The sequence below is a fragment of the Gambusia affinis genome, linkage group LG03 (genome assembly GCF_019740435.1).
Source record: "Gambusia affinis linkage group LG03, SWU_Gaff_1.0, whole genome shotgun sequence".
NCBI classification, from domain to species: Eukaryota; Metazoa; Chordata; class Actinopteri; order Cyprinodontiformes; family Poeciliidae; genus Gambusia; species Gambusia affinis.
Genome location: NC_057870.1, coordinates 20,851,649 through 21,140,006, shown reverse-complemented (window position 1 = coordinate 21,140,006; position 288,358 = coordinate 20,851,649). Strand labels below are relative to the sequence as shown.

Below are 288,358 nucleotides of genomic sequence, written 5' to 3'. Positions count from 1 at the left end.
TTAATAATGCTAGTATGCTGAGCTTGTACTCCTGCCAAGATAAAGAGAAAATCTGCAGGGTTTTCTGACTGAAAGGCATTATGACATTTCACACGTTTAGTGAACCACAGTGGCCTTTCAGGGAGGCGGGAGAAAGGTGAACCCTTTTGTCAAACACCTGTTTGAGTTCACAGAAGTTTTTTCAATCCCTGAGATTTTTGATGCTTGAATGAAAATGTTTCTAGGACAGTTATGATTATTTCAGTTTGATAAATGCCAGAAAAATCAGAGAGAGAGAGAGACGTTTATGTTAGTCAACCCCAGAACAACAGCAAAAGACCTTGTGGAGATGCCGGTTGAAACTGGTTGATAAGTAGTAAATATTCAGGACACATGTGTGAACTTCTCAATTTGAAGAAAGTGGAAACAATAAAAATGATTTTGCTAATCCTAACTGAACTAAACCTAATTTAATGTCAGAAAATAAGACAAACATGTTATATGTCTTTTTACAAGGTGTGTCTAAATATCTGGTTTCAAGTAAATAGGAAAATAACATGACTTACAGCTATAAAGCTGGCAAATCAAAGACCTGACAGGTTGGATAACTGCACAGAATCCCATAAGAGAAATATGCACATCAATTATTGTTTCATATGCTCATGTTAAAAGCCTTCACCTGTTGCTCTCCTGTGTATAAGATGATACGAAGCTCTATTTTATGTCTTGGAAGTACTCCAGAGCTGCTTTGAAGGGTTTTGCACATCTATGTTCACTTAATGATATTCCATATGATTTTACAGCAGCTACAAATGTTCAAAGTCTAAAGAAGATAGTCAAACTTTACACCAGCGGGGTGTTTTTCGATCAGTCTTTTTGATTCATGTGTTTTGATCTGTCTATTCTCTTTGAAGTCCTCTTCCTCAGTTTTTTTTTCCACTCTTCACTTTAACATGGATAAAACAGAGAGCAGGATTGTAGACTCTACAAAAACTCCTTTTATGTCGAGCACAGCAAGAGAGATAAAGACGATCTACTTCTGGAGTCTCTGACTTTGCAGACAATATCAGCAGTTTAAATGTATTCTCTTTGTTGCCGAGCGCCTGCACTGGCCTGTCCATGCACTTGTGCATTATGTTTTATTCATGACATCTGTGTCTGTTGCCCACAGAATTTGTTTATTTTGCTTGCCAGGCTTCACTTGAGGGTGTGTGTGTCAGGAAGGAGGTGACAGGAGAGCACTCATGGTCATAGCGTGTGTGTTTTATTTTATTGGAGAAGCGCTAACAGCCACTAATCGCTCTGTGTGAGCTTTTCTAGGACCTATTGTTTAAAAAACAAAATAAAGGGTAACAAAGATCCATGAACCAACACCCAGTTTGCTTAACAGCCATGCAAACAGGCTTGGGGAAAGCACCCACCACGAGTGATAATCAAAGGCTTGTTATGGTCATGAGAATGCAAATAGCTATCTGTGTATATGTGTACCACAGCGCCGAATGTGTGTGTAAACCAAGGTGTGTCGAGATGCATCTTTCTATGGAACAGTATGTCGTTAAAAATGTTCCTGTTTCAATAATTTGCACATTGTTTGTATGACAATAATCTCTCTGTGTGAATAAATGCAAATATGTGCGTTGTGTGTGTGCATGAGTGTGTGTGTGTGTGTGTGTCCGACCACCACATGCACGCTCTCCTTGACTGTTGAGCTAATCCAAGAGACGGGCTTAGACACCGAAACTCCTACGACCTTTTAAGCAAGTACTAATACTGTTAAACCACAACTGAGCTCCTACACACACCGAGAGAGGAGATAAGGATAGAAGACATGTTTGAGCTCTCTAACTCACACAAACAAACACACACCTATGTACAGCAAAAAAAAACCACACACCATTACTTGAGCTGCATATTTACTAAAACGTGCCACTCCAGTTTAGAAAAAGGGATGTCAAACATGTTTAGGTTGAAGATGTCTGCGTCAAAGTCAGGTTAAGTCGAGCACAAAATAAGGTTTTAGAGCTCATGACAGTGGGTCTGTTTATGTGTCCCTGAACAAAACAGGAAATCCCAGCAGGTTACATAAGAGCAGGCATAGGACAGTTGCTGATATTAATAGGCTGAGGTTTTAAAAAGTTAGTTTCAAAAATGCTACAATGTTTTGTTAGATCCTTCTTAAGCTCATTTTAATGAGAACCCACAGAAAGTTATTCAGGATTTCGTATGGAGCAGAGATTAGCTGCACACTGCCAGTCAGAAGAAAGAAAGCTCCTAGACGTCACCTTGGTCAGAAGAATGACTGTTTGGAAGCTTTTCCAGGCATGAAATACAAACTAATGATGTGGAAACTCAACAAGCACCACACTTCACTCTTGCTCATCTAGCATAATTTCAAGCCAGTAAGTCAGTGGTACCCAAGTCCAGTCCTGAAGAGTTGCTGTCCTGCAACTTTGGCTACTGTCACACAGGTGAATGCAACCCAAGCTCTATTAGAGGGTTAGGGTTATTGATTAAAGAAGTCTGTGCCGGTCTGACTTCATACTCAAACAGACATTTACAGAAATTTATGCCCCACAAAAGGCCATTGCTGTTAGTAGTGCTTTTTTTTTTTTTAGCTTCCTTCAACCTCTTATCATCTTGTGACCATACTGTAGGTTCTCTTTGCTGAATATCTTCAAATTGATCCATAGATGGCGGCGTCCATTATAATGTCTGTAAACAGCTGCTGTGTGACTTCTGTGCTTCTTCATGTGGTTCACTTTGGGGTTCATTCACAAAAAAATCTGATTGAGGTTGCATTTAATTAGTAGCATGAACAACAGCGACTGTGTTTAAATATAGCCAAAATAATTAAAAAAAACAAAGCATTTTCTAATTTATTTATTTTTATTTATTTATCTGTGTATATTTGTTTTGTTATTTTGGCTATATTCAACGTGTAACATTTGAGGAGTTTTGTGCTTATTTAATACAGTTTTAGTACTGTAAATCAATTACCTTTTTGATCAAAATTTTTCTAAATTTTAATAAGACTATGATGATGGTCCACGCGATCTTGATTTTTATTTGCTTGCAAATAAAATTCTAAATTTAGGTGCCACACATTACATGAACAAGAAAAAGTCTACCCAGAGAAAAAGCCAGAAAAAAACAAACTGTCCTCTTCTCTGCTAAAATGCCAATTTGAAGCAGCATGTCTTTCCTTTAATATCAGCTAATCCCCTTCAGTGGGCTCATGCTAAGTTAAAACCAGAATCCTCTCATCCAGAGCATAATCTGCGGCCAGTGAGATTCCGATAATTAAAACGAATCCCGTGATATTCCAGCATGTGCATTTTAATTTCGAGCTTGAAAAGAAAACGCACAATTGAAGAGTTGCAGAGTGATATGAGAAAAGCGTGGAAGACAATGATGAAAAGATGAAGTGGTAGAAATTGAGGGATGGTTTCTGTAGGCTAGAGTGATGGGAGACTAAGAAGATTTACTGTAACTGAGTTATGATGTTAAAGAGGCTTATGCTGCCTGTATTTTCGTCAGCTACACACACACACACCATTATAAAAACATAAGAAAAATTATCTGTTATAATCTGACTATACCCTTGTTTAGATTATCAAGCCTTTGTGTGTACGTGTGAGTTCCTCTCATTGCCCTAGACACACAAAATTAAGTCCAAGGCCAGTTTTGAGTTCAGTCTGATTCGCACTGATCCTATTAAGGCAAATCCAGGCGGTAACACACAAACACACACGCTTTTTGACTTAAACGTCTATGTTGTTCACATTTCTCCCAACCAAGCCAGGCCACTAAGCCAGAACGGTCCGTATAAGATGTTCACTGTAAAATAAGACTTGACAAAAAATGCTTCAGCTGAAACGATGTAGCATATTTTCAGAGTCATACGTTACATGACACTGAAAATGAATCAGTCATGTAACATATAGTCCACCATATTTTAAAACAAAATGTCACAGTCTGTTTTGCTATCTAGACTCTGACCCTATGCTTTTAATTCACATTCGTTTCTAGGTTAAGGTTTATTTGCATGCTTTAACCCTGCAGACCACTTTTTTTTTTTTACAATAACGTTAAAGATGTGGAAAAGTACATTATATAAGTACATGATCTAATTGCTTTAGTTTTAAACAGAAAAACAACACGTTATTGGTGCAAAACAATATAAAGTGTATAAAACGAGTCCTTTAATCTTGATCATTTTGTTTCATCTACAAATAGACTCTTCTCTTATTTCACCTCCAACTATCTGCAAGATTTGATCATGGAGGCAAAATGAACCTTTAATTTAGACGAATCCAGCATATTTATTAAACATTAGGTTGGATTTGTTTGAAAATCCAAAGTTCTGGATTATTCTTTTCATAGAAATAAACTGCAACTGTGTGAACTTGGTACACTGGACTCTAAGCAGAGAAAATATTAGCTCATTAGGATTAACTGTTGTATATACTTTTAAATAAAATAACCCACATTTAATGTTACTGTAATTTTTTGTGTTGAATGTTCTTTCCTGAATGTGAGGCAGATTTTATCCTGGAAAATAATTACTCATGTTAAAGTCACTACAGTGTGCAAACACTTAGCAGACAATTCTTAAGTTAAAAATTACTTTTTTTTCCCCTGATGTGGCATCTTTGAGATTATTCAATGTCAAAGTGGAGGAGCTCGGATACAGAGACTCTTCAGCTTATTGGACAGATAGCATGTAACCATGTTGACCAGAGCTCCACTCCTGATTGGCTGGCTCCCCACATAGATCCGTTTCACGTAGAAACGTTTCTCTTCGTTTTCAGTTTGAAACTTGAGAGCCAACACCTGGTCAGCCCATGGAGCTATGGCGATGTGAACTTTGGTATGTGAACTTCTCAATTGGAAATTCTAATAGTTTTTATAATATATTATAACATTTAAATTTGATATTTAAGCTTGCAGCAGGTTTTCATTAATGATGTGATGGTTAAAACAATATGATTGCTGTTAACGCCCAAAGATGTCTGAAATGAGTCAGTAAACAGTCTTAAAAGCTAACTCCTACTGACACAAAGTTGTTTTTTGAAAGATGTGCATCATTGGTGAATGTCATCCAAAGTGATTAATGTCAGAGGAAGTGTGGATGGAATTTTGTTTTCTGCATTTAATGTAAGTTCACATTTTTGAAATATAATTACCATGTTTTCAGAAAACGTGAAGCTATTTTGTGAGGATTAAACAATAGTGGGCTACCACAGTTGTTACAGCAGCACCAGCATTTTCTGTAAATAAGCACAACAAAATGACCGCATTTGAAGTAGCATTGCCTAAAAACAATACAGTATTTTAGAATTAGAACGCTGCGGCTTTGTTTTGAAGAGCAGAGGTGACACATAAACAGATGAGAACTGACTGAGCCTAACTATCATAAAAACTAACTTTAAAAAAAAAAGAAGAAAAACAGACAAAAAACATCACATCTAATAAGTGAAAATAAGAAAGAACAAAAAAATGTGTCTGGTAGATAAAAACTAACATTTTTACTGAAAACATGTTACCAGAAGCATCCTTCATTCCCTAATATGTGTTTGACCCTTTGTGAACCTCTCTCACCGCTTTACAGCTTCACAGATCAATGCTTAATCTATTAGAGGAGATTAGCATTACGGCAATTTGTAATGGCTATCCCTGTGTCAGCGGGGGATCCCAGGTGTAAATACAGGCTGCTGCTAATGCCAGTGTTGGTTATAGACCAAATACGACCAGAAATGAAAGCCGTCATTAAAACCAAAGTAGCTCTAAGGTCAAGTCTTGGAGTTCGTATTACAAAAGCAACGAGAGCAGATGTGAGACGACTGAAACCAACTGGACTGTAAAAATCACATGCAGGTTAGAGGTCAACTGCTTTTCCAATAAGTTTTTATGAAATATGTGTTGAAACTTTGTTTCAGGCTGATGACACTCACTCATCCAAACACACTCATGCGTTTTGGTTATCCCAGAACAGGATATTGAGATGTCGAGCTGTGGGACTTAAAAGCAGGAATCACATCTTTTTTGAATTAGCACTCTTTATTGTGGATGATTTGGAGATGGAAGGGGATGAGAAGAACCGAGGGGAATGCTAGGAAAGAAGAGGACACTTCAGCTGCTTCGTGGTTTTAAATGGAAAACAACAGGCTACATTTTTTTAACTAGCTAACTGACAGCACATTTATAGCTTGCAAATGTTTTGAGGGACAGAAATTGAATTTCTAAGTTTTCTAAGCCTGTTGTGAAGGTGTTGTTCTGAGCCTTATGCTTTTTTATTTTGCTGTCTTTGTCATACAAAGTTATTTAATCATTGACTTATGCTGCTTAGCATTATTCTCTGCTTTATGCAGTGCTAATGTCTTATCTGTAACAATACATATAATCGTAAAGAATATCCATAGTAATACTGAAACAGACAAAAGCTGACTATTAGGGAAAGCACTGTTAAACAGTTATTGATTAAAAATATAATTTCTTCATAATTTCTTTAACTCCCTCATTCAGATTACAGTTGTTAGATAATCAGGAGCTAAACCATGGAAGTGGCTTTGCTCCATCAAAGAGACAGGTGTGTGGGGCGTGCTGTGGTGGCGTAGGGGATAGTGCGACCCACACTTGGAGGCCTTGAGTCCTCAACGCGGCCGTCACGGGTTCGATTCCTGGACCTGGCGACATTTGCCGCATGTCTTCCCCCCCTTTCCTGTCAGCCTACTGTCATATAAGGGACACTAGAGCCCACAAAAAGAACCCCTGAAGGGGAAAAAAAATAAGATTTAAAGAGACGGGTGTTGGGAAGACAAAAGTCCTTTAATCCAGATATCTGAATTAGCAGTTTAGGGTGTGCTGTTTTACAACATTAAAGCACCATGACAGAAAAAAAAATGAATAAAAGTTGATAAATATTCAGCATATTTATCTGGTAGATTTGAAAATATTGGATACTTCTGACAATATTTTGTGTGACCATGGGGCTCAATCAAAATCCAAACAATAAAAACTCCAATATTTGAGAGACTCTATTGTAAATTTAAAGTGACAGTACTGTTACAATTATTATTTGCTCTGTAAATCTGCTGTAATTAGCAAATAACCAATACTCCTTCTGGCTAAGTGATATGGAGAAGTGTCCTATAGGAGGATTTTGGCTTCATGTGATGCTATGGGGCTTTCCCACCATAAACACGGTCCATTATATTAGCTTAATGGCTGTGACAGACAGCAATAACATTTGTGGCTTTCTCAGGATACAGTCTAACCTTTTCAGTTCCATCATCAGGTAAAAATGATGATTTGTTCAGCAGTAAATGAAATGCAAAACTAATGACATTCCCATCAGCTGGCAAATGTTAGCATTTTGTCACACTGATGACTGAGGGGAAAGATTAGGCTAAAGGTCATCTGCAACGTTCTAATAGAGCATTTTAACACCCTGAGATAGCTTCACATGTCTGCGCAAAAATATATATTCAAATTAGTTGGATTCCTTTAAAGTACATCAATTAATTTTTTTCTGTGTTTTTATTCATATTTGTGCTTCAAATTTTAATAGTTTGAACTGAAATTTTCAAAACCCCTGAACCGTATGCGGCAACACCAGCTACGTTTCAAAATATTCAAAACATTGAATCAGTGTGTGAAATGGAGCACTGTGATTTTTCAAAATTAACTGTGTATCCTGCCTGGCCCTGCAGAACTAAATTAATGTGCTACAACTACCAAGAATGGTCAATATTGACTGAGCATGGCCCAGTTGAAGCAGTTAGCCCCACCAAGCTTGCACATAAATATGATCTAAGCTGCAGTGAGTACAAAAGAATGGCTCTTTATACTGAATGCAGCCTGTCGGATGCAAAAGTCACAAATGAATTCCTCTACTTTCTATATCAACTTTATAGATTGCTTGATGTACAATATTTTTGGATTGATATGTTGCTTGTATCACTGCTGCTAATGCTAACAATAACAGAGCCAGTAAGAGAACACAGTATTTACAAGTAGTGAGCAAAGAAATTAATTAAAAGCAAAACCTCATAAATGGATTCATACTAGAAAAAAACTGGTTCAAATCAATTGAAAATTGTCTGTCGCTTGCATTTGAACCAGAGAGAATAAGTCGAACTTCAAGTTATGTCATGCATTGACGCATGTGTTGCTTCTAATGTGCCCCTGTTCTGTGCTCCTGGTACGTGGATGCTGGGTTAAAGTGTGTGGAAATCTGCATCAGGACATAGGACTATCTTATCACTATCTTGTAGTATTTGTTTGTTTTTTCATCTTAAAGGAACAACTTTAAGATGTTCCTGTTTTACTGTTACTGTCTGACAGTAAAATTGTAAGCCTTCGAGTGGTCAGATAATATTTGGTCTTAATCAGAAAGGTTACAGGAATCTGTCATGTCATGTTAAGTGAGGCGTCTGCAGAGTGTAACATGAGATTAAGCAATATTATTAAGTGATCACTGAGATATGAGTGATATATATATATATGGCATGTAAGAGGGAATCTTTTATATGTTCAAATAAACATTTTGAAGGATGGTGATCTGGTGATCAACTTGTGTAGGAGAGTCAAATGGTTTTGTTTTCCAATAACACAAAACAATTTGTTTATTGGCTTTGTTTTATTGGAAAACAAAGCCAATAATATAAAGATATGCAATAGTGAGACAGTGTTTGGAAACAATAATCATCTGTCACCGTTTGCTTTTGCTTCACTATTCATTCCACGGCGTCATGACTTGAGGATTGTCCAAAGCATATTATTTTTCAAATACAGAAATAATACGATGCTCCCTTCCAGCAGCAATTTCCCCTCGATCTGATCCTTCTGTCATATTCTTATCTATTTGAGTGGAATCAGCTAATGAATTCAACCCAAACTCTGAAACTATGAAACTGCTACAGGGTCCATGTTGGACACTGAGTCACTTGTTCAGCATTGTGTTTAGTAAAGCCAACAAGTCCACCCAAAACCTGCTTTTTTGTGTTTATTCTAATTGTTTATTGCTATTCTACTTGTGTTGTAAAACTGCTACAGGGTCCATGTTGGACAGACTCACTTGTTCAGCATTGTGTTTAGTAAAGCCAACAAGTCCACCCAAAACCTGCTTTTTTGTGTTTATTCTAATTGTTTACTGCTATTCTACTTGTGTTGTATTAGTATTTTTGAGTGCGTGACATTAAGCAACAAAGATGTTTTTTGTGTGCTAATATGCAATCAGATTGCAGCTTACCATCTGCATTGGATGCAGCATAAGGAGGGAGATTTAGACTTGCTGAAATTTGTACGTTCAGAAACTTAAACTGTTCTCTTAAATGCATTAAATTGAATTTTCATGTACTGAAAATGCATTTAACCTAATTTTTCAGGTACTGTAAAACTCCATGAAGCATGAGGTTACCAAGGCCAAATTTGTAAAACTGTCACACTGCATAGTGGCTGGTTGAAGCAGTCAGCTCGGGCTTACAATAACGTGAGTCATTGAGTGTGACCAAACTTTACTGGATACAGCAATTTGTCAGATTAGATGTGCTAAGGAGTCCAGGAATTCATCTCAAGACCAGAAAATTCAGGAGCTGTGCAAGTTCATATTTATCAAAAACAAACTCACAGCTAACATCAATAAAAACAGCATTTTTTTTTCATTAGTTTTCTAACATAAACCAGTGTTTATGATTTAGTTTCCATGGTCAAAGAAGAATAGAAATCATCCACTGCATTAGATAATAGCTTTTCAGTTACAATAAATGCAATCATTATTCTCCAAAGTTGGAGGCAAACAGCTGTTCAGTGTTATGTCAGAGCTCTCTGAGCTATCGTCCCTAGATTCAATTTACAACTTTGCTTGTTATCATATAGAGCAAAGAAAGTGAGACATGTATCAGAGGCCCATGTGGTTTCATTTTGCACGGGTGCTGTGTGTAACGCAGCTTTATGCAGAAACTGTAGTGACAAACAGCCCCAATGTCACCATTTCATGGTAACTAAAACAGCAGAAAAGAAGAAATAATGTGACTCGTATTATAAAGTTCCTCTCAAACTAACTTATTTACAGAGTGAATGAGTTACTGCAATGTTCAATGAAGTAATAATTTGAAGAATATCACTTAATGCAATTTGACATGCGATGATCCAAGTGGAGCAAACATAAAACAAGCATTTCTCATAAGGATGAGAAAGGGATTCAAGCAGTCTCAAATAAAACGGTAGATTGTTGCAACTTCTTTGTGTGATTGTAAATTTATGTGCGAAACAAAACGGATGAAAAAAATTGCTGATTTGGTTAGTTAAAAGCAGATTTTACATATTGGGAACAAAGAAGTGGCAGGGAGACTGGCATTAAAGTTTGCTAATGTATTAAAGAAACCAATAAAGTCCACAGGGGCTGCAGTCCAACGCTCTGGGCTAGTTTAACAATGTGCTAATGGCTCCTTGTCTTTTATTTTTTTCACACTTTCATGGACTCATATGAACAAAGCTCCTACACACACGATTGGAAAGAAAGCTTCAAGGCTTTTATTTTGAGTTAAATAATAAAATAAATAAATAAATGTTTAAAAAAAAATCAGACCTCTTTACCTTATGTGTTATTATGACCCTGCTGTGAGAAAGAAAATGACACATGGTTTTCTATTTGTTTCCAAGCTAAAATACAAACAAATAAAATCTGTTTCTAAACTGTCACTGCAATTAAAGCTGCCAATCTATCAGGGTATGTTTCTACTAGCTTTGGACAACTACAGGGCTTAGTAAAGCTTAGTAAGACTGGATGTTGACGTATAAGTTTCAAGTCTTGCCATTGGTTTTGACTCCCTGAAGCATTATGCTGCCCCCATCATATTTTACAGTGGAAATGATATGTTCAGACTGATATTCATTTTTAGTTCTTCGCCACACAACAATTTCCATTTTCATTTGATGGATTGAATGGTGCTTTAATTTCTCCAAGTCTTTATCCCCGACCTTTCTGCTGGGTTAATTGGTCTTTATGGTACCGGTACTCTTGGTTCACCAGTGTTTTCTAACAAACATATGGGAAAGAAACAGAATATCTGTAGTTGTAAAGGATTACAACCTGAATTAGGGATATCAGAGTAAATGGTGATGAATACAGTGCGATTCAGTGTGATTCCACACTATTCAGATTTCTCCTGGTTAAAACCACAGAACACTTTCCTTCCACTTCAGAGTTTGTGTTGGCTTTCCAACATAAAATCCTTATAAATACATTGAAGTTTGTGATTGTACTGCAACCAAACCTACAAAAGTTCAGGAAGCATATAAACTTTTTCAAGACACCATAAATGGGTGTTTTTTTTTGTTTGTTTTTTTTGGGGTAGTGCTAATAAAGATCAGTTTCATGTGGTGAAGGAGTCCATGTGTATCCTGTAAAGAATCTGCAAATAAAAAATGTTCAAACTCAGATCCAATCAGTGGTATAAATATAACAATATCTACTTTTGTAAGTATTTTCAGATGTGTGTGTTAATGTAGGTCTGTCGGCATGTGGGCGTGTGTAGGTGTGTGTGTGTGCGTGCGTGTGTAGCTGTGTGTGTGTGTGTGTTTGTTTCCTGATTGTGGGTGGGCGCATTAGCCTACAACCTTTCATAGCGTATGGGTCAGTGGTTTAGGAAAGAAAAAATGTTCCAAATCACATCCACACACTCACGCCGACCACAACACACACTACCACACAATCATAACAAACCACATACACAAAACACACACAAGAGGTAGAAAAACACATCATGAAAGTGTGACACACATCATAATAAACTTTTCTCCCATAAACCAAACACCTTAAGGAGGTGAGAGTCTGCGATCATGTGAATGTTTGTGTGCGTTGCACGAGTCTTTCCTTATTGAAGTTTTATGACGAAACATGAAGCCTGTACCTAATTCGGACCATATGACGACACCAACGTTTGATCTCCGTGAGCTCTCTGAGACTCAGACGGACTCATGGTGTGTGTGGTCACACATTCACTTCTCACATGTGATGGGTTAACGGTCACCCACGCACAGGAGGGGGCGGAAAACAAGAGGCCACTGCAAAGTGAAGACGCATGTTCAAGCAAAAGCCCTGCCAGTCTTAGAACAATCCGCCTGCTGCCTTGTTGATAAAATAAAAACGCAAATTGAGTCAAAGTAAAACTCTGTGACATATCCAAATGGCCAAGGTGTACTTCATCTCATCCATTTTGACTGACTGAGACAGAGAATCAACTGTCGAAAGGGGTTAAGTCAAAGAAAAGCAAAAACATGGCAACATGTATGTTCTATCACAAACAAAACAATAGTATTTTGTTAACATTTTATTTGACGAGTTGTGAATAAGACTGTCATGTCACCGTCATAAACATGACTAACACCTGTCAAGAACATGAGTAAGTCTTTATGAATATTTGACTTTTGTCATAAAGTGTCATTCGGTAAATCATGACACTTTTAATACAAAGTTGACATTATTCAAAATGTCTTTATTAACCAAGAAATCATGATGTGACATAAATTTGTTATAAAAGTATTACTGATTAATCTTTAAAAATTATGTAGCTTTATATTATTAAAGCTAAAATTTTAATTAGAGTTGTGTGATCTTACTTTGCGCCGAATATACCTTTTGGGAATTATTGATGGAAAATCCAACCTTGATTCAACAGACCATTACACATTTTTCTCAAATGCATTTAGGGAACTGGAAATGTGCTTTATTAACACAGCTGTGCTTTCATTTCTTCACAGTACCCCATAGTCTAGTCACAGTCAGCATTTGCCAGAAAATCTTGCAACTCCTCTACTATTGCTGTCCTAATGGCAGCATCCTTCTCCAGTTTTTTTTTTTTTTTGTCTTTTCAATGGTTTTGAAGGGACCATAACTTCCCCAATTGAGGAAGACTGTCTTTGCTGTGTTCCATGATGCATCCAATGCCTTGAGAGTTATTTTGCCCTCAAAAAAGGTATATGTTTGATACCTTCTGAATGCTCTCCATGAACCATAGCACTTTCTATGGCCCACACTATCTTCCAAAATCCCTGGAAACCTTGTTTTAGATACTCAAACACAGAACCTTTTCAAATAAAATCTAGTAGCAAACTTCTCCAGTGTCCCTAAAACCTTAATGCTGCAGTTATATATCGGTAGACATGAGTCATAACAATAAATCAGTTTGGGTTGTCAAATATTAATGGAGTTACCTATTTAAATTCTGTTTAAAATTTAACAATAGTTAAACTATGCTTTCAAAATTACTTGTTCAAAGTATAATAAAGAAGATGCAAAAGCATTTCTAGCTAAAAACTAAATTAGAGAAATGTTATTTTAATGAGTTGAACACAGATGCTTGATGCTAACAGTGCAGTCTGCCAACTTTCTCACAGAGCTGTCTGCACTTCAACTTTTTCTGTTCACTTATTCTTAGTTTATGCATTGTCTCTGTCTTTTTCTCTCTCTTATGAGCTTCTTGCCGTGCTCCTTGTTGCAGTCGTTCTTTTCCTTCCTGTCTGTCTCCTGAGACATTGCTCAGTCCCAGTCTCTCTTTCACCCCTGCTTGGTTCTCATGGTGCTTCTCTTGTGCTGATAGCCATTTCTCGAGGGAAATCTCCCACAGGAACAACACAAAGCTGCACACCTCCCATGTCTCTGTCTCCGTTTCCTATCACACGCATCCAGGATTTACTGTATGACGAAAGGACACACCAGAGTTGTGCAAACATGCAGTGGTGTTAATACGACACACACTTTAGTGTACATGTTTAATAGAGAAAAAAAAAAAGAACAGGCGTAGCTCTAAATTTGTATTTATTTGAAAGTGATTCTTTTCAGGGCTGTAATGATGCTGTCATGTCCCACCGGGACAAATAAGTGTACTCATATAGGCATACACTGAATTCAGGCGTATACAGACAAAACAATTTATGTACACAAACCTTTATGAATAGTTCTCACATGAGAGGTGTCTGTGGTGAGCCCTTACTTCCACATCCCACCCCACCAATAAGAGTGCAGGAAATTATCTGAGATTCTGGGCCAGGCTAAAATGGGGTTAAGGTCCACACAAAGCACATCTCCCCATTCCTAACAGAAGCACATGTGCTGCCAACCCCCCCACTGACAGCACATGTGTCATAGCATAGAATAGTCTTCAGGGAAGAACTGACAGATATAGTTTTGTCTGGTTCTTCTTCACCCCTCTTTCTATTACCACTCTGGACAATTGCCCTTACTTACATTGCCCTTACTTACATAGTCCTTACTTATATAGCCCTTTCCAAACTATATAGCCATTCAGGCTATATAAGTAAGTAGGTAAGACTTATGTAGCCTTACTTAGTAGGCAGCTAAGCTGTTGTGAGAGTGCTTCTGAAATAAAATAATGGTAAAGTAAGGTACGGTATGGTACGGTATAAAAAAGCTATCTAAATCAACATAGACCTATATGAAAAAGTAATTACCTCCTTGTTAAATCATGAAGAACATGCATTAATTTTAAAAGCCACTTTCAAGCCTAGTTACTGCCAGGCCATGAAATCATTTAAATGGTGTATGTTTTACAATACAAAAATGGATCTAAACGATTTCAAAAAGCAACTTGATGTTGCTGCCAAAAATACAGATACGTATTTTAAAGGTTTATTGGGCAATTTTCTTTAACTCAGTTGGTCTTTTCAATTGAAGAATCCAAACATTTTGGGAAAACTGTTTTTTTTATATATTTACTCTGGCTATCTTTGACTGATATTAAGGTCTGTTTAATGAACTGTTACATGCAAACGTGACATAAAAGGTATTTTTTCAGGAAATGGTACACCTGTCTTGGTACTTGACTCAAAATTTTTGCTAGGAAAATGATTAAAAACGATGGAGGATGGATGATGGTAATTTGCCTCACTCTTATTTCATGTCACTGAGCAGAACATTAAAAGTGGTAAATTTCTTTAAAAGTGAATCACTCTATTATTAATTTGTTTTATAAATTCCAGTTTGGAAAACTTTCCAAACTTACCAACTGAATGAAGTGTCCTAATTTTGTCACAGGACTCTGCATCTTAATTCAAGGTTATCATGCCATGGGAATCCTGTGCTGTTTTTATGTCGTATCCTACATGAAATCAAGCGACTCAAATCAATTTATTTATTAAGCACCACTTAATACAAGTGTCCAAAACTATTGTAAAGACATGTATCCACCATATTTTTCACCAGAGTTGTAAGTACTCCGGTGAACACAGTCAAAGTTTGAACGTGTGCAGTTTGTGTGTCTAGCCATGGGCTGATGAGGGGAGGCATGTGGTGGCCATTTAGAAGGATTAGAGCTGTCAGAGACATCAAGCGGGACTAATTATTCTGTTAGCACACGACACTGCAGGGATCCAAAGTGTGTGCGTCTGTGTTGTTGCGTTGGGCATTTGTGTGTGTTAGCATAAGAGAGGGCTTGCCGGGGAAAAGACTCATGGCGAATAAGGCTGGAAAAGAAAGATTTTAGAGGAATAGATGACAGATGGAAATGAACTGAGCCAGAAAGAGAGGGGAACTAAGAGCTGCTGTTTTCATCTGGGAAGAATATGCTCTCTTTATGAAAGATGGATTGAAAGGAATGGAGGTAAAGGGAGCTTTGGAGGTGTAGAGGCAAAAAGCCCTGCAGGCATAAAATAAAATAAGACAAATAAGAAGGGAGGAGGATGTACGGAAGAAAAGGTTGAGAAGAACATGAGGGATGAGAGAGACGGAGCGAAAAGAGGTGACCTACCTCATGCCTTCATGGATAACTGCATTTGTATCCCAACATCCCAACATGCACCGCTCTGCCACTCGGGGCGAAATTGGCCTGCAGCGCCCAATCAGCCGTGGCCTTTTACCACTTTGCCGTGGGGCAGAGTGTGTTCGAGTGAGTAAGTGTGCGTGTTTGTGTTTGCACTTGTGTGAGTTCAAGCGTGATCGCAAAACACACATCTGTTTGTATGTGCGTTCGTGGACATGTACCCCCCTCAGCGCGTTGCCTCCCTGATTTATCTCCAAACCGACAGCTCACTCATCTCCTCTCGCGCTCCGTCCTGTTTTCCATCTCTCCCCTTCTCTGTCTCACTCATGTTCACCAGCAATCCATCCATCTTCTAAACACCTCCCATCTCTCAGACCAACCTTCTCTGGCTCCCATTTTTATCTCTCCATTTACATCAATTCATCCCTCCATCTGCATCCACTTCCCGCGGGGAGGACAATTTCCTGAATACCAGCAGGGTGGAAAGATTTCAGATTTAATCCATCATCCATTTATGTGATGTGTTCTGGATTCAAAGGAAGGAGTGGGGAGTTTAAAGGTGGCGAGGGAACGAGGGGAAGCAGAAAGTGTGGGCACCATTTTAGGATGAATAGGTGGGCGGTTGGAAAACACAATCCAGCTGACAGAGGAGACCACCGCTGTTTTATATTTTTAGAAACCACACATTCATTTATTCCCAACATTTTTCATCAGACAGCAGAATTTAAAGTTGGTCCATAATCTGCAAGTGCATGCATCATGTTACAGTAAAGCAAGCAGCCTGCCTTAGAGGGGGGACATCTGGATGGTCAGTGAGCTGTCGTTTAAAAGAGTCCCACCACAAAACCATTGTCAACTCTCTGACCAGTTATATAGATTTTTAGCAATCAGTTACGAAGGTTTGGACATTCAGACATGAATTATGTTCAAAAATATGTACCTTTTACCTTGAATCTTTTCACTATTTAACAACTCTTTTTAATGGGAGTTTGTGTGTCAAAACAAACATGTGGAAGTAAAGCAAAGTAAATATGAAAAGTATGGCCAATATTTGTATTCAGTCCCACAGAGTCAATACTTTTACAGAATCACCTACCACTGGAAATACAGCTGCATGTCTACCAGCTTTGCACATCTACGGGCTTGTTTCTTTGTGACTGACAGTTTTTCTTTGCAAAATAGCTTTCAATATTTTTTTCAAGTCTTGCATAAACATCTCTGTTATGTTTAGACCACTCAAACAAATAAATGTAATCTACATTATTCCTTTGTAACACTGAATTACTTACCATATATGACTTTTTTTCCAATGATGTTGTTGGGGTGGCGTGCTGTGGTGGCGTAGGGGGTTAGCACGCCCCATGTTTGGAGCCACGTCCCCGCGACGTCCTCGACACGGACGTTGCGGGTTCAACTCCCGGTCCCGCCGACCTTTGCCACATGTCTTCCCCGTCTCCGCACCCGCTTTCCTGTTTGCCTACTGTTACAAAAATACGAGCCAATAGCACCGCAAAAACTCTTCGGAGAGAAAAAAATATATATAAATAATGTTGTTGGGGACACTTTGTGGGATGCTAACCTTTTGTTGTTGTTGTTTTTTTTGCTTTTGTTTCTCAAACTCAGATTAATGCAGCGACAAGTGACACCAAATCAAAACCCTGCAAGAACACCACAAACTGCATATGTTGACGTCAAATACATGGTGTTCCTCAACTGGATGAGTTGTAAACACTCTGTGGACAGTCACTCACAATTAGACCAAAGAAGCTGAAAAAGACATAGGAAACATGGGAAAATGTCTTGTTATAAGTGAAATAATCTGCCAACTTTTTCATCAATATTAAGGAATTATTGCTTTAAAACAAGCTTCTATATTTTCCTGAAAAGTTACTTATAGGTTAGTTTTGTTTGTTTTATTTCAAGTGTAGTAAGATATTTGCACTAGAAACCACACCAAAATTACTTGGGAAGATTTTGTGTTTTTGCAGTGTAGAAAAGAATAAACCAGATTAAAATCCATCCCTTTTTCATCCATTCATTCATCCATGCATCCACGTATGTCAGAGATAAATGTTGACAGAGCATATAGCAAAGCATCCAAGCACATTCTGCAAAAAAGGTTTTATAAATTAAATCCTTTTACTTTTTCTGGAGTTATATGGTTATTTTACTATCTTTAGGTAACTTCTTTCCTTCTTTTCTTTCTTTAAACAGAAACTACTCTGTTGATTTTTCTGCCAGATCCAGATATCTCTTTGTTTGTGTATCTTACACTGAAGTCAGCCAATACAAAACGAGCTCTCTAGTCCTAGTTCTTACTGCTCTCTGGTGGTCGGTATAGAAAATACTCCATTACTGTCCATTCAGTTCACGTTTCCATTTTATTACACCCAGTATTTTATTACCGTAGTTTCTAAATTTATACAATGTGACAAAATCAAATATTCTTCTTCCTTAAGATTTTAAGTTCAAGTTCTGCCTGCAGTTTTTGTCAACATCTGATGATTCAAAGCTAATCTGAAAAAAATAAATAAATATACATATATATATATACATGTATATATATAAGTACAGTATAGTTAATTAAGACAGAAGAAAGGTATGGAGCAATAAATTTGGGAATGCTAATTAGAAGTGAAGGACTTTGATATGCAAATGAAGGAGATGGCAAGTATTCTTTTTTTTGTCTTTTCTATCCCTCACATCATTGAAGGATATTTATGATGGAAGGATCTAAGAAAAGTGAGCTGAACGAGGGAGTGGTGGGAAATAGAAACAAAGAGAAAAATTATAGACAATTAAAGTCAAATTATGGGGGCACGGCATCGATATTAGCTGCTGAAGCTGATAATAAATCATCACTGTGCGCCTTGACAGTGGCTAATCGGCACATCTGTAATTGGTACAAATTGGTAATCAGTGGGGCATTTAAATTTCTATGTGTGTGCGTGAACGTGCTTAAAAAGCTTCTAGTGTTCTCATTAATGTGGAGAGGATAAAATAAAGGATAAACACATGCCTCCTTTTCTTCCAAAGCAAACATTGCAACATCTGATTTGAACTCTGTAATTAGTGCCTCATTATCCACAGAGGGGAAATAATCTGTGAAATTAGCATCTGTGGCAGAGCAGGTTTAATAAAACTGTCATGTTCCACGACATCGGATGTGCAAGACGAATTTAATATTCTCTTTCTACTATGTAATATTAGAATTTAAAGTTTACCTAAAAATTAAATCGATCTGCTTGTTTTGGTCAACCACATATGATTTTTACATATAGGTCACGCCAGGTTCACGTTGTGCATAAGTGCCCCCTTCACCCTGAAAGCCATAAACAAATTCCAGTTAACAGGGTGCCCTGCTAATTGATAAATAGAGTAACACAAGGGAGGGAGAGACAAAGAGAGGAAAGGAGAGGGGGAGATTATTTTATCTTTTTCATATATTTATATTTAAATATCTCTAATGAGAGCAAAGTCGGTGAACTGATATATATAGAACAAGTCAAATTTCCTTTTTCTGCACAAATTTTGGTAAGAAGTTGTCTTTTCTATTCATCACATATTAATAGGAGGCAGGGCCAGAATTTGGTTTTGGAGCCCTCTATTTATCCTAACAATGTGACCGGGTGAAATCAACATAGAATATTAGATCATTTGCACACCTGTTAGAAACTTATTGCATCGCTGATGGTGCTGTTTACATTATATATGAATAATATAGGATACATTTTTCGGCCAGTGGATTTCTGGGCACCGATTTCCTTATTTTTGGGGGATCAGTGATCAGTTTATACTTATATGTGAAGCCCATCTTATCCACTGATCTTATTTTTGTCAGCAAAGGTTTCAAAATCAGCCTCTGTCCTCTTCTGCTCTACAGTGAGAAGTTTAACTGACAGACTGGCCCACCAGGTCATATCTGAACGTTTACAGTTAACAATAATCACCCCACTGTTGTTGTTTCTTGCTATATAAGCGACATTTCAGACAAAAAGATTGATATCGGCCAAAATCAAAATCAACAGGTCAGGATTTTTAAAGATTGGTAAGTGGGGATTGGCCAGAAAACAGCAATCGGTGCAGCCCTACACACATATTCATGACATTCTATGATTCATTTCTCTTAAGCATAACTCACATGGTGTAAAAATTTAATTTACACCAGGTGAGTTTTTCTTCCCTGAGAATGAGGACTGGTACCGGTACCGGGTTGATTCTGACCATTCAAATGATTTTAGCAGAAGTTTCACATAACTTAGAAGTTGATGTAAAAACTAGAAAATTTCTGAAGAAATTTAAACGGGGCCTGCCAAAGCGCGCCCGTGGGTCTGGACCCGGCGGTCTGGACCCGGCGGTCTGGACCCGGCGGTCTGCTGAACTGCAGAGCGATCGACGGCATGAGGAGAATCACGAGAACGTCAACTGACACGGACTTGCACCATTCAGCGTGTTAAAATGAGCGTATGAGCTAAAAATAGCCAAAATGGTAATGTTAGCATGAATGCTGTCAGTAGCATGTGGGGCATGACTAGCATGTTGCCTGTACTTTACTTACTCCTTTTAGCATACTAAACATGGCTAATAAGTTAGAAATATGGCTAATAGCTTATTTAAGCTAACAGGCTAATGCTAGCGAACTGCCTAAGCTTCGCTAAATAGTAGTCAATAGTGCAGGGGTCACCAACACGGGGCCGCGGGCCCCCGGTCGCCCGAGGGGACCTTATCAGTGGCGGAGCAGGTTCTAAAAATAGCCATCGTCATTAGGGAGCACTGCCAAAGAAATTATTTAATTTCATCTTTTTACATTGAATTAATAACATTTGTTTATATTTAGAGTTTGAGAAAAGGAAATGATTAAGACGTTTAAAATAAATGGCTAAAACTCTTTTCTATGGTTAAAGTTCAGAACTACGCAGACGGCAGCAGGATTTTATCAGACGGCAGCAGCGCCTGAATGTACGGCTGCACAGACTCTGCCTACCTTAAGATTTTCCTTGAAGTAAAAAAAGAAAAGAAAACTTTCTGAAATTTTTATTATCAAACCCTCTTTATAATTAACAAAATTATGGAGAAAAAAAAAAGGTCTTATGTCTCAAAACATCTTGTAGTAGCACATGTCTGAGTCTGTGGGGGTGAGCAGCTGAAGCTTAAATGTTATTGGTCAGTTTGCTTTTGTTTATTTGCTGGCTTGGCGCTTTTTCTGTAAGCTAAAAATTAATGACAGGAGTTTGAACCTCCCGTAGTTCTAAGAGCAGTTTGGATCCTGGCGGAGCTTTTTACCCTGTGCGGTTCTGGCGGGTCGTCGGTTTAGGAGCTTCTTTGATGTTTCCTGAACTGGAGAGCTGATGGGTCACCTGTCGGCTGACATCTGCTGCTCTTCCTCTCACTAAGACTGTGGATTAAACAATTTAATCTAGTCGAAATGTTCCCCAATTAAGCAAACATTGTTGCTTCACCTCCTCCTTTGGACCTCTGACACCACCTGAACCTGGAATCTACATCCTCCTCTTTCCGTGGATCTACCGGGTCGGCTTCACTTCCATGTCTTTATTATTTAGCATCGTTTGTGTAAAAAAAAAAGAAAAAAAAAAAGTGTGCGCTGTTTTAATGGTTTAGGTTTGCTCACATGATGCGCGTTGGAGAGCTGGTTGTGCTCTTGCAGGTCAGGTGCAGTGATAGTTTTGTACCTTCCGATCTGTCGGACATTTTTTTCGACATCTGGTGGTGTCAGCCAACAGATGAACCGTCAGCGAAACCACAAAAAAATCTAATGAACCCCCAGAACCACGCACTGTAAAAAGCTCAGGTGGGATCTTAGAACTACAGGAGATTAAAACTTCACTCATCATTTTTAGCTCACAGAAAAAGCAAACTGACCAATAAGATTTAGGCTTTGGCTGCCATTTGACCCCCACAGACTCACAATGATGTGCTACATACAAGATGTTCTGGCACAAAAGAACTTTTTCATTTCTCCACAATTTTGTTGATAGTAAAGAGGGTTGGATGATAAAAAACACAATAACTAACTCTGTATGAAACCACCAGCCCTTCGTGTTGCTCTTGACCCGTGAAGTAGCTCCCAGTCTGAAAAAAGTTGGTGACCCCTGATCTAAAGTTTATACAATATTATCAAAATCAAAACAGAAGAATTTTTCTTCTGAGGGAGGGAGAAGCAGATGCGCCATGAACTGGATCAGGTTCACCTTTCATACGAGGAGCTTAAATGTAGATATGAAAGAGACATCATGGACATACAGCAGCAGCTTGAGACATACGCGCAGAAGATAAAGGAGGAGGAAACTGCTCATTCAAACAGAGAAAAGAAGGAGAAGATTATCCAAGAGAGAAAACATTCTGCACTGCAACAAGTTAAAAAACTTCAGCAGCAGATAAAGGAGGAAAGAAAAACTCAACCTGGAGAAAACAGAGGAGGACAATGTGATTCTGGATAAACTGAGAACTGAGAAGGAGGAGCTCCTCCAAAACATGTCAGGAGAAATAACAATCTGGCAAAAGAGAGAGAAGCAGCTGCTCCATGAACTGGATCAGGTTCACGTTTCACACCAAGAGCTAAAATGTAGGTTTGAAACAGACACCATAAATTTACAACAGGAGGTTGAAACCTACCAGCAGCAGTTAAAGGAGGAGAGAAAAGATCACCTGGAGAAAACAGAGGAGGACAAGATGCTTCTGGAGACCATGAGAGCAGAGAAGGAGGAGCTCCTCCAAAAAATGTCAGCAGATATCACAATTCGGCAAACGATGGAGAAGCAGATGGTCCATGAACTGGATCAGATTCACATTTTCTACCAGGAGCTAAAATGCAGATATAAAAGAGACCTTATGGATATACAGCAGGAGGCTGAAACGTACAAGCAGCAGATAGAGGAGGAGAGAAAAGCTCACCTGGATAAAACAGAGGAGGACAAGATGCTTCTGGACAACCTGAGAGCTGAATATGCCATCCTCCAGGAAAACACGACAACAGAGATCAAATTCCTGCAGGACAAGGAAAGGAGCGTCCAGGCTGAGCTGGAGGAGGTAAACGGTTTGTACCAGGAGGTGAACTGTCGGTACGAAACCGAAGTAACTGCAATAAAACAACAGGCAGAACAATACCAGGAGGAGATCAGATGTGTCCAAAATGATCTAGAAAGAGCAAGAGAAGATTTACTGCTGGTCGACACTCTGAGAGGTGAGGAAGACGATTTCCACCTGAAACACCTCACAGTTTCCAAAGAGATGGAGAAAGACTCTCAGAACCAAGAGGACCCGGTTAAAGTGTCAAGTCCAGAGGTTTCTTCAGAAGAGGAACTCTCAGGAGAACCTGTATCTGGTTGTTCCACCGATCCAGAAACCTCGGAAAAGACCAAGCTCTCTGGAGAAACCGTCCAGGAGGATTTGGACCATTAAATCCTCCTGGATTTGTTGGTCCAAATCCTGGAGGACCGTAAAAAGAAAAAGTCCAAAATTTCATTCTGGAAAAAAGTACAAAACACTCTGCGATGGAAGAACCCAAAAAAGAAACAAAACAGTGAAGAACATCAAGAACATGCCTAAAGTTCTGGATTGTGATTTTTAGAGGAGGAGAAAGACGTGCAGGAGTCGAACCGAGGACTGGAATCGAACGTGTGGAGGTTGTAGCCTCTGTGAACGGGGCCCCATGCCACGCTCCGTCAAGACCAAATTTAAAAAGTTTTTCCCCGTTGACAAACTAGAAAATAGATCCTTTCCCAACCCAATTGGAAAAAACGTGGGCAGCACGGTGGTGCAGCGGTTTGCGCTGCGTCTTCACAGAGACCATCTGTGTGGAGTTTGCATGTTCTCCCCGTGTTTGCGTGGGTTTTCTCCGGGTGCTCCGGTTTCCCCCCACATCTCCTAAAACATGTCGGTCAGGTCAGTTGGTCGCTGTAAATCGCCCCCAAAACACTTTCAGAAACTCCAAACAATAAAGTTCAGTTTTATCGTTGAACTGGTCAAATTAACTGAATTAGCCGAACGTTAGCCCTTTTCCCTTTACTGGTTTAGAGCCGCAACACTGGGCTCAATTTTTATAGCAACGTATTGATTTAACAGTTAAAATTTCTTCTTTTAATAGTAATGATTTCTGTTTATTTTCACTGTACTTGTGCTTTTAATGGTTTGACTTTAGTTGACCTTTTCTACACACTTTTCATATTAAATTACACTGAATTGTAGCTCATATAACAACAGGTTCCTGCCATTGCTTTGCATGGCAGGCCCCAATAATGCTTGTTTTAGCCACATAAATGATCAGCAGCAAACAATATATCACCAACTACAGCTTAGAGCAGCTCATTGTTACATTAATGCAGTTGCCATTTAGCCTGATGTAAAACATTTTTGCTAGACAACGTCAAACATTGAGAAGTTTTAATTATTGTTATCAAATGCCGTTTTGAAGCCAAAAAAAACCTCAGAAATATACAGCGCCAAGCAGGAGAATCAACTAATTTGAAGTTAAAACTTAGCTTCGCACAAAGACGCTAGCATAAATGTTTCACTGTTGAAGTGAACCGTTCAAAGTTGCTATCAAGCTAATTTTCATTAGCAGCTTCACAAATCTTTTTTATAGACATTACATTACGAAGACATATTAAAACATACCTTTATCTTGGCTTTTTTCTATTCTTCCTCTTTTCTTTCCTCCCTGAAGGATAAGTCCTTTTTGAGACATTGTTTTGCTAACTTATCTTTTATCGGAGCTTTGGACGTCTCGATGCCACGGCACCTCAAATTACTGCCGAAGCGTGCGGTAACTACCGTGGCCACCAAGGGATCCCAGGAGCTTTTTTTTTTTTTGTCCATAAATTATTTCTACACACATCATCAAATATTATGGTAAAAACTAATCACTTCACGATGAATTTTTTTGTTGTTGTTATTATAATGACATAGAAATCGTTACAAAAAATAAAAAATAAATAAATAAAATTTAAATCAGCTCCACTGAGGGTGCCCCTTGGTGGCCGGGGCCTTAAACGGCTGCTTAGTTTGCTATGCCTTGAGCCGGCCCTGATAAGAGGCACACGGCTTAAAAAGTACATCTGATATGGTTATTCTAAATGGGTATTCACTTACACAAAACGAAAGGTAAATGGCAAAAGCAGCATAAGTAAAAAAATTATTTGTGATCTGAAAGAACATCGGCTCTTATTTTGCAGAATAACCCAAAGATTCGGATCCCAGAATGGGCCCGTTCTCTCCCACCACTCTCATAAACTGCTTCTCAAACCTGTGGCTCGCTTGACGCATGCGCAACGCGCCATTGAAGGAAATGATACGAGAATTGAAGTGGGAGTTAACAAAAAAAATTCTGAGATTTTATCCTGCCTTTTCTTTGCTTCAAGGGATGTTGAGATAAAATTTCCTCCAAATGAAATTTCCCCTCCTGTTTTTGTAAGGTATTGGAGGAAGTTAGGGAGATAACCCAGAGTGTGCACAAGATTGGCGCAGTTTCACCGCTGGGAGGGCAACTTGGGACAGAGGCAGTTTTCACCTGCTAGCCACCGCTCCAGGAGATTCAGGTACTTTAATCAGTTTATTAGTTTTTATTAAATAAAATATTTTGCCTGGAATGTGCGCGATAGTTGCATTAGAGTAATTACCCACTGACTTTTATAACAAGTAGCTACGTTTTGAAGGTGGGCTTCGCGGAATTGAACTGATTTATAAAAAAACATGTCTTCTACGGCTTAGCTACTCTGCTACCAACATTCAGATGTGCTAGCTGATGTTTTCGTAGCAGGTAGTTGCGTTGTTAAGCTGGTAGTTTTAATGCGGGGCTACTTCCTATCGTACCTTTCAAAGTAAAATCATGTTGACGTGACCAACGTCAATCAGCCATACCTGAAATTATTGGAATATTTGCCTAAATTTACCATAGTAGTTACTATAATATTGTAATTAATTGTTATGTTTATTTTGTGTTGTGAGGAGTTTCTTATAAACAAAGAGAATTATATTTTGTATGTCATATTACACCTCTTTTAGAAATGCAGATAGCTTTTATAAAGTTTGCATACATCTACTTTGTGTTATGGGGGTATCACGTTTAAACAAGTTATTAAAAATTGTAAGTAAGGAGCTGCTTTAATAGTAAAAGCCTGGGAGATTGGAACCAAATACACTTCCCAGATAAAGCCCATTAGGCAAAAATACTTTTATTTAACTTAAAGAATTAAGTTAAATAAAAGTGCCATCATGCCATCTACCCAGGGTGCCATCATGTGGCACCCTGTGTAGAAAGTCATATCACTATTACAAAAACGCCACTTCAGTTTTTTTTTCTTTCAGAACAACCTTCAGTATACCTGTTCGTAGTGGTTCCTCTTTTATTTTGAAGGGAACATATTCCTACTTCCGCTACGGATCTGCTGTTTGCAGTAGCTTTGTCCTCCTCCCTCGAACAAACGCCAGCCAGACTGGCGCCGCTAGTAAGCAAATGAGCGAGATAGCCTAAACTTTTTGTTTACCGAAGGCATATTAGGTTTTTGAAACATCGCCCTTACCTGCAGATTTCCCCGTCGTCCTCATTTATTTGACGGTGAGCCCGTGTTATCCTAGTTTATCGTATAAATGAAAATGAAAGAGTTGCAGAAAAGCGCTCATGCCTTCTGCACGCCACTCAGACTTGACACAAATCCGTGATTTATTTGAGGAATCGCTGCTATATTTTTCTATGTTCTGTATGAGAGACTTGTGTGTCAATGTGATAACATTAGTGTTGAATCAAAATAGGACTTTTGATCCTAGTTAACCCGCTTTGTTGCTGAAATTACATTCTTTATATTGATATTTTTTTCTACAGAAGCATAGAAAGCATGGAATTTGCCACAAGTGTGGAAAAGCATTTGTGTTTTCAGACTTTGCGATGTGTTCAGTATTCCTAAAGATAAAAAAAAAAAAAAAAAAAAGGATTTCTAAATATAATTTTTCCTTTAAGAAATGAGTAGTTTAATTTAGACTGATTACATGAAAGAACTGGATGATGTAGTAAGAAATTCAGGGTTCCACAAGGAAAGAGATGATCAGATGGAACATATTAAACAAAATATAGCCTAAATATAAAATGAACAATTTATTCAATTTATTAAAAGATATATTTATGGAAAATATATCTTTTGTTGTACAAATTATTTACAATAATTTTTGCCTATTTAGTTTGAACTGTACTTTTACATTTGTGCAAACAAAACGATGTAAAAGACTATAGACGCATATGTTGAATGTAAATAATATAGCAACACAAAAACATGACTGTAAAAAAAGTTATGGTAGACTACAGCCTAATAACTGCTCTAAAATGACTGTAAATATATATATGTAGTTTCACATCGCCTCCTTATATATTCTGTCTCGTCTCTCCTTGGAGCATGAGAGATCTGAAGTCATGCTTTGGATTAATAACAAACTTTATTTAAAAAGGAAAGGCTTACTTCTCAAACATAAATGTCACCATCTCACGCTCTGCACCGGATTATAGCATAAGCTAATTTGCATCTACAGTCTCTCATTAATTGCATTATTTTTCTGCCCTGTCTGTGAAAAGTCCAGAAGACGATGTGAAGCTCTCGACGCGCGGCCCAGTTGTTTTTCTCAGGAAGTGCGGCAGAACCTCCAGCTAAGATGTCCCTCGCCAGCACACCCACCAGCAACGATGCGTGCCTGAGCATCGTGCACAGCCTGATGTGTCACCGGCAGGGCGGCGAGAGCGAGACGTTCGCCAAACGGGCCATCGAGAGCCTGGTGAAGAAGCTGAAGGAGAAGAAAGACGAGCTGGACTCCCTCATCACCGCCATCACTACAAACGGCGCCCACCCGAGCAAGTGTGTGACCATCCAGAGGACTCTGGATGGACGACTGCAGGTAGTAGACCCAAACTGACCTGAGTAATAGCTAGCGTACTCCAGTTGTGCTGCGCATTGGACATAGTTGGTTCCTACTTCAGTTTATTAAAACAAAACGAGGTTGTCGACTATTATCTAATTCCAAGCTTCTCTGACGGTCTCCAGGTTGCGGGGCGTAAAGGGTTCCCTCATGTAATCTACGCTCGGCTGTGGCGATGGCCGGACCTCCACAAGAACGAGTTGAAGCATGTGAAATACTGCCAGTTTGCCTTTGATCTGAAGTGTGACAGCGTGTGTGTCAATCCCTATCACTATGAACGAGTGGTGTCTCCTGGCATAGGTGAGCTTTTGGGTTTAGTTTAATTTAATTAAACAAAGCATCACTTAAAGTGGCCAAAATGCAGCTCCAGTCAGGTTTTCTTCGACTCATTCTGGTCATGAAGGTCAAATTAACGTTGAGTCTTCCCAGCAGAATTGGAAACTCGTTTAAACTGGTTGGTTTCCTGCAGCGGATCTGGCTTTTACAGTCAGAGCTGTGGAGCGTACAATCTTAAACAACAATATCTTCATTTGCCATCGTCTTAATAAATTTAGAATAATTATGTAGAAATAGAAGAAAATATGATAGGTTTATTAGAATGTTTTTTTACCATTTCCTCTACTGTTTGTTCCATGACAGCATCAATAAATATTAGTAAATATGAACCTATGAGTATGTGATGAAATGCAGTTACTGTGTGCATTTTAGTCACACTTTTTTTAGCAAGTGGCGTCTGGAAGAAGCCTGTTTCAAATGGTTTCAAAATCAGAATAATTGTGGCGCTGTGAATGCTGGGTTGGGGTTTTCCCAAAAAAGAAGTAATAAATACTTTTTTTTATCATAATTTTCATCATTATCAAAAAGTACCACAAAATATTGCAATGAAATTGTAGGTCCATATCCCCTACCTCTGACCTCAACCAAAACTTCATCTCTTTGTGGGTTAAATTTAAACTAGTGCACCTAGGTATTGTTTTTAAAAAACATTAAGCTTGTTTTCTGAGCCATCATTTCATCTCTCAACAAAAACAGTTCAAATAAATCAATAACATCCCAAAATTAACGACATTCATGCTAACAATGGGTAAACTTCAGAGGAGGTCTGTGTTTGGAGGCAGAAAGTCTTTTAAAAGCAGGAAACCCACTTTGTTGTGATCATTTCAACCCAGTTTGGCTTCCTGCCACTGGTCAATCCTTCAGATTAGTTTTTATTTCAGCACCTCATACTCTGTCCTGTCGCTCTGCAGACCTCTCAGGCCTCACGCTAACCAGCTCCGGACCCAGCTCCTCGCTGATCGTGAAAGACGAGTACGACTTTGATGGGCCTCCGACTCTCCCCGCGGTCGATGGCGGACACTCTCTCCAGACCATCCAGCACCCCCCGTCCGGCAGCCGCCCACCTCAGGCGGAGCCGTATCCGACCCCGGTCCTGCTTCCGCCCGCCGAGGCGTCCACGGCGGTCTCCGCGCAGGCCTTCCCTGTCATCCCTGCAGGATCAGGCAGTAAGGCGGCTGCAAACCATTCCCCTTGGTCTGCTTGGAAATGTAGATTTTTCTTACCTTTCCATTTGTATTCCCCCCCCCCAAGGTGCCAGCTCCAACTGGTCCAGGAACAGTGGCTTCCCCCCCAGCATACCTCACCACACCAACGGTCATCTGCAGCACCACCCTCCAATGCCACATCCAACACACTACTGTAACTTTAAGCTAAAGCTTTGCCTTCATCAGTCGACTTGTGTCATAATTTGCCTTTACTTTGTAAAACAGTGATGTGTTTTTCTGTTCAGGGCCAGTACACAATGAGCTCGCCTTTCAGCCGCCGATATCCAATCATCCAGGTATAAATAAATCCTGTCAGGTTCAGCATAAAAACATGTTTGTTTTTTTTGCTTTAGAGTGTGCTTTGATGAGCTGACCTCTCTGTCCTGCCCTTCAGCGCCTGACTACTGGTGCTCCATTGCTTACTTCGAGATGGACGTCCAGGTTGGAGAGACATTTAAGGTGCCGTCTTCTTGCCCCGTTGTGACAGTGGACGGCTACGTGGACCCTTCAGGAGGGGACCGGTTCTGTTTGGGCCAGCTCAGTAACGTCCATCGTACTGAGGCTATTGAGAGAGCAAGGTGAGACACTCGAGGTGATTTCAGAACTGTCCAGGTTTTTACTGCCACTAAAAAATAGTATTATGGCAAAAGTATTTATCCCATATTGTATTGTGTCAATGTCCTTTAATTCGAATCTTATTTCTCCTTTGTTTGCTTCCTTTGTCCTTCTGGTCTGTCTTGTGTCTCGTTTCCGTCCCTCGTTGTTCATTCTCTTCTTTCTTCTTTGTGTCATTCTTTCCGTCCTCGTATTTCCTTCGTCTGTCTATAATCCTCCCTTTTTTTAATTTCACATTCTCTCACCTTTCTTTGCAGCTTGCATATTTACATCCTGCACATGAACTTTACCATTGTAAATCGTTGAATTAACATCTAAAGGACGGATTTGGACGGTTTATTGAAAAAAATGTGGATTTTCTTTCTTTCATGGATGATGAGCAATGTGTAGGACTGAAACTATTAATCATATTAATCTGGATGAATCAATTATTGAAATAATTGTCAACAAATGTCGTGGATTTTTAGTTATTTGCTGAAAGAACAAAATCCAAAAATACACGTTTTGCTTTCAAATGTAGTTTTTTTACGTCTTTTAATGTATCTATAATGTCGTATAAAAATTACTTGGGTGGTTAAATGAAAAATGTGCAGAAAGTGCCAATTTGTTGTTTTGGGGTTTTTTTTACGATTAGTTATCAAAATAATCAATTACTAAAATAATCCATCCGCAGCCCTAGCAGGAAGCATCTTAAATTGTTTATTTTGTTTCTGTTACGCCTCATTTTTCCTCTCCTCCCCCCTCAGGCTTCACATCGGTAAAGGAGTCCAGCTGGAGTGTAAAGGAGAGGGAGACGTGTGGGTGCGATGCCTCAGTGACCACGCAGTATTTGTTCAGAGTTACTACCTGGACCGGGAGGCGGGCCGAGCCCCAGGAGACGCCGTCCACAAGATCTACCCCAGTGCGTACATCAAGGTGAGGTCCCCGGCTTTCCTCCGCCGCCGTGCTGCACGTTTTGAGTCTACGACACAAGGACTCAGAGCGCCACCCGTCCCTCCAGGTGTTCGACCTCCGTCAGTGCCACAGACAGATGCAGCAGCAGGCCGCCACGGCTCAGGCGGCGGCGGCTGCTCAAGCGGCTGCCGTGGCGGGGAACATACCCGGTCCTGGATCAGTCGGAGGAATCGCTCCAGCTATCAGTAAGAGACAGTAGCTGCACATTTAAGCTTTTCTACGACCCAATGTTTTACCGTGTGGGCCAAAACGGTCAAGTAGAAAGCAACCGAGAGCCGCAGAATTTAGATTTTTTCTTTGGTTTTTTTTATGAAAGTTAATTAAAAAAGTTTTTTTTAAAAAGTAAATGTTTGACTTTTACCAACATGATTGTAAACAACAGAGTATTTAATAAAACAAAGAAGTCTGATTTCTTTAGAAAAAGGAAAGAAACAGTGTAGATCTGAAACAAAACATCGTTAAAGTCCACGTTTTTTCTATTGGTCTGGTCTTCAGCGTTTTATTTTCAGCAACAAGAACAGGACTTGTGTCGCTCATAAACAGACAAGTTTACTAAATTGATGCAACAAAGTCTCCTCTGGAGTAAAAGTCACTGGATGTTTGTGGTTTTGTTCATCATGATACTGAAGGGATGAAAGAGGAGTACTTCTTATTGTACTGTCCATCGTTTGAAGACTTTTTTGTATCTTTTCTTAGATGTCAGGAAAAATCCCTAAGATTTCTTTAACTTCACCAGCCTCAAAGATCAAATTCAGAGTTTGAGAAATTGTAAATATAAGATAAGATGAGTATATATGGTTATTATACAGAAATTTGAGGTGAGTGAATGTTCAGGAAACCCAGGTTGTTTTAATGGACGCCTTCAGCTTTTCTCTCAACCTACTATAAACAATACTTCAAAGAAAATGATAATGTTTTTTATTTTTTATTTTTTTATTTTTTTTTGTTCTTAGGATTTTGCAGTATCTGTTCTTTGCTGTGCCGGTTTGTTGATATTGCAAAAAGCTGTGTGATTAGTGCTCCACTGAGTCTGGATTTAATCTGTCAGCAGTAGTTTCTTATTCTGACTCTGATGATGGTAAAAAAAAAAAAAAAGACCCTGAAGGTCACAGAGGTCGGAACGGAGAGGAAAACCTGTAGTGATCAGTGCTAAATTTACAAAGCCACTATCACAGTGTTTTCTAATATTTGACATCCGTGTTGCTAGTACTGAATTTCATTAGCTAGAACACATGACTATCAGAACAGAGATAAATATTTGTATCTAATGAAATTATACAGGACATGTTTTCTTTTCTGAGTTGAATTCCTGAAATGGATACCAGTTTTTGATGATATTGTGAATTACTGAGATGTTCCTGTGAATGGACTGAATATTCTTTCTTAGAGATTCTTCAAAAAGTGCAGCGCTCTCAAACTATTTTATGTTTTAACGATTGAACGTAACGAACGGCGCCCACAGTAGAACGCATCACCAGCTGTGGCTGTGATGCGTTCGGAACCGAGCCACCGCTCACCCCGCCCTCCTCTCCTTTCAGGTCTCTCTGCCGCCGCCGGCATCGGGGTCGATGACCTCCGACGGCTCTGCATTCTCAGGATGAGTTTTGTTAAAGGCTGGGGGCCCGACTACCCCCGGCAGAGCATCAAGGAGACCCCTTGCTGGATCGAAATCCACCTGCACCGGGCCCTGCAGCTCCTGGACGAGGTCCTTCACACCATGCCCATCGCTGACCCCCAGCCTCTGGACTGAGACCCTCCAGCAGGTCCTCACCTGAACACACACGGCCAGCGACTAGTCTTCCTCAGTGAACTCCAGACTGTAGAAAAACAAAAATAGATAAAAGTTTTCAGGTGTGTTCGAGGCGTCGCGTTGCACTAAGGCTCCAGCTGTTGCTCACGGCAACAGGAGCCAAAGCCATCTATTAAAACGATGTGCTCACGTTTAATGCATGGCTTTAACTGTAGGACTTTGTAGAAACTATACATCAACACGCACATAAAGGACACCAGCTACTGACGATCTCCGACCTCACTGAAGCGTCGAGGAGCTGCGTGGGTTTCACCGAGGACGGTTTCAGACCCGCAGCTGCAGACGCAAAGGTCACGGCGATCACTTCCTGGCAGCCAGAAGCGGCCGGGACAGGATGTGGGAGATCGGCACAACAATCAAAGACAGCCGCCGTTATCTGATGCATAGTTTCAGCCGCTAGAGCCGAGACGCGTCTGAACATGTCCAGGTCAGCTGTTGTCAAAGGTTTTTTGGTTTTTTTGAAGATAAACTTCGGCTCTGTGCTGGGAAGACAAGTCTCTGTTTCCATCGTTTCTGTTAAACAAGATAAGTGACAAAGAGCTGAACTCCTGCTGTGTGTGCGCAAAATCAGTAGCTTGCAAAAGTATTCACATTTTTATTTCGTCTGGGTATTTTGTGTCTTAGAGGAACGCAATGTTTCCCGCATTGTTTTTTTTTATTCACAGGAAAAGTTAAACATTCGTAATGCCTGCGTTTTATGACCCCAGATGAAATACTTTGACCAGGCCATTTTAAAACAGGAAAAACGCTTTGATTCCCTTCAGCTTTGCGGTCACTGCTAAAGATGAGCATTCCCACAGCATGATGATGCCACCGCCATGCCTCACAGTGGGGATGGAGGTTTTCCACCTCATGGCCTTTAGGCTGCTGACTCAGTTTGGTTTCAGTTTCATCTGAACAAACCAGCTTCTTTCACAAACTGGCCTGTTGCAAACTGTGTAAGGCCTTTTCTTAATAATGCCACTCTTCCTTGAAGACCAGATTTGTGAAGAGACAAATTACTTGTCTGAACTGTGGATCTCTGCAGATCATCCAAAGAGTTTCTCTGATTATTGCTCTCCTTGCAGGGTTTTTTTCCTCTTTAAGTCGTCTGCCTTGTCTGGGTTTCCAGGTGTCATCTTTCCATTTTTTAGAAAATGGATTGAGCTCAGTTGGATGGGAAATTCTTCGGTTGTTTTGTAACCTAATCCTGCTTACAGCTTCATCTCTGAGCTGTTTACTGTGTTGCTGGGTCGACTTCTGAATGGATTTTCTTAAAGCGCGTCGGTGTAAAAGGGGCTGAACACAAATCCTTTAAGTCTTCGGATTTTTGTTACTTATTTCCACAGTCATTATGCACTACATTACACGTGATCACAATTAATTTTCTTGAAGTTTGCGGCTGCAGCAGGAAAAAATGTGGTGTAAATACTTTTGCAAGGCTGCAATTTTCCAGCAGGCAGCCTGTGTCACTCCTGAGTCAAATTCCCTCAAAAGAACTCCTGACCGCATGTAAACCCAGTACTTCTCACCCTGCCCAACTCTTAGTCATGGATACTAATTTAAAAAAAAACAAACAAAAGCTTCTGTTTTATGCCACCGCAGAGAATGAGTTATTTACCTTCTCAACGGGAGAGAAACTCTTCTGTTCAATGTGGGAGGGATGCAATCAAGCAGAGAAGAGACTGATGTTGATCTCTCAGTACAAAGATTGAGGTTTATCTGTGTTTTTGGTGACCTGAAGTGACTATTTCTAAAGATAAAAAAAATAAAATAAAAAAAACAGTCATTTGTAAACATTAAACAGAGGAGAGTCCAGGAAGCCCTGATTCTAATCTGCTTCCTGTCATATCTGACAAAAGTGCGCTGCACTCCTCCTTCATTCTTTATCCAGGTTTACTGTGTGAAGTTTGACAGAAAAACAATAAGAGGATTTATAGCCTGTGCTCAGCCTGTGTTACATATTTAGTTGTTTTTAAAAATTTTTCCTGCTTTCTCTGATTTATTTGTTCTTTTGTAGCACTTTACCTTTGGAGCGAATAGATCAGTTCAGAGCAAGTTAAAGATTACAACCAGGACATTGGATTCAGATCGTACAATATCTAATACTAAGCCACCTTTTTTTTAACAAAAACCCTTCACCTTAAGAATTCATACTTTTTCATTTGTTTCTCTTGTCCTCATAAATCCATGTAAACATCTTTGGTTTTCAAATGAATTAAGTTATCGAAGTTATTAGAGCCTGCTGTAGCTCAGTGATGTTGCGCTCAGCAGGAGAGGCACATAAAGTCCCATCCAGACCATGTTTGGCTTCTCCGTACTTTAAATTAAACATTAAAGCAGACACACCTTTAATCTGTGCTGTTTAACATCCAAATGTTTTTTGGTCTAGTAGTTTAAAAGACCAGCAAGATGTTGCTTCTTTTCGAAGGAAGATACATTATTTAATTTAAACACCTTTTGGCTGATTTTAGACTTTTTTTGTCTTAAGTTAATTGTCAAAATATCAGTTTATTTTCATTTATCAAGGGCCAAAAGTGCTGCAATTCAATGCATCAGGTGTAATCATTTGATCATTTAGATCATGTTTAAAAATCTGCACAAAAATATTATTTAGTAAATGCATAATTAAATGTGGAAATAATTCATTTAAATATGCATTTATAGTCTCGCACAATATATAATTTAAGCATACAATAAATTAGTTTTAAATGATTCCCATAATTGATTACAATTTGCTCAAATTCAATATTTTATGTAAACGATCAGTGGCACTTTTGGTCCCGAGTGTTTTCCGGCGTTCTCCTGACCAGCAGCGTTTTGGTGGCAGCGATTTCAGTCGTGTTGTCCAGAAAGCCCGTCACTGTCCAGTCCTGAGTGTTTATCCGGTGGAACTGCAGGAAGCGGCGGCGTGTTTTCTGCTGAAAATTCCTGCTGAATCGAATCCAAAAGTGTGCTTTTAGAAAGTGGGAAATATATATATATATATATATATATTTTTTTTTTTACATGATTTGCAGTTACTGTAGCAGCCAAAAGACAGCTTGGGGGAAGTAAATGTTGACTACTATTTCAGATCTAATTGTACCTGTTTTTCTCATGCGAGAGATTAAATATGGACTGCTTTTCTCCATATGGTGTCCTGTTCGGTTTGTCACTGAGCCCAGTGCTCCAAAACTAATTCTTCATCAGAATGGGGATTTTATATTAAAGCTGAAGTGACACCCATTAAATTTAATGCATCCATCTGTATTTCATAACAGCCCACTGAGCGAACATTATGGTGTTTATGTTCCTTAGATAATTATATTAAAAAAAGGGGTTGTTTTGCTATGACAACCATGGGAGAGTGGGAGAAATGTCACTAAAAGCAGCCCGTCCAGACACACACTCATATGTGAGAAAGGTTGAACTGAAATCCCCCTGAATGTGTGTTCAGTCAGAAAGACCCTGTTATCACAATATTACTGCAGATTTACGAAAAAACATCCCATCATTCTTGATGTGCTCTTAACAGAATGACGTGACGTAGACGGATGTCGGCGAGTTGCAGAGCCAGAAACTTGTGTGAACCGACCAAATTACGACCTGCTTCAACAGAAACAAAACAGATGCTGCTGAATCTTATTGATTAAACTGGAGCCCAGAGAGAGAATAAAGTCTGGAAACAACTTTACGGACAATGCAGTTTCTTCATGGAGGTAGACCGCAAAGTCAAACCTCTGACTCTCAACATTTCTGCACTTCATGAAGGCGGTAATCTTCCGTTTAATCCTGGTTTAAACACAACGGAGCCTCCGCTGGGATTTCCAGTTACCCGGAGCCACAACATGACCATAAGAAGAAAAAAAAAAAATCCCTCCCAAAAAAAAAAAAAAAAAAGGACAACAGGAATCTGAAGTGGCTTAAAATGAAACCGTCTTTATTACGTAACTTTAATATCAGAAAAATAAAACTCTTAAAATTCTCTTTACAGCAAATATATAATATCAGTGCTTTGGCCGCAATAACTTAAAAGGCCATTATAAAATATAGTCTGCTTTAAACTCCTGACTTAATTTGAAGAATTTATATGCCTTAAGACTCCTCCTACACATATACATAACAAAAGTGTAGTAAAATTAGCAAATACTTTGAACCGTTGGTACAGCTTTGAACAATATGCATTAGAGATAGATAATCGAAGATACATCTTAATAGTATACCGTTCTTAATTTTGGTGGTGTACAGACATGACAGGCAGCTTGAATCCTTGGCCTTTATACAGTTGCAGTGAAGATCCACAATGGCGGTAAATGATGAAGACATGCTCGTGATGCACATTCCACTTTCAACTAGGTTTAACGGCAGCTATCAATACTATTAATCATCATCAATACTGTAAACTACTAACTAGACTACAAGCAGATAGCACTGAGACGCTCTCCTCTGCAACATCATCTGGATTTCCAGCTCTTCATTTGCTTAAAATCACTCAAAAAAAAAAAGAAGTAAAAATAGAAACAAATTTAAAATATTATTGTAAACATTTTGATATAGATATATTTATGTATATACGAAATGTAACAAAATAAAAATAAGTTCTGTATATTTCTCAGTCATTAACAGTAATTTTTTATATAATACACAAGAAGTAAAAAGAAAAAAGAAAAAAAAAACGTCAATAGGTTCATGTCGATAATCCGAGGGCCGGTCTTGTATTGCATTCCCTCAGGTGGAAAGAAAAATAATAATAATAATAAGATCAATCCTTTGAAGAGATGAGAGAATTAAAATAACTGGGACGGATAAAAGAGAAGACGTATGCAGGTGAGGTGGGATTTGTTTTCTTTCTTTTTTCTTTTTGCACTTTTGGATCTTGTTTGGTTCCGTTTCCTAACAGACGGTCACCCACCCCGCGAAGGAGAGGATACAGAGGAGTTTAGGTTGAAACGACGAGATGGGTCCGAAATACTGATCACAGCTGGAATGCTGGAGGGACTGCAGTCCAACGTCCACACAAACAAAAACCAAGCAACAGGGTTGACCTTATGTAGTGAAAATCGTTCCAGCTGCTCCTCCTCCCCGCCTTCGAAATGTCTGAACTGATCCAGTCCTACAGGAATCTATAGACACCGGCGCTTAAAGCTAATACTTGAGATGATTTCCACATGAATGTACCGTTCTGAGAAACAAGAAATAAACCCATGCATGGAAGAAGTGAGATGAGGTGTTTGTCCTAACTGCTCAATACTAGTGTGTCAAGTATGTGCTTTGTAGTGCACAAAATTGTAAGGGAAAAAAAAAAAAAAGCAACAACTAGAAAATCTTTATGTTCAGAGAGGTAAAAGAAGATTAGCCCCGACTGAAATCCAACAGAAAACACACTTTTGAGTGTTAGTAAGTCTTCAAAGCTTTCACATTTTGTCACATTAAACCCTGACTCATCTGGCAACTTCTCAGGAGAAAAGTTGCCAAAGTTGAACAGAACTGTAACGTGGGAGGAATTTGCATTCGGCCCCCTTCAGTCAGATACCCCTAAATGAAAACCCGTGTGATCAACAGTCACCAGAAGGCAATTAATCAGCAAATCAATTGCAATTAAATCTTAACCTAGCTGTTCTGTGAAGGCTCCAGATGTTTGCTGGAGACCAGGGAACACGGCAGACCGACTTTAAGAACAAGCTAAAAACCATAAAACAGAAGCTGAGTTGGAGACAGACCAGACAGGAAGCAGGTGGAACAAGGCGAGTCCGTCAAACAAGAGCAAGATTAAAGTTTTTGGCCCACGTACGACAACCATGAACCATGGTAATGGCAGCATCATGATGTGGTTATGCTTTTTCTTCGATGGGGACATAGAATTCGATCTGAAATACATGAAAAACAGGGGAAAAAAACCTGTTAGCAGCTGCTGAATATTGAAACTGCAGCACAGGTTCACCTTCCAGCAGGACAACAACATGAAACATCCACAATGGAATGGTTGGGATTAGATTATAAAATAGATCTTCATGTGTTAGAAAGGCACAGAATCCAACTGGGAATCTGGAATAATGGTATGATAATTGGACCGGCTTAATTTTTCAGCTTGCAAAATCGTCTAAGTGTTGACTCTAGAGGGCCGAATGCAAATACTGCGCTTTGTATAAACTATGATCTTCACAAGCGTATGCTGCTTCATGTTGGTCTTTCACAAATACAAAATTTCAGTGAACTAAATGGAAATTTGTGGATGTTACGTGACAAAATGTGAGAAGTTTCCACAGTTACGAACGCTTTTGTATGGCGACTGTATCTGAGCTCTGTGCTTACACTGTTTTTATAGAGTTGTGTCTGCCTGCTTCTTCTGGACTGGTTCAAATACTGAGGTGATTTTTTTGCATAGGCCGGGCAGATGAGGTGCAAAAAGAAAAAGCAGTGGATAGCCTTCATCTCCGTTTCACATCTCAGTGGAATAAAGCGGACAGGTGCGGGATGGAGCGGTCCAAGTAAAAAAAAAAATAACAAAATCAACATTCAAGTTAAAGAGAAGATTCTCGAGATGGCTTTAAAAAATGAGAAATAAAATCTTGTACAACACAAAAGCAGCCAGTTTGTACTTCACTGGGATTTGTTCAAGATTACAGCTGGAAACATCTGCCAGTTTTGATCCCAAGTGATACTTTTTAAGAATGACGAGCTGCATCTAAATAATAATTAAAAAAAATAAAATAACTAAACGACGATACCAGAGAAGAGGAATGTTACAAAAGACGTGCCTCGCCTTCTAGGTGAAAACCAGCGCATGGTTTCCCCATGTGAGGATGTAAACAAAAACTATGACAAGAGGAAAGAAAAAGTATAAAAACAATCAACTCTACCTTTGTTTCATCGAGATACTGCCGCCTGTCAGCTTGTGTTTTTTTTTTTTTTTTTTTTTGAGAAGGAGATTGGGATTTTATTTTGGAGATAGTGTTGTGGCGGTAATTATAGGCTTTCCAAATAAAAAAGGCCACAAGTTTGTTCGAAAACAAAGCAACACCGTGTCAGCTGAAACCACTCGTCTCCTGCCTTTACGCTTGGGAATTAGGCACGAGTTTACCAAAAACCGGTTGAAGTGTAACGGGAAAGCAAAGCCGTGACGCTGAAGAAGCACAACATCCTTGTGGTCTAAGGAACAAAAATATGATTGCTTATTGGAGTGTGAAAACTTTCCAGTTATAGGTTTAACCCACTTGGTTTTAAAAACCCTCCTTTGGAGCGTTTTCATACCTATGAAAAAAAACTGATTTACAACTTGGACGTAAACGGTACCCTTTAAAAGGAGCCAGAAACGTGAGAAACTTGCCCTGATGCCTCCCTTCCTGCTGCACTCACTAAGTAATTACGCCGCCAGCCGATATCAAGTCTCACTGTGAGTAAACACGCTTTTGCTTCTTTCAAAGTTTCGTCTGGGATAAAATGTCCGAAATGGCAAAAATAAAAAAATAAAGCGTTGGCCCTAAAGGCAAACATTTTTCTAATATACTTTGAAGTAAAAAAATAAAATAGGAAGAGAAACAAAAATTAGGATGAGAAAGAAAAAAAAAAAAAAGTTCCAACCCTCCCAATGCTACATAGAGGACTTCTAACCCTCCCGTTATTCAATCAAGAAGACTTCACAATAGCAGGCACAAGAACGGGCTCAGCACCCTAACCCATGCCCTAAACACACACCCTTCCTATCCCACTTCACCGACTCTCTGCACCTTTGTCAAATTAACACCAGCCTGGAGAAAGCTGGAGCGAGGAATTACCTAGACGCTGATTTGGGGTCTTGTTTTTAAAGTCCCACACGTTAAGCTATGAGCCAGAGGTGTCAGGGGGAGGCTGACCCCTGAATCAGCCATCAAGGGGAAAAAAAAAACAAACAAAAAAACAACATGGATTCAAACTGATCACATATTGCGCAGCTGAATGGCCTGCGTGGCCGGGGACAGGCACACAGGGCACACGGCCTCTGGGCCCTGGCAGATTTGTGTGGCACAATCGAGACAGAACAGGTTATGGCCGCAGGGAACCAAGGCAGCGATCACCTGGTTCTCCATGCACTGGATGCATATCTCCTGCACCCTCCCGGACGAGCCGAGCGCAGGCCTATAGGAGAAGGAGGAGTCGGGGGGCGAAGAGGAGGTGGTGCTTTCGCTGGAGGAGGAGAAGGCCGAGCTGTAGGAGGGGATCCTGTGGGCGTCGAGGGTCCCGGCCGACCCGAAAGGCCTTCGGTGAACACGCTGGGCCTGAGGGTGCTCCAAGGCCTCGGTCCCAGAAAAGGTTGGAGAGAGGCGTGGGGTGCCAGGTTGGCTGGTCTGCAGAGATCAACAGAAGCAGTTTGTAGACAACCACAGCTGTGAATCTAATAGAGCTGAAACGATTAATCTGATTAATCGATTACTGAAATAACCAACTAGGGGAGGTTGGATGAATGGAAAAAAAACGTTTCACTGTAAATATGGCTTGTAGTGTGTTTTGTTGCAACCCGAAGTGTGAAATAAACTTCAGTGGAGTTTGAAAACAAAATGTGTGTACAGGTTTATGTCTGGTTGAACGATGTGTGTGCCCAGTTGATTTTGTTTTTCCTTTTTTGGGGGGATTTTATTGTAATCCAGAGGGAGCCCAGAAATCTTTGGGGACCACTGGGTTAATGTAAAAGGTACATTAATCAAATGATGAAGCATACAACAAAGGGATGCCATGTTGTTGCATTTTTGACAGTAAAATGTTTATTTGGCTGTTTAAAAAAGGAACTGACTTATCTGTTTATTTGTATGTGTATGTGTGTTTCATGCATTTCTATAAATGTACACAAAAGGCTTACAGGATTAAATGAAAAGTCAGCAGAATGTGCCAAATTTTTTATCCAACTAATTGTCTGAATAATCAATAGAACAATTGATTAGAAAATTTATCGTTATTGGCAGCCCTAGAATCTAACTCTGGTTGTCTGCAGAATAATTTACCTGGGACTGCAGGGAATCGAAGGCCTGAAGTGACGGCTGGTCCACGAAGGGGCTCCAGATGTGCGGTGGTGCAGCGGACTGCGAGGTATGGGCAGTGGAAATGGTTAAGGGTTCGAACCCTGAGGAGGATCCTCCGCCTCCCAGACTGAAGAGCTCTTCAGACCCCACACTGAGAAGGCCGTCGCCAAACCAGAAACTTGTGCTGCTGCTGCTGCTTGTACTGTTGTTGTTGTTGTTGTTGTTGTTGTTGTTGGCGTTGGCATTGAAAGGGAAGGTTGGGCTGAAGTCGGCCATCCGGTTCCCGTTCCCGCCGCCGTAGAAAGAATCAGCCGAGCTGGAGCCGCTGCCCAGAGAGCTGGAGCTGTCGTTGCGGTAGGTGGAAGACATCCTGACGGTGCTGCTGATATTGCTATTGACCCGCTGAGAACCACTGATGCTGACCGGCAACAGGCTTCCACCGCTTGGCGACGTCGCGCCTGCGTGGAGCCACCCGGCCTCCCCGACATCGACGGGGTTCAGGGAGGTCTCGAAGCTGACGTCGGTCCCGTTGAATTGGAAATCGCTGTTATCCACGCCAGGAGCCTCAACGCCCCCGCAGCTGCCGGTGCGCAGGGCGATGTGCGCCTCGATTTCCTCCCTCGCCCGGTCAACGTTCTCTGGCATTCCCGTGACCTCAAACACCGGCTCTTTGTCCCGACTTGGAGTCACGATGTAGGTATGCGTCTGCTGCTGAATGCGCTTGATGGTCGCTCCTGGAGGACAGATTAAAATAAAAATGGATGGTATAAGTTTGACTCCATGAAGCCACCCCCAACTCAAAAGCACAAGGGAAAAACTCAACATTCTTAGTGTCTTTGGGGTTACAAATGTTTAATTTAGTTACTACCACCAGCTAGATCCGTTTCCAAGGCAGGGTGGACCGCAACCGTCACGGTTACACCAAGTTCTCACTCTACCACGTTACTGCAGGAAACGTTTTTTTCCAATTCATCATTTTGGTGAAGCTGTGCAGACTGTTCCCTGAGAAGACTCAAAAGGTGCAGTGGGTCGCTGTGGTCTCACACATACTTTGATTGTAAAGTGTGGCCATTTGAGCATCTGTTCCCTTTTCCTCATCTCAAACCAGTCTGCTTATTCCCCTCCAACACCACTGTGGAGGGGAATTAGCATTTTTCTAACAACTAGATTTTAATTTTAATGAGATTTTTCAAGCTGGAGGAAGAAAGTTTGGTTTATCCATTTGCTACTGAATGCAAATGTCTAAACCAAAATAAAGATTAATTAATTTTTTTTTATTTTTTAAGTAAACTTTATTTATGTTGCACTTTTTAACAGGTCAGAATCTACCAAGGGTGCTACAAAGATGTAAAAACACAGATGATACAACAAAAGAGATAAAACAAAATACATGTAGCATAGCAGAAAGTAAAACTAATTAAAAGCCAAAAGTGATTTTAAACTAAAAGAGGTAAAATTAATGTACCAAATAATTTTTTTAAATTACCGAAAGAACACAATCTGCCTAGAAGGACAAAAAGTGTAAAGCATTAATGATGTGCAGACGTCTGGATGAAAAACAGAGCTGTCATAAAATGCAGCTGGAGAAGCTGGGAAAACCACAAGCAAAGTGACACCAAAATTCTGCAAAAAGCTCTCTACATTCAGTAATTACTCTCCTTCAGATGGCAGTGATGATTATAACAACCCATGGCTTTAAAGAAGCCCAGCTGTGAAATAATTACAGCTTTTAACTGTAAGCTGCTCTGATGACTCACCTGGCTGAAGTGCAAAACACTAAAATCCAGTCTGAGGACAGAAGGCTCTTAAAAGGGCAACACTAAATAAAGGCAAATGAACAGATGTCTTGAAATGTAGCCAGAACACTTCCGTGTATTCCCCAAGTTAGAAAAAATAAGCAACTTTTGGACTTTTTACTGTTCTTATCTCGTATATTTAGTTTACTGAGAATAGTTTAAAGCAGTTTCCCAATCCTGGTCCTCAATGCAAACTACCCTGCATGTTTTATTTGTTTCTCTGCTTTAATACACCTGATTCAGCTGACTAAAGTTCATAAAACACCTGTTAATCTGCCATCAATTTAAATCAGCTGGGCTGAAGTAAGAAACACCTAGAACATGCAGGTCAGTGTGAATGAGAGGACCATGATTGGGAAACACTGGTTTATAGATTAATTTCAGAAATAAACTCAAGAGATCTGGAGGATAAGGATGTTCGGGTGAGTGAAAGACAACTGAAGAAATCAAAGAACTTCAAAGGCAGGATAGCTATGAGTTTGCGGGTCACTGAGTTTTCTAATACTTGGAAACTAGCTGCATAAACTGATTATCTCATGCTGTTCCCTAGCACACATAAACGAGTTACTTTCAGGAAGAAAGGGAAATGAGATAAGCTTTTATTTGAAAAAAAAAAAGTTTTTTCCAATACTCAAGCAAAAAAGTAGCAGAACAGATGCAGTTGGTTATACTTTGATTCTTTTTACAACATGATCTCAAGTAAATGGAGCACAGAAACATTCATGGAAGCAGCTCACCTTTGGGGCCCACAACCAGACCAACAACGCGATATGGAACGCGCACCTGATGGGGCACAAAAAAAAAAGAAAGAAAGAAAGAAAACACAGAAACATTACCACCTTTCTAATGTAACCAGCTTTTAAAACGACAGTGGAAGAGAACAACAGCATCAATAGGCGAATGCAAGCTGACCTGAATGGTTGTCTGCCCAGGTAGAGCAGGGGCCCCTAAGCCAGTCACAGCAGACAGAGGGCCTGTCTTGTTCCGGGAGGCTCGGATCAGGGAAAAGTGCTCGGCTGCAGACAGGATCTCTCTCTTAGCCATGGCTACATCTTCTTTGCGCCCTGTCACGACGAAGACGGGTTGCTCTCCCCTCACTGGCGTCTTTATGTAGGTGTTTGTTTTGGCTCGAAGTGCCTTGATCTTACAACCTGGAGGAACACCACAAGGACAAAAAAAAACTCCGATACAGCTTGTAAACTTATATTGATGTAAAGATCTACGAACATTTTTAGTCATACAATTCTTGCACGCTGTGGGGAGAATTTTTTCTATATCTTTTCCAGCTTAGACCTCTAGATTTTATATCAACCATCAAAACTAGCAGTGCTAGTCTCTGACATTTTCTTGTCAGCAAAACCAGTCAATGGTCACAAACAAACTGATGTCTGTTCATGTTTCTTATCTAAAAGACAAAAAAATTGAAATTTTGGCTTTAAAAGGGCTAAACAAGGAACTGAACATCTATACAGGGTGGGTTGTTATTGTGTCGGTTGTAAGGAAGGCAGGAAGGAAAAAAGGAAGGAAGGAAGAAAGAGAAGAAAAAAAGAGGGAAACAAAGAAAGCAAAATAGGAAAGAACCAAAAAGTTAGGAAACCATAAAGGAAAGGAGAGAAAGAAGGACAAAAGGAATGTAAAAAAAAGACATAATGAAGGAAAAAAACTTAGGACAAAAAAAGCGGAAGGGTGTGAGGAATAAGAAAAAACAGACAGGAAAGAAGTAAATAAAACAGGAATAAGGAAAGAACAAAGTTAGGAAATAAGAGACAATAGCATAAAAGAAATAAGGTCTCTTAATATAAACATTTTACGACCCTCTATTTTATTTTTTCATACTTGTTCAGACCTAGAGAACACTCAGATGAAATCCTCTACTTTTCCAGGCTGTATAAGAGTTTTAAGGCCAGAAGTACAAGGTTTCTGAATGGTAAATTTCCTCCGGCTGCTCTTTGTTTTAACGGTGTCCAGTCTCCTTTCCAGTCATTATTTCCCCATTCAAGTAGTTGGGCTTATGAATTAAATATTCCTTTTAGCAGTGGTTGAGAGTCCAACATTATTACCAGAGCCATTTCCTGTTGTTGTCAACACCAAGCACCCTCCCCCACCTGATCTAAAACACTACATAACACTCTGACGACCAGTTTAATCTATATGAAGATTATGTAAAGCCCTACATAGAGGAAAATGACATTTTTATATTAAACACATATCTTGGGTTACAATTGTGAGACGTAAAACCTCAATAACGAGCAAGGAGAATGCTAAATCTTCAACAGTTGATGTGGCACAGCAATGGTGACCAGCTCTGTTCTTTCTTTTCTGCTCCGAGACAAAGCGAAGCCGGGTAGAAGCACGACAATATTCGGCCGAGGATGTTCTTATAGTTCAAAAAGCCCACAAAAACATTCAGAATATTAAGTAACTCAAAAGAACTGAAGGTTGGACACAGTTGGTTTACGGAAGAAGTTGATATGTAAACTTTTTTAAAGGATGTTGGGTCAGGGTGGTGTTGACCCAGTTAGCAGTGGGAGCTAAGTTAGCTTGAGCTAACGCCAACCGGAGTAGCCAAACAACATTGAAGTCAGCGTGTGGTTTGGGGATTTCTCTTTGGCACTCGGTAAAAGGGTAATTCCAGCTAATTCAAGAAATCACCCTTTCCATATTAGCTCAAAGGTTAGAAATACTTAAATTCTGAAATGGATAACACACTCAACATATTTTATAGTAAAACATATGCAAATCCTTACATTTAGATGTCTTTGGTGTCTCTGACCATGACACAGGTCTAACTTTAAAACAGCATTTTATAGGATGGGTTTTTACCTAAAAGACTACAAACAAACAGCTTATGAATTTTAAGTTCCATTCTAAAAAAATATATTTAATGTTTTGGTGGTTTATTCTTTGCATGTCCCCGTCTTAAGACTTGAGAAAATGTTTCACGAGAAACAGGATTATGAGCTTCAAATTCTGCATATTTGAAGCTGCAACACGTTTCAATACAGCAGACCAAAAAGCTAAAATGTTGATTTGAGTTTTTTAAACTTCGTGGTTCCCAAATGGCAAATCCCGCGTAAAAATAAAATTAACTTTAGCTCAAGTTGGACTATTCTGCAGATTTCACAATTTGACCTAGAGGACCAACAATGATCTACCAGTCGTTAAGTGCAGTGAAATATTCCTTTATTTAATAAGAGTGTCGGCGGCTCCGAACCGGATGCTAACTTCAGAAATTGTTGTAGCTAAAGGTGCCGAACAATAAATCAGTTAACTTCTTTTAAAACTTTATATGTTTTATTTAAGGAAAATCCTTCTCTCACTCCCCCCGACAAAGTTTTGAAGAGATACCATAAGGAGTTTATTGTTGGCTCATAAACAAACCAATCGACGGGAAAACCCTTACCCTGCCTCCCCACAATCTCAGCGACATGCTCGGAGCTCGGCACAGCCACACATTCGGTCGTGTTGACGCTCTTTCTCCGGGTCAAAAGCGAATGCTCGGCCTCGAAGCCCGACTCCACGTACACACCGGGTGGGAGCATCACCATGCTGGCCGCCGAGGGTAGCGCGCTGCCGCCGCCAACGCCGCTATCATCCCGCTCGTCTCCGTTGTACAACAACACCGTCTCGACATGCGGCGGCTCCATCACGGTGCCGCTCTGCCCTGATGGGAGATGCTGATTACGGTGGGCCTTTGCTAGCAACGCGCCCGAAGAAGTGGCCGCTATCCCTTCGAGCTCTTCGTCCTCTGCCGTTTTATTCGCTTCATCCCCCGAGGGCGGCCGATGCAGCGGGAGAGGCTTCAAGTCAAGGACCGTACCGAGGATGCTGAAATGGGATACTGCAGGGAGTTGATGGTGAAAGGAAACACTCTCGTCTGGTTGTTCAGGAGCCTGGCTCTGGCTGCCGTGGTGCTCGTCGAGGCCCATACCGGCGAAAGCGTGCACGAGCGGTGGTGGGACCTCGGACTCTCCCTCATCGGCCTCCAACAAAGACGTGCTACTTGGCATCATGCAAAACCTACTTAATATTGCTGTTAAATTGAAGAGAATACAAGAAACGAGTGAAACCCGTTTTTGATCAATAAAAAAAATAATAATAAAATAAAAAAGCGACCAGCGCCTGTTAGTTGAAATGTGGGGGCTTTGTTTTGTCTTTTCAGTTCTCCATGCAGCCCTCCCTTCACTGTAATCTCGTACTAGATATCGCGAGACCTGGTTTTAGGGTCAACCTTGTCAATGCTGACGGCGAGACTAATTTAGTATGAATCATGCAGGGGTGTTGGGTTGTGAATAGGTTATATTATAGCATTATATCACTTTATAATTCATTTGTAGCTTACAACATTGCAATATATATTTAAGCCGTATTTATTGCACTACGACGTGTTAATCATTTTCTCTAAAATGCACCATTATTATTCTGTATTTAAATATCTGTTTTCACTTTTCTAATTAAATAATTTAAATACGGTTTTAAGCTGTCTTCAAACCTCAAGTACTTTCTCATATTTGTTTTATTCAACCTCAGTCTTCCACATCTTTGGTGGAAGACTGTTGACATATATTTTAATTGTGCACTCAAAAATCCAGCCTATCTCTTGTCTGAATTCAGTGACCCATGGGATGGGTTGATTAAAGAAAAACAAATGATATTAAATTTATTTTATTTTTTTAAATTGTCTAAAAGTGCATCAGATGCAAAAGGATGCTAACTTACTTTTGGTAACTATTATTTTTAGTTTTTAACATAAGTATGCACTAAAATGCCAGAAGGCAAAAAAAAAAAGCTACCTCAATAATTATTAGAGAGGTCAGAATACTTCAAGTTTTCTCTATTAGACGTCTAGGCTCCATAAAGGAGAAATACAAATGGTGGCAACTAGAACCAGATGGTTTACATTAGTTTTATTATAACGCAGGACAAACATTGATACAATCTGTAATTCATTAGAAAATAATGTTTTAATGATAAAAAACTACAAAAACAACAAATTTGCTTAAGGTTTTTTTTAGCTCTTCACAAAATTTGTTCCCGCATAACAGTGTTATTTTTGCTTATATTTTTGCTGTGTTCACTGATCATTAAACGTGTTCGTTTGTGCTGGAATCTGGAGGATTGAACGGAATAGAATTGAAAGATCCCTTTTTGTCCCACAGCGGGAAAATTCAGGTGTACCAGCAGCAAGTTAAAGGTATATAAATGAATCACAATTCAAACTAAGGTAAATCTAAAATCTGAACAATAAGAATAAGAGACTGTACAGTAAGAACACCATGCAAAAAATATATGTGGTCAACTTAGATATTTATTCATTCTCATGCTTTATTTAACAGATGTAAATGGTAAATAGTCGTCTTCTATTAGCATATCACTTAATTGTAGGAGCATAGTATTGAAACAAAACCGAAGCGAGCAAAAAAGCAAGATTACACTTAAATAAACAAACTCTACTGAGGTTTGTGTGTACACAAATAAATTTTAAGTTTTATGAGTATCTTAAAATAACTGAAACTTTAAAAAAAACAACTGAAGGAAATGGTGTAACAACTGTCAACTCATTAAGAGCCACGTTGGAATATGTTGAGAAAGAAGATGCGTGCCGCTCGGCTGTCGGAAGACGTGGCCCACGTGACATCAATGACGCGGCCCTTTTAACATTTTTGACCAATGAGAGCGACAGACAGGCGGGCGTTTTATCGATTACAGCCAATCTACTCTCACGTTTGTAATACGTCTTCGTAGCTTTAGTTACATCCGGGTGAAAACTTTAGGTGAGTCGGTAATTCAGACTGAGACCAAATACTGAATTAAAAACATGCCGTTATTAAGTTTGTCTTGACTTGTTATACATTTATATGTATAAAACTACGAGTTAGTCAACCATATATAGTCCGTAAAAATTTGAAGTTGCTTTGTGCTTCTAAATCACGTAGCTCAAAAAGGTGGCTAGTTAGCTTTAAGCTAAGCGGTTATCAACGCCCGGGTCTATTTTAATCACCGTTAAAGTCTTGTATCTCCCACCGTTTTTACAGGTTTCGACATTATGTTTATATGTGGTTGTTTCTTTGGTGTTTAGGTTATAGCTATTGGCTTTCGGTGTCCAGGATGTTCAGGTCGCTTCGGTTGTTGCTGCAGGTGCTATGGGCCCAGCTGCTCTGTGGATGGGTAATGGGCTCCGAGCTAACCTTCGAACTGCCTGACAACGCTAAACAGTGTTTCTACGAGGACATCATCACCGGCACCAAGTGCACGCTGGAGTTTCAGGTATTGATAATTATGATAGCGTTCATCATGTAGCGGCTTTGTAATTTATTGCACCTGTAAGGGTTTTATTAGCATCTAATAATAGTATTTAGTTGAATTGTTAACTAAATGCATAGAAAATTCCCATCACTGTGTGGTTTTGTTGTCTCTTCTAGGAGTAAAAGCACAACTAAACAGATGAGCTCTAAGCCTGTATGCTATACATGGGACGAAAACACATAGGTGGTGGTAGTATCAGCCCCTTTAATGGCTTTAACCATGAGGGCGATGAGTTTAAATACACAAAAGACATGACAAAGTATATAATTGATAAAGAATAAATGAAGTTGTTGGCAGCTACAACTAAGCCAATGTCCCCTTCCTGGAACTAAACTAAGCATGGTTAATTTGTTATTTTGCATTTTTACTTCATTGTAATGTGACAATGCACATTGATAAGCTTGGAAGCACCATATAAATGTGCTAAATCTTTTAAACGTAAAAAAAAGAAAACTATACCTACCAAGAAAAACAAATTTAAGAGTTGGCAAGAAAAAAATGAGACAAACTAATTCCAAAAATTTTAAGTAAATAATGAGATTAGAAATTTCTCAACTGGAAAAAGTAGTGTATCTCTCAGGGCTACTAGTGGAAAATTTTAAGAATCTTAGTGTGTGGCGTATCAGTGATGAGGAAGTGGGAGATGAATAGATTGGGGCCTAGTCTGCAGTAAGATGGCCAGTAGTTTGAGCTGTCATGTTTTTAAAAAAAAGAAGAAGAAGCAACAGCAGAGGTCTCAGTTCACAAGTTTGTCTGTTTAAACTCTCACCTATAGGCATGAGAAAAGAGCAAGAAAATCTTATTCCAGATTCAGACGATTGAAATTAACTTTCTTAGTAGGATTACTATGCCCTGGAGTTGGGCAGAGCTTAACTCCAGAAAATATTCTGAGACTTTTGTCTCAGAATAAGTTCAGAATTGGCATGCTCTGGATTGACAAAGTATTGCCTTTCAATGTTATGGATTATTCCTATTCTGTCATAGAATTGCTTTGGGGCTTGATGAAGTCAGTATATGATGTATCACTTGTGCTGAATATGTAAAAAACATTAAAGTTTCTATAAATCTGACAGATTTGTTTTGGACAGTCATTAGCGAGTCCTTGGTGTTAATCTATCAAACACAATACCTAATCAAATCACTATTCTGCACTAGGACGTTGTTTTTGTTTAAATAAAATAATTGTTGTTCTTCTCTTTGTTATCCCAGGTTGTAACTGGTGGTCACTATGATGTAGACTGCCGCTTAGAGGACCCAGACGGCACTACACTTTACAAGGAGATGAAAAAGCAATATGACAGTTTTACCTTTACAGCTGCCAAGAATGGCACGTTCAAGTTCTGCTTCAGCAACGAGTTCTCCACTTTCACGCACAAGACCGTTTACTTTGATTTCCAAGTGGGTGATGATCCTCCGCTCTTCCCCAATGAGAACAGAGTCACTGCTCTCACTCAGGTAAGTGTTAGGTTTGCTGATGTGTAGCACAGATTATAGCTATTTGGATAACACTTCAGTACATTGATAATTCAAAACCACCATGGTGACATTAAAGTTAGTCTGGTAGAAGCCTGTTTGGAAGAATAGACTGTTGTCATCACAAAAATGATGACAAGTCAGTGTTTTTTTTTTATTTTTATCCTTATTATATTTTTTATTTATTGTTTTAAATTTTTTGTGTGCTTAGCTTTTTCACTTTAGGCTTTTTATATCGTATTGATCACTCATGTTCAGCATTGTTTCAGCTGTGGCTGGTGTTAAAGTGTTTTAGAAATAAAGTTAATGATTATGATAGCTATATAACCACATAATACATTATTAAAATGAAATAAATATATTAAAGTAACTGCTGAGTTCTTCTTCAGCAGTGAACTTGAAAAACCTAAAAGAGGGAAGCAAAAATCTTGCGATCACCGTTCAGCCTCTTCACATTATTTGGGTTGGATTTCCTAAATTATTTGCGTCTGAATGTTCCTACAATGTGTTTTTGTTGTCAGAGGTGCAAACTATGAAAGCTATGCCAGAGTTTAAGAGTTTAAGTTCTTCCCTGTTTCATTTTCAGCTTATTTTGAATATTGAAAAACATTTCTAAACCTCCTAAATCAACTTGTCTCTAATCCTTCACTTGTACCAGATGGAATCAGCCTGCGTGTCTATCCATGAGGCACTGAAGTCTGTCATAGACTACCAGACGCACTTCCGCCTCCGAGAGGCCCAGGGGCGCAGTCGGGCGGAGGACCTGAACACCCGTGTTGCCTTCTGGTCTATCGGAGAGGCCATCATCCTGCTTGTGGTCAGCATCAGCCAGGTGGTCCTGCTTAGAAGCTTCTTCTCAGACAAGAAGACCACCATGACACGAGTTGGATCGTAACAGCGTTTGGGCTGCAGGACCTGGTTCATCACTTTTTGTTTATATCTGAGCAGGTGTGAATAGCATAGAGTTAGTAAGAACAGCAGTGCTGATGTGAAGGTTTGCTCATATCAAACATTCTGATATTTCCTTCTTGATTAGCACTGTGGTTCTTAAAAACTTTATGCAGATAACTCTTGTGGCAAAAATTGTGTTGAGAGGTTAAGTAATATGACAGGAGGGGCTAGATGATGTGGTTATTAAAAACAGGTCAAGCTGGCCTGTGGTTAAAACAGACCTTGAGTTGTTATGTTCTTGTTTTATTTGTGTTTTTGTAGTGTCCATCTTTTACCCTTCCCCATCTGCTGCATTTTTCAAAGTGCAGTTTGTAGAAAACAAAATGTACTCGATCTTCGGATTTTTGGATATTTCTCCAATCTTCATCTCTGGAATCACACTTGATGCAAAGGTGGCTCTCCACAAAGATTTTATTTTACCAAATAAATCTATTTGTTAATAAATAAATCTGTTTACTAATAGAATAAATATGTTCATTTATTCTAATAGGTTCTAATAGAATAAATAGGTTCATTTATTCTATTAGGTGAGCTAAAGAAAATTGTTCTGGTTATTGTCAGCTTTTCATTTTAAATTTGAAAGGATGATGCCAGAGAAAGACCATCATTCATACTAATTTAACACTCCTGCACAAAACTTTGGTTTGTACACTCATCACACTTAAGTAACCAAATACCTATGAAAGAATTAATTGGTAAAGCAGTTTAATTTCAATTAACTCCATGTTCTATCAGCTAATTAATGCCTTGATTTATCGCCAAAATTAAATTAAGGAGTTATACTGTTTTATTTGTGCGTTTTGTGTCTGAAGGTGGTGAAGCCAACAATTTTAACTCTACAAGCTTCTTCAAATTGTGTTTAGTGGTTTATGTAGTCCTGCCTTTTTCTGTTTTAAAGTGTAATGGCATATTTATCCTGTAGCCTTGTGTTCTTTTTAGTTTTATGCAACACTGTTATAAATTTGTTTAAAAAGTTTTTTTTTCTCAACAAAATACTTTCTTTATTATTGGGTTAAAGTTGTAATTGGAATCAATCTTGTGCTGGCTAATTGGATTGTTTACAAAATAAACAGTAAGCACCCATATTTCTAGTTTCATTCTGATTTTGACTCCAATTTAATCTGTTGCACTAGATTAAATTGGTTTGGTTTTCTGAGATTTATTTATTTTTTGTTTATTCACACACACCACTGAGACACAACCTTCCCATGGATTATCAATGGTTTGTTGCAGAGTCATAATAATATCAGATCAGTTGAAAAACCTTACTTTTATATTTTAATGGGTTTAAATTTATTGATAATTTACCGACCTGCTTTACCAGTGTTTTTTATTCTTTATATTTTCTATTTGTGTTAATTGAACAGATAATTTAAAAACACCTGAATGGTTTGCTAAAATATCTTAGATATGCAGTTGCGTTTTGGTTTTTGCATCTTTTCTAGTCACTTAGTTTTAAATACTGATGTGTGGTGGAATGTTGGTATTTCTCAAAACCTTATGCACTTGTAGTGACAGGTAACTATATCTGTGGTAATTTTTGGATGTTAAGTTACCGGGATGTTTGAATAAATTTCTGTTCAAAATTTCTGTTTATTTGATTTTTTTTTTTTCCTTTTTTTTTTAAACACTGTGAAGAAAGGCACATGAAATTTAGAGCCGTACTTGCTGGTAATCTTTCTTTCAACCTGTAGGGGGCGGTATTACCAAAGCTAATGGAAAAGTCGTCATATCCGATTAAACGTTATAACATTGCCCATTGTTTGGAAGACGGTAGAAAAAGCTGGAAACATTTATACTTTAAATTTAGACTACTTTACCCTCTCAGAAAAAAATAAATGATCAACTAAGGCAACAATTATGTTTAGTCATTACATCGGTTACAGACAAACTTGATAATTATGAAGAGGAAAGAAGGCAAATAGATTTTTATCTTTCTTTGTATGGTATTGCAAAGTATGGTATTCAACCTAACACATCCACCAGTTGTTGCAGTGACAACAGCAAATCACCTGACATATGTCTACTAATTTTACATATCTATACACTGACGTTTTTGCCGATCCTTCATCCTCAGACAGATGGGAAAGATTTCATCTGTAAAAATGAATTGTCAAGCCTTTTCACAAATTCTCTAAACTGGATGTTTAAGATCGTTGTCCAGTTGGAGGTAGAGCCTCCAAAACAGTACGAAGTTCTGTAGTCTTTACAACTTTTCTTCCATGTTTGCTTAATAGGCAGCTCAACATGTTTTCCTACCCAGAGCATGAGCCATGTCCCTACAGAACAACATGGTAATATTTGCATGTTTCATCATGGTGTGTTCAAGAAAATGTGCGATGTAGGTTTTCCATTTTACAATGTGTTTTGCATGTGGGCCTAAACTTTAGGCCCTAAAGTAAAATTTTGGTTTTACCTGTAATAATAAAAATTGCATAATTTTTCTTACACGACACAATTCTGCGTTTCTTTGTGTTGAACTGGAAAATCCGAGTATTGTAACATCACAAATTTGAACATTCAGTCAGCGTGAATACTTTTGCGAGACACTTGATAAATTTGATTTTCTTTTAATTTTGCGGGATAAATTGTTATTTGGATTCCGGATTTTTTAAACAATTTTGATCAGATTTTTTAGTAATGTGATTTTTCAATTTCAGCTGACAATCCACATATTTTTACTTCCTCCAAGCTCATGGGTTAGTAAGCCGGATATTTACCAAAGTTTGATCAGTACACTTTTAGTCTTTAGTCTTACTCAGTATTCTTCCCAACTTTAGTTTCCTACGATTGACTACGTAACAAGCTATCCAATCTGTGATTGGACAGTGGCCCGTCAGTCATTCCCCTTTAAGGAGAGAAAAGACTGCGTTGAGCTTGTGATTTGACAGAAACTGAGTCGTGATCGTCCGGTTTGCTCGTGGGCGGTTAGGCTCCCTAATTTACGTTTTACCTCCTTGGGAAATATTCCACCGAGTCAGTTCGCTGAGTGGTTTCACCGGAAGATTATAACCCCCCGTTTCTACGGGTCAGAATCAGTTTCCTTTTGATTTTTGATTTTTTTGACGCGTGTGAGAGGAAACACTCCGCTCTGACACTGGGGGATATCCCCAGCTCTTTCAGTCGTTTTCCAGGCTAGGCTAACAGCCGCAGCAGTAGCACGGGATTACGGGCGGGGGTGAATTTCTTCTCTTCGGCCCTAAGAAGGAGGATATAAAACCGTTAAATGCCGTGGAACAATGACGAGCGAAGGGAACAGAGCTGACGAAGGAGAGGAAGAGACACCAGCGGGAGAGAGTCGCTCAGACGAGCAGTAAAGAGGTGAAAAGTAGAGCAGTATTCGAGCTTCATCGATCAAGGAAGTTTATTAGCTAACTTGCTAGCTCGTCGTTAAATGTACCGCCTGATCATCAAGGGTCGTTTGAAACGACTCGGTTATTAATAGACGTAAAGTTTCACATAACCGACTGTACTGATGCCAAAGTTCTAAGGCTGATCTGTTAACAGCCTCGTACTTCTCTGGGCTCTTAATAACAAAAACGGAAGCTAACTAGCTTACCGTTAGCTTGAAATTGGAAGGTTGTAAACAAAGGGTTCCCAGCTTCAAGTGACCCTTGCCCCCTTTGTTTTACCGACATCCTTACCCTTTGACCCCAACCGTGAAGCTCGCCGTCAGACATGGATTTAAAGACGGCGGTGTATAACGCGGCCAGGGACGGGAAACTCCGTTTGCTTCAGAAACTGTTGGAGAACAAAGATGGACATGAAGTCACCAAGCTGATGGGCGAGAAGACGAACGGAGCCACCCCGTTGCTGATGGCTGCCCGGTACGGCCACCTGGACCTCGTGGAGTACCTGCTGGAATGCTGCTGCGCTCCGGTTGAGGTCGGGGGCTCGGTGAACTTTGATGGGGAGACGATAGAGGGGGCGCCCCCTCTCTGGGCTGCCTCTGCGGCGGGTCACCTGAAGGTGGTCCAGTCCCTGCTGGGGCACGGAGCTTCTGTCAACAGCACGACCCTCACCAACTCTACGCCCCTGAGGGCAGCCTGCTTTGACGGGCACCTGGACATCGTCAGATACCTAGTGGAGCACAAAGCTGACCTGGAGGTGGCCAACAGGCACGGACACACGTGTCTAATGATTTCCTGTTACAAGGGTCACAAAGAGATAGCGCAGTACCTGCTGGAGAAAGGTGCTGATGTCAACAGGAAAAGTGTAAAAGGTAAGTTCAAATGTACCCAGACTACACTGTCTCAGCCCAGTTAAGGGTTTAGGGAGGTATCATGGAATAAGCAGTTGACCAAAATCAACTAAAGGCTAATTAAATGTTAGTTATTTTTGCAGAAAAAAAGTCAACTACTAATAAAACCAGAAGAAGTAAACCTACATGGACAATCTACTGTCTGCAGCTGTTGTCTGCACACCAACATTATTTGATTTCTATCCAGAGCTGGTCTTTTCCCATCAGAATTTGACAAGTAAATTTTTTACTTTTCATACACTTATCACATTTTTAGCCTAACTACATGTACTGTCTGTCCCCAGCTAATGCAGACGTTGGAATCATGGGTAAAATCAGACAAAAATATCTTCATTTTCAGGAAGCCTAGCCAGTTGCATCCAGTCATTTACTTTGCGGTAATCCCTCTTCTTCCTCAGTAAGCAAGGGGTGACTGTAGGAAGGTCCAACTTCCTTTAAACATAAACTAGCCGCTAGCAGAATCAGGTCAGAATTATAATACTAATGTGCTCCATTGATTTGCTGCTTTGCAAACATCAGCCAATAGGGACTCATGGAGTATTGCTCCTAGAAACTTCAACTTCCCGGGCTTTATTTTGAATATTTTAGATGTGCTCTATGAAGACAAACAAAAAAACAATCTTCTAATGGATTTTTGGTGAATACTGAGCCGATCACTGTAGTCACCAAATTTCAAGTCTCTAAACCCATCAACCAACAGCATATATACACTTGAATGCACAGTTTTTGTGTTTTTTGACAATCTACATAATCATATCCCTTAATGGTTAAAGGGAGATTATCTTATAATTCCTTTTCTGCTGGACTCAAACTGTTGATTTCAATCAAAAAACCAGCAGCACATCTGTTCCCTTTGTGTTTGTGATATTGGAGGTCAGACCTCAGAGAAAACAAGATATCAGTATTGGCCACTAAAATTAGCCAGATCAGTGCATCAAAATGAACCAGAACCACCACACAGCTTCTAAAACAATGTCATGCGACACAAAAACGGAGATGCATTTGCATATTTCTGGCCTAAATGACTCAGCATACCAACACGAACTTCTGGTTTCACAATGGAAAGCTACGTCAGCTCTGTCTCTGTCTGGGTGTGTCTGAAGTATCAAACTTAGTTTGTTTTGTTTTTTTTTACTTAGAGTTCGAGAAACACTAAAAGATCACAGGTCATTTACTCATAGATCATGTCAACAGTATGTGATTACAAATGATAGTATGACTTGAACCTCAATCCTTTACTTGTAATGTAACATTACCCCCCCCCACTTGATGAATTTGTGTTTGATGTAATGTAAAGCACTTTGAAATGCCTTGCTGCTGAAATGTGTTATACAAATAAAATTTGATTTTGATTTGATATGGTGTGTGCACCAATAAACTGGTGCATGTGGTTCTGACATGGGAGCTGCATTCTCAAAATCTGTCTCCATCGTGTAATCATCATGTAAATCCTGCAGAACAGTGACAAACCTGCAAGCAGGCACATGTATTAGGTTGGCATATATTAGTTCCCACCTCCTACACATCATTGATTTAAAAAAAAAAAGAAAATTTCTCATACAGCTTACCTTCAGCTCGCCTGATTAAATTGCAGTGTATGGATGATGCAACATTAATTTCTGTTGTATACTCTGTATACTCCTTTACCAACACAGCTGTGATCATTGGTATTTTTTTCACCCATTACATTTATAATGACTGACGTCTTTCTGAAAAACAATGATTGGCTCAGTGCTAGTTAATGCAAGTAAGCTAGTAAAAAGTGGTTGAGTCATATGATAGAAATCACCTAATGATAAGCAAACCTCTAGTGTGCTGTCATCAAATCAGTGCTTTTTCCTCCTTTAGTTTCTCAATAACTTGTTAGTGTTGAGCATTAGCTTCTGCTTGAAAATATTCCATAGTCGGCCTTTCTTTTCGAAGTTCCTCTGAAATTCTGAGAGTTTCATATCTTCCCTATTTTTACTTTTTTAGATGCAGTGGAAAGTGTAGGAGCTGCATGATTAGGGCCAAATAAGGGAAAAAATATTACAGTATTCTTTATGCAATATCCTTAATACGTGAAGCATGTTAAAACACTTTCTGCAGTTCAAGTTATGAAACTCAGTCCCACCTGTTGAACATTTTAACCTCCTGTAGCTCGGTTGTATTAAACTGCTGTCAAAGGTTTTGTGAAAAGTTTGTTTTGATCCAGTGTGACCTTCCGTTGTAGTTTATCCATAAACCACGTAAATCAAACTTGTATGTTTTTGTTTGCTTGAAAATTCAATAATAGATGTAGAAAAAGATACAGGTGGCTCTTTAGTACATTTAAATTGTTGCCTCCTTTTTTTTAATGAAAGTAAAACATGTGCATCTGCTGCAGAAATTAGAGTGGGCTTAATTCTGGAAGGATTTATTTTTGATCTGGTTAAAAGCTTCCTCAAAGATCAGCTTTGCCTTGAAGACAGAGGTATTTTAGATGGCATCAGTGGAGCTAATCAAGGATTTTTATTTTGTTACAATTTAGAAACTATAAAGAGACATTCATGTGTTTTGTAGCACTCTCAAGAAGTAAAAGGAAAAATGTCTCTGTGACAGAGACTGTCTGGGGGGGAAAAAAGACCAAAAAAGATGAAATTGTGTGAACAGCTCTGGTCCATTCCTTTATGTTTATTTACCTTTTTTATGCTTGACTCTTTTGTAGGTCAGTGGGTTGGCAAACAACAACATGTTGCTCTGATAATGTTCAAGAAAAGTGGTCAGGCTAAAAATGTTCAAAAAATATTAAGATGTTTTGAAAACCAAAGTCTGTAAGTCTGCTGTTGTAGAAGTATTTACACCCCTGTGTCTTCTGTCTTTGCTTTTTGTTTTAATGATTTGTTTTTATACACATCAGGGTTTTATATGATTAAATGCAAACGCAAAATTGAAGAAGGGCCAAAAAAACCTCTCCTCTTCCTTCTGAGAAAAATAATCTCCCCAACATGATTCTTCCACAAATGTGTTCCTATATAGACGTGTTGTTTAGTTTTCCTCTTTGAGGCGATATACAATATTCGTTTAGCTTATTTATGGCATTTAGTCCAGATGGTTTCATCTGACCAGATGTATGTTTGCGGTCTCTCTCTCTCTCATTGCTTGTGGGGGAACTGCAAACGGGACATCCCAGTTATTTTCTTGCCAGTCCTCCATTAAGGCCTGATCTGTGGGGAACACAACCAGAGATTGTCCTGTCAGCCGCTGCTGTGGTTTTCTGCAGAGCAATCATGGATGTCTTGGTTGCTTCTCTAATTGATGGTCTCCTTTTTTAGCCCCTCACTTTGCCAAATTTGCAGTTGTACCATGTTCTTGTTTTGGGTACAGATTGAACGTCTTACAGACAACTCAAAGCTTGGGTTATAGTTTTTTCTTTTACCTAAACCTACTTAGAACATCTGCATAGCATTCTCTACTTTTGACCTTGTTCTTCATGATGCTGTGTGCTCACCAATGTTCTGTAATAAGCCAGTGAGGCCTTCAGAGACCAGCTGGATACATGAAGTCAGACACAGGTAGACTCTGTTTACTAAGTGGGTGACTTTTGAAAGTAGCAGTTTTGCTCTGGGTTTTATTAGACCTACCTCAATGCATCCAATCACAGTTGTCGTCAATATCTTTCTGTAGCATCGCAGTCAGAAGGCACAGCTTGGCTGCAATAGGTGACAGGATTTAACATTTTAGGTGTCATTTGTTGAAGATCTGCAAATCAAGCATTTAACCAGTTAAATGGAAACCAGCAACCAGTGGTGGGGACATTATGTAATGATAAAGTCATCGATTACAGTGTTGCAATGAAATATTTAGCTTGAATTGTGCAGCTCTAAATCTCATTTGGATGCATTAGTAAACTTTTTTTTAAATATATATATATATATATTTTCAGCTTATGTGTTTCATAACAACTTACATTTTTTTCTTGTGTATTATCACAATTTTCTGTCGGTGTGTCATAAAATCCAAAAGAAATGCATAGTTTTTGGTTGTTGCAAGACAAACTGAGAAAACATCCGAGACAAATACTTTTACACGCCACGGTACAAAGCAGCAGAGTCAAAATACAATTCACAGATCAAGTCAAAGTTTATTTATATAGCACATGTACAACAACCTCGGCTGAACAAAGTGCCTCACAATGATTATATAATCATAGGTAAATAAATCTTATAAATAGATAAATCAGAAAATAAGAAATAAAATTAAGTTGATAAATAATAAAATTGGCAGTAAAATACCCAGAAAATAATATGAATAAAAACTAAGGTGAGACGTACTTCATTTCTATGGCTGCAATTTTACAAAAGCTCAAATCTGTTCAGTACATATTTGAAATGTTTTTTCCTTTTGAGACTAAGGACATTTTTCAGCGTTATTGAAAAGATGTTTATTAATTGTGCCTGACATGAATTCCTAGTAGCCTGTAGTGATGCAACATCATTTTTATTGGTATTTTTTTTAATGTTCTGATTGGATATAAATAAGTCTCCAGCCTGACTTTAAGGCCTGCGTCGTCTCTGATCTCAGGTAACACGGCGCTGCATGACTGCGCGGAGTCCGGCAGCCTGGAGATCATGCGGATGTTGCTGCAGTACGGCGCAACCATGGAGCGGGACGGCTACGGCATGACTCCGCTCCTCTCTGCCAGCGTCACTGGCCACACCAACATCGTAGACTACCTGGCGACGCACCAGCAGGTCAGCCTTTTCCGCTGATAGCCGTGCGAGGCGTTTTGTCAGCGTGAGAGTTTGTGTTTTGAATCACTCACTGGAAAAGCCGCGTTGTTTCCTCCCGCAGACGAGTCACACGGAGCGGATTGAAGCCTTGGAGCTTTTGGGAGCAACGTTTGTCGACAAGAAGAGAGATCTGCTGGGAGCGTTAAAGTATTGGAAGAGAGCCATGGACCTGAGATACACAGACAGCAACATCGTCCACAAACCGGAACCCAAGCAGCTCATCATGGCTTACGACTATGCTAAAGAGGTGGGGATTATTTTTACTGTCTGTGATTGTCAGGTTTTAAAGAAGTGGAGGCTGAGTTAAAGATGCTGCTTAAAACTTATCTTTGATTAGGAATTGTTTCTCATTTCATTAAAAAAATAAATAAAAAAATCTTTGGTGCGTTCACCATGGTGATATTCCCAGATATATTCAAATGTTTGAAATCTTCCTTTCAGGTCACAAACGGGGAGGAGCTGGACGGGCTGATCTCCGACCCGGACGAGATGCGGATGCAGGCGCTGCTCATCCGGGAGAGAATCCTGGGCCCCCAGCATCCAGACACATCCTACTACATCCGTTACCGGGGCGCCGTCTACGCCGACTCGGGAAACTTTGAGCGCTGCATCAACCTGTGGAAGTACGCGCTGGAAATGCAGCAGAACAACCTGGACCCGCTGAGCCCCATGACGACCTCCAGCCTGCTGTCGTTCGCCGAACTCTTCTCCTTCATGCTGCAGGACAGGGCCAAGGGGCTCCTGGGGACATCCGTGTCCTTTGAGGACCTGATGGGAATCTTGACCAAGAGCGTGTTGGAGATAGAGCGAGCGGTCAAACAGATTGGGCCGATGCCGCCTGACCCCGCTCAGCTCAGCAAGGCCTTGTCGATTATCCTGCACCTCATTTGTCTCCTGGAGAAGGTGCCGTGTACCACAGAGCAGGACCATTTCAAGAAGGAAACCATCTATAGGTATGTGGCAGAATGAGAAAAATCATTTTGAAGTGATATTCTCTGACCTAATATTGTACAATGACTCATTTTTTGCTTATAAAGTGGGATCAGTGTAACTTTGTTCTCATCAAAGGTCTTTGAACTTTTCTGTCACTCACACCCCAAAAAACTATGATTCAGTCTCAAGATCCTGATTGCCTTCATAAGATTAATGACTCATGGTTGTTTGAGTGTTTTTGACTCAGCGCGTCAAAACTTTCACCCTCTTAGGTTCCTGAAGCTCCAGCCATGTGGGAAGAACGGCTTCACCCCTTTACACCTGGCAGTGGACCGCAACACCACCTGCGTGGGCCGCTACCCTGTGTGCAAGTTTCCCTCCCTGACGGTGGCGTCCATCCTCCTGGAGTGCGGGGCGGATGTCAACAGCCGGGACGAAGACGACAACAGGTCCGCTTTTTACGGAAAACACTTTGACCTAAACTGTTCCTCTGCTTTTGCAGGGTATTTTATAAAATAAATACCCTGCAAAAGTATTCACGCCTCTATAAGCACAGTATAAATGTATGTTACTGGAGCTTTACAGTATGTGACAGACCAATAGTAAGGACTGCACATTTGTGAACTGGATGGGAAATTTTTCCAAGCCTGAAAAACTTATCAGCTCAGCCTACTTCTATATTTCATCTCTCTAATTGTTTCAGGTTGTATTGAGAATAAATCATAATCTGCAAGAGGCCTAAGGGATCTTTGGGAGCCTCTGAAGTGGTCGAATCTGTTGGCAGCAGGTTTTGCTCTCCAACAATGTGATCTTCATATAAGAGTGGCCTGCAGAAGTCCTTTGTTGAAAGAAAGCAATAAAAAGTTCAGTTTCTTATTAGCCACACATTTAGAAATATGCAGAGGAAACTCTCCGAGTGGGGGAGTCCCCCTCTCGGCTCCTCCAGACTAGTGGCAACAGCAATTGGCATACACCTGGTGGAACTGAGAGTCTGCTGAGATCATCACAGGAAGTACTTCTCAGTCCAAAACTCCTCAGAATGTTGCTAAAGGCTTAATGGAGAAACATTGTGATGACGTGCTGAAGGCAGAGTGTCAGAAAGAGCCACAGGGCCGATTCAAGCCATTAAATTACAAAGTCAAGTCATGTTTGACATGTACAACATTTTTATAACTGACAGTAACATAGTAACTTAATTGTGCTGTAAATGACACCATGTGCCTGGAAAGTACATAATGACCCATATTTATGAGTCAGGCTGTTCGAGTCAAAGTCTGGAATGACTTTCTGAAGATTTATTTTGAGAACTGAAGTTCAGATTCTCTCCATCCAAACTGATTTGTATTGAGCTGTTTTGCAAATGGCAACAGGCAAAAACTTCAGTGTTCAGATTTACGAAGCTGGTCGAGAAATTCCAAAGCAGACTTGTATGGATTGGGAGATCACGCTGTTCACATTTTCTTTGTGAACAAAATGTTGTGAACCACATTCTTTCCCCGAGTTACTTCAGCTGTGCGCTTCTGTTCGTGGTCATCTTTCAAAATGCCTTGAAATTTGAGCTTTCCAGTGCAAATACTGTTGCAAGTTGCTTGTAGACTCTGTCAGGAATAAATCTGTGGCACAATCTAACAATCTTATTCATTTTTCCCGCAGCCCCCTCCACATAGCCGCATCCAACGGTCACCCCGACATCATGAACCTGCTGATTTCCTGCGGGAATCACTTCGACAGCACCAACGCCTTCCAGCAGACGGCCTGCGACCTCCTGGACGAGAAGGAGCTGGCCCGGAACGTCATCCAGCCCATCAACCACACCACGCTGCAGTGCCTCGCTGCCAGGGCCATCATCAAGCACAGCCTCCACTACCGGGGGAACATTCCCGAGAAGCTGGAAGCCTTCGTCTTGCTCCACAGATAATGATTGTACAGTAACGGGGTTGCTAGGGACTGAAAGCGCAGCGGGAGCTGACCGTACACGTCGAGGAGCTTTACACATGCTTAACCCACAGGGTATTTAAAAAAAAAAATACAAAGCAGACTGTTATCTGGGTTTGGTTTGCTAGAAGAAACTCACACTAAATACCCAACTTAACCAGGATGGACTGAATTCGCCGATAGAGCCGCAGCACTGACCGCCATCGGTCAGCGGGGATGTATTAGATTCACGGTGCAACATGGATTATAACCGGTGTTTTCTCCTAATGAACTGAACAGAGGGATTTACATATTTTTGCTTGAGGAATCTTTTTTTTTTTTTTTTCATATTCCACAATGCTATTTATTGAATGAAACTTGAGAGATTTTTCTCCATGCTGGCTCCCATCCAGTCTCAACATCACCTGCTTCTCTCCTCTCCAGTCTTCAGCCTGCTACCGCTGTTCTTATTTAGGTTTTTTTTTTTTGCTTTTCTCCTCACTGTTGCCAATTGACCCGGACTCTTCCTCAGCCATCATCATGTTTTTTTTGTTTTGTTTTTGTTCTCTTAACAACACGCAGAGGTTTTGCTCTTTTTCTTTTCTGCTGAGGGGAGTCGATTTTACAGTCATTTGTCTTTCCCACTTTGATGTGTAACAAAGCTTTACAAAAGGGGTCGGGGGGATGGAGTGTGTGAACACCATAAGTGCTTTATTTTTCCTATGCACAGGCTGGGCTGTTGGAAAGAGACTGTTGTATTTTGTGCCGGCACTTGTCTGTGCAATATCTCATGAGGTTGTTTTTTTTTTTTTTTCTTGTTGACTCCGTTGCTTCTTTTCGTAATCCGCCTTGTCGGGTGGAGGTGAAACCATAATGCTGACTCTGTGAGAAGAATGAACGATTTTTGAGCGACTGATATGCAGGTGTGTGTTTTCCATGAGTTATTTGTTGTATGCATAGTTTTTTTTGTTTTTTTTTCTCCCTTCGATGAGTTACACAAACTGAGACCAGGAGTTTAATGTAGTGGCGCTCATGAAGATTCCATATTGCACATGAAGGCCACTGAGAAACCGCAGAGGCCGAACTCTCCAGGGTGCCGGCTCGTACACAAAAGTGACCTCTCGATCGTTCGCGCGTGGCTGACCTTTAAACGGCACCGTTTATTTTAGTTTTGTAATTTTTATCCGACCCGATTGAGCAGCAGAGAAGTCCGGGTAGCTCGCTAACGTTTGCCTCGCTGTGCATGTGCATCCCGTCACTGCGGGAGACCTCCCATGACGACTCCCAGGACTGAAAAGCAAGGGAGAAAAGATGCCTCAATACACAGAATAGTAAAGCTTTGTGATCATCATGTTTGCACATTCAGCTTTAGATGTGTGGGTTGAGAGGAAGGAGGGAGGGGGAAAAAGGGCTTTTCATAATTTGTAGGATTTCATATTGCAGTTCCAAACCAGACAGAAAATGTGCTCGGGCACCCAGGGCAACTCGATTTGATCGGCACTTTACTACAGTGGAGATTAAGATTTGATATGGCATTAATCAAGTTCATATCTTAATTACCAGTTTGACAATAAAACCATGTTGCACTTGTCGTCTTGACCAAATCTCTTTCTTTCAAAGATTTTGCTGTTTGTGAGTTGTGCTGTTTTTCTGTTTTAAATATTTGTTGGCATTAACAGAACTAACCCAGCCATGTCACTTCACTGGGATTTAAAATGTTGTATATTCATAAAAAGCCTGGGCAGAACACAAACACACTTCCATTGGGAGTCTCTGGTTGGCTGCATATTTCTGCAGTTTTTGCTTAAAAATAACCCCCGTTAAGTTCTTTCTGAACAAAGACAATAAGTTTTCCCCCCAAAGGAACAATTTTAAACAATCTGTTCTTTTAAGCCAGAAAAGATATGATTTGCACAAAGCTTCATCTACTTTCTAAAAACAAGGAATCCCATAAAGACAGAAATGGAGAGCACACAAGGAGCCATCTGTAAATTGAAGTGTGTGCTTGTAATGTAAAATTAAGAAAATGAAGCGACCTTTCAGTACAGTAAAGTTCCCAGGTTGGTCTGGAACTTGTTTGATAAAACTTGTTTAATTTGAGATCAATATTAATTTTTTTCTACAGGATTACAGTATTAGATTTTATTGAATTGCCTTTAATAGTCAGATGATTCACAACGCAGCCTAGTCAATAAATTTGTCCTACAGCAGAACCGAGATTTATTTTTGTGGGTTTCATCTTACGGATGTCTCGCCGATTGGTCAACACTGATCCATGTAGCTTAAAATCAGGGAATTGCTGACCTGGTGATATGAATGCATCCACATTTATATACCAGAATTTTGTCATAACATCTTTTTTTTTTTTTTTTCCCCCACCAGGGGGTCTTTTTGTGGGCTCTAGTGTCCCTTATATGACAGTAGGCTGACAGGAAGGGGGGAAGACATGCGTCAGGTCCGGGAATCAAATCCGCGACAGCCGCGTCGAGGGTGTCATAACATCTTTAATAAATTACTTAAATTATGGGTTAGCAATGCTGAAAAAGCTGCAAAATTGTTCTAAAATGTTTCCAGAGATGCACTTTTTTTCTAAAGATAAATGTGACTCCACACATTCAGCTACAGTCTGTGAAAAACTTCTTCCTTCTGTTGACATTTTTTAAAAATATATAGCAGTTAGTTGAATTGCTACGCTAACAATAACTTGTCCTTGTTATGATGCTACTTTTTTGAGATTTCGATAATACTCCAGTTAACGGTGGACCAGGCAAAGGTTGCAAGAAAAGAATTTCTACTGCTTTATTAACTTTAAATTTCTTTTAAGCATTTTTAATGACCAGTTTCAGCTTTCCCCAACACTGACTCTACTACTGGTTTTCATTGATCAATTCTATTTGGACTCAATTTGGGACGTGCTTAGTTCCTTCTTATGGTTTTAAGTAAATTTAAAAATGAAATCTTAATCATAAATACACCCCAAAGCAATCTTTTCTAGCTTATTTGACTGTGATCCCTGAAACTGTTTTCATGCAATGTAGTGAAAATATACAAAATGATTTGCTGCCATCCAACAACTACATGAAACAGCTGAAAACCAATCCGGATAAACAATTTTCAGAGGCCTCCTTTGTGTCTGGCATTTGAAGCTCTGTCCTCCTGCTTCCTCCACACAGACAGCAGTGGCCGATGCCAGAATGTCACACCTATCCCGAGCGCTCAGAAATGACTCACTGCCAGGATCTCTAACAAAGCAGAGAGTGGGGATTTCTCAATGAGTCACATTCAATGTGGTTTAGCCGTGTCTACCAGTGTGTGTGCGCACAGCTGACTTCCAAGGCAGGACTAAGCCGGTTTGGGGAGATGTTTCAAACGCGGCTCATCTTTCCTTTTCTTTCATTTGGATTTCCACTCGTTTTGTCTCATTTTGAACGCAGATCATTTTGGTTGGCTTAAGGAAATCAGGCGGCTGGAGGAAGTGAGGTAAAAGGTGTAAGAAGTCTTGGCTGCGTTTTAAAGTCCATGTCATTTACTAGCACAGTTGCTCAGGGAAGTGTCGGTAAACTGTTTTATCACACGTCACGCCCTGCTTGACTTGCACAAGCATTACCCAGCAGGTCAACAACATATGATACAAAAGATCTTCCTATTATCTTTTGGAGCAGAGAGAGAAATCCTCCTGCTCTTCATCTTCTTCCTTCAGAAGCTGCACCTCCAGTTGAGTAAAAGCTGCAGCTGACCTACATCTCCCTTGGCAGGAATGTACCGTAAAGATCCCTCTTTGAAGGTAAATGTGAAGTATGCTGTGTGCATGTGGCTGTGTTGAACAAGTCGAGCCTTGTCGCAGCAACATGCAAGTGTACGTGCAGTCCTGCCCCACTTTCCATATACATGGAGATTTATAGCGGTGTCAGCACCGCGTCCCTCAAGATGGTGGCAAAACCGGAGGAGGGAACAGAGAGGGGGGCCTGCAGAGGAAGAGGGGAGTGCAGCTGAAATGAGCAAGACTGTGGACACATAAAAGCCAGATTTCCTTGAAAATCGCTTGTCAGCTCCGGCAGAGAGTGGGTGTAGTGAGTCACCGGGTTGCCCATGAAGTCCCAGGAATGGAGGAGCAGATGGGAAGCTTCCGTCCTGAAAAGGTGGTGAGGAGGTTACAGCGGAAAACACTGAGCCTATTCTTCTATGCGGGATGCGCAGTCAGTCAAGCTTGTTTTAAATTATATAATATTGCTATATAAGCTTAATCACTACCAGTCAAACATTCAAAGTGAGCGACATCTGCAATGACTTTAAGCATTTAATATTATGGAAAGAAAGCAAAACCAAAAGGACATCTATAGGAGAATTTAAAGTGGTTCTCAACACCTTAACTACATGAGTGAAATCCTGTCACTGACTAAATTTGATTCATTGTAAAATGAGTTATAGTAGAGAATTCATGTAATGCTGAAAGTAACCGAAGGAAAAGGATACCGGCCTTTTTAAAAACAAAAATCTCTATACAGTTGCATGCACACACATTCAGTCCATTTACTATCAAACTCCAAAACAGTTTAATAGTAAATCTAATCAGTGAGTAGATCCCTCCTTTGCTTACTTTAATCTTGATCTAAATTAACTGAATTTGCCAGAAAACATTAGTGAACAAACAGCACAGCAAAGAAATTATTCTGAAAAACAAGGAATATGTCAAACAGGTTATGTTGATTTTTAAAGCATAATTATGATAATAAAGCAATTTTCCAAGGTTTAAATGTCTGATAAAGCTGTGGTCAATCCATTATCAAATTGTTATGCTGCCAAGACACCAGAATCCACATAAACAGACAAACCGAACGAGGAAAACATTCCTTTTGGAAGCATTGCAATCCATAAACCTGGTATTTATGGAAAGGTAACATGAAGAAAGTAAGAAAAAACAGTCTTAGTTTGTCACAAGTATAAGAGAAGGGTCTCTGGTTAGATGTGATCCACACCAGTATCTTTGACCAACATGTGGCAGAAAACCCCCCCAAACATGGCCACCATATGATGAAACGTAGCTGTAACATCAGACTTTGGGACTGTTCTGGTCAAATGGGAAGATGGATGGAAGTAAACAGGGAACCGGGGAGAAAACCTGATAGAAGCTGCAGAAGAGTTAAAACTAAGGCACTGGTTCAGGAGCTCTGAAAATACAACCAGAGCTAAAATAACTGTCAGTGTGTTAAAATGGCCTAGTCAAAGCACAGTACTAAATCCAGTTCAGAATCTGTGGAAATACTTAAGTGATCACAGACACTCTCCATCCAATCTGGTTGAGCTGGAACTAGTTTTAGAAGAATGAGCAACAGGTTCTGTCTCTAGGTGACTACAACGTATCTAAGGAAACCCCAAAGGTCAGCAACTTAGATTGCTCCAAAATGGATTGTGGGATCTGAATGCAATTTTTTTTCTAATGTGAATTTAAAAATCAGGCATCTTTTTAATTTGTCTATCATCAATCAATCAATCAAATTTTATTTGTTATAGCACATTTCAGCAGCAAGGCGTTTCAAAGTGCTTTACATCTTATCAGACACAAAAACACAATGCAACATAGAATCAACAATCAAAACACATCAAGTCAGGTTCCGTCATTAAATTTGCAATCGATTACATTTCAAATACAACTCTAAACAGGTGGGTTTTTAGTTGAGATTTAAAGGAAGTCAGTGTTTCAGCTGTTTTACAGTTTTCTGGAAGTTTGTTCTCTACATAATTCTGCACCACACTGTTCTTGTGCATTACAAAAAAGCTAATTAAACTACATTCAGGTTTTGTGGCAGCTGAAAGGATTTTAATACATTTGTAAGGTATTCTCTGTTTTGGGATTCTTTTTATAAATAAACACTTTAATCTTGGGATCTGATGTTAAAAAAGATATTTTTTCATTTGTGACCAAAGAATTAAATGCAAAACATCTCAAGCAGTTCTTAGTATATGATCCATAGAGAAAGCTAAAGACACATTTTTAAAATTTGTTCATCCAGTTGTATAAAATGCTGCTATGTTGTTCATTCTATGTTGCATTGTGTTTTTTGTGTTTGATTTGATGTAAAGCACTTTGAAATACCTTGCTGCTGAAATGTGCTATACAAATAAAGTTTGATTGATTGATTGATGCCTTGCTATTAATTGATTCAGCAGTAAAAGCTAGAATTAGATCATTTCTAAGTGCTTGATTTTATTGAAATTAACCACAACATTTGAACGAGCGCAAACAACTGGTGCATCTCGTGTTGTCAAAACACAAAATAAGTATGTCAGGTCTGACTCTTACTCACTGTGTGAAAGACCTCGATTCACAGCTCCTTTTTAAGGCCTTTTGGCAGAACTATCAGCTCAGCCTACTTCTGTTCCCTCTATATTTAGGTCTGAGTAAAGCCCAGTTGGAAAGCTGTCCTACATAAGGCGTCTCTCTGTACCTGCAGGTGAACACGCCTCAGACACCAGACACACTTTTTGATTTCCCCGTGTCTCAGTCTGTCCTCACGTATCTCCCAGTCAGCTTCAGGCAGTCAGTGAGCCAGTTTACTGAACGGTAGAGGACCAAGGCAGCAGAGGCTACTCTGATTCGACTAAATCTATTATTATTTGACTGAACCTTTTCTCTTTTCTGCTGTTTTAACCTCGATTGTCGTGGATAAATTTATACCGCATGGCTTATCTAACGTCTTTGATTCCATGGCTAATATCCAGAGCTGGATCTTGCATGGATGGCAACATGGAGGATCCACTCCTTCTGTGTCCTAAATAGAAGTATGTGCTTAACTTCATGTTTTTTGGTTTTTGAAAAGAATATCATAACATTTTGACATTGAGCTTACGATACAACATCCAGACTGCAGAGGAACCAGAAATAGCTCTGTAATTAGACAACATTGTACCTTGGATCACTACTGGAATAAGCAGCTTACAGCAGACAGAAGGTACCATGAGCACAACAATAGGGAAGCCTGTTGGACTGAACATGCTGAAAAGGTTTAGGCACATAGCACACACACACACACACACACACACACACACGCACGCACACACACACACACATACCATTTAATGTTTCTATTGGTGGAGGGCTTTTGGATTTTCCTTGGCCATGGCGCCACGAGATATTAATCATACAAAAATGCATCTCTAAGAACATATGAATACATTGAAGAAACTTTTTTTTTTTTTTTTAGTTTGATGCGCTGAGCAAACAAAGCTTGTAGATTCACAACGTTATAATAATCAGTGTCAATAACTGAGATGCTGATGAGGGTCTTCAAGCTTTTGAAACAACATATTTGTGAAGTAGTGAGCAGCTTTGCTAACATTTGTCAGGTGATGAGGAAATACGCCATTTCTGCAAATTAAGACAACAAGAATTGTGTTTTTTGTTCAGTACTTTTTTGCAAAAGGTGCAAATACAACAAACAATGGAGGATGTTGAGAAGAGACATTTCATGGAGGTTGAATTGAAAAGTAATTTATTAGAATAAAAAAATGTAGTTTAGTATTAAAATAAATCTAAGAGAGCAAATTAGAAGAGTGGCATTAGAAACCACCATAAATGTAGCAGTAACTAAAAGGTAGAATAGTTGGACTGGGACTGTCAGTGGAAAAGCAAAGAAAAACCAAAAGTCTCTTTGCTCAGAAACTGTGAACCTGACTTCAGGTCATGTGGGTTTCATAAACCATTACGTCTCTTATTTGGGCAATATGTAAGAAGAATTATACAAAAGTATGAAAATCTCACAAAGCAATAACAAATCTCAGTTTTAGATTTTTATTTTTGAAATTGTCATTTCTTTCCTGCACATTTCTCTTACTTTCTATTTTATGTGAAAATCAACAAAAACATCAGGAGCTTTAGCATTTAGGACTTGTGAGTGCAACAAATCTTTCTCTCTTTTTTTTTGTGTGGACAGAGACTCAGTTGTTCTGCAGAAGTGTGATCAGCCCTTTCACACAGTCCTTTCTGTTCTTTAATAAACCAAACTGTCTCCAGCAAGAAAACTCTTCCCAGGACCTACATCTATTGGCATGTCTCAGTTTTATACTGCTCTAAAGTTACTTAAAGATTTTTACAATTAATGTAAAAAAAATGTTTTTAAATGAAAGTATGTAGGAGCCTTGTGTAACACAGTGTATATGCATATGAATATAGAGAAATATTCTGTTTTCTATGACTAAAATCAGGTCTTTTTATTTTTGTTGACTGTATAATGTTTATCTTTTGAGTGTAAAATGCTGTCAGTTCACTGGAATGCCAAAGAGTCTGACCAATACTCAAGGTTTAAAAACTGAAACCAGTCGGGGTGCTTCTCTGTTTGCATGCTTGTGTGTTCAAACATATTTTAGAGTCAGATCGGTTTGATAAGCCGCTGATCAGCCCGTCCCTCTCTGACTCTTTTAAACATTCGAGCTGGAAGGCAGCACGTCTATCATCTCCGTCCCTTTGACACAAAGTGCACAGATATGTCGTGATTGCTGCACTTTGCGTTCTTATTTTGCTTTGATGCTCTGACAACCTATCACTTTGGATTTGATAGCAAAACAAAAAAGGTGGTGACAGTGACAGTGGTCCAGAAAAAAAAAGGTCTCTGATTACATAAGATGCCCTGCAGCTAAAACAGAAAAACTGGGTATTAGCACAGGGATCACTGGTCTGAACCTGATACTGGTCTGCACTGGACACACTCATCTCCTCCTCGATCTGTCTATCTCTGTCTCACACACACACACACAAACAAGAACACAGATTGGAGCAGGAGCCTGTGCTAACTGTGTGTTTGTGGGACAGTAAAAGATTATCATGTGTGTGCGATGTGTGAGAGTGGTGTCTGCTCTCCCAGCACACTGGCAGCAGGACTTTCCACCTCCAGCCAGCTGTCAAAGCAACACTCATAAAAATAGAGGGAGAATTAGCTGCCATCGCAGTGACTGTAACAACAAATACACACAATCAGCACACACGGGAACAGCACATGCAATCATATCCTCTTTTGACAGAGGCTTCAGCAGCAGCTGGAGCTAATTGCTATGCAGCGATGAGTCTTCGAAGATATTATTATGCCCTTGAGGAATCATTTTCAGAAGTAACTGGCATGTAAACTGTAGCAGACAAACAAACTCACTCCATGTTGAAGTTTTGTCGGAAACCTTTTGCTCGCAGAGCAAAACGTAGATGGTAGGCTAACAGGGGAGAGTAATTGGTTCATATTAAAAACCACCACTTATATATGAATCCCTCCTGTTTATGCTCGGTGATGATTTGCTGGCTGAGTGAAATCGGCAAGAGAAGAACAAATGTGGGTGTTTACATATTTACAGTCACGAAAAACAGGAAAAGTCAAGGCGTGGTAACCAAAGGACCACACTTAATTTTTATTGAAAGAGTTCTTCTCTCTTTTTGTACTAGAACACAACTGCAGAGCAACACCATAAAATAAAACCACATATATTAAAGTTTTACATGAATATTATATGCATTTTGACAGAGATATGCACTACACTGCAGTTTCAACCAGATGGTGAAAATGTTTATCCCGACCACGTATATCACCATTTGATTAGTGAAATGGATCTAAATGCATTGAGGCAACAGGTGGTTGGCAGTCAGTGTTGGGTAATAAGTAAATATTTAATCAGCGAAAGTTCACACTTTCAAATGAAGGAAACAGAAAGCAAGAAAAATCTAAGAGGGAACAAGTGGTGAGGGTGAAGAAGGCAAAAGAGGAATCTAGTGGGTAAAGTTTATTTATAACCCACCTGTCACAGACTCAAAGTCATAAAACACTGTGGACACTGTGCATATCTGTAGGCACAACCTAATCAGACAACTTTATCATCATCAGCTCCCTGTACTTGCCTCCATGATGAATTTCCTTTTTTTTTTTTAAATCTAAATTCATTGAAAAAATTTTTCTGATTATTTAATTGAATTCAAATTTGGCTTTGTTATTCTATGACAATAAATGATAAATGATGAAAGAGTTTTTCAGATTGTTAAAATATATATCCTTTAAAATACACGCCTTTCTCATGACCACACTGAGGGCCACATAGGAACTTACTGCTTAAATTAGTAAGCAAACTATTCAAAGTGCTTAACTGTATTTTTCCCCCAGTTTTTTGAAACATACTTTTTCTCCATATGAGTTTTGGAGTTTTTTTGGGAGGCATAATAAAAACCTGGGAGCGCCAAAACAATTGGCAACAACAATAAATTCCTCCTCCTGTCCTCATTGGACACAGGAACTAGTTTTTTAAACACAAGCTGTCTTTTTTAGGAATTCCAATTATTTACATGATAAATATAAAATATTAACTAATTTTATTAACTTTTAATTGCATAACAACCGTTATTATCATCATTCTTATTTTTTTTTTTTATTGCACTGATGCACTTTAGATTTGGGTGGCGCACAACTTTGCACATTTGTTTTTTAACCCCATAGATCTCTATTGGCATATTTGCATAATTTCTTCACCGACTGAAAATCAATAGAGCATAAACATTTGAAGGGATTTCAATAAAAGTTACAGCAGTGTTAAAATTACTTTTGAATGGGAGTCAATGTCACCAAACAAATGCTGAAGAAACACTGATTCTTTAGTGGAGTTTAAAAGGCATTATGAAAAATCTGAAGAAGAAAAAAAAATCACTGGATACAACAATCCCCCTTAAAACACAATACAGGACAAACATTTATTTGATGTGCATGAATACAGCTAAAGTTATGCAAGAGTTAAATAAAAAACAAAAAGAAAAAATAAATATCTGCGGTTTAATGAAAAAATTATTTATTTCTGCATTTATTTTGGACAGGAAGGAAAAGAGAAACAAAAAATGGGGAAAACATCCAACAATAGTGAAGCCATTAATCACCAAATCCATCCAGACAAATGTACAGATTCTTCAAAAGCCAAAATGAATGCATTTAAGATAGAACACTTAGTAAACAAAAGAGCTGTGTGCTGCTTTGATTCTTTTCCCCAGGTGTTTACACAACCAGTCACACCTTGAGCCACGCATGTGACCAAAACTGCCGAATAGGTCGACGTGTTAGGAAGCGTTCTTCGAGTGACTCAAGTCACCCAAAGCGCTCACAGGATGGAGACGTGTTCAGTGACTCATCTGGCCTTACTGGGCCTTATTGGTTTGATCCTTCAACCAGCTCCACTTGAAGCTGGAATTGTTTCCAAAATGATCAGAGCTGGAGAAACTTTTCATCTGAGGAATAAAATATCTTCAAAATCCAAAAGGAAAAATTACAGTTTTCTCTTAGTTAAGCATTTAAGATGAGTGGAAAAAACTACACCAACAAACACTTGAACTGAGTCACACTTCTAACATGTCTGTTCAACACGCTTTGGTAATTATCACTCATCCAAACCACCTTAAACCCAATGCTTCACCTACTGAGCTCCTGGCACACATTTTCTAACTGCATAGTTAGCTAAAAGAAGACGATAATGAAATGCAAATGACATCAGGGCATAAATGGGCTGTTTGGTTCTCCCATTATTTGATCAAAAATAAAAGGAGCATATGCTTTTTGGTTATTTATGGGTTGGATAATAACTCAAAATCAGGACACGGCTCTTCAGAATTGTTTTTATTTCTCACAGTTTGAAAACATTGGCGTGGGAGTTTGGTTTGATCATCTTCTGTCTTTATCTTTTCTTTATCTCAAAACACTTAGTTCTATTCTCTTTCCAGTTGCATTACAGGCAATTGTTCCATTTTATTTTGAATCTATTCACTTTCATTCTTCAAGTGGAGCTTTGTATGGCAACAGTTCCTCTTTGATTGGCCTAAATGCTCGGCTATGCCCACATTTGTTGCCAAACCATCTGCCACAAAGCCGCGGTGACTCATCAGGGCAGCCTACGCTCCTTTTGAGGATCCATCATGTCCACAAGGTGCCTCCTGCTCTTTCTAATCACCACTTACTGCACCTTCCTCTGTGTTTCTGTGTGGCTGCGCTGTGAATCAATCACAGACCTGAGTATGTGGGCGCCGTGTGCTGCAGATAAAAGAGCTGCCATTATCACAACCTCAGCTGTGAATGCACAGGTTTTGCTGTTTGTTGTCTGTTCTTTTCTATTCTTGTAGGCACACACAATACTTGCATGTGTGAAAATGCACTGAGACACACACCCACACTCTCTCTCTGTCTTTCTCTCTCTCTCTGTGTCCTGCCACCTATCAGAAGTTGATAATTGACACAAAGAGTGACCACAGTGTTTGTTCTGGTGCAGGCAGGGACAGATCCAGTGTCCAGACAGTGAACTGGAAGCTCCTGCCTCCTGGAGTCACATGATCACATGTCGCACTGATACTGCTCTTCACCTCTACATCTGATGTCATATTATCACTTTGTCCTTATTGTCTCCTTTCTTTTCAACAATGCAGTGCAAGAGTCATGATTATACGTTGGTTTTGATGAATTTTTCTGTAGGTTTCAGTCACATCTTTTTCTTATTTTTAGTCCAGTTGTCAACAATTTTATTATTTTTTTTATCTGTAAAACATTCACTAAGATAAAAAAGTTGAATAGTTCTGAAAGCATCATATAAAATAAAATAGTAGTATCAAAAAGCATCCTGTGTCTCTCTGGTCCTGTGTCAGATCTTCATTAGATTCATTTTCCTTTATTCAAAGAAGTGACTTCCAGATATTTGATGTAGATACAATTTTAACCTTAACTTTTGACCATTCCCTGTTTTATGTGGTGTGTTGGAGAAGAATTAAGAGCTGCTGACCTTTTCCACGTTCTATCATCTCACGTCCACAAACATTGATGTGTTTCGTTGGGATTTTATGACGTGTCAGAATAAATAACTGTGTAAGGCAAAGAAAATGATAGCTAGGAAACCCCTGGACCATATTTGTTTTTGCACCACTTATGTCAGGACTTATCAAGTTAAGACTTGGACAGAAATATTCTAACATATGAATACGCTTTGATGTAAACCATTACTACACAATTTACAATATTAGCGATCCTACTGGGAGCAGAAAATTCAAAATTTACATGTTTTTTTGTTGTTATTTTACAGGAACCTCATATTAGCTCTATCCATCTTGAAGTGAACAGAGACTTGCTCCTCTCTCCCTGCCCCACAGCATGATGCTGCCACCGCCAAGTTTCACAGTGTTGATGGTGTGTTTGGAGCAACGCACTGTTCCCCAAAAAAGGTTACACCAAAGTCTGGAAGAGGAATTCAATCGATCTGATCTTGCAAAACGTGGATAGCATTCTGTTCACCTCTCACCAGCCCCACGGTGCTGACGTCAGAGTCTCTGCCTCACACTCTGCCTTTTGCCGTCTCAACCAGGGCGTGTCTGAGAAGTTATCTCCAAGCATTCATGGTAATTAAGCCTGGAAAATGAACTGAATTACACCTCTGACGTGCGCTGCTTCGCATGTGCAGCACGTTTCTTTGATCATGTCGGCTGTCCGCTGCTTCCTCAAATGGAAAATCTGGACGTTAAGGTGTGGCAAAGGGGAGGACAATAAGTTATCAAGATAACCTGTTAAAGTATCTGCTTTAAAAATTTACTCCGAGAACAGTTTGCACCAACAGTTTGACCTTTGAATGCCGTAATCAGACTAGTTCACTATGAATAAAAGTCTTTTTGAGTCCGTTAAATCTGTTTTTCATGTAGTATCTTATGGGGAAAAAAAGGATAAAGATCATAATCTTCATCTTTTTTGCAATTCATAAGCAATTCTTATGAATTGCTTTCTCCATAAGAAAGACCCTTGGTTTGACTTGATCCTCAGAAAGACCCCAGAGGGGAAGCAGCACCAGCAGCCTTGGACTTTAAAGCACCCAGACTGCTCATTAAATCCACACACACACACACGCACACGCCCATCCACACACACGTCCAGTGTGAGCCCTGAGTGGCATGTCTGCAACCAATTCCTCTAAGCTCAGCAGGTCATCTCTGTCAGTTTAACACTCGTCTCCTTTTCTGCCTGCGAAACACACTCAGAGGGAAACACCAACAGCAGCACAAGTTTAGCTGCTTTGTGAAACAGCCTCCAGGCTCTACATGAACCTTCATTCACTTTCCTCCAGTTCGAGCCTGATCAACTCGCAGGAAACCCAGAGACGAGAGGAGGGCAGGCCAGCTGCTGCTCATTGTTCAACAGCTGCTCAGAACATTTTGCTGAAATGTGATTGGCTATAAGAGCCAGTGAGGATGATGATGATCACATGGCGCTGCTTTGCTGTCTGAGTTTGTCCTGTCAGACTTGCGGCACACAGAGAAAGGCTGATAAATAAGCTTAAACAGAGAGTAAAAGACGAAGGAGCTGAAAATATGCAAGAGATTTTCCATTATTTGTGTCTGAAGAATAGTTTATCTGATCAAATAGTCGTTCACCTTTCAATGCAGGAGAATATGTGTTAATTATTGAGCTCAGAGGTGTCAGACGGGAGATTTTCTTACCTTCGGACGCAGACTGGCTGGCTTTCATCCCATGTTGCTACTCATTATCCTCAGCTCAGTTAACAAGTCCATCCAGCTCTAAAAGCAAAGAACCAACCCATTACAATGCAAAGGGTTGACTTTGTTTCTCTGCACCCTCTATCTGTGTGGGACAGTGGAGGCAGGATTACCGAGAACATGTTTGAAAAGGAAACTATCAGCATTTAGTCACCTCTTCAACTGCAGGTTTTGTAATAACTGCAAATGAAGGTGCTGCTAATCAGATTTACAAATAATCATTTTAGGTTTTCTGATGGTGAGGCTGACCCACTTATTTTCAATTTTATGTTTTGTTTTACAGCTGTGGGACACTGTCAAAGGAAAGACAAGAGAGTTTTTACTCGATGCAAAAAGTTAAGACATATTTTAGAGGACATTATTTAAAAAGACCAAATAATAACACTTTATACCATTGGCTCTGATGCTTTGCATTGTGCCTGGAGATATAAAACTCGGATTTAGCTGCTAACCCATGGACAAACATTCATTTAAGCTCTCTACACACTATTATCAAGCTAATCTGAATAAAACTTTAGAAAAGTTCAAATCTTCAGCCTGTGTGTATATATCTATAGCAATATTGAATAAATTAGAATACGTGTTCAGATGAGGTTTATTTATCAGATTAAGAGTACTACTTTACATTAAAGCTACATTCCTGTATTAAAAATGAACTAAAATAAAGCTTTTCAAACATTCATCTGTGTGTAAATGATTTATTTGTGTTTCACTTAGAGTTCCTGAAATAAATGGACTTCAACAATATTCAAGTCTGTTGGATGGGTTTGTATTTTGTCCTCATGCTAGTATAAAGTGCAGCGTATCAAATTTTATTGTGAGAGGATTTCTGTGCCCCTTGGCTCTAAATAAAGTAGCAAAACAAAAACAAAGTTTGCACATATTGCATGAGGGAAACACATTGCGTCATTCCCAGTGAGATAAGGACTCATGTCATCGTCTTTTCATGGGAATCTGTTTGGTTGTGAGCATAACTTGCAGTGACTGGTACAAACAGGGAAATGTTCAAGGTGAATCAGACGAGTAAACATCACATGGCAGCAAGTGTGATTCTGTTTTACTCCCCCTCTGCAGAGTGAAATTCAGGACCACTAATAGTGGGTTCTAGAAGTTCTTGGAAGTTAAAATTCATCCTCAAGATGGAAAAATCATCTAAAGTGTCTCCTGAAGTTGGAATTTTGAGTTGAAATTTAAATAAGTGAAATCCATTTATTTCAATGGAGTTAATGCTCTTATTAGGGAAGTTCATGCTAGGATTGATGTCATCTGACCATTTCAACATTTTCTTAAGTTGAGAATTGTTGTTTTCTTATGTATTTGACTACTAATAGAGAGGTTTATCCTTTTTGCTTCATGCAAGACTATTTTTAATGTGAATCTAGAAGCTCTACTGCACACAGCACGTCTGAAAGATTTCAAAGAAGAGGACTGACATTAACTATCCTTCTGTTAGTGAACTTGTGAGGGAAGAATATGCTTCTCTTTGACTGGGAGTTGGAGGGTGCATAGAAGGAAGGCTTGAAAGTAGCAGCAATGGAAAGAAAACATAGAACCCTCAGAACTCTTTCTGCCCTCAAAAATCTTGTCAAATTCATATTTTAGGCCAAATGATTTGGCCCAAATCATTGCAGCTCAGGATGATAAGATGTCTTGGTGTGAATAAGACCTAAAGTTGAATATGTTCTGACTGTCTCAAGCTTATAGTTCATAGCTCGGGGATAATTCCTTATGGCAGACAGAGTGTAATCAGTCCTCAGATACAGAAGTAGTAGATCCTGTCACTGCTGGAGTTTAAAAATTTCCAAGCTGCATGTTTTTCTACTCAATTTTGTCTGAAGAGAGAGAGGCGTAGGACATAGGTCATTACACTTTAAAAGTCAAATATAATTTGATCATGTATAACGCAACAGATCATGTTGTGTTATAGTACCATTTCTAATCATGACACTATAAGGTTTGAAATTTCGCAACCCTTTCAGGCGATGCTGACCTGGGGGGATCTGGCAATGTGGAAACGCATGGACACTGTGTGGTCATGGTGTTTAGTGAAACTTCGGAGGAAAGCATCAATGAAGTCAGAAGTCTTTCGACCAATCCACCAAAGAGTGATAAGTCGAATTTTAAGTCACGCAAATTTAGAACAGTCTAATATTTCATAAGGAAATAAATGCAATGATGTATCCTGTCTGCTCAGGTGTCTTGCCTGATCCCTGAAAGGGGAGCCAAACCTCGTGCTGGCAACCTCTACACCAGTCTAAACTGCTTTCCATGCCCCCCTTTCACATGTAAGTAAGTGATCGTACAAATCTCAGCTGTGACCGGGTCATGTACATCTGCAAAATGGGAAACTGGGTGTCATGCAGTGAAATTATGAGCAAAGACACTATTGAAACATTAATACGTCAGTCCATGAAATACCACGCTCCAATGAACTAAAAGCAGTTCTAACAGTTTTGCTCATATGTTCATGTCGCAGAGAGATTGAAGCTCGGCAGGAAAAGCAATTAACCTGATCACTTTCCCTGTTTTCCAAACCAAGCTTCTCAGTGTCCAAACCATTCAGTGATATGTGCACACACACGTCCTAAAATGCATGAGTCCCCACCGGCTAGCAGTCCCCATTAGTCTAGCATGCTCAACATGTTGCGCAGGATGCGGTCAGATCATGTTGCGCTATAATACCATATACCATTACAGCAGGTGTCACAGAGAGCTGTGTATGTGTGTTCATGCGTGTGGGCGTGTGTGTGTGTGGGTGTGTGTGTGCGTGTGTGTGTGTGCGTGTGCGTGCGTGTGCATGGCCTCGTTAACCTGTTAAGGAACCTTAGGACAAAATATTTGTTCTTAACCAGCTGACCCAGTCAATCTTCTGTGCTGAACTAAACTTTGCATGCTTGGGATTAAAGTAACTTGCTGGGTGGAAAGGCTCCAGATCACACGCTGTTTCTCCACAGTAATGATACACTTGAGTGGCTCAAATGTCTAATCAAATTATCACTTCATTGTTGATTAATCAACTTGTAGACACTTTTGCACTTTCTGATCTTTCAGAGCCTTATGTGTGCGTGCACTCTTGCTTTGATGCCTCGTCAAGACAGCTTTTAGGATTGTCACCAACGACTGAGGGACCAGCAGTTCCCAAAGGGACCAAAGGTCAGTTCTGATAAGGGAGAGCATCATATCTTGATGGGAAATTGGCTCAAGATAATGATCAAGCGTTAACTGGAAATGTTTTCAGAATTTGAAAACAGGAAATGAAAACTAATAAACACGTATCAAGGCATACTAGGTTATTATATTATAATTTTTTTTGGTGATATGGTATATAAAATTTATTTACAGAACATAAAAATATGCAAATGTTTTGTATAATATTATGAAAAGTCTTTTGAAAATTTTTTCACAATAGAGGTTTCTACTTTAATTCTGACGTCTATGCTACGTTATTCAACTTTAAAAGTAAGATGCCACAATAACAAGACAAACATTTTTTTAACATATTTTTATTCATTTTCCTGCATTTAATATTCTTAAATTTACACCTGCTTCCAGTTAGAGAACTTCAGTTGAAGCACTTATAGTGTTAGCATTATGATATGGAGTTACTTATTTTTTCAAGTTGGATGAAATCATAAACAGTTCTAAGTATCAGTCAGTTTTGACCCACATCCTTCAATATCTCTCTGTTAAGAGACAAAGAGGGATTTTGCCTGTCAAAATCACTTTGAGTGAAACCATCCGTCAAAAATAACAAAACAATGATTTCATGACTGGAAAAGTAAATCTTTTGAATAGTGTAGCCAGAGTCCCAAACTAAGGCTGACAGAAAAACTGTAGCATCACCTGAAGAGGACTAGACATAACTTCACAATCTGATAGACTGAAAGAGTTTACAAAGTAGAGCAGTCAAATATGGTCAACATTTAGCATCCTGACAGTTTTCAAGGTTCAACATTTGAACTTGGCTAAGTGCAACAGTTAGTATTCAGTTCAAGGATTATTAGTCAAGTGTGTGTGAGTTTTCACTCACTAAGTATGTTTGTCGGTGCAGTATGTCTACTTATTTGTAGATGTTAAACAAACATGTTGATGGAAATGACTCCCATTTAGGGATAGGATAGAAGCCGCTACAGATGAGGAGTTAGATATGTAAACACATCTGACTGCTGCTGGTTTTAGAGCATATAAACTCACATGCTTGCACACAAACATGGTGGCATAAATAACCATGTACCAGCTTCTGCTTCTGACATCCCTTCACGGAAAATCAACCTCTCAGTTTACAGGGATCGTGTCTCATAACATTTCCAACCAATCCATTAGCTGCTGAGAGGAGATCAAAGGTCACGTCTTCCATATAATCTCGCTTTTTTTCTTTCTTCGCATTTAGCTGCTGTCATCTTCCATTTCAGCCTTTACAGGGCATAGAGGTTGTTCTGGTTGTTGCATATGAGCAACGCTTCAAAACTGGAAAATTAGGTTTGAGACAAGCTGTGAGAAGAGTTTCTTTACTTTAACAGAAGGTTCAGGCACTGAAAGAAAGTCAAAAGTTGGAACTTGTTCAACTAAAAGTATTTCACTGATTGCTATAGAAACATCTTAATGCTAGGAGTAGAATGGAATAGAATAGAAACATCCTTTATTATCCCTTAGTATTAGGGATATTTTTGTTTTTGTGAGTGGATGTTTTTTCGTGATACGAAATGCTGCTTAATTTTTTTAAATTACAGACGCATGTTTAGGGTTGTACTCCTGCAGAAAGGTGAATTTCTACCCAAGTCCCAGATCTTTTGGTCCCATTAAATCTAACTAGCCTCTTTGTTCCCAGTTTCTGCTTTGTTCTGGTTACTCATCTATACAAGCCAGTTGTGTGGAGTGTACCACAGATTCTTCCACCAGAGGTGTTGACCTCTGCACCTCATCCAGTCTTAAAATGCCTGTCTTTGTCGCGCTCTTTGGGTATTTGTGTTTTGGTTCTCATTTGAGTTTGGTTAGGTCTTTTTAGATTTTCCTCTCTTTGTATTAGTTATTTTCTCTGTGGTTCTCTTGGGTGTATTTTTCTATGTTCATTATTCTGAACCTTTCCCTAATAAGTCTGCCTTCAGTTGTCTGCATAGATAAGATTCGTTGCATGGCACCTGAAGTATTTCATCATATTGCATCCAAGAAGAAATTTACAAATGCAATTATTATTATGTTATTATATTAAAAGTGCACATTGCGGAACTTCCGGTTATGGCGTCTGACTGAGCAGCTGCAGGGCTCTGAGCTCCGACCAATATACTCTACATTTAGATATCTAGACCACTGCTAATATATTTTTTGTTCGAGCAAACTCTCTGGGATTCAATTCAACCTGCCAAGATGCCGAGTAAACACAAATTAAAAACGAAAACTACCAGCAAAGAGGGATCCGAAGGCGAGGCTAGCAGCGAAGTGGAAACCGAGCACATGGAGGAAGCTAACGCTAGCTCCCAGACTTCTGAAGCTAACCTCCTGGAAGCAATTCAAGCCTTGAAAACTCACTTTACCACGCAACTACGGGAAATTATAACTTCGAATCAAGAAATTAAAGACACAATTGGAGTATTCCTCGAGAGGCTTACCTCTGCAGAATCCCGCATTAGCAACCTGGAGGACGGCGTCGCCTCGTTAACAGGCAAAGAAACATCCATACAAAAGAAAATCCAGGATCTCGCTTTGAAGGTGGACGAGCTTGAAAACAGAAGCCGGAGATCCAACCTGAGACTCGTGGGTTTACCCGAGAAGACAGAACAAGGGGACATCGCTGCTTTTCTGCAAACCTGGCTGATAGAGGTCCTGGGACAGGACGTGTTTCCATCCCCCCCCATTATCGAGCGGGCCCACAGGCTGCAGGGCCAGAGTGTTCCAGGCGGCCCGCCACGCGTGATCATCATGAAATTCTCAAACTATCAAGACAAGATGAGGGTGATGACTGCAGCCCGTCTGAAAGGAAAGGTGATGTACAACGGCCGCCATGTGATGTTCTTCCCTGACCTATCCGCGGATGTGGTGAAACAACGGAAACAATACGACCAGGTGAAACAACAACTCCGTAATCTGAATATAAACTTTGGGCTGATATTCCCAGCAAAGATGAGGATTTTTCACCGCGGTAATCGCTTCCTCTTCCACACGCCAACGGAGGTGGAGGAATTTATACAGAAAGCAAGACAACAAACTGACGGGTAACCACGCTTACACGATAGATGGCGTCAGCAAGGTTTAATAAGGATCAATATTTCATTTGATCGGTGATCCTGGACAATACACATTTCGACTAAGTCTCCCCCTCATAGCGGTGGGGAACAATTCTTGGATACTATGGTCGGGGTTCGCAGTTTAATGTTGTGGTGCGAGTTGTTTAGGCAGACGTTTTTTCTGCTCCTGTTTTTCTAGGATCAGTAGCATAGCCAAGTCACAGAATAGAGGGGAAAGGGAGAGGGAGATTCCCACTGGTGGGAAATCTCAGGAAAGTCTTTTGTGTTTATAAATGTTCAATGTTTTCAAGGTGCAATGTTCAACAGGTTGTAAAGTGCAAGTTCCTACAGTTGAGACAAAAAACAGAAAGAGATGATATATTGACATTAAACAAATGAGTACTGAGTCCGTTGTTGATGTGATCTCCTGGAATGTAAGAGGCCTTAGGAAATTGATCAAACTCAAAAAAGTAATGAATAGACTTAAACAATACCATCCAAAAGTGGTTTTTATCCAAGAAACACACTTGCTTACAAACGAAGTTGCACGACTAAGAAGAAGATGGCCTGGTCAAATATTTTCTAGCTCATTTTCTCCTCACTCTAGGGGCGTGGCAATTCTTATTCATAAATCTTTACCTGTTTGTATAAAAAAGACTATCATAGACCCTGCTGGGAGATTCATAATAATCCAAGCCTCACTGATGAACCAAAACTTGATTTTGGTTAACCTGTATGGTCCTAATATAGATGACCCTGATTTCTACAATAATTTGTTTCTCTCTATTACAGCTTTTCACGGTGATGTGATCTTTGGCGGTGATTTTAATTGTACTTTAGATCCGAATCTCGACCGATCATCAGGTTTAGATTTATCCCACCCTAAAAGTAGACGGGTTATTCAACATTTTATGTCTGAACTAAACTTAAGAGATATCTGGAGAGTACAGAATCCAAAAAAGAAAGAATTTTCTTGCCACTCAACCACCCATAATAGCTATAGCCGTATAGATTACTTCCTAATTTCAAACTCCTTGGTTACCAGAACCAAGAGTTGTGTCTACAAAAGCATATTGATCTCCGACCACTCACTATGCATGCTTAAATTTTCACCCATAACTGCGTTTAATCGTAATCCTATTTGGCGATTAAAACCCCACTGGTTGCAAATGCCCAAATTTCTGAAATTTATTGAGATAAATATTGATGATTACTTCAGCCTTAATAAATCTGAGACTACAGCATCTATTAGATGGGAAGCCTTTAAGGCTTTTATACGGGGTCAGATGATAAGCTACACAAAAAATAAAACTAACAAAACTGTCATGGAAATGCTAAAACTTGAAGAACAAATAAAAGAGACTGAGCTTGAGTTAAATCTAAAGGGCTCTAAAGAAAAGCAACAAGAACTGCTAATACTGAGAGCAAAATATGACAAACTATCCACTAACAAAGCTTCATCAGAGATATTCAGATTGAAACAATCCTACTATGATCAGGGAGAGAAGGCAGGAAAACTTCTAGCGTGGCGCATTAAGGCATTGCAGAATGAGAGGGCAATAAATGAAATTATATCTGAAAATGAAAATACTACTGATCCTCAAAAAATTAATGATCTCTTTAAAGATTATTACTCAAAATTATATACGTCTAAAGGGCACATACCACAAGCATCACTTGACTCCTTTCTTAATTCTGTAAACATCCCCACACTTAGTGAAACAGCTAAATCGGATCTGGATATGCCAATATCTATAGGTGAACTCTCAAATGCAATAGACAAACTAAAATCAGGAAAATCACCTGGTCCAGATGGGATTCCTTTGGACCTATATAAAATATTTAAAAACAAATTACTGCAACCCCTCTATAATATGCTGTTGGAAAGTTATACCATTAAAGAATTACCTCCTTCCCTACGTAATGCAATCATAACAGTCCTACCTAAACCGGGGAAATCTCCCACTAGATGCGAATCCTTCCGACCAATCTCACTTATAAATTCTGATGCCAAAATAATATCTAAAGTTCTAGCAATCAGGCTTGAGAAATTTTTACCATCCCTTTCTGACCCTGATCAGAACGGATTTATAAAAGGGCGGCAAGCGCATCACGGCATCCGTCGTGTGCTGAATATAATTCATGCTAAATATGAACACCCTGATACAGCTTTGCTTTCACTTGATGCAGAAAAAGCATTCGATAGAGTGGAACATAATTATCTCTACAAAGTTCTCTCTCAATTTGGTTTTGGTAGTTATTTCATAAACTGGATTAAAATACTTTATAATAAACCCTCTGCCTCAGTTATAACTAATAACATTGTATCTAAATCATTTAATCTCGGTAGAGGCACGCGTCAAGGTTGTCCCCTCTCGCCCCTCCTCTTTGTGCTGGGAATTGAGCCATTGGCTATTGCCATAAGGAATAATCAAAACATACATGGCATCCGGATAAAAAATATTGAATCTAAAATTGGATTATTTGCCGATGATATTATTTTAATGTTGTCCAATCTAAACTGCTCAATCCCCCAACTTCTCGAAACTATTAACGAGTTTAGTTATATTTCCGGTTATAAACTTAACGAATCTAAATCCGCCATCCTATTTTTAAAACAGGCTGAAAGAAATAATCCTCCAATTCATACAACATTTCAGGTGGCAAAAGAGAGCCTTACTTACTTAGGCATAAAGATTACTCCAAACATAGATGACCTGGTTCGGGCAAATTACACGCCGGTGGTTAATTCAATAATGGAATCGCTTGATAGATGGTCTACCTTGCCTATATCTATGATTGGCCGTATAAATATTCTCAAAATGAACGTTCTCCCTAAATTCTTATATCTTTTCCAGGCTATCCCCCTTAATCCTCCTGACGGTTTTTTTTACAAAATTCAAACAATCCTAAATAACTTCATTTGGAACAACAGACGAGCCCGATTACGGTTATCCTTACTATATCTTCCATATGACAGAGGAGGGCTAGGTGTGCCAAATTTTAAGTGGTATTATTGGGCTGCTCAGCTCTCTAGTGCTTCTTGCTGGTTTTCAGCAACTGATCTGTCGTGGGTAAAAATAGAAAATATAAATGCCACTCCTTTATCCCTAAATTCATATCTATACTCAAGGAAATGCAAAGAGTTATTAAAAAATACTTCCAACCCATTTGTTAAAAATACTATCCGAGTATGGTTTGATGTACATAAATTCAAAAATGAAATACCAACATTATCCCAATTCTCCCCGATCTGGGGCAATATGTCATTTGAACCAGGTAGGAAAGACATGGGCTTTAAAACATGGTTTGCTAAAGGTTTATGCAAAATCTCAGATTTATTTGATAATGGGATTATGATGAGGTTTGAAGATTTGAAACAAAAATTTGACATTCCAACTAAACATTTTTTTAAGTTTTTGCAAATCAGAAGTTTTGTCATGGGTACTCAAAAATCTCTAACATTGCCTACTCTTACTTCTATAGAAGAATTGGCAACAAATGACCATTTGAAGAAGGGCCTAATATCCCGCTTTTATAACATCATCAAAGACAGCTCCCAGACATCCTCAGAGCACAAACGACTGGCTTGGTGTGAAGACTTGAAATGTAACATATCAGTAGAAGAATGGCAGAGGGCCTGTCTGAAAGCACAGACACAATCTATTAATACTCAATTTAAATTAATCCAATACAAGTGGTTGATGAGAACATATGTTACTCCAATATTACTAAATAAATTTAATTCCAACATCCCGGATACATGTGCTAAATGTGGAGATAAAGGCAGTTTGATTCACTGCCTTTGGGAATGTCCTGAGATTCAGAAATTTTGGAAGGAGGTTTTGGATAAAATTTCACTTATCATTGGTATTGATCTCAATCTCTGTCCTAGGTTGTGTGTCTTAGGAATTTTTCCTGCTCAAACTCAAATAAGCAAGGTCGATCAAAAGTCCATAATTTATTGTTTGGTGCAGGCTAAATATAGTATAGCCAGGTCCTGGAAATCTGTAACCAGACCCCAGCTAAAAACTTGGATGTCTACATTATCAAGCTCTCTTGCCTTGGAGAAACTCACCTTTATGATTAAAGGTAAATACTATGTGTTCCAAAAGATATGGGAAAAGTTTTTGCTATTCTTGGAAAATGTAAATACTCATAATGAGGATTGACTGAATGTACTCTGGCTAATTCTGATTATGTTTATTATTCTTATAATGACTGTAAATCTGTTATCTTCATGTTAATTCCAAATGTATGAAACTTAAACACTGACGTCGGGATGCCTAGAACCAGGGAGGACGTTGCCTTCACCTCATTCCTAGCCTGTGGACTGTGATTAAATCTCTTGGACTAAGTCTCTACATACTCCCCTGAGATATCAATCTTAAAATATTTTGTCTCACTGTAATCAACTAATGCTGGTCACCTTGAATGTTTAAATTGTTAATGTGTTTTCTTTTCTTTTAGTTTTGTTAAGTGTTTTGTACACTTGTGAATTATTTGTCTGTATGTCTCTTTGAATTGTAAAAGACAATAAACAGATTTTGAAAAAAAAAAAAAAAAATGATAATAAAAAAAAGTGCACATTGCACAATCCCCTAAAATATGCTAAAACATACTGAAATGTGTAGCTTTAACATAATTGCAAAAGATTTAGGGATGTGAAGATTTTTGCACCGTTTGTATGTGACAAAAACCATGCAGCCACTTGTCCATTTTATGTCAAGTGTTAACTAAATAAAGTGACAGGTGAAATGTGAGGTTCTGTAATAGCTGGACATTTGCCACTGCACCAGAAGTCCAAAAATAACATTCCTGCCCAGGAGAAATAATTATATTTTCATTTACAGTTGCTTTATTACGTTGCCATTTTGGCGCACCTGCTCATCTGATTCGGATTCTCCCTACTTTGTTACCTCCGGTTTGCCTTGTTTGTTATAGTGACCAGCAGAAAGTCCATCAGATTGTGTCTTTCATCAAATTAAGCGAGTCTCTTGGAGGAGGATGAGATAGGAAATTGTAACACTCTTCATTAAAGAGAGCAGTTACTATTTATGTGACGATGACAACTCTGCCTCTGCACCCATGGGAGAGACCATCCCCAATATCTGCACTCAATAATGGATACAGGTTGCTATTTATACAGCAGTCCCTCCACACACTTCTATTTTCTCTCTCACTGTCACTTTGCCAGCTCTCATAATAATTATAGCTGTTGGCCATTATGAAAAAGCTGTTACAGAAAAAGTCAAGGACTCTGCAGAATGCATAAGCTGTTATTGAAGAGACTGAGGTGTGTAGGCGGTTCTAACCATGGAGCTGTGTCAAAATGCACTCTGAAGCTTCTGAGTTAGAGATAGAGAGTGATCATTTTTTTTCCAAAGAGAACCCAGTCAAACTGCAGGAAAAATGTTTGGTTACAGACAATAGAAACCCATTTTATTGAGCAAATCATTTGTTTCATTTGTTGATTTCAAGACTTCTTGGTTCAGTTCAGAGTGAGTGCGAGAAAAATCGAAATGATAAAACAGACCAATGCAAGACTAGGATTAAAATGTAACCATTGCTATTTTTAGAAGCATAGTTGGGCATAATTAAAAACTCACAAAGGTTTTCTGAATGCAGTGAATCTTATTCAATTTACAACAAATAAATCCACACTCTTACTAGCAGATCATGGTTTGCCCATTTTTTTCTTTCCATAAAAAATAACATTTACAGCAGAACCACAGCATGTTGGAGAGCTGATTTAAGCTTTCGATTAAACCACATAACCACCACAATTTGTCAGGTTGTTTGTCAAAAATATTTTTATGCAAGTCATTTTCACAAGGGAAAAAAATTCTAAAATTAGTTTTTTAGGTCAATAGAAAAATAATCAGTAGAATGGCGCTCTCTGGAAGCCTGTGTGTTATCAACGTATTTTGATTATGTTTATGTTTTTGAAACAATTTTAAAATCTGGTAATATAAAAGAAACAAAGAAAATATTGTTTAAAATGCTTCTGTAAAATGTACTAAGCATGCTGATTCTGGTGAGGAATAAATAAAGCCACTAAAATGTTTAGAATCACACACTTTCTGAGCATTTAAAAAAATGTTTACTCTGTTCATACTCCAGACATTTAGTTTATTGTGCCCTTGACTCTTGCAGTAAGATCCAAAGCGTCTAAGGGTCTCAAAATAGTTTAAAATCTGCCACTTCATTGTCTACAATTGGAGAAAATTCAAAGCAATGGTCAAAACACCCAGCTCTGGTCATCCAAATAGGTGCACCCTGAAAGTAAATAGTGAGATGCTAAAATAATTCTGCAAAAACCCTTAAAAATGACATCGTGGGGCCTGCAGGAGGCTTTTGCTGTAGTTAAAATGAAATGTCTGAAACATTGGAAAAAGACTACATAATCTCTCCATACAACTCTCACTAGGAAGACAGATTTGTCCTTAAGAAAAACATGTTCAAAGTGAAGTTTGTCAGAAACAACATGGACAAAAACAGGGACTTTTGAAATAATGTTTGTTATTTCAGATAGGTCTTAAACTGAATTATATGGACATCAAAGCAGAAGAGATGTTTGACATAAATCTACAGTAATGCAGCATTAAAGGGAAAGAACCTCATATCAACAAAAAGGTATAGAAGTGGAGGTGATGTTTTGGTGGAGTTTGGCTGCAGTAAGACTTGACCACTGCACACAATGAATCTTTCTGAGGAAAATGTGAGACCCATCTGTTAAAAAAATAAAGTTGAAGCAGAACTGGACCCTATAACTTGAACATACCAGTAAATCCACCAGAGAGTGGCTGAAAACTTTGAAATGAAGCTGGGTTGAGTCAAACCATAGTTCTTTATCATTCTGAGAACAGTGGGTTGACTTCATATGGAAGAAACGCCTAAAACATCACACAAATGAAAGTGAAGAGTGATTCTTGTGTCAACACTGTCGGCAATACAATGTTGACAATCTCTGTTACGTTCAAATATTCAGAGCAGGAGAATGATGTTGACGGCACACAGCGTCCTCTGCTGGTTAAAACTGGAAACAACAGGAGTGCGCTACCTTTTCAATAAAGTTTGCTTTGTTTACTTTCTCAATCAAACATGGCCGCCTTAGCAACCGCTGTATTGGATGATGAACTGTTCACGGTACATTTTAACGAGCTACATTTCTTATTTTCTTTAAAACACAGACACTGTTGCTTTGTAGACATTGACATATTAACTAAACTGTCAGTGAGTGCTAACGTAAGGAAATATATGAATATCCCGATAGATACTGTAGTTTGTGAAAAATGCATTTGTAGCTGTTCTCCATTATTTAAGTTAAGTATTTTAGGCAAACTGCATGACGTTTAGGATAGTAAAATTTATTACGTTCACTGTAACACTCGTACGCTCATTTGTTTGTGTTATTTTAAAATGGATTTAGTTTGAGGAACAGTCTTGTGTCCCCCATACCACTTCGTCTTCCACGGTAAGAAAGCAGAAAAGGTTGAACAGAGAGGAAGCCGGTCGCTTTCTGCGGGAGGCAGAGAAGAACAGGAGGCTGTGAGTGAAATTTGCTTTAACATTTGTAGTACAATGAAGGATAAATCAAATCACATAAAGCTTAACAGATATATAAAAGAACCACTCGAAAACTGTTTATTTCATCCACCCAAAACTATTTAGTTAAATATTTTCTATATCAATTATACTGACTTAACTAGACTCAATATTTGATGGATTAATACATATGACTTCAGCTAGATCCATAATCTAGACTGCTGTCTGTAATTTGGGAGCCTGTGTTCTTAAAGGGACATATATTCATACCCTGTGATTTAGAAACACATTTAACAAGAAGTTGAAACAAGAAAAATATCCCTGCCCTATAAATGTAACCACTGACTTTAAAATCAGTTATTTGCCTTTTGCCTGGCAGGATTGAAAAATTGGAGAAAGAGAGAGCCCTGACTGTTCTGTCCAGAAAGAATCCCTGGACAGATGTCATTGACGAACTTGAAGGATATGAAAAAATACTACAGAAAGAAAGGTCTTCTCAAAGTAAGTAATTTATAGCTGATTTTCTTTTTTGACATTAGGCATCTGTTTCACACGAGGATGTGCAGTCAATGTGAAAAAGAATGGATTGCTCCTGTAAAGAAATAGATTTAACACTTCAGGAAATAATACAAAATTATATGTGTAATGATGAATGTGTGCTCATGATTAGAAATGCTTCTAATTCAAGCAGCACTAACAGAAGATGACTGCTTTCTAAACAAACTTGAACCTTCAATCCTTCTTTTATGAGCTTTTATTGATTCACTCTCTTCAAATCTAACCATAACATTAGTTTTAGCCAAGTTGTTTCAGTCAAGCTTTAACCATTGGTCAAATATTGCCTGAAATTTTCTCATTTTTTTCTAACACAAACCTTATTGACAATTGCAGAAATTCAAAGTCTTTAATTTTTTAAATCACATCGTATGTCATTTTGTGTTGAAGGTTTAAAATCCATACTGTATTATTATGTGTGCAACGGGTTTGAAGTAGATTGGTAAAACCATTCATCAGTAATAGTTCTGAAACTGAAGCTCCAATTTGTGTGGACCATCAATTTAAATGTTGATGTTCGTAAAGTATCTTCAATGTGGCTGAAACTTGCAGAAACCCGGTAAAGAAACCAGACTGTTTCAATATGTTGTTGTACAGTTTTAACTGAAATATAATATTATGGCTTTTCTTCAGAGATGATCCTCCAGAAGCAGCTAGTGAAGATCAATAATGGTGTGAAGAAATTTCAGAAACACCTAACTGATGTTAAGCCGTCTCCTGAATGTAAGACTTCTGTTTCTTGATGTTAAAGAACCTGCAACTCGCTTGTTGTTGTCCATTACCTAGAAAAACTTATAGACATGAATTTTTTGTTATTATTAATATCAATATTTGAGCTACTTTCCGAGTTTATATGTGTAATAACATTACAAGTTAAATAATTGAACCTCAGAATAAAATACACAGTGTCAGTGATGTGAAAATTAGAGTCTTTGGGACAATTTATTGTTGATATTGTTTCTGCAATTTTCTTTGTATTTCCAGTGATTGAAAGACTTAAGGAAATAATGTTAGATGTGGAAGTGTCGATAAATGCTCTAAAGGAGGATCAGTGTTTACGGTAAAAAGATTTGCTAAACATTCATCTTCACATCACTTTAGCCTGGAAAATGGGGAAAAAAGGACATATTACCTTTTATGATTGATGTTATGTAACTGCATCCTTTACAATCTTTGGTAATTTAGTATGAAAGCCACAACATTCACTCGGTATACACATACAAAAAGTGTGCATCTTATGAGAAACAGGTTTAAGTGCATCAAAGAATGTTGGGAAGTAGAAAAAATGGAAATAAAAAAGAAAGCATAATTTATAGACTAAGATTATCTGTAGTGAAATGAAATTATTATAAGGAATCAAACCTTATGTTTCTTACTTTCGCTCAGCTTTGAGGAATATTCAAAGGAGGAGCTGACGTGCAAGCAGGAAGTTGTTGCTTATGAGAGGAAGTTTGAAAACTGGAGTCTTCTTGTCAAGTCAAACCCTAAATTACCTGCAGCTTCTACTCTGAAGGTTTTCAATTTACACCATTATGTTTCTTCTTTGTGGTTTGACACTCACATAAATAAGGAAAAGGGATGACAGGCTATTTTTTTTCTTCTGTTTTCTTTAAGGCCAACCCCTTCAACAAAGATCTCCCTGCCGAGGTCAAAGCTTTGGAGGATTTCCTGCAGAAGACTGGAGGGTCTAATGGAGGCTGGGACCAATTTGATCACCAAGCGTTCTTAAGAGTAAGGAATACAAAGTTGTGTTGTTAATTACTTATTTATTATTTTTGGCAATTTTAGTGGAGCAGCTTTATTGTTCTAACAATGACAGGTCTGGATGAAGCACGGTGGGCGGTCGACATACAGGAAAGAGGCCAAACTCTGCCTGCCGAGCAAAACACAGGAGGAGATCCAGCAACATGAGGACTGGCATCAGGAGCTGCTTTACCTGCAGGACAAAAAGAGAGAGGTGGAGAAATGTGGCAAAGCATGATCTTAGAGTTTAGAGGAAGTAGAAGCAGAAAAAAAAAAAAAAATCCTGTTTATCTTCCAGGTCTCCCATGCACAATGCCTTGCAAAAGATGGAACCCTTTCACTATTTATTTTTTTTTTTACACAAATGAAAACTTGAAGAATGTTGAATGTTTTTATCTTCAGCCCCCCTGAGCTGTTTGCTGTGTTCCTCGGGTTCATAAGGTTGAAATGCGTGCAGGTGAACCATGTCTGCTCATTTGGTGACTTGTGAATGCAGTTGTTTGCACGGGATTTTATTTAGGGGCTTCGCAGTGAAAGAAGCTTAATACACAAATGTACACCACACCTTTCAAAGTTTTATTTCAGAAAAAAAATAAAAAATCAAGTCATGTATGCTCCTCCATGCATGTCACAGTTAAGCACTACACAGCTAGTGTAGTGCTTCTTTTTTTCAGGGCTTGGTACGTATCATGCGTGAATCTTTGCATTACATGTATTTTGTCCAGTTTTAACCGTTTTCTTCCCATCCCATGCAGGCTATTCAACGCTGGAAAGCCAGTAAAGATAAAGAACGTCAGACGAGGATCCAAACTCAAGAGGAAATGGAGGAGGCACAAAGCAAAGGGAGGAAAGTCAAGAACTTGGCTGAGCAACAGCAGTGAGTATCAACAGCTGAATAAATTCAGATCAGAAACTTTTCAAATTTGCCTCACACAAGCTGAGTTAAGTCATTTATGTTTCAGGACTGAGGAAGAGAGAATGGAGGTGGCACGGCGCCTGGAGGAATGGAAGAAAAAGAAAAAACGAAAAGAGGAAGAAGTAGGAGAACAGAAACTGGCTGAGGAGATTAACAGGAGAAAACAAGAAAAGGTGCTTTGCATGTTTTCACTATAGAATTTTTTTTTCTAACTATAGCACTGCTTTTCATAATTAAAATCACATAATGACTTTACTGTGGCCCTCAGCAGATGCCTATTTTTAACAAAATGTTCTCTGTTGATCAGGAGGAGCGCCGTCGCCAGCTGGAATTAAAGATGGTCCTTGAGGAGCATCTGCGATTGAAGCGTGAGAAAGAGGAGGAGCAGGAGAAGAGAAAAAGAGAGCAGGAACAGAGGGAATGGGAGGAGAAGCGAAGAGAGGCAACAAAAGTCATCAAAAGCTTCAGTGAAAGGGTACCAAGTTCTAAAGTCTTAGAAATACATGAAAACAAAAGATAAGGTGTAAGTTTGTACTCTCTATTCAAATTCAGAGTTTCTCATTAAATTACTTGTAATAAAAAGTGTTCAGACAATAAACAGCAGGTTCCTTTGAGCTCAGCGAGAAGAAGGTATGATAACACCTTTACACAAATTGCATAGTTTGATTGCACCTTTGCAGGATCTTCACAAGGTGGAGGCAAAGCTTCATGAGAGGCAGCTGAGGGAAAAGGAGGAAGAGGAAAGACAGAGAAGAATCATTGCTAAGCTAAAGGAAAAGGTGCAGTGAGCAGCCTGAAATATTTCAGTCTCGATTTCAAAGATTTCAGTCATTGGTCTCAGAGAAATAATTTGGTTTTCCTCCTCAGATGGATGGTCATGTGAACAGAGACCCCTCCAGGCTGATTCGCCCCACTAAAGGATGGGAGGAAAGGATGAAACACACTGAACCTTCAGGACAAGGACCCATGCTACAAATATTTCACAGGTCTGGACCTGTAGACTTGACTTTAAGTTTTGATAAGTAACATTTAGGTAATTAAATATTTTACTACTTTTATTCCAGAGCAATCCCCTCTTGGAGACAAGGGCTGTGATGTCACCATGAACCATGTCCTGCAATTTTCCACAGTTTCCAGAGCCTCTGTTTGATTTAAATCTTTTTTGCTGTTTTGACACTTTAGTTGTCATGGTAAAGTATTTCCAAATTAAATATATTTTTTCTCTATAAAAAAGACTTTGCCTGTGTGAACTGAAGACAGCATAGTTACATTAAACAACCATGTCAGCAAAAATCAGAAATAAAACAATCACAACAGGAGCAGATTCTGATCACAGAGTAAAAAAGAATAAATACGTAAATATCAAAGTGTTGTAGTGGAACGAGAAACCATCTCTATGGGAGGTGAAGCTTGGTCACACAACAGATGAAACCAGATTAAAAAAAACAGGAAAGCGTTATGATGAGGCAGACAAAAAAGCTCTTTAATTTCCCCTTCACTCCCAGTAACAAATTATCACTGGGTAGATGCATGACAAAAGAATTACACTGAAATAGATTAAAGATTAAAGCCCAAGCAAAAAACAAACAAACAACCAAACAAAAGAAACAAAAATAATTTTGTTAACCTACTTACACTAACTGAATTATCGGTAGCGATATCAGTCAATATCACAAATGCAGTCCCCATAACGTCAACCCCGACTAGAGGTTTTATTTTGAAAAGCAAACGCACCGGAAAAGATTCCCCAGAGGTGCGGAAACAAAGATGGCGGAAGAAGAGAACCAGTTTGAAGAATTTGAGCAGATAGACTTTTTGAGAGACCGACATGTCCGATTCTTCCAGAGGACTTTGCAGGTGTTGCCTGAGCGGTACGCGTCGCTGGAAACAACCCGGTGAGTTCGCCAGAGGGCTCATGGGAGATCTGGTTACTGTGGTTTGTTGGGGAACTGAACAGCAGAGGAGCTAGATGTGATTCATTAGCCCTCAGTTAATTAAAGAAAACTCATCTTAGTTTTACATTAGTATTTTTTCATTAGCATTTTACCATTCAGGTTTTCTGGGTATGATAATGTAGCAGCTTTTATGGCTGATGTAATGAGCCTGTTTCCAACTATGTCTATGTTAAAAGGTCTATCATTCAGTTGACCCTCATTTTCAGCTTGGTTTCAATCTATACTGTTTTTTTAAATTAAGAATTAAGGTTAAGCTATAGGCTAAAACATGTTCACACATTATATGGCACTTTATAAATCAGCATTTATAAAGTGCCATACGTGAGTACATTATAAATGTACTCATATATAATGTACTTTTATAAATGAGTACATTGTAAGATCTCCTGCTTTCATTTCAGGTTATCCGTTTTATTCTTTGCCCTGTCTGGTCTGGATGTATTGGATGCCCTGGAGGTGGTGGATAGTAAAGTGATGATTGAGTGGATTTACTCACAACAAGTTCTGCCCACCCAGGATAGTAAGTGTTGCATCTATTTTTATGTAAATGTTATTTTCATTTAATTGCAACGACTTGAGATGAAATGAGTTGCAAAGTCGGTTTATGAAAAATAAATTTCCGCCGGAAAACTTGCTTCGCCCCGTGACAGGGTGCTGGGCAGTCATTCATCCAGCGGCTCGTCTTGTTTTTGAGTTAAAAAATGTTTAAAGTTGGCAGTAAATTTGAAAAATATCACTTGGTAATTATGTGCTACTGAAAGATTGGAGGATTAACACCTGAACACCAACTATGAAGTCTTAAAAAAAGTAAACATTTTAAAAAGACTTAAGTAAGGAGAGCTTAGCTTGGTGGGGCAGAAGTAAAGCCCGGTGGTCCGCCAGGCTTATAATACACTGGGGGAAACACTGTAAATGTATCGAGTGTATTATTATTTTTCATCATAGCTTAGTAACGGCATCGATAATGTTATTCCATGCTTTGCTGAAAATGCTTTTCAGAGTAAAGGAGCCTGGAATTGCTCAGACGCCTACAAATTTGTTGCATTTTCTCAAAAATAATAATTTGGAATTTGGAATTTTAAATGTGTTTTGGGGAAAAAAAACCCTTGTATTGTATTTAATTAATCAGTGTTGGCAGGAGAGAGGTGGGTAGTCTGATTAGGGCCTCTTCTGCGGTAATGCAGGAGCTGCACAAAAAGTAAAATCTCTTGCCTTTTCTTGTTGACTCTCACTGTTACTGGTGAGATCTTGACCTTGACTGGAAGAACAGGATCCTGGAAGAATGCTGTGTAAATGAGCTTCATCCTAAATATTCCCAGGTGCAGTTTTTGATCACCGAGTATAAAAGAATGATTAAATATCAAAGTGCTGTCATTGAATTGAGAGGCCAAGTAAGGAATTTCTGACATAGGGCTGCTTAGCTCCATCATCTCAGCCTCTGCTCCTCCACATTGATAGGAGTCAAATTGCGTGATTCTGGCACTCTCTTCATTTTTGTGACCTATTTGGAGGTTTTTCTGGGCGTGTCCAGAAAAACGGCACATTGAGAACTAGCTGGATCCAGACTCAGCCTGCAGTTTCCTTCCAACCTAAGAACCTGTTGGCTTTCCTCTCTGTGAGTCTCATTTTCTTTGTGATCTGGCTGGTGGATTTTAATTTGAATCAGTGAAGGTTTTCTTTCTTCATATAAAAAAAAATAAAAGAAGTAAAAGGATTTCTGCTGATTATTTGATCAAGGTAGTAGGCATTCAAAGGAATTAGAAAATAAAATTTCCTTCATTTAAGGAATTAAACTTAAGGAATTCCTCTTCAAAAGTTGGGGAAGAATTCCTCTCCAACTTTTATCCAATTCTTGATAAAGGAAAAAAAAGTGCATTAAATACCAGCCTGTTGGTTGATTCTTTTAATGTGAAAATAGGGATGATTATAATTTTTTTTTTCAAAGGCTGATTCTACTTTAAGTTATTGTAAGTTAGTTTGTGTCACACTTTCACACTGAGGCAGCCGTCTTTGCATCCTCCGACTCATCAAACTTTAAAGTCTGTCTTGTGTTTCTTTTCCCACTCTGCAGATTTCAAGGCAGCTATTGGCCTTCAGTTGTCTGTAGATAACCCAGTGCATCCTTACAGCTGTTCATCAAAGAAAAGTTTGACTCTCAGGCTTTTAATGACTTGTTTTGGGACTGATATGTTATTTATTTATATATTTTTCAGCCAACAAGCCACTTCATACCATCTGTTGAGATGCGCATTTCATTAATTATTGAAGACATCAATGGAGATGATGGAGGGATAGTCGTGCTTGATGGATTTTTGCTGCAGCCATATGTTGGGAGGCTGGCAGGCTTCTTCTCATTAGAATTGAGGGGGAAAAAACAAGTTGAGAGACAAATGTGATTTACTAATGGTTCATTAGTATGATAATCCCCTATTTAGCAAACTATTAAGACTTACAGAAAGCATTTTGCTTACGTGGGATGTTAGTCTCCAGTAAAATGCAGGTGTTTGACTGAATTCATCTGTGTATGCATGCAGGGGATCAACATCAGGGTTTCTGCATATGTTGGTGGAAGATAAAATATTTTCTTTTACTTCCATACAGAGGGCGGATGCCATATTTATACCTAGTCTTGCATAAAGTCGGGTAGCAGCTGTTGTAAGGCTGGTGTGTGATACATGAATATATTGGTCCATTCGTTGTTCATTTCATAGAAAATGTTAAAGCTTCTGTTATATTGTGCAGTTTGTCATTTTGATTTGGCTTGGTGTTTCTGTCATGGCCAGAAGGTGGCAGCAGAGCACTCCAGTTTCCGTATTGCATTGATGAGAACGTTTTCTGCAGGTCATAAGATGAACAGAAGGGCTTTAAAATGTAAATCAGAAGACTGATTTAGTATTTTTTCCCTGTCTCTTGTGCTGAATGTTTCCATAATTTCTATCTGACCCATTACAGAATCCAACCTGAACCGTGGAGGGTTTCGTGGATCAGCACATATTGGGATTCCTTACAGCACCAAGGTACTACCAGAATTGTTTTTCAGTTTGAGTACTGTGGCTTTTTGTCTTTTTGTCTTTTTTTATCTCTCATTAAATACACTTTTTTCTATCATTAGTATCAGTTTCTTGATAATTTATTGCTTCAGTAGAATTATGCAAATATCATACCATAGTATAGCAGATGCTGTGTTTGTGGCTCAGTAGAAAATGTTGGGCAAAGCGTCCAACAATTGTGAGTGCCAGCCTTGGAAAGCTACAGTGACCATTGTCATGATTGGTATTTTTAGAAATTAAAAAAAGAGAGAGAGATTTTCTTTTTTTTCCTCTCGAACATTAAACTAAACAGAGAAGAGTTCAACGTTTATATTATCTCCAAAATATTCTGTCTGTGTCTGCAGCCATCAGCAGCATCTGTGATTTCCCTCTCGGTTGTTGTCCTCAGGGTCCAGGTGTGCTCCATCCGTACGACAGCGGCCATGTTGCCATGACCTACACTGGCCTGTGCTCACTGTTAATCCTCGGAGACGACCTGAGTCGGGTGAACAAAGAAGCCGTTCTGGCTGGTCTCAAAGTGCTGCAGCTCGAGGACGGCAGGTTGGCGCACACTTTGCTCACTTTTGCACCTAAATCCTTATTTAATGTGGCATTTTCACTCTGACTCAAAAGCACCCGAAGCCATTTGAACACAGATTTAACACGGTCTGACTATAGCTTGCGTTTGAATGTTCTGTAGTTCAAAAGCAACTAAATATGTGAATCTGAGACATAATCTCCTGTCCTCTAGTAGCTGGAGCAGCTGCATGCTGTAGCATGACTTTTCTCCTAAATCTTTGCTGAGATCTTCTTCCCAGAAACTCACTGATTATGTTGAAGATCAGCTGGTGATAAAATGTGCCAACTTAGCAAGTAAGGATGTGTGTAGACCACAGGTGTCAAACTCCAGTCCTCAATGGTCGCTGTCCTGCAGGTTTTAGATGTGCCACCGGTGCAAAACACTGGAATGAAATGGCTTAATCACCTCCTCCTTGTGTAGATCAGTTCTCCAGAACCTGGCTAATGACCTGATTATTCTGTTCAGGTGTGGTGCAGCAGAGGCTCATCTAAAGGTTGCAGGACAGCGACCCTTGAGGACTGGAGTTTGAGACCCCTGGTGTAGAATAAAGAAAATTAACCATTTCGTTTCCTCTGCTCTGACCTGAATGTTTACACCTCACTTCATGATGTTGTTCAAGTTCAAGCATAACTTTTTGTGTATCTTGGTGGCCTAATACACTGCTCTGCCATAAAAACTTTGCTCGAAAAACAAAACAAAGCAAAAGACGTCCTGTGAGACGAATAAAAGCAAATGATCATTTATCCCCTGCGGCCCAACATGAAGAGAGAAGCAATTAGCAGCATTGCATTGTGGCATTTAAATTAAAACTTCATTAACGTTAAATAAAAACATTGCTCTTAATGTCGCCGTAATGATCCCAAATGTCCAGTCCTGGCAGAGCGCGGCCGTTGTTGAGATGGCCTTCTGGGATCGATCCCATCATCATTCCTTGCAGCAGGTCGGTCCCAAAATGCCTGGCAGTGATTTTCCAGTCCAGAGGTTTTGTTTATATCCTCTATTATGGCATTCGAATAGTTCCAGGGTCCCTGAGGTAGTCCCAGATAGTTACCCCAGAAACCGCCTATTGTATCCTTGTCCTTTCTCTCCTTCTCTATTTTTTCTTTTCTTTTTCTTTTTTTTCATAGTTAATTCCTTATTAACATGCTGTTGTCTTAAAAACCACACCGTTATTCCACTCACTGGGAATAAGACCGTCTCATAATACTTGGGCAGTTTAAAAAACGCACAATCTCTAAATTAGAGCTATGTGTGTTGGGTTTCATTTAGTTTAATAGATTTAAGCAATACATTGTAGTTGGACACTTGTGGCTGATTATTTCGTATGTTTCACACCTGAATTATTGGTCCAAAATGCAGAAGTGTGCCAAAGGACATTTTACACCAACTGAAGTAGTTTTAAAACAGTCAGAACATAAATCTGAAAGCATAAAACCAGAACCCAGATGGGTTTAAAAAAAAAAAAAAGTAATTCTGCTTTTTTTGTTTTGTTTGTCTGGCTTTCAGTTTCTATGCCGTGCCAGAAGGAAGTGAGAATGACATCCGGTTTATCTACTGTGCAGCTAGTATCTGTTACATGCTGGATGACTGGTCAGGCATGGACATCCAGAAAGCCATCGAGTACATCCGGGGAAGTTTGGTGAGTGAGTGTTGACAGGTTAAATAAAGTGTGAAACTTCTGATCCTCCTTCAGTGGATAAAACGAACAAGATGATTCTGATGTGAATGCTCCCACAGTAGACAGTAACCATTCTTTTCTGCAACATAAGAAGTGAAATTAAAATAAACACAGCCCACGTACTGTCATGAGCTGTCGGTTCATTTACAGACAGTTCATTTATAATAATTAGAGAAGATAGAGTCATCTATCATATTCTTAAGGCTGCAGCGAAGGCTTTTTTTTCTGCATCAGTTAAAAAGAATAAAAACTGTAATTTTTTTCAACTTTATCTGCTTTGTTTGCATTTCTGGGCATTAGACACATCAAAGCGCTGTGTTTTCTCTTTCTCCTGAGCTGCACACGTCACCTGGGAAACTTCAGCGTGTATCGACTTTAACATTTCAGAGTCTGTGTCGTTTCATGGGTGTGTTCATGTCATGCTTACTCATATCCAGTCATGTCCTTCCGACATGAATAGATACACACCAAAAGTCAGGAAATAAGTTTAGTTTGGTTTAGAAAAGTCATTTAAGTTGTGACCTTAAAGCTTATTTTGGTAGAACAGAAACTTCATGCAGGAGGCATTTTTGCTCTAGTCTCATCAGAGCAGGAACAGGCTGGGAATTATTTACCTTTCCAGTTGACTGCCACCTCTAGCTTAGCTAGTATGTTTTGTCTGAAACTGTACAAAGTAAACTCCCGCAGACTGTTAGTGTTTCTTTTGTTATTGTTTGTGTCCTGTTTTAACAAAAAGCTGGTTTAAACAGATAACAGGCATGTGTTGTCAATGCAGTCAACATTCCTAATTTAATAAAAGATGGAGAAAGGCCTCCTAGATTGCAAGTAGATTGTGCGAAATAAAAAATTCTGGAGATAAATCTAAAAATGGGTCATCAGTTTCTCAGAGATGGCATTGTCTAAATTTTTTCAAACGAAAATAAATGTGAGAATGAGGAAGTGGCTGTATGTGACGCATCTTGTGACAAGTGCAATGTGTGGGAATCTTTGCCAACCATATCTGTTTCTTTGTTTTGATTGGGGATTTTTATTTTTTGAGAAGTAAAGTATGACATGGAAAAAAAAAGACAGTGTGATGTTATGCATTACAGACTCAGTTGAACTCTTCAGCTCTCTGTGATTACATTTCTCATTTTAGTTAGTGATGCAACAATCGGCTGGCTAGAAAAGAAAGTCGACCATTTTTTCCTTCTTTGAACTGAGGATCAAAAACTGCAGCATCTGAATGTTCTTCCTGCTAATTAAATAGATCAAAACTTAGGCTGATCGTAATAGAAGTTCAATCAACAGACAACAATATTTGATCCACTTTCAAAGTCAGATAAGGTTCAAGGTTTTTGAATCGAGTACAAAATGACTATATTTACACAGGAATGTAATACGATTAAAAATATCCTAATCAGAGTCGATCTAAATTGCAATCAGCATGTTGGGAGTTCAAAGAAACCAAAAATCTGCATCTGACCTGAGCATCTTTAAAAACAATACCTCGCATTTTTATTTGTAGTCATTTAAAAATATATTATTTCGTTCTGGTGTGGAGTCTAACATGTTGCTCTTCCTCTTCAGAATCTCTGATTTGTGTGCACATCAATTATTATTGATTAAAATATAATTTCTACATTTATTTTCTCCATAGTCGTATGACAATGCATTTGGCCAAGGAGCTGGGAGGGAGTCTCATGGTGAGTGCAAATGTGTCAATAAGTTTAAATAAGTAGAAGACAGGACGCACACTGTTGCAAAAGCAAATAAATTCTGAATAAATTTGGTCATTTAAATACATTTTTGGTTTTATTTCATTGGGTATTTTTTACTACAAATTATTCAGAACACATTATAACCAATATGTTGGGGATTATACTTGTGAAAGGCATGAAAAAACTGCTTATAAAGGATTAACTCTACAGATCCGTTGCTATAGACACAGCACTTTGTTTTCAATCATTCGTCCCCCACTCCAATTAGACCTTGTTTTTCTTTTACGAAAGCTTTCACGAGACACAACAAAAGCAGTATTTAGCAACATATCTGCATGACCTTGGTTGTACAGAGAAGATGAAATTCCTGCCAGCTCTGATGTGCTCTCAAAACACACATTTAAAAAAAAATAAATAAATAAATAAAAAATTGCAGCTGCTCCAAGGGGGAAATTTTATTGGATCTAAGTGATTTTCTTCTCGCTTTGAATTCAAGTTCTGTGATTAAAGGCTTCGGTGAGACTGTGCTGCGCCTACCAACTCTCCAAAGGGCTGATTACAAATCAGTGGAGATGCTTAGTCGAGGCCCATTACCGGTCTACCCTTGAGGTGTGTGTGCTTGTTCGGTGCCAGGACCTCCCAGCGTCGCTTTGAATGTGCACAAGCACATTTTTTGGGATGTTATGTCTGTGCAGTTATGTTGGTGAAACATGAAATTATAGAACCTCATGGGTCTGGGCATGAGACTGGATTTATGTATCCGATTTCAGTCCTTAGTGTATATTTAGGACTTTTTTTTGTTGTTCTTTTACAACAAACTTCACTGATCCCAACGCTGGTATTCATGGACGATGTTTCTTCCTGCCTAAAGGAAGCTAATTTTAGAAAAACAAATGATCTGAAGCCACCAGGTGTTCACCCCTCACTTTAAGCTTCGAGTAGAAACAATCCTTCAAGTGGATGTACAGTTTATTGCAAAGACATGCCTTCACATATTTTTACATTCTTATTAAATATGTTGTAACTTTTATGTAAGGGTGAGGTTAGGACCTCAGCTTTACATTAAAATAAAAAAAAAAAAAAAAAGTTTACTTACACTCATCGTGAACAAGAATGCATAATGTAGCAAAAGCAGAAGAAGTAGGAACGCTTATGTTGTGCTGAAGTAAAAATGATTTGTTTGACACGTGACTATTTGACCGACCATTAATCAGAAAATCGGTAAAGTCTGAGAAATCATTAGAGATTTAAATGTGTAAAGCTGCACTTTCAACGTAAGCTGTAGATTTGCACAAGTTGGAAAAGGTTATCAGGAGTCACTTGTTAAAAAACTGCTGATTTCCAAGAGCAAAGTTACTGAAATGTGGCATCGACTTGGAAAATTACATCCTGGAAAAAGGTCCAAACTGTTCATTGGATGAATTGGTTTGGTAGGTTTGGGACCAACCCAGGAACAACACAACGCTCAAGTTTCCATGAACTCAAAACTGCCAGAATGTCGTTTTCAAGTAAAGCAAGTTTTACTTCCCCTTGGAGTCGGAGCTTTACAGCCTGATTAGCTAATCATTGAGCTATTTCGCCACAATGACAAGAAGTATGTTTGACAATTGAAAGTGGGGCAGTAAAACCTACTAACCCTGTACCAGCGATGGCAGCATCAGGTTGTGACAACAATAAACAACAAACTTTGACACTGGGTGCATCAATAAATTCCACACACACATCTAAATTGGCATTTGAAGAGATAAGAAATGCAAATATTAACTACCTAAGAAGTTTCCATCCCATAAGCAACATCCCAAGCTTTTATGGAAATTAATAGAGAATGATTCAAAGCCGGTTGTGTTCCAGGAAACAAACTGATTTAAATGAGTTTTGCCTTGAGGATGGATCAACTTTTCCAGTCTGAATTATACCAGAAGCTTGTTGATGACAAGTGGAAAAAAAATGGTGATTATATGTATCAGGGGTTTTGTGTAGAGTTTTGACTTCGTTTAGATGAAAGAAACTAATCCCTAAATTTGAGTTTGCTGCTCCCAACGCCTTAAAGTTGCATTTGCATAATTACTGCAATTATTAAAGACTGAGATACTAATGCTCATAGTTAGCAGATGTGCGCCCCAGACTGCAGCTTTATGTGATAACTCGGTGACCCATGTGCCAGGTGGTTGGACGTTCTGTGCCATAGCCTCGCTGTGCCTGATGGGCCGGCTGGACGAGGCTCTGAGTCCGCGCGAGCTGAACAGGATCCGGCGCTGGTGCATCATGAGGCAGCACAGCGGCTTCCATGGACGTCCCAACAAACCTGTGGATACGTGCTACTCCTTCTGGGTGGGAGCTACACTGGAGGTAACAAACACTGAAATGTCTTCCTTTTTCGTCACGTAATAAATCAATGACTGCTGTGTGCTACACTCTAAATTTACAGAAGCAAGTTTGAGGTTTAAGCAGCCTTAAACTCCGAAGTTTAAGGTGCCTTTGGAGTTTTGTTGAACCTAAAAGCTTCTGCTGTCATCAGTCTATAAATCCATTAATGTTTGATGTCGTTTTGGAGATAACCTTTGAATTTACTGATGGATTCAAAACTGCGTCTATAAAAGATGTCTGAGAAAAATATGAAAGATTCTGGAAATCGGTATTAGTCAAGAAAAATCCTGATTGGTACATCAGTAGTTCTTAAAATATTTTCTCATTTGATGGTTTTTGTATTTTTCTCCAGCTCCTGGATGTGTTCCAGTTCACACACTTTGAGAAAAACAGGAGCTTCATTCTGTCCACGCAGGACCGTTTGGTCGGCGGCTTCGCCAAGTGGCCTGACAGCCATCCAGGTAAATGATGCCACTTGACTTCTACTGTCTACAGTAGAAACGCCATGCTGTAGTTTTGTTGTTTTTTTTTTTTTGTGGTTCTTCGTCCATAAAACAGAAACGCCTGGTGTTTTTATAGTCCAGTAACAACCACAGGAGCAAAGCAGGCGCTGAATGGCATGTTTAATGACCGTAGCGCTTCCTATTCATTCTCCCGTAGCTTCAAAGATCTCACATTAGGGACAAAAACATTGTGGATCTAAGCAGTTTCAGTTCATTTCTTTTCCTCTCTTTGAGCAGAGCAGTTTGCACCTCATCTTCCACAGGTGCAGTGAAACAGGGTGGAGCTGTGGTGGCCAGTTTTACTTCAGATCAATGGGAAAAGAATCTCCTGTAACCCTAAACTTTAGTAGTCGTGTTCTTGCCTGCCCTCATGCTGGGTAATTGAGGAGGCGATTGTTCATAGGTAGCCTGAGGAAACGGCAGACGGAGCTCCTTGTGTTACCGCAAACAGACAGGAGGACAGTGTTGAGGAGGGACAGACAGGACTTAGGCTTGTTAATGTATAGGAATAAAAGAGTTTTATGGAAGAAGGAAACAATAGTGAATTAATGTTTCCATTACAGTGGGAACCGGTTCAGGGCAACAGGGTTGTGGGACAATGGCTGCAGACCTGCATCAAAATGATTCTAGATTTGTTTTTGTCTGTGTTAGGAGATTCTTTATTCTATGTCAAAATGTAGAATAAGAGACTAGAAAGCCAAAGCTAGAAGAAAATTTTATTTAAAGCTCTTAAATTGCAATTGGAGAGACTGGTGTAGATTCACAGTCCTCCAAGACGTCACAGAAGGCAGGCAGACTTCTTCTCTTGTTTCTTGATTCGCCTCACAGCCAAAGTTTCTGTAACGTCTTGAAGACAAAGAGTGTAGAACAAAGAAAATTCACGTAATATTTGAACGTCCAGCATTTACTCCTCATTCCATTATACAAAAGCTAAATTAATTTATCAAGAGATACTTTTGTTTGTTTTGCCGTTCCAAAACATTATTTTCCTCATTGAGTGTTTTTGTTTTTAAGTTACTGACAAGAAACTGTGACAAGGTCTCGTAAGGATTGGCAGATTAGAGAAAATGTACTGCTTGCAATCTACTAAGATGAAAAAACCCATAAAAGACAAGTGTAGAAGCTGTAGAGTTTTAACAACAAAGTAGATCTTTGAACAAGATGATACCTGTCTGATATGTCGCCATATCTGAAGGAAAATTACGAGTCAGAGGTAAGATGGCGGATAAATGTTTTGCTTTGCTCTTGTATACAAAGAGGCCAGACGGGAGAGGAGCATAAATACAGACACAACTGATTAATAGCCACAGTTTTTAAGACTTGGTGTTTATATGATTGTTGATAATGATGACTTCAATTTAGTCTTAAGTAATTGGTTTGTTAAAACAACACTAAAATTTGGCTAAAAGCCTATTTGGCTGCCAATGCTATTCATAGACTAGACAGACTTTAAAAAACCAGTCAGATTAATGAAAGCCAGACACTTACAAGCCAGGACTTCATCACGTCCGTGTTGAAATTGCCTCATTGCTGTTAAGTCTGTGACCGCTGAGGATGTTAACCTCAAGGTTTAGGCTGCAAGTTTGCAAGTAGGTGTGAAGTGGAGGGTGGCACAAGCCGCCCTTCACTCCGTCCAAGCACTCTGCATCCACTTGATTGTCTCGCATTACTTGCTTCTCCTGTGTCGGTCGTTTATTGCAGGATGTGGCCGGCTCACTGTATCTCTATAAGATATCTCTAAAAAGCTTTCCGATGTTAAACATGGATTGAAAGTCGCTGTAATATTAAGGCCTTTTGAAACCACATTCTCATTGGTGTAACTTTGAGTCTCAGTCCTGATGGGTGAAGCTAACGGTTCTGTGATTGATTCTAATGTCTCTGTCCAATCATCTGTCGTTTCATTATAATTCAATTACTGCTCCACTTACTGGCCTGTGGAGCTTTTATCCAGCCGCTCCCATGGGCAAAGCAGCGTGCATTATTCACATGTCCTTAAAGGTTCATTACGACAAACTTACAGACCTTGGGACAGCTGAAGGGTCCGATGAGTTTATAGATTGAATCAGGCAGTAAACATCCATTCTAAGTAGTAGCTCTGTCATATCCAGGTGCTTCTGCTGGGACGTCCGCTATCAGCTCTGACCTGGTTTCTCTCTTTTGTCCGTGGTTTCGTCTCTCCAGACCCTCTTCATGCCTACTTGGGGCTGTGTGGCCTGTCTCTGATCGGAGAGCCTGACCTAAGGAAGGTCCACCCTGCTCTTAACATCACCCAGAGAGCTTTTCAGCACCTTCAGCAGCTGCAGCAGACGTGGAGGGACAACGCCGGCAGCTGCGTCGGACAGCAGGGAAAGCAGGACGATTTACTGCGCTAACTCTAAAGCACACCCTGTCAGTCGGTCACCGGCCGAAGGCGGCTGGATTTCTGCCGCGTCTCAGAGATATTTGGCTGCTCAAGAAGTTTGAATTGTTTGGAATTGCGAGGATTCAAACACTTGAGAACCTCATTTAAAGTCCATCTAAAGCAACTTATTTGTTGAGCAATATACGCCACACCTCTTTGCTGCCTTTAAAAAAAAGAAAAAAAAGAAAACAAAAGCAAGTAGTTGTTAATAAAGTTATGCGGTGCGGTTTGTGGAAATACAATGTAATAATGTGCCAGAAAGTGTAATTCACTGGAGACTTGAACAAACGTCAGATGCCTCCATCTTTATTTCATGGCCTTTTTTTTTTTTTTTTTTTGTTAAATGATGACACTTTTCTTCAAAGATGTATTGCTTTGCTTCCTTTTCTCTGCTTTGCTAACCTGCCTGGCGCTTTCGTCCGCATGTAGCTGCTGAATGTTTTTGACCTCCCATGATGCATCAGGTCTTAATGGGTCATGACTTCTGCTTCTCAGTTTGAAATCTGATACCATCCCTTCAGGTTCACTCCCTTCAGCTACTCGCTGTAATGTTCTCCAGTTTCACCACTGCAGGCTTTAATTTTCAAAGCTCAAGAGATTGAAATAAAAATAGAACTGCTCGGGTGACATCTAAAGCACGGAGCATTTCTTTGTGTTCCGTTTGTTTAGTTCCTCTTTGAAAAATGGGTTAATCTCCTTTTATATTTGATGAAGAGCACCTACAAACCTTGGATTCTCCACTGAATGCAGTTCTGGACTTTGACTGGGCCGTTTGAACAGATCAAAACGCTGTGTTCTAACACATTTAATTGTACTTCTAGCTGTCTGCTTGGGGTTGTTTTCCTCCTCCTCTCCCCAAGTCTAAAGAGTTTTGCTGCCAATAAGAGGCTTTCATCAACCCTGACTAGTTTTATCATTCCTAGTGAAAATGAAGCTTCCCACCACCATGTTTAAAGTTGGTAAAGCTTTGTTGGGGTTTAGCTTTGGATTTCCATCACATGGCGCCTTTTGCTTGTGAGCCTAAAAGTTTTGGTCTCATCCGACCAGAGGCTTTTCTTCCGCATTTGCTTTGTGTCAAACTCCAAACATGGCGTTTTCTGTGAGGATCACACATGTGAGGAGGAAAAGCTCATACTTTTGATGTCAGCAGATTGTCCCACCTGAGCAGTGGGTCCGTGCAGCTCCTCCAGAGTTAACCTGGGCCTCTTGGTTGTTTCCACGGTTTATTCTCTCGTTTCAATTATTTTTTACATTTTTATTTTATTTATTATTTCTTTAATTTAGTTACTTTTGAAGGTGATTGGTAGCAGTATATTTTATTTAGGGTGTCATAATAAATTTTTATTTTTATTTTTTTATAATTTTGAAAACCGTGTAATTTTCCTTCCACTCCATTAAAGTTTGGTTGTAATGCAAAAACTGTAAAAAAACAAAAAAAACAAACAAACAAAAAAAAAGATTAAGGAGTATGAGTAATTTTGTCAAACGCTGTAAATCTTCCGTCTAGAATTAAAACCAAATCTCTCATAAGCAGCAGTGTGTTAGGGAGGCTCCTCATGACCCCTGAACTGAACTCATTCACCTGCTTCCTCCTCCCCTGTGAGGTCGCATCCAGCTGGAAATCAACGGGGGGAGATTAGACAATGGCATCATAACCAGAGGAAACGGTTCTTTGAACTGTTTATTCGTAACTCCAGAAAGGATGCAGGATGAAATAAAGAACAATGGCCATGACTGCACCTTCATATGCCAGGAAGCTGAAACGGCGTTTGTCCTTCATGATCCCTTCTTTACTGTTGATCGCCATCAGAACCGACTGTCTGTAAGAAGGACTTCTGGCTTTACGTTCAGTTCATTCAGATGTCTGTGCAGGTGTTTGAGCTGAGGTTCAAAATGGCGTTCATGACCTGGCAAAGAGAGTCTTTCCACCTTTTGCCTTTACATCAGTCGTCTGTCTTGCAGCAAGAGAAACATTTCCAGCTTTCACACATCGCTGCTCGAAGCAACACCTTTTACTTATTTATTTTTTTTCTTAATGAGGCCACAGTGTGAGGTAACACCTCACGAGTTGACACGTGATGAGATGCTTTGAAAGCCTGTCAGAAACACAGCTGCCCGTCTGCTGCCTGTTCACCTGCAGCTCTTCTCTGTGTGCAGACGGCGCGTCTGTGACTGCATTTACAAGTCGTTCTGACGCTGGGTCTGCTATCGGGGGGGGAAAAAAAGGGGAGAAGTTGTGAGCAGAGCTGAATGAATAAATAACGTGAGCCATCTATTATTAACAGTAAGCTGTCAGAGGCTGGATTCAGCTCTTTGAATCCAGACCAAATCCTCGGCTTTGGTGTGAAAACAATAGGACTCTTAACTAATGTGCGGTATTTACATTTCTCTTTCTCAAATAATGTTACCATTTTCTTACTATATATACATAATACATAGAAACCATTACCACAAAACACTTTGACATTTTTTAAAATGTTGCTGAAATGTGTGGATTCTTTTCTATTCTAACACTCTAATATTGTTTTCTTTACCTGCATACTGTAAGCCTGTTCTCTTTAGTTGAATATAAAGCTAACTGGAGCACTGGAAGTAATCAGTTTTCTTCTTGGTTTTCCTACCAAAATGATCCAGTTTGGCTTTTATTTGTCTGTGTACATAGATGAAGTCACATGGTGAAGCCACTTTCTCCAGCTTGCCTCCTTATTGTGCCTAATGGATTGTTTTCCGTCGCTGCTCTCTGAATGCTTTGCTTTCGTTTGCTTCTCTTATTGCCTAATTTAGATTTTGCTTGGATCCTTCTATGAAAAATGACAGTGAATATCAAGTTAACTTACACAGAGAAAAGTGTAACCTGGATATTTGTTTAGATTCTACAGGACAATATGTGTTGTTTACATTTGTGACGATCAGATGTAAGTAGGCTGCTTTCCAATTGGTATTGTCCAGAAATATGTTGGGAATAATTTTGACATTTGACACCGAGTGGCACGCATGAGTGCTAATAAATGATTATTTTAGCTCATGTCACACAGCAGTCGGGGCCCTCAGTTCCAGCAGCATGAAATAAAGACAGCACTGCTTTGTGCTTCCAAAAGCTGTGAAAAGATTGTCCCAGAGATGCAGCCAAAACACCACATGCCGTTTTACGAAGCGCTGCTATACATATTGTAACGATAAATCATGTAACAAAAAAGTATATTGGAGTTTATTTTTTCTATGCTTTCTAGAAATGTTGGTGTAGATAAATGTAAATGTCAATAAAGATGCGACTTCTGCTGGGGAAGTGACCAGAAAGTCTTTACATACAGAAGAACTGGACGTGCAGGTCTTGGTGTGTGACGTGTTCTTGAAGTGCAGCTTTTCGAGTTTGGACTAATGCTGATTCTCGCTTGGCACGGAAATTGTATTATGGTAAATAAAAGGTGTACTAACTTTGACATTTGTGTGCATTTTGTGTTATCAAATGGTGCCTTGCAAAAGTAAAACCCTCATGATGCGACCACAAACCTCAGAGTTTTATCGGAATATTTAGTGATGGACCAAAATAGATGGAAAGGTATAAATTGATTTCAAAATTATCCTCGTTTCATGATGCTGCCACTGCTGTGTTTCACTATAGGGGTGGGGTTCAAGGTGTAGTTTCATCTACTGCAGCACCTTCCTCTGCATGGTTTATGGCAAACAAACCATTTGATGCTTCAGGCTTTTTTTTTTTTTAACAATTACATTTTTCTTGTCACTCTCCCATAAAGACCAAATGTGTGGAGATCAAAATTGTTACCGTAGTTATCTTTTCCCGTGTTTGTTTTGTGGTCTCAAATTTTAATGTAGCATTTGATATAATAGTTTAGTTTTAGCTGCAATAATCACTTGTAGCCATTTTGTGTTTTGTTTGAATCAATGCATTCAATCTACTTTTTATTCTCCCAAATGTAGATCACATTAAATATAGTTGGCCAGATGGAAAGTCATAGAGGATTCCTGATAGAGCCTCCTTATCTTTAAGGAAATGATTTCTTTACACGTGTCTGAAATATTTACCCAGGAATGGAAATAAAAGTACAGAGTTTTAACGTTTAAAACATTTTTTTGTTTGTGTTTTTCTTAAATTAGCTTCTTCTTTTTTTTTTTTTTTACAGTTTCAAAAACCATTATTATGATGTTCATTGTTTCACAACTCATCTTTCCAAATGACAAAAAGGGGAAAAATACTGTTCAGTTTCTAAAAACCCTCATACTCATATGAGCTTCTATTTCGCTTTTGTCTCATTTTTACTGGTTGATGAAAACTGTTACAAACATTTTGGTTGCTAAAATTAACACAAGTCTTGTCAACAGATTCTCCCACCTCCAGAGTTGCCATGGTGATCATGGCTGCTTCTTCCGACTCCCATCCTGTGAGTTAGGAGGAGCTCGACGGGTGTGAATACTTTTGCATAGCGCTGTATTCGTCTTGATTCTTCTTGTAGGGTGTAACCATTCAAAGCACAAAGATATGCAACTGAATCTACCTTCTTGTTTGCCGTAACAAAAACTCAGGAGCTCTTCGCATACCAGGCCAGTCCAGGTACAAAGTGCTCCTATTCAAGTCATCTGTATGCAACGAAGAGAGAAAAGAAGGATAAAAACAGCCCTGATGATCTTGCTGATCCTCATTTTCTAAATTTATTTCATAAAGTCAGCTCTGCTTTATCCTAACATACACCAACACAAAAAAGCGAGGATTTTCCCTGGATTTACTAAAATAAAATGCCTAGAAGTCAAACTGATAAAAGAAATGCATCGGAAATTTGGGGAGCCACATGGGAGGAAATTTTAACTTGTCCAGCTGAACACAAAAAAAAAACCTTGTTAACCTGACCTTCTAACTGAATGCATGAAGAAGTTTTCCTCTTCAGGTCTGATTTGCTTTTCTACTCTAACTTCTCAGTGGATTTTGATAAGCCAAATGCTGCCCACTGAAATGTTGTTGGTCACGTGCTTTGAATGCTTTTTCTTGTAATCAGGCAATTAAAGAAAACTTGAAAAAAAATGTAAAATAATTTTTTTTAAGTTAGGAAATGGGCATAAAATATTTAAAGAATATGAAATGGCAATCATCATGTCACCCTTTTGAATAGTCAGTGTTAATTTTGAAATTGGATAAATAGCAAAACAAAGTAGAAATGTATCCATTTTTCAACAGGAAGCATACAGATCTGTCTCCACACACAAAGCCAGTTCATTTTCTAAAGAGAGACGGAGCTCGGTGACATTTAGGGAAAGGAAACTAAAACAAACGAGTCGATGGAACCAATCTATTCTGTTGCGGAAAGTGGGATATTTCATAAGTACAAATTCTGAAAAAAAAAAAAAGTCTGATTAAACATCTTGTATAAATCAAGAGCTTAGCATCTAAATCTGATGGTACTCCAAAGAGTGAACAAAACAAACCTCGACTTCTCTAGATTTTAAAACGGCTGTATGAAGCCCGGTGACGCGACAATTTTTCTATTTTTAAACCTTGAGATGAAAACTGATTTCCATTTTCCCCGATCTGCTTGATTTGCCTCTCATTTTCCTGCCATGTGGAGCGTTGTGGTCTTTCTTCTTTACTAGGTCAGTGAGTAAGACCTAATTAAAATCTGTGAAAGAAGAGGGGGGGAGGTAGCAGCTTCACTGGATCTCACATGCTGAGCCTCATCCCACCTGGGAGCCGAACTGAACAGACTCTGACTCCAATGCTGCCGCTGACACAGTAATGTGAGACAAAAGCAGCACTGAGACCCAATCTAAGAACCACAATCTGCTGCAGAATCACTTAAATATTATCCAATTACAGCTTTAATCTACCTGATGTGAGTGTGTATATAATAATTACCTTAGGTAGTCATTTACCTTAGTCATTTTGTGCTGAAAGATATGCCAATCAATGCAAAATATTAATAATTCAGTCGGCAGAGAGCTCACTGGTTTATGTAGCTTTTTATGGGGCAGTTAAGTGCCGTCTCCAGTATGTTAAAGCACATCGTGAACTGCCATAAAATTTGTAACGTGAATAATGTGTTACACACTTTTAAACATGAGTAATGACTTCTTTTTTTTTATTATTTTTATTTTTAGCATGGAGCTCATGATTTGGACATGACTTTTCTGGATGAATAAACAACATATCGGATAACAAGCCATTTATTTCTTTAGTGCAATCTTGTGAAGTTACAGGTCGGTCACATTCCTGTTGTTTAAGGTGCTCTGATCAACTAACGCATGAATATGAAGACAGAAAGGAGTGAAAATTGACCTTATCATTAAAACAATGGATGTTTTTCATCTAGACTGCATCAGCAGAGGAGACAGCAGCTCACATTGGGATTGCAGCCATGTGTGCTGCAACCAAAAATCTTAACTTTTGATTTTCTTTTTCAGTGTTTACATTCTATAACCGGATTAAAATCCCTTCACATTGAGAAAAAACATCTAACTATAATTGATAACTTAAAAACGTAATAAATTAAGTCTGTGCAACTTTTCCCAAGAGAGCACAGTTCCTGTTTTCTTTGGACTTCCCAAAGAAGTCCAAAGACTAATGTTTTATTGTGAAACTTTACATTCTAAAATGTTCCAACAAAGTTGTTTTAAACCCTAAATATTACATTAAACAGATGAGTTTCTTCTCCACAGACAGCCAACAGCATGAATTAAATGTAGAGTTTAAACTTAGAGGACTAAAACAAAATGCAGAGAAAACCACTTTTTTTGGGTGGGGGGATAAAGTCCCCCCTGGCAATCTGTTTTGCCCTGGTGGGCACTGTAAAAGAAGCAGTAAAAGAACGACCCCAGTAAACCATCCTTGTTCCTAGAAACGGTTCCTAAAGTCCAAGTTCGTCTTTACTTCCTGTGGAACCGGAAAGGAGGATATCTGAAACTCCATACACCAAACATAAACGATTTTCCTCCTACATTTTTAATAGGAGGATATTCAGAGTACAATAAATCCTCGTTCTTTTTGCTGAACAATCCACAATTACATACGGCCAGTAGCTCACAGCTTGTTTCCCAGCAGAGGCCTCGAAGATAAATGGCTGAATAATGACTTGGCCCCTTTCACCCTGAATGAGGAGTTGTTGACCAAACCGAGATTTACTCTGAGAAAAGAGACTGCTTCTAGAGAAATGAAAAGAACTAAAGTTTTTCTTGTTCGTTTGTCTTAAAGTGATTAGAGATAACTAATCACATACTTCAGCCTTGCGGGTTTTCAGTTACGATGCCATTTAGCAATGATTGCAGTTTTTGAGTTTTGCATGTAGTCATACTCCTGCTGCTTTTTGTCGGGGCGGTCTCTGGCGTCCCCCTCGCCATGCTCACCGGGGTGGAGGGAATTTGTCTGCGTGAAGCCATGAGGCCATCTGCTGATGCGGAACAAGTGGCATTGCCAGAAAAATGGAAAACACAAACCTAATCCTGGCTTCTCGCTGTCGCCCCACATTCTGTGCTCTGGCCAACGTTAAGCTGCTTGGCTGAGCCGCATCGAGATGCACCCCCTACCAAATCCGGGGGTCAACAGTTTGCTGACTGTCTGGACATGTGACCACTCTTCTCATAACAGCTGGTAACCAGTCTTGGTGTGTGTTTTTGATGTTTGTTCTGTGGGAACACAAAACTGTCTCCAGCTTTCAACCGTTTAGTTTTTGGTTTCAGGCGAAGTCAAAGAAAATAGAAGTGGTCCTTCATCATTACTCTTCACTTTCTATGAAGCATCAATACAACTGGCAGCTTAGCAGACCCTCAGAATGACGCCGCCACCACCATGCTTGATAGTTAAGGAAACTGTTCTCAGGTTTAAAAAGCTTCCCATAGACTCTTCCAAACATTTTTCTTGTCATCTCACCTGTAAATAACTCAATATTTGTGCCATCAGATTTGTCCACACGAGCGTCTCCAAGTTTCCAAACTAAAATCAAGCTGCTATGATTTGAGAGTTGAGAGTTTGATTAAGAACTGGTCTCTTTGCTCTTTCTTAACCTTCATATGTATTTAGCTACAGAGCGTAGCTGTTTGCTGTTTCAGTCTCCCTCAGGTCATGATCCCTCTCAGCTGTCATAACACTCAGTTATACTGACCTGTTCTAAGCTTTTCATTTTTTCTCTAGCAAATTTAGATTCTACATGCCTCATGTTGATCCTGTTTTTCACCAACTTGTGTTTGTAAGCATTCACTGCTTCACTGCTCTGACTTGAGTAAGATTTCTGTAAACCACTGCTGGTAACTTTACTGAAAGAAGAACAATCCTGTTTTAACCAAAAACGCAGCAGCGACAGGCACAACCCTATAGCTTCTGATAAAGTGAAGCTTTTTGTGGACAAAAGCTTTATTGTTTTAATGTAATTTTCCATCTGGTGAACACAATGTACCATGTGTAGATCAAGAAGATACTGTAAGCACTATTTATTGTCACTAGAAATACTTGACCTTGTTCTAACATATTTATTACCTATTTCATAGGTTTTTTTTCTTCTTTTAAATGTTAGGTTTGCAAATACCAGAATTTGCACAAACCTTACATTTTGACTGATGACATCAGATGCTATGATTCAATATTAATCAGACAAATCCTCAGTACTTATGTAGCCAGGGGATTTTGCAGAATACCTTTTTGCTTATACTCAAGTAAAAATATGTTGAAGTGTATATATGTATATAAGTGTAGCTACATATAATTTTCTGAATATAAAAATACAAAGAGAGGTGCTCATATTTGAGTCATTTAGGCACGAAGACATGGCCAGCCATGTCTAAACACTGGACGTGATGTCACCAACAGATTTACGATTCTTCCTCTTAACCTCTTTCCCGTAGGCTATTCTGATCTCTCCAAGAATGGGATTATTTATAGCGACAGGTGGATACAACCAGAGTCAGTGATGGTCGATGTTGGAAGGGGCGGGTACAAAGAGCTCTGTGGATCGAGACATCGCCGCCGAGGGATGAAGAGGATGATGAAGGAGGAGAAGATGGTACAGTAGAGACGAGGGCGGGGTTTTTTCTCCTCAGAAAAGAAGCCAGCTACCACCAAGCAGCAGCCGGCGCATGTCCTGTAGACTCTCCTGACAAAACATGAGCTTGCACACAGAGAGGAAGGAGGGAGGAGAGAGGATGGTGATGAGAGAAGCTGCTCCTGCCACATGATGCCATCTCACCTTCCCCTGTGCAGCCTGTCGATCCTCCTCCTCTAAGACTCTGCAGCCCATTTCTCCCGAACTCCCCATTATTGCTGCGCTTTACTGTGCGGTCTGTAGCTGCGAGCTTTGCTCTGGATCCATCCCCATCTGTAGCCATGTCAGACTCCGAGGACATGACGGAGTTCGCCAGCATCGTGGAGCGGATCGAGCGGGGAGAGGTGAGCCTCATCCCGATGATTTATGGCTCTTCTGACAGCAGCGGTCTGCCTGTCAGCGCCGGGAGCCGGCCTGTAGGCTGTAAGAGGCGGGAAGCCATGCTCACTCACACCCATTCTATTCTATTCTATTCTATTCTATTCTATTCTATTCTATTCTATTCTATTCTATTCTATTCTATTCTATTCTGATATGAGCTATAATTAGCCTATTCTATTTGCTTAAAGTGGATAGGCTTAGCTGCTGCTATTTCCTATAATACACACTACATGCATCTGCCTTTCTGTTCTCTTTAAATGTACAGAATTAATTATTTTAATCTGAATTTATAACCATTTATAACCAATTTAAATAGACTTATAAACTGTATTAATTTGATCCAAGAGAAGCATGTTGGCTTTGATCTGCATCTCTGTTGGGTGGGTTTGCAGTCTGATCATTGACTTCTGCCAATATGTGGGAGCAGATATATTTCAAACAGAGGTGTTTGCTGGTGTCCGCATAGAGCGAGCTGCTGCCTTTGCCCACCTCAGACTGACAGAATGTGTGCCAATGTGTGTTTCTAGTCAGCTCTGAGGTTTATTCACGCGTGCACAGAGCCGTGACAGAAAAAAAGAGCACACTGCATGGTACTGAATCACAGACGAATTTGTTATATTTTATTACGTTTTGCATAATCTTTCTGAAAACGTTTGGAAAAATCCCATATTTTTCATCTAAGCAACTTTGCATACAGTTTATTAGACATAGTTATTCACAGAACTCAGTTTCACAATGTGGAAGTCATTCAGGCATTTGATTAAATATGTTGGAGCATGCACTCCAGTCCTAGACGCACACAGTTTGAGACCTTTGTCTAGAGTTTTTGATGTATTGTGCATAAGCCACCAAAAATAAAACTATAGTTAAATCAAGTCAAGTTTGTTTGTAAAGCACATTTCAGTAACAAGGAAGTTCAAAGGCCTTTACACAATAAAAACATAATACAGTAACCATTTATGCAACAAGCAATAAACATTTAATTTTCTCAAATACCATCATTAAAACCACCACGAATAATCGTCTTCAAATATACATTAATTATATTGATCGATGTTACTGCTATTATAATGTGTGTAGTTTTTGAGGATTTATTTCACGGCACATATTATTGTTAAAATTGTATATATTTAGTACATTAGGTGCTTCTTATTGTAGCGATACATTTTAAGGAGACAAATACAACAGCATTTTCACTACATTTGCTTGAAGAGTACCATCATGTATATCCAAAATACTGACACATGTTAAACTACACATTGTAGTGTTTGTTGGCATAAATAATTTTAGTGGAATATAATTAACCTTTGCTATTTTTCATACTTTTTAAAGATAACTAGCTACAATTTAGACAATATTTCAAATAACTTCAGCAAGGCATCGAAGAAGAATTCCCTTTACCAGACTCTTCAGAAACATGAGGACGGAGACAAAGGGATAAAATATGAAAGATGGATTCTGGTGCAGCTCAAAGTGACTAAACCACACACTCCTCTCACACATTTACATTTGTGATGGTAGAGCAGAAAATGTATTTTCTGGCATGCTTCCTGAACAACCAGATGGGATACAGATATCATCTAATGGTTGCCATGGAGACTTGGTTCCCCCCACACACCCTTCCCCAAAACCTAATGCCACTCCTGTGCTGTGAGGATGAAGCCAAATGAAATAGAACAATTTTAGGTATTTTTCCATGACAATAATATATTATTTGAGCTTCTACTTCTATATGCTGTATATATTTACAAGTTATTGTCACTTGCACTGCCTTGATGTAACTCACCTAATCCAGATCTAACATTGATCTTTGCCTCAAAAAACATTTCTCCCTTTGGTTGTGGGTTTTGCTCTGGATTGTCCATAGTTTTGTTTTTTGTTTTTTTATGCAACATTTGAGAGACTGATTTTTATTCTCTTAATGTCAGACATATCTATTCAGTAAACCTAGCGACCATTGGCCTGATTATTTCAATAGTTTTGAAGGAGCTGGGAGTAATCGGTGTAATCAGGATGTCCCACTGAGGGACAAAACTGGAGCACAGGTAAAGGTAGAGCAGGGGGACTTTACTCAGCCAGCTGGCAGATCTCAATACAAAACCTCTTTTGTGATGGAGAGAAAAGAGATACTGTCTACAGTATTAAAGAACCACTGACCTACTAACACATTTCTGCTTGCTAAGGACAAAGAAAGTAATTCCACTACTGCTATAGATACTTTCATTGCCCTTTGTGACTTCATAATGGATCATTTTACACCGCCCCTAAAAAAGACTCAACATTTTTTAGGTTTTCTAACCTAAACTGTGCTACTTTAAAAATGCTTAATGTAAAAGCAGTGTAGTGAGATCTACATAGAGCAGATAGTTGATAAATTATTTACATGATCTGAAATAATGGCAGTGTAATCAGTGTAATTCTCTGACCCACAACAAATATTGAGAAAATTTGATCAGAAAAGATGCAGTTTTTTGGAGACGATCTCAATCATTTTATGACTGAGACGGTAAAGTTCTTCTCATACAGCAGGGTTAACTCAGGTTATGGAGTCATCTACATATCCCCTGTTTTGCAACTTCATACCGGAAAGTAATTCGATGCTGTACTAACATATTTAAATTATTTCACACAACCAGAAGGATTAGGTGGCCAGGGACCTTTACAGAGCATGATTCATATAACACAAGTTCATACAAAGGCAGAACATGCTGTCTTATCAGGACAAGTAACAGGAAACAGACAAGTATTTTTGAAATAACACCATGTTCATTTTTTACCTTTTAACTATTTGTCATACAAAGGGGCAACAAACCTATTTTTAAAAAGTTGAATAAAACTTGATGCTGATTAGTTAATTTTTATAAAAATAATAATAATAAAAAGACTGCTGAGTTCTACTATTTCACCCAATTTAGACTTATCTGCTGAGGCATTCAAAGCCCTGCAGTTTAAATCAGGAGGTTGCCAGTCACAGTTTCCCTTTGCCAGTAGATGATAGTTATTAGAATCATGACTAAATTGTCTAGTCTATAAGTAAAACATAGAAATCAAAACAGGCACAAAACGCCCTAACCATCATCACCTGTTGCGTTGGAGTTGACAAATGGTTTCTACAAAATGTATATTTATTAATTTATTTATTTATTTTTACCAAATTAGACCAAAATTGCAAATGGGTACAAAATTATTTGCTTACAGTTACAAAATCTAAGTATGAATGGACAAAATGACCATGTGTAAGACACAATATGAGTACAAATTTGCCAAGGGTCAATTGATCAAAGCCAGAACAGGAATATAGTGGGCCATAGTTTCAATGTTATGGATAAATATAGATGAGTTTTATCAGCATAACAATGGAGATTTATTCTGTGTGCTCTAAATAATTTATTGGCTGGAGGTGTGTAAAGAGCACGAGTCCAAACACCGAACACCTGTGAAACTCCACAAACAACTACCGAATGTCAGGAAGCTCCATTATTAGCGCCAAAAGACTGAATTTGTCTTTTCCCACTGCTGTTTTGATGTTCCTTACATAATAACGAAAAACAGTATCCATGCTGATTAAGTTTTAGATTTACTCGTTTTTGATCCCCAGTTCAATTTAATAGATGAGGGCTACAAACGGTGTGAAGACTTTTTGTGTGGAAAAATGTCAGGAAAATTGATGTAGCTCCCCGAATAAAAAAAAAAGAAAAAAAAAGGAGTGTCATTGAGTGGAAACTTGTCATGTAGAAATTCATCAAAGCAATAAAGAGGGCGTTTAATAAGGTTTTTCCTGAAGTCAATAAAAGCAGCGGCAGCAGCAGCAGTAGTCTCAGTTCCCAGATCCATCCCCCTCCCTCCTGCCTGCCTCTCATATCCTCCCCCCGGGCTGCACTCGCTGCTGCAGCGGAGGAGCTGCTGATTCACCCCCGGACAGCCGGCGTAGCGTAGCGTGGCGTAGCGCACCGTCACTCTTTATATTTACGCTGCCGTGGCTGCTTGGCATCTTCCCCTCCTCCAGTCAGGAAAGTTTGCTGCGGTTTGTCCTGGACTAATTGATCCAACAAAGCGTTTTTAAACCCTCAGACAGAAAGAGAAACAAAATAGAAAAGAAAAAGCTAAATATTTTTTTTGCCTCATCATGACTGCGGAGATGCGGCGAAGCAGTGGTGCATTTTCGGTAAGAAGATAATGTTTGTTTCACTCATTGCTAAATCAGCCTGTGGCTCTTCTGCCTGCTGCAGTTACAGACAGATAGAGAACAGGCAGAGTTATCCATTCATTGCTGATTCGAGTCTTTGTTTCGTCTTTATTGGGCTTTTCTTCCGCTTGTGGGCAGCTTTGTTCGTCTCTCTGTCATTAAACTTCCTTTATCCTTCTGGGCATTGTTACTTTAACACGCTGGATATGTGGCAGCTTGGTTCTCACCATCTGAGCTAAATTAACAATCAGCGGCTGGTTGTTGGACGCTAGTAGTTGGTGTGCAGCTTTTAAAATGACTTTCTTGTCCTCATTTTATGTTAAAACGTGAGATACTGAAGGGGGTATTTGTGTTTCTCTATATTTAGCCGGGGTTAATCCTGTGTTATGTAATCTGGATGGTTGGTGTAAAATATGGGTAGAATTTCTCGAAAGGCGATACAAGCATGAAACTTTGCATAAATGTTTTTATGGGGTATCTGACAATGTTGGGGGTAGAGACAAAAACAAATTAGAATAGTCTTAGCAACGGTCTCTTGGAAACCGTTTTATTATGACCAACTGTTTCATTCATTTTGTAGTAGTTAAAAAATTTAATTAAACTATTAGCAGAGCATAATTTATTGATGAAAGTACAACCAAAAATATTTTCGACCTTTAACTTTTATTAAATGAACATGGTGATTACTGTTGTAATGCTATCAGAAACGTGGGAAGAACATGGTAATTGGCTGTTATGGTGGCTTCAATGGGGGTTTCTTTGTGAGAAATTGAGGTCACTGTGACAAAAATGCTGCTGAATACCCCTAAAGTATGCAGAATGTATCTTGACCTTATTGTTTAATCAGTTCATGGACTCTATAAGGTTTATTCCATTCAAATTTCTTTTGTTTTGTTCTTTTGATTGCATTCATTACCCTTAAATGATTAACTTTTTACTTTGAAACCCCACATGTAAGTGTGTGTTTAGGATTTCGTATGATGCATTAATGAAAACTAAGTTTGAGGTGTATTTAATTGCCTCCCTACTTGCAGAATCCCCTTTAGATGCATTTACAATTGCAAGTTTTTAGTGGTATGTCTCTGCCAGAGTTGGACCTCAAGATACTGAAATATTATTATTTGTGAAATAGTTCAAGATCAAATTTTAAATTTTCCAAGTCTTTCCACAAATACCCAACTGGATTTGACTATGGACTTTGACTGGACCATGGATGCCCAAGTCCAGTCCTTAAGCTCTATTGCCCTGCAACTTTTACCTGCCTCCTTTCTAGAATCAAATGGCTCATCAGCATCTTTTTACCTCAGTATAGACCTGTGAGCATTTATGTGATTCTGTTTTGTAGGAGCAAGAATGCATCTAAAATTTGCAGGACAAGACATGTTGAGGACTGGATTTCAACTCTCCTGGCCTAGACCATTGTAGCACATGAATATTCGCTGATCTAAACTGTTACTCTGGACATGTGCTAATGGGTGTTGCCATGCTGGAGGGTGAATCTCTGCCCCAGTTTGAAGCCTTTTGCAGCCTCTAGGGTTTTATCAATGCTAATCTCACCATGTATGAATAGTAATCCCCAGAATGCAACGCTACAACCACCATGTTTCACATCTGTGCTGGTTTTCTGCCTCACTTTAGACAAAATGTATACATCTCGGTGTTTACCAACCGTCAAACACATTCTTTCATGTTTGTTTCCCCAACTTGGTTTGGCTCTTTGTTTTCTAACCAAATACATTTCAAGCTTCTGTATGTTGGTGACTTGTGTTCAAGATAACATTCCCTCTGGGAGTAAACCTAAAGTTTTAAGCACGTTTTATGGTGGAAACACTGTTGGTAATTGAGTCCTCTGCTGCCAGGTCCCGATCAAGAACATCGAGCGGGAGCTGATCTGCCCCATCTGCAAGGAGCTCTTCACCCACCCGCTCATCCTGCCCTGCCAGCACAGCGTCTGCCACAAGTGCGTCAAAGAGCTGTTGATGCTGAACTACGAGGACTCGTTCGATGCTGGCTCTGAGAGCTCAGTGCCGGGCAGCCCGCGGTCCAGGGTGCCTTCCCCCTCCATGGAGAAGCTGGACAGGCTTGTCAGATCAGGTGAGTTTGGGTGGTAAGCAAATTGATTACGGTAAATTCTCCTGTGGCTGGAATGAAAGTTTTTTTTTTTTCTTTTTTTTGTTTTTTTTCTTTGTATTGCAGGAATGGGATTTACAGTTGAGGTGATTAGTGTTGGGATCCAGCGTGTTTAGTTATTAATGGGAGCTGCTGTCGGGAAAACGGTGCTTCGACCTGATTAGCAGTTATTTGAGCTGATGGAAATTAATAATCAGGCCTTGGGAAAAGATGGGTGTTTAATGGTTTCCACTGATGTCAAAATTGCTTTTTCCACAGTAGTGTTAACTTCCTGTTATTCTGTTCCTCTTGCAATTTCCTTTTAACTTCAGCTTTTAACTCTGCTTTCAAATCACATGTAGTTCAAATTCATATTTGCTTCATAGAAATGTACATAATCTTCTAGGATGTATTTACTAATGAGGAGAAACAGGCAGTGTGAGTATTTTGTGAACCGATAAGCAAATATTTTGCTGATGCAAATGACTGGTTGAGAGTGAAAAGGCTTAGTTTGAGCAGCAGGAAGTAGGACAAGTATTGTGTATTTGTGTGTTTAGATGTGGTGCAGACACAGCCCCCCCTCCTGCTGTTGTCCCACATAAACTGGAACAAACTTTAGAAAACTGTTAATTTCAGTCAGCACCTCTTCTAATCTCATTCTTTAAAGGCATAATGGAACAGAAAAAGGATTTTGATTGGCTGCAGGGTTAAAGTGCAGAGACAAGATCAGTCTGCCTCATGATTGTTTCTGTTGGCTGCTTTTAATGTGCCTGCATTCATAGGAAATGAATGCCTCCTAGTCATTTATTTTTTATTTTGGGAATAAAAGAATAGCTGCAATTTTCTGTCACCTTCCAATCCTTCTACAGTTGTACAAAATGTATGTTTGCTCATTTTTTTTAAAACTTGAAATTCAAGGTAGGTTGCAGTGAGGATGAGATGCTGCATGCTCAGATATCTTGATTATCCAGTGTTGGGGATTAGGCTGATGAGGATGAGACCTTTTGAAATGAATGGATGAATGAATGTACTCTATTAATCAAAGAAGGAAATTCGCATCCAAATTCACATAAATCATCCAAATACGACTGAAACATAACACAAAGCTGTTCAGCAATTAAAAATAGGATTAGGCTGGTGTAGCTGCAAGAAATATTTTTATATTAATGAAGGGTATACATTTTTTAACTTGTGACTTTTTAAATATCTTATTCTTAAGAGATCCACACCTGATAAAAATTTAAATATTTCAGGAGTATTAACAATTTTACCACTTAACTGTATAGTTTTTATTCTTTTATTTTTGCTTCAAATGAAAGTAGAACTAATTCTCAGGATAATTTTTTATTGTGCAACTTGTACCTTGTTTCTAGAAATTTATGCAAAAATTACCTTTAAGCAAATTCAACAAATGTTTTTTTTCTGATGTGTGAAAGCACCATATTCAAATGCTAAAAGTTAAAGTATCAGACTTGACGGATAAGAAACCAAACTAAAAATTCAGATTGATGAATCTGTTGGGCCTTGCTTTCAAAAAATGCCCCTGATGACCATTTCAGATTTGACTTGCTGTAGTTATAAACTCGAGATGCCACGTTGCCATAATGTACCATGAGGAACTTGAACCAGAGGAGCAGAAATCCCTGGAGTACAGTGAGGGGAACAGCTTTCAGTAAGTTATTCAGCCTTGGCTGGAAAACCTCTGTATGCTTTCAAACTCTGGTTCAGAGCCTGCTTCAGCAGCCTGAAAGACCTCATTCTTCACAGACAGGGCTGCGTCTGTTGATGCAGGAAATGATCGAATCCTTCTTGTAGTAAACAAATGACACAATTTGCTGGTGCAGAAACTAACTTTGCATTTAATATTTGTCACTTTTTCTTAACTTGGGTTATTTATGGAGCTTGTGGAATTCCCTCTGTGATTAGTGGTGAATTTGCTCACGTCTTAAACGCATCTAATCTGCAGATTAAGAGGCTCAGGTTTTGTGGGTTTGGGGTGTTTTTTTTTGCTAAACACTACTGGCTCAAACTCACAAATGGGGAAACTTGTTGTTCTGCCCCCACTCCTTGGAGATCAGATAACGTGTAGCCATGGTGATGCGACCTGCCTGTGAGGAATGAATGAGGGATTAGATGAACGGAGGGGGGAAAAAAAAAGACTTAAGCCTATATTTGTCAGTAGGCAGCTCGGACAAGATGTACTGAGAAAGAAGATAGTGGTCACAAAAACCTTTTCTTTTTGACTATCATTTAATTTTGATGATAAAATGCATCAGTTAAGATAACTTGGTGTAAATGTCTTGTAGATGTTTTATACAAAAAATAGAATTGCCCAAAATTGAGAGGTCAAAACTCTTGAGTGATCAAATCCAAAAAAGAAACCAGCATTTATTATTGACCAGTGAGAAGCATGATGAATTTATCTCCATAACTGATAAGTTTCAGATGTGAAATAACGATGGCTTTATCAGCTGTAGATAATTGGATTAAAAAGTTAATGGTTAGGCTTTTTGTTTGTTGGGTAATATCTAAAATCTCTGTTTTGAAGGCCTATTATAAGATTTGCTAAACAAAGATGATGTGAGGGTTTACCTTGGTCTTTCTGGTTGAAGGACAAGAAAAAGTGACAAAAATTATTTATTTATTTAATTTTTTTTTTTTTTTTTTTTACAGGAACTGAGCCCCTTCATGCTACTGTAAATGTTGTTTCCAAGATGTTTTGATACTCTGATTTATTCTGTAGAGAATTGTAATGTAGGAACAGCAAGACACAAGATTATTTGTCACCGTCCCGGCAGTCGGATAGTTTCACATTAGGAGTGTCTTTCAGTTTCTATCCCTGAACGTGTATTTAATGACTCCCGAAACTAACTTTTGTAAATCAACATGAGGCTCTTCATGTTAACTGGTCATTTGGCTCCAGAGACAGGCATTTAAAGCAGAGCTACACAAAGGATTTTGTGACAGAAATTAAATTAGTTCCTAGGAATCTCTGCCCCTGGTTGTGACTAGAACTAGACTATTATATGTTTTAATAGAATATATTGTACTGTCTAAATATTAGCCTCTCGGATAATATTAGTTCACACTGATTTAAGGTGGGTTGGTTATGACAAAATATCAAAATCAGTATTTAAAAAAAAAGGGATTGCAGGTTAAAATAGTCTTACAAATTGTCAAAAGTACAAGTTTTGTTTTCTTAGTAGGCAGCGTTAGTTAGTGCACCAGTTATTTAACTATTTTTATTGCTGTCTGACTCTTCTGACTTGATTCTAAATATAAAACATGTTTATGGTGCTGTTTTTCATTTTAAGCCCTTAAGTGTAAAGATAACCAATTAGAATTAAGTATTGGTTAAATATTTATTTTTTTATTCACCACCTGTTTTTTTTATTTCTTGCCTTTTCCTTAGTTTAAGTTTGCTGGTCCACTGTGATGCTTTTACCAGCTGGATTCACTTGTTACTTTCACATCATGTGTCATCTCATTTTTCTTGTTGGTCTCATCTCACCTCTCTGTTCATTGCTTGCAGCCGCAGGGCGAAGGTCGTTTGGAAGTCGAGGTAGACGCGGGATCCGTGTTTTCAGTAGCTATAGTAGTGAGTACAGTGTTGCCATAGAACCCCTCTAAGACCCTAGTTTGGTTGAACCTCTACATTTCCAACTTTACCTCTTAACACAACCATACAAACTCCACTCTGTCAGATGGAAATATAAATGAATATTTATTCATAAAGAGGCCAGCTTGATAAGAGGGCTGTTTCATCCTGACAAAGGTATTAAAAATGTTTTAGAGCAGACAGGGGCCCTCTGCCAAAATGAACACAAAGGACCAAAATTGGTGGGGAAGTTTCCTGGGAGTTGATCTAAAACTGGAATGTGTGTTCATTGGCTCGACTTCATAAATCTTGCTGGCGAGAAGAACCGTTTCAGTGAGAAGGATTAATGTCGTTCTCAATGTAAAAAGATAACGGCATATAAAGTTGAAAGTATGTTTAAGCTTTCTGAGTCTCAAGTACTTTATGGACAGAAATGTTTGCCCTCAAGCTCTTCCTCTGTAATCCCAAACCTGACAATCATGCAGCCAGTAAAAAAACAAACAAAAAAAAGTTTAATATACTGCTAATTATTTTGTACGTTTGAGTTTTTGGATGGCTCAAACTGATGACTAAGAAAATGGACTTAATATCTACTTTGATGCTCAGATCTTGTTAGAATCAGGAGAAACAAGGTATTAAAAATATAGATTTGCCACATAACCCATCGTGGCTGATTTAGTCAAGATGCCTCAGAGCATAAATAAGTTTTAAAATAAAAAGACAATTGAAAATGGGTAGCAAAGATGATTTTGGATTTGAAAATAAAAAAAACAACTTTTCAAAAAATTACTTGGTCAGAGTCCGATGCCATAAATTGGCAAGTGTTGACTCAGCCATCCATTTCAATGACATCAGAATTCCCAATCACTTCCATTCACACAGGCACATAAAATCAGGACCGAGGCAAGCAGACTGCCTCCACAAGCATTTGTGGGAAATAAAAGGGTCGCTATAAAGTCTTTGCAGAAAATTGGTGGCATTTTATGGTACAATGTTGAAGTTTACCAAAGACAAAAGCTACAGACCTCCAGGGATTGGGAAAGTTTTTTTTATTTACATAATAAGTGATTATTGTATGAGAAACAATTCAATTAACTTTTGTTTTCTTGACTGGGGAGAGAAAATCTCCTGGGACATTTTCAGACCTGCAATGACATATTTTAAACTCCTTCTTCAGCTCTAGAAAATAATTCATAAATAAATATTTTTGTTATAGGTGTATTCTGTCTGCAGTTCATCCACACACCCTGTCCTGAGTCGTCATGCGGTCTAAAGACATCCATTTATTGATCACCTTTCCGGAATAGAAATGACCGCGGGGTTCATTAGTTGCTCTAAATAAGGCTTTCATCTTCCAATGACATCTATTGCCATAATGTGCAGTTATCTGTAGGAAGGTTTCTGTTCATATTTTGCCCATATTCAGAGTTTACCACCTTCTAGTAAGCCATCCCCACACAATCACCATCTCACCTAGCATGCACAGGGCTACACAAATCAGTTTGCTGCTGCTCTGTCACAGCTTTTTACTTTCCTTCAGCTCCACCTTGTTCCTGCAGAAGTGCTGTTTGAAGTGGCCTCCTTGTGTGTTTGGCTTACCTGAGGAGTGTTTGATTTAATTTCCAGGTCCCAGGAAACGAAGTGGAAATACTGGCTTGCAAACTGAGATAAATCCAGCACTCCTCTCTTCCCCTGTCCCCCAAAAACGTGAAGCAATATTTTGATTTCTGTGTGTTTACTGACTTCCGTTTGCTGGCTTTCAGTGTGGTCATACTGCTTGTCTCTGTGATGTGATCTTGTGAACAGTTTCTGCTGCTGCCTTGTTGTGATGCTGCTGCAGCATCAGTAACAAGATGGGTATTGTGCAAATCTCTTGAAAGCTCTGCTGCTTCAAGAGATTTTTAGTGTTGTATTGAACTGGACCTTTGTCTGTTCATTTGCTTGACATTTATATCTATAGCATTTTACTACTTGGTCTCATGGTTATGTTAAGATGATTTTTATTTTTCCAATGGGAGGGCTGCACAGTGGTGCAGTTGGTAGCACTGTTGCCTTGCAGCAAGAGGGTCCTGGGTTCGATTCCCGGCCCGGGGTCTTTCTGCACGGAGTTCTCCCTGTGCATGCGTGGGTTCTCTCCCGGTACTCCGGCTTCCTCCCACAGTCCAAAAACATGACTGTCGGGTTAATTGGTCTCTCTAAATTCTCCCTAGGTGCGAGTGTGTCCGTGCATAGTTGTCTGTCTCTGTGTTGCCCCGTGACAGACTGGCGACTTGTCCAGGGTGAACCCCGCCTCTCGCCCAGATTCCAGCTGGAGATGGGCACCAGCAGCCCTCCTGACCCTCTAAGGGATTAGGGTGTTAGAAAATGGATGGATGGGAAAACTCATCCAAATCACTGATTGCTCTTAAAATTAGCATTACTTGCATTGTAGGTGTTGAATGACTTAGACATATTCCTAATTAGTTGGTAGGTTGCAGAATCCTCTCACTAATGCTCCATTCTTCCCAGATGGTTTCCCCTTCTGTACTTTTTTCCTCTGGATGACCTCTGCTCCCTGCATTGCCTGTGCTGGTGTTTTGCTACATGTACCCATGTTTCTGAGCAGTTGTCATTGTGGAAATAAAGCACAAAGGGAAACATGCAGAGGCCCTATTTGTGACGGCTGCTCACAATGGCATTTTGGCCTTAAGATCAAAGCTTTTATGTCACCCCCAATGATGTAACGACCCAGAATCTGGCACAGATGAGGTCTCGGATTCAACAAAGACCCCCATTTGACTCTCATGGAAACTATTCACTTCTTGTAACTCATTACGTTGATGCTTGCATGTCCAAATAGAGCCTCTAACAAGACTGGAACCATAATGGCCTGAGGGTAGGAATCCAAATGGCACATGAACTTTACCTAATGCATAGCTCTTTGCTTCCCTTCAGGTTCGATCTCATCCCCGGGTTGGCGCCGAGGGTCTGTGACTCCCCGGGTCACCGCCATCCCGTGCCCTGGCTGCCAGCATGACATCGACCTGGGAGAGCGCGGCATCAGCATGTTGTTCCGTAACTTCACCCTGGAGAGCATCGTGGAGCGTTACAGGCAGGCTGCCCGCGCGGCCGTTGCAATCATGTGTAACGTCTGTAAACCTCCAAACCAGCAGGAGGCAACTAAGAGCTGCATGGACTGCAAAGCTAGCTACTGCAACGAGTGCTTCAAATTACACCATCCATGGGGCACCCCCAAAGCCCAGCATGAGTATGTTGGTCCCACCACAAATTTTAGGCCAAAGGTAAACGGCAACACTGCTTATGATGTGATTCTCTGAAGGCTGCACATAATTTTATTTTTTTTTTTCTAACACTGTTAAGTGTTAATAATGTTAAGAGCTGTCTTTAACTTGCAAAAATTAAAATAAACTAGTATTGAGCATTTTTATTTATTTATTTATTTTTAAAGGTTTAGAGAACAAACATGAAAAATACCTCTTGGTGATTTATGTGTCTTTTAAAATTCAGTCTGAAATTGAGATTCTGAAATGGTAACTTTGTATGAAATGGAGTTTAAATGTTAAACAGATAAGTGCGTTGATTACTAGCACTAATTGCTAACTGTTAGCCTCGCCACTTGGTGCAGCAATTTGTAAATTTTACTGCTTCAGATAAAATGCAAAGGATGAAACCTAAAAGGATTCATTGCCTTTTAGAGAAGCTCAATTTAATCAAGCTGCTCAACTTAAAAATGCTTGACCTCTATGTGGGATCTTGGCATTTAAAAATGCAGTTTCATCTCTGTATATTTTAGGACTTTTTTATTATTATTCAGAACTTCCTACTACTTAAAGTTCAGATCGTCTTCCTGTTTCCCTCCAGCTCATTTTTGATCTGCGCTGCTTTAACCTTGCATGCAGTTATCTGCTCTCCAGCTGACTGTTTCATACATTCTTCAGGTCTAATTTTAACTGCTTGTTTAAATGGATGATGTAACTCTATAGCATGCAGCTGTGTGCAGCACTTGTGCCCCGGACGACTTCCTCAGACAATAATAGTGTGATATGTTGAATTTCTCAGGTGCTCATGTGTCCAGAGCATGAGATGGAGAAGGTGAACATGTACTGTGAAGTCTGCAGACGGCCGGTGTGTCATTTGTGTAAACTGGGAGGGTCCCATGCCAACCACAAAGTCACTTCGATGAGCAGTGCTTACAAGATCCTCAAGGTACAGACAGTTTGCTTTCCTGGTAAAAAGATAAGTTGGAATAAACTTAAATTGTTTTTCTGCATTGTATTTGGGAGTGCTACAAAACAACTTTCTGGAGATAACAAAGATTAGTCTGAGTGAGTCAGTGGCGATGTTGTCATGCGCTGAAAAACACTTTGGACTATTGATATTTTTACAGTAAAATCCTGCAGGTTGGACGTTGTTTGTTACAGAGGAATGCATTCAATGCATATGGTCACAAATTACAAAACTTTCACAAATATATTTAATTTGAGTTTGATCTTGGATCTTGTATTTTATTTTCCTGTACCATGAATCAACAGGTCGCTGGATCTCTTTCTCCTGTTGTAATATTAATGCTTGACCTGTACCTTCTGTGCTCACCAGACTGTTAACGATTCCTCTGTGGAAACTGAACCCAAGTGGAGAAACATCAGATTTATGTCCCCAGCTTAGTTCAGTCTTAGCCCTTTTATATTTTTCAAAATGTATGGATCCCCCCTAAGAATCCAGAATTTAGATTTGAGAATTTGTTTGCTGTGGTTCCAAAAAGATTCTGAAAATTAAACCTTAAACAGAATAATCTTGGTTTAAAAATATGAAATAGTTGTTTAAATCTCTGGTGCTATTCAAAGCACGTTCACTGCAACCCTGTGTGCTTGTCTGTGTGGCTGCAAACAATGCATTCTTACATATTTAATGAGACCATTTGTTCCTCATCATTCTGCACACATTGTAACTTCAGAATAGATTGTGTATCAAATTATCTGAGTGGCTCTGGAAACCTCTGTCAGTCAGTTGTTTTGGGTTTCTGCTGCTTTGAACACTAATGCATTATGGCACACTCAGGAACTACTTACAGCTGCTGCTGTGAATGGTGGGATGGGAGATAAATATTGATCTGACCAAAGACTGCACAGATGAGTGTCAGCACAAACAAAATTACACAAATGAGATTTTAAAATGGTTCCATGTTTAAAGCACTAGTAAAAATATACTTAAATGTATATCTATAAGTTGTTTGGAATTAAATTTTATTAAATACTGCTGATGTTTTGTCTCCCTAGGAGAAACTAGCAAAGAGTATCCACTATCTCATCAGTAAAGAAGACCAGGTCAGGACTCAGATTACTGAGCTTGACCGGCTCATCAGTCAGACCGAGGTAAGGGAAAGAGGACGCTGACTCATGCTGCTGCAACTCCTTCGTTCTCTGCTCCACTCAGGGTTTTTTATTTATTTATTGTACTTGACATTCTGTCTTGTCTTTTTATGCAGTTAAAGAATACTATAACATACAAAGTAGTATTAAAAAAAAGGATTTTTGGAATTTCATAAATATTGATTCAACCTACCAGTTGAGAATGGTTGGATGCTCTTTGAATGAAGATGAAACTGAGGTGTAAAGAGGAATCCAAAGCTGTGAACTTAGCTTCTTTAGACTACCTTTTATTTAAAATGGTCTACCTTTTTCTCTTTGAAGTAGGACTTTAGTACACAGTCTCTTAATATATCTGAGCTCAATAGAGCCTTTTGAGATGCTCTTGAGTTTCAAAGCTGTTCTGTGTTGGAGACTTCAATGCCGTAGTCTTCAAAATATTTGTTTACAAAAAGGGGTTGTATTTATCAACTTTTCCTTTATCTTTCACAGTTTTTAAATGTATTGTTTTTTATTTTGGGGGTTTGAATTTGCTTTAATTCATTGTTTTTCTGAAGGAAAATGGACAGCTTGCAGAGCGACAAGCCAACGAACATTTTGAACGTCTGTTTGAGACTCTTCAAGAAAGAAAATCAGAGATGCTGAGATCTATTGAACAGTCCCGTAACAGACGCATAGGCCAACTGAAAGGCCAGGTACAAAACATCACACTTCCTCAATATACATTTGGCCAATTAAATGTTAGATTGCATGAAACCAATTGAGGCGTTTTAATATGTTTAGAAACTGCAGGATTTTATTTGTGTTTTTAGAGTTTTTTTTTTTTTTTTTTTTTTTTCCATGTCTTGCTTCTTTAAAACGTTTGCAGGTGGAGGAGTACCAGGGTATGTTGGAGAACAGCGGCCTGGTTGGCTACGCCCAGGAGGTGCTGAAAGAGACCGATCAGTCCTGCTTTGTCCAGACTGCAAAGCAGCTACATGTCAGGTACACAGAAAAATGATCAATACTCTGGTTGGCAACTGCATGAAGGATCTTCTGAAAAGTCAAAGTACTATTACAGTCGTGTTTAAACAGAGCTTAATGTTAGTGTCCAGGGAACATGTCAACTACATCTACTAAAACAAAGTAACTTTTAATTTATTATTTTTTTCATGTGATGAGATTGATTGACTTAACTATTACTATGTTTTAAAAATAGTCCTATATTAAATTTTGTGAACTTTAACCTCTAAGCCCCTTAAATATGCATATAAATTTTGGGATGGAACATGATCTATTAAAATACATAGCATTTGGCTCCTGTAAAATGTTGCATCCAGACATGCCGATTCAATATAGCTTCCGTTAATTTGTGCAGGTCTATTATAGAATTTCTAATATAACCAACTAAGAAAGTGGAGAAGTATGTATCTAACCTAAAATGAAGACCCTGCTACAGTGTTGGTAATATCGCAGAAATCTACAAAACACAGACTTCTGCTAATTAATTTTTTTATTCACTTAACTGTGACGTCACAGACAAACAAGGTAACGGATCAAACTCGGCGACGAGAGTAAATGGCTAATTCACCTTTTCTATAAAATAGGCTTACATAAATTCTTAAAACAGTATAAAGACACTTGACTACCTAAGATCACACATCCTCTCATTTCCTCTCGTCCTCATCATCATCAGAAACTCGCATACACTCGCATTAATTACATGTTCTCACAGACGCACAACTCCGTTTATGCTCTTAACAATATAATACTAATTCACTTGTTCATACACTCTATTTACTTTCTCACATATGGAAACGCATTACAACTGAACATATCTTTGGTTTTCTTTTGGTAAAGATTTAGTCATGTGGATGAACATTTTGGAATCTGTTATGGCCTCCAAGTCCAGGGGCAAAACTTGTGCAGATCCAATGCAATAAAAATGCTTTTAACTGGAATGTCAAAATGCATCAAATCACATTTATGATCATAGCTACAATGCTGCCAACATTTGCAATCCCAAAGGCTGCACTTAAAGCACCATGCATTCAGACTCTGCTGGCCAATCATAATTGTGGCCAGAAGGATAAACTTTTATACTCGTGCCAGTTATAGATAAAAATTGATGGAGTGTTGGGATCATTGTGATGATGTGAAATGGAGGAAAGTCTGACTATTTTATTTATTTTTTTTGTTGGATGTCTTTACTTGTTCTCTTGTTGCTGTTCTTAGCTGGGTTGGGTGGGTTTATTTTAGTGTTCAGCCTATTACAATGGTTACGTATGTGACTGCAATGTGTTGGGAACACAGTCACGTGCACAGAAGGGCACTTAAGAAAAGCTTTTTGCTGCAGTGTCCCATCAGCACTGAGTGTTGCTGTATCTTCTGCACTAATCTGCCTAATTAATCTGCTTTAGCAGCTTTGGTTAATCTGGGAAAGTTTTCACTCAGGGGAATTACAGTGGCGAGTTTAGTTTTCTTGTTAAAGCTTTCATTTAGTTTATAGTTGTTCTATATCCGATTGCTTAGACGACCCCAGGCCAGAAAATGTGAATGATCATACCTCATGCTAGATGGTCTCTTCAGTAAATGTCTGTATTCATTCATTTTAATGTTTGTAGGATTTTTCTTGATTTCTTTCTTGCTTGTTCTTCAGGATTCAAAGAGCCACTGAATCATTAAAGACCTTCCACCCTTCAGCTGACCCTTCCTTTGACGAGTTTGTGCTGGACACGTCCAAAGAGGAAACTTTGCTGAAAGAGATGTGCTTCGGTGGAGGTACGACCACTTTGTTTTTTTTTTCCTTGCTTAAATCTTCAGTCTTTGCTTGTGTGATGTTTGTCATCAAACTTAAATTAAAAATATGCTTAGAATTTACAAAAATATATATAGATTTTTTTTTTTTGGTCAATGAACTCGCAGCTCATTCTTCCACTGAAACAGCAACTCAAAAAAGTAAATAAAATATAATTTAATCTTTTTTTGTGTTAATTTGAGCATGTGGACACATTCCCCGTACTCGGCCTTTTGGTTTAATAGTGCTGTTGAAAACATGATGGCCAGAACAAGTGGCTCATAATCGCCTACATGTCACATGCTCAGCTCTGTGAATAGAGCTGGGCAAAGAGGTCAGAGGTTGTCTAGGGTAAGCAAGTTGAGCAACAGATACAATGATGGCAATACGATCTACCATGCTCTGTGCTGGCTGTGAAGAAAGAACATTAATGATAAATATCCCCATTACATGCACATACAGAATGGAGACCATTGACATATACAAGATTTAATAATTGTATATTATATAAACGGAAAGCTGTATACAATTAACTGTTCAGATGAGTGCATTTGAAATATTATTATGCTGGTTAGGAGGCAGCTGAGGTTAAAATGTCTCTTATGTCAATTGTACATCAGCAATAAATTTCCAAAACCCTCTAGAATAGTCCAGAAAAGATTTAAATGAATTATTTTGTCAAGTGTGTGGGAGATTTTTTTTTTTCTTTTTTGTTTTAATATAAAAATAAGCTTAAATGGCCTTTAAAACTAGACAATTTGAGTCTGGAAATGTGGGAAGCATGAACATGGTAATAAATATTCACCTTTTATTATTTATTTTAATTACTTAATTTGGACAAAAAAAAGTCGTCCATGAGATTGATGTGGCATTGTTGTGCCTAATACTGAAACTTGTCAATGTTTGTCCAAAGCCCATATTTTATATCTAGTTCAGTGGCAGCTGGGTCTGAAGACTTGAAATTCAAGTCTTGATTGTTTGTAGAAGCTTCTCTGTCAACACTGATGTGCATCAAACCAAGATTTCTAATCCCTTCTCTTTCTCTCTCTGCTTAGTGCCTTTAGTCTTTAATTATTAGAGATGGACTAAATCTAAATCGGGAGTGGATTTTTTTTAAACACCAGGTGCCTTAATCTTTTCTTTTTTTGTTTTCATGTATTTTATGTAAAAGTGTTGCCTGAAACATTCCTAACAGTCTTTAAGGGGAACTTTAATAGATTTAATGGAGCAGTTGGGTGGCAGCTGTATTGACGTTACTCTAATCTATTCAGCCTGCAGCCCTTTGCTGCAGTGACTCTCTCTCTTGTGTTCAGGGGGAAAAGATGCTGTGGAAGCTTTCTTGTGCTGCGGTAAATGAGTTCAGGTCTTAGAGGATGATGCATCAGTAAACACAGGACTGCTGCATATGTGGAAAAGTGTGCCATGCTAGGTGTTTTTACGTCTGCACCTTTTTGTTTGGTTTATACAATAACAATGATTTCAATCAGTGATTTTTATTTTTTATTTTATTCTTTTCTTCATGGATATTGTTTCCATGTATTCTGGTTCTGTGTTTTATGATGGAAGATGATTAATCTACTCATAAGAGCCTGTGAAAGATTTGAACTTGATTCTCATTTGTGCTTCTTTTCCAGTTCACTCAAAATGTTTCCCCAACACCCTCAAAACAAGTCTACTTCTGTAAAATCTGTACTCAATATTGGATTTGTCACAACCTTGTTGTCTGATTACTCATCTGCAAAAAAGACAATCCCTCTAGCCTGGAATTTGGCTTTTCAGAATTATCCCAAGTTTCTAAATAAATAAATCCAAAATGAGATCCCCATCTTATGCTGCTTTAACTGATTTTGCAGACAAAATATGAAATCAAAGACATAAATAGTGGATTGGCAATGGTGCTTTTATTGTATTGTACCTTTCAAAAATTAATTATTTAACTCTCAATTTGAAAATACATAGTGCCTTTTGCAAAGGAGAGCAGGCTGTAAAATGTTTTCCAGACAGATTAGTTGAATAAATCTGCATTGGTAGAGCTTTTTAAAAAGCAGCCACCAAGGATTTGAAAAGATGTTGATCAAAAACTGAAATATTGAATGAGTGAGAACATTGCTCGGTCAACTTTTAGAACATTGGTGGCCTTTTAGGTCAGTGAAGTGCAATGTCCTGAGAGTTTTCTCTAAAGTTTGTTTGATCTCTAACATTGCAGTATGATGAGTGAAAAGCTAAAAGACGGCTTTTATGGGGGAATACTTTCTCACAGCACTGTGGAGAAACCATAAAGAAATTAAAGAGCTGTAAATGTTTTTAAAGCTACTGTGAGGTGGTTACTGTTACTTCCTGTAAATGGAGAGATATTTGAAATGTGTGGAGGAAAGGCCAACTGTGAGTGAGGAGAAGAAAACGGTTAGTGCATGCACGGGGTGTTTCCACTTCCAGGCAGCGATTCTGTAAAAAATCTTTTTAGCTCCATTAAGCAAAGTCCTCTTATCCTTTCTGCTGAGTGGAAAGTGATGATCCAACCCGATATGAACCCTTTTAATTAAATTAGCACAGTTTCGTTCTCGTCAAAATTAATAATGAAGGTCAGCACTTTACGTTATAGGACAATTATTTCATCTCTGCTTTGTCTGAGACAAATTTCAAGAAAATATGTATATATCTTATTTTATTTTTTTGACATTTACCATTTCATGTGTAGATTTAATTAATTCTTTCTCCTCCACTCTCGACCAGTCCCAGACCCTCCTCTGATTGACTGGACCCACAGCAGAGTTTACAATGAGGCCTCAATTTGCTGGAGGCTCTCTGAGGACCATCTCCCAACAGATCACCATATTCTAGAGTACCGCAAGTACGTTGAATTGGAACCATCAGTCATACACTGCACATATTATAACGTGAAGAAATCTTAATTCCATCGTCTTGTCTTTCAGAGTTGGGGGACAAAGCCGATCTCCATCTCCAGGGAATGGAGAGGACAAAGGTGTCTGGAGGGCTACGGACAGGGTGTATGGGTCCAGTGCTCTGGTGCACGACCTGGAACCTGACGGTCAGTACGCTTTTAGGGTTCGAAGCTGCAGGAACTCCATGTTCAGCCCGTACAGCCCAGAGGTCTCCTTCCACACTCCACCTGCACCTGGCAAGTTTTTTTTTTTTTTTTTTCTCTTGCATTGAAGTGATTTTATTTTTTTTTTTAATGGTTTAATCTTGGAGTATCTTTTTTAAAATTATTATTTATTAAAAATTTTTTTTTACAATCTTTCATTTGATATAGTTTAAGAACTGTATGTGTATGCATTCTCTTGACAAAGTTGGACTTCAGCTTTCATCATTAACAACTTGAGACTGAATAAAAAGATCTCTACTTGCAGGGCTACTGGAAAGTATGTCCACGTACTGCATAGTTTATGCAATCACTACCTGGCTGCGCCTGCTTTTGCATAAATCCCTTCATCAACTCAGCCTGCAGGTGCTCAACTTCTGGCCCTGCTGAGGTGTTTAACAAGCTCGGGAGTTATTCTGTTTCTTTGTGCATCTTTTCCTTCTACTCAACTCTCCACTAATATTTGGTTGCATCATTCTGAATAGCCGCTTCTAATGCGTAAGAAGTGCTGGACAACTGTCATGTCTGCAGTCCTGACCATCATTGTGTAGGCTATAACATTTGTGTTAAAACATTTTCTAGGTTTAATAATTCCATTTATCTTGGAAGAGATTTTTGTAAGCATCAACATTAACAAAAATAAACGCATGTAGTATCGGTAATTAGTCAATTTCACTCTTGGAATTGGAGAAATAAATTCATTTCTTTTTCAAACTGCACCTTTCCTGCTGCTTGCACAATGTGCTTGGCAATATTGAAAACAAATTCAAAAAGGTATGACAAGACAAAATCAACTTGAATTTACGTTTTATTCATGTTTTAATTTGAGAAGCACCTGTACTTCTAAAAAGAAACTATTACAGAGATGCAGAAATGTAAACTGAGTAGAAAAATCTTTTACTTAAATCCCACAAGCCACCTCAATAGATTGTTGTCAAAAGCATTAAAGGGCAAACGGACTACTGGAGCCACAATCCCCCTTTGTGGGCCTCATGTTGGCCCAAGCAGAAGCAGCTAAGCTCCTTAACACTGTAGATTCTGGTAGCAACTAGGAGCATTGTGGTAATTTAGTTTCTCCTAAAAAGATTATCAGATGACAAATTAGTTTTGTTTCTAAATATTTAATTGTGTTTGAGTGCCCATAGCGGGAGGTAATGAAGCAGACGGGCTGTTTGTTGCCTTTATCTTTCAATGAAGTTGGTTACCATGGTAATTTTTTTTTCTTTTTTTTTTTTCTAATCATTTTGATGTAGCTAAAAGCAGTGTAGGTCATGTTTGTGTGGGAGGGAACGGTGTATAGTCTTGATAGCTTGGAAAAGCAAACTGCTGGCACATTTTTCTTGGCATCGTTTGAACTTGGAAGGAAATTTATCCAAAATCTACTGAAATTCTCTGTCTGGACTTGAATATAAACTGAACAGATTGGAACCCAATAAGTTACCTCCACTACAGTCCCTCTGTTTTGGTCTGGGTATGTTGGAGTTCAGATTTGTATAAAAATGTGTAGATTTATTGTGGACCTTTTCAGACACAAAATCATGTTGTTGCAGTAATTAAAATATTAAACTTTTTCTAATCACAGCATCATTTAAGTGCATAACATAGCTTTGATTGTTTAATCTTTTGAATGGTTCAAATTACTATTTCACTATATTTAATGACTTGAAACGGTCGCCTTTTTAAAAATGATCTAAAAGGTTATTCTTAGTGTGAAATGCAGATATGCCTGTTTGAAAAGGAGGTGTGTAAATTATATCAGGATTTATTTTGGTGCAACATATCTTACTGGATCTTTCCCTACCTCTTAATATATTAAGTGAAAGCATCTTTACTAGACTGCTACTGACCCAGATTTATTCCATATTGTATTGGGGATAAGTAAAAGTTTAATATTTTCCTTCAAGCATTTTCTACTTAGTTGTTTATTTGCAGCTGTCCTGCTATTTAAGCTAACCTCAGTACTGTGGCAGAGCTGCTGTTTATCCCCCAGCTAGATTCATCTATTGTTGTTTTCATGCCCTAGTTGGTATAAGGACTTCCCAGATAAATGCAAATGGTTTTGCCTAAAGAAGACTTCAGGTTGCAGTGGGATGGCTGAGTGAACATGTCGGCCCATGTGTCCTGGATTACTGTAATCATGGCCTTCAGCCCAAAAGCTATTTATAGATTTCATTTAATTGTAACCAGATGATGTATGTAAATGGAGCAAAAGATAAGAGATGGCAATTCTGTTAGTGAATAAACCTTTTAAATATCTTAAAATGGTGTCATAGCGCCCTCTTGTGTTGACGTCTACCATTTGCCTTTAAAAAGTCCAACGGTTGAAATCCTCAAGATTTCTTCTCAAATTAACAATTGATATTTTGACTTGGCTGACTTTTATTTCTGACTCCTCCCCCCACTACCCCTGCTAAACATCTCCTCTCTTTCTTTCCATGTGCAGTTTTCAACTTCCTGTTCAGTGACAAGTGTGGATTCAGTACCGAGCGCCTAATTTTGAACAATCGACGGGATGCTGTGGAGAGCGTGGCGGGTATGGCTTTCCTCCTTTCAGCAGAACGTGTGCAAACCGGCAGCTACATCGGTCTGGACTACATCATTGGGGACACTGGCATCTCCCAGGGGAGGTACAGAAAAAATTAGCATAAAACAAAATGCTTCATTTGCAACATCAGCATGTTCATTAAGGATTAGGGGAGTCATGCAGCTGCTGTTGTTTGTCTGTTCACAAAATTGTGGGGGGAGAAATTGATTAAAGCTTTGTCTTCTGCAGACACTACTGGGCCTTTAAGGTGGAGCCGTACACCTACATGGTAAAAGTCGGTGTGGCTTCTGATACCAAGCTGGCTGAATGGTTCCACAACCCAAGAGACACTAGCAGTCCAAGGTATGTGCTAAACAGACAAGATCTAGGTTACAAACACAAGGAGTTCAACTAAATGACTAAATCTGCTAACATAATCCTATTTATGCAAGAGAACTGGTGTGAACTCATAAAGAGCTTACTCGCAGACAAAGCCTACCTTTCACACCGGATCCACTCACGTTAAACCAAAGAAAAACCTTATTTTGACAATTAAAATTTGTGGTAATTGCATAAGGTGATTAACATTCACTGTATTGGAGAAGGACTGGCTTTAAAAAAAAAAAAAATCTGAAAAACGTGTAAAGAGAGATTTTTGGCTCCAGTTTTTTTTATTTATTGTTTTTGACGATTTACTGTCGGGAAGGAGAACTGTAAAAGACATCAAGTTGGCCTCTAAATTAGGTGTAAAAATATTCAGCTGCAGTTGGTGTCATCTTAAATGTTTTCATTTCCCAATTAATTTTTACAATATAGATTACAATAACTTTGTGTCACAAGCTCAGATATTTCAGTCCAACTTAATGAAAAGCAACGCCAAGGCAATCCTAGGCTGAGTAAGGAGCTGTTGGGTCAAAAGTTAAGATGTACTCCGTGTTCAGTGCACAGCGTGACCCTTTCTGTCCATGGCATGTTCTTTAGCAAAACACTGTCTAGTCTTAGCCATTTATTTAAGCGTTACGTTAAATAAATGGTTCTCTGTTTTTAAAAAGCTCACTTGGGATATACCTAACTTAAATGAAAGAGAGGATCATCCTAAATCTTTTTTTCCTTTTCTCCAGGTATGACCATGACAGCGGACATGACAGTGGCAGTGAGGATGCATGCTACGAGCTCTCCCAGCCCTTCACACTTATCACCCTGGGCATGGGTAAACTCTTTATCCCCAAGGCCTCTTCTTCCTCCTCCGTTTCCAATGCAAATGTATCATCCGGTGACTCGGGCAACCGCGTGCTTCCCATGCCGCAGCGCCTGGGCATATGCTTGGACTACGATGCACATCGGGTGTATTTTTACGACGCCGACACCATGAGGTGCCTTTTTGAGAGGCAGGTCGACTGTTCGGGAACGATGTTTCCAGCCTTTGGTCTCATGGGCAGTGGAAAGGTCCAGCTAGAGGAGTTCATTACCGCTAAGAAACTGACCTTCTGAGTAAGAATGGAGGGAAGATATTGATGCATTAAGACTTTAATAAATTACATTTTTCTTTGGTATTTTTCTGCGAAAACCTAGAAGGTACGTTGTCCTGTGAGGGTAAAATCCAACCGTTTTTTCTTAGTGATGGGCCTGTTATCAGCAGGGCTTCCCTCTCCCCCCACTCTGTGAATGAGATAACTCATGCGTGTCCACATGCAGAGGTCTTCGAAGATTGACAAGAAATGTCATCTTTGTAAACCAAAGTCCCTGTATTAGTGAATTGTAATTGACCCGCTTTAATTTACCAGCTGAGATCAGCTATTACTGAACTGGCTATAGAATATGTAGTCACTTTAAATATTTTAACCTGAAACAACTTACACTGACGCACTGCTTTATTATTCTAGATCGTTTCTTGTTTTTTAAATCGTTGGTGGTTCTGTGTGAAGGTAGCAGCAAAGGTTTAGATGCTAGAGGATATGAGGGAAGGTTGCTGCTAGTTTTGAAACTAGCACCTTTGTGCCTTTTTTTCCTCCCCTTTTTGTTTTAAAATAAAAATTAATCACAGAAGTACACAATTGATAAATCTACCAGTTTACTCTATTTTATCACTGGAAACACTATCAGTTTCAATGTTGGCTGTTTTGCACATGAGTGAATTGATGCACATAATCTCTTGCTTTCATCACTGCTTAGTTTTTTTTTTCATTATCAATAATTGTGAGCACAGCAGTAAACGTATGGATGTCTTGCATTCACACACAACTTGTTCTTGTATTTAATTATGTGACCAATTATGTCACTTTTTTATTAGCACAAAACACTAACTTTAACTTCAATGTTGTCCAGTTACTAAAATCTGCTTTACTTTATAACTGCGATACCATGACCAGCCTGAACTCTTTGGCTATGGTGCTTATTGAAGTGCAACACACAGCTTTATCACCCAACAGCCTTTTAACAGTTTAAAGGAAGCATTTATTCAGGTTCGTCCAAAAAGTGCTATCACAAGATGGCACCTTGATTTCGGTGCACAGCCATTAGGTGTAGCATGTTAATCTCCTTACTGTTCAAGTTTGGCTGTCATGGAGAAGTTGCTGTTGAATTTTAGGGACACATTAGATGGACTAAAAAGTTTGTTTGGACACCACACTTCAATTGGTTAATATTTTCTCTTTAATTTTTTTATGTGCCTGCACATGGGTTGGTTTGTACATCTGTGTGTGTATATATTGAGATTTCTGGAGGGTTAGGGTAACCGGTCTGTGTGCGTTTTCTCAGGTTTTTAGCCCAGATTTGGGTCTGAAGCTACCTACCTCTGTCACTCTGCCCTGGAAAACCTTAACTGCTGTCCCTTTCCTGAAAGAAACTTCTTAACTTCATTGATGGCTCCTTTTATCTTTTTAGGTTTCTAATAATTTTGTTTAGGTAAGACATTAAGCTGACATTTTTATTTTTTTTAAGATGTGTACATGCTAATCTAGAATTTGTTTTCAGTGGAATAAAGTAAATCATAAATGTTAGTGTGTTACTGTATGGAGATGTTGACCTGTTCAGCTGCCTTTTGTCAAGGGATTTTTTTTTTTTTCTTCAATGGAACAAACTACTTCTCTTCCTGTTGAGTGTTCTTTAGGCTTTATTTTTGGTGTAAAATGTTTTCTTTTCTTTTTTTTCTTTTTTTTTTATCAATAACTGATGTCTCCAATTTCAAAAAGGAATATTCAATTAGTGACGGTGTGCGTATTTTGTCCCACGTGTTTTGCATCCGTTTTCACTCCAGTCCTCACAGACCTAAAATCATATCAAAATGTACACAATCTCCAAAATCTATGCATTTAATAATTGGCTGAAAGAGTTCAGTTTTAGTCGTACATAGAATGTATTGATCACAGAACAAATGGCTGAATGTTCTCCTATATGCAAGATTAGTTAAGATTTGCAGCACATATGTCATAATGCTTAACAATGTATTAGACTTTAAATAATAATGCATCCTGTATATCGCATTTGTCATAGATTTGATTCTTAATGATTGCACAGATTGGCTCCATGTTTAAATACAACGTTGCACTTTAGTGATCTGTAGCACATCTGCTCTGCAGGTGTGTTTAATATTAGTTTTGTGTGTGCAATAGCATCAGAGGGGCTGTGAGACTGAAGAGTGGACGCCTGATCCTTTAGTCACAATTTGCACTGTTTGTAGGCTGTTGTCGTAAATGGGCTTCTTAAAGAAGAAAATTTTAAATGCTTCTAATGGTGTTTTCTTCTGAGATTGGATGTAGTGGTGAATTTCTTTGTGCATATATACCACGTAAACATAATTATGGAAAGGATGTTTTTTTTTTTGTTTTTTTTTTTCTTTTTCTGTGTAGGGGTAAAGTGAATAAAACATTTTAAATCAAATTTGCCTGCCAATTTTTTTGTGTGGCTGTGGTGCTATTTAACATTTAATTATAGAGCCAAAGGGGTGAGTGAAACATCTTATAGCACATACAAATTGTGTTGGAAACCTCAGTCATTTTCAACACGACTCTCTGCAGAACACTCTGAGCATACAAATGCTGTTTTGTGTTACACATGCGAGTAATAACATAGATTTTCCATTTGAGGCTTATCTGAAGCATATCAACTCAACTTTTATTTCCATAAAAAGTTGGAAGTGTTTTGATGTTTTATTCTGATGCGCAATGTTGTCATAGGGCTTATTTTTGCCTTAACACAGACTATTCTCTCAGCAGTGCATCTGAGGTTTGATGAGATGTTCTGGCTCATAGTCTCCCACAGGTCTAAAGTCCAGTAGTATTGTATGTTACACCTCCAGTTTTAAACTGACAGACGCAAGTGTGAGATAATGGATGAAGAGAAAACATCCTCCATTATCTTATACAGCATATAAGTAAGAGACAAAAGTAGTGAATAATTATGAAGGTAAAAAAATAATTTTCCATGTTGGAGCAAATCTTGTAGTTGTGCAATGTAAAAAACTTTCAACTTTAGGATATGTATGAAAGATGGATATGAGTATCCTCACCTAGGCCTGCTTAATGACTGTTGGATATTCTTCAGAAATAAATTTACAGATGAACTTTTACTGACATGTATCACACTAGCAAGTGTTACAGAAAAAAAATCTCTGAATTTCAAATGTATTTAAACCAACATTTAATATTTTGGAGAAAGCATGAAGCAGTAGCGTTACTTATAATGCCAAGGTCATGGGTTCAATCCCCGACTGGCCAACTGAAATATAAAGTCTCAATAAAATCAACTCTTCAAAATAGCAGGAGGCTGTATATTTAACCATTATGCACATTGATTTTGAAAAACATTAGAATATGAGCTCTCTACTCAAATCTTCATTGCGATAAGATCATTTAAATGTTTCTTATATCGATGAAAACTCAACATTATGTATGGCTGGTTAGCTCAACTGGTAAGAGCCTCTTGCTAAGAATGCCAAGGTCATGGGTTCAATCCCCACACTGGCCAATGGAAACATAAAGTATTTCATAAAGTCAACTCTTTAAAATAGCAAGAGACTTTAAATTAAACTGTTATTCATGTTTATTTTTGAAAAACTTCAGAATTTCACTGATTTTGTCAAGATCATGTACATTTTTCTTACATTGATGAAAACTCAACATTATGTGTTATGGTTTCAATCCCCCCACTGGCCAACTGAAATATAAAGTCTTCAGGAAATAAATTCTTCATAATCGCAAGAGGCTGTATATTAAACAATTATGCACATTGATTTTGAAAAACAATCGAATATGAGCTCTTTACTCAAATCTTCATTGTGGTAAGATCATGTAAGTTTTCTTAAATCCATGGAGACTCAACATTATAAGTTACCATGTATTTAGGAAAACTCTGTCCAGCTGAGCTAATCTCAGCTGGACAAGGTGCGGTGCTAATAATGCTGAGGTAGGTGGTTCAATCCCCATACTGGTCAATGGAAATCTAAAGTCTTTCAGACAAACAATACGTCAAAAATAAAAAAGGTTGGAAAATAAAATCAATACTTCAAAATAAAAAAGGGTGGAAAACAAAATCAACACTTCAAAATAAAAAAGGTGGAAAATAAAATCAATACTTCAAAATAAAAAAGGTGGAAAATAAAATCAACACTTCAAAATAAAAAAGGTGGAAAATAAAATCAACACTTCAAAATAAAAAAGGTGAAAAATAAAATCAACACTTCAAAATAATCTATTGCTTGAAAATACACTTTTAAGCATGTTGATTTTGAAAAACATAACAGCATTTCTTCAAATCTTCATTGTAGTAAGATAGCAAGAGGCTATTTAACCATTATGAACATTGATTTTGACAAAGAATATGAGCTCTTTACTCAAGTCTTCAGTGTGGTAAGACCATTTAAGTGTTTCTTATATTGATGAGGACGCAAGATTATGTGTGGCTGGATAGCTCAGTTGGTAGGAGCGTGGTACTCATAAAGCCAAGGTCATGGGTTCAATCCCCACACTGGCCAATGGAAACATAAAGTGTTTCAAAAAGTCAGAATAAAAAAAGAGTGGAAAATAAAAGCATGTTGATTTTTAAAAAAAACATAACATCATTTCTTCATCATCTTCGTTGTAAGATCATGAACGTTTTTCTCATATTGACGAAGACGCAAGATTATGTGTGGCTGGATAGCTCAGTTGGTCGGAGCATGGTACCCATAAAGCCAAGATCATGGGTTCAATCCCCACACTGGCCAATGGAAACATAAAGTGTTTCAAAGAGTCAGAATAAAAAGAGAGTGGGAAATAAAAGCATGTTGATTTAAAAAAAAAACATAACAGCATTTCTTCATGAGCTTCATTGTAAGATCATGAACGTTTTTCTCATATTGACGAAGACGCAAGATTATGTGTGGCTGGATAGCTCAGTTGGTCGGAGCGTGGTACCCATAAAGCTAAGGTCATGGGTTCAATCCCCACACTGGCCAATGGAAGCATGAAGTGTTTCATAAAGTCAACTCTTTAAAGTAGCAGGAGGCTTAGTTAGGGTCGTTAATAACTCATCAATCATCCCCTGATTAAATTTTGACAGAAGGATGCCTATTAGGTTTTTTTCATGTACATTCAAGTACATTGTTCCTGCTGAAAGGGAGCTAATATGGTGCTGGGTAGTTTGCTCCAACATACCAATTGGCATGGACCGGAGCATGTAAAAGTAAGCGCTGTCTGGGGAGCGCTGAAGATTATGGGTGTCAACGTTAAAGGTGAAGGCTAGAGTGTCATCTTCATTCAGCTTAATGTTCCAGTGATGTTCATGAATATTAATATGAAGTCTTCTCCAGTCTGTCACCAACCTCCCAGAATGTGGGTGCAAGAGAAAACGCATTTGAGAGATGACCAGATGAATGGGTAAAGGTACATCACTCTTCGATTGCACCATCTGTTGCATTTTGAACTATAATGTGCTCCATAGAAGCTAGCACGCTAAAATTAATGTTACAAGATTGCCAGAATGCATGTTAATAAGTCCCCACATTTTTGGGGTAGTAGAGGGGACAAAACTGGAGTTATTTTTTTGGAATAACTGAGGACAAAACACGATACTGGTTTTTTCTTGAACAAGTACAGATCCTAATTCTATTAAATATAAAAGCTTTCAGTATCTTCTCACTGAAAAATGTAGAGGTGAAAGGAGACATCACCTCACAAAACTCAGACATGTTGGCTAAATAGGAATGGGCTAAAGTACCTGTTGACAAATGCAAACATCTCTGAGAAGTACAGACACTGGTTTTTAGAAGTGACAATTGGAAAAAGTGCCATCATAAACTATCAAATCAAGTGTACAGTATTGTCTTCTTTTGTCCATGCAATTAAATTTTTTTTAATTATATAAGTATTCAATTGAAATAGTCAAGTATTCAATTGAAATAGTAAAGTCGGATTTGTATTAAACATGGCAAAAGTGATGCTCACTAAACCTTTGTGTCATACTATTTCAAATATAGTTATGCTTTTGCTTTTCATCCATTGAGGATAAATGGATAAACAGCAATGGAATCTGATGTCACGTATGAGAAGCATGTTCTCAGCTATCTGTAGCCCATTTTGACTTTATCAAATTCTGATGGGTAATAAAATAATTTCAAAATCTGCAGAAAATGCCTTATGCTGTGTGATGTTTATTATGCAGCATGTTGATTATTAGGCTGTATGAAATCTACTAATGCCAGCTGATCAGCTTGATTATTGTTCCTCTTGGAGGCCATTAACTCAAACACACACAATGCAAAATAAGCTATTTATGTTTTTTTTTGCACTGGAAGTCCACCTTTCATTTCCAAACAGTTTTTACAGTGACCCAGAAGAGTCAACAAAATGCTAAATCCACAAAACAAAATCTGTTACAATGGAAGCTATGGTAAAACTGCTAAAATATAAAATAAAATAAATACACTATTGAATAGGACCTCACTCGCTGCTTGTTGGAGGACCTCAGTGATCACTAAGGTTGCTACTGCTTTAGTCTTGGTTTGGTTATGAAGGTTCCTATCTCTGCTCTTATTTCTAACACTGTTCTCTTTCTTATTAATGCATTAGATTAGAACAATTAAGTTGTCCAATGTATACATGTCTCACATATCAAAGCTTTTTTTTTTTGCTATTTGTCCTGATTCAACTGAAATATTTCTTTTGTATTAGGCTATGAAATGTGTAAATGTCAAATTTCAAAAATCAAAACATATCACACAAGCATATCAGATACAGCAGTTTCTAAGGCAAAGACAACCTTATTCATCTGTGGGCATCTTTAATGTTGCATTTAATTAATTTATCTCCTGGTGAAAATTCAGAAAACCGCCAATAAATTTCCAAAAGAAGAAGAAGAAGAAGAAGAAAATTCAGGGAGAAGCAGCAACAGCAGCAGCAGGAGGAGGAGGAGAGGAGGAAGGAGGAGTAATGGACGTCACACCGCACAGGCTCGCTGTCAGTGACTGCAACGCGGAAGGAGGAAAACGACTCTCCGTCACTGAGGTGTAATTTCGGCGTCACCGCCTCACAAGGTGCACCCTTTAGTGTAATTCCAATGCCGCTGTAAGACCCCTCACATCTTCATGCCTGTACTATTTCATTTTAAACACAAAGTGGATATATATCGCCCCCAGTTCTCCACTGACGGGCCTCGGTAAAGACTCTGACAAGGCGCTGAAGGTAATGTACGTACGATGACGGCCGCTTGTGTTTGTCCACTACCTGCTGCTAGCTTGAATGACCGCCTGAGCCACCGGGGCTTCTACTGTATTTCCGGACACTTATTATCTTATCAATATTATTTAATTTTGATGCAGCGTGAGGGGACACATGAGCGGTAGAGTGTGAGCGCATTGAGGCAGTTAGCTGCTAGTGTGGGATTTAGAATCGGCAGGCTTCAAAGCGTTGTTGACGTTGTTGGTTTGACAGTTGTGGCATCCCGCAGGGCTGCTGCTGCTGCTGCTGCTGCTGCTAGTTAGTTAGCTGCTCTTAAATCTCTGCAGCTTATTCATGTAGACTGTTTAACTTGCTTGCTAGTTTCTGGATACAATATAAAGCAATCGGATATCTTGAAAGGCGTTATAGCCATTTATTACACTGTAAACGCGTAAAGGCCCATCACTAAGATTAACAAGCTGTTAACAATATACACCAAGGTTTCGCAGCTACTGTTACAGGACAACTTATGCGACATAATAATAGTCAGACTTTTAATGATGGCAGTATTTACTGTAAGAGCTGTTGAGAATGCTTGTGATACTTCTTGTGGTTTGTGGTTGAATAAAGAGGTTAAGCTGAAACATGTTTGCCAGTTCAATTTCATAACCTGTTTTAGCAAAGTTATTATCATTATGTTTATTTATGTACCTTTTTGTTACATGGTTGATATAATGATGCATCGACTGCTCCTATCAGATTTACACACTAGACTGGTATGATAACAGATTCTTCCAGTATGGACTTTGCCTTTTTTTAAAGATTTGTAACAGAAACATACTGAAAGAAATTTAGAGTTTGTTTCCTTCCCAAAAACACACCTGAAAACTCCCACTTTTTTCAGTCAATAAATGCTTATTTTTAGATGCGCTTTGGACCTGCAACACATTTTTTATGATAAAAGTTTACATTTGCTAAGTTAAAGCACTTGTAGTTAAATGAGTTTGTGCTCAGTACAATCTGTACACGATTGAATGATTCTGGTCCTCGGTGGTCAGTGTCCTGGATCTTTTACTTCTCTTTGATAATTAAAATTAATTCATGATTTCCAGGTTCAACTTAGAACATAACCTCCGGAGGTAAATAAGCTAATTTTCAACATGCACACATCTAAAATCTGCAGGATGACAACCTCGAAGGCTGGAAAAGCCGAATCAGCCAGAATTGTAATTGGCAGATCAGGCTTCTAACAAAACAAACAAACAAACAAAAATTGTTTTAAAAGAAAGCCTGATTGGTAAATCTTTACTTCTTGGAATTCATTATCAAATTATCTGTTTATATTTTTCTGTCAAAATCACACTCTGTAGACATATTATGTAACATAGAGTCTTACATAAATTATTCTATTTCCATCATTCAGTGAATTGTGACAAGAGCAGTGTGATGTAAGAGAAGACTGCAGAGTGTGTGAACTACAGTATGTGATTTCTGTTACTCATTAAGAACTTGTTTTATTGGAAACACCCAGTTATTTACACCCAGCACACACACAGACACACACACACACACATCTAAGTATCCTTTCAAACTGGGTAAAGCAAATGAATCTCTGTGCACTAGCAAGAATATTGGATGTCAAAGCAAGTAGAGCTTATACATGAGACTGTTAATGACTGTTAAAGTGTTGTGATTAGAAAACGCAAACAGGAGAGCAACGCTCAAATTGTGCCGTCTGAATCCGCCTTATTTGTTTAGTACCAGTCACGAGCTGATTTTAGGTGTGGAATTAATAAAACCCAGCAATTTAGAAACCTGCTGATAAGTATTGTAAATTCTGCAAAAAACTATTATTATTTTTAGAATAATTAACTGTTTTTCTATTTAATTTCTTCTTCTGTGTTGAAGGAGGAAACCATGCAAATGATCAGCAGATGAACTTGTGTGTTTACTGTCCAATACAGCAGAACTATCAATAACTGGAAAACGGGAAGAGGAACTGGAATGAAGCTTTGCTTCTCTAACTCAAATAATCGTACCTTTTGTGCTTTGGCCAAGCAGGGAGGAAGTTTGCCAGCTATTCTGTGCGAACCAAGGTTTCATTCAACTCTTATTTCAATTTGAACTGGGCAGACTTCATGTTGAGCAGTTTACACATCAACATTTAAGCTGAAATATTGATTTATTTTATAATGACGTTGATTGGAGTTGGGGAATGTTGAGCATAAATTGCTTCTTCTTAAGGTCGTGCCCCAGCATCTCAATTTTAAACCCTCAGAGTTGGACTGGCTGATATTCTTTGGGTCTATCTGAAGCAGCATAGTGCAAGTGCGCTTGACCTCAAGGTCACAAACTCAGGAATGGCCACTTTTTTCCTCAAGATTGTCGGAAAGAGAATAAAATGTATGATACCATCAACTACTGCACGCCATCCAGGCCATGAAGCAACCAAGCAATCTTTTCAAACTGCCAGCGACTTTGTCTCTCATCTGTTGAAGAGTTTCTTTAGACTGGGGGATGATGAGTTCTTTTTTGAGATCTTATATCCTCTTTATTGTTTTCAGACAGGGTTTATTTCAGTCAAACCGTAATCGAGCCAGGGTGTGGTTAGCAAAACCTGAAGCAAACACTGTGGACTATCACTATTAAGTAAAGACTTTTTACACAGGCTTGGATTAGTCTAGTTATAATTTAATCACTATAAAACAGTACTTGCAGTAAGTATGATTCGCCACTAATAGCATAATCTGAATAAACTTCAAGTTAGTGTCCTTTTTCCTCCGACTTCCACAAGCTATGTGAGAGATGTATTCTGGATATATTTTAACTCTGGTATAACCATCTGAAGGTTTGTAAGCCTGTCTTAATGAGCTAGGGTCAAAGGTCAGTCACCAGGTTGTGGCAGGCATCCCTCTTTACTGTATTGGAGGCGATCCCAGCTGATCTGGGAAGACAGCTGGCTGAGGATGTGGGGATGGGGAGGGCCTGTTGTGTCCTCTCTACTTTCTCTTGCTATAGAACTGATCCATGTGCTTTAGCTTTTTATATGTGTGCATCCATTACATCAACTAACACATGAAGCAATTATAATTAACTCCCCTTAATACTGATGTAGTGAGTTATATGGACAGCTGTTTGCTGCTCTACTTCTTTCAATTTTTTTTGCCTGCCAAAAAAAACAACAAAAAAACAACCTTAGTTTGTTGGTGAATATTGCACCATAGTTGTTAGCTATGATTATGGACCCATGTATCCGTTGCATTGTGTAAACATTTTAGAAAAATCGATCAGCATCACATTTAGAACTTGATCGAATTTACTGTCCAGAAGGTGAGACTCTAATTAGCCACTTCACTGCAGGGTGTTAATGTAATCTCATTACACAGAGACCAAAAACAAAACGCTTCAATTGCCTGGGGTGTCAGAAGGTAGCTTCATCAGTGTTGGCAGGATTGCAGCGCAAGTAATCCTCCTTTGTGTAAAAAAACCCAAAAACATTTGAAAACACTGGAATTAATTGGCTATACTGAAGTTTGACACCATCTGTGTTTAAAATGTGCAAACAATAAGACCTGCTGGCTGTAGTCACAGTTTGTACTAGCAGGTTTAATGAATAGTGTTTAGTTCTGCTTTCTGGGACAGAGGTGAGAGATAATTGACTTTTCTACTTGTTTGCTCAGTTCAAAACCGCAGTTGATTTATAGTCCTCTTATTGTACCTGCAGAGAGGATCTGTTTCAGAATTTGCTCTTTTTGTTTTCATACAGTACCATGCTGATGCTTAGCAAGCCGTGGGAACAGCTTTAGTTTGCTAAACTGAGACTGTGCAGGTTGACCAGGTATTCTGTCCAAAGATAGAAGTATCTCATGGATTAACGGTGTCTCTGCTTCATTTACGTGTCAATTAGTATTCACAGAAATGCACTTCCTGTTGGAAGTTTATAAGCCGCCATAAAACATAAATGTTTTACTATTTTGAATTTTTTTTTGCATAACCATGCAAGCAACTGTGAGAAGAGAGCCTTCTCCAGAATCAAGACATTCTTGTATTGAAGATAATTGAAGCTGTATTCTAAATTCAGTGCTGAATATATGCCTAAACAAAGTCTAATCTGTCTCAGAAAGTTTAACCTCAACAACATGCTTTATGTAACATCAGTCCACCCACCAAACTACAGAACATTTCTGACCATAATTTAAAAGCCCAACTTTATGAGTGTCTGTAACTTCTGACTGGAGCTGGATGATGAATCCTCAACAGAAAGTCAATTCCTCCCACCTCAGATGCAAATAATAAAGTGGATTAGAGTTTTTATCACCTTGGGGCTGAAGGTTTATGTTTCCACATGGATAATTTTCTTTGACTTTATTGTTGATATAAAAACTTTGCGACACATTTTATGACAGATTGTAATTAAGTTATTGATTACAAACACTGGACAATTAAGTTTAAAAATAAATCTCCTTTCTATTCTGGCAGTTTAAAAGATTTAGATTTAGCAGGTTAAGATGTTGCACAAACCGTTTCCAACTCTTTGAAAGAAACATGTTTAAGATAATTGTGGACTTGTACAATTCTGGTTAATCTTAGATGCAGTTTCCAGTAGAAGTAGCAGCTTTATTTGTTCAAACAATTAGGCCAAAGTAGAAACCACATGGAAATGTCCAGCCATCAAATTGGATAGTGAAGAGACAGGTAAGTAGGTCCCAGATATGAAAAACGTGCTAATCAACGTTGAACAAAAACATAGCTTTGAAGCTGCTGAAAGAACCTCGCTTTGAGTTCTGTACTGATATGGGCTGAAAAGGCACTCAGAGGAAGAAACCATTACTTCAAAAGCAACATAAAAGTAATTCCAGCTAATGAATACACTCAAATAGATAACACTGTTATGTTTTAATACTTAAAATATCATCACAAGACATATGCATTGAGGTTAAAGCTGCAAATAGATCTTCCAAGTAGAAATTATCAGTACCAAAACTGCTGATAAATTGGTTATTGAAGCTTAAAAACAACCAGGTGGATGTGGGAGCAAGGCAAACTCATAAAAATATTCCTCCCCTTATTTTGCCTTTTTGATTTTCTCAGAAAATTATTGTCTGTTAAAGTGTCATATTTTTTGAAGATGTCTCCCTTTTTGTTAATTTTTCGTGATGTATGTGTGTTTCTCCAGAGTCCCTCACTGCCTCAGCTTCTCCATGGGTGAATCGGGCTCACGCCGTTCCACACTTGTTTCACGCCTGCCAATCTTCCGCCGCAGCGCCAGCAAGCGGCAGGAGTCCCTCCCCTCCTCCCCGTCCTCGGGGGGAGTGGGAAACGGCGTCCACACCTCCTCGCCCTCCAGCACCAACTCCAGCTCGGGCAGCACCGGCAAACGCCGGAGCCTGTTTCGCACGCCATCTCTCAGTTTCACGTCTAAGAGGAACAGCGATCCACGCGTTCAGCCCATCAACCTGAACCTCACGCCCCCCCTGACGCAGACGGACTCAAACGGAAACAACCAGCAGACGGTAACTTCGTCGGCGTCCGCAGGATTCGGCGAGGGTGGCAGGCGTTCCAAGTCGCGCCACTCATTTGGGTTTGGGAGCCACAAGCAAAAGAAAATCCCACGCTCGCAGACTGAGGACTTTGACAAGGCCTCCTCGTCCTCGTCGGGAGCCAATCGAAATGTGTTCATCAACTGCATCAGCAGCTCCGAAGCCAATGAAGGCGACGACTCGGGGTTCCTCGACGACTTCAGTGGGGCCAGTAATAACAACAAACGCTCTTCGAGGCAGAAGAAGCAGCTACTGCCTAAATCATTCTCAGCCCATCACCGTTTCTCTCGCACGTCCGACCACCACAGGCCTCCAGAAGTCAACCTGGAACCTCCGAGCTCTGCCACCGTCACACCTGGGCCAGAGGGCCTCACACCTGGGTCATGTCCTGGAGAACTAATGGGAGGAGGGGGTGAAAGCTCACTTCAGTCCCCCATGATTTCAGAAGATCGAACAACCGCCATCACTCCGTCAGAGTTCGTTCCCATAACAGAAGACTCTGCGTCGGAGGTGGACGCACTCCCGGCTCCCAGTCCAGGATCCGGTTTGAACTCAGGGCCTGTCTGTGTGTCTGAGTCGACTGCTGATGCTGCTCCACCTGATCCCCCAGCTGCACTTGAGAACCTCAGCGTGGCGGTCTCCACCTCTCAGGTACTTTTACTCAACAAGCATTAATCTGAGTCGAATTTCCCTTGTTCAGTGATTCAGTACATTTCATACAATCATTGATTAAGCCTAGCTTTATAGGTACTGTTCTACAAACATGAAACGTTTAGAGTCTGAATCCATTTGTAAACAAACAGATGTAGAAACATTGTGAAAACAGAACTGCCACAATCATAAATGCGTATTTGGAATACCAGAATAACTCCATGGGGGTTATGGCTCTCTCTGTTAAGTGTGCTTGATAAAAACCAAAGTTTTTCCTGAGTTTTTTCTGCTTATGTTCAGGATTTTAATGTCTGTGATTATTCTTTGAAGTTTAAAATCTGGCCAAAAAAAAAAAAAAAAAAAATGGTATGAATCACCCTTTTGTTGAAAGGTGTCAGGCTCGGAGGGAAAAAAGCTGAAGAGGCTCTCAGATACAATATGTGTTATTCCCCGTCATAATCTTCAAAAAGAAAATTCATTTACTGAGTACTTTCGCACTCTTGTGTGCTCTTTAGTTCACTTTCTGGCCTTTGAGAAGAAAATACTGGATTCAGTGTCTCTAGAGATGCTCACAAACTCTCTTCTTTCAAAAGTATTCACGCCTCTTTAAATTTACATTTTACACATTAGAACCACAAACGTTTTTTAAATATAGAGTAACACAATGTAGGGGATAATGTAAAGTTGAAGGAAAACGACATATTTTCTCTTACCAATAAAAAATAAATAAATAAATAAATAAAAATAATTAGTAGAAACTCATTGATGTTTGTCTCTGTTGGCTTTGAATATCCAGTAACTGTGGATGTTTTTGACCATTCCTCATTGTAAATAATATTAAAATTAGTGACACTGTATAATGTCTGAACATGGAAGCCTTCTTGATTCAGTTTCTTGATTGGAGATTCAGGTCTGGAATTTACATTTTTTTATAAATAAGCAAACATACTCTATATCAGGGGAGTCAAACTCCAGTTCTAGAGGGTCGCTGTCCTGCAACGTTTAGATGAGCCTCAGCTGCACCACACCTGAACAGAATAATCAGGTCATTAGCAAGGCTGTGGAGAACTGATCTGCACAATGAGGAGGTAATTAAGACATTTCATACCAGTGTTTTGTACCTGTGGCACATCTAAAAATTACAGGACAGCGACCATTGAGGACTGGAGTTTGACACCTGTGTTCTAAAGAAATTGTATATTATTGCATTTTGGGCAATACATGTTTATTTTCTATTTTGAAAAGGAATTCAATTATTTGTTTATTTACATCTTCTGATGCATTTCTAGTATATAAAAAAGGCTTAAGTAGTTAAATGGAAAATCTGCAGAATGTAAAATTTTTATTTTGTATTTGACCAATCGTCAGAATAATCGATTAATTTATTACTGAAGTAATCGGAAGTTGCAGCCATTCGGAACACCAAAGTTTGTTTTATATATTTATGACCTGAACTTACTGTGAGCTTCAAATCAAAATTCTGGACCCGCAGTTTTTGGTTTTGTGAAAAGATACAGTTTTTTATTCTTCTGTAAGGTACTGTTGTGTCAATTCCCCTCATAACTCTGAAAACAGCAAATATTTACAAAGCAGAGGTTTTGCTATTTTCTTCACTATTCACAATTAAAATATGAAGTAACTTCACCTGTGGACATTCTCTAACACTCACTTGCTTAATACTTGCCGTAGCAGGAACATCTTTCTCTGTGAAGCATATTTTTACACATATTCAATAAAATATCCTCTCCTCAGGTTTTCTTCACCCCAGTCCAGTCCAGCGCGGAGAAACCGTTACTCCCTGACACCAGCACAGCCAACAACACGGACTATGAAACAGCTGTCTCCCTGTCCGAGCCAGAGACGGCTGTACCCTGCCCACCTCTGCGGGAACAATCACTGGAAGAGAGGAAAGAGAGGGAAGAGGAAAGACAGGAGGCAATGAAAGACGGTTCAGTAGAGGAGAGGAAGAAGTTGGTGCAGGAGAGAAAGGCAGGCTACCACACTGAGACCACAAGCGAGAGCGAGGTGTGTGCGGCGCGCAGCGAGGGCTGTCACTCAAACCCAGAGAAAACGGATAGGAGGGCGAGACACACTCTCTCTCTTCAAGAAAGAGGAAGCTTCTGCGGCTGCCACGAACCCAGGTCCTCTCATTTGAGGAAACCACATGCAGGTACAAAACTCAGAACAACAGAGGAAATCAGAGATTTAAATGCAGAGTCAGACGCGCAGTAGCACTGCCAGAATAATCACCTGGCTTAGAAAAGAGACACAGACTAGACTCATGTCTGGGAATCCGTTCCACTGAATCTCAGGCCTGTCTGGCATTCCTTTGTGATGAGGGTTATTGAATCATTTCCAGGCAACTGCAGAGCTTTGTCTGATGGAAAACATTTAATTGGCAATTCAGGTGAAGCAGTGCTGGTTCTCCTTCATTCTTCTTCAGTTTTAATTATTCTAAACAATAAAAACGATCAGGTAAACCCTGAGAGAGGTCATTAAAGTTTTTACAGGTTTATAGGTATTGCAGACTAAACAATTGAGATTTAAAATTGTGTTGAAGAATAAATAATTAACACCGGAACATGGAACAATAATTTAGAAGCCCTCGGTTCTAAATTATTCTACATTTTAAAGTTTTGAATAAGATGATTGTTAAAAAAAAAAAACTTTGCAGCTGAAAACAGGTTTGACATTTTCTGTTTCTGCCTCAGGCTTGGCTACTATTTGCTCTTACTGGATGAGAGATTAAAAAAATCTTATCTTCAGCTTATTATTACAGTTGCATAGCTCGACAGATTTATTCATTTTAAACTCATGGGTTTTGCTGTTATAAAAATCCTCACACTTGCATATTTAAGTCATATCAACAAGTTCTTAAACTATTCTCTGAAAATCAGAATTTTAATTTACAATTTTTTAAACCTTATTTTGTTTTTTTCTGCTTTTAAAAGCCAAACATTAAAAGAATTTTATGAGTGCCAGTTATGTTGTTAGATTAGAAAAAAATATTCCTTATTTTAGCTGTGAATGGAACTCCAGAGAAAAAAAGAATTAGTTTCTTTGAAACTTGTTGTTTAAAATGCAATAATGGAGACATTTGCATGTTAACATTCAAAATGCATTTATTGTATTAGTAAGGATTTCTCTTAATTCATTGAGATGTTAACGTTATCTGTCCTGTAAAGGAAAAGGATATCGTTGACTGCATTAAGCCTGCACATCCACATAGGCAGAAACTGCTTTATTCGGTCGAACATGAGCCCAGATTTGTGTCTAAATATTTCTGTAAATATATTTCCAGTGGACAATGTAGTAGACAGAGAACATGCCAGACTTCACAGAAGGAATTTTGCAGCTTTAAAAACCCTTGTAGGGAGTTTGTCCTTAGTGTCGGCTCATTCTGAGCTCCTGAGTGTCGTCTCGTTGTGCTTGTGCTTCAGTGTTCAATAAACCTTGCAGATCCCCATTTTTAGCTTGAAGTACTCCTGTTTATTAGGCCCTTTTTACCAAATGTTTAACAAAAACAAAATTAATTTAAAAAAAATTTGTGTCGACAAAAAATATTGACGTCATAGTCCCATTATTAAAATAAAACAAAAAATAAGTACATTATTCTTTTACAAACTCATACTCGATGCCCATCTCATTTTGTTGATGAAAACAATTTAAAATGTATATCTGCCAGGGTTATGAATCATTTTGAGTTTAACTGTTTATACTTGCAATTTTATTTTTTGCAATATTAGAAACTGCTGTTCTGCATGCTGAAACTGCACAATAAATGATGCTGTGGGTTACAAAGTTGCCCAAATGGCAGAACAACCTGCCATTATCTACTGTTGGATCCCTTAACTACAGAGATTTGTTGTATCGATTCAGTATTGCAGGCTTTTTGTTGTTGCTCCCCCATGTGCTGTAAATGTTCATGGTTATAAGAGTCTGAAACTATGGTAAAATGTTCAGGACTTCTTTCTGCTGCAGATCTTATCCTATTTTATTGAGTGAGTTTACAACAAAGGAGCTGTTTAAAAACGACCCCTTTATTACAGTCTGGAAAAGCGCAGTATGTGTGTGCAGGTGGGTGGAGTGAGAAAGCACAGAAAAAATAGTTGGCATAAAGGCCTGTTTTTTTTTTAATAACCAGTTGCTCTGTAGCAGGTTATTACCATAAAAGGATATGGTATTGTTTTGCTTCTGGTTTTCAATAAATCACTGTTGAGCAATTATAGGCACCTTCCTCTTGTTTTTCTGAGGAATATTCCCCCTGAAATCTGGGTGTTCATTCTTCAGTTTTATTGTTACAAAACAATCTAGCTGTGGGGAGTCTGGATAAATTTGATTATTGCAAAACAATAAAAACAGTCTGAGCAAAACCAATATAGCTGAACGGCTTCATGAAGGAAGGATTTAACTTTGTTTAAAAACCTCAGTAAGTAAACGTGACTCTGTCATTTAGTTTTATGAAAGGAGGTTCATTCTCTTGCGGGATGGATCTTCCCAAATTAGAAATTAATAAAAATAATATTGCATCTCAACAGTGTCATCTAATTTCTACAGATCTCTCTCTTGTTTATCTGTGTTTTTTGTTTGCTGTTGTTCTCTTGCCGTCCTTTGTGTAGCTTCTGTGTGCAGCAGTGCCAGCCCTTACCACGAGGTGATGCGGATGGAAAGGCGACTGCGCTCCTCATCTGAGGGGGCCGGTGGGCCTCGTGTCCATGGAAACTTCAGAGATGCTCCAGGCATGGAGGGAAATGGTCTGCTCAAGCACAGAAACAACTCCTCGTCGTCTAAACTTGGAAGTTTGGTAAGCCTGAAGCTGTTTAGGTTGCACCATAAATACAAACACTGACACACTATTTCACTGCCCTTAAATTGTAGGTCAGGCTCAGTTATTAATGTATTATAGCACTATTTCCTAGTTTGTTTTTAATTGTTAATGGAAAACAGCTTAAACCAAATATTACATTTTAATAATGCAAAAGGATTAATGAAAACTTGCCGGTGAAATCAGTAAAATGTATTAGAATTAAACATTTCTTAAAAATGCTTGTACATATTTCTATACAAAGTACCTTAATGTTCATAAAATCAAATAAGTGTCTTGCAGTTAGAAAAAATACTCCTTAAATTATATAGCTAAAAAAATTTATGAATGCATTTTTGGATCTATAAATGTAAATATTTATCTGCTTTTCAGTGAATTTTTAGCATCTGTTCTCATACATCAGCGAGATGTGGATAAGTTGGCACGTTTAACTTAGTTTGTCATTACTTCTCAAAGTGGAAACTGCCAAAAGTTTAATTGTTGCGTTTGGCTTGTAAACCTGGTTCTTGATTGTTTTGGTGTGAGTTCAATGTGACCTACTGGCTGACCATAAATGATGGATATGAAATTGGCAGAAATTTGATCATGGACTGAATGTAATTCTATTAAGTGTTTAAACTATTTATTATCAAAAGTCAAAGTTTTTCATCTGAAATAGAAAATTTAATAAATATGTTAATTCACAAAGCTCATTGCATTCACACGACAAATTTGCTGGTTAACAAACCAAGAATCACTTAGTGGTGGGTGCATTTTAAATTAAATATTGTTTGTGCTGGTCTGACTTTTTTCTGGTGTCAATACTCATGATGGTAAATGTACTCTAAAATGATGGTTTTTTTTCTGCTCAGCCACTTTGGCCTGCTCTTCGATTTACCGCTCAAGGTGTTGTGTCACAATCAATAAGCAGATGGACACTTTAGTGATAATGAGGTCGCTTATGCATTGAAATGACCTGGTGCTAAGAAAAAAATAGGCACAGACTATATTTTCCTTCACATAAGTGGCTTTGAGTTTGTGGTTTCACATGTGGTGTTAAAATTCATCTCCTAATGCCACATAGTGATCCAATCGAACTTGCTGCAATTCTGTAGACTCGTTATTGGACTGATGGTTGATATCTGCCTTTTACTGTGTTATTTTTGTGTTTGGTAGCAATGCGTTATTTTTAGTGTATGTTTTAGAAAATGTGTACAATACATAATGCCAAATTTGACCGAGTGCTACTCTTTTATTCCTTCTACCCATTGTCTCTAAAATTCTTAGTACATTTGAAAAGAGGGAAGATATACACATTAACTCACAGGTATTTAATCTCCAAACAATTATTTCTGCTTTTATCTGCATCTGCTGTTATCCACATATAAATTTCTTAAAGATTTTTTATAATAGAAATTTGCATGTGCTTTCAAATTTGTTCTCGCAGCCACACAATGAGCTGCAGTCCTAAAGAGTTTAGAATGAGTGGTGGCAATTTTACTGTAATTATAGCCAGCTGCTAGAATACTCTGGTAAAATACTAAAATACCCCCTCTAATATGCTATCTGATTTGAGTCGGTGCTTGTGGCCCTGACCATGAAAATATAAAAGGGGTTTCTCGAATTTAGAGTGCACTCGTCTTCCCTTTTTGCCTCGCCATCACACAAAAACAAAACGTTTTGAAGGACAAAGAGGAAGTGGTTGACATTTAAGTAAAATCCAACAACATGACACCTTTATGGACCATGCTCTTCTATTAATGCAATGTGAATGAACTGAAATGATGTTTAGACAGCCGACAGAAATGTTGAAAAAATAAGCAAAAGGCTGTTCTTCATCCTATTTAAGGGAAACGTTAGAAGTTTAAGTTGAGTGCGAATGTGTGAAGTACTTAGAAAAACTTCTTCAGTCATCTAACAGGTTTAAGCCTGGTGTTTACTTTGTCTGCCTGCACACATTGCAGCAGTCTTTGTTGGTGCAAGATTTAGCAACATCCATTTTTGTTTTTGCCAATAGGTTTTAGCTGTGACTGGGCTGCTTTTCCCACAACATGCACAGGAAAGCTCCATAGGAGGCAAACCAGTTTAAATCAATCCCATTTATTCTACCGGATACTAAAAGCTTCCTCTGGGAGATTACACAGAGCAGCGATGTACGCTGCACATTACAGACTACTGCTGCCTCTCCACTTCCACTTTGCTAAATATTGCATAATCTCTTTCTCACCTCCTCCCTGCCTATGAAGTGCCCTTCTGGGCCTGAGTAATGGAGGAAAGGTAGAATCCCGGCAGTGTATATTAAACTATATCCTTTCTCCCTTTGCTTCGTAAAATTTTATTGGTCAGTTTTATGTGCGTGTAGCTAATGAAAACCTCAGGATTTAGACACCTTTATCTTAACCTTGGCCTAGTGTTTTTCTAGTTTTATACAGTGATGGTATGCAAGCAATAACATGTTATGAATACAACGCCCTCCACACTTATTAGGACCTTTGGTTAAGATGTAAATAGCCTCAGAATAAATGTCTCTTTTTACTGCAGTAGCAAAATGTCACAATGAGTCACTGAGGAAAGTACAAAATCTAATGTTTATTTTAAAATTTTAATACCAGCTTGTTCATAAAACTCATTATATGGAAACATTAATTAGTACTCCACAGTTGTTTTCAGAATGGGAAAGACATGAGAGCATGTCGTTCATGTAAGGCAGACAGGTGTTGAGTTGAACAATGAATCATAAATACTGTAGCTATAAAAAAACTATTTTTCTAAGTTTGTAATTTGCTACATTCAAAACAACAATTTAAAAGTTTAAAATAACTGGTGCTATACATATTCCATATTCCCTACTACAGTGAAATCATCTTTTTGCTAGATTTGGTATTTGTGCTTTAATATTTGTGAGAGTTAGAGCTGCCCAATGTATCCAAAATCAGCAGTGACCTCAATATCGGCCTGTGTAACACTGCCTTTGCAAAGAACTGTTTGCATGTGGTAGGATATTGAACTCATATATGTGTTATATATCAACACTATGCATTTCTATAATAATATTTGACAGCCTTTAAAGCCTGTACCTCTGCTATATTTCTGGTGGTGGAGACGCTTAAGCTCATGGAGAGGATGGGCCCTCACGCCAAGGCAAAGAAATGGTTCATCTTAATCAATATTGTCATTGCAATTTTTACCCAATAGCATGGACATAACTTATTTTCCTGCTACTATGTGGCTCTAGAGCAAATCAAGAAAGGAATCAAGATTTGGACTGCAATGATAAATGCCCAATTTATTTACTTCTGTGACAAGAAGCAGTGCCATTGATCTCATATTGATTTTTTTTTTTTTTTTTTTTTTTTTTTTTTTTTTTTTTTTTAGCATTTCATAAGTTGCGAAACATTTATATTCCCAGCATTTTCAGCCGTGGGTTCTCATAAGTCTAACAGTGACAGTGGAGATAATACTTTGACAGTCTGGTGGTGATTACACTCAGAACTTGCTCACAAAGGAAGTATTACATGAAATATTCTCCCATCTCAGAGACAGCCAGAACAAATACTTTTGTTGGTAGCTCGAATGACACACAGAATATGACAAAACAGACCAACAACACTTCTTTTCTCCCTTCCTGTTTCTTTTTATGTGCATTTAAACAGTAGCATAATACCCTGCTTGCTAGACATTGTCCCAATTTAACATTCCTTTTATGTCCATGCTCTCCAGTTTGTTTAGAGTGCATAGAGGAAAACTATTATAAGCGACTCTTGAAATAATCATACAAAAGACAAGGATACTTTATCGTTGGAGCAGATAGTAATAGCTACTGCCAGATGGTAGAAAAACAACATTGTAGCTAATATTTGTCCCTAATACTTTGTCCAAATAGCTCTAATAAAAAGCATGTTTTTATTAGAGATATTTCTAATTGTCAAAAAATGTTAAAGGGTTGTAACTTGCAAAATCTTGTAATATTCAGTAAAAGAATCCACCAAAATTTTAGCAGAAGTTTTCTACATGAAAACATGTTGCATACAAGAATGACAAAAACATTTCTGAGCAGATTTTCATCCACTGCGATTTTACCAACTTGTCTAGTACAATTGACATTTAATGTTCAAGAGTTGGAGTACTCTTCAGTCTCCAGCTGTTGGCCAAACTCAAAAACTGTATTTTATTTTATTTATTTTTTGTTGGGAATACAACAGCAACACACAGGTAAAGTGCTGTCCTGCTGCAAAAAAGCCATTTTATAAAGTGGAAGAAAAAGGAGGAAAATAAAAGAAGTCCATAGAACATCACCAAACAGAATGACATTTTCTCTGTGTTAGGACTTTGTCAACAGACGTGATCTTTAAATCAAAGAAAAGATTCATAATGGTTATAAGTATGAATTAAAGTCACTTGTTAACTTCTGAAGTAGTAGATGATATAATTATACTGGTATTGTGGATGAAAAGCCAATTAGACCATGATGTCAAAATCTATGTTTACACAGCTTCTCTGCAAAATGTTTAATCTGGCAGTGAACAGCTTTAGGAGGCATCTGAAGCAGAGAATCCCCAAAGATTAGTAAGAAAATGAGCTGACTCTGTAAATTCGAAGTGCAAGGTGTTTGGGACCTTTCTGTTTGGTCAAACTTTATTAGATGAGGGAAATATGTTCACCAAAACTACTGGTTGGGGAGTTTTTTTTTCTGGGAAATTGATTTTAGCTATCACTTCTTCTAGCAGAAGAAAGCTTTTATGTGCATAAAATTTGGCTTTGCAGTTTTAATTTTCTTTATTACCATGTTTTATCTTTTGTTTGCATTGTTTTCACTTTTGTCTACTTTCATTGAGTTCTTTTTGTTGCACAAATTGTGGATGGTTTAGTACTTTTCTATCAAGCTAAGATAATTTATCTCAGACATTTCATAGGAAGGAAGTGATCCTACCGTAAGAGCTAATCCTTTATGATTAAATATCATCATATTTTTCATCTCTACTTAGTACCTTTAAACATCTCATCATGGCTGTCTGGAAAAAGTCAAAGGATCAAGAGCAATATTGCTCTTAATATTTAAATTCATGGCACATGAATAAAGAGTAAATAGAAAACACAGTCATAACTCATTTCAGTACATTTTCTAGAAACTTTTCTTAGTGTCCAATCTTTGTCATTTTTCTTTCCTTTTTTCAGTGCTGTGTTATTTGGTTAATTACATCCTCTGTGGATAGAAGGTACCAAACTTTAAAGCCCTTATCAGCTTTTATAGGTTATGTATAGTCAAGTAAAAGCTAAAGAGCAAACATGCTCATTAAAATCTCAAGAAGTTCAAGGATAAATCAACTGCAGCAAATATTATACGTAATACCTTTTGTTGCTATGTCTAATGCAACATGAAATAGTCTCGGTCTGCAGTATGCTGTTTCCACCTTTTCCTGTATAAAATTATCATTTGTGAAAGAATTCAGATATATATTTATGTTGCTTTAGCCTTCTCTCTGGCAGCCACTTTTAATAGCTAACCCAGCACTTAGGACACTAATCCTCTAAGATTAATTATTTGTTCTCAAACCAAACCAACTATTTAACCAGCAATGTTTCGTATTACCGGTCGTTGCTTTTTAGCCTTGATTTTGCAATGAGTAATGACTCCGAATTGATACATTCTTCTGCCGTTGTTGGAAAATGACAAATGTCAGATGATAAACTGCGAGATTGCGTGAGGGAACTTCTCTGTCATGTGGGTTTTATTCAACAAATGGATTTCCAATTTCACTGGACGTTCAATCCTCCATGCCCTCAGGCACACTGTAAACACAAGTGGCTGGGAAGTGCCTTATCAGGCAGGTTGAAGCCATTTGTTAGTTGGTATAGTTTTTTGTTGCTGGAGGCTGTAATACCTTCCTGAAAAGCTAAATCGCTCTCACTGCATCTCAACGCTTCTGCCACCCAAAGCACCGAAAACATGTAATTTTCTTTGATTTAGGCTGAGTGCGAATGGAACCCAGTGTCTTTTAATGGAGCGAGAGAAACGAATTCTTCCTCTGATCTCTGTTTTGGGTGTCATTTTGCTTGGCAGTTAGGAGAAGGAACCATCTTTTAATGAGACCTGAATCTAATATTATCTCTATTAACTCAAGGATTATACTCAATCAAATCACAAATGTGAGGTAAAAACGTGACATTGCTGGTTTGTAGGATCATATTTCTCTGGAGAGAGAGGTGCATTTAAAAGGGCAATTTAGCTTCAAATGCAATCTGTGTGCTGTAGTATTAAACAGGCTCTTCATTTCTTTTCCAATACCTTTTTAGCTTTTTGTTGTAAAATTTGAAATGAAGTCTCTTACTTTTTTTTTTCTCTCCTATTTTCTGTAATGATCCTCCAATTGGGAAAAGCAGCAGTGTGATATTATATGTTCATCATATACAGCCTGTACTGAGTTCATATTGCTTCTGATAATAATTCTGCTGAAGTATGGCTGAATGATCACGGCTGTCCCTGGCTGCTGCTTTCAAGAGGTGGGAGATCAGTGTAGAGAGTGGGCTGCATGTTGTTTATATTTATATTCGACTGATCTGTGAATCGATATTTCCGATCCAGGTACAGATATGTTTATATGTGTGGGTTATTGCACAACAGGAAAAACAATTAAATGTTTTTAATTTTCAAAATATTGATATGAATCTTTCATAAATTATGCATGATTTTACTATGTGTTTTATTATTGCGCAAGGGACATTTAATGAAGGTCAAAGTCCAATGAGGGTAATTAATCCATAGAAAAGATGAAACTGCATCCTATTTTTCTTATTCATCATTGCTTTTAGTTATTAATTTGGTTTAGGAGCTTCTAAATTAACTGGGATTATGAGGTACTTAATTTGGTTTCAGATATTATTCAGATATATTTTGGATCATCAATTTCTTCTAAAGTTTTTTGGAGGGGCAAATGTCCTTTAAATGACCATTAGGGGGCAGGATTGATCTTTGGAATGAATCTAACCAAATTAACAATATCTTTCTATATTATTATAATGCTAAAATTATGAAATTTCTTTATTAAAAATATGTGAGTCATCAAGCAATGTAGTATTACACATTTTGGATTTGACTTTGGCATACCAGGATGGAGGCAATATTACAATGAAGCCTTTCCCTCAACAGTCCTGAGGCTGCTGATCATTTAGGATTTCTGAGGATTCAAGAAAATCACACTTAGATCATTTTGAAGAGGCATAGGCTGGGAATTAGTTTGTAATTCAGGAAAGGCTTTAGAAACATGTCTTTTTCAGTAATCTTTTTAAAATGATCCTGATTTAGTTCAAATCTGTTAAGGATCTGTTAACAGCTTTGCGGGGATTTAATTTAGTCATCAACAATGTTTTTAACATATTCATAGTTTCTTTCAGAAGAGCACATTTTCAGAGCTTACAAGCATCATAAAACCAAAGCTCAGAGTCCATCTTTGGAAGTTACATGAGCGCGGTGCTGCATCTCGTTGTCATGGGAATTAAAAACTGCAGATTAGCAGAGTTTATCTAGTTTGCTCAGCAGCTAGTTTTTGCTCATCGAGCAAATAGAAAGCTGACAGATGTTACACAAAACTACAGGCTCATTTGTCATATTCATTGCTTTCTCAAACAAAACAGTTATCATACCAAGATAATAGGACTCACAATATGTTTATGAGGTTCCTAAGCAATGAAGAAGGAATAAACATCTCAGTGGGTGAGGGTGAAGAGGGAAAAATCTAATATCATAATAAAATGAGCTGCATCGTTTGATAGTTTGATGTTGTGCAATATTGTGAAAATTAGTTTTATTTTTTGCCAACCAAAAATAAAACTATGCATGTTGCAGATCATGCTGGAATGATAAAACATATTGGAAATGCAGAAGTGCTGCAAGAAAATAAAATGATATCTTCGATGTATGTGATTTTCCTTTTGCTCAACAGGATGTGCTGAACAACCTGGGCTCCTCAGAACTGGATGAAGATGACCTCATGTTGGACCTGGACCTCTCAGATGATCAGCGACATCGACATGGTAACGTCTTCCCTGCTACCTTCATGTAGCTACACATTCTGTGAAAAGCAACAAAACTCCCACAACAGAATTCAGTCGCCAAGATCAATTTTCATTCTCTTGCTTTTATTTATATTTTCCACATTTTCTCATGTTTTATCTACCCAGATTTTCTTAGTCCATCTGCCTTGATTCACCTCTTGTTTGCACTTGTGGTTTCTCCCTCACTATCTTTTTATTAGACTGTATCTATTCCCTCACTTTAAAACATGACACCAGTATTTTTATTCCAACCAACATGCATCAACAACTTTGATCCAGTCAGCTCATTTGCAGCAATTTTTCTCCTTTGTTGTTTTGGCATTTCAGTCAGAGGAGAGTTATTTATCCTGCCGTACCTCAGTGTGGCAAAGACTGCCAAACTATAACGTCATATTAAAATGTTATTATATTGAATGAGTGCAGTGAGTTGCTATGACCATACCAGAGCATACTATGTGGAGTAACTTAAATAAATATCTCATTCATCAGATGTGGTGAAGTAAACTGATTCCCTGTTTGAAAGCATTAGTGTTAATTACAGAAACATTACAGTAAATGGGCAATTTAGCAAGCTATTGTAAATACTGCCATAACTGATTATGTAACTGATTATCACCTGCAAATGTTTGCTTGATGAAAACATTTTTCATTCTCTCCGTAGACTAAATTTAGGCTTGGGGGTCACTCTCCCTTGTTTGTTTTTAAGGTTACAGAGAAGCTGCACAACTAATGGTTGATGCATCAAATTAAAACTTTGAGCCATGATTGATTCTGTAAAATCAGACAAACTCTCTTTAAGACATAGTTTGACACCTATCGAACATGTCATGCTATTTTTTATCAGTTTATTTTTTCATTACTTATTTATCTTTATTTTTGTTTATATTGTTTACTTATTATTTTATCTACTGTCACTTTGTTCTTAAATCATGCATTGATTTATTTTGTCATGTATTTCTTCATTGCATTTTCTTGCCTGTTTATTTCTTTGTCCTTTTCTTGCAATAAAATGAACTAAAATAAAAATATCTCAGTAAATAAAAACAATTTATTAAATAAATACATGGTATGAAAAAAATGAGAACAAAATAAATAATGAAATAAAAAAGGAAACTGATAAATGAATACATAAAAAGATTGGAAATTCAACTGAAAATTCAAAATGGTAGTTAAAATGTTAAATTATTAGTTTTGAAAATGCTAAAAAAAAAAGTGAATTTTTGTTACACTATATGGTCGAATAAGTTGGAAAAATTATTATATTTTGGATGGAATATTTTTCACATGAATTGCTTTGTCAAGCCGTTTATTTATCCCTATGCTTTTTCTATGTCAGGATCCACCTCTAGATAATTAAATGATTTGTCTGATAGCCTGATTCACAACTGGTGTTCGTAAACAATTGGACAGTTGTACCTTATGAAGTGGCAGGTGAGCACATGTCACAATTTGACAAAAGCTAATTTGCTGGAATGTCACTGAATGCCTGCTGATCAACTGATCGTGTGCGTCTTGTTATGTCATCGACCCAAATGGACAGAAGGCAGAGTTCCAAAATCTTTGAATGTTTACAAAACTTTATTAAAATTAAGATTAAAATGGAAACCTCAGCTCTAGTAAACCAGATTGTGATGCTTTCTTGAGTGTTTTCAGAGGCAGGCTGGGTTTGGCTAAACCCCCAGTGCACTCACACCAAACACACACACACACACACACACACACACATATATAATGAAGGCGTCTCTACAGGCACCGGCTGATGCAGAGCTAAAGGAGGCACCATCATTAATACATACTAGCGCACAAGCGTGGATGCTTAGTCATTAGACCTAATGGTTTGCAGACTGTAGCATGAAATTAAAGGTTTGATGAATTGTTCTCATAAAATCAAGGGACTAAGATTTTGTGCTTGCTATAAAAGGGTAGGATTCTTCTACATAATCAAAGTGAGCCATTTAAAGACACACACTCAAACACACACTGCTTTCAGACAGTGGTCTACCCCATCTCAAACACTCATAAACACACACGGTCGCAAATGAATACACACCTGTCCCACAGGGCCGCACATGCACACGCCTACACACTCTTATTGGTGCTTCACATTTTTACTTCTCTCATGTGGCCTGTTGAGGGCCTTTATTAAAAAGAAAGCTGTTTCACTGCAATTTATGGCCAACTGAGTTCAGCAGCCATGGACGGACAGATGGACCTTTGCAAAGACTGGAAGAAATGCAAACTCTTGTGCTTTTCCTCTACTTTACTCTTTTCTTCCTCGCACCCATCTTAACAATAGACCAATGGTTCTGTTAAAAACACTGCATGTCATTAGAAATCTGTGAATCTTGCTTACTGATACATTTTCCAGTTTTTTGTTTGCTTCACTAATATATATAACTTAATCCTTCTGTTATGTTGCGGGTGTTTAAAAGTAACTTTATTTTTTTTAAATAGTTGGAAGTATTTTTTTTGTATGAAACTTTTTCTATTTGTCTTAATAGGTACATTCTACATATGTAGATGTAAATGTGTAAAATTTGTTCATTTTACACATTTGCAACTCCCCCTCGTCTACTTTTTACATAGATACTGCTCGGGTCAATTTGACCCAGCAGTCAAGTTGAAGGGTAAAAAAAGATAAAAAAAAATGTCCAATTTTATATGCAGCTATCAACCATGTTTCACCCCACATACCACACCACACACCACACCACACCACACCCACACGCATGCACACGCGCACACACACGAACCCATTTTCTTACTATTCTCTTTACTTCACTAGGAACCTGCAAGAAAGCAGTGGGCAAACTCCACCCACACTGAGTGGACACTCAGCAGAAGTGTGGTGAAACATAAATAGTCTCTGCATGACTCATTTATCATGATTTTAATCAGTGGGTCAATTTGACAAAGAACAGTACACATGTTTCAAGTTCAATTATAAAGATTACCCATTGGAAAAAAAAAGTAATATAAAAAAATTTACAAAAGATAAATTTCAAGGAAATTATTGTTTTTTGTGTTTAGGGTTTTTTTCAGTGGACATAAAAATGAGTCGTCATTAATCCTTTATTTGTGAGAAATAATAATAAAAAAACATTATTGCACAAATATTGACTGAAATGGTTAGTATTGGAGTTAGTAATCAGATACAAAAATGTTTTGGAGGAATTTTTTGGTTTCTGACACTATTGCATGATTAGACACTCCACGGGTCAAATTGACCCACAAACGTTATTGCTGTACCTCAGAAATGAACATAACAGGAGGGTAGAGCTGAAAAATGTAATGATTGTGTCTGTTTATGTTGATAGTGTCCAGAGAAGACTCAAGTCAGTCCCTAACATCCTGCCTCAACCTGCTTCCTTCTCCCTTGGATCCACCTGGAGATCGCTTGGCAGGGAAAGAAAACGTTCAGAGGTAAATTTGTATTTTGGGAATAAATACATCCGGCTGCTTTGCATATTTCTTACAAAGTAGAAAAAAATACAAAAGTACCATGTGTTAAACTTTGAAAGTTTTACAAGTGCAGATAATTTGAGCAGAGATGTCTTGCATTTTGAGACGGCAAGCGCAGCAGTTGCAAAAAAAAAAAAAAAAAAATGTCTTTGATGTGTTTTTAATAAACAACAACTTGAACTGAACAGAAAATAAAAATGAGTAGGCCTTTGATATTATAAGTAATCCTAGGAATGTTTTTTTTATTATTTTACTCACTAAAAATTCAGAGTGTAGCGCCTTATTTCTTAAAGTATGTTTACCCTTTTAATATTTTCACCTATTATTCCGCATAATCACAACTGTGAATGCATGATTGTGAAATAGGAAGAAAACTACCTCTTTACTGCAAGTCCAGGTGTTTATTCATCTGTTTCCTTCTCTCTCTATATTAGTATCATCAGAATATAGTTTTGCTTCATTTAACAATAAAGGGCTGAACAGTACATTTCAAATATATTTTAATCGCAATATCAGTGTGTGTAATATTCATGTTTCAAAGGGCTGCTTGGAGAGCAATAATTGTTGGCTATTATATTCCAAGTGTTGTGAGCTTGCAATTTTGATGCTAATGTAATATTTAGCCAGTTGGACAGAGTCTGTAGGCAGCAGATGCTCACACTGGACTCAAACATTGCCCAGAATGCTGAAGGTCACTGAGTTATGGATGCACAGATGAAAAAGAGACAAGGAGTAGGCATATATTACAACAGATGATGCCATTGCAATATTTACCTCATTTTCTTTCACAAGATTTTCCGATATCATGCAGCCATATCTGAAGGTTTTCTTCTTGGTTGTCCTGGAAGCTCTAACCATCTTCCCATCAGCTCTGGCAGACTTCCCTGAAGTCTTTCTGAAGAAAAGCATCCCCACTATTGCCAGTATGTTTCATGGTGTGTTCAGGGTTTTAGTGTTTCACTACACATTGCGTTATACATACAGGCCAGAAAGGTAGCCTTTTGGTCTTATCTGTCTGGAGCACCCTCTCCACATGTTGGCGGTGTTTCCTATGTGGCTTGTTGAAAACTGCAAAGGGGAATTCTTTTGGCTAGGTGACCAGCCAGGTCTGTGTAGGTTTGCCATACTTATTTTCAGAAGATGGATTGAAAAGTTCTCTGTGAGATGTTCAAAACTTGGGATATTATTTCAAAACCTATCTCTGCTTTAAGCTTCTCCACAACTTAATTTGTGACCTGCCAGGATGTTTTTTGGTCTTATTTTTTACTTTGTATGTTCTCTAATATTCTCTAGCAAACCTCTGAGGCCTTCATAGACAGAGATTAAATTACCCACGGACACACTGAGTTCCCCAATTAGGTCAATTCTGAGACCAGTTTGGCTGTTTTTATACAAATTGCATAAAATGTGAAAAGTTGTGCAAATACCGATCTCCTCCGGCCCACAAACATACACACTAACAGAATGTAAAGGGAACCAGAGGTTCGAATCAAATGTTGTGATTTAGGATAATTTTTTTCCTCAATCTTAAAGACTGCGTCAGTGGTAAAATCAGAAGTGATAAATTAAATATTCTTTTCCACTTGCAACCATCTTTCTCTTGTTATTTTGCTGTGATTTACAGGCACCATTTGTATATGTGAAAGCGCTTCTGTTATTTGTCCGAGTGCATTATTATTAGCATCAATCGACTGAATGTACAGGATTTAGCTGCGGAGCAACAGCGACTCTGGATTGCTCCTCTCATTTTGTCTCCAAAGCAAAATGTACCAAGAGAAGGGACAAAATGGAGGAGACAATTAATCAGCTTGGCAACAAGTGGGGCCTTTGCTAACACGATTCAAAAAGGTTAAATAGTGAAATAATCAAAAACAGAATTACGATGTTGCATCACAATATGTGCATAAGAAATAATTGCAGAGTAAACCTCCTGGATTATAATAGCCCTGATCATGCCATCTGTTACTGAATAGTATTATGTTCATGGCATAACAGAACAATAGCCACTGACACAAAAAGACGGGCCATGGTCTGGTGTTGGCTGACAATGCTCAGCTTCCAGCTGGAGCATGCTGCATGAAGCAGGCCTATTTTTATATAATCACACTCTGCAAAATACAGCTTCATTTCTGTAGACCTGGGAAGCAATTTAATTTATTACTTTTTAATTTATTTAAGATAACATAAAAATGGAAGGGCATTGCTTATTCCATGAACTCTTCTTCTTTGCTATTTTGCATAAATGTGTGACGTGCTTAATGCTTTTTCACCTCCTTTGAGATGAAACAGAAAAGGTGAAGGCTGAATAAATAAATAAATTCCCCCAGAATAAATATGCAGGTTGTCTCCGTTCTCTTCCATTTCTTTTCTAAAAGGCCATACAAGGGTAGAGTCCTAAAGAGAACATTTAGGCTTTGTGTTTGTACATATGAGTGCCACTGTCAGAGACTGTTTCTTGCGTATGTGATTTGATTTGGCCACTTAGCTTTTCTCAGAGCTTAAAGTCTGGATGCATCTTTTTCATAACACACGGTTGCTTTTCTCCGAGCGTACACACACACACACACACACACACACACGTACAGAGCTACTCTGTGGATGAGGCTTATTTGGTTTTATGGAGCCAGTGGGTAATAAAAGGTTGTATCACCAGTGGTGTCTGGTGGTCTATCTGACAAGCCTGCACTGATTATTACTTTACCTTTCATTGTTCTTCTCTCTGCTCGCTAGTTGAATTTATTTTGCTCCTGCTGGTGGCACCCATTGAGTAAATATACAGTTCCTGTCGAAACATGCTTACTCCAGAACAAACTGTGAAAGACTGTCTTTGTTTTTCAGAGAGATTGGTCAGCTTGTGTAAGTGGATTGAAGTACATTTTGAAAGATTTATACTGTACAGAGAGACTCAGGACAGACCAAGGCCTCTGCTTTCTGATTTTTGTTTGCACTTGTTGAAAATTTTAGTGAACAGAGTTTCTCCCTGTCTAGACGGTGTCAGTGAATCATCCAGGTAACGTTTTCAACCCACCTAAGCTATTTGTCAAGCACTTCATTTGTTGCTTTATTTATACTGATGCTTCACTCGTCTTTAAAAGCAGCTCCAGAGATGCATTTGTGCCCGCACATACTTTATTTCTGCTTTCATAAGAGATTCAGGCTAAAATGTCTGTCAGCAAAAAAGCACTTTTTTGTCAGCTTGATTGGATTATACGTGCCAGGGTTGGGTGATATGGACTTACGTTTTTTTATCACAATATTGATAATGAATATTTTTGCTGTAATATATGACTGTATGCAGTGATACCACATAAACCTCCACATAAGCACAAATAACTCTTAGAAATAGAGCTCATCAGTTATCAGCAAGGATACAATTATATACTATAATGAGAAAAAAAAATCTTTTATGGATACATTACATTGTAGCCAGAAAACAATAACAATAACCAGGTTATTGTGTGTTGTGGATTTCTGCCCATGTCTCTCCTAAAAATTAGATCTGGATCTCAATGGGGTTTCACCTGGTGAAATAAAATAAAACTATTATGTATAGCTACTGTTTAGTACATTAACAGCCTTTTTACACCTTTCAAATAAAACCAAGGTCATGCTGTGTGTGAAAAAAAGCAACAGAAGACATATTTGGTACAGTTTCTGGCTTAAAGGTAGAGCGACTGCCCCATATATGGAAACTGTTAGTCCTCAATGTAGCTGTTCCAGCTGTGTTTCTGACTCTGGGATCTTTGCTGCATGTCTTCCTCATTCTCTATAAGCCCATTCTCTGTTTAGCTCTGCAAATAAATCCCACTAGTGCCAGAAAAATCTTTTAAAATAGAAGAAAACATTTATTTGATCAACATCTTTTGAAACACAACAATCAGTTTTCTTGCTGGGCTTAAGAATTTTGAGAAACAATTTAGTGAAACAAAAATGTTTCCTTTCTCACCAGCCTCCAGCAGTGAAGGCCACCACAAATTTAAGTTTTATTCTGTTCCTGTCAGATGTGTTCATGAGTATGCTGTTCAAAGCCCAACCCTACTGAGTGCATGCTGTTCAGCCTAAAAAATTAATTCTAGTTTATTGACTTCAGATCATGCAACATTTTATCATTATTTGTTCTTGAAAAAGTAAAATATTTAAACCATTAAAATGTCAATAAGAATTTGTGTTTTCCAAAAACTTGTGGAAACAGATTAGTATTTGTTAATGTGGACTTTCTGATTGAATCAAAAATAAGTTGCTTTTAATATGAAGATTAAACTAAAACATTAAATTATTGTCCTTATTACTAGAAATAGCGGCCCCTCTCTATGTTCATTCTACTTGTTAAAATGATTGTTAAAGTTGCTTTTAAGCAATTTTAACTGTTAAGCAACTTTAACAATAGATGCTTTTAAGATTATCAGGAAGCAAATTTCTAAATTTAAGTTGCCAAGGCACACTACCAATGAGAAGATGTAGAATGAGGATCATTTAGTGATTGAATGTGAAAATACATTGAATTTCCTAATGAATGGAAGAGGAAGTGCAATAAGCCAGAAATCGATTTGTTGCTAATTTAGGAGGGTGAGAGGCTATTTAAATTCAGTTTCATTATAAAAGTTTTTTGAAACCAGTTTTTTTTATCAGCCAGCGTTATCCCAACTTTTAAATCAGAAGGTGCATCTCTGTCTGTTGATTACACCTTTTCTTGCCCAAGGCAAGTAGTCCAAGTCAAATCTTGAACCTTGGAAACGTGAATCTGAATTAGGATGTTAGTCTGTAGAGAGGAAATTTAAGTCAAGTCTCGAGTCTTTAAAGGTGGAGTCTGTCAGGTTAACGCTTGAGTCTTTAGAGTGAAACTCTAAGTAGAATTGAAAACATGTGTTTAATCTGCACAGCTCAAGTCCAGTCTCATGTCTTTAGAGCATGAGATTAAGTCAAGTCTCGGTTAATAAGAGTGTGACTTTAGGACAAGTCTGGTGGAAATCTAAGTCGTTAAAAGTCTTTGTTTTCTCAGTGTCATTTTATTCTCAGGTTCATGTAGCGCTCAAGCATTTTTGCATAAAAGATAGGATTATCTACAGTAACCATTCCAACCATGGCGGTCAAACAACAGTAAACCCTGACAAATCCATTTAACAACAAAATGAATGTCTTACTGCAGGTGTAGGAAAATATTTAAACGAGCTACGAAAATGTTGCAAATTGATTCCACAGTGGTGTTAAATACTAATAAGCATAATTCTGTGGACATAAGATTTAGAAAATTTGTTGCAGAGGTGACGAAGAGTCATTAAAGTTTTCGGACAGATTTGACAAGCCTTCATTACCTCTGTGACAGCTGCTGTTAAATGCCCATGAGAAAATGGGTGAAAATTAGTGTTTCTTACTGGCTGAGGCGCAGCTGCTGGCAGGTGTTAATTTCTCACCATTTTAGTTCAGCATCTTAACTGATTTCTGCTAACAAAACATTTTCACACAAATTTTGTTGGAAATTTTACTAAGGCAGTGTCTAGAAGCCAAAGCTGGAAGAGGGGAGAAAGGCGAAATGTGTTTGCCCAGGGCTCCCTCTATCTTTTTCACTGTCTTCCTTTTCCTCCAAGTCTCTTTTGCTCTTTGTCTCAGGTTCCACATTCCCTCGAGGGGACATTGATTTGCTGCAGGCAGAGTAAGCTCCCTTCCTCTCGTACTCAAGAAAACACAAACACGCTCACACACACATAAAGTGTTTTTCCTGTCTCTTCAGAGGACGGTGCACAGATTTAATATAATTTTTCTGAGAGTTCACCTAAAACTCTTCCTTACATAATCCGTCCCGAAAATAAAACTTCTTGTTTAAAACCAATGATTTGTATCATTGGGACTTCAGGGGCGTTGTGCTAAAAAAAGAAGCCGATCTGCACATTGTGTTTGAGTAAACAGATTCCTGTCCCCACAACACAATACAAGCGAGTCCACAAACACACCTGTCAGTCAGTCAGCTTGTCCAGAGAGAGTATTGGCTGCAGGAGACCGACAGACAGACTGCACTGAACATCTGCTGTAAGCTCACAAATGAAAATGCACAGTCTTGCATGCATACATCTGTTTAACAGTTGATGGTTGGATGATTCTGTTGTCAGGTATTTCGTTTTCTGTCTTGAGATACAAGTATTACTTCTGTAAAACCGTGGCATTAAATCTATACATGTTGAATCTAAATTGCGTCTTTGCTCAGATGAAAAGGAATGCAAAACGCGGGAGAAGATTTTAGTTAAACTGGGAATAATGGAGATCCTGGATTATAAAGGTGCATCTCAATCATTCAGAACATCAAAAAGTTGATTTATTTTGTTAATTTTGTTTAAAAAAAAGTGAGACTTGTATTTATTCATTCCATGCAGAGTGATTTTTAACAATTGTGGCTTACTACTAATGAAAGCACAAAATTAAGTTTCTCAGAAAAGTAGGATATTACACAAGTTAAAAAAACTGCTCATAAGTGTTGCAGAATTTCCCAACACAATAAGGTGATGACTGTACTGATTTGACACTTAACCAGTGGACAATTATTGACATCCTACACAAGGAGGGTATGCTACAACAGGGCATTGCTAAAGACAGCAACTATTCAGAGTGTTGTGTGTCAACATTAATGGAAAGTTTACAGGAAGGAAAAAAGTGTGATCAAAATTTCAGTTTGTTGACTTGATTATAGTAAGTACATACTGCGTGTGCAGTATGTACACTGCATACGCTGCAGTGTACATACTATTCAGCAGGTCAATATTAGAATGTCAGAGGAAATGTTTCCACAGCTCACAGTGTGGATCACTGGAGAAATGGTACGCTATGACAATTTTTATTCACAAAAGAAATGATAGATTGTTGCAGCTCTAGATGGCTTCACTGTTATCTACATGTGTTAATTCAAAACCTCACAGTACATTCGCTAAGAAGAGACTAACTGAATAAAGAGGAGAACAACTCAGTTATTCGGCAGATTTGGTTTTGATTTATCTTACAAACCTATCTTGTACAAATATTCAGATAGTGAAAACAGCCAGCTTAATGAAATCCGAATGAGCTACATCTTGAAACAATGCAGATGGCATCAGTTATATGACAGATTAATAAGAAGGATTTAGTTTTATTTGCTTTTACTAAATAAAGCTTTCCTTTTTATGCTTGTATCTGAAATGGCAACGGCTCCTCCTGACAACAATAACTGTTTCCCAGTACCTGAAGGAAGGCACATCAGACCAGTGAATATTTCGGTGATGTATCTTTAATGCCTGTGTTGCATTGTGTGTTGCGTTAAGACACCGACTCTTCCCCTGTCTTCCCTATAAAAATGACGCAGAGGAAATTAAATTTTGACAGTCGGGACATAGCTTGCCAGTTGCTATGGTAGCAGCAGTCTGCCTGTTGAGCACTCCCTGTCCATTCTTCTTTCCTTTCTTCTTTTCTGAATTTACCACTGTTGATTACTATGCAGAGGACAGGTAGTCCAAAGCGAGGACATGCAAAGACCCAGAGGTGTTCCTGTCTGCCAGCGTGCAGCGGGCACTCGGTAAGGTGTCAGCTCCCGATTCTGCACTTTCTGCTTCAGGACTGATACAGTGGGGCAAAAAAGTATTTAGTCAGCCACCAATTGTGCAAGTTCTCCCACTTAAAAAGATGAGAGAGGCCTGTAATTTTCATCATAGATATACCTCAACTATGAGAGACAAAAGGAGAAAAAAAAATCCAGAAAATCACATTGTCTGATTTTTAAAGAATTTATTTGCAAATAAATTCAAACTCTATTTGTAATAGAGTTTGGCTTGTGAACTGGAAGTCAGCTTTCCAAACTGTGATAAATCAAACCTTTTTCACAGCAGATTGCATGAAATTGTCAATAAATGCAGTGATTACGTTTCAAAATGTGACAAATACAGTGCAGTTATAGGGGAATGTTTAGATTTGTCTTTGTTTTTGGTAAACCTGTTACTGTAAGTAGTAATAGATTTATGTCATAATAGAATAAAGATTTTTTTTTTAATAGATTTTCTTGTCCTTGTCATTGCAATAAATAGCACACAATCTATAATGCCCATCCAGGTCTTTATCTTCTTTATCTGTAACTGGGCCTTGCCCAGTCCTTTGTACAATACTTTCGCCATGCCTGATAGATCTCATTATCTGTAATGAGATTATAGAACTGTCTCATGTACTCATAAACTAATGAGCAAATTGGTTTTAATGTTCATATTTAGTATAGAATATATCATGTGATGTTGTGCAATCTTACCTGATTTAACAAGTGGAACAGTCAGATCGACACAAATAATCCATACGCTTCCCTCTATTTTCAATCACATAACATTGCAATGGGAAAGCTGGGACTTAAAAATAGATAAAGGAAAAATCCCACTGAGTCCTGGAGTAGTACAGGGGACAGATAAAAATCACTGCTGCAGGATTTGCCGACAAAAAGACACATGCAGTTTTAGGGGGATGTCTTGGAACAAAGAGTAGATTTCCCTCCCTCTGCGTTCACTTCACTAGTTTATAATGATGCAGAATTTCTTTATCCAACAAGCGGTGACATGACTCTGGCTTTCACTGAGAATTAATCAGAGGTCTGGGGACTTTACATTATAATTTAATCAATATGTCTTGGTTATTTTGTTTGTTTGCGTGATCTTGGCATATTTTACCTGGGGAAACTTGTTTTCATAATCTTACAGCACATGTCTAGAAATCCCTTGTTTGCAGCTCAGCATTTGGTTCTCAAGATGCTATGGAGTAAAAGCTGGGACTATTCAGTGTAATGAAAGCTCTGCCATGCATGTTTCTTTTAAGACTCTTAGTTTCTGTCCTATCGCCTGCCCCATTGCATATTAACCCTGAGTTACAAATAATTTTGAAATTTTTTTTTGTCCTTGCTCAAAGTGGATACGTGTTGTTCTAATCTGGGACACATAGAAATTAGGGATCTACTTTGTTAATCTACTTCAGTGATGCCAAAAAGGATCTGAAAAATGCAACCTCTTCTCTATAATAGTCCAGGGTCTTTGTCAAAAGTTTAGCTTTTATGAAAAAGATGTAATTATAAGAAAGTAGATGTTGTTGACAAGATCAATTATGTGTATTTTATTAACTAGAATAATTATAACTGATATATGGAAACGTTAGGTTTCCTTTGCATTGTTGAGATTCAAGTAAAAAAAAATTAAGAAACATGTAGTTGATAAAAACTTGAAACAATAACTATCCTTTAATACAAAAATAGTGATAAAGTTTGAATTAGATGCCCTTACTGACTTTAAAAAAAAAAAAATCTCCCAAACAGCTGAATACGGTTTGTGTGCAAACTATTTAAAGACTTGTGACAGTGAATATTTCTCAGTTTTGCAGAGTGCCGCTGTGAGTCCTTAAACACAACAACCATGAAAACTCGACTCTGCCACGGAAGGACTTAAATAGATCCACCGGAGTTAAGAACTGCATACAATATAAAGAATAAACTATATGTTTTGGTATGTTTGCCTTGACTGCCACATTTATAGAAATTCATATTCAGATTAAACAAGACATGGTCTGTCGAGAGATAATAATTTATTATGAATGATTTATTCATTTAGCTTCAAATACAGATTGTGTATTTATAGAGGCTGTTATCAAATATTTATTTCTTAACCTTATTAAACTCTGTAAATAACGTGAAAAAAAATTAAAGAAATTATTGCAGTCCTACAAATTTCTGATAATTTACTATCTTTAGTACTACTTGTGTCGACATGCACTTTACAGAAAATATATTAATTTTTCCTTATGTTTTTGATATTTAGAAAATTTTATATCTTAATGCTTATCAGTCTGAAGTTGGTTATTGTTTAAATGGTAGATGGGGAAAATAATTGAAATCTAATCTAAAACTGGTCGAGTTTTAGATTAGTGAAAATGTCGTTTTAATACAGAATAGACCAGGTGAGAAGTCTTCTGTGTGGGTTACTAACATTGATAGAATCTTGGTTACTTTTGGCATATATTGAGAATTATTTCACATTTCTTACACTGCTGAGTGTTTCTCCACTCCAAACAACAGTCTATCTAAAAACATAAAATGCGAGTGCAGATAACTTAATCCTCTATTTTGTCACACGGTGGTTGAGATGTTCTAACAGAGATGTTTCTATGCTGTTACATTCCAAGAGCCAGAGAATGAATGTGTACGTACAGATTAGTGAAGCTGCCATTTTGAGTCGAGAACAAGAAATTATGTTACTTAGTAGGTTTAGAGTTGGGTTTTAGAAGCTCTACGACGACAGAGAGGATGATGCTCAGCTCACAAGCACTGGGTGCTGCCCCTCGGCAGGCCTCCACAAAGCCTGCCAGTCAGAAGAAAATGGGCTTTTATGGGCTTAAAGAGCCCAGAGCTAATATTACAGGCGACAGCAGAACTGAGGGGCCACATAACAGGCAGCACGAGATAAATAAGGATTTGTTTTGAACTGTGAATCATGCAATATTGTGCAATAAAAAATACGAGGCTTCAAATATGTATTATACGTCCTTTTTAATAACCTGCTCTTAAAAGGCTTATTTGTTGTACCATTGCATTTTTTGCCGTATTTAAGGGAAGGATAATACCCCTCATTTTTTCCACAGACTGTCAAAATAGTCTGAATAAAATATCTTTCATCAACACACTTATGGATTGCAATTCTAATGCCCTTTGGTAGTATTTTCTATAAAGTGTTTTTAGATTTTAGAAAGTATAAAATATTTATATTTAAAGTTGAAACCTTCTGGGCTGTTGTGGTTGAAGCTTTATCAATAGTTATGCTTTTAAATTATTGTTGGCCCTGGCAGATTTGGATTTAATCTGTAGCATAGTATTTTTTCTTACAATGAAAATAAAAACAAATATGTCTATCTTTCTATCTTTTAAGAGATGTCTATGTCATTTGTTATCAGGAACAAATGAGATAGATAAACAATGATAAATTTAAATCCAACTTGGTTAGCGGTATGAATAATTTGACCAGGCTGGGAATCGAACCTGCGACGGCCACATCAAGGACTAAGGCCTCCATATGTGCGCCACCACAGCACACCCAGTTAAAGATGTCTTTAACAAGCATGTAAGAGTGATAGCTCAGGATAACTTCTGAATATTCTGAATTTACAATTAAAGTTATATGATATGCAAAAAAGTCTTGGTTTAAATTGTATGTCAATATACTAGTGTCTTCTTGTTTTATTTAAATGCATATTTATTATTTACCAAGAAGATAAAATAGCCTTGGAAGGCAGTGTGCCTCCTCGGGTTCCTCTGACAGTTTATATTCATTGAGCCATGGACTTTGGTAATAGGAAACAATATCTTTCATCCATCAGATTCCAGCTGTCTTGTTTGGCACTTGACAGATCAGGTTTGCACGTTGATGCCATGCCAAGAACAATATACTTGTTTCAACATAAATTGTTAGTCTGATTGAGATCCAGGCTGTTTACTGTTCATGTCAGAGAGTGGAAGCCTGCTTCCCAAGAAAATGCTTTGAAGTGCTTTTGCTCAGTTTTATCCCAGAAAACGTGATGTCATTATAGCTAAGCCTGTTTTTATTGTTCATCCTCCCATTTTTCCCCATTGTGACCTTGTTTTCTTCAGTTTAGGAATTAATAGGGCTTTATGATTTTCCCATATGTTAATCCTGTTTCTCAGTGAGTTAATAATTTTATATTAAAATGATTAACTTTTTCCTCCTGCTCTTTTTTATTTATCCTTTGTTTTATGCATTCCCAACACCCACTTGCAACTTACAAAACCATAATGCAGAGCTGTGATATAAAATCCTATTAATAGCTTTGTGATATTATAGATTTTTTTGCCTTCAAAATAAAACAGTTGAATGAGCATACGCTAAGAATCCTTCTTTTATGATATGTAGTTTATAGCTTTTTATTAGAATGTGCAGCCTATTGTGAACAAGTTTCTTACAATTACACAGACTCAAAATCAAAATGAGTGAAGATCTTAGAGTTTACCATCATACTGTAGGGAGAACTTGCATTTGGAATTGCTAAATGTAATAACTCAAGCACAGACATTTCATAATTTTTCTTCTTGAAGGGAGTGTTGGTAACAATAGAGACACATATACAAGCTAAATCTAATTTAAATCATAACTTTGCCCTGATTCAGTTGGAAAACCTTTGTTCCCTGGTCCTGTTGTTCTGTGCAGGTGGTGACAACAATGCAACAAGAAACTAACAACATAACAGAATTATGATTCATCTTAAGCAGTATCTTTAGTCTCTTTCAGGAACTAAGGCAGCCTTGCTGTGACAGGAAGAATGGAGATGAAAAGCTGAAGTGCATATGCTTTTATTTTTGTTTTTCACAGTGACAGCATTATGGAACCATGTGCAAGCTCAAATGAAAAGCTCATTACGCATTTAGAATCTTATAATGTGGAAAATTAATATATAGTGTGTGATAGTTTTTTTTTTTTTTTTACATATTAGCTTTAATGGCTGTAGGGTCATCTGAAGTATAATGAGCCAGCACTTTATTTAAACAAACATAGTTGAGATATAATTATACTGTCATTAAAATTCAGATTCTTTATTGTCAGTGCTTGAGAATAAACAATGGGATATTATCATAGCCCTAAGTAGTAAGTAAGATCAACAAAATGCATCATCCAAATTATTTCCCATTTTACTGATTAAGATGAATAACAACAAATAAATAAATAAGTAAATAAATAAATAAATAAATAAATCAGCTTTGTGTTTGGTGCATGCCATGAGTGCCATGTCACTCATGGCATTCTGGCCATGACTGACAGATGCATCCAATTGATTCAGTTCTAATAAAGAATTGCAAAAGGGCACTGTATCTTTAAAACATAACAGAGGCGAGGATCCTTTAGTGCATGCATAACAGTGTAAACTCAAGAGAGTAACATGTCTCAGAATGTCTGAGGCAGAAAGTATGGATAGCAGACAAACACACAGCCAGCTTTTTGAGCTATAAGCAATAATGCGTCTCTTTTTTAGAATATTGCTTTAAGGCTTCCACACAAGAGAAAAATATTTATAAAAATATATCTTGGCAGCATTCTCTGAAACAGGAATATGTTATGTGACACATGGGATGTCAGTAAGACTGTTCTCTCCAAGCAACAACAAGTTGTAATATTAACTAGCACAAGGCTCTTCTGTTAACTCCCCCTGGTTTCTTCATTGGGTCGCCACATTTTATGGAGAAAAATAAATGGAATCACAGTGGAACTTTTCTGCAATAGGATTTTCAACCACCGGCCAAGTAATCAATTCATTTAAATTCAGGAATACTTACAGTTACTTTGTTATGCTACATCCTTATTTGTACTAAATTAACCTTCTCCTTAAAATGCTTGGTTTCCTGTTTCTAATAAATTAGTTTTTATGTGTAATTTTCTAGGGAACAGATTATTTAATTTAATGTGGAATGAGGCTGAAAATGTGGAAAAAAATTAAATACTGTGAATACTTTAATCTTGAAGGGAAAATAATAGTGGTATCACTCAAATATCCAAGGTGATGATGGTTGAGAGGATCTCATGTTGCAGTTATGATGTATAACTGGTGGTATCATCATAGCAACTATATATATTTGTTTACATATAGCCTCTATATTTTAGTGTCAAAATCCACAAATCCCTCTGAGAAAGAAACTCCAACAGATGATGAAAATACTGTTAACAAATGAGCCCTGTAATTTTAGATCAGAACTTAAGAGGTTTTTCTGTCATTTACAGCAAAGTTTAGATTGTTTATTAATAAAAAAATTATGAAACTGAATAATTGCAAAAATATTGTGTACATAGTTTTTGTCTAAAACATCAATCTTTGTTTGTACTTGACTAATACTTACATTTTAAAATGCATATAAAGTAAATGTACATCTATATTAACTAATACGTTAGTTAATAATACTAATAATACTAATACTAAGTTACTAATTACTAATACATTATTGCCTTCAGTAAATCTACTAATAAGATTTCTCGGAATGAAATCGTTTTTTCAGAAAAACACATCATAGTTGATAGTTTAGATCCAAATGAGGATTTTAGTTTCATTAATATGTTAAACAGACGTGATATAAAAAATAAGCAACACTAAACAAATAATTTGGCTTTCAGTTTACTAAAAAATTTAATCTAGGTTTGCAGAAATATCTCAGAAATATTCACATAACAAGTAAGTTGTAAGCATTTGTCATGGGCACATTCACATGTTACCTGTTGAGGACATGTTGGAAGATTTAAGTGACCTCACTGCAGGACGAAGTCATTCTAGTTCTTCCATGAAGTCCATCAAGGATATTTTCAAGTAGTTGGAAAAAAACAGTTCCTGTTAGTACATGTCCCATAAGAGGGTGGGGAGGGGGATGTATCTCGGGAGTTTCTTACCTGCTTTGCACTCACAGAACGAGTCTCTGATTGGCTTGAGTTCTGAATGTCTTAGCAGGATAATGCTACATTCAGAGAAACTCAGGGATGCACAATTCGACTGTCAAATGGGGACAATTCTGTATTGGAGTGATGTTCGGCAACTTTTTCTTCCTCTTTCAAGGCTAGTGGTGGTTAGACACGTTGACAGTCTCTGAAGATGATAGGCTTTGCCAGAGCAAAGTAAACACACAGGAAACCTGCATGGACCTCGTTTAAAAGATGCATTGATTCATTGTGCTGAATGCAAAGAAAAGCAAAGAGGACATTAGGGTTAATCAGAAATTTAACCCTGCCATATAAAATTAGTTTAAAATTTTCTTCCTCTCTCTGTCTGGAGAGTTGAATTCACCATTATATTCACTGCCTGGAGCTCGGCTTGTGCTCACTCTTTAGTCACAGATGCACTTTATGTCGGAGATGAGTTTAATGGCAGCATTAAACATCCGTAGCCTCAGGTGCTGAATGCAGATGACTGCGCTGTTTCTGTCAGGTGGAAAGAAGGAGTGACAAATGAGGGTGATCATTCTCTTATAGCCATGCTATACGGTTGTACTTCTTTTGCGCAGGCATAGATGTCTGCATTTCACACATGATCACAGCCATACACCCAAATTGGATTCCCCCCATAAACGTGTTCGCCGTTGTCAGTAATGTTTAATGATGAAAAATTTGGCAGGGGAGACCGAGTGCTTTTCTAAATGTGCCTCAGTGTTTAAGTGTCCCTTGCAATTATCATCTATGAGATGGTGTCCTTTTTTTTTATTGATGACTGACGAAGTTGCAGTCCAGTGTTTCTTACTGCTACTAAAGATGACACACCTGAATCCCCTGCGGTTTATTTGACATGCAGTCATTATTCATCAACTGAATATTATGTAAACCTAGACTTGGAAATATGCATATAGGTACGCGTGTTTCTCGCTGTGCATGTGTTGTTTATTGCCAGTGTGTGTGTTCAGGTGTCAGCACCAAGAGCCAACAGCCTTGTAATAAAACACTGGTAAAATATTGAAAGTCATAAAAAGGCAGATAATTGGCTTTTTCAGGTTGGGTGAAATGGATCACTTCTAACACAGCAGTTGAAAAATGGCTGCTGAGAGGAGTGAGTCAGATGGATGGAGAGGACAGTGGAAGTTAGAGAATGGGCAGAAAAACCATGTATATATAGAAGACTGCAAAAAAAAAGAAATGAAGAGAAGAGAGGAAAATACATGTCCTCAAAAAGAATGAAAGATTAAAGAGAGTGGTGCACACTTTTAGAGAAAATTGGTGCACTAGAAAAAGAAAACATTTCTTTACTTTTCTTTCTTTCTCTGAATAATATTTTTTTTTTAAAAAAACCTTCAAAAGAAACAATACTTTAACTGCACTTGGACATGCTCGAGTAGTACCAGATTCTACCACTAGCTGGTGCAATAGAACATACGCATCTATCAATTCAAATTAGGACTTTGTATAATCTCTTAATTGCTTACTCTCACCGAGTCCTATTCCCAACAATCACATGCTTTGCAGATGTGCTGTGTGTGTGTGTGTGTGTGTGTGTGTGTGTGTGTGTAAGAGAGAAAGACAAAGAGAGAGAGAGTTATAGAAAACGTGAAATAGAGTGAGAGTGTCTGGCTACCAGCTCATGACAGTGAAAAGACAGATGACCCTGAGTGGAGGAACGGCCTCCCTGCCTGTATAGCATCTATCATCACTGAACAGACTTGTCTTCTACTGTTTGCTGCACTTCCCTTTGTGTGAGTGTGTACGTGCTCGTATGTGTGGGGTAATTACCCACAGATGAAACTCATGCTTAGCTGGAAAATAACTTGTCTTCCCTGTAACTACAGACCACAAAAATCACATGCATGGATGCACATGCACCCACAGATTCACAGAACATAACATTGAGTCTCTTAAAACTCCTGGAGGGAATTTCAACCAAGAACCAAGTCTTAGAGATATCCGTGATGTGCAAGTTTTGGCCCCATCATGAAGATGAGTCACCATATTTCACCAGTTTGTTTTTCCCCACACAGCATCTGTTATGCAAGTGTGCTCATACCGCGCACAAACAGCATGTTCTCCTTTACCAAAGCTACTGCTGTCTTTATAAATTAACCACTGGTTTTAAAGTTTTGTTGTTCTCTTTATGAATTTGTACAGATCAAAATCCGTCCGTCCGTCCGTCCGTCTGCTCTTCAAATGCAGTCACAAAATAAGGGTGAAAAGAATTAACACGTTTGAAAATTTGAGTCTAAAAAGTATGGGATTTTGAAATGTAACATTAGTAGGAATGTGAGAGAAAACGGAAGTAGCTACATTAATTCTGAAACACTTTTATTGATGATGTGTGGTTTTTAAAACCTTTTCCTCACTGAAATCTGAACTGTGTTGTTCATTTGCATTCAACATCCTCTAACTTGACACCCCTAAATAAAATCTGTCTTCAGACCCAGCAAAAAGAATGATATTTTACTGTGCTGCAATAAAATTATCATTAATTTCTGGGCAGTAATTACTAATAAGGATTTTTTTAAAAATGTAATGAGTTTTTTTCTTGTCTTTTTTTTTTTACAACACAAAGATGGCTAACAAAAAGTGTCATGAAATAGTTACATTTATTTTACCATGAGAATTTAAAGTGCCATCTACAGAAAAAATAAATCAAACTTCCAAACCTTGTAAAAGTCAGGCAAAGGGTAAATGTGTTACCCTCTGAGAAACATACGCATGCTGTAAAACAAAATATAAAACCTTTTGACAGAAAGGGGGAAAAAAACCCTTTGTTTTGGCACTGCTCTCTGCTATTTGACGCAGCGCTCAGAGAGAAGAATAACTGACTGATCTTTTGTCATTTATTTTTGCTCAACTCATCCCTCTTGAATAGCATGTGGGGCAACTGAGAAAAAAACATGCCGATAGTTCACCTTATCCAGAGGTGTCAAACAGGATCAAAACACTACAAACATTACCGTTTTAGAGTGGGGACAAAAACACCCACAGCCTCTTGACAGACACCGTTCACCTATCCTCAAAAGGCTGCCTGTTTCCTCGACATTTGTCTGAGCGGATCAGCAGAATCCCCAAAGGGCTACCTGAAGCTTTGATACTGCATCAACTCAGTGGAGTGGTTGTCACATCGAGAGGGGGCGGGGGACAAATGGGCTAAGGGGAAGCTAAAGAGTTGGTAGACAAGGGCTGAGGAGAAGGGTTGGGTGGGGCTTGCTTTGGGAGGAGTTGCAGATTTAAAGAAAAAAGGAGATGTTATGACTTGGAGATCAGGTAAAGACAAAAGTAAGTCGGAGCAGTTACATCTTTTCAGAATATACAGTTCTGAATTATTTCGGGTTATTGATATTTTTGTGATATTGTCATCTTTTGGTCTAAAAATTGGGTTTCCCGCAGAATTTATTGTCTGACTTAACACTCTCTGCCGCTGTTTACGTGGCCATTTTTCTGGAAGAATGAGACAGAAGGTCTCTCATCTCCTCTCACCCTCCTCTAAATGGCCATCAGTCAAAGCGAACATGCTCGCCTGATGATAAAGAGCTCCACGTGCTACTGACTGGCTCTTTTACTGCAATCACTCCCTTTCCACCCTCTCTTGTTATGCAGAGTATGAACTCAGAGGGTGTCTGTGTGCTTTTTCAGACAAGAAGGTGGTATTTCACAGCTCACCTTTTCAAAATGTCATAAAAAAGTGAAGATATGTATGCTGATGTCAAAGTATCCCAATTTAGCTGGGAGTTGTTAATGCATAAATTAAGGTCACTTCAGCATATTAATTTTTTTTTGTTATTTAACCAGTTTCTTGATGTGAGGAATGACATGCATGTGGGGGGAAAAAGCATCATGAAATGTACACAGTCAGTGTGCTTTTCTTATATCTTGAAAAAAATTTAAGTTCAATCGTTTTTAATAAAACAGCTGACTAAACGCCCATTACACCTGTGTATCTGTCTTTTGTTTCAATGGTATAGTAAGATAAGTCATAGGAAAAAAACACTCTCATCATCTTTTTACTTATTTGTCAAAGTGCGATACACAATTTGATCACCAAAACCTCTAGGAATGCACCGGTTTATTGGTGATCAGCTGATTTTTATATGAAAAGCCGATCTTAACCACTGATTTTATCTACTGCGGCACATTTATTTAAATCAGCTGTTATCTTCTTCTGCTCTGCTGTCAGAGAGGTTTGAGTAGCAGACCGGCCCACCAGATCAAGTCTATAGGTTTGCAGTTAACAATAGTCATCACGAGGTTGGCAACTCATCAACTTTTTTGCTACATTTGGTAACAGTTTAGACAAAAAAGATTTTTAGTAAATCGGTAATCGGTGATCGGCCAGAAAACGGCAATCGGTGCATCCCTAAAAGCCACATGCACAGTGAAACTTTATGAAGAAAAATCCAAAGCTGAAATTCAAATCTAATAACTTCTTGCTCCAAGCAAGAGGGTTAACAACTTCTCCGCAACCTTCCAAAAATCAACTCAAGAAACCCAATTAATTTTAACACAGTATTTTTCAAATGGTTTGGTTAATTAAAACTGTAGTTAAGTTGAGACTTTTGTGATAATGTGAATGAAATTGACTAAGCTTTAAAATGTTATTGCTTTGTAGAGAGATTTTGGAGGTTAATTATTTATTAAGTTTTATAAATGTACCTTATTTTGAGAGATTATTGGACTATGTGTACACCTTGTATTTAAATTTTCTTGTGCACATTTCACACCTACTGAGAGAGCTCCTTGAACACACACACACACACACACGCCCACACACGCAGTCACACAATTGGACGATGTCTGTGTCTTTTTCACTGGTCACGCACAATATCACACAGGGTTTTTGGAATTACTTGGATATCACAAAACAGCTGGTATCGCCACATTACTGTAGAATGTATCATCTACACTGTCAGTGCTCACCAATGGCAACAAGGACAGCAGCAGGGAGAGCTGAAGCCAGGTCAATGATCCTGTTTTCATGCTGGTTCATGCTATTATTACTTTTTTTTTTACTTCTTTTTGCCTCTTCTCCAGGGAACTCAGTCGACCAACCAGTCTGCTGCCCACTGAATGCAGCGTGGGGCCTGGTTTAGGGAAGGATGACGACCCTCTATCACCGGGGCTGGAGAGCCTTCCGCTCAGACTGATGCAGCAGGAATGCACAGCGGTCAAAACCCTGCTTTTAAGACTGAGAAGGACATTACAGGAGGTGGGTGATGTATTTTCACACAGCAACAAGCATATGGCCACATTTGATGTGCATTTATGTGGATTTACACTGCTGCCAAAAAGTAATTATCCCCTGATCACAGAACTTTCACATGTAATGCAGTTCTGAAGAGACTATCTGTTTTACTGATGGGAAACAAAGCTTTCCAAACCGACCTGGCCCTCTGTGAACAAAGTAATTGTCCCCTAATTCTAATAACTGATGGCCTTGATTGGCATCAAGCATTTGCGCTAACAAAACATACGTCTCTAAAGCTGCTGTGGAGGAATGTTGGACAAATCCTTGTAGAATTTAGTAAGTTCAGTCAGTGAAATTAAACCATTTAAAAACTGTGTCTTATTTAGAGGACCTTTGAAAATGAAGCGCCTTTTTATGGTTGTTCCACACTACCCCATCTGTATTTAATTTCAGACTGAGTAGTCTTATTTTGTTTTTACTTTTAGCCATTCCGACATAGACGTGATGGCCAGACATTGTTCCTCAAATTTTTCTGTTAGGCAGTGGTATTCATAGTTCCATGAACTGCAGCAAGTTGTCCAGGTTCTGAAGCAACAAAACAGGCCCAAATCATTACACCACCACCTCCATGTTTGACTGTCAGGATGATACATGTTGTCCCAATCTCGTCTTGTCAGTTCACAGAAAATGTCCACAAAAGTCTTTGGCATGAGCAGAATGTTTTTTCTTTCTATATCAATATGAAATGAGTCTTTATGTTCTTTATGGTTAGTTGCTTCCATGAATTTTCCCATAGATGCATTTTGTCCCCCAGCCTCTTTCCTTTTGTAAAACTCCAGCCACAGTTCTTAACCAAAGTAAGTGATTCTTGCAGTACTTTGAATGTTTTTTTGGGTTCTTTGTGACCCATAGATGAGCTGTTGATGTCCCTCTCTGTTCTATGCTTTCTCAATTTGTGGAGATCAACTCTGATTTGAGTTTGCTGCAATTGGAAAGTCTTACAGATGGGAATGTACCCCTTACTAGGTGAATATATGCATTTTTAATGTCTCCAGGTCAAGGCATGACGTGTTGCTTTTTCAGATTTTTCAGCCCGCCTCATGTTCTCAGACAACTTATTTTAAGTGATTGCTTGATCCTATGGGTCAAGCAACTGAAAAATGAAATTGCTAACCAAAAAAAAATAAAAAAAATAAAATAAAAAATCTGAAAATTTATGACTTAACATGGGGGGTTGCCCTTTTCAAAGTGGGGAAAGTTGGATTAGACAGCCATTTCCTAAATAGTTTAAGAAATTAAGTGACAGTGAAAATAAACCATTTAAAAACTGTCATATTTAGTATGGCAAAAACAGTAAAAATCTTTAGAAATCCTTGAATTTCTCCATATTTATTTCTGTATGTTTTGTTCAATTTGGAATTTTTTTCTGCTTTGTTTTTGTGTTTTACATAAAACCACCAATAAAATACATTGAAGACTATTGTTGCGACATGAGAAAATATGAAAAAGTTAAGTGCTTTACCTTGGACTGATTAGGTTCTAAGAGGATCACATAATTTTTTTTCACTGGCAGACATTTATTTCAAAAGTACTACCTTCTCAAGTGTTTGTCTTGATTAATCAGCTTTATTAAATCTCCTAAAAATGGATTCCTTATAATTTTCTTTCTTGCATTTCAGAGGATGAACCTATGATATGTCTTTAAGTGGCTGCCATGATTCTGTTTCTGTGTTCTCAAGCATGCAGGCAATGCATGCAGAAATCATTCAGTTACAGACTATAACTTTGCTCCTGAAATATCTATTTCAAGCTTTAGCTTTACCTCAAGCAATGAAACCATCTGATTATGAATCTTTGAAAGTCAATAAAATTACCTTCACTTTACTATAGATTTGATTGATTTTAATGGTCACTTAGTAAAGCATTGACACTTTGCAATAGCGTAGTTTTGCAAGGTTTAGCTATGCAGACCATAGGTTTGTATTAACTGAATACTCATTCAGTCTTGTGAGTTTTTAAATGGTTGAAAGAAAAAAGTATGGTTTACTCCCGTTTTTTTGTCAGGAACATAATTATTTTTTTAAAAATATTTGATTTTGAGAATCTCAATAGTAGTTATGCTCTACCATCAGTTATGCAGTTTCATAAGTGATAAATATGGTTTAAGTTTTGCATTTTTGCCCAAACCATGCCAGAGGGAAATCTGAGTTTTTATGTGAGTGACAGAGGCATCAATGAATTGAATATATTTCTGGCTGTGGGTTTATTAGTAGTAATTTGAAATCAAACAAGTAATAGGTAATAGGTCGCATCATAGTTGAATCAGTTTAAGTCACAATCACACTACAGACTGATTTGTAAGAAAAGAAAACATAACTGAGGGAACCATATTATTATTATTGTTATTTTTCTTTTATGATGTAGCTGTGTTTCCACAAAAAACAAAATCGATTATGCAGCTTATGCAGATAATTTATTTATTTCACATTTCATACATATCACTAGATTGCATGTTTCACTTGGCTCAGGTCTGTCCCATAAACGTCACATCACGAATACAGAGAGGGGACACTCCGTCACTGCAAAGGTTTTAAAAACACTTGCAGAAGTCTTGGGGAAAGCAGATTATGATTAAATATTTTCAACATACACATATGTTTTTGTTGAATATGTTGTTTTGTGATCTAATGTCTTTTTGTCCTTTAACTAAATCACAAAAAGTCATGTTTAAGAGTGGTAAGACAGGTTCTGGCTGGCTTGTTTCTTTCCCCACTTTCTACATTTGCACCTTTTGGTATCTTTATTCCTGACTATTTTAGTGAATCAAAGTGAGACGTTTGCCACTTGCTATTTTATACATGACACATGTCCTGTCATACAAGCTTTCAGGTCTCTTTGTACCCGCTTTGACAGCCAATGATTTAAAGTTATAAGCTATAATCTACTCATATCTCCTCCGTTGAGATGGGGTTATATGCCACCCATAATGCAAGCTTGCTTATAGGTATTTTGGCCTGCAGAAGGGATCAAAATCTGGTATATTTCTTTAAAGATAGTTGACCCAAACAGTGATTATACCTGCAATGTAATTGTTAGGTGTTATACATTTTCAGAAAAAGAAATGCAATTTATACTAAAGGAAGATTTGAGCGATGCAGTTTCTGAACATATTAACTCTGTAATTCAGTAAAAATACTCGATTATCAAGATAAATAGAGCTTCCTTTTTCTTTTATCTATAATTTCAAACAGTGACATGTGTGTCTTTTTTTCCGTGCATGTAAAGTTTTGGTTTCAAGTGTAACTTCCTGGCTGACATGATAAATAGAAATCTGTCGTTCTGATCTTATTTACTTACCCAATTAAAAAAGGTTAGAGTAAAAAAGACAGAAAATAGTTACTCTGTCTAAAAATGTTTGCAAATTGGTACAATTCATTTGGTTGGACTGTTTAAGCCTTAACTGGGTGTGACATGGTACAGAAAAAAATGAAGGAGAAACTTGGTCCAGAACCTGGCAAGGTCCTTTAAAAAAAACAACTAAAGACAAACATACAAAAAAAAAGCACTTCAATACCTCTATAATCTTCTAAAGATCAAAGCGAGGAGCTAACGTCAGCCCACTGAGGCATATGTACGGCTTTCTCCTGATCTGTTTGCTGTTCATAGCTCTGTTTTCTCTCCAAGGGCCACAGAGACTGAGCAAGAGAAACACGAAATAGTAATTTATAGAGTGACATAAACTAAAGGGATGATGAAGTTACAGAAGAGAGAAGGGGTGCACAGCAGCAGAACATGAATATGAAAGAGAAGACACTTTGCCCTCTTTGGTTTCTTTGTTGCATCATTAACTTGCAAATTATGTTGCTGTCACGGTCTTTGGGTTTTAATGTGTGTGTTTTGGTTTGGTATTCTTGCTGTATTTCTATAGTATGGTAGTTTTTGTCAGTGCTGCTTTCTTCTTTCCCTGCACACCTGGTGTTAATTTTCTAAGCACCACACCTGCATTATGTAGGTGTTTCAGCTTCTCTGGCATAAATAAGGTGTGTTGGAAACATCTAGTATTTTAATAAGTGCTAGGCTTTAAAATGAGTCAGTCACTTAGAGTTAGTGTATGTTGCGGTATGTTTTGTCCACTAAAAATTTAAAGTAGTGAAAAAATGTTGTACTAAGACTTGGCCATATGTCTTAGTACATATGTTGCTGGACATATTTCATGTATCATTCTTTGTTCCACGGATGAGATGTAACTCGTGGACTTTTCCAGAGCAACAAGTTGTTCACCAGGTGAGGAAAGGGAACAGGAGGAAACTGTTAGAAACATGAATAGACCAAAAAGGGTTACAAGCATTTCAGATCTGTATTGTATGCACAGAAAAGCAGGCCTTGATCAGATTGATAACAAGGAAGAGATGGTAAGCAAACGAGGCTTTATCCTGGATTAGAAAGTTCAGCTGGCCTTCAATAAAACTTTCTTTGAAAGTTACAAATTGGCTGAAAATCTGACAAAAGAAGAATGCTTTTGACATTATTTATCACATTGTAGAGTATTTTATTTTAAACCTACAAAGTACTAGTAGGCTGCAGTCCTAATTGCTCCTTCCTGAATAGTTTTATGGAATGTTGGTGCTCAGCTTGTCTGTGCTGTAATATTGTGTCAGATCCTGCTATTTCATTATTTGCAGTGTTTTCTTGACGAAGCATGGCTTGTGTTTAAAAGACTGCTCTTCCAGTGATTGAACACTGAAAATTGTCTGATGTTTTAGTTCTTCATTCCAACGTGCACCATTAGACTGTATCAATTGTTTGCATTTATTTCATGTGTTTGACAGAATATTTTTGGTCAGTTGAATCTGTTTGTTATATATTTCTATTCGTTTTTAGAGAATTTGTTTAATTTTTGCAGCTATGTTTGCCAGCCTATCATTTTTAAGACTATCCTGCTTTGTTTTGGAGTTTGAACTGTTTTAAAATTGCTTCCATTGTTGGATTTTGAAGAACAGCTGCAGACTTAGTTGCTTTTGTTCTGTTACTAGAAGGAGGGTCATAGTCTGGGCCACAGGTTCATTAAAAACCACAGCATTATCCAGGTAAGAAAGAGCAGATTTTAAATACTGCAACATATGTTGTGTATCACAATAAACCCAAACTGTATCATAATATTAATTGTAAACTATGTCATCCACCCTAATTGACAGAGCTTGCTGTTGCTAGTGTTAGCATGCTAACACATACAGCTAATCAGCTCAGTGTTATGCCAGCGCTTGTTAATAACTCATCAATTTGTACTAGAAACATGGCAACAATTCTAAAATAAATATGGGAATTTTGAAAGAAATTATTGAAAAAACAAAACAAAAACAAAACATGTCAGGATCTGAGATCTTGCAAAGTATCAGCAGACATAATCAGTACAATTAATAATGTCACCAAAATGACTACAGGCCTGATATCGTTGAATGTCTTGGTATTCCTAGTGTTTACTTTGCACATTTGGCCAGCCATTCTCCGTCTGCTTCTAAATTATTTCTCTTTCAGCAGTTTATCCTCTTGGCTGCACAGAGGGAACATTTCTAAACTGCTGCTGTCTCGTGTGTACGTGAAAGCAGCCTCACACAATGATCCCCATTTGTCAACGTCAGCCATGGTCTCTAACTAAAGTGTGATGTACCATTTGTTACAGTACATAGTCACAGCTCTTCCGGACATTGTTCTGAATCCCTACATACCTGTTCCAAGTTTGTTGTTTGACTCTAGCCCCTACAGAATTGCTTGACTTTTTCTGTAATTGCAGGAACAAGTTTGTTGTATTCGGGTTCCAGTGCTTTCTGAAAATTCCTGGACAATCTTGGAAGTCTAGTTTATAGATCTATTTTGAAGGAGTATAAGGATCATGCTAAGAAAATTTTAAAAATTAAAATTAAATTCTGTGAATCAAGTCAAAATATTAGGAGAATAAAACTGCAAGAGTATAAAGCTGAAATAATATGAGAATAAATTTGTAGTCTCACAAGAATAAAAGGGTATTATGAGAAAAAAGTCATAATATAACTTTATTCTTGTACTACCATGACTTTATTCTCATATAATTTCAATTTTATTCTCGTTCAAATTTATTTGCGTTATATAACTTTATTCTCATAGGATTTTATAAATCCCACAGTTGTTTAGATAAGGGTTGATGGAAAAAAATGGATTTTTATCCATCCAACCATCTATCCATCCTCTAGAGTGTCTAATTTTTGCTGGTTCCACTGTTAAATCCTGTCCACTGTAGAAATATTTGTTGTAAATTTATACTGTAACTGTTATTCTTTAAGATTGGTAAAAAATAATAATAAAAAATACTGGCAATTTTGGAATATGAGCCCAGAAAGTAAGAAATTTTGACATGTGTGAGTTGTGTGCACAATGTGTTAAAGTTTCTGTGAACTCCTAGAGCTAAATAGTGTGTGGTACGGTGCGAAAAGAAATGAAAACCAGCACCATGCTGGAGAAAGGCTCACTAATAAGCACAGTATTTCCAGTCTAGTCTTTCTACCATGTTGACCCAGGAACTATGATAACCCTGATATTTTGAAAATGGCACTGTTGTCCTATAAAAATCCTAAAGTCAATTAGAGGGAGTGAAAATGAATGTCCCTTCTCTTATTTAAAGGCTTTCACTTCTTGATTTAGGAGACGTGAGTGTGTGATTAAAGGTGTGCATCTAACTACAAAACCTGCTTTTCTTTCTGAAGCCATTCATCATCTGTAGACATTCAGTTTCAGTGTAGTGCAAGTCATTAAATTCATGGCTCCCCAGCAGCCAATTCTTAAATCTGAGAGGCTTTTTACTGAGCCACATCTAATTGTAGGGACAGTGGTGTGTTAAGGGCTGTGGGACAGAGGTGACCTTACAGAGGATGTGTTTGTGTTGGAGAAGGAAGGAAGGAGGGATGCTGTGTCTGTGGGTGTAGTTGTCAGTGAGTTCACGGCTGTCTCTCTATGTAGGGAAAAGCATTGATCACAGATGACACATTGATGGCCTGGCGCCATAGCACACCTATAATTCTGATAGGGAGGTGTGTGTCTTTAAAAGGTCAGCCAAACCAATAAAACATCAAGTTTTTACCCTGCAAAGATTTGGACTCCAATGTTTCTCCCAACTTATTTTAAGTAGGTCAAAGTGCTGTATTATCTGGGATTTGGCTGAAAAAAATATGTTTTTCCAGTGTAATCTACCACCAAACGACATACAGTATTAAACTGAGAAGGGTCAAAATGTGGCTAAAAATAAAATATTCATAAATTTGTTAAGAGTCTCTCTTGGATGCCATTTTTGCCTGTCTCTTGCTCTACGCCTCCTGCTTTATTTTTGTTTCATCCCACTGAATGTATTAAATGACCACACATAGGCCTGGCATATTTATGATTTATGAAGATTTTGGGTTGCTTTTCTGTTTGGATGATGACATTTTTAGGCATGATGTGTGTTTCATAAGAAACTGTGTAGAAAGGACAGATATGGTTTTTGGGAAAAACAATTTTTACCTGACTAACGCCTTAGAAATCTTGAAAAGGTTGTGTACCTAATAATCAGTCTGTTGAACTTTGGATGCATGAAAGAGACTTGTGAAGGCACTTCATCAAAACTTTGTCTAACTCAGAGATCTAAATCCTCTTAGATCAAGTCCTGCATGCTGCAATTAATCCTTCAGAAGTAATGGTTACACATAAGTTACTCAATGAATGCATGTGTCCTTCAGTCTGTATGTCCATCCATTGCCTGTATGGGACATGTGTGTGTATGTGTGTGTTTGACTTTGCTTTCTGCCTAGTTTTTGCTTGTGTTGTTGTTTGTTGCCAAAATGCATCTGATCACACTTGACGTTAGAAACCAGAATATGAAAGAAACCCGGTGAAATAACAGAAAGAAAAAAAGCCATGTTGCTCACCCTGACGTTTTGTTGAATCAATAGTGACTCCAGCTGAGATCTGTAGAACACATGCAAAATTGTCTGTCAGATATTTGGGGAAACAGTTTTGGCATTGAGATTCATCCTTCAGATAAAGAATTTCTCCTATATGGTTTAACAACAAAACAAAGTTCAAACAGTGCAAAATAATTGAGAGAGCGCCACTTTCTTCACACAGTAAAGCATAAATTGAGAGTCAATTTTAGGAAGATTTCATCACATGATAATTTTGATGCCTTTCTGATGTTTTTGTGAATGCTTTTACAGAGCACAGAGACGAGTCCAGCCAGCAGCCTTCAGTCTCTACCCATCAGTCCTTGCAGTGAGAAGTCTCTCCCATTAAAGGTAATCACAAGTAGACCATTTTATCCTGTTTTGCATAATGTATAAGGAGTCATAATGTCTGTGTATGTCATATTTTTATTAATTGTCATGGTGAACAGCCATGCCGTGAAAATATAAGTAATAGATTCTGGTGGTGCTGTTTGAAGCATGCACTGTGCGGAGCCTGTGGTTCATTCATTTAGGCAGATGAGTCGATGATTGATATCAAACTTCACACAAACAGGAGACGACACGCATAGATTCAGACTGCATGGACGCTGCATATAGCACAGGCTAATAAAGTCTTATTTAAAAACCCTGGACTCCACTGGTCACACTTAAAGTACAATGAGACACATCAAGTCAGTGCTTTACAGCTCCGTTGATTGACTTAATCTGTTGTTTTTGTCTATAACAGCTCCTTTGATAACACATAATTTACCCTCAAGCCTCATTCATGAGCTGCAGCTCTCAATGACTTCGACAGTGGCTTACTGTGTACAGGAGAGAGAACAACACAGGAATAGCACTTTTAGTTTTAGAGCAATAGATGTTTGAGGCCATGTGGAGTTAAAGATTGATAGTCAAAAAGATTGAATTGAAATGTTATTTAGTCTCATTCTCATCACAGGTTCCACAAAATATTTTGGAAATGATGCTGATCATGGATTCGTCATCCATAACAATTGAAAGTGCTACACATGCCGCCCTGCCATGTGTCCATATTTTGCAATTCCATTTTCTCAATAATGACATGTGTATGACTTGTAAAACTGTATTGTAAGCTGTTAGCGCTACTTCAATGACCAAACAAATCTGGTTTTCAATACAGACACCTTCTTAGCCTTTACAGTGAGGTTTGTATGACCGTGTTGGGGACTGGCTGTAGCTCACTGTGCGTGTCTGCGCTCAGCTGCAGGTCTTCCCCTCAAAGAGCACACAGCTGTCCTTGCACGGCAGGGGTCTGCAACCTGCGGCTCTGGAGCCACATGTGGCTCTTTTGGCCCTCTACACTGACTCTTACATGCTTTGGCCTAAATCTATGTAAAACTGACCAGTGTTTTAGATAGAAATTAAATAAAAAGGCTTATTTTAGCAGTTTTTCTGGGTATTTTCATGCAGTATTTGCAAAGAACGTCCTTAACCAAAGGATGCTGGAACTATACAGTAATATTTTTCTCTAAAAATATATGAAATAGTCTTTATAAGAAAATATATTCTGCATATTTTTGTAAAAGTGTGACGTTTTTCTTTGTTCAAAAACCCAAGAATGAAAATAAAATTATGGCTCCTCAACCATAAAAACAGTATTTAAATGCTAGGCATTTATACATTTTAGTTTTTTTTCTTCACAAAGAGTCATGCAGTTTTGGGGCTCTGGGCCATTATTCCTTATTTTGCAGGAACCATCACAAAAATGGATCTTTAGATTGTAAATCTTGCTAAGACAAAAGTCATTCCTGAAAAACCCTAAAATGAATAAAACCTGAAAACTAAAAATGTTAACATGCAATGGTCAAGGTATTTGTGTTTCAAACACAACTTTTAACAAACAATATCTTTAGGATATGAAAGTTCTTGCCAATACAGTGAATGGGATAAATCAAATTATAAAATATAAATAGATATGAATCCAGATAAACAGGTGAGATAAGATAATAAGAAGATAATGAGCCAGACTAAAAAGATGTTTACTTTAAAGCCTAAACTCTCAGCTGCCCTCAGGTCCTCAGGCACGCTCTTCAACAGGTGAGGGCCATAGTAGAAAATAATTGCTTTAATTTTCACTTTAGGTTTCTACAGAAGCTTCGTAGGATCAGCACATATCTAATAAAAAGAGTAGATTAAGACCATTAAGAGTTTTATTACTTAAAAGCATTTAATGCTAATCAGAGAAACCTACAGTAATTTCCTAAATGGTCAGATAATTGATACAGACTGCGCAATCTTTATGGTCAAAAGTGTGTGATGTGGACTCACTTTCCGTCTCTTGTCAGCATTTATTGCTGTTGAATTTCAATGTATAGCGCGGTCTATAAATAAATTTACGTTTTATAATTATTTTTAGGAAAGCAGAACATTTCAGTTATCAATTTAAAATGAAATGAAATTACAAATTATGTGAATGTATTTAAAATAAACTTTTAACCTATCATAGAAGTTATAGAAGAGTGAACTAAAGTTGGCCTGTAAGAGAGAAGGTTAGACACAATACAGAGTTATGTCACTGACAGCTATGGAAATTATTTTCATGTCTCCCCATCACAACACACAATTGTAGCAAATAAAAACACTTAGATAAGAGCATGTACAATAATTTAGTGGTTTTGTATCCATATCAGGCCAATTTTGTTTGCTTCTTCTCGATGAATTAGTTTTCAGTGTTGTTGGTCACATTATGTCTCCCTGCAGTGATGACCTGCCCAGAGTGTATTCTGCTTCTCTTTTAGGAGAGGCTCTAGCTCCATGTGACCCTTACAAAGTCAAAGCAGGTAGAGAAAATTGATACATGAATGAATTTTTATTCAAACAAGGCACAAGCTCAGTTCTACTTTTTTTTTTAAACCACAGATCAAACCACACACGCACTGATGCCTAAAATACTCTGGTCCAGCTTATTTAGTTAAAAGAGCCCAGAAAAGAGCACAGCAGTCTGTCTGTGATCAAAAAATATAAAACTGAACCCTCCTTTGATCTGTGCGTCGTCTTCAATTTTAGCCTTATCATTGCAATTAATACCCTTTTTCCACATCAGCTCCTGCTGAATTATGAAGAGATCAAATAGTAAGAAAGAGATTGGTGGGGTAAGGCTTGCAGGGTAGTGGCGAGAGTGAAATGAAGAAGAACATAGCAAAAAGACAAAAAGACAAAGATGAAAAGCGAGTGGAGTAGGGGTGAGCTGAATGAGAGAGGGGCAAAGTGCCTCACTTGCCTCGACAGGCTGCAGACCCCCTCTGTCAACCAAGTTCATCAGAGCCGTGTGATCTGAATAAGATTTATTAATCTCTGCAGGGAGCATATGTGTGGGTAGCTGCTGAACTGCTGGTGTGTGTGTGTGTGTGTGTTAGCAGGGTTTAAATCTACCCAGAGAGGGCTTTTGGCAAACTTTCCTCTGACATATACCCTAGTTAGATTGCTGCAGACTTCTTGTTGGGGTGTCACATGGGAGAGTCAAGCCCCAAGTCTGTGATGCTGCCTGTGATCGTGTTTTTTTTGTTACACTTTGTACACAATCTCATATTGTACAGCCAGAAAGAGCACACACTGCTAGTAAGGATAAGATTGTGGCTTTCTTTCCAGTGTGCTTCTGCTCAAAGTCTGCATGGGTCCATATCCGTATCCTGATGTGTGTTTTCACTGAAAGCTCTATACTGAATTTTACATTATCACACTGCATTAGAGTATGTGTCTGTGTCAGTGAGGGAAAAGGAGAGTATGCATTACTGGCCTCCTTACTGACCTACATGAAGTATCAGTGGCAGCTAGATGATAAGGAAAAATTTAAAATGTAGGCTGGGACACAGCTTGAAGACGGCCTCTATGGTTTAAACCTTCTGTGAATATTTATAATAGGTGGACAGAATGAAAAGTAGGATCGGGGATAATGGTTTTACTAAACTGTCCAACCCTCTCTTAAAATCATTAATCATTAAAAGGCTGCACCACCATTAATCAGTGATGTCGAAACTTGTTGCCATGGTGTCCAAAATCATCAGGTTGAGAGCAAAAATAATTTTATTGTGAAGTGTTTTACTTTTGCCAGCTCAAAAAAATGTTTTGATTAGTGCGAAAAGATGACACATTTGGCAGCAATAAGGTCCTCAGTTCAAATCCCAGCCTCGGGTTTTTATTCAAAACGCGTGGATTCCCTCGGGGTACTCCATCTTCCTTGCAGAGTTTGGAAAAAATGCCTGACGGGTTAATTGCTCTCTCTAAATTGGAGTGGAGTGTGTGTGAATGGTTGTGTTGAATGGATACCAACAGGCATCAGAGTTGAGGGGAATAAATACATATGAATGCTGCATTTCTTTGGTACTATGTATAAAAACATTTATGCATCACTTGTCTTTCACTACACAATGATGAGCTATGTTGTTGGTCCATCACATAAAATCTCAAAAAAACCTTGAAATTTCTGGTTTTAACATGATAAGATAGAAGGATCAGCAGGTTTAGATCATGGATGAATGGGTGGATGAAACTAAAACAGACAAACGGAGAATGTGAATGACAAAACCCGGCACATCAAAAAGAAAAAGTCACACACTGAATTCTGAATGCTACACTGCTGGACAGGACTGGTTAAAAAAAAAAGGTCACATACTGTAATATTTTGTTGAATCGCCTTTTAGCTTTGATCACAGCACACATTTAGTTGTGGCATTGTTCTGATAAGCTTCTACAGTAGCATACTGGATAAAGTTTTTGCTGAGAACTTGTGGAAATCGTGGGAAAAAATCTCATCCCAAATATTCTCCATGGACTTCCCGGTGGCCAATCTACGTGGGTAGATGACATTTCACGTTTTTTGAACCACGCTCTCTCAGTTTGAGCACAATGAATGATGGTATCAGGATCTTAGAATATTTTTGTGTCATCAGGGAAGAAGTAAGGAGCTGACGGGACAATCTGATCATTTAGCATATTAAGGTCTGCTGGCCTCCTACTTGTAGACACTAAACATGATGGGTGTGTCACTACATATAGCTCTCTTCTTACCCTGATGCATCCATCACTCTGGAAGAGGGTCATTCTGGATTCTTCAGACCACACAACCTTCTTCCATTGCTCTAGAGTCCAGTCTTTATTCTTCCTATCAAACTCAAAACTTTTATTCCAGATTAGCCTCACTACTCTGTGGTTTTAATCCAGCTTCATAATTCTTTACTCCCATCTCTTTAGTTTTACATGAATATTGTGTCTTAATCTATCTATTGAACATATTTGTTTGTTCCGCTGTTGTTTTTGGGGGTTTAATTTCAACCTAACGTTTAAGTGATTGCTGATTATGACACAATTTTTTTCCCATCACAGTTTTTTTTTAGCACAGGTGATCGTCACTGACTATTCTTCCAGTTTCTAAAAATGCTTTGCCAGATTCAACCCAATTTTAGTCCTTTTATATGATTTTTGTTAATTTTTTTATGTCCCTGATGCATGTCAATAATTTGACCAAATTTACATAACCCAAGAATGTCTTTAAACATGGTTATTTAATGAGAATCTATATACTACATGACTTGGGGATAAATAATTTGTTGTCAGATGAAAAGCAACCATCCATGCTGTAATTATCCAATGGGAGGCTCTTATTGATTTGCTTTGTTAAATCCAGGTGGTGATCTTATTTAAACAAGCAGTTGATCTTTCTAATGGATATATTTAATGTCTGTTTTCAAAGTCAAAGTGATTAAAGCATATGGTGTTCTGCTTATTCTTTTATGTACCATTTTACTATGAGGATCCAGTAACAAAGTACTGCTGAATAGGAAATCATAAACTGTTCCAGCTCTTTTGTAAACCAGCATGAAGAGGGAATATAAAGTAGGTATCCAAGAAGAAAGAGAGGGTTAGTTTATCTTTTGAGGATTTATGTATATATATTTTAAATTTGTCTTGAATCCAGTTTAAAGTTCCTGATGTCTGGACACTGACACATGAGAAACATTATTCAGTGATCTGTTGTAATGTCTGAGTTATCAGCATATGGTGCCTCTGATATCAGCGCCGCATTGCTCCGAAGCCATCTGGCATGTCGTTGATTCGTTTTTTGATTGTATTGTCGTACAAAGTCTGTCTTGATTGTATATCAGAGCCCAGTGTTACCCTGCATTTTCCTGCATAGCGAATGAAGGTCTCCACATGTGCTGTACTGTATGAGTTTTTTTTTTTTCCAGGCAAGCAATCAACTCAGCTGGGAAGCAACTTCCCAGCTTTGCTTCATCAGACATTTTTTATGCAATTCGTACAGTTTCTCCTGTCCTTATTTAGGGTTTTTAGCTCTATTGAATAAAACCCCTTTCTCCTGCTAGTTTGAGCTGTACCATATTAGCATTGGAAAGATAGCGTGCTTGCTTTTTTTTCTTTGGTTAAACATGTCCTGATGAAACCTTTACACTGGCTTTCTATATTGCAGAGGTTTCTTTGAATGGAAAGTGAATCATTTAGCTTTTTTTATTTGGTTGCATAACAATGTCAGTCATTGATCCCCCCACAAAATTAGCAATTTTTAACACGATTCAGACCGCTGTCACAAATCCCCTCAATTGCTTCCAGTCTTAATGCTGCCTCTGTGGCGTATTTATCCCACTACTTTTCACACTAAATATCTAAATTTACCTCTATTCTATGTACTATTACTAAATTAACCTGCCCTACTTAAGCTAACTTCTTCTTGACAACAGATTTTTCTTCATTATTCAGCAATAATGATGGATTAATAGGCTAATGCTTGTTTTTATATGCGTTTTTTCTCATTTGTGGTTGTAACTCTCTGCACCGTGAGTGCCCGGTTTTTAGATACTAGAACTGTTAGTGATAAATTTGACATTAAAATGTTTTGCCATCACACAGAATTTTTACATAACTGTTGGCAACCCATGTAAAGATGCGCAAAAAGCTTGACGTAAACAGCATAAACTTACACAGCATAATTTAAACGAAACCAACTTTTAAAATTTAGTAAATTTATTCTGTGGGGGAAAAGTTTAAAAGGTATTGTTTTAGACAAAGCCACTAATTTTCAATTACTGTCAGTCCTTACAATTAATTCTACATGCATATAAATGAAACATTTTAATGTGCTGCATGGAACACTTTACAGAAAAGAGTTAGAGACTTTGTGGAAAAATCTATTTCATTGATGACAACATCATTATCTCTCACGTACAGAGAAATAGGCACATGGTGGGATTTGCAATTGCAAATTCTGGCAGTCCTGTTTATGCACTTTGTTTTCCAGTTATTTTTGTAGATTTATAATTGGAAATAAGTCAGGGTAGTGGACATTTTCTAACTGTTTGACTTTCTTCCTCTAAAATCAGTTTGCAGCTTTCTTGTCTGTGTGTTTGGAACTTTTATTGCTTGAAAACCAACACTGGTCTATTGTTTAGATTCTTATTACGACAGGTTTTTTATTTGGCGTTAATTTTAATGCACTTGTTCCCATTAGAAATATATGAAGTGAGAAAACCATTAACATGTTCAGTTCTTGATTTAACCGTTGTGTTTCATGCACAGCAGTGACAACAATTATTCAGTTAACTTTGCTGTTGCTGTATTAGCAGCATTTTTGCAACATTTTCCATCCCGCTGATGGTCACAGTTGCCAACGCTGCCCTGTGAAAGCAAGGTCTTGCTCTCTTCATGTCGTCTCTCCTCTTTGCTCCTGCGGAGTCTGGCAGAGACACTCTTTCAACAACAAATGGGACTAAACCTGCCCTGAGACTGAGGCTACATGAGAGTAAAAACTGAAACAAACAGTATGCCACTTTACGCTTTCTTACTTTATGATCATTTGTGTACATATACATCACAACCATAGCTTATATATGTAAGTGTTCATTCTGGCAAAGCCCTCAATATATTACACATAATGTGTTTAGCTATGATCCAGAGAAGAACTCAGTTTAAAAAGCAGGAAGTGAGCAACAGCAGCTGAAGGGTTTTAGATTGAGCAGGATACAGAGGTGTGTATGTACATATACAGAAAGGAGGATGAGTAACACGGTGGGAGGAAGAGGTAACCTTTGACAGAGCTGAAGGCACAGAAAATAACACAAGTATAAAGACATATTGCATGAGAAAAAGCTGAATTTTGGGGGAAAAGTCACAGTGCCAAGAAAAACACACTACTTGATAATGTGAAAAACTGAAGAGAAATTGGATAAAGAAGAAGGTGTCTGGTGAGGATGTGTGAGCTATAGTTTGTAAAAGGATTCCAGGTTTGTGTAAAGGTAGATTGGTGAAAATGAAGGATTCTTTTTTTATATATAAAAGAAAGTAGAGAAGATCACAGTAGAAAAGTTGCAGAAAAATGATGGATTAAAGGAGTGAGAGAAAGAAAGTTTGTCCTGGCACTCCAGAAGACGATTCTGAGTGTAAAAATAATCTACGGTAGCCACCTGAGAGGCTGCTGTGTCACAGTGTGCCCCAGTTTAATTTAAACCCAACTCATATGACACTGTTTCTTTTTTTCCTGTTTTTAAACCAGATTTTGTCCCAGTTAAAGTTACTTACTGTATTTTAGAAGAAAGAAACGAGAAATCATCTCTGACTTACTGCTAGAGGTCTATTGCAAGCTACAGTCTGGCACTTTCAAAATGTCTTGAATAGCAACTTTTGTACAAACTGACTTGAATTGACATTTGCATTTATCACCCGTGCTGCATCAGAGATGGATATTTTCTTTACAATTAAATAGTCGCCCCTCTATCAAATGTGACAGAATTATAGCTGCAGAATAGATAATCTTGTTTTAATGTTATTATGGGCTTGTGCCCAGTGCAATGAAAAATATAAGAAGGTGAAAGGATTATGTTTTCAGAAAAACATAACAGATTTATCAAAACTGCTGAACAAATTCTTTTATCCAGGTACATCACCGATAGAGATTTTTCTATCGACAATGCTGCCGTTTAAAATTTATGGGGATCGACTGTTTTAAAGAAAGACCAAAGCTTTCTTTTACTTAGTTAAAATGTTTTTTAGTTCCAAGTTTTTTAACATGTGATCAAAATTTTTCAGCTTTCTTTCTCCTGATTTGCACAGTCAGTTTATGTGAGCTGATTGAAGCAGTATTGTATTTTTCCTATTGTAGCTTTACTCATGTGTTGGTGCAGATATCTCATATTACTCTACATTTCTGTGGTTTTAAACTCCCACTTCCGAACTGTATTTTTTTAGAGTAAGCAACACAAATTTTACATTTTTCTGTTACAGTATTTCCACACAATATTTTGCCTATGTTTGCTCTACACAAGCAGCAAAGCAGAACATCACAGAGGAACCAACATAGGTTTGGACCCACGTAGTTTAACAAGTAAAGCTCAGTAAATTTACTTTGCAAAATTCATCAGTAATCCATGTTCCTTTCCTCTTATTTAAACCTTGTTCTGCATTTATGTCGTCCACTCTTAGCATTAGTTTAAGTTAAGTTTATTCATGCTTTTTTAACCTTAAGCACCTTCAACATTTTTGATGACAAGTCTCTGAGCGTTCAGCAGGTGAAGCATCCACAACAAAGTGTGTACTAACGTTCCCTTAGAGGCTGAGAGAGCTCTCCCACTGCTGCTGTAGTGTGTATGCTACCCTAGAAACTTGATTGTAACTACACATGTGGTGCAGCTCATGCTAGTGTGTGTTCAAATGCATGCATAATCTGTAGCTGTTCCATCTGTCTTCACATCATTTCATCTCTTTGCCTGTTTGTACTCCCACTTTATTCCCAAAAGTTCAGATTTTATCTCTTCCTCCTTTATTGTCTTCTCTCCTGTTGAAAATGAACAGCATCTCCTTTCCCTGGCACACATTGAGGGTTAGATCACTTATGTGCACAACATGGCAGTAAAACCTTTAAATATGCCAGTGGTTAAAAGTGGCAAAGATCTTCCCTTTGTCTGACCTTAAATTTTTCTGGCCTTGTAATTCACACAAACATCCCTTATGCTGCCACAACCTTAGCAGTGATAACATCAGAAACAATTGAGAGATTTTATAAAATGTGTCATCAAGACTTGAAGCGCTATATCTCCCATAAAATATCCACTCCCCTATATGATTTTTTCCTTCGACATATCTCCTTGGTTTAGATCTTCAAACCTGTAATTGTGAAATTTAAAAAGGCCTTTTTACATGCTAAATTATTCATAGCTCCGACATCATATAAAACCTTCTCAGCCTTGGGCTAATTGCGGAAAGAAGAGTTAGACTGATGTGAGTTCTACACAAGGGAGCAGAAAAAAAGTTTCCTTCTTATTAGAAGCCGTATCAAAACATTTCAGTAAAACTGTGTATCTTCACTTGATAATGTACCAACTGAGGAATGTAATAGCTATAAAGGCTTGACCAGATTAGCTTTACAGTTTTAGAAAAGTCCAGCATGAATTAGAACACATTGGCTAGTAATCCAACATAAAATATTTAACTCTACTTTTACAGCTACATTTACATGTGGTCATATATAGTGTTTTTATTGCCTACTAGGGGTTGAACCAATTAGTCGACTAGTCGACTAGTCGACTCTAGGACGTCTCGCGAGTTTTTACATTTCATGTCGACTAGTCGCAGTCATGTGATTGCCGGTGGTGACAGCCTGTGGTGATCTGACAGCACAGTAGGCTATACGTCACAAGACACAAGAAAAATAAGTTAATACATTAGTTTAAATGATATGTAGATGGATGCATATTTGTGGTTTTACAGTGTTTTTAAAAGGAGATGGAGTTGCAGCTGCAGTCAACTACAAAACACGAGCCGTCTAAAACTCGCCCCCTTCCCGCTAAGGATGTCACTTAGCGGCTCGCGAATGTCTTTGTCACGACGATCTAACTAATACATTATGATGTTATGTTGCTGATTAAATAAAGATCTGTGGTAATTCCATCTAAAAGATGTGCGTTTCCTTTTGAATGTTGGTTTCCCAGCAACTTATTATTTATCATAAACTATCCCGATGTTTTGTTGTTTCACTTGTTGCTGTTCTGTGTAAATGTATTTTTCCGTGAAACGGGTAATAAAGCCTGTTACTCCAAAGCTTTGCGTCTTGCGTTGCTATGATGTCACAACGACTAGTCAACTCGACATCGACTCGACTTTTATCATGTTGACGTTGACTAGAAAATATCTTAAATCGTTCAATCTGCTGAGTCAGCAGAGCTTCCTGCCGCGCATCGGGCGGAGGAGAAGCAGGTGGTTTCGCTGAATTCAGCTGTAACCAAACGGGATCCGTTCATAACAAGTTTGGCTTGTGATGTTCCAAAAGCACCATGTAGTCAGTGTGATAATTTGACTCCTATAGTAACTATCCAGAGATCATCAGCATCAGCCGGTGTTTAGAAAAAAAAAGTCAGACCCGACTTTGTGCAACAAACTTTTCCCCGCTGCTCACGAAGAATGATCTGTTTATTGCTCTTTTAATTCTCCATAATAGACTTAGTAAAACCAGGAGAAGGGGAGTGTGTTGTGTGTGTGTGGGGTGGGTGGGGGTGGGGGGGGGTTAATATTTGCCGTGAAAATAGCTAATAAAGCCTCCAAGTAGTTGTGAAGGGTTTTTGCGCTTACGTCACTATGACGTCACCGTGACTAGTCGACATCGACTCGACTATTATCATGATGTAGTCGACCTTAAAAAATATGTAGTCGTTCAACCCCTATTGCCTACATATATTACAATATATTAACAATTTAATATATGCATCTCAGGCCCAGGTTGTGCTTGCGCTGAGCAGAGTGTCGCCTGAAAAGTGGGCGGTCACATTCCTGCCGAAGCTGCCTACGCCATCTCCCCAGATGATAGAAATTTACTTCAGCTCAACTTTTAATTAAATCAGTCAAACAAATGATCATGTTCATTTTATTATTATAAAAATTTGCATTTGGTGGTGCTGAACCACTGCTATGATCCCCCTCATTCAGGCATTCTTTCAGACTTCTGATCACTTGGATAAACGTTCCCTGATTTCAAAACTTTTACTGAAGTTGCACTTGTAATTCCAATCTCTAGTGTGACAACAGAGTGTGGATTCAGCCTCCAGATCAACATCAAAGACACATTTGGTTAAGCACAAGCAGGTGCGCATAATTTATGTGCCACCTTTTAATTTCATTGTTTGTATGTAGTCACTGGAGCCACAGTCAGTGTTTTTTTGTTTTGTTTTTTTTTTGTCACTGTGGAGTAGAAAGCTACAAGTATTCATCTTTTTGATGTATGATGCGACGATGTGAATTCTCTATTCATCTTCCTGAATATTAATTCAGCAGCATACAAATTAAAGGCAATTGTATATATTATTATTTACAAACAAAATCACAGATATTGAAAAGGTCTAGCATAATGTCTGATCAAGAGATCTGGAAGATAATTTGTCTTTGTGACCTCATTTTCATGTTAAAAAAACAATCTGGGACTTGAACTTTGTGACAGTGCATTATCCTCCTTATAAGATGGATACACTATTGTCATAAAAGGATGAACATGTTCAGCAATAACACTCAGGTGTTTATAAATTGCTCGATTGTTGCCAAGGGGCCCAGAGAAAATTTACCTTACAACAATACATTACTGTTGATACACAGCATTATGGATGCATAACGTTGCGTTATGTCAAGTTGTAAATATGTTATTTGTGATATGCCGTTAATGGTCACAAACAACTTGACAGTTTTATCTAATAAAGTGTTAATATGTTCAAAAAACTACTTTTTGGATATTTATAATATAAATTTGGATGAAAACAAACTTAAGATAAAAGCTGGGAATGTGTGTTTTTCTCAAAATTGTGCTCTTTGGTTTGACACAGAAAACTGCTGAAATGAAAAAGAAAAGAGAACAGCCAACATACTTCAGGATTTTAATTAAATTTTTGAGTAGATTTCTGTATTTAGTTAACCAGATGGTCTTTGTATTGGTTATTAGTGTGTCATTTCATTAATAAAAAATTTAGTCTTAAAGTCAGTAGGGCAGTGTGTTCTTGGAATCAGTGCAACAGGGCAAGGGCTTAGATAAAGAGATCAAATCTTTGAGCCTTACTTAGTATTCTGGCATTTGTATCTGCAAGTTTTCATTTTATTTTAGCTCGCCACTCATGCAATAGATAACCACAGTAAATGAGATGCAATATAAACTGGATTTGGTTTAAATTAGCCAATAAATAAAATTATGATTGAATGCTCTCAAGCTAAATCGTCTATGCAGTTCTAAGAGATAAATGAGATGAGTTTCAGAATTAGTTCCATTTTTATTGCAAAACTGATTGTCGTTTCATGAATTTTGAGATAATATGCACCATGAGTCTTTTGATTGCAGTTCAGCTATGGTTGATTTAATTTTCTGTCTTCCTTGTAGTTTTTCTCTAATATGACCAAGAAATCTTGGCACAAATACTAATACTACTACTAGTAATAATAATAGAATCTCTGTAAAACATGACATGAGGCTCGTTGTCTTAGGCTCGACTTTATTGCTCTTTGCCTTGGGTCTATTTTCTGAAATATTCTCTAAACAATAATTGCTTCTCAGACACCTCAACAAATTGGCCTAATGTTTCAAAGAAAGCAATGATGGGAGACAGTAATGGCCAAGTATGGTGCAAGGACAACTGTAAATGTGGTGAGATGTAAACTCCAGCTTTGCTATTTCACAAGAACTTGTCATAAGAGTTGCAGTGATGGATGCTGAATGTCTGTCATAAAGGTATTGATAGAAGAGGCATGATTGAGAATGATTTGTTGCCTATCTTTCTTCCCAATATGATTTGCAATTTGTTGGTAGAGTACTAAGAAAGAACCATTGCATTTCTAACGGTATGGTTCTCATAAAAGTTAGGAAAATGAACGATTTCTGCTAAAACGGTGCAAGGCAATTCATCTCTGTAGCCTTTCAACTGGGTACTGATTGCAATTATTAAGAGGCCTCAACTTCTATAAGAAAGCACATCTTTTCATCGAAGTGGATGCACTTCAGTGATTCTGATCTGATTTATCCCCTCAGAGGCCATTCCAATCACATTAGAAATAAATTCACATGCCCCACTTTTCTTCCACAGCCTTCTATATTCAATTCAGCCTTGAAAAATTGGTTAGAATGCCACCTGATGGGAGATTTAATTCTCCGCGTGGTGCCTCTTTCGACACTGGAGTAAACTTTGTCATTTTTACTGTTGAGTTTGTTGATCGGATTCTTGCATGAAATGATTTTTGAAGCCTGCTGCTTGGTACAGTATCAGCACTCGAGCCAAATGACTACAAGCTTGGGTTATGGATAATTTTTCTGACAGTTCCACAAAAAGTTTGTTGCACTCGCACAAGGTGCAGGAGGATGCTCGATGTGTGGATTTAACCAGACAGCTCATTTAGTTTAGCCTCCATTCCTATTTGGGTGAGATTAATTTTAGAGGCTGACTAATGTGGTAATTGTCGCAGCATGCAGCTGCTTTTCCTGTCCAATCTAAACCTCATGCTAGTCATTTTGGTGCTGCCTCTGTCTAAGCAAGCAGCGGAGAAAAAAAAAATATTTCTATTATCTATAAATAACGTTATCTGCTGTGTAAAGGCAGTGAAGCGGGGGGCCATTCTGATTCAACACCAGTGGGTTTTGTTTTTGTTAATTGTTTTCCTATTTGCTCTTGGAAAACGTATGCTATTGGTTTTATCACTGCAGAGGCACTTAGCAGAGCTTTTAGTTTGTTAGCTTTTGAGGTAACCACAGACCTCATCATTAGTTGGGCATAGAAAATGGGAAAGTCAGGAAACAAAATCCTCCTAACTTTTCTCCTTATTTATTGCAGATTTTGTGTGTATTGCCATCTAAATTCATTCACAGTTTCTACCACATTAGTTGCTATCAGGTTTGTGTTGAAAGTACTTATTGGCAAAGTTATAAGGCAGGAGAACAACTTCTGAAAACGTCTTAACATTCAAACATTGTCCAGTGTTGCCTACTCCTCTGTAAGAAAAGGAAGTCATTTGTGGTCTGGGGCAATCAGTCTCCAAAGGTCTGTGTAGTCCCACAAAGAGAATCTAACTTTCACAATAATGATTAGTGGAACAACAACAAAATTGTCTGACCACTTTCAGATGTTTGGACTTCTGATTTTCTTACCAATTTGTTCCTATAAATGATCAGAATTGCAGCATTCATTAAGAAAGTTGTGCCTGCAGCCCTCTCTTTGGTCATTATGTTATTCTGAGAAATGCATCAATTAGCTTATTCCAGTCCAGCACTCATTTTGGCTTTTTCTGGGGTCTGGCCAGCTTTTTAATAGTTTTTCTTTCTTTTGATGAGTTTTTCTCTACTTGATGTGACAATTCCCGATTTTTATGTGTTTTATCTGATGATTAGTGATTAGTGCTGATCTGTAAATAATAGCACAAAGGAAGTGAAACACAAATTGTATCAATTAAACAATAGAAAAGCCTTGGGCATTGGAACACAGGCTCAAAGAAACACCAGAGAGAGCAAGCTGTAGGCTCCATACGCTGGAGCATCAGTCCTCCCCTATGACCTAAAGTGCAGCAATCTTAATCAATTTTATTGAACCCAAAAAAAGTATTTTTCATTGCAGTTAGTAAACAATAGAGAAAAACACAAAGGAGACAAAGTTTTGAGTGGAAAAGAAAAGAAAAAATATTGAAGTAGAACAATTAGGAATTAAGAAGTATACTTTTTCTTAATGAGTACCTCACCACATAATTTTGCTTGGGCAAAAGAAATATGACTTCTAGGGTACCAAAAGTGTTGTCAGTCATTTTCATTGGGATTTTTTATTTTATTTTATTTTTTTTAACCACATGATTTCTGAGGTTTCTCTGTAATCATGCACAGGTTGCATTTTTTTTTCTTCACTGAATTTTGATGTACCTTAAGGAAATGTTCCAGGGTGGGTATCTGGTTTTGCATTAGCAAGGTCATTTAAACGGATGGGGAAGTAGATATATGCTTCCCCGCGGTCTCTCTGACTCTCTGTGTGTCCTTTAGCAAGACAGCTCCCCATAGTTTCAGATCATCATACCCAGCCTCAGGCCCTCTCTGTCCTCTCCTTCGCTCCATCACTACCCCCCACCTCTACTTTTTTCCTAAGTTTCCCTCTTCATTTTCCTCCTGTTATCTTGCCCCTCTTCCCTTCTTTTCTAACGATGCCCTTGACGAGGTAATGACTGCCTGTCAATTTGTTCTGTCCATCTTTTCACTCATTACTTCTCGCTTGTCTCTTTCTTGCTCACTTTGTTACTCTTTGCCGACAGTTTAAAATGCCTTTCAATTTTAAGAAACAAATTGAGTATTTTTAACAAAAATTGCTTGGTCCAACTACTTGCTTTTGACCTTCATGGGAGCCTTGTTCTGGTCTCCTGTTTGGCGTCATCAAAACTTGAATCAGCGATAGTTACAAAACAAAAATAGTGGTAATTTTCAGAATATACATACTATATTACACAATATGGAGGAGCATAAATATAATTTTAGCTTTATATATATATATATGTATATTTATATATTAGAAATTTTATTATGCTATATTGTATACCTCCTGTCTTTGTTGTGTCTATTTTCTTATAGTAATGTCCCATGACAACCGAAGGTCATATTAAATCACTGTGTGCTTGTGATGGTGCCCCTTAAACACATAAATCTAATCACTGAGCTGCAACACGAGGAGATCGCTATTCCAAAACAGGAACAAAATGACAATTTCATTACATGCACACAAGGAAGCAATACTACCTTCAAATAAACTCATAAATACAAATAAAACACATGACAAACATAAAACCAGCTCTTTCTGCCATTGTTATGTTTGATTATGACACCTAGGAATAAATCTCAGCTACCTTTGGGTTTATGTCTAAAATAGTGTCTTTTCTTGTACTCAGGATCTGAACAGAGAGGAAACCCTGCTGCAGCAGCTGAGAGAAAAAGATGAGCTGATTCTCCGACTTCAGAGTGAACTGGTAAGATTGGCTTACAGGATAAACATATTTAGCTTGACTGTAAAATCAGGCATTTGTCCTGATAATACAGGAATCCGTGGGGTCTTAAAAGTCAGAAGTCTCATATTTAACCATATCAATTTTGGGGTTTTGAAAGTCTTAAATTTGCATAGATTTATTTATACTTGGTTCATTCAGTTACAGTTGAAATCATTATTTATAAATACTGCATACAAAGACAAATCATTGTTGTGGATCAGTTAGGATTCCCAAAAATAATCTTTATTTGCTAAATACAACTTGTTGTATTTTATAATCAAAGGAAAAATTTTGTTTTTCATTTCTTGACATTCAGATGTTTACATAGACTTCCTTAGTATTTGATAGAATTGTCTTTTAAGTCATATGAGCAACATCATACATTTTGGGTTCCCAAAAACTGGAGTGTGGCCCATTTTCAGTTCTGTTCAGAGATTGTCTACAGGACTGAAGACCAATTTAAAACATTATTGGGTTGTTGTTCATTTGGAAGCTTGGCCACAAATGAGTCTTTGTGGCCAAGCTTTGAGTTCCTTACTCAATTTTAAGAATAAATTGAGTGTTTTTTAACAGAAATTGCTATATCTAACCTCTTACATTTGACTGAAAAAATTTCAAAATTACATCAGTTAGGTGTTGTCATATTGTTCAAAGGTGTGGGAACTATCGTGCATGTAAACTTCTGAATTTGAAAAAAAGTAATAACTATTCCTAAATCTATGTGTCTTGTATGTCTAAATATATGGTTCAGATTAATTATTGCTTCTTCCATTCTGTTTCAATATAAAAATTTTTCTGTTGAATATTCTGGCAGCATTCATTTGTTCCACGTGTTATAGATTCTGCTGAAGAGTTTCAGATGTTGTTAAATTGTTAGAAAAACACAATGGACATGATGCATCCAAATTGCATCACGTCCATGTTTGCCACGGCAAACATTCCCTTTAGGAGGGATTTATTGTCAGATATTTAGACTTGCCAATTACTCATTAAAAAATCTCTGATTGTAAAACTTTCTTATTGTTTGTTTAGACAAATTAAAATCAAAAGCTTCTTGTTTATGTTCCACTTCCAGCTCATTTGTCATGAGAGTGTAAGATTTATAAAGTTTGGTTTGAATTCAGACATTTCAGTCGTTGGCTAAAACCAGCCATCAATCACTGTAATGGAGCTTACTGGCATTGAAATGAGCAAACCTGTGTATAGAAGAAAGGGGCTTCTATACCAGAGTCAATAAACATAAGCAGACAATGTTTAATCCAACTTGCAAATGTTATTAAGCAAATTAAATATAAGTTGTCAACAAATTAAATAAGCTGCCTTACCTAAATTTAAGATTTTTTTCTGGAATTGTTGGAATTGTTGAATTTAAGTCATAATGTTCTTGAATAATGTATTCAGAAATCTTTAATTTAGTTTACTGAAACTTCCAGATATACTATTAAAGATGTAAAGCATCTTTAAGTCTTTAAGGTGCTGAAAAGAAGACTTATCTGGTACAAAAATATGGACAAAGAGTCTGGCGGTCCTGCTTTTGCTGCCAAAGTAGCCCTGACCAGTCAAGGCATGGATTCCACCAGATCCCCTGAAAATTGACTGTGATGTCTGGTAGACAGAAATGATCAGCCTGGAAGTTCTGTTAGTTGTGAGGTGGGGTCCTCATGTTACTCCATGAGGACCCCACCTAATCTACCACAAGATAATGTACCACAGCACGACTTTACCATGTTTTTTTTTCTAAAGTTTTATCTTGTAAAATACTTTGATCAACTTTATTAAAGCTGACATTGACAATTGGTTTGAGGTTCCTGCGTATAAGATTGCCCAAAGCCTCAAATGTAAAAACTGTACGAGGCTTAACATTATTAAGTTGACCAGTGATCTTTCTTCAAACAACTTTGAGGAAATCTACTGTGATCAAGAGTTAGTGTTGTTCACCTCACCATTCAGTTGTTATGATGTCAACCCTGATCTTTATATTAGAAAATGTGAATACAGAAAGTAATTATTAATTAAGTAATTAATAAATCAACTTGTCAAAGTTCTGTTTTGTAATTCATGCCAAACCTTTTTACCTGACAGGGTTTGGTGAAGTTAAAGCAGATTCATTTACGGTTGAAAGATTATAACCAGACAGTTCTGGGAGATTTGAAGTGATTTTGTGCCCTGACATTTTTCTGTGAAATTGTGTTTTTCTTTGTAGCGGATGCTAGCCATTTCAAATTTCGAAGTGTGTAAAAATAGATTCTGACGTAAAACTCAATAGAAAAGTTCTGCAAACTAAGGCGTTTATCTTTCAAGGCAACATATTTATCCTTGCCATAGAGGACAGTGGCTGGGGGGGGGGAAAATCCACCATTAAAGATGAGGGAAAAGAAAAGCAACAATGGTGCCGTAGAATTTTCATAAGTATCAGCTGAAAAAAAAAAACCTTCTCTGTCTTTGTATTTATAAGCTGTTCGCTCATGCGTGCACAGTTGAACAGCAGAATTATTGTGCTCAGACTGAAATTTCTCCCATACGAAGATAAAGAGCCAAAGATGGAAAGCAATCCCTTAATTCCGTCTTGTTCCATCTTTCAATACTCGTATAACCTAACACATTTAGTGAAAAATATATTGTATTACTGTATTTTTCTGGTGCTTTTCTTACCTTGGTTCTTGGAACAGCTACTGAAATGCTCAATACAGCAAAAATCTATCATCATTTGTCATCTGCATGTCTGTAATTTGTCACCTGTTCCATCAAAGTAATGGAATGCAGACATTATGCCAAGCCTTTGCAGAATAATGTGTCAGTGTTAAAGCAGTAAGCGATGCCAGTACAACCCACTGACTTGAGTCTCATACAACATCTGTTTGTTTGATCACTTTTTGGCACTCGCATCCATTTTTTCTTTTACTCTTTCATCTTCCTCTATCACCCCGGTTTATTTCCCCGTCAGCAGCCTGTTTTAATCTGTTTTCCATTTTAATTTTGTTTGGTGCAACTGATGTGGACCTAATACTAAAATCAAGCAAATTGGCAATCACTATGACATTTATCTTACTCATATAATTTCTCTCTAGAGCAATATGATTAGCGGGGTTTTGTGTTGTAGCATTAAAGCAGGTGGGGCGCCTGCTCTAATACAGAGGGCTATAGAAAAGTATTTGCCCGCTTGCAGATACAGAGGGAATAGTTCTTGACACAGATATCCTGGGTTCTTGACTTGCAGGCCATTGCTTCATGTTTTTCATGCATTTCATGTAAAACTTCTGTCATGAAAGTCCACCAGAGCTACAAAAGATTTTACAATAATATTATATTTCCTGCTGTTCAAATTTACAAATACATTGTCTTTAGACTTGCGTAGCTATTTTAAAACCACCTTTTAATGAAAACGAATTCAATTTTCCATCAGATTATGTCTGCTCATTTATTCTAACACATGGCCCCCCTGCCTCTCATACCCCCTTCCTGTCTGTAACGGCAAATTAATCCTGAACAAATTAGAGTTAAACCATCTAGAAAAAATGTTTTTAGCTCACAAGTACATGTATATTCCCCAAATGGGTTTAGTCTGAGTCCCCTACAGCTAATGTGCAGTACAATGAAATACTCAGCCTTCCTCCAGAGAGTTTTTCTGATGTCATGAGTGTGAGTGAAAGGAAATTTTGTTGCTGTTTTCTAAATTGGTTCTGTGTGGTCATCTGGGGACACCTTTCTTTCACTATATGATTGCAGAAATTCCTCAAAAGTTTTCTCCTGTTTTTATATTTGTGCCTTTTCCCCATTTGCTTGCAAAAGTGAAGTCCATGTGGTCACTTATGTATGCTAAAATCTCTTGAGAATCTGTCCATTTGTGTCAATAGCTGTCAGAATATAGTAATTCAAGCTCATATATGTTTGAAACTCTTAATAAATGCATGCATAATCTTGCAATTTTCCTAGAAATTCTGGGTCCTTAAAATATAAAGGAATGATAAATAAATTTGTAAGTGCATCATCACTTTCTGGGTTGTTTCTGTAATTTAACCAGATCTTAACCTTGTTTTTATCTGTATGTCATAACCAGGTCTTCTTCAGATCTATGAAACTTCACTGTTGTGTTTGCATTATATGCTTGAACTCTGGTTGGATAGTGTAATGGTTCTGCTTTAGATAAACATTTATTCCCAAGCAAAGTTAAAGTGTAGCATCAGATGTGAAGGGCAGGCCACAGACAGTTTTCTTATTCTGCAAATCTGCCAGTGAAATCCTATTTATTATCTCATAGAAAAACTCAGATTCACTTTTCTTAAGTTTTCTGTTGGTACTTTGAATGCACCATTAAGCTTAAGAAAGCCCATTTTGCTTTTCATGTAGTCAGACACGATTAATGGAAACTGCGGTTTTTCAACTGGATTTGTGCTGAATTTGAAGAGGACTATAAATGCAGGTTCAGAGCTGAAATATAAATGCTTTTCTTTTACTCCCCTTACGATAAACCTTGTTTTAATTTGGTTGATTAATTTTTATCGAGGTTAATCAATTTCTCCATATGTCATATTCACTGCAACTTTCAACCCGTTCTGTTCTCCAACCCATGAGCGGCACAGGGAGAAAATGTCAGAATGATTAGTGACAACGTCGTAAAGTGCTCCCAGTGGAAATGGTGCAGGGTTCCTCTTAGGCCTTGCAACCTTCGTTTTAAAAATAATCACGTAGAGGTAAGAGAGGAGTTGGCTGGTACTTGGGTCCAGATAAAATTGCTGTATTTTGTTGAAAAGTGCCAGTGCTTCTCGGACTACAACCATCTATAAATCTGCCAAATAAAACCCATTAATTATCTCCTTGAAGGACTTTTTTTTCATGTTGGCCAGCTTTACCTTTCCATTTTTATTAATTCCTTCCCACTTAAGCAGTGTCGCCTTATGCCCCCGCAATTTTGCCCCTTTTTATGACATTTATGATTTCCAGATAAAATGCTTGATGTTGTTGTGGGTTGCTTTACATGTTCCTTATGACAATTAGCAAAGCATGGATACATATAGAAAAGTATTTGCCCGCTTGCAGATTTCTTATGATTTTTTTTTTTTGCACACTTAAATGTTCCACATCATCAAGGCAAAGCAAGTTTATTGTATAACACATTTCATCAAAAAGGGAATTCAATGTGCTTTACACGATGGTAACATAAAACATTACATTGCAGTGGCATAGTGAAGGAAAAAAATTAAAAGTTGGAATGCAGACTAGAATTTATGCCATTCCAGTTATATGTATAAACCAACTCTAAGCAAATGGATGTTTAACCTTGAGTCAGTATCGACACAAATGCAAGAATTCAGAATTTCAGCATTTTTGCAGTTTTCTGGAATATTGTTCCGTAATAGAGGAACATAAAAACTGAACTCTGATTCTCCATGTTTGGAGATTGATACAACAATAGAAAAGTGATGTTTTGTGATGCAAAAATAGCTCTGAGCCACAAGAACCCAGTGTAAGGACTTTAGAACGGCTGAAAAAAGTTTCAAAAACTACAACCAGCCTGACCTTTCAATCAATCACTTAAATAAAAGCTTTCTTACGATACAGCTAAATGATATTTATGACCAACACATAATTTTCCAAACTGAAGAATTTCAAGAACAGATTCTAAGGAGTTGCCAGTCGACCAAAATAATAAAAGGTCCATTGATAGCTCCATGAGGATGTGACAAAGGAACCCAGAGCAACATCTTAAAGCTCTGCTGGCCTTAGCTGCCTCAGTTATCATCCATATTCATGATTCAACAGTATGGAGGAACAACACTGCTAACTAAAAAGAACACAACTGAATGATCACAATTTACAAAAACAATTTTGCTGTAGTTGGGAAAATATGTGGATTGAGGAGAATTTCTTTCTCCTCAATCCTGTGTCATCTGGTATAAAAGTAATGCAGCATTCTACAAAAACATGATCGTTTTTGGTGGTAGCGCTATGGTCTGGGCCTCTGAGGGTACTTTACTTCTTCAGGATTTGGATATATTATCTTTATTATATAAAACATGAACACTACTCCTTATCAGACAATTCTGAAAGAGAGTGTATGGTCCTCAATTTGTGACCCTAAGCGCAAGCACACTTAGGCTATGCAGCAGCACAATGATCCACAGTACACCAACAGGTCATATTCACAAAGGCTCAAAAAACCCCTGAAATGCTGTTGCATGACATTAAATAGGCCATTCATGCTTGAAAACCCTCTAATGTGCCTGAATTAAAGCAATTATTCCAACAAGAGTGAGCCAAAGACCTCCACAGTGATGTACAAGACTGATTGCCATTTATTGCAAACCCTTTGCTGACAGTCGTTGCCTTCAATATTGGTAAAACCAGTCATTACTTTTTAGAGGAAATTATTTTTTCACGTAGGACCAGAATGATTAGTATTTTCCTTCAACAACTACAGCATTAAATATTACTTTCTGTATTTACTCAAGCTATATTTAGTGTTATAGTAATTGTTTGGTATTGACCTAAAATCTTAAGACTTATGACAAAATGCTAAAACGGTAGAAATCAGTGAAGGGAGCAATACTTTTTCCAGTGCGCTGTACAGTAAGCAGAGGCAGTCAACAGGTCTGCAGGGGGAGCAGCACCTCTCATTTGTTTGTTTTTGATGTTTGTGGGAGGGTTGTGGACATGACTGATGCATGTGTGTTTGTTTTGTATGCAGGAGAGTGCCAGAGCAGCCCTGAAGATGAAAGACTGCCAAATGACTGATCGCACAACGCAGACAGAACACACAGGGGCAGAGGTAAGATGCTCACAGACACAGTGAGTGGCCCTGTCAGATTGAAACACAAACACGGCATTACACACTTCATTTTCTGACACTTGCCTAGCCACTAAGCAAAGCACAGTTTTAATACAGATTTCCTTTTTGTTATGCTATGGCCTAGCTCATATCAACTTCTCTTAATTCTTTCTGTTGTGGTCCAAGTTTTGCTCCATCTCCATTTTCTCTCTCCCAACATGTTTTGCTCTGTATTATAGTCCACTACCTGCTCCTCCCATTCTGCCTTCAAAGTCCCGCAGTGCTCAGAAAGAGCGCTGCTTCCTGCCTGCCTGCTCAATGCCCTCAGCTGACATGGCCTCTTTGGCTTCTCTAAAGGCTGACAGTATGGGAGCGCAGGAGACTTAATGGATGACTGTCTAAAAATGGCTGCCTGTAACGGAAACCAGAGCAGAGTTTTTGGGGTCTGTCTCCTCTTCTCCCTTTTCTTCCTTTTAAAACACCTTTTCTTCATCTTCCCTGCTCCAAAGGTTCTTTTATACCTTTAATCCTGGTGTGTATAAAGTTGGCAAGAAACATTGTGAAACGGAAAAAGCTTTGCCTTTGCCATTGTGTGAGCGAGTGGGTGCACAATACCCACACAACACGCTGACTTATCCACTCAGATGCAAAAGCACACAAAGGCGGTGTTTGAATAAAATCATGCAGCGTTGAGAGCAAAATGAAAAGCATTATTTGGATGAGACAGAAATAGATTAGTATGCCCAAAATATAGGAAGAAAAAGAAAAAGCTTTTTGAGAGTGGAATTTTTTTTTTATATATACACTCTCTTATTACCTTGTATGTTTTTTTTAATTTAATTATTTGTGTGAAGACCAACGGTATACAAGTTCTACATTTGAACACGTAGGAACCTTGAGTATAGTTTATCTGAAGAATATTTAAAAACCATGTATGCACAGTTTGTCCGTTTGTTAAAACCATAAAACAATGCACTTTACTGGAACAATTTTAAGAGTTTTCACAAATATCTGAACTGAAAAGTGTACCATAAATTGTTATTCAGTTCCATGTACCACAAATAAACTCTTGTGCAACTAAATACTTTCAGAAGTTTCCCATTTAATAATTGGAGTCCACCTGTGTGTAATTTATCCTCAGTATAAATCCAGCTGTTCTTTGAAGGTCTCAGAGGTTTGTTAGAGATTTTTTAACAAATAGCATCACCCCCCAACAAACACACATTTTATGATACTATGACAGTCAGATGGATCAGCTAAAACATTTAAATCTAAGGTTTTGCCGGTGCATCTCCTTTTGAGAGATGCACCGATGCAAATCTAGATTTGAGCCTAGATTTGAGGCTCAAATCTAGGCATGGGCTCCATGCAATAATAATGAGACCTGTTTTGAATGTTGAAGTCTGAAAGACCAGTTTAATATGTTCTGTTTATGTGTTTATTTTACATGCTGGTGGTGACAGGACAAGATCTGATAGAAATATTTCACAAAGGAGCTGGCTTGTGGGGATGTACAATAATGTCGCTATAATGTCGCTGCACAAGCGACATTATAGCCTTCAGATAAAACATACTCAACATCCACAGATGGGAAAGGAAGCGTTTTCTGCCGCATGTTGAATGTGTAGCAAATAAATGTATGCGATATTAGTTAGAAAAAAAATATCTGCGGTAGATTAAATGGATAGTCTTATCATAAAAAAAGATTTGAAAAACCTTGCATTTCAGCGTTGGTGGAAAGTAAAATCCCTCAGTTCTGGTAGCAACAAAATGTTGACTAAGTCTACAGGTGAGCTATGCACAACGAGGCACAGAGTGAATCTTGACTCCATAATTGCCGTGCAGCACATGATTGCTAGTGACACTCCCCCTCTGTGATTCACAATAAGTCGCCAAAGCAGGTGCAAACAAGACAACTTTTTACTGTGGCTGGGGAGAATGCCACTTTATTGCTACATCCGAATTCAGGTACAGCTCTGAATCCTGTAATTTTGCCACACTTGTCATCAGTCATCATACCAGTTGTTTGTTTTTGTACATCTCTCCCTTTCTGCATTTTAGTTTAGTTTTTTTTTTTCTTTTTACATTAGGATTCACCACAGGGTACGAATTGGATGACTGCATTGTACTTCAAGTACCAGGACTGACTAATGCATTTCTTAGGTAGCCTGAATAGGACCACAGACTATTGTGTGCTAGTTGGCACTTAAGGCTGAAGAAAGCATAAGTGTGGGAGTCTTGTGTAAGCTCCAACATCTGAACATTTGTTTGTGTATCATTCTGTTTGTTGCTGTTTGTGTTTGTTGTTCTGAAGCAGCTATTAGTCCTGGTGTGAACAGCAAAGTTGATAAAAGGCTGTTTTGTCAAAGGAACTTAAATGTAAAATATTTACATTTATTACCCAGACAGTACAATTTGTTCATCGTTATGTTTTCTGGCCTCATCAATATATGAGCCATTAACACAAGATAAATCAAGTTTACTTATGTCATCACATATTGCCTATCCATATATTTAGTTTTCCTTTGGACTGAAAGCCCAGGGAAAAAAGTTAGCTGTTGACGGTTATAGTTTGTGAAGTTGTGTAATGCTCTTAAATCTTATATTTTCTTTCCTTCTTTTTTACATTCTAATTAATTTAAATAAATGTAATTAAATCTAATTTCTGACAATTAACTTGATTTGCCTCACCAGGAGCGTCACAAAGTGAAAAATATGCTCTGTTTCTATTCCACCAATTCAATGCATTTAAAAGATATTAAGCTCAAAAGATCCAATCAGCTGCATCCCCTCTCTGTGGTGAAGTGGTTTGATTAATTGGTGAGTAATAATTTGAATGCAAGAAGTGTGGCTAAGTGTCTCATCTGCTCTGCAGGTAGAAAACAGTAATATTAGCATACCAGGTATTCTTCATTCACGCAGTCAGTAAGTCACATGCAGTTTTTGTTTCATAAAGCCTGAAAAATGTTTCAGAAGTTTGCATATGCTATGTTGGATGAAATGTTTAAGGTTTCTTTTGTGTTTTCTTTTTTATATTTTGTTCTGGAATTTGTCTCCTGTCAGAACTTGTTTACATGACTTCACACTTCTTGGCAGATGTCTTGAGATGTTGCTTCAAGATTTCAGCAGTGTTCTTTGCCCATGATACCAGTTGTCTTGTGACACATACCAAATTATATCCAAATATGAATCAAACTTGTACGCATGTACGCAATTCTCTTCCTAATTTTTTTATTCCCAAAATGTAAGTTTTTATGTTCATGTTAAATCCACAGATGTGCCTCCACTGAACTTAAATTTTGTGAATTGACCTATGAGAAGCTTGCGTGCCATGACATCATGTCTGAGAAAATCACATGTCTGATAAAATTATTTAAATCCAGCATAGTATCTGTTTTTATAATAACTTCTGAACTTGAAGAGAGTCATAATTTCTGAAAACCATTCTGACAATATTTCTCTCATTCAGCTATTTAAAGAATGCTAATAGTTTTGCCATTATGTATTTATATAACGTATTACAACATCTGGTCTTGTCTGTATCTATCGAAGACGCTCATCAATGAGTTTTGAATTTGAAAATTGGACCAAGTAGTTATTTCTTGTTGGTTTTTGTAAAACTACCTTTTACAATGCTACGTCCTTGGTTTTAAATGGCTTTGCTGCCTAGCATAAGACTATCATGAAGCTATAGAGACCTCCATATGTAGGCCCCTCTGGAAGATGAGCTCTTAATTAGAGGAGCAGCTGCCTGCCCGCTAGCAAGCTATGCTAACAGCACAGGTGACTTAACTCAGCAGTAGCTTCCAGCATGTGTGGCCTGATTTTAGCCTCCCACCCCTCCCCATGTGTGCGTACATGTGTGTATGAAGGAGATAGAGGCCAAATGCGTTTTCGACTAGGTTCAAGACTTTGTGGGAGACGTTGCAGCATGTAGCAGGGCTATATAGGTTAGCTACCCCAGTGCATCAAGGACAGTCAGTGAGAAACCAGAAAAGTGTGTCTACAAGTGGGGCAGCTATTTCTACTGCTTCTACCACTTCTCAGGGTCGAGCAGCTCCCTCACTCTTTCTCCCTCCTACTTGTTCTCCTTCTTTTCTAGAACGTCCTCTCACTTTTTCTCACATTGTTCTTATTCTCTCTTCTTCTGGCTTCAGTTTGACAATCCCTGGAAGTGAACAACCTGGTCTGCAAAAGTTTTCTTCTCTCCCTTGTTTTCTTTTAACATTGTGTCCTGAGGACGGTCATTTGCACCATCTCTGTTCCACTGAAATGTAACTTTTGCTATTGAATGTGCCCAGGTTACATTTTCAATTTTCAGGACGATAACAGGACACAGGTCAGATGTTTCAGTCATTAAAAGGAAGGTCACAAGTTGTGGTACAAATATATTGAGTGAATGTTATAACTCTGAAAAAAAATTACTATCCTTTGAAATTAATTTTGCTTGTACTGTTCATCCAAAGAAATAAAAAAATAGTAAAATGGATTGAACTTATATAGCACTTTTCCAATCATTTTGACCACTCAAACGCTTTACTAGAGTCACATTCACCCATTCGCACATATATTTATACACCAATATGTATCGGTGTTTAAATGTACTATATCGGTAGGCAAGTTGGGGTTAAGTGCCTTGCCCAGTGGCACATCGACACGTGCTGAAATCGAACCTAGATCCTTCTGGTTACAAGACAACCACTCTACAGACAGTCATCCCATAAAATCTACATCAAAACATTACAACATCTTTTTTTTATATATATATATATATATATATATATATATATATATATATATATATATATATATATATATATATATATATATATATATATATATAGCAAGGTTGTTGTTTTTTACAGTTTTTATACATCATAGGGGTCATAGTTAATATGCATTTCTTTACTGATATTATTTCAGTTTTTTATTGTTTTATGTATACACAGTAAACCAAAAACCATTGCAAGAAATGCAATAGAAAATATGTCAAAACTCTCCGAACAAACTAAAGTGTACGGTAGCAAAACAAAAACAAAAAGAGCATGGTTGTTCATGCTCTAAATTCTAATAACAATGTATTTCCCAACATTTTAAACATTAATGCACTACTCAGGAAAACCTAGGGACATTCAGCTTTCAGGTAAAAATTTCAGAATGAACCTAAAATGCACTATGACTTATACAGGTGAACTTAATATGACCTTTTCTCAAATTTCGAATGCACATGTTTTAAGTACTCTTTGCACAACTTCTTGTTTTCTCACAACAGCAAAATTCATCGTGGTGATTGATCCACAAATCAACCTGTGGATTTTCTGCTTCAATCACATTTGGTATTTAAATGGCCCTTCTCATTATCCTCACATTTTTGGCATCATGAGAGCAAGACAACAACTAATAGTTGACCAACAGTACATTGCCATGGCAAGGCTTCAGACGGGTTGCTCTGAGACGGAAGTGGCCAATGAGCTTAGAGTGTCATCAGCAGGTTGCAACAGAGATACAGAGAGACTGGAAGAGTGGCAGAAGACACAAATGCACATCCTTTGGCTACATCACCCACTGATAAGTGATTCATTGAGAACAGTGTCCTGCGGAACCAGATGAAAAATACCATTTACCTTATGAGTCTCACCTCATACATAAGCGAGGTGAGACCTCCCAGGCACTGGTGCCATCGTCTGGCATGGGCCAGAGAGCATAAATATTGGACAAGGGACCATTTGGTCTCAGTGCTGTTCTCTGGTGAAAATCAACTTATGGTGAACAAAAATGTTGACCGCCAATGAAGTTGTAGATCTTAAGGAGAGCGTTATGCAGTGGCCACTGCCCTCACCGCATGAGCCTTTGGTGGTGGTGATGGTGTTACAGTAGGTGCTTTTCCATCCGTTGTCTAAACCATGTGGCGAGAAAATGGGTAGATTAGAATGAATAAGTGAAGAGCGAAAGGGCTAATGTTCATAAGTGTAATATGCTAAACAAAAATAACTTGAGCTTGTCTAAAAGTGTAGCAGGGTACCTTTGGAGAAGAGGAGGGAGATAAAAATTTATTCTAACTATGGGACCTTCAGGTCCCCAGTTGTTTCGCGTCACTTCAGTCGGCCAGCTGTTAAACAGAGATGGTTAAATTGCCAGCTCAAGTATGAGGACATTCAGGGGTAATAATATTTGATTTAGTTTTTATTATGAAGAAGGGGTTTTAAAATTGCATAGATAAAATACCTGCTGTGGAACATAAAAAATTCTTACCAACGGACGTCTGTTCAGTTACACAATACATTGTAATCTTTGTGAAGGTCACAAAGTGAAGCATTTATTAACAGAGCAGTCACTTTATAGAAAAATGAACACATCTTTATGCCACTTATTGTGAGATGGTTTGTATGTAAGAAACCAGCTGTCGTCTTTTCACTTCAGAAGTGACAAGACAGAATTTGTTGGAGTCCAGGCATGGGGTGCTTTGTGAAAGAGGTTAAACTTTCCATGTGTCAAAATGTTGCACCTAGACAAAAAAGCTATTAAAAAAAGACCAACTCCACATCAAATTGACTAGTCAGAGTTTTAACAGATGCTATTTTTTTTAACCTTTAAGGTCTGTCTTTCTGAGATTGGACATTACAGTGACGAGGTAAAAAAAAAAACTGAGAGAGTATAAAAGGAGAGGATTTAGAGAGAAAAGAAAGAAGCTTTTTTTTTATGTCCCTTAGACCCTCATTCGAGTTGGCGGTATGGTGGTTTGAATTTTTAGTTTTTCTTTTTAGGGGGGATTGAATCGATTGAGATTGCGTTCTTTCAGCGAGCTAATTTCATGGGCATTCTTAAAAGCATCGTTTTAGGGGGGGAATCAACAGCGCTTGGTGGAGACCTCACTCTTGTTCCATTTTTCCACTCTCTCTCACTATCTTCCTCTGTTGGTTTCTATACTCAGTAGAGTTGAGCAACTTTTCTTTGTGGCCTTCCACTTCTGTCTCTTTTCCTTGCTTCATATCCTCCTCTTTTGTCATCCCTTTTCTCCCCATGAAAAGAACGAAGAGAGCAGAGGGATACTCGCTTATTGTCTTCTCGTGGGCTGTGATAGAGAACTGAATAGAGGAACATTTGGGTTTATCATGCAGATTTATCCCTCTTTGTTTCTCACTGTTTTTAGAAGTTGATGCCGATATAAAGGGAATAGTGTATGTATGCAAAAAAACATCCTTTATACTTCATGTATCATCTTGTGTATTGATAAAAATGGCGGGCCCTTGGTTTTATCTGTGCAATAACTTATCATTAGTAATTACCAGATTATATGTGGCAACTTGCCCATTCTGAGTAATCATCTTTACATGGAGAATGTTTATTAGAGAAATAACTTAAAGTACACTGTAAATGAAGCATAAACAAATTTATTTATCCAAGCCTACCCTTTTTTTCTTGTTCAAAATAACAGATTTATCAGTTTCCATGGTTTCTGGCATTCACAGCTCACGTTTAGAAATGTATTCCTAAACGTGACCCTGAAGCGTGAGGTTGCGATTGAAATTTCTAACCAAGGGCCAAGTTTCCTCTCTTTCTTTCTTATTTTTGTGTGGGAAAAAAACTTTGAAGATGTCTGTGAAGGCAAATAAATAGAGAAAGGCGGGGGGGAGTTTTGTATCCGACTTCAGTTTGAAAAAAAACTCGAATTCACAGACGATTAAACACTGATTCTTAAACTTTACTCTTTTCCAGTAAGCATTTTGGCTTTTTTCTATCATATGATATTCATCTCTTGAGTGAACTGCTCCAGAGAGCAGCTTGACTGGAGTAAGTTTGCTTTTTGGCTGCATTACTAAGAGATCGTCTCTGTTACAATCTTCCACAAAAGCTATAAACAATCTTCAATGGAGATTTGTTCTGGATCATCCAGTTAAACAGATCATACAATTGTGAAGTTTCCAAAAGAAAGAATAATTGCAGCATTTTTTACTCTAATAAGTAAGCATAGGTCTGCAGGACGTTCTTTCTGGATGACAACCTTGAGTCTCATGGTAACAAAAATGTGTGCTATCTGACTCTCCCAAAAGAAACACATCAACTATTTATTTATTTATTTATTTATTTTTTTGCTTGAGAAAAAAAAAAAAAAAGAAAATCACCATTGTATAAAGTGGCCTCAGTAACATTCAGGTACTGTTGCTTTGATTTCATTATTTAGACTTAGATAAAATTATTGAATAAACAACTAAGAAATCTGTTACTACTTTTAAGTGAACCAGGTAATTGGGCAGAATTTTACCTCGTGTGGAACTGCAAGTGTTATGACCTCTAGTAAGACCTCTATCTGCCTGACTGATATTTAATCATTCAGGCTATCTGCAGAGATTGCTAGCCTCCAGTCAGAAGCTTTACAGACAAAATGCTCCTGGCTTCCCCACTGTCGTTTTGAAACGTCATACAGACAGATGGCACTCACCCAGTTTTCGTGACAGACTGTGTGTGTAAAGGCCTGAAATATTTTACTTCTAAACCATGGGGAAGTTTACTAGCTATCTTCCAGCCAGCCAACAGGGAGTGCACAGCAACAAGTGGGGGAGGGGCACTGCTAGGATACTCTATGCTCCAGTCACTACAGCATCTATTCTTGCATGCTGTTTAAAGGATGGCTACCTCTTGATACCATCAAACAAAACCTTGGCTATTATTCACCTTTTTTAATATTTTTCACTGGTGCCATCGGATCAATTATTTTGGTTGGTGTAAATATAGAGGGAGTAGCTGTTTCATTTCTACTGAAAAGGAATTAAGGGAATGGGGAACTCACTGCTGTATTAATGTGCTCCTTTAAACATTACACAGTAGAAACCTTGCTGCACCTAGAGGCCTGGTATCATTATATTCTTGATAACATAAGTAATAATTATTTAGAAAATTTTTTTTATGTTAATATTAGCCCTTTAATCTTATTGAACTCCTTTAAACACATACATGGCTGTAGTCAGCTGGGGTTATATATAGCACAACCACATGTCTCCTTTCATCTTTGTAAAAATTACAGTAACTGTGCCCTCAGGAAAAAAGTACATCCATAGGTTATTTTTCTTTGCCTTTGTTCTGGGGATGTTTTGTCCATTATTATCGATCCATTACATCTGGGGGGAAAAGAAGCCTTTGGTCCTGCACGCATTTACTTATGTCTACTCATTACTCCTGTGTAAAGTGTTGACACAGATCATGTTCAGCTACCCCCACCCGCTCTTAATGAACGCTTCATGCATCTCCCTGGGGCTCACAACCCGGAATCAATATGTACAATGAGATATGATTCTGCGTCACCAGTGCTTTCCACATCTGTTCCACTTTCAGGAGAGGGATGGACGAGTCCGGTGATGAGTATGACTATGTAGGTCTTCCATTCCTATTCCTGTAAACTAGATCATTTTGTACAGCCTGGTCCTTACTGAGTAATAGCGCTGCCTGGATAGAATTAAAAGGAAGGCTGAGAGAAGCAGGAACTGGAGAGAGGCAGTTTCCTGCCCTAGATGGGACATTTTGCGTTATTCTTCACTTACAACTTTTTGTCTTTTCACTTTTACCCTTCATTGAATACATTTATTTGTGTTTTTATTGGTATTAACTTCTTGGTACAATATTCGTTTCCTGGCTATGATCTGTTTTACTTTCTAAATATTCCCTTTCCTTCTCTCTCGATGTGTCCTATACCACCTTTTTCTCCTATCTCATTTTCATCTTTTCTTAGCACTACCATTTTTTTTTATTGCTGTAAGACTCCATTTTCTTCTTCCCAAACATGTTTTCCTACTACCTTGGTCACTCTTACTTATTTCGAATATATCTTTTGCACTTTTTATAACTATTCCTTCATATCACTCCACTCTACATTGTGATTGTCAAAGTCAGCCTTTCACCTCTGTGCCTCTCTGCTCACGATACCTCCCTCTCAACTGTTTTATTACTGTTCCTCTTTCACCCCACCTCTGCCTTTCTGGTCGTTGCCCATCTTGTCTTACTATTTCTCATTGACTTTTGTTAACCCTGTGGATCTTGGTATTTGTTTTTAAATATTATAAACTAAGGCAGTTGAGTATAAAATTAACACCATCTGAAGGGAAAAGGGACAGTAATGGTTAGTGTCCAGCTATAAAAATAAGTGAAAATACTGTCTTATTGCAGTAATGCAGGGAACTAAAATGATCAAACCTAGTATTTAACATCTGTTATAACAAGACTAACACGTTACTAGAGCAATTAAGGCCTGATTTGCAGTCAAACGTATTGTTCACACAGGGTTACATAACATTGGTTTTAGCACTACAAAGCATCCTCACATTAATGTGGCCCACCTGCATCTCCTTAGCAGATTCTCAGATTATAGCTCAAGGACCTATTCTTATGCTCTATTAATATGCAATCAGCAAAATACTGAAAACCTACTCAACTTCTATAAATATATTTCTTTTGTTGTAGCATAATAACCAATGTTTATGTAAATGCAAATTTACATAATATTATCCTTTCCTTGTCCCCCAAAACAGGAAGATCTTATTTTTCCCATTTTGTGAATCATGTTTTCACATTAGTGTTATAAATTTAAACTAATCTGAAAAGACAAACATAGTCATCCAGGACGCTAATCATTTTAAGACCATATAGTTTCAGTCAGAGGTTTACATACTGTCATCATTCGGATCATTGTCAATAATTTGAGACTTCTAAGGTTTTTGGTTTTTTATTTATTTTTTTCAGAATGATAAACACAACCTTCTACTTCAGTGAAGTTCAATTGGTAAATCAGATTTATTTAGAATTTTTTCTAATCCACAAATGCCAAACTAATACACACAGGCTCTAATTTTGTAAATAAATATCACAAATTGGTGGAAAGTCACAAAGAAAGCACATGTTTTTGCATCCATCAATGTCCTCTTCTTGACATAATTGCTAGTTAGTTGAAACTAATTCGAAAAGCTTCCAACCAAAGACTTGGCATTTAAGCGTTATCCATGCACTGTCCAAAAAACAGTTTTTAATATGTTTGGAGGCACTCATTACTTGCAATACCCAACTGAGTCCAGGTTTCAACCAGAGAAGGGGAAATAGGTTATTACATTCAGAACTCACCCTGAGACAAACAAGACTCGAGCTGTGAAGATACTAGAAACGCAAATGGTTTTGTTCAAAATTAAATGGACATGACAAAGATCAAGCCAATGGCAAACTTACTATTTGGAGGAATCAAGGCAAGACTTTCAAACCTAAAAATACTAAAATACTTAGTTAAGCACATAGCAAGTTCTTAACTAAGCACTTGCTACCTATGATGTGGGTGCATTGGACAAAGTGGATAGAATAATAAATACAGAGAAAAACCTCCAAATTTCATTGCTTTGCAACTCAACGGCTAGATGGTTGAAACATGACCATTCAGTGAGTGAGTGTCCCAACAGCAGTGTCACAAATGCACATCAAAACTGGTTTGGACTGAAATGTAGTTCCTGGAGGTGATCTTGATGTCAACACTTTTAAAATAGTTTGGACTATTCTTATAAGCTCGGTCCAAGCTAGGAAACCAACTCATTTAAATGATCCCTGCCAGTTTTGATAAGAAAAGTGGTCATATAAGATGGTCAGAACGATACCTGGATCATATTGATGACTAGTAAAAAAGGTATGGTTTCCCTGCTACTTGTCAATGCACTTTTAAAAATTATTCTATCCCCATAGCTATTTAAGCTTGTGTTTGTGTCATTATTATCTATGATATTGGGGAAAGAAATCCATAATGAAATTTGTGATCTCAGTTTCTCTATTTAAAATAAACTGTTGTGTATTCAAAGTTTTGAGCAGGAAAGTAGGTGAGCGCAGAAGAAAACATCATACAAAAATGGTTTTACAGGCATTGGACCCACACATTTTATTAGGTGGTCAAAGATTGTGTCCTTGTCCCATTGCCATGAAGCTTATTGTCAGTGAAATGGTATAAGAGTCCTTGTTTTTGGCGAGCACGTCTGTGTGTGGGTACATGAAGAACAACCTTGTGTGGGAATATGAAGAACACACCAGCAGTATTTATAAACCTTTACCTGAGGTGTCAGCCACTAGCTGGATATTTTTCTGTCTCCTTATCAAATCATGTATCAGTGGCACAAGAAAAACCTTTACACAGCTCATAAGCTTGTAGAAATTAATTTTAAAAAATGTGGTCAGAGCTATTTTTGTATAAAGAAAAACTCCATGTTTAGTGTAGCTGCTAGTGATTGAATGGTTGAGTCAATCAGGGCTTAGTTAGTTGGTACTTAAACTTTCCTAAATATGGAGGTTTCTCACTGATTATTCATTTCCTTGATTCTACTTTATAATATACTAGAAAAAGTCAGAGGTGCTATTTGAGGGTAAATTGTTTTGCTTTATAATATACTAGAAAAAGTCAGAGGTGCTATTTGAGGGTAAATTGTTTTGCTTTAGAAATCTATATTTTTTCCTTTTTCCCCATTGCCTCAATTTTCACTCTTTCTAAATGTATTTTTTCTACTGGTTACTCTATGTGTCATCATGTCTTTTGTTTTCAGGGCATCAAGGCGCACGGGAGCGCCACTTTATCATCAAGGAGACAGCTGAGTGAGTGTCTCTGCTCTGATATCACCTGACTGGACGTGACTGTCTTGTAGTGGTCTCCCTTGATGTAACAGATTGGAATAGAGGGGGTCTTGGTACTAAGGCTTGATTATAACCTGCAGGTCTAATCAAGGTTGATTAGACTTGGATCTGCACTTGTTTTACTTCACAAATCAGCTGATACTCTGCTTATGTCATTTGTTTTCCATAATTACAATAGATGGAAGTTCGTAAAATCCTTTAGGCACAGTCATAATTTGGATTTACGCACTTGAGTTTAGTATTTAATTGCTTATTAAAGTGGATTACTCTCACAAATAATAATTACTAATGAAAAGTTCAGAAAATTACTGATGCCAAGATTTAGATGAAGGTTGGTTATGTGTGGTAAAACCTTGGTGGATTAAAAAAATAAGCTAATCTTTTACATAAATCAAGTCCTAGTATGGAGACCTTTAGTGTTTTGCCACGTGCACTTCCTTGTCCTGTAATGTCTACAAGAATGCTGCCTCATGTGCCGTACTGAGTTAATTCTACCCAAAGGGAGGTGGATACACTAATGGCTCTATAAGTTCAACTATAATGTCAATGTCATAGAACAGCTTTGTCTGGTGCAATTCAGTCCAAAAGCCAATGTAATATTTTCTGTGGATTATATCAGAAGTTATACAAGAAGAAAAAAAAATCTTAAGAAAATCTTAAGCGAGACAGTGGCTCAGAGCAAGTCACTGTTTCACAACATTTTGTTCTAATAAGCCACTGATTATTACTAAATACATCGTTTTAAGCACCAAACATTGGGTCTAATCTCACATTTAATCTTACATGATGTTGAAATGCTCAAAACCCAAATCAAGATTTTAGCTCATAAAACACACATTTTATTTTTAGGATTGTTTTTGTGCTGTAAAATGCATTGAAATATTAATCGGTCATATTAACAGCTGGAAACTACATGGAAATACAAATAAAATGGCCACTTGATTAGGTACACCTTGGTAAAAACTGAGTTGGACCCTTTTTTGGCTTCAGAAGAGGCTTTGTTCTGCAAAACATAGATTCAACAAGGAGTCAAATCTCTGAAATGTAGGTCCATATTGACATAAAAGCATTATACAAGTGCTACAGTTTTATTGGCTGCACATCCATGATGTAAATCTCCATTTGATTGGGAGCTAGCTGGTGATTGGTGTACAGTGCTTAAAAGATGGGTAGTCGATGGCTGTAAGGGTAAAGCCATAATTGGCAATAAAACTCAGACTGGCACAGCGGTAACAAGCACAACGTGTGCCCTAAAAAGAAAATCTCACACACTTTTACACCACCAGCAGCTTGAACTAGTCAGGATGGATCCCTGCTGTTTACAACAAATTCCGCCCCTCACAATTAAGAATTGCAACTAAAAATGTCACTCATTAAAGAGGAAACTTTTTTTCTCAATCGCTTCTGTCAAATTTTACTGAATCGGTACAAACTGTACCCTCAGGTTCAGTCGTTAGCTGAGAGGTATTTTTTCATATTCCTTTAGCCTACATTCTTCAAAGATTAACATAACAAGTGTTATAATTACGTTGGTTTCAGCAAGTGGGTATTTGAGGTATTTGCACCTTGTATTATCTTAGAGTAGTCTCGCTTACCCCTATTACTCACTTTCCTTCTTTGGATCATTCTCCATTAACCTGTGAGGTTTTCATTATAAAATTACAGCTTATCAACAATTCTGAAATTCTCAAACTAACCTGTTTCGTACCAATAAAACTTCATGTTCAAGTTCAGCAAGATTCCCAAATTCATAGAGCTCTTGGCTTGTTAATGGCCGATTTACTCCCTGTGCAAAGTAGTTAATGAAAAGGTGTCCTATAATAAAATGGCCTGTAAGTGTAGTTGTTTGTGAACATATGAAAGTAACACACATAAATGTCACTTTAATTCACAGAAAATGTTATATTGAAAATATGTTGTCAAAAAGGGAGGTTAGAAATTTCCTAAACTAAAAATGCGCCAAGGGAGACAAGCTGAACAGAGAGTGCTTTTTTTAATATCTGTTCCTCGCCTACCTTCCTGCACCGTACTGAGTTATAATCAAGCATGCTGTAGGCTTTAGAGCACCAGTGTATGAATGCAATATCCCCTCCTGTTCGTGTGTAAACTTTACCCTGTTCCTCTTCGCACTTTGAGCTATAATCCCTAAATGCTCTGGCCTTTGGTTGAACTCTATTACTTGTGACTTCATCCAGACCAGCTTGACGCTCCCTCCTCCTTCCACTCAGCCACATTCCCAGAATATAATTTCACTGGAAGTTGTAGGCGCAGGTCTTACCACAAAACATGCACACAGATCACAAGTCTCCACTTAAAGGTCACATCCATTTTAAAGATAAAATATAAAAGTGGCTGTTTTCGTATTGTGTGTGTGTACGTATGTGTGGATATGTACATGGGGCTTTGAGATCCTGAACCCCCATGTTGAAGGTTAAAGCATAAAAGGCAGTAAAAGCCATTAGCGTGTCATTTGTTTGCTCCATTTACGCAAGGGCACCTATGCACTTTGATGCCTATGATGAATGCATGCTTGTTTGTCTGTGTGTGGGTGCAGTTAAGTTACTTTTTTATTTAAACATTCAAGCAAGAAAAATGTCATCATCTTTGTGAGTGTATGCATGTATGCCCCCGATTTTTCTTCCTCATTAAACTCTGTGAGGCCTGACAGTAAAGCTGTTAAATTATTAGTTGCTTCTGGACCAGTTGCACGGAAAGCAACATTAATAAGCTCAACTTTTTCATTTGAGAAGATGAAAACAAGTGTTAGTCTCTCTGGCTAAGTGTTGAGGCGAGGGAAACTTCTTGATTAATATTACGTTTAATTTGAACCAGATGACGGCACCAACAGAAAACCTCCATTTTTGAATATATTATGGGCCAAAAGTTATGTCCTTAGTATTACAATCGCCCACTTGCATAAAGATGTTGATGCCATTTTTTATTGTTCAAAATGTAATTCATTTGCAGCACCCACATTTTTTAGCTAAAAGAAAAAGTGTCTTTAAACAGAAATTTTCAAGCTAGCTAAATGAATGTTTGAAGTTGGTTCACATTTTGTGTTGTCACATTGCAACCACTGACAATCAGCCTATAGCCAGAGCTGTCCAACTGAAAATCTGTGGCAAGATTTGAAAAATGCTGTTTATAGACTTACTCCATCCAGACTTACTCAATCTTACTCATGGGTCTTGGTTTGTGGATGGTAGGCTACAGATGAATTGGGATGAATAAAGTAGTCAGGATTTGAATCAGTTTGTTTGAGCTTTAGCTATTTTGCAAACATGAATGGGCAAAAACCTCATTGTCTACATTGTAAAGCTTTGGTTAGGGTGGGTTTTATCTCTTTTTTCACCTTAGTGATGCTTTCTAAGGTGGAAAGTGATGATATTCCATCAAAAATATGCTTTTTCCTTTTTGACTAATAAGACAACTTGTACTATAGAGGTCTATGCTTAGGGGCAAAATTTTCTGAAACACACATCACTAAAGGGTTCCACTCATTCACAACACCAATGACCCTTTGAGTTACACAAAATTACACTTTTCATAATTTAAACCAATAGCCTCAATACATTTAGTGGTAAAACCTAAAGGCCATGACTTGGAAATATCACATCCCATGTCAGTGTTCAGAAGTTCCATGCAGGGACATGAGGATGAAGTGCATTGCTGTGCACCATATAGAGCTGGCCCTGGACTCTCCAGGCATACAAAGGCCAATGAGAATTCATTTGAATTGTAAATGTCCTGGCTCTCTGTGATTAAGTGCCTTGTGAAGCATACATCTGCAGCTACCTGAGCAAGTAGTTAGGTTAATATACATGTGTGGGGTACAGGTGGTCCACTGATACTGACTTAGTGGGGAGGGAAAGCAGGTGGAAGAACTGATAGAGAGACAGTCTCTCTCCATGTGGTTCTGTTTCTCTGTGCTTTTATGCATGTGTGGAGGTTTTCAATCCAGTCCAGTGCTAGTCAAGCTGAGATGAAAGATTTCTTCTCTCAGGTTGGGGTTGCATTTTTAAGAAATGTGGTGTGTACGTGTGCTGTTTGTTTCATAACTCTGAGTTGAAAAAGGGCAGGAATTATTCCCAGACATGCCTCCATTTGTGAGCATCCATGCATATGTGGATGAATCACATGTTTATATCACTATTTTAGATACCTATCGTGATCCTGTTGTCTGCCCAGTAGTCAGGCAGATGAGAAAGTACAGGTGTGTAGGTGTGTGCATCCATAAATGTGGTTTCCAGCTAGAGCTCTATGTTTTCAAGGCAACACTGGATACATTCAGTTGGTCCCTCCAATCTGCAGGTGGGACTTCAGAGGGGAGAAAAGCCGGATCATCTTTAACAACCTCGATTCTATGTCATACCAGAACACAGATGTGAGAGCTGCCTCTGTGGGGGTGTTTGTATGTTTGTGTGTGTTCCAATGCTGGCTAGCCGCCAGAGCACTTATCTAACTGTGATCCAGCACACCACTCACTGTGACTCCTAATTATAGACAGAGGTACTCAAACAGACAGATATACACACAATTTGTACATCCTCTCTTGTGTACCATTCACACTAATGAGGAACACTCCCTAAGGAAGTACCCACACTCCTCTCGACTCCTTGATAGAGGCCACAGTGAGTCCCTCCTCTGGCACCCTACCTCCCCATTTTCTACTTGTACAGAATGTTACATCAACCCATAAGTACACAAAGAGACAACTACAATATGAACAAGACCAGCAACATGAAAGGGGGGAATGTAAAGAAAATTGGACGGAAAAAAGATGAATGAAAACTGCTGTGGGGAATTGAGGAGATGAAATATGGTTTGCCAATGAGAGAACAAGCCAGCAGAGATCATGTTGAGGGAATGGATGACATGGGACTTGGAATGGCTGGTGAGACAATACAACAAGGAGGTGAAGAGTTGGAGAATATTTGTTCTGTTTACTTATTGAGATCCAGAAAGCATCATCACAATCCCCTCACACGCCCAATGGCTTTTCTCTGAGTTCTTCTATCTTTATGCCCCCCTTCCTTCCCTTCTCACCTCATTTATTTCTTGCTTTTTCCTTTTCTCTTTTTCTCTCCTTTCTCTGTCATATCACAACATGCTGTTATGTGGCCCTCAGGCAAATCCCTAAATCTTTCAGTATTGAGCTCAGGATGCATTAGGCTGTTGTACATCGCTGTACCATATGTTATGTTCAATAAAATATATTTTTACATACGATTGTTTACTAGACTGCTTCAAGCTCAAGTTAGGATTTTATAGGATAAGCTTCTGTAAATGCTGTTGATCTCTTATTCTACAGTACAGGTATGAGACATTACTTAGAGGGCATCTACCTGGCTACTTTATAAGATTCTAAGATAAGATGAGATAATTTTATTAGCCTCCCATAGGAGAAATTTATCTTGGAAGCAAGGGCAAAACTGCAACACAGCAGCAAAATAAATAAATACATAAAAACAAGAATTTCATAAGAGCACAAATATCAGATCGGCAGTACCATTTCCACTCACATACGATACATCCTCTACATGCTACTGTTGGTCATCGTCTGGACCACCTGTTACCCTGTCCAGGCCCCGCTAGTCTGCCATTTATCAGGTTAATGGAGAGTGGCATCTATTTTGCCTTCAGAATTGAGATACGTTTTCATTGCATAGATTCAGCTGGTGTTGGTTTGTCATGTATTGTGGAAAAACATTAATATGCCAGTACTGCACTTAATATGCACTTACTGCATATTTTTAGGTTGCACATGCATAAAGAGGATACCACAGCCTTAAGATATTCTGTTGCATTGAGATATGGTGACTGTGGAACTCACTGGAGTATATTGAAGTGAAACTGGTCTCAAACAAAACCAGTTAGAGATTATTTGAGCTTTGTACCATGGTACATTATTCTGAGAGTCTCCATCATAAGGTGGGTACAATGTGCCCATAAGAGGATGGACATGGTCAACAACAATACTTGGGTAGGATGTGATATTTAATGAATAATGCTCAGTTGGTATTAACAAACCAAGAATGTACCCAGAAAATACCCTCATACCATTGTATCACCACTAATGCCCTGAAACTTTTATGCAAGACAGGATGGAACCATGGTTTAATTCTGAGTTTGTAGTCTGAATGTCAGCTGAAGATGAGACTCATCAGATCAAGCAAAATGTCTTGAAATTATTATTGTCCAATTGTCTTGAACCTATAAGAATTTTAGCCTCAGTTTCTTTTCTTTTCTAGGAATAGCACTAGATGTGATTTTTGGCTTCAAGTGATTTTGATGCAACAAGCAATCGTATTTATTGCTACTGCTGCTGTTACCTTACTGTGATTTCAAAGCAGTCTGTCCATTCTCCTCTGACATCAGATAAGCATTTTCATTCTCATATTCTCTTGCTTGAACCATCCTCTGTGGTTGTGCATTAAATTTCCAATAGATGAAAAGTTTCCAAATATCCCTCATAGCACCAACAACAATACTATTGTTGTTGAAGGCAGAGGTACTTAAATACTCTGCCTTCGCTATTCTGATAGTATGTTTGAACTTCTGCGAGATTGTGTTCAAATGTCTAAATGCACTAGGTTGCCACCAAGTGATTGGTTGGTTCACTGTTTGTGTTATCGAGCAATTGAACAGCTGTTTCTAATAAAGTTGACAGGAGTGTGTGTAATAATTTTCACATTACTTCCATTTCAGATGTGTTTGGGCTTGCAGCTCATGATAGAAAGGGGAAAAAAAAACATACACCTGATTAAGTAGCAGAGCATGCAGCTGAAATCCAAACCTCCTATATTCTTGTGTGATGAATTGTTGGTTAATTATCTGTCCTGTAAGGACAAATGAAGGTTCTAGTCAAATGTTGTCCATGAGGTAGTAGCATTGACCACTAATGACACTCTTTGAATTTGATTCTGTAGCGGAGGTGATGGACACAAATCAAACATAAAATGTTGACTTGGGATCTTATATTTTTGGTTTTTACATTGCTGTGCTAATTTTACATTTGGTGTTGAGAATATTGTGTGTTAACACAATGAACTAAACATGTTTGAGTGGCATATTTTTATTAACATTAATTATAGCAAGTCAGTTACTGTCAAAAATAGCAAAGTTTGTATGTGGTTAAAACATGTTAAACAGCACACTTGCTTACTGGGGAAAGTTTTCATTACCACTGATAAGTTCTCTGGTGGATTCAGCTGTTGATCAGCCCCTTCAAACATTTGTTATGACCAGAGGATGAACTTTGGGATATATATGTTCTGTCTTTTAGAATCATGTTCTTTACATTGAGGGTTGCTGGTGCCCATCTCCAGCTACGTTCCGGGTGAGAGGCGGGGTTCACCCCGGACAGGTCGCCAGTCTGTCGCAGCAGATGACATGTAATAAATCATATATGTTATTCGGTTCCCATTTGCAAGAGTGGCTCAAAAGGATTTTCATTGTTCTCAACAGAACTTTTAGAATTACTTCCAGTTTGAAAAACAACAAAAAAAGGCTGATTATTGTGTTATGCTTCATGCTTCAAATATTTATAGGTTTTATGGCTCTAAAATAGGATGTTTGCCCTTTAAATAAGCTCTTAGATTGATCAAAAACATCCTCCAGGCATCTGCAATTAGTTTTCTAATCTGTCTTTCTCTGTCCTTTAAATAACTTTGTTAAGGTGCGACCATTTTCTGTCTTACATAGTGCTGACAGAAGAGAACAAAGCAAACAGGACAGGACAGGACAGAAGGGACTGTGGTGGCCACTGCTGTGTGCCTCTCATCCTTTCTAACCCCACCTGTCCTGAGGGGCAGTGCAGGTGGACCATTGGGGCTGTCAGCAAAATGTTCATGCGTGTGCCTTTCTGCATCCCCGTGTGTGTCAGAATCTCCGATCTGTGCCCCCATGAATGGCTATTTTCCCCCCACAGGCAGGACACCGGGACACAGGGAGCCAGGCACCTAACTGAGCACAGATGGCAGCGACAGACAGAACGGGACGTCTGTGACATAAACACGTTAATAAATAATTATCTGAACAATGACAGAGGGTACACCAGAGTAGACGGGAGGCGGAGCAGAAGGATAGCAGGGAAGGCTGGAAGGATACATCATCCTCATGGAAGGATGTAGATTGAAGAACACTGTAAGAAAGAATGGAATGTGTTTAAGATGGAAAGAAGTGAGGCAAAAGAGTGATTAAAATAGAAGATAAGGTTTAAAAAATTCTAACAAAATTGTGGAAATTAAAATGTGCACTGTAGCAACATCACATAGTGTCAACTGTTTTTATCAACTGTTTTTCAAAGTGGCTAAGCCAGTATATTATATCATGTGACCAAAAGGTAACAACAAACCTCTATAAAGAAAATATAGAGGTTAGACCAGGGGTGGGCAATCCTGGTCCTCGAGGGCCGGTGTCCCGCAACTCTGAGATGTCTCCCTGATCCAACACACTTGAATCCAACAGCTGAATCACCTTCTAAATGCAGTCAAGTTCTTCAGAGTCCTGCTAATGACCTCATTATTTGACTCGGGTGTGTTGAAGTAGAGATGCATCTAAAAGTTGTAGGAGACCGTCCCTTGAGGCCTGGCGTTGCCCACCCCTGGGTTAGACAGATCAGAACCAAGGGACTCAGTTTCAAATGTGGAAGGACAAAGTGGTGGATTTAAATCTCTGACAATAGAAGCGAGTAAAACGATGAAGTGCATTGAAAATAGAGAAAACCTTCAAAAGTTGTTGAATTACATTGGACGTATGCCACACCAATGAATGAAAAATTACTTGTGAAGCTCGCAGAGATCATGCAGACCAGCTTGTACGAGTATATGTCCTGCGCTGACCTAGTGAAAAACTACACAAATTTGTACAGAAAGGCCCCGTTTGCTCCCTCTTCTCCCCTTGTAAACACTGCCTTGCCCTTTGTCCCCTTTTAATCCTGCACCTGTTTGGCATCTATTCAATCTTTCTTTGTTTTCTTCATTATCTTCTCTCTGCCAACTGCTTTTGCCAGTTACTCCGGCTTTCAGTGTCAAGCACCATATTTGTGACCAAATATTCATATGTTTAAGTAACGGCTTAACATAATTAGAGCCTCAGAGTTTGACTGCAGTGGACATGCATGTGTTCACTGTTCATGCGACACCACTTTGATATTTTTTTCAAACAACTCCTTCCTTCACAACCTCTCTCCCTTGTTATTGTCATATTATTTGTAACAGTGAATTGCAATTTCTGCTCGTTTGTGCTTTTTTTACATTTACTTCTAATTGCAAACAAAGATGGCATTTTAATAAATTAATGCTAGCTGTACCACTAATTCTGATCGCTAAAATGTGATCTCAATAATCATCTTCGTTCCTTTATAATAATAGCTAAATCCAGGTGCTGTTCTAATTTCTTCTTGGATTGTAAAATAAGGTTTTTCTGATAAAAACATGTGCTTTGTATTTAAATGATTCAATTTACTGTGATGTCAATACTGTTTCAGTTGTAGTTCATATCTCTTTATATTGTTGATGCAATATCTGAGCTTTTCAATGCTTAGAGCATAGAAGCAGACACAATTAATTTACAAATACATTCAGCTGGTCTGACGCTTCACATTAACCTATGCAAACATATTTACATATACCATACTCAACCATTCCCATTTTCCCCTTAGTATGCCTCCCATGTTTTCATCTCCTCATTTGGACTGTGTCCATATGTGTGTTAACCATGCTCATATTACACCATCTCTTTTGTGTCTTTTTTTTTGTTTTTCCATTCGTCTACCTTCATTTGTCCGGAAAGCAGTAAGCAGCATGGTGTGACGGAGGAATGCAACAGGTATGCATGTCTGAGATGTGTCACAACACAAACCTGGGCCTAACTATTTTCTTTCTAAAGTTATTTTCGGTTCTGTTTCATTTTCAAGTAATGTCTTTTATAAGACACTGCAAAGAAAAAAAAAAGAAGAGGTCAGGAATTTGGTGTGATCATCTTGCTCTTTTTTTTATTTTGATCATCACTGACTGATCCATTGTGGCAGGCCATAGAGTATGTAATGGCTGATATGCCCTCTGGAAAGAAATAACCTCACAACTGGCCCAGCTTTGTGTGTGCCATCTGCCATCTATCCATCATTTTTCTAGCCATATACCGCTCAACCTGTTTCTCTCTCTAATCAAGACAGCTGAACATTTGATTTACCTTCGTTATGGTAAATTTGACCCCATGGGTGTAATCCAGAATATCCTATTTCTGTGTCAGTCTCAGAGCTTTCAAGTGGCTTTTTTATCCCTGCCAAATCTCCTTGGCTCTCTTCCTTTCACTCCTAAAGATGGAAATCAAAACCCATCTGTACGTTCTGACAGCAAGTGTGAAAATGCAGAAAAAGGGGACTCTTGATTGACTGTGGCAACACAACTGCTTTCAAACGGCTGAGACCCCATTTTCAGTATTGATTAACTGATCTGGGTAGATTTCTAACTGTTCCAGAATAAAAGATTTAACTTTATGACTCCTAATGATATTTCCTCATCACATTTTCCGTGCTTGATAATGATAAATGCAAATTTAAGAAGTCTGTTTCTGCTGGCGTAAAAAAATTTACAGGGACATTTATCACTACAAGCTTCATTGTCTAGTTCTCATAATATAACATGTGATTGATATTTTGATAATCATATTATAGTGTCCTTAAAATTGCTGCCGTTTATTATTCATTGCTCTTTTCAAATCAGCATTCATCATTTGTTGTATGTGGCATGATTCTCTTGAGATTTATAAAAACAAATTAATTTGCCTCAGCAGTCATTTGCATGCCTTAACTACCTGTCTGGAAGTAATTCATGCTGCGTGAAACCTCAGGTTGGCTGTTTTGATTGATAGCAGGTGATTTCCATAGCTGTGATTGCATTACCTTGTTGTTGGCACAGTTGGGCTTCGGGACTTGTCACAAGTCAAATTTCTCACTAAGTTTAAACTGTTTGAACTGCACCTAACATGGTGTGCAGAAATGTTTATGAAGCTATTAATTCATCAAGAATAAGAAAATAATATTTTGTTCCTACTAAAGTCAGTGTCTTTTTTTGTGATACATTGCTTGGGCTTGGAGTCTTGAAGTAGAAATAAAAGTAGAGAAAGCACTAAATGGGTTAGGTAAATTGCCACTCAAAGGAAAGTACGTTATATTCAAAAAAATAAAATAAAAAAATACAGCAATAGACAAAAAGCAGCAATAGGGTTGGAATAGGGTTTCATCTAAAAGTTGTCAGACCATAGCTCTTTAGGACTGGACTTTGGCACCCTTCATTTGGGTGTATTAAATGAAGTCTGAAGAAGCAGAGAGATGTAAGAACCAATTAAAAGAAAGTACTGCAAAGTCACTGTTTTATCAATTTACTCTTATAAATCCTGGACTCAACTGAATTCAGTTATTAAACTGAATGCAGTTTAATATCTGAATGCAGTTTAATATTTGAATGCAGTTGAGTTATTCCTTATTGAGGAGGATGGACAACTCAATGCAATCCATCCTCCTCAATAAGGAGGAAGGATTGCTCCACTCAGTGACTTGAAATAACCAACTGGGCTTTGAGATTGAAAACATTTTTTCCACCAATTGACATTATGAACACATTTTGAATGGATTGGATTAAAAGTCTTTTTGTTTTGTAAACAAACTCAAATTGAATGACTTTAAGTGATGTTAATTGAAATAGACTAGCTCTGGAAATGCTGGAAATTGGGTGAAAATCTTAAGGGCCTGTATTCTCTCAGCCAGTGTTTTCCAACTCTCGTCCTTGAGACATGCTGCCCTGCATGTTTTATTATTAAAGAAAAGCAGCAATAATTCTGATGTAATGAAAGGCATCAATGACTATTTTTTAGATCTTTTGACGTAAAAAAGCAATTAAGTTTAAGTTTGCAATTCATAGTTTGTAGCAACTACTTAAACAGTTCATCCCATCATAGAGCTGAGTCTTAAATTACTTTGGTTTTTCCACATCTGGAACAGTATGTTGGTCAAGCCGATTAGTAAGGTTACTTGTGGAATAACTTAAACCAAAAGCAATAGCTGTAGCTTTGTTTTGATTTAGAGGTTTTCTCACATTCATGATTGCATGACCCTTTTAAAGAAAGCCTTAATGTCAAAAACAGGCCTTGCTCAGTATTTATCTTAGTGTTCATTGTCTATTATCAGAGCTTAGCAGCGTTTGACTATCAGCTGAGACATATAACCATGTTCTCATTCGATTAGCCTAAATTAGACAAAATTTTCTGAGTGTGTCTGATTTTGATTTAAAAAATGAACGGCTAGGAGAAGGCTGGGCAAATGATCAAATCAAGAGTGAGCATGGAGGATTTAGAGTAATGGGTTTGGAACAGCATGAAAAAAACTGAGAAATATCTCAGTGCTCAGAAGAAGGCCAAGTTGTTCAGTTTTGTCTCTAGAGGGAAGTTAGCATTTTATCTGCCCTTTTCTGGGTATGTGACATGTTTTTTCCATCGCTGATGATTACAAAACAGATGTGTTGACTCAATTTGACAAGCATGAAAAAAAGAATAATGTGTTGAAACAAACAAAACAACAGTCATTTTTTAGGAAGCCGCAAAGCTGTCAAAATGTCTGATTCTGTCCTGCAGAATTATAGAGGCTGACTGAGATAACAACCGATGGCTCACAATATCACTAGAGAGTTGCTCTTTAAGTCTTTGTTTTTCTTCGACTCACATTTTCACCCAGCCCTTCTTAGTTCACTGTTTGATTGATCTGCTCTGGCCTTTCCGCCTTAAGATACTTCACGTACTGCGCTGGTTTGCGAATTAAAATGTGATTGATCCGTTGTAGCAGCAGACAGCTCACAGCGCCTTAAGCTTAATATCGAAAGTGTGAATTTGTGCCATCATGCTGATGCATCTGTGCGTCCATGTGTTGTCAACCATCTCTGTGTTTGCCTGTGTGAAGACGTTGACCATATTTGCAGAGAGCCCATGCTGGTGTGAGAGTTGCGGAACAGCTGGTATGTCTCAGCATGTGGGGGCTCTCATGAGGAAAGCATGTGAGATTATCCTGAAACACAGCAGGAAGCTACTTAAACTCTCCTTGAAACTAACCAAGCATTTCCTTTAGCTACAGTGCATCTTATTGTCAATGAGGAACTCTCTCTGTGTTTCTGTGGCTCGTTGTTTTGCAGTCTTGTCAACTTTGTAGATATTTTAGATCAGCAGTGCACAGCAATGGGTTAATACAGTGGTTCCCAAACCCCGGGCTGCAGACCGGTACCGGTCCGTGGACCAATTGGTACCGGGCTGCACAAGAAATAATTAAATATCTATTTATATTTTATGTATTATGTATTAATTGTATTAATATATTTTATGTATTATGTGAGTCTGGGGAGCTTTTATTTTGAAAATCCTTTAACCATATTCTCTAAGTTAAGTCTTGCGCACCAACATTGAGCCCACAAGTAGCAAAATGAGTAAGGAGTAGACAAATGTCTTTGGAAAGTTTCTTTGCAAAGGTAAAAGGCCCAGAGAAGAAACGGGAGAATGGATTTTTCAAGGTAGGTGATTCCCACATTCCAAACCTGCATGTTATAGTGACCATCTCGTCAATGAGGCAATGAAGCCTTCAAACTGCTTCTCCAAAGGAGTAGACTGTGCATCACTTCGGGAATTATTTCGGGAATGTTTTCCTTCACTCCCAGACGGGAGTGACTCGTTGCAGAAAAACAAGCGCAGGGCTCCCATTAATTTGTCATTATCCTGAGTTAAAATTTTTGTGAAAGTAAAATGTTCAGTTTTGTGGCGCATCTGTATCTTATTTTGTAGGAACATGTAAACATTACAATAGCAACCAGAGTTAGAGAGTGTTAGGGCAGTGGTCGAAACGAGATGAGAGGAGTAGAGTTCGTGAGTTTTAGGTCTGGTTCACGCGGCATGTAGAAGCCATAGTGATAGTTTGTGGATTCATTTTTAAGCGACAAAAAACGTAACAAAAAGAAAAAAATGTTGGATAAAAGACTGCGGGAGCAGCCACTCTATTTCCTGCATTATGCACTAAACCGGACTCTCAATTGTACCATGTCTGCTGTTTGGGATTCCCCCCACCCGTGCTTACATCACAACACTTTCTGATTGGCTACCTGTCACATTCAACAGATTGCGTTCCCGATCCCAGTCAGGGAAAACCCCACAGGCTGCGATAAAAGGGCCAAGACAATCAAACATGTTGAATATGCCCGATTGTAGATGGGAGCAGCCTGACATTCCATGTAACACGCCACACACACAGGATAATGGTACGATCATCACACGCGACAATCTTAGAACTTGGAACATTCTAAGATTGTCATTAGGGGAAAATCGGGGCAAAAAATTTAAAATTGTATGATGTGAGCTCCTCCCAACCCGTCCCCCCTGGGCCGCAGTAAAATTGCCAATCCTTGAATGGTCTGCGGTGATAAAAAGGTTGGGGACCACTGGGTTAATATACATTTTGCCAGTCACTTTATTAAATATGTCTTGTTAATACTGAGTCAGACCAACTTTTGTCTTTAGAATTGCCCTCATTCTTCAAGGAAAAGATTGGACTATAAGTCTAAATCATTCTCCAGAGATTTTTTGTCTGTATTGACACAATTGCATTGTGTGGTTAAAAGATTTATCAGCTGGACGTCCAGGATTAGATTCTCCTTTTTCATCATATTGCAAAGGTGCTTTATCACATCAAGATCTGATACTTATGGAGATTTTAGGAGTCCAGTGAACTCATCTTGTTACTGTTACATTGTTATTTTGGTGAGAAACAATTTCAGCAATGCTCAGTTGGTACTACGGCTCCAAAGGTCTGCCAGAAAAGTGCCACCCATAAAATAACACCATTACCACCAGCTTAAAATATAGGTATGAGGCAGAATGCCATATCATTAATGCCACCTTCTGACCCTGCAGTCTGAAATTCAGACTCTTGACCAGGCAACAGTTTACCATTTTGTAATTGTCCAATTTTGATGAGCTTTGTGAAATGCAGCCATAGTTTTCTTTCTGCTGCTGTAATCCCATCTGCTTAAAGGTTTGAAGCATTGTGCTTGAAGAAGATTCCATTAAATGAGCAGACACTGACCAGGTATTTTTATCATTTGCATCTTTTTTGAAATACTCTCAATAAAGATAAGGTAGGGTTATATATGAAAATCTCAGAAGATCAGCAGTTTCTGAAATACTCGGAAAAGCCCAAATGGGACCAACAACCATGTCATCTTTGAAGTTACTTAAATCACCTTTTTCCCCCCTTCCTGATGCTTTGTTTGAACTTCAACATGTTATATTCTTTGTGCTTTTATGATGGTTTGGCTGAAATCTAAATAGTTTGACTTGTATGACAGCAACTTAAACCTAAATAGCTTGAGTTGCTGCCATGTGATAGGTTGATTTCCTACTCACATTATCAAACAGTTGAATAGGTGTACATAGTCAAGTAGAAGAACATGCGTTCTGGCTTCAAGCATAAAAGACATTACATATCATCTATGCAAGATTTTCCTTCCCTTTTTCTTGGCTCCATTCTTCATTACCCTGGTGGAGCAGGTCTTTATTAATGAAGGGACATCTGTTTCATTAAAGCAGAAAGATGCCTGGGAGAGGAAGGGATGGAAAAGCTTTAAAAGGGAGCACATGCAGAGTACAAAAATGAGCGAGGGTCAGACATGGAGAGATGCTTGATGGCTTCAGGGGGTTTAGAGGCAGACCAAGTGGACATAAAAGGCTAAATGAAATAGACATGCAAGGAGATGTCAGACCTTTAGGCAGGAATGCTCTCATTAAGACTCATGCAGTGTAGAATTGGGTCCTGCTTTTTACACCCATACATGCATTGTACCTTCACTAACAATATCACATAAATCTTGATACAAAAAAATGCCACACATGTCAATTTCATCCCAAACATGTGGCTCTAAGGCAGGATTACATGGTAAATCATTACATTTATCATGATTATGGTAGCAGAAACAATCAACATAAAGGACAATAACAAGACTTGAACCGTATAGATTTCAAACTCAGGGTTTGAACACCATCATTAAGCAATCCCTGTTTCAGTATCCGATTTTCTGACTACTCTTGAAGAAATAGCCAACGTACAAGGACACGGATAGCATATTTAAAAGAGCTTGTTTGTTCATATGCAGCAGATTCAAGGGGCACTGCATCTAACAGAATCTGAAGACAAAGTAGCAGGCTGTTTTTTGGTGTTATGCTATACAACTGAAATATTTCTGACACTGTCCTTCAGTTCTGCATGTTTGAAGCAGCGAGAATCTGCAGGATTCACATTATTTATAATAAAATGGTAACTGAGAACATACAATATAATGTAGTTACTCATATTTCAAGTGAAGTAACTGCTTTGTCATAGTAGTAATGAAAAAAACTATTGGATGTAGCTGTGGCAATAATTCCAAGTATGGCACAAATATATTATTAGAGTTTATTTTACTTAAGCAAACTTATAGAATCACATATGCTAAATGTATTTTTTTAAGTAGACAGGCTTAATGTGCAAAGCATAACACAGTTTTGCTGTTGTGACTTTATAGAGTAGCACTATGCAAGTACAGAAACGTGCTAGCTGATGTCAACAGCTATATTTGTCCTGCTATATGATTGAGTAGAGTTTGCAGTTAAAAGACAAACTGCTCATAGCTCGCTTAATGTTTTAAAGTAGTGCTACCCTAATTAGAGTGATGCATATAATTATTTATTTCTAACATCACAAAGGTCTGTCTTTTATTACTGAAAATGTTTCTAAAGTCAAGTTTTCAAGAGAGGGAAAAGTATAGCACTCCTCTTTCAGACAGCTGACCAGCAGCATTTATTGCTGTGACATAAAATTTTTGGAGTTGATAATATCTTAATATAGCTTGATGTCCATGTCTAAAACTGACAATCAGCCTAAGATTTTACAAGCCAGACTTTACATCACCTGAGGCATCACATTGTGCCTCCAGTAGAAGAGATATGATTCTGCGTATATGGAGGTCTATTTTTTAAATGTTTTTTTTCTGTCCCACAAAACACCACACAAGTTCAGCAGTTCCATTTTGGAATGAAATTACTCACCCAGTAGCTTCATCAGCATTTTGTCAGTATGCCAAACGGAAGAAATTATTACTGTACATAAAAATGAAGTACAGTCAAGAGCGAAGCAGTTTTCCATTTGGAAATTTAGTACACAATAGACAATACACTGAATCATAAATCACCAAAATGGAATCAAAATAAATAATTTTCTCAAAGAGTTGTAAAATTTTGTCATACTATATTACAGCGGAAATCATTTTGCTTGTTATGGAGTAATGCTGGAAGTATACCAAGCTCATAATAATTTGTGATTTAATTTGGCTGTCAGCTAGCAATCAAGATTGCAGTCAGCTTGTTTTCATATTTAACTGGGAAGTCCCTTGATATTGCCATCTCTTTTTCAAAGGACAGATGGCCAAGGCATGACACCATTACAAGTTGGGGGGGGGAGCATGAGCTAAAAATGTAAATGAACATCAACACACATAACATCAAAACACACGCTGGAAATCCTACATGTAAAAGGTCTAGCAGTTTTACCCTTAAGTTACAGTAGTATTTTGTAAGAGCCTTAAGCAAGAAGCTAAAATATTAAACTTTGGGGTATTTTGAAGATAATTCCTTTAACAGCATTTAAAAGAGAAACATATATTCTTTCCAAGTTCAGAAAATATTCTGGGCACTCCAAAAAGAAGCCAGTTTGAAGATGCTTAGCAGATTTGTCAGTCATATCTTGCCATATGCAGATTTAACAGAGCATTACTATAATAAGAGTGATGGGTGGTGCTCCATTAGTTTTCATACCATGACTGTTTCTGAGACTGATTCCTACTCCTTGTAGGCTGGTGTAATGGGTATGAGCTTTTTTTCAACCAGTTTGGAAAGTCTAACTTTTTAAAATCTTGCTATACTTCGGTAACAACTCATGCCCTGTTGGTGTGCACAATTTGTGAAGTTTAACTTTAGAGATTTATAGTTTCTTCAGATTAAAACACACATAGCTGTTAGACTACATATGATCAAATTAAATAAAATTAAAATGATCTTTAATAGGATTTTATGCTAGAGCAGATCACCTCGCCTTATGATGTTTTCCTGATCACCTTTTTTTTCACACTCATTAACTGAAAGTGGCAAACCACACTTATATGCATCATCATTTTGTCATATGAATAAAATAAAAACCCAACTCTTTCCTGAGAAATGCAACCCATTTTACTTTGCTTTTAAAGCTATGCAGCTAATAAGCACAGTTAGATACACATAATTGCAGAGCTTTGCTCTTACTCAAAAGCAAATTTGAGCCACAAGAACAGGACTTTTACCTTCTGAATTAAAGAAAGATAGCCATTTTGTAATTGTAAGCACCCCTTTAAGCTAAAGCCACCTCATGCAGGAGTTGATGGCCTCTTCTAGTACTTTATAGGGTGACATAAAATGCAACTAAATGGGACATTTACAGCTTACATTCAGCACTGTCCTTTAAAGGGGAAAACACAACACATTAGATTTGAGTACATATGCAGTGTGAAGGAACTAAAGAGCAGAACAAATGGGGATAAGTGCACCAAAAGCTACTTTAACCACATGTTTAATTTGAGGTCATGATGGCTATTACAAAAGAACCTCACAGAAAAAGAAATGTGTTTGATTACAAAGTGGAACAGTTGGACGACAATCAAAATGAAGTAAACACAAGTGGAAATAATTAAACTAAAATAGGAAAAGGGAACATTATGTAATACTTTGAGGTCATATACGGTCACAAAGTTACTACCCACATGCACATGTTAAATGGCCAAGGTCAGATAGAGTCACAGTAGGATCACAAGGTCCCAGCAGAGGACCAGGTTATAACTGACAATTATAATTAGGCTAATTAGTGTAACAAAACCATCATCACAGTGTGTAATGACCTGGGCAGGTCAGCAAGTGTGATGGATGGATGGATGGATGAAAGTGAGAGAGAGAGGCAGGTAGAGTATTAATTGGGGTAGGGCTAAAGAGAATGATGGATGAGTTAGTGGGGGGGAGTCGAAGGGAGACATTTACAATTTCAGGAGATCAGTTTAGCAGATGTTGAGGGATGTATTGAAGCCAAGACAGCACGGGTGTTAGATACCTTTAATCTGTCTTTCTCTGACTTTTGTAATGTTCACTGCCATCCGAACAATTGGCACGATCAAAATAGATTTTTAATTATTTATCTATTAGCTTTTATCTTACTGACGTCCAAAAAACCCCCCACAAATATCAGTTAGGAGAAATGTGGAAAATATTCTGTGTTGTATGACAGCGTAGGCAGAGTGAAGACAATATTTTCAAAGTAAAAATATAGGCAACAAAAACAGTACATTTCTCCATAAGACAGTGATTCCCAAAGATTTTCTTCTGGGCCCCCCAGTGGTTCCCAAAGATTTTCTGGCCCCTCTATGGATTACTTCTGACGAAAGGATGCTTTAAACTTGTAGACCGTGCTTCCTAAAGGTATTGTTGGCTCCAAAACAACATTAAGCACCACCAGAAAATTACAAGACATGGTGCCAATAGCATAAAGATCTAGGCTGCTCTTATTTCCAGATTAAAGTGAGGTATTAATCACGATGGACGAAAAATCCCAAATATCAGTGCCTTTTGTCCCAGAATCTTTGCACGTCTACAGAACAGAAGAATATAAAGAGGAATTGTTTTTCCATGACCACAGAGTCTAAATCAACAGAATAATGGCTTTAACAGACACACATTACTGAATGGCCTACTTATTGTGCAGAACTAAACCCAGCAGAAAATCAAGGTAATGACCCGAAGGGCGCATTCATTGGCCCTAAAAATCTCATAGATTAGGAGAGCATTTGCAAGGTAGAGTGGGCAAATATTGCTATGTAGAGATGAGTCATACAGATGTATTTGGTGCAAATATACACAGAATACATAAACTGGTTGAAAACCTGCTTGAAACAAAGTATCGGTTTAAAGGTTTGGATACTTATATAACCAGGTTATTGTTTTTCTTTTACAGTTTATCATGTTTTGTCAAAATAAAAACAAACAAAAAAAACAACAAAATTTTCAACATCTCACATGCAACTCTCATGTGAGATATCTGGTTTTTTGACTGAGAGTTGTTAAATGATGTTTCTTGACATTACTTGCAAATAAAGCATAGCACATTAAATGTTGTGACCCACCATCCACAACTTAAAGTTTAAATGTTGAAATAATTAGGCAACATTAAATTGTGTCGATGTATTGTGCAGCTGAAGTCGGATAACTAAAATTCCTAGTTCAAGACAGAACTGCAGTGAACATGGGTTTTAACTACATCTCAAAACCAGATTCACAAACAGACACCCATGCTTGTTAGTCATTTGTCAAGAGAAAAAAAGGAAAATCTATCAAATAAGCATACCCTTGCTAAATTTATTTTTTTAAACCCTCGAGCCAAGTTTCTACCCAGTAAAACTCCACCAGCCCGTCATCTTTTGTGACTCAGTTGGCCTCATACCCACCCACACACTCAACCACTCACCCTTCAGCCTCACTTCACACAGGATTAAATGTCTTAGAACCAAAGAACATGAAAGAACATGACATGTGAGTGAAAGACTGTGACACACATGGGGGAGAAAATCGGGGGAATAGAAAGAATAGTGAAATAGAGTGCAAGAACAAGTGTTTTACTCTGAAAATGTTCGAAACATTTAATACTTGGCAGGGGGACCTGAACGTATATATAAAGAAACATCTAAAACATCTTGTTCTTTTGTGCCCCTTTGTTTCCCTCATTCATTGATCCAACATAGTTTAATCTTCTTTAGGTTTTTAAAGTAAATCTCAGAACTCTGACATCCATTTAATTGTCTGTCATTTCTGTAATTTGCCGCCTTCCTCACTGTACAGAGCTTCAAACAGGCTGTTGCTCTGGTTTAAGAAGTCATATGAAGCTTCTTTGCATTACTCTGCAAACACAACTTACAATCTAGTAGTTGTCATGTGTTTCTTAAATTCATTTTCAACCATTCTAACAAGAATCTACAGTACATCTGGAAAATATTCGCAGTGCTTAATTTCTCCTTCCTTTATTTAAACCTGTATACATAACCCAGGATGACATTGTGGAACAATTATAGAATTTTTTGCAAATTTATTAAAATTACAAAACCAAGAACTCACATTTACATCCTATCTAAATTATTTTATGATCAGTCCTTTCAAAGTCTGAGCTTCACAACACATAGTTGAGGTATTTTTTGTGAACTAATCATACATTTTAATCATTTTAATCGTACTATAAAAATGGCAAAATCTTCTCTGAAGCGTTTGAACTCCACAAACCCAGCGTAAGAGAGGTTGTAAACAAGCTTAAAATCTTTGTGACCTCCCTAATTCAAATAGCAAAGAAAAGTTCTAGAGCAAAGTGGAGAATACTTACAAGATTACTCACAAACTCTGGGTTACTTCTCACATTAGCTTGCATCAGTGTTTCTGAGTTTGAATCACTGCATTGAATGCTGATGTTTTTGACTGGATGTCAAAAATAATATTGCTGTGCATCTGCCATTCACAAAGATCACCGGGGAATGCCAGACGCCTACCATAAAAATACATTTAATCACAAGAATATAATTTTGAAAGCTGCTTTGTAAGGAGTAAAAAAACACTAATGTGATTTTTGTTACATTTTGCAAACCTGTCCCCAAAGCTGTCCTTAGGAAACGCCTTCTGAAAGTGGGGTTGATGCCTAAATGCAACACTAATCTAACACAGGACTCCAGACTGCAGCTGAAACAGCAGGACAGAAAAGTTTGCGAAGGCGTTTGTGTGTGCATGTCATGTGTGAGTGACTGAGCATTGAATAACGGTAGAGCTGTTGTCTCTGACACAATAATAGGTGTAAACAACACTTCCTCCTGCCGTTCTTGCTCTTTTTGTGAAACTAGCATTTTTCTTCTTTTTTTTTCAACAAAGAATCATTAACACCAATGTGAGAAATTTGCTAAATATCTTATGAATTTGGACCTTCTTAATAATGTATTGCAAGCTATATAACAAGATCTGAGAACTACCACAGTTATAATAACATGACGATAATGAGGATAGGGGTGGTGAAGAAATGTATTTCACGCTGCACAATTGGTGGGGTACAACTTGGACTGGGATAACTCATTTGTTGAGTTGAAAACAACATACTCTAAGAAATGGAGGCTTTGAAATCAAATTACACAACTCTCTATAAAGAGATTTGTAGAACAAGCTAATTTAAGGCCAATATAGTGCATATATAAGAAGCTTAGATAAATTAATTCAGAACTTGAACTTGAGCATGTCATACTGATGTTTATCATTACCTTCTATTGAAATATGCAGCTGCAAAAATAATGTAACAGTACTGTTGATGGTATTACATTTATAAATATTTTAGTAAACAACTTTTAGTGCCTTGCAAAAATTTGAATGGCCTGTAAACTTTTTCAAATGGTCATCCTCCCGACCAAAACAAGGTGAGATTTGCTCAAAATTTTATGTATGTACAAATCTGGCCTTTATGGAAGACAAAGATAATAACGTGGCTGGCATGGTAGAAAGTGAACTGCAGTAAGTAGTACATATATAAATAGAAATATATACATAGAAATACATTTCTACATTTCTAGAATATTTTCTGAAATCATTCAAATCTGACTTATGGGATCTTCCTCAGTGTTTTGTTCTTGTTAAAATACAGTGGGTTGGTATTTCGTAGCATTGCATGGGATTTTTTTCTGACTCCAGGTTTTTAGGGAGCTCAAAAGCACAGAAGATCATTAAAGGTTCACAACCCTCAAGCACATTTACCAACTCTTACAAAAAATAATCCCATGAGGATGCAGACGCTAAAATTGAATACAGCGGTGGCAGAGGTAGTTTAGGATAGAGGTTGTCAGGAAGGAAGAGAAATTAGGACACCTTTAGAAGGAGATGGAGAATTGAAACAGACACAGAAAATCTCATAGTTGCCATGGTACCAATAGAAAGAAAAGAGGAATCCCTGTAGTGTTAAGCATACACGTCTTGTGAAATTCTCCAGGGCATTTAACCCACAGGCCCTCAAAAGCACTTCATCCAGCAGCGACGTGCAGTCAGGGGTGGCAAGTGAGGCATAGTCTCACCTGTCATAATGGACAAATATGATAAAATAATTTATATTTCTATTTTCACCCAGTGTTTTGAACTGCAAAGTATTTATTTTTTATTTAGCTTAACCAATTTTGATTATTTTTTTCTTCAAAATTACTGAATTTTTGCAGTTTCCCATTTGAATGCAGAGTAAGAGACAATAACAGTGAGCTAGCCACAGTCAAGTGCAGCAATATATTTATAGTTTTCTTCTCTTACCAGAGCAATCACTTATTACTAATCTCAAAATAAACATTAAGCCTAAAACGATACTACTGAAACAGATTGAATGTTCTGCTCTTTGTGTGGGAAATAAAAAATAAAAAATAAATATAAATAATATAAATAAATAAAACTGTGTTTTATTTAGGGGCATTGTTGTCAGTTGCTATGGCAACGAGCCTTTGAGTTGTACTTCAACGGTTTTTCCATTAGCTGTGGAGCACAGCACGAAATTAATAATGCCTACATTTCCAAGTTTCATTGGCATGTAAAAAAATTTTCTTTTTTGCGTTGTCCGCATGCGCAAAATTTCCTTATGTAAACAATAACATGCAGGTGGTCTATATTTTTATATCTGATTATGATTAAGTCAGTTCCTTACTAGCTTTGCACTTCACCGCATGTCATATATTATATATATATATATATATATATATATATATATATATATATATATATATATATATATATATATATATATATATATATATATATATATATATATATATATATATATATATATATATATATATATATATATTATATATATATATATATATATATATATCTTTAGTGTTCTGCTCTTTGTGTGGGAAATATTTGAGTGTTTTTTTCCCTTTGCTGTGAAGCATAGCACAAAATTAATCATATCTACATGTCCAAGTTTGATTGAGTTAACGGAATTATTCTATGGCGGCAGCGCAGCTTAGCATCACATGTAGAATAATAGTCTCTTTGCCCTCCTGCGTTGTCCAAAATTTCCTTTTGTAAACCATAACATGCAGAGGGTCCGTGTTTGTAAATTTGATTTTGATTAAGTCAGTGCCTCACCAGCTATGAAGTGTTTCTCTTTCACAAGGCTCAAAACAATGCAGACAATGTTAGATGCTTCAGGATGCAGTGGTATATTATGCCATGTGTGATTCAGATTTGACTATATTTATGGTTTTGTTATGACATGAAAATGGCTCTCATGGTTTCTTTGTTTCTTTGTTTTTCATTTGTCCATTGATGTGCTTTTCATGTTAACTTAATGCTGTAAAGCCATTTGATGAAATGATTGAATACCAAGATTTCCTCATTTCTTTTCTTGGAAATACCCAAAAATACCACAAAATAAAGGAGCTTCAGTCTTTTAATCTGTATTCCAGGGAGATTATAATTCATTTTAGAAAGACCATATTAACTAAAAGGTTAAAAATGACACATGAATGCTGACACTTGGATATCAGCATCCATGTGTCAGACGATGCTGATATCCTCTGACACATGCTTTTAATATTTTATTAAACTGAATTAATTAGAACAATATCACACTTTATCAACCCTCAAAAGTGAAATTGGCCTACTTATTATTACCAGAGGAAAAAAAAAAAAATGTAAGAATAAATAATTATTATAGACAGCCTTGATGTAAAGCTCTCATTAAGTTTGGAATGTAAAGGTAAGCAATTACACATTCTTATGTAAAGTGTCCATGTCTGTGAACACATTACATGATGGACACATGGAGCAGTCCCTTCCATTTCAGTTCTTTGTAAGAAGTTTAAAGTACCTTCAGATTAGTATTTAGTTTGCAAATCTTACCATCTTAAATCTGCCAGATCTACAAATTAGCTTGTTTAGAAGTCATTCTGAGCTTTTGTGGTTTTAAGCCTCTCTTGATGAACAAATCTTCTACTGGCTGAATTACACGTCAAAATGGAGCTAAAAATGCCAGAAGAACCAGTGAGCACACTGAGCTGCAGGATCCGAATCTTTCTGTCAAACAAACATAGATTTCAATATTGCTTGCAACAGAAGTTACTTCTGTTATTTATTTATTTATTTATTTTTTGCTTTAATTAATAAATTGAAAATAAATGTAACATTAAAGTCTAAGAAAAATTGTTAGAGAATCTCTAAAATACAGTTTTTGGACCTCACAATTCTCTTTAGATGCAAAGTTACACCAAAACCTCTGGCACTGCTAAATATTCCAGGTACTATGAAATAACTATATCACCTAGCAAAATAATGTGGTGTGGACTGTAGCAGGAACATATTTAATATTTTATTAAGGTTTAACATAAGCATTACAACAGAAGGACCTGCAAATCTGCAGATAGTAATTATGGTCAGTTTAGAGAGGTGGACCTGCGGTTTATGGGGCATGAACACTTCAGGCTTTATTGCAACAGTTACAAATATCACCAGCAAGCACTAATTAATTTAGAATGTAATAATGAACTATAGCAGATTACATTGTGCTCACTGGGTTTTTAAAGGTTTTGTATAATTATTCTGTTTGTGTTGGGCTTTGTTTACTTGGACTTTTAATCTTTTTCCGTTTTATTCTTTAGTTACTCTTTTACTAGATTTTGGATTACAGTTTTTATCTCCTCAGTTAAATTCATTACTCATCCTCATCCTCTCACCTAATAACTGCTTCTAAGAGTAATTATCCTCGGCCTTTTCAATTATTTAGACTCACATTTCTTGTATGCCTAGCTTTGTGGTTCAGTTTATCTTCCATCCATGCTGTTGCAATCCAATCCTAATGTTTGTTCGTTCAGATTCCTGCTTTCTCTAAAAAATAAAAAAAGCTGTGTTGTTTCTTTGGTATTCTTATTATTTCAGATAAACACATGTCCTGTCTCTGTCCTTTGGTTTTCTGTATCCAGTCATTCTATGCTGTGGGTCATCTTTATCTAGACTAAAAAGAAGTATATTAAGTTAATGATAATAAAAGTCTATGTATTTACACACGAAATTCCACGCAACCTCTATGTAAATTATAGTACACATCAGTACATTCTCGCATAAATTCTTGTAGTATTAGTTTAGTTTTCTTTTTAATCAATCTTCATTGATTTAGTGCTCAGATCTTTTTTTTAAATGTAATTTCCTTTGGAACATTTATGTTTCAGTATAGATCTATTTTGCCTTAATTTACAGAAGGCCTAAATGTGAACAGATTAATCTCAAAATTACAGAGTCAAGTGAAACGAATTAATCACAAAGTAAATTACATGAGGAGATTCACAGTTTCTTGCTCATCCTTTAAAACCATATTTTTGTAGTAGCATTGAATTGTGCCTCTGTGAGGTCTATAGAAACCAGCACTTAATTTTCTCACCTTTAACATTGTTTTTTTTCTTTTCTTTTTTTTAAATAAATCCATTTGTTGAGGCTTGTTTTGATATTTTTAAATGCTCTAGATCGGCGGTTTTCTAGAGGCGCGCCTCTGGGGGCGCCAGAGCAGGGAGGCCGAGGAAAAATAAACCGGAAAAGCTATCTGCTTGCTGTCTACTGATGTGAGAACGTCTTTTACGTACGATCAACTCTGTGGATTTAGGAAAAGTTGCGCGTGTGGAGCGGGATCAGTGGAAATGTTTCCTTAGAGGATGTTTTGGCCAGTGATGTCAGTAACGTTACTGACGTCGGACCACTTTTTCAGTAATGAGTAATCTAACGTTGCTATTTCAAATCCAGTAGTCAGACTACAGTTACTTATCAAAATCATTTTATGCGTTACTATCTTCTTTGTTATTTAATCAGATTTCCTCTACGCTCTTGTCGAGTGACCGACGCCTCTATGCGACAGAAATGTAAACAATGGAGGGAGATGCTGTTTGTTGGTGGAAAAACTGGAACTATTTTGAGTTTCTGTCGACAAGTCCGATTATTATAAGCGGCTTTGGGCTTCATTTTTTAAAGTCGCCAGATTTAATGAGCGGCGGGTTGCGCCTTTTTGGGCTGTTTTGAACGTGAAGTTGCTCATTTGGGCTTGGAAATAAGCAGAGACTCAATAAATCCCACCGTCATTAAGGTAGTTTTACTCCGTCTCCCTGTTCATCATTTCCGGATGATCCGTCCGCTGTGTCTTTGTAAATGTCAACTTAATTTATTACCTCTCAATGACATCGAGCTTGGCGTTCCCAGAAAACTGCAAACATCGAGACCAATATAAACAGCGCAATAAACGTGAAAACAGCGACGAATAAACGTGTCCGTAGTTGGCAATAGTTATAATGGCAAGTTAGCACCGTTATAATTATTAATATTACGGTAAGTGTCGCAGCCATCGGAGCTGTGGAGCTGCAGGAGGAGCTCTGCGCTGCGACAACAAACTCCGGGGCGTAACGCAGAATCTGGCGGCTGGGGGGCGGGGGGCTTTAAAATCCTTCTTAGAGTTTTCCAGAGAACAGTGGACCACACAAATTACTCATGTTTTTTTATTTTTTGTACAATCTCCTCTTCAGTTCAACCTTAGCAGTGGAGACACATTGTTGATGTTACCATTATAATATAACTTACAATTAAGTATTGGCAAAGCTCAATGTGATTTTTCAAAAAGTAAATTACATGCAGGAGATTCACAGTTTGACTTCTTCCTTAAAACCAAGTCAAGTAGTCAGTAATATAACTAAGTTACTTTTTCAAGGAGTAATCAGTAGTCCGATTAAAGTTACTTTCTTTTCTTTTTTTAAATAAATCCTTAAGCTCCTTGTTGGGGCTCACCCTTTCATACTTTGAAAACCCCTGCTCTAGATAATAGCTTATAATTATATCTGCAGTAATTCAGTTTTGTAAACAACAGAAAAGGGAAAAAAAAATCCCTAGAGGATGAATATATTTTTAGGAACAAATTGTAAACAGAAATGCTTTTTAGCTTCAGCAGTGAAAAGATGAAAGACTATTTCCCCTTGAAAGACAAGCCTATTTCAGATCTATACAACTCTAGTTGTAGTTTAAAAGCATGGTTAATGCTTTTTATTTTTTTGCTGCTTAAAGTTTATAGACATTTGGTTGTATTTTATTCATAACTCTTGAATATTTATCAAATAAATATCCTTCTATGTCTGCTGGAAATAATTAAAAAAAAAACTTTGTATAACTTGTCTTGGATTTGCGTCTTTTAAACTTCCTATTTTCTCATATAAAAACATTGCCTGGTCTATTAACACAACAGATTTTACAATACTCTATAGAGTCATCGAAAACACGAAACATATTCAGGCTGTTATTTGCTTGTTTCAGTCTATCATCCAGGCATCCCCAAGAGTTGCATTCAATAATTTGAAAAAGATTAGATTTGGGAATTATGAAAAAGGTCAATTTTCACTCTGAGAAATGAGAAGCCAGCAACACAGTGATGTGTTTACTTCATTTAAACTGCTGATGTACTGAAGAAAAGAGAAGGAAATTGACAGATTTGTGCACATAAAATGATATGTATGAAGATGTTCCAGAGATGTACATGAGCAAATTTTACGTGAGTTTCTTGATTGGGGAAGATGTTTAACATTGGAGGCAATTAGAGGCAGAGTAAGGTATATTTGTTCGGGAGGAGTCTGTTAGAAATACCCTGCTTCTAATCCTCCATCGACAATCACACTTTGTAATTATTGAGTGTCTTTAGTATTGTGTTTTGTGCATATATAAAGTGTATTGTATGGTAATTTTTTAGTACATTATTTCTATTATATTCACACAGATTTCAGCAATGATTACCATTATATCTTTCTTGGTTTACATTCAGCTAAATTGTAATTTCCATAGTATTATTCCACCTTAAATTTAAGGTTTTAATTGTAATATGTAACACTTGATTTCTGTTGTTTACCCACCAGTGTGTCACCTCACACATTTTTATTATTTGCCTCAATAGGCGCAAATCATAGCTGTCCCTTGATGTGTCGATTATTTTTCTGTTGAGACTTTTTCTGTGACCATAAAATGATGAACACGGTCATCAACAATACTCAGAAATGCTGCGATGTTTAATCTGTACCAAGTGCCAAAATATCTGCCATGTAAATTTCTTCCACATTATTTCACTACCAGCAGCAGCTTGAACTGTTCATAAAGGTCAGGACAGATCCATGCTGTGAAACGTAGCTTCAGTTTTCAATCCTTAGTTGATGAGATTAACACTCAGTTTGGTGTTCTGCTATTTTGCCCTTCTGCCTCAGGTTTCATGTCAGTGTAGGTTCAGAGAGGGTACTCCTCACAACTTGGTTGTAACAAGTGGTCATTTGAGCTACTGTTGCATTTTGTATCATTCCAAACCTGCCTGGCTATTCTCCTCTGACCTCTCAGGTCAACCCAAAATGTTTAATATTAATGCATACTACTGCCTCCCTCTGGATACTATGTTCTCTCTAACCCAAGAGTTGGCAGTGCATCAAAATCCAAGTAGATCAGCAGTTCCTGAAATACTCTGACCAATGGATTGAGTTGTTGCCATGTGATTGGCTGATTGTTTACTTGTGGTAACTAACACTTAGACATGTCCGCATAATAAAGTGGCCGGTGAGTGTTTATCAGTACGTTATTTCCCTAAACTCTGCCTGGCACCCATTTTCAAACATAAGATGCAATACTTTGTTCCTTCTCCACACACAGAAGCCAATTACATGGCTCTTATTATTGTAGTCGTCCCATTTGAACACAGTTAATCATGCATAGAGTGGCAGGAGGATAGAGATTAGGCAGCATGAGTATACATATCTTGTAACATGACATGAGGATAGTTATTTCAATAATGGAGGACAAGTTACATGGAAGTTATAGGGGTAGAATTAACTTACAAACTGGATGTCCTGGTGGTGGTTAAGTTAAAAATGTCAGTTTTTTTTGTTTTTTATCGTTTTGTGTTAGCATGTCAACTTTCATAGAAATCCATGGACATCACACAATTGATGGATTAATCTTGCAAAGTCACAAAATATATAAATTTAAAACATTCTTGGAAGTGGGCTTACATGTGGCCATGCAGTGGATATGTTTGTATGCAGCATTCTGCCAGAATGTTGCTATATGAAGCAAGGTGACAAGTGGAGGCAAGAACACATGCAGGGCATTGAGCTCACACACACATGCAGCTTCAGGGTACAGTGGCTAGAGAAGCATATTAAATCAGGCTCACATCAAGTGTAACCCTCACCTCAAACACACATCACATGCTTACAAACATGCCAGGGGAAACAGACACAGTCTCAGAACAGGGTGGTCTAAAGAGCCTCTGGTGATTCAGGACAGATTCGGGACACTTTGGCTTCATTAGTCAGAACAAAGTAGGCCAGATACCTTTAGAACTTAACACTTCTGTTCCCGGGCCACTTCCTTCCTGCTTAGTATCACTAACTCTTTTATCCTCTTCTTCCCTTTCTTCTCCTGACCTCCCACTTATTTCTCCTCTGTCTCCCCTCATCTGTTTGATCCTTTTCCTTCTTTTTCAAACGCCGTTCTTATCTTTTGGAGACATTCGATCATCTGTAGCAGTCCTGTCCCTCTCTTTGTTCCCCACCATCTTCACCTCCCTCTGATAAGTCTCCCTCTCTCTTCAACCTTTTTCTCTCTTTCGGTCTGTGAGATGCCCCAGTGTGGACGCACCCACATGCTGTGAGTTTGATCTGATACAATTTGCTGCAACATTAATGAAAGCATATATGAATATTGATAGGCTATTCTTTTGCAATCTTCACATTCCGGATGGCCTTGAGGCCAACTAGGGAGACTCACACCAAATAGTAATAGATTGAATATTAAACTGACAAACATTGCTAATGAATATTCAGTGACGACATGAAATCTGAAATTGACATGGATTCTCATGTCTTCCTCCCTCTGAGTGAGATAATTCTCTGCACTTGCACGGTTGCACATACTTTGGGCTGTGGCATGTCCAAAAGCGAGTTTTCTGCTTGCACAATCTCTTTAGTCAAACAGACATGGACAAGCCTTTGCGTCATGATCCTTTTGTCTGTGACACTGTGTTGATTACACTGATTGTCTGTGTTGGAAAAAGAAAAATTCTGCAAAGCTCCTTCATTCTCATTCAAGATTTTTAAATCGTATATTTACAATATATTCTTGGTTCATTTTGTTGTGTGCGTTGTTCTTATAAAATTAAGTTGATCGGTGTAATAAAGTTATGTTTTTTTTTCCATCCCTTTAACTGTCAACCTCAAAATGCTTGTGTCCAAGAGGACACTACTGTATTCATGACAGTTAAGGGTTTTAAACCACTGAAACAGGAAGATAGACTTTTTCTTTTTACTATTTGGTCATTTTGCAGTTTTTGTCATTTTGTATCTGAGTTTTTTTGAGTTGGAAAGCCAGGATGATGTTTTGTACAACAAAAAACAACACATTTTTGTGAAATTGCTGCTTTAAGCATTTTTTGCTGTCAACTACTGTCATCAAATGTATTTGTAAATGTTGACAACCTTTTAAGAAACAATGATCTGCTTTCTCAAGGGAATATTCCCCTGGATTGAAGATTACTGTTAGCAAATTATCTAAATGCTGTTAATTATAGTTCTTAAAGAGAAATCCTAATCTGTTAAAATATGTATCAGCAGGTCAAACTTCTTCCAAAACCATATATCTAAAACTGGTCACAAATCTCTGATCAATCACTCTTTCGATCAAGGTAGGCTGTTCTTCTTTATTAACCCTGAAACAGCTTAGGATTTCTGAGATTAATGCTCTATGAATGAACTCCACTGACTGAATTTACAGTCCAGCAATGAAATAGCATTCATATCCTGCTGCTTTGGTATGTTTGTTTTCTACTACTGTACTACTACATCTCTTAATAAATTATCTGGAGCATTTTTTTTTTTTTTACAAATAGTTTCCCAATTTACAACATACTCAGACACATAAGCTGTGTGAGTACCCCCTCTAGGTGCTTGACTGAGCAAAGTAATACTAAAAACTTGACAGACATAACAAAGTACAACTTGAATCTACTTGAATACAAAGAACAAAGGAAACCATGCTGAATATATACAGAGAAAGAAAATGACTTTTAGTGAATAGATAAGGCGCAATCTGTGACAATGGCTTGGCATGGAGAAAGGCAGAAATCAGAAGGGAGCAAGGGAAACTGTTTTTTAAAATAAAACATAACGGCAGACAAATCTAAGCGCAGGAAGCAGAGAAACAAAGCAAAACATAAATAAGTAAGATTTAACAAGCATTGAATGACATTAACCCAAAATCTCTGTCCAAATTCACTAGCCATACAATGAACAACATAACTCATATCCAGTGTCATTCCATGCAATTTATCAAAACTTAGTTTAAGAGAACATGATTCGATTCAAAGATGGCATATGATTCTTTATAATTCAATGCAGTGCTGTGAGTTTCTAAGAACTTGCAGAATAAGCTTGAGTTAATAAGACATTTATACCACAAGAGTAAATATTCAGATAAAAGATAAAGGCTTTAAAATAGCCTTCAGTGTTTGACATTGTACGTAAATCTTCTCATCTTATGTGCTTATGGCTATCTTTGTTACTGCAGGTCAACAGGCTCTCTTTGCAAACAGGAGATTTATTTTCTAACAAATATAGATTTCTTAAACCAGATTCAGATCTGGCCTCAAACTAGTCCTTCTTTCCCTCTCTTGATTTGCAGTTAATCTTTAATAATGCTTTATCATGCTAGCGCTCAAATAATACTTGCTCAGAAAATTCAAGAGAAAGCAGTTTTGTTATTGATGAACAATAGTAAAGAGTGCAGGACAAGAAAATTTAATCACCACTTTTTTTTTATTAAGTATTCTTGAATCCCTGCACTGCTAAGTTTTAATAGAGATAAGGAGAGGAATGTGTTAGATCTAATCTTCAGGGAAAGTATAATGTAATGAATTTCCAGCACTGTCTCAATGCATTCCTAGTGATATATAGATAGAGACAAATTTTTTCTGCTCATATAAACTGCTAAAGATATTAAATCGTATAGATACTTTGTTCTAGACTCTCCCTTATCGTTTAGGGAGTTATTTCAGGTGTAAAGATAAAATAATGTTTTTGTTTGTGCTTAAATTTACCCACCAAACACATTTCAATCACTGTAGTCCAATCTTCTTATGCAAGAACACTGGTGATTATCACTGAGTCTACTTCATCATATATTTATTTACTGTATTTTCTGGGGTTTTAAACCATTAACAAAACTGCTTTACTCGGTGTACAGGTGTTTGTAACACACTCTCTGTAAGAGGAGCTGTTGGCCTTGTCCTTACAAACTTGAATCCTGTCTTGATGTGATATCGTGGCTAATTTTGACACCGATAAAAAAGCTGTTTATTTTGGATGAATAATAATTTCTTAAACATTTAAACGTGTTTTGAAATAGTTCCTCTTGTTTTGTTTGGATTTATGTAGGTTTAGATGAAGCTCTTCATCCCAGTGGGTGTGGTCTTTGGCCACTCCAACTAGTTGTTACTTAAATGTAACCTTTTTATTTATCAGTTGACGGGCTTAAAATGGGACAGTGCACAATCAATGTCAACATCAATGTTGAATGTAGGCTAATGATCTGTGTGGCTTTTATGTGGGGAAAGATCCAATTATTCTGCACAAAAATAGATAATTAAAACATAATTAGAGCAAAATAACTTTTGCAAACTCATTTTCTTTGTCCAACCCCATTTGGAAAACGTGCCTCATTTGAGGGGAAAAAAAAAAAGCTTTCTGAACTTTTTCCAGAAGCTTTGCGAGACCATCTGCGCTCAACTTAGGCTCGTGGAGATCCTTTAATCACAAGTCATGCTTAAAATTGAGCGGACATAGTCTTCTGTTCTTTGCATTCCCTTTTTGTCCCTGATTAAATTTTTTGTTAACAGTCAAATGTGAGAATCTATTTTCATTATGCATGCTTATTTAACTGTAAGGTGCTCCAATATACCTGGTGAGTAGTGCACAAATTCATTTATATACACCATAAAATAAGATAATGTAACTCAAACGCTCTATTTAGACATTTGAAATGAGGAATAAGTTGAGATATTAGTTCAGAATACCGATATGCAGATTCTCTGAATGTTATGTTTTGAGAGAGGTTTCACATGATTAAATGTGTTATTTAAAGGGCACACTGTCTTTACAGATTATCACTTTATGTACGGATCTTTGGAGATGTGACTACAAGCCATGTCTACCTGAACCAAAGAAGTGGCCTCTTTGTAGACTTTTGACATTGTCCCTTATGTTAATTGTCTGTAAAAATAGTCACTTGCCTGGAGTTAACTGACCAAATGAGGGTTGTTTATTTTTGCAAATGAACACCCATGCTGTTTTGCACAAGCCCACACTGTCAGCTCAGAGGACAGACTCACTTAGCTGTGACAAACAGGTACTTGGTAATTTTATGACCTGAGGTGCTGATGCAGCAGAGGAACAGTGGGGGCGTAGATGTGAAATGGGTTGAATTAGGACAAATTAATTGGAGTTGCATTCGGAGTTGGTAACTGCCATTGCTGATCAGATCAGCTAATCTTCTTCAAAGTAGTATGTCCCTTGTAATCACACACTTGCAGATACATAATGAAGAACATAATGTCAGACAGTTTTGCCTATGAAGAGCATCCTTTTTTCCAGCAAGGTCCAGTAAGCACCAAAGTACAGTTCTGCAGTGAAAACCAAGCTTTCTTTATTCAGTATGTTAATGGGAATTTTAATGTTCTAGTTCTGAAAACTTAAAGTTGTCTCACTCATGTTACTTTGAAACATTGTAAAACAAAATATTGCACATGAAGCAACATATTTTTGACAAAGTGATTAAAAAGAAAAAAGTAATGTTAAGCAGTATTTTCACAGCGGCTGGTGTCCCGTAGTGTTAAAAATGTGGAGGAAATTTATCATTAGAAACATCTCTGTCTATTCTGCCTTCTCTTTCTGTCCTATTGAGTGGATTGTGGGTGCAGTGGGTCACTCAGTTGTTTTTAATGTGACGACACAGGTGGCAGCTGCAGCACTACCATCGGGCTGAGCAGACATCTGATGGAAAAATTTACCCAGTGCTTTTTTTCTTCCTGGAAAGCTCCACTCTGTGTTTTCTTCATGCATCGTTTTTCAATCTCTTCTTCTCCCTTACTCCCACCTTTCACATCTCCTGTAGTGTGTCAGCCCACCTGGGCTGTCACACAGCAAGATTAGAAATGGGAAAGCAGCTCATCAGCTGCACCAACTGACAGGAAAGTAGACGTGTGTGTTTGTGTATGTTGGTGTAGGTGAAGGTGTATCTATATTTATCAGGCTTGCATGTGAAGAAGTAATAATTGATATTTAAAGTCAATGCATAGCAATATGTTCTGTATGAACACAAGCACATTTCTACGTGAGTATATAATATTGAGCTAATGCAGCATAACTGAACTGTTTGGTTTCAGACTATTTGGAAGGACACCACCACCACTCTTTTATTAAAGAACTAAACCTACGACAAACACTTTGTGTCAAGAATGTAAGTAACCAAATTAATGACAAGATGTTGTCTACATTGTGTAGACACCTATTTAGAGCAGTGACATCAATGCTTTGCAAAAATCCTGTGTGAAATGTACATGTTCTCAAATGTACATTTTGTTTAATTTTTACAACTTTTATTTGCTTTTAGTGTTACTTGACAGTAAGACCCTGCATTATTTTAGCACTGGACAGCATGTAAACATGAGTATGTGGAAATCTTGGCTGAGAGTTAATACTCTCACCAACATGTCACTGAAGCTTCAACATTTCGCAGCCTACTTGTATTTCCTGCCCACATACTGACTTTGTGGCCTTGGCATTTCGGATGGCAGATAGCTTATTTTCATTCCCACAAAAGTTTAGGTTGAAGACACTTAAATCACTAAGGATTTTCACCCTCCCTTATCCACATTATTCCCATTACCAATCGTAGTTTGCATAAATTGGGTTCACAACTTCCAGGCCAGCATTACTACCTACCTTTCCTTTAAAAGGCGTTGAACATAGTGTGGTTGTTGGTGTCAGACAGTGCTTATCTACTGGGGTTTTCATACAACAGCATTTCTTGGGTTGACAGAACCAGCAAAGAGAAAATGTCTTACATGCATGATTGTGTAGGCAAAAATACTGTTTTGATGTTGGAGAAGAATTGGCAGACACTTTTGAGATTCTAGATTGGCAATAGTGGGTTGTATAACCGTTAATTTCAACCAAACTATCTGGGTTACCATTTCTGAACCTACAGCATCTTAAGTCTTGAATCAGATGCAGAACTCCAGACCAGACACCATCCTGTCAACCGAGATCAGAAAACTGAGGCTACAATTCACACATATTCACCAAAATTGTACAATGACAGACTGGATAAACATTGCCTGGATTGATAAACCTCAATTTTAGCTCCAACTTTCAGGGTCAGAACTTTGTAAAAACAGCATGGGGACGTAGATCAATCCTAGTACGATATATATCAAGGGTTCAGTCTGCTTCTGCAAACACCAGCTGAGCATTGTTTAAACACCAGAGTCTACCTCAGTATTATTGCTGACCATGTTCATTCCTTTACAACCACAATATAATGTGATTTTAACACAATGATGTGATCACTGTACTCCACTGCCCTCCATTGATTCCACATCTCTATCTAGAAGAGTCTGCATGTACTACACCTGAGTCATTCTGTCATGTAGTTATGGACCAAAATGTCTGAGGAAGATTTCTGACATCCTATTGAATCTGTGCCATGAACAATAATGCTAGCTTTAATGGGAAAAGGTGGTCCAATCCATAAATAGCGAGGCTAATACAATTGCGGTTGAGTTTATGTGGATGTACGTCATACAGCATTTGGTGAGAATTTTGGTGTATTGAGCTTTTAATTTCCAAAAACCTGGAGGTTAGCAGCTTGTTTGTAATTGTTTAAAAACACTATAAAACCAGGAACAGTACAGCTACAGCCATATTTTGTATTAAAGCTTTTAAAACTTGTTTGCTGACAGTTTCAGATTTTATGAGAGATTAATTTGTACCAGTCAAGGCCCAATATGTTTTAAACAACGTAGCACATAACTCAACAGACTGGTGGAGAATGTACACATCTGTGTAAAAAAGGTTTGTGCTCACACATAAGCATCAGAGAATCTACAGTTTCTGAGTCTTCCCACATGATGTATCAGCCTGACAGCCTGTACCACACTGTGACTGGTGCTTTTGTTGTTGTTTTCTATTTACAATTTGAAACTGATTTCAGTTGTGACTCTTCCTAGAGTCATGTTACACGTCATGTTACTCACGACTCTTCCTAGAGTCGTGTTACACACAAGGCTCTTCCTAGAGTCGTGTTACACACAAGGCTCTTCCTAGAGTCGTGTTACACACAAGGCTCTTCCTAGAGTCGTGTTACACACATGGCTCTTCCTAGAGTCGTGTTACACACATGGCTCTTCCTAGAGTCGTGTTACACACACGGCTCTTCCACACATGGCTCTTCCTAGAGTCCATGGCTCTTCCTAGAGTTACACTGCACCAACAGACTGGTGGAGAATGTATACATTTGTGTAAAAAAGGTTTGTGCTCACACATAAGCATCAGAGAATCTACAGTTTCTGAGTCTTCCCACATGATGTATCAGCCTGACAGCCTGTACCACACTGTCATAACTTCATTCTTCATTGTTTTCCCTGCTGTCAGTCCATGAATCTATCTTGTCAAACTGTCAAGCCTTTATACTTTATTGCTGTCTTTGATCTCATATTTTTGTATGCATTCATCAGATGCAAAATGTTGTATACAATGACACTGATTTTTAAAGAAACTTTATCATTAAGTTATACATAAAAGTAAGCAGAAACAAAATCCTCAATGTCATACAGCTGACTGATCAGACCTCTACATAGTGAACCCTTCTCCTAAATATGTCCAACCTTAAGCCACTGATTGATGTGATTAGGAATATAAATTGAAATATAAGTTGCAGAACCAGTATTCAACAGTATGCAACGTACTCAGCATTGCAACCTCTTTATAAAATGTTTGCAGACTTTTGGAGACATTAAAATGATTTTTGCCATAAGTCTATTGCAGATATACTGAACATATTTAGTTGGAATTGCTGTTGAGTTTATGTGGATGTATTTATCTCCCTTATTTAATAAGATGGTTTTGCAGAGTGACACACTATGCTCTGAATAAAATAGCATGTTTACATTTTTTCCCCTCTCTGTTGTTTGACAAGATGCCAATTCAAAACACGTCTATGACCATTCCAGGGGAATAGAATGAGCGACATCCAGTTGTCAAAGTTGAAGAATTTAGAGGCATCCCTAGGAAGCGCAGTCAAATGATTGGTGTTTACTACCAAAGAATTTAAGAAATTTAATATTCTTTGTGAAGCTTTGGGTTTTAAAGAAAAACAATGCCACAGTTACAGCCTTGTTGCCTTAGGTGGGGCTGGAAGAAATCAGCTCCTACAGTTTTACCCTTATTAAGGTGAAATGACCTCAGGCCCCCTGCCAGGTCTCAAGTAGATCAAAGAAATGTCAAACCATGGAAATGGAAAGAGTCCAGCACACTGTGTGCCTTTTCTTATCATGACTCCTGCTGAAATAATACTTTTTTTTACACCGCACAAGTCAAGAACATGACTCTCTAGTTTTATGTCAGCAAATGTTATTTATCAGTAGTTCAGTCTGAACTTATATTAAAAAATAAATAAATTAAATGATGCAGGACACTATTGTGGAGATTTACATTGACCATCAATGGCAGTTATAGAACTGGATTAGGCTGGAGAAACAAGGTGCGACTAGGTCACATCTTTTGTGACAATTAAACAACTACAGTAAGTGCCATGTTGACACATAAGGGGCAGCAATCAATCCAGAAACTGAGTGAGGGTTTGTTTCAGTTGCTAGTATGGAGCTAAAATCACATGGATACAGTCCAGTTAAAACATCTTTATATTCATTAACCAAATAGCTGTCATTACAGCAGTCAAACTCTTCTTTACATTTGCTGACTACATTTTTGAATGTTTGAGCTGTTAATTTGATCATTTATCCTGATGATGAGCTCCATGTCCTTAAAGTTAGACGGCATCTTTGCCATCACTCTAATATTTAGCTCCTTCCACAAATTCTCAATCAGATTCAAGTCAGTACACTTGCTGGGCCATTCCAAAATGTTATTATGTCCAGTCAGAAGAAACGTGTTGTTAAAATTAAAATTTACTTTAAGCCTAAATCCGCCAAAGGTATGAATAATGCTGGACTATAGCTTTTTTTTTCTGTGTTGGATTCCTTGTGGACAGAAATTGATGTCAGATTCTTCTCTGTCCACCTTGTAGCTGTCATGGCTTATACTGATGCTAACGTTCACACTTTCTGTCTCGCTACTTTTTCTCTTCATCCCAGTCTCTAGCTTTCTAATTATCTCTTTCTTTCATCTTGTGTAACTTTGGTTCTTTGCTGTCACCTTTTACTCTCACTTCGCTCTGCAGTTCCCGTCATCTGTCGAGCTATCCGCTTCTTCTTTGTTGTTTTACCTCTGTGTCATCCCCTCACCTTTATTCTTTGACCTGCTCTTCTCTCCTTATTATGTTATTTGCTTTTGTCTTGATCTCATATTCCTCTTCCTATCACTTTTCCCATCTACTCAGGTCCTTTTTTGTGTTCCTTAGCTCCTATTCTCACTTCCTTCTTTCTGATCATTTCTGATCTGTCACCTGTTCACATATTTTACCTTTTCTACCCCACCTGCTTAAGATTTTGAATGTTATTTCCTTAGCCTCTGGTTGACGAGGGTGTTTTTTTTTTGTTTGTTTGTTTGTTTGTCTTCCAACGATTAGGCTCTTAGACACTGAGTCACAGGCTTTTTGGAGATGGTGGTTGATGATCTTTGCCAGACTCTCAACATCCCTGCCCAATCGAGCTGCTCAAGAAACCTCATTGGGTCTCGTGGCCACAGCATGGCACAGACTTTGATACTGGCCTGTCTGCATTTTGCATTGTGGGTGGAAGTTTAAAACCCTGGGGCAGCGCAGTATTCAACTCCCCCAATCATAGGAAGTGACTAAGAGCTGCTCGTCAGACCCTTGTTCAGCAAACCTAAATGTTGGCTCCGATCACATTTGAAGCGTTTACACAAAGCTGTATTTGAATGGTTCTGATGCTAGCAGAGATTCTGATGTTACTCATGCATTTTAACTGTGAAAAATATCATCTAGTTGCCAAGCAGCATGTAATACTTTATAAACTGGATGGAGCACAAAGTTGGATATAGTTACTGTTAACAGAAAGTTTATAAAATTGGATATATAAATTTTTTATGTATTTCCAATCCTTCTTAGTGTTAATATCATGTCGAGTTTGTAAAATTAAGTTGCACTAATTGTTGTTGGCTCCTCAAAATATTCATGTAGACATTCTGCAATAATTTGCATAATAAATATACAGAATTAGTTGTGCTGTCACTGAGCTCTTGGCGGAGGATTTTTTCCCATAGCAAAAAGAAATTTTATGACACCAATGAAATATGTATACGGCATTAGAATGCACCAAATAGAAGCATATGGTTATTATGATGGACTAGATTGTGCAGTTCGAAGTATAACACGTTTGGCATACCAGCTCATCTGTCAACAATGGCCAGGAAATGACATCCAGCCTTCTGAGTGACAGTTTGCTGCTGTGTGGGCTGGACTGACTGCTCCTTTCATGTTTTCAATCTTTCTTCATTATTTTGGACCCAGCCCCACCCAAACTGTCATCAGCAAATGTGGGTGAGGGGCCTATCCATTGCTTCACCTATCTCCGCCCTTCCCCAGCTTTCTGTTTTTAACCTATTTGTTTACAGTAACATGTGCTCTATCTTCTCTATAGGAGATTCAGTGTAGCTATCATGGTTAACTTATGGACTGCTGAATTAAAACATGGCACATCTGTTTTGGAGTTCATGTTCACTATAAAGTGAAATAAAAATGATATTCCATGGTTTTATTGGATTGTGTTTACATCGTCACGGAAATAGCACAAAGTTTGGCCGAACGAAATTGGGACATTTTGGATGCATTTTGTGGAAAATCTGCTCATATGTCTATTGATGTTAAAAAAAAAAAAAAACAGCAGAGGAATTGTGACAAACAATTAAGTTAAAATATTCACTCTTTGGTGAAAGGTGGTGTTAAAGTAGACGCAATAGTTTAAGGAGATTTTAGTGTTGAATGAAAAATGCAAATGAATGATTATATATTACTTTGTGTTTACTTCCAAACTAATGGCCCCTCTTTTCTCTGAGGCAGTTGGCCACATTTAACAGAAGCCTTTTATTCCTGGATTTAGAGGATAATCCTGTCATATTTATGTTTATTAATGTCATTCAAAGGTGGGCCAGAAAGTGTTAGATTCTGGAAGACTAAAGCTTTTCTTGACAAGCAAGTAGGTTAAATATTCAGTCTGCTGAAAGCAGGTGATAATTCAAATGCAGGAGAAATAAAACAAAAGAAACACAACCTGCTGCATTGCTGACTGTAGGGAAAGAGGGCAGGAATTTCAAAGAGCACATATTACATCCTTACTTCCAGTGTAGCCAGTGTACTTATGTTTATTATGTTTATTAATGCATAAGGATTTATTTGCATAAATCCTTGTACAAATAAGGATTTATTTGCATCCCTCACAACTCTCAAAATTATATCATATCTGCTTCTGCTAGTTGATCTGATGTATGCACTTGCAGATTCTGTTAAAAACAAATTTTTAAAAGCTTCTGCCAAAAATATTTTAACTCAAGTCGTTGTCTTTTATTCTCAAGTGAACTGGTAAAAGAGAAAAAGGAAGTTTTATATTTTTTATTTTATGATTTGCTGTTCTGCATTTAAAGTCTAGTTCCTCTATTATTTTAAAAAAATAATCTGTGAGTATCGGAAACATGAAAATGTAAAAATGATGTGTACAGTTATTTTACTTATTTACTAACTCAGAGTATTCCATGCTAACAAAGGCTGAAAAATATAACAAAGTCAAAATTAAATGAGTGAAGTGAGGCAAGGATTCTGCTACAGGCTGTGCAACAGAGATTCACTTCTTAAGCAGTTCATGTATTGATAAAAACCAGCAAGTTCAAAGTGAAGGCATTCCAGTGCCTTGAGACGGCAAACCCAGGCTTAGTTTCACCTTTTGTTTGATTGTATTTGGATGATTTATCCTGTTAACTGCCCTCAGAGACTCTTCGGAGCACAGCATGTCTGTGAAAAGTCAATTTTTCAACTCAGAATAAATCGTGGAAAATGCTAGTTAAAGCATTCTTGTATTCGATTGGAACTGAAATCTTGTTTCTCAGCTTTATGTATCACTTCGTTTATTTTTTATCTACATTGTAAATTTGCTGTAAGAATTTATGCAGCTGGAAGCAGTGGAATAGAATATTTGATAAAAGGAGGCGAACACTGCACAGTTGGTCTCCTGTGGTCTTAGTGTGACGCTCAAGAGGAGTGTCAAAAATGTCATGGTCGGAGTGCGTGGAAGAGGAGGGGTTGTCCCGTCAGACCATCAATTTCGGAAGCTTTTACAAAAACCTTGTAAAATTGCACGCAGAGACAGTGTGACTCAACCGGACTGTGCACAGAGTAAAAATCTTGTGGCGTATAGGACAGTGGGAGGGTTAAAGTAGTGACCCCCTCAAGAGGACTTGATAAAAATGTAAGCCACACTTTTCAGCTGTTTTTTTCTTTGTGCAAATACTGTTCTTTTAATTCTTGTTCGAAGTTTTACACGACTTTGCATTGTTCTATTCCCCCCAAAATACATCCATGTTTGTGGTTGTAATGCAACAAAACGTAAAAAGGTTCAAGTGATGTGACTACTTTCACAAAGCTGCTTTTTCGGTGTTTCCCTCTTCCAAAGATCCATCTTAGTTTTTAGAACTTATGATGTGTGTGTCATCAAAGAAGATACATAATTAATACTGAAAAAGTGTAACTTCTCTAAACTCAGTGGGAAAGATTTGCTTTTTAAGATTCATTTGTTTTGTAGAGGGGTTTAACTAGACTTTCCTCAGCTTTTTGTTGCTTTATTTTTTCAGGTTATGTCGAACTGAGATTTCTTGGAGTTGCAATTTAATGTAAGCATATATCATTAATTTGTTTCTTATCTAAGACAAATGATGACAATTATTATACAAGTGACGTTTTTAAGGATCTGCTAATGCAAACTTGTCCAAGGCCCCATTGCTTTATTGTTCACGACTCTATAAAAACGAACTCTAGAGGAGCCCCATATGATTTACCTTGGTCTTGGTGTGTGTATGAGGGTGCAATTGTGTCTGTGCGTGTTTGGTGTGTCTGGGTGTGTGTGTATTCCTTGGACCATGTGTGAGTTCAAGGTACTCTCCAGAGTGTTTGCACACAAACACACACTGGCAGCCTGGTTGCCGCAGAGCGTGTACTTGAGAAAGGACACCTGAGTTTGTAAATCAGTCTTGTTCTCATTTTTTCTCCACAGTTTGCTGTTCGCTCCAGTTTTAAAGTCATTTTTCTTTATCTTTGTGTTTAATCACTTTCTCACTAATTCCCTCCTTTTTTTAATCTCCTGTGTTTTTTATCTTTTCTTCCTTGGTTGTCTGTATTTTGTGTATTTGTCTTTTTCTTCAACCTTAACCTGTTGTGCCTGTGTACATTACACCCACATGCACTCAAATTTAACCACCAAGGTTTTATTTGATCCATCAAAGATGATTCATGGTGTCATTTTCAGATGGACCAGCAAGCTCTCTTTGATACACAACATATGTTTCCTCAATCAGCACTTAATGCACTCTCTGGTAATTGTTTTCTTCCAAGGCGCCTGCCAACTTGTTTCTCACTATTTGAGCCTTACCTTCTGTTGTTTTCTCAGATGTCTATGGGTGGAAAAACAACGAAATCTTTTTTTCCATAAGATTAGTGATTTAGCCCTAATTAAGCCGCCCCGCATACATTGACTGGTGCACAGCAGATATTCAACGCTGTAACAATTCCCCCATGTTTTCTTTACGACGCCCCATGTTGAAAATGTGTCTGGTGTGTTAATTCTCACTCCCCTTCATTAGATCAAGGAATGTGTGCGATGTGTTGTAGTGTTTATCCACCCATTAGAGTCCATTAGAAAGTAGGGATGCACTCCCCAAGCTCTTTAAGTAAGCTGTATGGACAACGACACTGTTTGATGTTTTGCCAGAGTGTTGCATGAAAGCGTATTGCTGCTCAGCTGCTAGAGTGCAGATTTCTAAGCTTCAGTTCACGTTTTTATTTATTTGAAGCTAATGAGTGCGTCAATTAGCATTCCTTTATCCCGAAGGTGTAGTATAATGTATGTGACGGACATGCAGAACAGAGGTTCAAAGGATTTACCAAGGAGAGCCCTTTGTGAACTCCTTTTTTAAAACAACCAACAGTGTTTTAAGAGAATTTATTCCAATAACACTAGGTGTTTTTAGATGGAAATATGCAGTTGTTTTTTCTTTCCTTTTTCTTCTCATTTTAATTCAAGCATTAAAGGTGTTATGAAAAACACAATCAGACAATCGCTTCACAGTTTACTTTGTTAAACCCCACAAACTCAGGATCCATATCATGAACAAAGTGGTTCTGAAAGAGGTTGTCCTTGTTCCCATTTCTTTCATGTTGAAGATTATCCTCGAATGTGTTTACCTGATCTTGAATAAGAGTTTAACCTATGCAGAATCCTTTCATATGTTGGAAGACAGAAATCGCACATCAGACCAAGATTTCTAATCTGGTGCTGAGAGAAAATATGCCTACTATCTACATTTCTGTAATTAACGTTACGTTATCTTTGTTGCGTTAAAGTATTTTCTAATATTTCATCTGCTTTAAACATATATATTTATCACTTAAATATATATACATACATTGCCCTGCAATGGACTGACAGCCTGTCTGTAGGGTGTTCCCTGTCTCTTACCTGTTGACAGCTGGAGATGGGCACCAGTACCCCTCACAACCCCAATGGGATGAGGGTGTAAGAAAATGGACGGATGGATGTATATATACATATAATCTATACATAAAAACATATTTTAGGTCTATTCATCTGTCCATTCTGAAGAAGAAGCTGAATTGAACCACTTGTATTTAGAATACTATTCTTTTAGTGTTGATCACAAAGAGGTGTCTTTCCTCTCTGTGACCAAACTGTGGATCCCATCTGTGAACACTTCCTATAGAATTGGTGCAAAGTGCAGCATGTAGTGCCGGGGTCTGCAAATCCAGTCCTCCAGTCCCACTGTCCTGCAACTTTTGGATTAATTTCTGCTCCAAAACATCAGACTGAAATAGCTGAATTACCTCCTTAGTATGTCACAAAGTTTTGCAAAGACCTGGTCATTAACCATTTATTTGATTTAGACTTTGGGCCAACAACAACAAACCAGTTCTTGTGTTTGTTTCACAAGGACTGTGTAGTTTTTAGATGCATCTCTGGCATGCTATACTCCCACAGCACACATCCCACAAAATAACTTGGGGGACATAATTGTAAGAGTTGTGGATGGAAAATCAAGCTCTAATGATCCCCTCAGCAACTTCTCAGCAAGATTTGGTTAGAATGAGAGCCACATCACTCCCTCTAAACATACTAACCTAGTCATATTATTTAATTTTTAGATCTTTTTTTTAACTTAGGAAAAATGGAAAAAGTCTGAAGGCTTCTTTAACCTGAACTTAAAATGAAATACATCTTCCCAGTAAACACAAAACAAAACAAACAAACAACAACTACACACAGTGTTATGCAATCAGATTTGGTAAATATGTTGCTGTTAACTATTAGCTTGCATTTCTAATGGTCTGTAGCTGGTCACCTGAACATGTCATTTCATCCAACTATTAGACTTTTACCCCAAAATGTAATTTATACCAAAATCTCTACCAGGACTAGTGGTACTTTTACCAAATTTGGGGAAATATGGAACCAAAGCCTCAGCATAACTCTAGAAATGGAACTTCTTTAAAACATTTGGCCTGTTAAAGGGAAGAAGTAACATTTTCTTCTGCCTAAAATGAAAGTATGATTACTTTATGATATTTGTGGTCACTGGTTTCCAAGCAACTCTCCTCTGTTTGCAGGTTAACAATAGCACATGTGTAGCTGGCAGTCTAAGTACTTGATGCTTTCGGTTAGCTGTGTGCTGGCTAATCACATTTCTGCTGACAGGTTCAACATGGTTTTTCTTTTTACATTAATTTGTAAGCTGGGGTACATGGAAACACAATGAAAGCACATAGGCATCATGCTGCCCCCATACACACCAGGAGGCTATATACATTACACAGACACATGCTCATGCATATGCACGGAGCACAGAGGGAAAAAAACACACACACACACAAACAGAGAACAATTGTGTTAGAAAATGTCAAATCCACTCACTTTCCCTCGAGGTTCAGTGTCAGATGAGATTTTGTTTCTTTGCTGAACACTGCACAGTTGGTCCCGGCGTGATTTCAGCTGCAAGTGTGTGAGATTGAGAGCTACAGAGAAGAGGGGCAGTGATGAGATATGTTGCATAAGGGGGTGCAGTGGAGTGTGAAAGAGAACAGGTGGCTCCTTTTTCTGCCATCTAGCTTTATGTGCCATCTTCCCTATTGTGTCTCTGTGTGTGTGCGCGTGTGTGTGTGTGTGTGTGTGTGTGTGTGTGTGTGATAAATAGTGAGAGCCATTGCCTTGTGAGTTAGTATTTAAGCATACCTTAACATATCTCCATAAATGTGCTGCATTGTTCTGCTTCTCTTTGAAGGTGTATGTTTGCTCGATGCAGAGCTATGATTGGTTTAGGAACAATTAGATGAGACAACAGAGGTCCAAAGAGATGATTCTCCAAATGTCATCCAATTAACAACCTATCATGAACACAGGACAGAACTCTCTCATGTTGCCTGTCTCTTCATTTTTCTCTGTCTGACTGTGTTTTGTTCTCAAATAATCCCTTCTCTCCTGAGACAGACATGTTCGGTGACTAACATTTGAAAAATGGCAGGTTGTGTCACACACTCGCTGCCAAAAAGAGCAGAGTGAGTTGTTCTCAGTGAAGTCTCTCTGATATCTATCTGCTTTCCTGTATTCCTCTCTCAGATCAGCTTTCCAGGCCGGTGGTCAGGATTCGGCAACAGCAACATCAGCCTGGCTCCAAGGGAGCGAAGGGTGGTGCGGGGAGCGTCAGCGGCACCAGGAGGGGACCACTATAACCAACACCACCCTTACCACTATCGGCCCAATGCTGCTGCAGAACGCCATGCTGCCAGGGAAGAGCGCCACCAGCAGGGAGCTGGGAACACTGCTGGTAATCTGGCCTCTGGCTCCTCTGACCCGTCCTCCGTCCAGACCTCACCCACCACACCAGCCCAGAACAGTACATATCAGCCCACATGTTCCGCCACAGCTTCACCTCCTTTCTCCAAGCAGCCTCAGAGGGTGTCCTCCTCCTCTGAGTCCTTAACTCCAGGAGGAGGAGGAAGTGGAGTGAGTCTGTCCGGCGGGGTGAAGAGAGGAGGCGGGGATCACCATCCACCAAGCCTAATCCCTCGTGCAGTCGGGGCAAGCGCTTCTTCGAGTCTCCACAGCCTCGCAAGCAGAGGGAGCTCCACACAGAACATCTCGTCATCAGACCGGGCCTCGCCAACACCTCCCACACCTTCGTCAGCTTCCTCCTCTTCCTCCTCCTCCGCGTTCACCGGCCGTTTAGGACAACCACCTCGCGGCCCTCTGTCTCTGCATAGTTATAGCCGGAAAAACGTCTTCCTCCAGCATTCCCTGCACACGGCCGAACTGCAAGCCCTCACACAGAGAGACAGTTGAGGATGCCAAAAAAACTCAACCAGCCATAAGCAGCCATATCATCTGCTTAAGTTATCATAAGGGTTAATATTTAGGAGAAAACATTGCTGCTGCTTCTCTTTTATAGTCGCGCCAAACTCACCCTTAAAAAAAATAAATAAATCAAAATCCCCCCCCACCCATTGCGCTTACAATCACTTTGCAATCCAGACCAGCCCTTGATTCACTTGTTTAGAAATTTGCTTGATTTTACACATGCGCACACACACATCAGGCGGTGAGATTGAAAAAAGGCACTCACCCGTCTATCATTGCTCCCACGTTGTGTCATGCTGACAGTTCAGATGAGCTTACGCCCACAGACACACAAACTCCACACAAACACAGTCACCCACACTAAAACTCACACTTTGACACACAGACATCGCTTGTGATATCTCTGCTCGGCCATCTGCACCAACAGCACGGCGGTAAAACTGAATGAGAAGACGTGGTGTCTGCATTGTTAAAGCTCAGTTCTTTATTTGACTGCCTGTAACAGTGAACCCATTTGCTGCTGAAGAACGTTTGGACCTGACTGGGATTTTTTTGCTCGTGACCGTGTTTTTCTCACCCTGCCAAATCCCACATTGAATCAAATGCTCATTCCTCATTGGTCCATGTTAAGAGACTTCAGTCCTTGTAATACAGCATGCTTTTTAAAAAATTTTTAAAAGAAGAAAAAACACAGCCAAGCGTTTAACATGGCAGCAACTTAATTCTCATTACAACATAAAGTCTCAGTATGAACTTTAATGTCAGTGTTTTTAAAATGGAATCCAACCAGTCAAAACTTCCATGACATTAATTATCCTGTTTGTATAGTCTTTTTTTGAGAGAAGAATTTTTTGTTTGAGAAAATAACTCGTGTTCTTTGCACAACATTTTTTAATTGCAGGAATACAAGGTTAAGCTGTAACATACATTATACTGGATGGAATAATGAGCCTCACAAAAATAGTAAAGCTAAAATAAAATTGCAGTTTAAATTTAAACAAACCACAACCTATATAAGCTATTGTTATACTCCAGTTTGAATAAAACAAATAGTTTTGTGTGACAGATTTTTCACAGAAATTCTTCAGTGCTTGTAATAAAAACCTGAGCCGGTTATTTGGCAGCAGATGTCTACGGGCGCTTCGTTGAATGACAGCAAACTGAATTGTACTGGATAATCACATTAAAGGGATAGCTTGGATTTTTTTTCTCTTAAAGTTGTTCTTAGTAATAGTTCCCTTAACCTGCTGTAAACAGATACCAGTAGAATACCTCTTACAGACGACATGAGGGCGAGAACAAAATGATGCAGTTTTTATCACACAGCTGCGACAGTGAGGACAGTTTGGCTTAACCATGCAGAGCCCTTAAGTAGCCTCATTTGGGTTGAGGATCAGCCTTTAATTCAAGAGAAACCTCACAACTCAGCATTCCTGCCATGTTCAAAGACAAAGGGCCTCTGCCTTTGCCATCAGCAGGTCATGACAATGTGAATTCCTGATATAAATTGAGCTAAAACTCAGGTTTATGGCCAGATTGTGAATATTTAATGGCAGTCTTTTTAAATTTTGATCAACTGATGAACAGCCTGTTTTTAATAATTAGTTTACTGCGACTTTTTTTCCTCTTTTGCTCTTTTTTATGAACTTTGGACCTTGTAAAGATCAGTACAAAATGTGAATAATTTAGATTCTGATCCAGAGTGTTCTGCATTTTATTTCACTGATAAAAACAATTTCTGTGTGAGCATTTTACATAGTTAAAAATCAGCAAAAACAGGGAGTGCCTCTGAGTAAATGTCAGTTATTCAGCTATTTGGAAATTTCTTTTCTTTTCTACAAACTTACTGTGATATGACATTTTTCTACAACAGCTGAGGGAACTATCACTGATAACTTCACAGAATATCGCTTCATAAATCCAAACTATCCCCTTATAGCTGAAAGAGAAATGTTTTTTTATAACTACTTGCGTAAGGGAGTCACTTCATTGGGTCCTGTTTTAAAAAGAAAGAAGGAAATAAACGTAAAAAAGCTGTATATTTACTCAAAGACTTTACAAAGCTTTTACACAGTTCTCTTGAGTTCACCCTGTTTCAGTTTAATGATGACATCTCATGGTAACAAGACTACCATATACTTTTCTTTTGTCTATAAAGTTGTTGAAACGACATGAGCGTTACTGCCAACATTTGCTAACTCATATCTTTTGGGACAAAGAGTGTTTCAGAACGACTTATTTTTTGTTAACTGAGCTGTATTACAATCTCCTTGGTTTACTACAACTGATGTATGTTTTCTGTGAACTGACCAAATCCTGGAACTGGTCTTTCCCCCTTGGCTTTGAGGTAAATGGATCCTACAAAGTCAAGCAGGAGGTGGGAATTTGC

At 38.0% G+C, this 288,358-nt stretch overlaps 8 protein-coding genes across 18 annotated transcripts; 7 read left to right on the top strand and 1 right to left on the bottom strand.

Moving 5' to 3' along the window:
* Window positions 1-25,032: 25,032 nt before the first annotated feature.
* On the top strand, window positions 25,033-35,709 carry LOC122828777 (mothers against decapentaplegic homolog 4-like). Its single transcript, XM_044112644.1, is given in 10 exon segments — window positions 25,033-25,315; window positions 27,345-27,656; window positions 27,803-27,977; window positions 28,925-29,205; window positions 29,207-29,372; window positions 29,464-29,514; window positions 29,613-29,796; window positions 30,580-30,748; window positions 30,834-30,972; window positions 32,326-35,709. Coding segments are annotated over 9 exon segments (1,617 nt in total). The 5' UTR covers window positions 25,033-25,315; window positions 27,345-27,416; the 3' UTR covers window positions 32,538-35,709.
* A 757-nt stretch (window positions 35,710-36,466) lies between these two features.
* LOC122828776 (RNA-binding protein MEX3B-like) lies at window positions 36,467-47,735 on the bottom strand. Of its 2 annotated transcripts, XM_044112643.1 has the most exons (6): window positions 46,751-47,734; window positions 44,260-44,498; window positions 44,085-44,130; window positions 41,534-42,285; window positions 40,613-40,882; window positions 36,467-38,425 (listed from the first exon to the last, which is right to left on the bottom strand). In XM_044112643.1, the coding sequence occupies exons 1-6, from the start codon at window positions 47,358-47,360 to the stop codon at window positions 38,390-38,392; spliced, it is 1,953 nt and encodes a 650-aa protein (XP_043968578.1). In that variant the 5' UTR covers window positions 47,361-47,734; the 3' UTR covers window positions 36,467-38,389. The 2 variants fall into 2 exon arrangements, with proteins under 2 accessions (XP_043968578.1, XP_043968577.1); XM_044112642.1 differs by having other exon boundaries at window positions 36,467-40,882; window positions 46,751-47,735.
* Window positions 47,736-49,018: 1,283 nt separating this feature from the next.
* Window positions 49,019-53,162, top strand: tmed7 (transmembrane p24 trafficking protein 7). Its single transcript, XM_044112582.1, has 4 exons — window positions 49,019-49,121; window positions 49,427-49,614; window positions 50,863-51,108; window positions 51,785-53,162. Exons 2-4 carry the CDS (start codon window positions 49,456-49,458, stop codon window positions 52,019-52,021), a joined length of 642 nt encoding a protein of 213 aa, XP_043968517.1. The 5' UTR covers window positions 49,019-49,121; window positions 49,427-49,455; the 3' UTR covers window positions 52,022-53,162.
* A 1,788-nt stretch (window positions 53,163-54,950) lies between these two features.
* Window positions 54,951-65,527, top strand: fem1c (fem-1 homolog c). The gene is made up of 6 exons (XM_044112580.1): window positions 54,951-56,299; window positions 60,881-61,050; window positions 61,151-61,336; window positions 61,531-62,042; window positions 62,295-62,471; window positions 63,676-65,527. The coding sequence occupies exons 1-6, from the start codon at window positions 55,756-55,758 to the stop codon at window positions 63,938-63,940; spliced, it is 1,854 nt and encodes a 617-aa protein (XP_043968515.1). The 5' UTR covers window positions 54,951-55,755; the 3' UTR covers window positions 63,941-65,527.
* Window positions 65,528-91,750: 26,223 nt separating this feature from the next.
* On the top strand, window positions 91,751-96,913 carry LOC122828170 (coiled-coil domain-containing protein 112). The gene is made up of 14 exons (XM_044111498.1): window positions 91,751-91,836; window positions 92,120-92,238; window positions 92,615-92,736; window positions 93,424-93,513; window positions 93,775-93,850; window positions 94,177-94,303; window positions 94,405-94,521; window positions 94,610-94,747; window positions 95,289-95,410; window positions 95,496-95,622; window positions 95,757-95,924; window positions 96,130-96,228; window positions 96,317-96,435; window positions 96,514-96,913. The coding sequence occupies exons 1-14, from the start codon at window positions 91,792-91,794 to the stop codon at window positions 96,542-96,544; spliced, it is 1,500 nt and encodes a 499-aa protein (XP_043967433.1). The 5' UTR covers window positions 91,751-91,791; the 3' UTR covers window positions 96,545-96,913.
* A 233-nt stretch (window positions 96,914-97,146) lies between these two features.
* Window positions 97,147-113,102, top strand: pggt1b (protein geranylgeranyltransferase type I, beta subunit). The gene is made up of 9 exons (XM_044111499.1): window positions 97,147-97,344; window positions 97,806-97,924; window positions 100,357-100,421; window positions 100,843-100,994; window positions 102,520-102,652; window positions 104,331-104,376; window positions 106,556-106,740; window positions 107,111-107,219; window positions 109,443-113,102. The coding sequence occupies exons 1-9, from the start codon at window positions 97,217-97,219 to the stop codon at window positions 109,631-109,633; spliced, it is 1,128 nt and encodes a 375-aa protein (XP_043967434.1). The 5' UTR covers window positions 97,147-97,216; the 3' UTR covers window positions 109,634-113,102.
* Window positions 113,103-118,771: 5,669 nt separating this feature from the next.
* On the top strand, window positions 118,772-146,019 carry trim36 (tripartite motif containing 36). Of its 4 annotated transcripts, none has more exons than XM_044111494.1 (13): window positions 118,772-119,041; window positions 125,124-125,358; window positions 131,906-132,252; window positions 133,031-133,177; window positions 134,248-134,343; window positions 134,895-135,032; window positions 135,206-135,321; window positions 136,976-137,097; window positions 139,847-139,964; window positions 140,047-140,252; window positions 142,660-142,843; window positions 142,990-143,103; window positions 143,862-146,019. In XM_044111494.1, the coding sequence occupies exons 1-13, from the start codon at window positions 118,979-118,981 to the stop codon at window positions 144,229-144,231; spliced, it is 2,256 nt and encodes a 751-aa protein (XP_043967429.1). In that variant the 5' UTR covers window positions 118,772-118,978; the 3' UTR covers window positions 144,232-146,019. The 4 variants fall into 4 exon arrangements, with proteins under 4 accessions (XP_043967429.1, XP_043967430.1, XP_043967432.1 ...); XM_044111495.1 differs by lacking the exon at window positions 118,772-119,041 and adding an exon at window positions 122,553-123,243; XM_044111497.1 differs by lacking the exon at window positions 118,772-119,041 and adding an exon at window positions 123,524-123,542.
* Window positions 146,020-151,128: 5,109 nt separating this feature from the next.
* On the top strand, window positions 151,129-286,651 carry ccser1 (coiled-coil serine-rich protein 1). Of its 7 annotated transcripts, none has more exons than XM_044111486.1 (12): window positions 151,129-151,249; window positions 151,352-151,397; window positions 156,550-157,564; window positions 159,317-159,734; window positions 162,184-162,368; window positions 170,309-170,399; window positions 173,738-173,843; window positions 193,373-193,547; window positions 201,749-201,826; window positions 218,393-218,470; window positions 225,174-225,254; window positions 285,232-286,651. In XM_044111486.1, exons 3-12 carry the CDS (start codon window positions 156,575-156,577, stop codon window positions 285,952-285,954), a joined length of 2,925 nt encoding a protein of 974 aa, XP_043967421.1. In that variant the 5' UTR covers window positions 151,129-151,249; window positions 151,352-151,397; window positions 156,550-156,574; the 3' UTR covers window positions 285,955-286,651. The 7 variants fall into 7 exon arrangements, with proteins under 7 accessions (XP_043967421.1, XP_043967422.1, XP_043967424.1 ...); XM_044111487.1 differs by having other exon boundaries at window positions 151,352-151,402; XM_044111489.1 differs by adding an exon at window positions 237,809-237,857 and having other exon boundaries at window positions 151,129-151,397; window positions 285,232-285,490.
* Window positions 286,652-288,358: the final 1,707 nt, after the last annotated feature.

Coding starts and splice junctions, on each gene's coding strand:
- LOC122828776 (XM_044112642.1), bottom strand. CDS start 47,360: ATGATGCCAAGTAGCACGTCTTTGTTGGAGGCCGATGAGGGAGAGTCC. Junction 44,499..46,750: donor TGAGATTGTGGGGAGGCAGG/GTAAGGGTTTTC, acceptor GTGTTCCTCCAG/GTTGTAAGATCAAGGCACTT. Junction 40,883..41,533: donor TCGATTCCCTGCAGTCCCAG/GTAAATTATTCT, acceptor TGATCTCTGCAG/ACCAGCCAACCTGGCACCCC.
- LOC122828170 (XM_044111498.1), top strand. CDS start 91,792: ATGGCCGCCTTAGCAACCGCTGTATTGGATGATGAACTGTTCACG. Junction 92,239..92,614: donor GCAGAGAAGAACAGGAGGCT/GTGAGTGAAATT, acceptor TTTGCCTGGCAG/GATTGAAAAATTGGAGAAAG. Junction 95,925..96,129: donor TCAAAAGCTTCAGTGAAAGG/GTACCAAGTTCT, acceptor GCACCTTTGCAG/GATCTTCACAAGGTGGAGGC.
- tmed7 (XM_044112582.1), top strand. CDS start 49,456: ATGTTCAGGTCGCTTCGGTTGTTGCTGCAGGTGCTATGGGCCCAGCTG. Junction 49,615..50,862: donor AGTGCACGCTGGAGTTTCAG/GTATTGATAATT, acceptor TTGTTATCCCAG/GTTGTAACTGGTGGTCACTA. Junction 51,109..51,784: donor GAGTCACTGCTCTCACTCAG/GTAAGTGTTAGG, acceptor CACTTGTACCAG/ATGGAATCAGCCTGCGTGTC.
- trim36 (XM_044111494.1), top strand. CDS start 118,979: ATGTCAGACTCCGAGGACATGACGGAGTTCGCCAGCATCGTGGAGCGG. Junction 135,322..136,975: donor GCAAAGCAGCTACATGTCAG/GTACACAGAAAA, acceptor CTTGTTCTTCAG/GATTCAAAGAGCCACTGAAT. Junction 143,104..143,861: donor AGAGACACTAGCAGTCCAAG/GTATGTGCTAAA, acceptor CCTTTTCTCCAG/GTATGACCATGACAGCGGAC.
- pggt1b (XM_044111499.1), top strand. CDS start 97,217: ATGGCGGAAGAAGAGAACCAGTTTGAAGAATTTGAGCAGATAGACTTT. Junction 97,345..97,805: donor GCGTCGCTGGAAACAACCCG/GTGAGTTCGCCA, acceptor CTTTCATTTCAG/GTTATCCGTTTTATTCTTTG. Junction 100,995..102,519: donor CTGCAGCTCGAGGACGGCAG/GTTGGCGCACAC, acceptor TCTGGCTTTCAG/TTTCTATGCCGTGCCAGAAG.
- fem1c (XM_044112580.1), top strand. CDS start 55,756: ATGGATTTAAAGACGGCGGTGTATAACGCGGCCAGGGACGGGAAACTC. Junction 56,300..60,880: donor CAACAGGAAAAGTGTAAAAG/GTAAGTTCAAAT, acceptor CTCTGATCTCAG/GTAACACGGCGCTGCATGAC. Junction 61,337..61,530: donor CTTACGACTATGCTAAAGAG/GTGGGGATTATT, acceptor TCTTCCTTTCAG/GTCACAAACGGGGAGGAGCT.
- ccser1 (XM_044111488.1), top strand. CDS start 156,575: ATGGGTGAATCGGGCTCACGCCGTTCCACACTTGTTTCACGCCTGCCA. Junction 170,400..173,737: donor TGATCAGCGACATCGACATG/GTAACGTCTTCC, acceptor TTATGTTGATAG/TGTCCAGAGAAGACTCAAGT. Junction 193,548..201,748: donor TGAGAAGGACATTACAGGAG/GTGGGTGATGTA, acceptor ATGCTTTTACAG/AGCACAGAGACGAGTCCAGC.